This window comes from Aethalodelphis obliquidens, unplaced genomic scaffold (assembly GCF_003676395.1).
Source record: "Aethalodelphis obliquidens isolate GAN/ISIS:26980383/991018 unplaced genomic scaffold, ASM367639v1 scaffold45, whole genome shotgun sequence".
NCBI classification, from domain to species: Eukaryota; Metazoa; Chordata; class Mammalia; order Artiodactyla; family Delphinidae; genus Aethalodelphis; species Aethalodelphis obliquidens.
In genome coordinates this window covers 7,489,784-7,778,141 of record NW_020837989.1, presented here as the reverse complement: position 1 = coordinate 7,778,141, position 288,358 = coordinate 7,489,784, and the positions used below count along the sequence as shown (strand labels likewise).

The 288,358-nt window shown below is 44.8% G+C and overlaps 5 protein-coding genes and 3 pseudogenes across 29 annotated transcripts; 4 read left to right on the top strand and 4 right to left on the bottom strand.

The window, feature by feature from the left end:
- The first annotated feature begins 6,830 nt into the window (after positions 1-6,830).
- On the top strand, positions 6,831-12,868 carry LOC113606768 (52 kDa repressor of the inhibitor of the protein kinase pseudogene; annotated as a pseudogene).
- Positions 12,869-49,665: 36,797 nt separating this feature from the next.
- ZNF300 (zinc finger protein 300) lies at positions 49,666-148,446 on the bottom strand. 18 transcript variants are annotated; one of them, XM_027081528.1, is made up of 9 exons: positions 106,659-106,770; positions 103,624-103,716; positions 100,792-100,946; positions 99,287-99,412; positions 98,553-98,703; positions 97,927-98,053; positions 97,589-97,684; positions 87,512-89,040; positions 49,666-51,604 (listed from the first exon to the last, which is right to left on the bottom strand). In XM_027081528.1, exons 5-9 carry the CDS (start codon positions 98,565-98,567, stop codon positions 50,576-50,578), a joined length of 2,796 nt encoding a protein of 931 aa, XP_026937329.1. In that variant the 5' UTR covers positions 98,568-98,703; positions 99,287-99,412; positions 100,792-100,946; positions 103,624-103,716; positions 106,659-106,770; the 3' UTR covers positions 49,666-50,575. The 18 variants fall into 18 exon arrangements, with proteins under 18 accessions (XP_026937329.1, XP_026937313.1, XP_026937314.1 ...); XM_027081517.1 differs by lacking the exons at positions 49,666-51,604; positions 106,659-106,770 and adding an exon at positions 148,342-148,446 and having other exon boundaries at positions 86,964-89,040; XM_027081521.1 differs by lacking the exons at positions 49,666-51,604; positions 106,659-106,770 and adding an exon at positions 148,342-148,446 and having other exon boundaries at positions 86,964-89,040; positions 103,654-103,716.
- LOC113606846 (testis-specific Y-encoded protein 1 pseudogene) lies at positions 72,578-74,176 on the bottom strand (annotated as a pseudogene).
- LOC113606767 (zinc finger protein 569-like) lies at positions 106,993-117,682 on the top strand. The gene is made up of 5 exons (XM_027081395.1): positions 106,993-107,140; positions 109,193-109,237; positions 109,979-110,132; positions 110,397-110,492; positions 115,216-117,682. Exons 1-5 carry the CDS (start codon positions 107,132-107,134, stop codon positions 116,142-116,144), a joined length of 1,233 nt encoding a protein of 410 aa, XP_026937196.1. The 5' UTR covers positions 106,993-107,131; the 3' UTR covers positions 116,145-117,682.
- Positions 144,673-152,995, top strand: GPX3 (glutathione peroxidase 3). Of its 3 annotated transcripts, none has more exons than XM_027081529.1 (5): positions 144,673-145,062; positions 149,746-149,899; positions 150,813-150,930; positions 151,364-151,463; positions 151,883-152,995. In XM_027081529.1, exons 1-5 carry the CDS (start codon positions 144,976-144,978, stop codon positions 152,102-152,104), a joined length of 681 nt encoding a protein of 226 aa, XP_026937330.1. In that variant the 5' UTR covers positions 144,673-144,975; the 3' UTR covers positions 152,105-152,995. The 3 variants fall into 3 exon arrangements, with proteins under 3 accessions (XP_026937330.1, XP_026937331.1, XP_026937332.1); XM_027081530.1 differs by lacking the exon at positions 144,673-145,062 and adding an exon at positions 146,535-146,576; XM_027081531.1 differs by lacking the exon at positions 144,673-145,062 and adding an exon at positions 147,206-147,776.
- A 522-nt stretch (positions 152,996-153,517) lies between these two features.
- TNIP1 (TNFAIP3 interacting protein 1) lies at positions 153,518-206,349 on the bottom strand. Of its 5 annotated transcripts, none has more exons than XM_027081506.1 (18): positions 199,742-199,931; positions 184,494-184,665; positions 183,213-183,347; positions 181,505-181,590; positions 179,741-179,821; positions 176,910-177,101; positions 172,084-172,178; positions 170,341-170,461; positions 166,593-166,682; positions 164,906-164,971; positions 164,626-164,757; positions 161,906-162,034; positions 159,549-159,680; positions 158,124-158,249; positions 157,512-157,577; positions 156,933-157,124; positions 155,989-156,079; positions 153,518-154,284 (listed from the first exon to the last, which is right to left on the bottom strand). In XM_027081506.1, exons 2-18 carry the CDS (start codon positions 184,627-184,629, stop codon positions 154,250-154,252), a joined length of 1,905 nt encoding a protein of 634 aa, XP_026937307.1. In that variant the 5' UTR covers positions 184,630-184,665; positions 199,742-199,931; the 3' UTR covers positions 153,518-154,249. The 5 variants fall into 5 exon arrangements, with proteins under 5 accessions (XP_026937307.1, XP_026937308.1, XP_026937310.1 ...); XM_027081507.1 differs by having other exon boundaries at positions 155,989-156,075; XM_027081509.1 differs by lacking the exons at positions 179,741-179,821; positions 199,742-199,931 and adding an exon at positions 205,984-206,349.
- An 11,621-nt stretch (positions 206,350-217,970) lies between these two features.
- ANXA6 (annexin A6) lies at positions 217,971-270,034 on the bottom strand. 2 transcript variants are annotated; one of them, XM_027081502.1, is made up of 26 exons: positions 269,835-270,034; positions 260,434-260,477; positions 254,770-254,860; positions 253,974-254,068; positions 253,013-253,126; positions 251,953-252,043; positions 250,950-251,029; positions 249,211-249,267; positions 248,301-248,394; positions 247,777-247,872; positions 247,089-247,147; positions 245,696-245,818; positions 244,178-244,236; positions 242,696-242,774; positions 240,905-240,986; positions 239,547-239,641; positions 238,867-238,980; positions 237,420-237,510; positions 236,520-236,599; positions 235,864-235,917; positions 230,808-230,825; positions 229,927-230,020; positions 228,579-228,674; positions 225,829-225,887; positions 224,360-224,482; positions 217,971-218,386 (listed from the first exon to the last, which is right to left on the bottom strand). In XM_027081502.1, the coding sequence occupies exons 2-26, from the start codon at positions 260,449-260,451 to the stop codon at positions 218,327-218,329; spliced, it is 2,022 nt and encodes a 673-aa protein (XP_026937303.1). In that variant the 5' UTR covers positions 260,452-260,477; positions 269,835-270,034; the 3' UTR covers positions 217,971-218,326. The 2 variants fall into 2 exon arrangements, with proteins under 2 accessions (XP_026937303.1, XP_026937306.1); XM_027081505.1 differs by lacking the exon at positions 230,808-230,825.
- Positions 219,959-221,405, top strand: LOC113606841 (N-acetyllactosaminide beta-1,3-N-acetylglucosaminyltransferase 2-like; annotated as a pseudogene).
- Positions 270,035-288,358: the final 18,324 nt, after the last annotated feature.

Here is a 288,358-nt window from a genome sequence, read left to right as displayed (position 1 = left end):
AAGCTGTGGTGGTATCCATACTTACACTATTTTAAATATTTTCAAAATAGATGATTAAAGTCATGACTAGGTGAGATATGGCTTACCAGCAACAATAGGGATTTGTATCTGTGTCTATATAAAGTGTTCCAAAACACAATTTTACTTTCTGAATATCTTTTCTACACCAAATACCACAGGCTTTTCAAATAACTATGAAAAATTTGCACTGTTGTCATTCCCCTCTCAGTGTGAATGGTAGGAAATTCAGTTTTGTTTTGCTTGAGTGAATTTTTATCAAACTATAAGCAACACTAAGAGACCGCACGATCCCGTAGTCAGCCAAGGAAGCTCCAGTTAGCCTGGGTTATGATATACATCAGTGTAACTTTCTGGTTGTCCAAGGCCGAAATCAGTTGCAGTTGCAGGGTGGTCAGTGAAAGAAGATCCATTCCATTGTCTAGGATCTTAAGGGAGAAATATAAGAGATTGGAGGAAGGTGTAATTAAAACTATAAATATGGGTCCACTCTGTCACATTATAGACTAGATCCTCTCCATAGTGATAGGACTGTCTGAAGGAAAGGAGGGAATGCTGAGAAAGAACTTCAAACGGATTGTCCTTGAGGCTCAGTGAATAGGAAACCATGGTCAACTGAGTATCTACATCCCTTCCTTCCCAGTGACCTGAGTCCAAACAAAAATTCAACAGACTTTCTTGGGACCCTCACCTCCCAGTAGTGACCACCATCAGTAAACATCTCTTCACCCAATGTACATATCAGAGTTTCAAAGTGTTTCCTGTTCTCTGAAGGATGATGCTTTTTGAAACTGGAGAAAACCAGTTTCCTATAACTAAGTATAACAAAGTAGGGATCCAAAGTCACCACATTTTGAAAAGGAAGGTCATTTAATGTACTTTTACTTCCATCCATGAAAAGGTAACAGCTACACAGAAAGTTCTCTCATCATAAATGAGTAAACTGAATAAAATTTATGAGACAGCTACTTTCAGACAATGGACAACAGGTAATAGAGGACTGGGATCTTTGAGGAAGGGAAACATAAGCTGAGCCCTAAAATCACCCCAGCTTTCTATCTCCTCGCCATCCATTATTTTTATGCAAATGAAAACACCATAATCTTACACTCAGGGATCACCACAAAGGTTGACACCTTATTATATGTCTTGGTGGATCTTCTTCTACACATGTACGTATACCTGTAAGTGTTGGTTTTTAACCAAAGTGAGAACATAGTGTCTCTGCTGTTTTGTAAATTGTATCCTGGTCGATAATATCGCCTCTGTGTTTCAGTAATTTAAAAAATTTCTCTCGTGATCTTGAAATGTCTTTACACTTATGTCCCTTCCTATTCCAGGATCATACTTTAATCATACTCTTAATCTAGCATAGTCCCTTTCTTCTGTTTCTGACTTACTGAACAGATTGGGCCAATTTTCTTATACTGATACCTGGCGATTTCCAGGCACCCGCACAAAAAGTGGGAATCAATAGATACCCTGCCATTCTTACTGAATTGAGTCCAAAACTCTTTAAGGGAATAAAACAAAACCTGTCACCCAATAATGTAAAAATCACACATCCAGCATCCAATTAAATTAAGTAGACATGGGAAGGAGTAGGAAAATGTGACTGGTAACCAGGAGAGACAAACAAAGAAGAAAAAGCAATGACGGAATGAGTAGAAAAGGACTTTACACATATGTTCAAGCATTTAAAAAATAAACATAATGAGATAAATGGACAGTATAAAGAAGAATGAAATGGAACTTCTAGAAGTGAAAATCACAATATCGGAAATTATGTCACTGAATGGAACTAAAAGCAGATCTAACTCTAAGGAGGAAAAAAAATCAGTGAAATTGTAGGTGTAATAACAGACATTTGGCAAAATAAAAGATTTTAAAACAAATTTACAGAATGATCAGTCTCAGGACCTGTGGGATATATCAAGCAGTCTAACATACATGTAACTGGAGTCTCAGGAGAGGACAAAAAAGAAAAAATAATTGTTGAAAATATTTAAAACAAGTTGAAAACCATAATAAAATTCTATACAAGAGATAAAAAGAAATTCTAAAGCATCCAAAGGAAAAAGAGAAATTACATAGAGAAGTAAGATAAGAATCACTGCAAACTTACGGTCACAAACAATGAAGGTCAATAGAGAGACAGTTTTAAAGGGTTAAAATGGAAAAATTTCTACCTAAAATTCTATACCTAGCAAAAAATGTTGCAAAACACTTAGATTCACTTTCAAATTAGTTCTTTCAAGCTCAAACATTTTTAGGATCCAACTGAAAATGTGTACGACCATGCTGAAGTAAGGGAGGCACTCCAAGATCAGCAAGTGGGTCTGACCTGAGGTCCTTTCAAATTACTGCCCCTGCATTGAGTCTTGGAGCATGTAAGATTTTGTGTGAACCCTATAAGATTGGAGTCTCTGTTTCCTACAGTCCTCTGGCTCTCCCATACACAAGCCCCACTGGTTTTCAAAGCCAGATATTCTGGGGGCCTTCCTTCCCATGCAAGACCCCTGGACCAAGGAACATGATGTAGGGCTCAGACCCTTTGCTCCTTGAGGAGAACCTCAGCAATTGTGATTCTCCCCCTGTTTGTGGGTCCCCCAACTTGACAGTGTGGGTTTCGACTATACCGTATCTTTGCCCCTCCTACCTATCACTTCACTGTGATTCCTTCTTTATATCTTTAGCTGCAGAAAATCTTTCCTGATAGTCTTCAGGTCATTTTCATCGACAGTTGTTCTGTAAGTAGTTGTAATTTTGGTATGCGCATAGGGGGTGAGCTCAGGGTCTTCCTACTCCCCCATATTGGCCACCTCAGCTATTATTTCTTTAAATAAACTATGTGCTCCCTTCTCCTCTCTTTTCCTTCTGGGATACCTATTACCTTAACGTTGCTATTCCTAAAAAAGGTGGATAGCTCTTGTAGACTTTCCTCACTTTACAAAATATTCTCTTTTCTCTTCCACTTATATCATTTCTATATTTCTATCTTCAAGCTCTCTAATTCTCTCTTCCATATGGTCTGCTCTATTTCCAATGCTTTCTAATGCACTCTTTGTCTCATTTATTGAGTTCTTCAGCTCCAGGATTTCTATTTGGTTCTTTTTAGAATTTCAATCTCTTTGGTAAAGTATTTCTTATGCTCATTAACTTTATTCCTGAGCTTACTGAACTGCCTTTCTGAGTTTTCTTGTAGCTTGTTGAGTTTCTTTATGACACCTATTTTGAATCCTCTGTTCGATCATAATATTTCATGACCTTAAGTTTGGTTTCTGTAGAAGTGTCATTACCTTTTTGTGGTATAGTGTTATTATTACTGTTGTTACTGTACTGCTTGATGAGTTGTTCCTCTGCCAGTGCGTTGAAGTAGCCAACTTGCTACTTGATTTTAATGATTCAGTTGTTTAGAAATTAGAGGACTTTCTTTTCATTTCCAGTAAGTGGCGCTATAGCACACCTTTTTGGTTTCTCTTACCTGAGCTGCCTCTGATTCTATTTGGGAGTCCGCACTTTCACCCTCCACTGCCTCAGACAGAGGTGTCGCCCCATGCCAGCCTTATCACTGATTGTGCCTCTGGGGTTGTTCGGTTTGCTGGTGCCACCACTGTAAGTGAGGGAACGTAGGGTCAGAGTCATGGGTGTCTCTGCAGCTGCAGGGACAGGGTCCTAGGTCCTGCTGCTGCTGCTGCTGCCTGCTTACCTATGGCCTAGGGCACTGTTGCAATCAGGAGGCTGGAGTCATCTTACATTTAAGTCTTTAAGTCATTTTGAGTATATTTTTGTATATGGCGTGAAGCAGTGTTCTAACTTCATTGATTTACATGCAGCTGTCCAGCTTTCCAAGCACCACTTGTAAATTCTTGCCTCCTTTGTCAAAGATTAATTGACCGTAGGTGTATGGGTTTATTTCTAGGCTCTCTATTCTATTCCATTGATCTATGTGTATGTTTCTGTGCCAGTATCATACTGTTTTGATTACCATGGCTTTGTACTATTGTCTGAAGTCTGGGAGGCTTATGCCTCCAACTTTGTTCTTGTTTTTTCATTGTTGTTGTTCTTTTGTTTTATTTTCAGGATTGCTTTGGCAATTCTGGGTCTTTTATGATTTCATATAAATTTTAGGATTACTTGCTTTAGTTCTGTGGAAAATGTCATGGGTAATTTGATAGGGATTGCATTAAATTTGTAGATTGCTTTCCGTAGTATGGCCCTTTTATCAATATTAATTCTTCCAATCCAAGAGCATGGGATGTCTTTCTGTTTCCTTGAATCATCTTCAGTTTCCTTTATCAATGTTTTATAGTTCTCAGTGTATAAGTCTTTAATGTCCTTGGTTAGGTTTATTCCTAGGCATTTTATTTTATATTTTTGATGTGGTTTTAAATGGGATTGTTTTTAACTTTCTCTTTCTGATATTTCATTGTTAGTGTAAAGAAATGCCAAAAGATTTCTGTATAATAATCTTGTACCCTGCTACATTTCTGAATTCATTTATCAGTTCTAACCGTTTTTGTGTGGAGTCTTTAGGGTTTTCTATATAGAGTATCTTGTCATTTGCACATAGTGATAATTTTACCTCTTCCCTTCCCATTTGATACCTTTTATTTATTTTTCTTGTCTGATTGCTATCACTAGGACATCCAATACTATGTCGAATAGAATTGGTGAGAGTTGGCATCCTTGGCTTGTTCCAGATTTTAGCAGGAAGGCTTTCAGCTTTTCACCATTGAATGTTATGTTGGCTGTGGTTTTGTCATAAATGGTTTTTATTATTTTGAGATATGTTCCCTCTATATCCACTTTTGCAAGAGTTTTTATCATGAATGAATGCTGAATTTCATCAAATGATTTTTCTGCATCTACTGAGATGATCATGTGGTTTTTGTCTTTTCTTTTGTTGATGTGGTGTATCACATTGATTGATTTGCATATGCTGAACCATCCTTGTGACTCTGGGATGAATCCAACTTGATCACAATATATGATCCTTTTTATGTGTTGTGGGATTCAGTCTGCTACTATTTTGTTGAGGAATTTTCCACCTATAGTTATCAAAGATTATTGGCCTGTAATTTTCTTTTTTGGTAGGGTCTTTATCTGGTTTTGGTATCATGGTGATGGTGGCTTCATAGAATGACTTTGGGAGTGTTCCCTCCTCTTCAGTCTTTTGGAAGAGTCTTTTCGGTATAAGTTATTCTTTGTGTGTTTGGTAGAATTCCCCAGTGAAGTCATCCTATCCTGGACTTTTTTTTCAGAGAGTTTTTAAAATTACAGATTCTATTTCACTTCTAGTAATCAGTCTGTTCAAATTATCTGTTTCTTTTTGATTCAGTTTTGGCAGGCTGTATGTTTCTAGACACTTGTCCATTTCTTCTAGGTCATCCATTTTGGCATATAACTGTTCTTAACATTTTCTTATGATTTTTTGTATTTCTGCGGTATCAGTTGCTATTTCTCCTCTTTTATGTCTTTTTTTAATAAGTAAAAATTCTTTTTTAAAAATTTATTTATTTTTGGCTATGTTGAGTCTTCATTGTTGCGCACGGGCTTTCTCTAGTTGTGGTGAGTGGGGACTACTCTTCATTGTGGTGCTCTGGTTTCTCATTGCAGTGGCTTCTCTTGTTGCAGAGCACAGACTCTAGACATGTGGGCTTCAGTGGTTGTGGCATGCAGGCTCAGTAGTTGCGGCACACAGGCTTAGTTGCTCCGTGGCATGTGGAATCTTCCCAGACCAGGGATCGAACCTGTGTCCCCTGCATTGGCAGGCAGATTCTTAATCACTGTGCCCCAGGGAAGTCCCTATTTAGGATTATTTTTGTTTTTTGAGGAAGACCTGCATCACTACAAACTTCCCTCTTAGGACTATTTTTGCTGCATGCATAGATTTTGTATGGTTGTGTTTTGTTTTCATTGTTGTTTGTCTCGAGGTATTTGTTTTTTTATTTCCTCTTTGATTTCATCATTAACCCATTGGTTTTTTTAGTAGCATGTTTCTTAGTCTCCATGTAATTGCCTTTTTCTTTGTTTCTCCTCCTGTGGTTGATTTCTAGTTTCATGCCATTGTGGTCAGAAAAGATGCTTCAAATAATTCTTACTCTTTAAATCTGTTGAGGCTTGTTTTGCATCCTAGTATGTGAGCTATCCTAGAGAATGTTCTATCTCACTTTTGCGATCTAAAATCTGAAGATATTTACATTTAGAAGTAAAAGTATTTGTACTAAGTAAAATAATTCCATGTAGAATAAAGAAATAAAATTCAAGGAAAAAATAGCCACATGGATTATTGGGAACTCTACATAAGTCTTAAAATTTTCAAAGAAGAATGAATTCTCCTATAATAATACAAATACAAATTATTGGATGAAAGTCACTGCAGAAGACAGTGGAGGTTAGGATGTTAGATGTATTCACCTCTATCTTCCTTACTGACTCATTATTAATTAAATTCTAATTGACATTAGATCCTGGAACTTAACCTGAGCCGTTTTCCTCAGTTGTGTAGATGGGTCTGAGTACAGGAAGCAACAAGTCACCTGCCAGGCTTGTTAGGAACACTGATGATTCATCAGTGGGAGAGGACCACACTGCACAATATTGCACTTACCTGAGCCAGGGCAGCACCAGAGGAAGGCAAGGAATGCAGGCGAGCCAGAACCCAGCACAACGGGGGAATTCCCTCAGCTCCCAGAGGCCTTGTGCTGTGGTCAGCACCATCAGAACCAGCCAATGTATGGAGAGAAGTTTGCAAGACATAAGGGCCTTGAGGAAGAGAGAAAATTGTAAGAAATATGATATTTTTGATTATGTTGCCAAACCCTGTGTTTATACACATTGACAAATTAGAATTCTGTGGTCACAGAGGTGAGTATATATAAGACACAAATTTGAGCAAATTTCCACTGGAGTAAATTAACTTCTAACTGTGCCTAAATTTTAACTATTGTTTGAAAGATTCTTATATCAAACAGGTCTATTAAGAGAGCAGAAGGAACATGTAATTTTCAAAAAACATTTGTATCATTTGAGTACAACATAATTATACTACTGCAAATATTTTTTCTTGAAAATTCTCCAGTTTAAAATAGAATTACCTTCATTATCTAAAACTAATGATCAAAACCATCTCATGAAAGCCTCAGACTCCTTCTCTATATCTAAAACTATCCCATTCCCTGAGCTCAGTTTATTAATTAGTCATCATGAATTAAGGAGAAAGCTCTACAAGTCATAGAAATTAGGTTCCCTGATCTCTAGATAGTAGGATTACTTAAAATACTCCTGAAATTCTTCATGCTACCTTGGTTCTTCCTGTTCAATCTATTTTGTTCTGTAGGCTAGGAAGCTCCCTGGCATGAACAGCATTTACCAAAACTTTTCAGAGTGGCAGAGTTATATATTTTACATCTGATTCCCTAAATTAGCTAGTCCATATGCTTCCAGTCACTTATTTCTTTTTTTGAATCATTCTGCCTTCTGGTGTTTCTCTGAAAATACTTTGAAGCAGTTACTGTACTCTCTGCTGTGTTTGCTGTGTATGAACTTACTGGACTTTTATCCACTGACTCAGTAACTGAGATCATGAGGTAAACACTGTTCTCTTACTCCCTCTCCTTGAAAAACAAAACCAGTTTCCAAAGACAGTCACATTGTCTAGCCAGTTTCAGCTTCTTTTTATAAAATTCCCTAGGACTCATTGGCTTGCTTAGGAAAAACGTATTGCTTATTTCTCTGATCCTTTCCTGCAACAACTAGAATTTCATCATGTAAGATAACATAATCAGAACTTGTAGGTACAAGCCTCACTTCAGCTGTTTTAGTTTTGCTCTAAGATTGTACAGAGACAAAACATCCCCACGCCTCTCCCTCTGCAGATGGCAGAATGTCATCTGTTTTTATCATTTCTATGGCTTGCAATACTCAGAGCAGTATCTTTGGTCAAGTCTGTTTTCCACAGTCTAATTGGCACTCACTGTTAAAAACAACAGGTAATAATCACGTGCCAAATTTTAACTTATTAATGAAAAAACCAATTAGAAGACAATGGGGTTGGTGGCAAAAGCATTTGAAGAACATAGTTCTGTACTATGCAAAGGGAAAAGAATCAAAAATTGCTCAGTCAGATGAAAATCTATAAATATTCTTCAAGAGAACAAGCCTATAAACTTTAGGGTTATCTTCTCCACAATGCAGCAAAATATCAAACCCTATAATTTTCAATAAACTAACCGCTAACTTTACAGAGCTGTCTGTACCCTTGCCAACTGTTAATTGTTAGTTATATTCCAGAGTCAGATGAAAGCCTAATTGATTTCTCTGATGAAGCTTTAGCATGATATGAAGGAATCAAGCAATGAGCATTTTGCCTTTTTCCAGGTTTGGAATAAATTTTTCCTCAGCATCAGCTCAGTCCTTTCAACCCTCAGAGGATACTTCCTAGTTCCTTGGTCCACTGTCTCAAATCACCTGCCTGCTACTCATCCAGGGACTGAGGTCTACAGTCCAACAGCTCTTGAGTAACTGAATGAAATAATCACTTAAGTGAACTTGGGAGCAGATCCTTCCCTAATCAAATCTTCACACGAGTCCTCAGCACCTGAAACCTTGACTGAAGTCCTGTGAGAAACTGTGAGCCAGAGGACTCAGCAAAGCCATGCCCAAATTCCTGTCCCACGGAAACTGTGAGATAATAAATGTTTGTTATTTAAAGATACTAAACTTTCACCCAAGGCAATCTACAGATTCAACACAATCCCTATCAAAATACCAATGGCATTTTTCACAGAACTAGAGCAAATAATTTTAAAATTTTTATAGGAGCACAAAAGACCCTGCGTAACCAAAACAATCTTGAGAAAGAAGAATAGAGCTGGGGGAATCATACGTCCTGACTTCAGACTATACTACAAAGCTACAGTAATCAAAAGAATATGGTACTGGCACAAAAACAGACAGAAAGATCAATGAAACAGAATAGAAAGCCAGAAATAAACCCACACACTTATGGTCAATTAATCTATGACAAAGGAGGCAAGAATAGACAATGCGGGAAAAGACAGACCGTTCAATAAGTGGTGGTTGGAAAGTTGGACAGTTACATGTAAAAGAATGAAATTAGAACATTTTCTGCGACCATATACAAAAACAAACTCAAAATGGATTAAAGACCTAAATGTAAGACTGGAAACCATAAGACTCCAGGAAGAAGCATAGGCAGAACACACTTTGACATAAATTGTACCAATATTTTTTAAAATCTGTCTCCTATGGCAAAGGAAACAAAAGCAAAAATAAACAAATGGGATCTAATTAAACTTAAGAGTTTTTGCACAGCAAAGAAAGCCATCGACAAAATGAAAAGACAACATACCAAATGGGAGAAAATATTTGCAAATCATACATCTAATAAAAGGTTAATATCCAAAATATATAGAGAACTCATACAACTCAACAACAGAGAACAAACAATCCTATTAAAAAATGGGCAGAGGAGCTGATAGACATTTTTCCAAACAAGACTTTCAGATGGCCAACAGGCATATGAAAAGATGCCCAACATCACTTATCATCAGAGAAATGCAGATCAAAACCACAAAAAAAATCGCCTCACAACTATCAGAATGGCTATTGTTAAAAAGACCACAAATAATAAATGTTGGCGACTATGTGGAGAAAAGAAAACTGTTGTGCACTGTTGGTAGGAATGTACATTGGTGCAGCCATTGTGGAAAACAGTATGAAGGTTCCTTAAAAAACTAAAAATAGAGCTACCATATGACACAGCAATTCCATTCCATAGTATATATCTGAAGAAAACAACACTAATTTGAAAAGATACATGCACACCAGTGTTCATAGCAGCATTATTTACCATAGTCAACAACAGATGACCTGTCCCTCAACAGATGAATGGATAAAGATGTGGTACGTACACACACACACACACACACACACACACACACACACACACACAGTGGAATATTACTCAGTCATAAAAAGAATGAAATTTTGCCATTTCCCACAACATGGGCAGATCTGGTGGGTATTATGCTTAGTGAAATAAGTCAGAGAAAGACAAATACTGTATGTTACCATTTATATATGGAATCTAAGAAATACAAATGAATGAATGTAACAAAACGGACTCACAGATATAGAAAACAAAGTAATAGTTACCAATGCGGGTGGTAAGGAGGCGGCAGCGTCCCGGGCGGGTGGGAGGTGCAACAGCAGCGGCAGCGTGAGGGCTGTGAGGGCTGGGCCGGCCGGCTGGCAGACTACGATGTGGAACTTCTGCGCGGCCCCCAACTGCACACGGAAGAGCACGCAGTCGGACCTGGCCTTTTTCAGGTTCCCGTGGGATCCAGCCAGATGACAGAAGTCAGTGGAGAATTGTAGGAGAGCAGACTTAGAAGATAAAACACCTGATAAACTAAATAAACATTACTGATTGTGTGCCAAACACTTTGAGACGTCTATGATCTGTAGAACTATACATTTTGCAGAGGCATCAGAAAACTAAAGAATGATTGGGTTATTGTATTTCTCAAAATTAATTGAAGCAAATACATGTGAAGTCATTGGGAGAGTCCTTATAGGACAGTTCTTCGAGATAATGCAATGCCAACAATATTTGATCTTACCAGCCATTTGAATAATCCACACAGTAGACACAGAAAACGAATAAAAGAATTGAGTGAAGATGAAATCAGGACACTGAAACAGAAAAAAATTGATGAAACTTCTGAACAGGAACCAAAACATAAGGAAATAAACAGCAACAATGCTCAGAACCCCAGTGCAGAAGAAGGGAGTGAAGAGCAGGGTGAAGACATTTTAACTTTAACCCTTGAAGAGAAGGAAAACAAAGAATACTTAAAATCTTTATTTGAAATTTTGATTCTTATGGGAAAACAGAACATACCTCTGGATGGATATGAAACTGATGAAATCCCAGGTCTCTTTACTCCTGATAACTTTCAAGCACTGCTGGAGTGCCGGATCAATTCTGGTGGAGAGGTTCTGAGAAGGCACTTTGAGACAGCAGCAGTTAACACATTGTTCTGTTTGAAAACACAGCAGAAACAGATGCTAGAGAGCTGTGAGAGTTGCATTTGGGAAGAAACCCTAAGGGAAGTGAGAGACTCACTTCTTTTCCATCGTCACTGACGATGTGGTGGACTTAGCAGGGGAAGAGCACCTGCCTGTGTTGGTGAGGTTTGTTGATGAAGCTCACAACCTGAGAGAGGAATTTGTGGGCTTCCTGCCTTATGAAGCGGATGCAGAAATTTTGGCTGTGAAATTTCACACTACAATAACTGAGAAGTGGGGATTCAACATGGAGTACTGTCGTGGCCAGGCTTACATTATGTCCAGTGGATTTTCTTCCAAAGTGAAAGTTGTTGCTTCTAGACTTTTAGAGAAATATCCCCAAGCTATCTACACACTCTGCTCTTCCTGTGCCTTAAATATGTGGTTGGCAAAATCAGTGCCTGTTACGGGAGTATCTGTCACATTAGGAACAATTGAGGAAGCTTGTTCTTTTTCCCATCAATCACCACAACTGCTTTTAGAGCTTGACAATGTAATTTCTGTTCTATTTCAGAACAATGAAGAAAGGGGCAAAGAACTGAAGGAAATTTGCCATTCTCAATGGACAGGCAGGCGTGATGCTTTTGAAATCTTAGTGGACCTCCTATAAGCACTTGTTTTATGTATAGATGGTATAAATAGTGACACAGATGTTAGATGGAATAACTGTATAGCTGGCCGAGCATTTGTACTCTGTAGTGCAGTAACAGATTTTGATTTCATCATTACCAACATTGTTCTTAAAAATGTTCTATCTTTTACAAGAGCCTTTGGGAAAAATCTTCAGGGGCAAACTTCTGATGTCTTCTTTGCAGCCAGTAGTTTGACTGCAGTGCTGCATTCACTAAATGAAGTGATGGAAAATATCGAAGTTTATCATGAATTTTGGTTTGAGGAAGTCACAGATTTGGCAACCAAACTTGATATTCAGATGAAACTCCCAGGGAAATTTCGCAGAGCTCAGCATAGTAACCTGGAATTTCAGCTAACCTCTGAGAGTTACTATAAAGAAACTCTAAATGTTCCAACAGTGGAACACATTATTCAGGAACTGAAAGATATATTCTCAGAACAACACCTCAAAGCTCTTAAATGCTTATCTCTGGTACCCTATGTCATGGGACAGCTTAAATTCAATACATCAGAGGAGCATCATGCTGACATGTACGGAAGTGATTTACCTAATCCTGACTCTCTGCTGAGCTGCATTGTTGGAGAATCAAGTGGAAACACAGAGGGAAAGATATAGAACTTCCATCCACTATTTATAAAGCCCTTCATCTGCCAGACATCAAGTTTTTTCCTAATGTTTATGCATTGCTGAAGGTCCTATGTATTCTTCCTGTGATGAAGGTTGAGAATGAACGCTATGAAAATGGGTGAAAGTGTCTCAAAGCATACCTGAGGAACACTTTGACAGACCAAAGGTCAAGTAACTTGGCTTTGCTTAACATAAATTTTGATATAAAACACGATTTGGATTTAATGGTGGATACATATATCAAACTCTATACAAGTTAAGTCAGAGCTTCCTACAGATAATTCAGAAACCATTTAAAATACCTAAGAGACTTTTAAAATAGGCTTTCTCTTATATTTGATATTTGAAAAAATCTGTAAGAAATTTGAAAATACCTTTCAGAAAAGTTGTAAGGTGTACGTAGGCCACTTAATCACTGAATATCTTGACCTGTAGGCCTCGCGTTGAGTACATTAGTCATTGGTAATCTTCCTGTTTAAATGGCCCGTTTGAAGTCCTATGCTTTGGAGACCTAACTGTTCTTCCAGAAGATAGCATTGAAAGTACCACGTTACACTCTGTGTGATCTCTGCTAATGGCACTTTGAAATTGTATTAGTTAAGTCATTTTAGATATAACATTTGTCACTGCGGATCCAATTGTCAGGTACTGAGTTATCAGTTCTTTGAAGAAATAAATTTTGAGGAGGTATGGGAGGAAGGAATACATTTTACAAAACATTACAAGGAAGCTCATGACTGACCTTTGAATAGTAGGAGTTTTAAGTATGCTGTTAAAAATCTGTAAGGGACAGTTAAGAACATTATCAGACCGTAAGAGAAACGTGTGAGTTTGCCAAACAAGGATTTCAGTGTAGATTTTGTCTTTATCAAATGAAGTTGAAGGAACAAGTTATAGTTAAAGTTTGAATGGAAGAGCCTTCCCTTGTTGTTCCACATCTGATTGTTGCTGTTTATATTCCTTTATTGAGCCTACATCTTCATAAGCTTTTTGACAGGTATATGTTGAACACTTCTGTTTCATGGTCAAGACAGGATCAGAGGCCATGGATACTGACAACTGATTTCTCTGTTTTCTTCTGTCTTTTTCCATGACTGTATCTACTGCCTCACCTTGGTTTACAAGCAAAACCTAGAAAACCTACAAAAATAAGTGTTTTGTGGTTTATCTAGGAATAATACAGAAAATATTGCTGTTATTTTTGGTGAAGAAAATCAATTTTGTATAGTTTACTTCAACCTAAATAAAATGTGAATTTTGTTTAAAAAAATAAAAGTTACCAATGTGGGGAGGTAGGAGATTAAGAGGTACAAACTGTGTACAAAATAAATAAGCTACAAGGATATATTGTACAGCACAGGGAATACATCCAATATTTTATAATAACTTTAAATGAAATATAATCTATAAAAACTTTGAATCACTATGTTGTACACCTGAAACTAATATAATACTGTAAATCAACTATACCTCAGTTTAAAAAAAAGGAAAAAAAGATACAGATTAAAATTAGCCAGGAAAAAGATACACAGGGAAGAGTCTAGAAGAGCCATCAGATGCGAGCTTCCATCTGTCCTCTCCCAGTGGATTGATACAGACAACATTTAAGTCTTCTATCAACAATGAGAGACAACATGCACAAAGTATTGCCAACCCATGAAGTTCACTTGAGCCTTGGTGTCCAGAGTTTTTATTCAGGGTCAGTCATGTAGGCAAGGTGTGCATACATGGCTGACCTTCGTTACTTAGTCTCTAGCCTCTCAGAGGCCAAACTGATACTAAGTGTCCCAAAGCCCCATGTAAAAAAGATGCTTTTATCAGGCAGGATATTCCAAAAACTTAGAGGTTACCTCCTGGGAGCCTGGCAAGTGGTCAAACCTTTCTTTGAAATGTGCAGGTTTTAGGCAACCCAGGCCTACTGAGTTTATCTTTTACTGCAGAGAAGCACACTCTTTCTTGAAATCCAGAGACTTTTGGTGCCTGACAACAACAGGAGTGGCAGTAGCAATGACAACAGGCACCATGCACCACTACAGGTGCTAGAGACATGAGAGCAACTGAGTCTGCAGACTCAGGACAGTTAATCTCAGCCCTGGCCAGAGCAGCCTTCATAGACCCAGGAGGAAGTGGAGCCAGCATGTCCACGGCAGGCACTGTGAAATATACTCAAGAATGTTTAAAATGGCTGCAGCAAGGGCCACAAGCCTGGCCTTCTAGTATGTCAGCAGGAACTGCTGATCTCTCCCCAGAGGGCAGCATGAGTGTGGTGATTACAGAAGCCTGTTGCAGAAACAGCTTAAGATTCAGTAGTGGGACACCTCATCCCAAACTTGCAGGGTTAAGGCAACACAAGTGAATGGAACAGAAGCCAGAGAGTTTCCCAACCCAAGAATGAAACCCAAATGGAAAGAAAGGGAAAGGATAAGTTCCAATTAAAGCCATTCCAACACCATAAGGTGGGGCAGTACAGAAAAACCCTCATATTATCCATATGCTGGTTAGCCTACCAGGGAACCACTAAGAGTTAAAAAGAAAAAAAGGAGGGAAAGGCCAGGGCATCCCAGGGAAGAGAGGATGCAGCTTCTCCCCCATCATAAATACTGGACTCAACCTACCACATAGGAGTCTAAGTGGGTGGCCAGAAAGCCCTTCCTTCTGTGAAAGGGCCTATACTAAGGCCTCTGTGAAGAATAAGTGAAACAGTAACCCTCTTCTCAAGGAGCTTGCAGTGTAGTAGAGTGGATTGCAAACTTTCTTTTTTTTTTTTTTTCTTCAGCTGCTCATGAGGATCACAAATACCAAATCATGGGTCATGCAGGGTATATATTGATAAGCACAAGAAAGAAATTGAGTGAAATTGAAGTGATCTGACTGCATCCCTCTCTGGACTATGATCTCCATAGCACATGATCTCTGGACCATGATCTCCTATAGGGCACTGGGTCAATTCAATTGTGTAGTGAATTGACTGTCTCTTATGGGAAGAAAAACTTAGACTTGCTGCTACCTGTTCTGTGCCAGGTGCTACACCTGGTGCTTTACAAGCATAACTCATGCTTGTAACAATTTTATGCTTAAGGCATTGTCATCTCAGTTTGAAGAAAGTCATATGAAGAAAATGGAGGCTCAGAGGACTGAAGTGACCTGCATAAGTCACACAAGCTAATATGTAGTAGAGCTAGAATATCAAGCTGTGCCTTTCTGACTATATAACCTGTGCTCTTTGCCATATACTGGGAATTATTTCTTTTAATTACTAATGTAATAAGTGAAAATGGGTATTCTTTTTAAAGAGCAAGCATATAAAAGTTATGTAAAAGTTGCAGGACTTCCCTGGTGGTCCAGTGGTTAAAAATCCATCTTGCAACGCAGGGGGATGCCAGTTCGATCCTCAGTCAGGGAACTAAGATCCCACATGCCTTGTGGCAACTAAGCCCGCACACTGCAACTACTGAGCCCACGCACCACAACTAGAGAGCTTGCATGCCACAACTACAGAGCCCTGGTGCTCTGGAGCCCGTGCACCACAACTAGAGAGAAGCCCGCACGCCACAACTAGGGAGAAGCCCATGCACCACAATGAAGCACCTGTGCGCCACAATGAAAGATCCAGTGTGCCACAACTAAGACCCGACGCAGCCAAAAAAATAATAAATAAATACATAAATATTAAAAAATAAAAGTTGCAAATATAACAGTGTCCTGATATCTTTCAACCAGCTTCCCCTCATGTTAACATCTTACATAACCACAGTACAAGCATGAGAATCAGGAAATTAACATTAGTACAATGTTATTGACTACTGTAAAAACTGTATTTGAATTTCATAAGTTTTTCCACTGAAACTATTTTTGAAAAGGTCCAGTCCAGGATCTCACACTGCACTAGTTATTTCTCCTGAGTCTCCTCTAATCTGCAGCAGTTCCTCTGTCTTTCCTTGTCTTTCATGACCTTGACACGTTCTAAGGGTATTGATCTCCTATTTTAATGTTCCTCAATTTGGGTTTGTCTGATATTTCTTCATGATTAGTCTGAGGTTATGCATTTTAGACAAGAACACTGCAGAAGTGATTTTGTGTCCTCCTGAGGGCATCCCATCACAGGATTTAGGTTGTTGATATGTCTTATTATTGGTGACTTTGACTTTGATCACTTGGTTAAGAGGGTTTCCATCAGGTCTCTCCACTCTCAAGGTAATATATTTTCCTTTGCAGTTAATAAATATTTTGGAAGCGATGGTATGAAGCTCTACAAGTATATTTCTTCCCAAATTTTCACCTCCTAATTTTAGCATCCATCAGTGGATTTTATCTGCAGTTATTCCTGTGGTACTGACCTAATGGTGATTTTCTGTTTTCCTCATTCCTTTCACACTCATTAGTTGGAATTCTACAGCAAGGAAGAGCTATCTCTTCTCCCTCATTTATTTATTCAATTATTTATATCAGTATGGACTCATGTATAAGACTCTGGAATTTGGTTGTATCCAGATTGCCAAAGATCTCAAATACTATGTTAAGAGTTTGCACTTGATTCATTGGGCAATGGAGAGCCACTGTGGCTTTTTTTTTTAAGCAGATAATTAATATAGACAATATTAATGGCTTTTGAATCAGAATCCATCAGTGAATTAGTTGAGGATCAAAGTAAGAATCCCTTCCTTCCCTTGTTGTCCCTGTAGGTCCTTTGTTGCTTATAGCTCTGGCTCTTCTATCTAGGGCTTCAAGTAAGAGCCCCAGTACAATTGGCTTTTTAAAAAAATAAATTTCAAAGCCTACCCTATTACACAAACAGTAGTCCCATGTTCTGAGTAAGAAGATACAGCAGTTTTGGCTCATTGTTAAAGAACCTCAAATCCCACACTACTCCATAGTGGCCCCAGGTTCTGAAAATAAGAGACCCAGAAGGACTGGCTCATTGCTGACAAAGCTCAAAGTCTACCTTATTGCACAGACAGTGGTCTGGGGTTCTGCAAGAACCTCAATGCCTACTGTACTGTGCATAATACAGAGGTGGACATCATCGGGTTGCAAGCTGTGGAGGAGAGCAGCACGTAATCCATCACACAGACAGAAGAGCATGGGGAAGGGCTGGAGGTCACTGGTGCCACCATATCTAAGACAAGGAGACAGTAACCTGTTAAGCCCATCAGAAGAAGAGCCAGAACATGAAACCAAGCTGTTTTCAGTTTAGCGTCCCTTAGTTTTTTTTTTTTTTTTTTTTTTTTTTTTTTTGCGGTACGCGGGCCTCTCACTGCTGTGGCCTCTCCCGTTGCGGAGCACAGGCTCCGGACGCGCAGGCTCAGCGGCCATGGCTCACGGGCCCAGCCGCTCCGCGGCATGTGGGATCTTCCCGGACCAGGGCACGAACCCGTGTCCCCTGCATCGGCAGGCAGACTCTCAACCACTGCGCCACCAGGGAAGCCCGAGCGTCCCTTAGTTTTAAATTCATTTTTAGAATGAATTACTATCTTCTTTTTGAACTTATGTATTCCACAGCATAGAAGTGACCTCACAGTGGATTCTGTGACATCAACCAAGCTTCAGCCTGAGATGACCCTAGTCTCCAGTCAAATGGAGCCTCACCTCATACCCATGCTCCATGGAGCTGATAGAAACACTCTACCTCACATTAACCCCTGTCTATCTTTGGTTCCTCAAGGTTATGGTTGAAAGTCACCTTCTGTGGGCTGGAAAGCACCACCACCTCCTTCTCTTGCTTGTCTTCCCTTTGAAGGTCCCTGAACATAGATACTATGTCTGGCCTGTAGATCAAGCAAGAACAAGACTCATGTTTCCTCAGTATACTCATGGGAGGGAGGAGGGGAACAGCAGTATTTGTCAGGCTACCATCTTGACTTGACTTCGCAATTCCACTTCTGGGTATATGAGAAACTCTAACACATGTGTACCAGGAGACAACTGTAAAATGCAACAAAATATAAGGGCAAAACATTGGAAATAGCCCCAAATGTCCATCAACTGGGGAACTGATAAATTATGGACTACATATACTGTTGGATACTATACAACAGTGGCAGACACACAGGCATGAATGAATCTCACCTATGGTAGGGTAAAAACAGTAAGTCACAGAACACATGTGCTTTAGTTCAATGTATAAAACAGTTAATAATAATACCTAGCAATAAATTATTTAGAGTATATATTTGGCAAAATTAGAAAAAAGGAAGTATCTATAGGGTATAAAGGAGGGAGATGTTATTAGGGAAGTATACACAACAGCTTCAATAGTGTTGGCGACTGTTCTATTTCATAAACAAGGTGGTGGGTACACAGGTATTTATTTTCTAATATTTTCACATTTCTGAAATCTGGATGGTCTTAAGATATAGCTGTCATTATCATGAATACACCTTAGTCAGTTTTTTAATACATTTTACTTTGTATGTATTCACAAGGGTGATAAATGTTAAAACCAAAGTCTGAAAAAAAATTTAATACGTATAAAAAATTCAAAATGACAAAAAAATCATTGTGTCAGTTTAATTGGTATAATTTTTTCTTTTTTAGTGGTACATAAAATACAATATGTATTATACTTGATGACATCTTATATTCAGAGGGATACTAAATTTTTAACCATATTAACTGTATATTGTATATACAGTTTTGCAAGTATGGTATATTTTATCATAAAAATCTATTGTCTGTTATCATTTTTCCATTTTTCACAGGGGTAAGAAAAAACACAAATACCTATGGGAAAAGGTATTTCATGTAAACAGTAACTAAAGGAGAGTAGGGTTGGCTATACTACTATTAGACAAAATAGACTTTTAAGTCAAAAACTGTTACATGAGGGAATTCCCTGGCAGTCCAGTGGTTAGGACTCCGTGCTCCCTGCTGAGGCCACGGGTTCAATCCTTGGTTGGGGAACTAAGATCCTGTAAGCTGTGTGGCGCAGCCAAAAAAAACTGTTACAAGAGACAAAAAAGGACATTACATATTGATAAAAGGATCAATTCACCAAGAAGATATAATAACTATAAACATATATGCACCAAATCACATACCTCCAAACTGTATGTAGCAAATATTATTAGAATTAGAGAGAGAAGTAGCCCGATCTACAATAATAGTAGACTTCAATAATCCACTTTCAATAATGTATAAGACAACCAGACAGAACATCAGTATGGAAGCAGAATACTTGAACAATACTATAGACAAATGGACACAACAGACACCTATACTCCTCTCAGCAACAGAATGTACATTTTTTTTCAAGTGCACATGGAACATTCTTCAGGATAGACCCCATATGTTAGACTACAAAGCAATTGTTAATAAGTTTTAAAAGATTGGAATTATGCAATGTATCCTTCAAATCACAATGGAATGAAATTAAACATTAATATCAGAAGAAAAACTGAAAAATTCACAAATATGTAGAAACTAAACAACATACTTTTAAACAACCAATGGGTCAAAGAAGAAATTGCAAGGGAAGTTAGGAAATATATTGAGACAGATGAAAACAAAACACAATGCGCTGAAACTTATGAGAAACAGTAAAAGCATTGCTAAAAGGACAATTTATAACTGTAAATACTTACATTTAACAAGAAGAAAGATTTTAATTCAACAACCTAACTTTTCCTCTTAAAGAACTAGAAAAAGAAGAACAACCTAAACCCAAAGCTAGCAGAAAGAAGGAAGTAATATAGATTGGGTAAAGCTGCCTAAAAAGTACAATACAGGAACTCAGTATCATTTCCCTTTCAATTAGGAACTCAACAGTATGCACTCAGTCTTAAAACACTTCTCCAGGCAATGAGATATAATTATAGACAAACTAACCTGAATCAGAAATATTTGTTTCCTTTTTCTGGTTGAGCCTGGAGTTGAGGTTGGAACAGGGCACAATCTTTTTGAGTTCAGTTACCAGAACTGAAGACTCAATGGAGAGCAGGCCTTTTCCATTTGCTCTGTTATTTTCAGAGTGTGGTTTTAAACTATGTCTCTGGAGATCTATCCAGCTTGCTTCAGGTTCTGGGTACCATCCTGCATCTTTACATACCATACGGACCACTCTGGCATCACTGTTCTTGATGAGAACATGTGAGGAACTTCCTATTCTTGTGATATGAGAAGGGAACAAGCAGCTCAATTAAGAAATCAAAAAGTGGTTTGATTCTAGTTTCAGTATTTTGAATATGATGGACCAAATCAAAGGATGGTCCATCTCCTGTATAACTTAGGTAAAAACAATGAAAAATTTCCATCAAAATACATAATTATCCTAAGGAATCATATATAGCAGAAAAAGGCAAGAACAAGTAATTTTTAAGAACTGAGATAATTGAAAATATGGAAGAAAAGAAGATAATAATGAGAAGCTGAGTCTAACAATTTATAGTAATTTCAGAAGCACCCTAAAAGCTGGTTGAATGGCACAGTTCTAATCAAAAGTTATTATACCACAACAGAAGTCAAATTGTCAAAGCAGATTCAGAGAAATTAGGCACCTTACTTAACAGCAAATTTTACTAATGATGAATTAAGGATACAAGCAAAAAAGCAAGCATAACATCTATCTCTGGAAGGGTCCAAACTATCATATGCACCTCCAAAAAATAGATTTTTGTACTGGGATGTATTCTGGCTTCAGAGCTAGAGATGAGTGTTCACTGTGTGTGCTGGACATGTGCTGTAAAAGTCAGCTCTAGGGAGCTATTTAAGTTTAGAGCTTCTTAGTTTTTATATTCCATCAGTCATGCAGAGAGGGGATCTACAAGACTAATTTCTGTTCTCTAAGAGGTGCTCCATAATCAATAAATTCCAGATTTGTTTACAATAAGCAATGTAAAAATTCTGGTAAAAATATTCTCACATGAGACCTTCTTTGGCTATCCTCCTACTTGTAAGTTTACATGGAGGAGAGAGTTACAGAGCTGTTGAAGGATTCAACACAATTCAGCCCATATCACAGGAGCAAACCAACTGGGCCTTCAAGAGACATGCAGTAAGGCACCAAGGGGAGGTAAAAAGAGTGTGTGAAAAGGTATGTTTTTAGAAGTATCATCTCATTGTACCTTCTCAGAGCTAAGGTAAGGTTTGGGCAAAAGTATTTGTAGGAGAAGAACATTACCTTGTCAGAAAACCTCAATTGCTTGTCCTAGTCCAAAAAATATTTGAATAACAGGATCTTCTGTAAAAAGAGTGGATATTAGGTTGAGAAAGGGAAACCAGAATAATCCAGAATAAAGAGAAGGCTGAAGGCTCTTCAGCAATGCCTTTCTAGAAGTTCCAACGTTGGGCCTAAGAGTTAGTTAGTGAAAGAGGACAAACAAGAATATTTCTCATTCAAGGGATAGTATATCCCAATTCTGAGGCTCCTGAGAGGTTGAATATACAAGGTTATTAATTTTTAAAAATCTGTATTATCCAGAATTTTAAATGAACAATTATAACTGCTCATAGTACATAAATGTGCCACTTTGGACATTTATATTCATTTTCTTATTTGATATTTACAACAGGGTATGGAGTTGGCATTATGGTCCCCATTGTATAGTGCAAGAAATAAGATCCAGAAGGCTCATAACTGCAGAGGCTACCATGAACCCATGTTTTCTGTTCCCAAGTGCAAATGCTATTCCCTCTTAGTCTAATCGTCTAACATTTTCTAAACATTCTTGACAAGGAAAGGATAACGAAGCACTGCTTTGAGAAGGCTAGTTTTGAAAGTTTCTTCATTTTTGGAGAAATATGATTTAAGGGACAGATTTGGAGGTGTTAGTACCAAGCAGCCTATGACAGGCCTTGTGGTGCTCAGGTTGCACAGCTCACTCTGGCTGCCTCTTCACCTTCATCTTGAGCCCACATGTAACAGCCAGGACCTAGTTTTTCTTAGCCTTTGGATCCACCTCCTACATAAATGCTACTGTACATTTCTCTTCCAGCCGTAGATCTTGGGCACAGGGTTGGGAATCTGTCTGGGGTCCTAAGGAAACACACAGGGCTACAGTACAAATTCTTTCACTGGGGGATTTAGACTTAGATCACTCTAGCCCTGCCAACCATCCATCTTCTGCTCTGGCCAGCCAGATACTTCACCTTCCTCCAAAACCTTATCTTGCCATTTTTTACTTTTGTTGATATATCTTTCATTATTCACTTAGTTATTGTATTTCCCTCTATTCATCTGCCCCATTAATGTTAATTTCTCCTGTTGTAAAAAAGAGAACCATTTGCTTCCCAAGATTCCCTTTCATGTGGATTTCCTTCTCTGCAGCTCTTGTACCACTTCTTTCCGAAGTGCTGTATTTCTTATTTCTCGTCTCTTTCACAAATACAGACTCATCCTAACTTCTGTATCTCTTCCCCATTGCTAGTCAACACTTTCAAATCTTTTCCCACTTTAGTCTCCTCACCTGAAGTTCCTCTCTTCCTTCAACAGGGCACACCCTGAGGGGCTAAGTTAAGGGGTCTGCTTCAAAGATATACATTTTAAATAGAAGATACAGAAATACTGAAAGTAATGGAAAGAAAAAATATATATCATTCATATACTAATCAAAAGAAAGCTGTTATATAGCTCTTCTTACACTGGACAAAATAGAGTTCATTAAAAGGGAGAGAGATCACCAGGCAATAAAAAGGGAAAACTCACTACAATATAACATTCAGTAAATATAAGCAATGAAGAAATATAGGCATGTTTATTGTTATGTGAAATGTACACATTTCTAAAATAAGGGTATATATAAGGTAAAATATTCTCTATCATCAGACAAAAAAAAAAGTCCTTTTAACTTCAAGATAAGAAATTATACTGTCTTGAGCTCCCTTGTGCCTTCAGTTCCAAAATTCCATGGTTCTGTAATTCTGAGTTTCCATGGTTTTGTGAACCTCTGATTCCAATCCAAAGCAGTTCATTTGGAGAAAATAGGGCTATTTTCACTATTCTTACTGAGAATTCCTGAGGCAGGTATCTTGGTTACACTGGTGTGGGACATGGGAAAGCAAAGAAGGTGACTTAAAAGTAGCAAAAAGTACACCTAAAAGGTGTGGAAGTAACCAAATTTAGGAATAACAGAAAGAAGAACCAACACATTAAACCACCAGATTGATTAATGTGGACACTGCCATACTCTAATTTAAAACTGAATGAAAACAGCCCTTGGGAAGTTTTTGGAGAAGATTCGGAGGTTCACTTCCTGCTTGACTTCTGTACCACCACTGCAGTGACTTTATCTTGAATGAGGATGTCATTAATGAAGAATATCATTACATATGGATGAGATGATCTGAATTATTTTGTATGTTAACCCCTTACCAGACATATCATTTGCAGATATCTTCTCCCATTCAGTAGGTTGTATTTTTGCTATGTTGATGGTTTCCTTACCTCTGCAAAGGCGTTTAAGTTTAATTAGGTCCCATTTGTTTATTTTTACTTTTGTTTTCCTTGCCTGAGGAGATAAATCCAAAAAAAATATTGCTAAGACTTATGTCAAAGAGTGTACTGCAGTCCAATGTTCCTAGTATCATTATTTACAGTAGCCAAGATATGGAAGCAACCTAGCTGTCCATCAAAAGATGAATGGTTAAAGAAGATGTGGTATATATAATACAATGGAATATTACTCAGCCATAAAAAAGAATGAAATTATGCCATTTCCAACAACATGGATGGATGTGGAGGGTATTATGCTTAGTAAAATAAGTCAGAGAAAGACAAATATTGTATGTTTTCACATATATGTGGAATCTAAAAATTAAAACAAAGGAATGATAGGGCCTTTGAGACAATATGGTATAGTACAATGGTCCTTAACACTGTCCTCACTTAATAATCACCTTTTAAAAATAAAATTACCAGTGCCACATTCCAAAGGAATTCTCAAAATTTTGTAGAAAATTTATATTTAAAATATAATATTATGTGGCAATTCTGGAAATCAGATTCCACCCTCTCCCCAGGGTTTGTTGTTGTTGCTGCTGCCATTGTTGTTGTTGTTGTTAGTATACTGACTTAAAAAATTGAAGTGTACTTGATTTACAATATTATATTATTTTTGAGTGTACAGCATAGTGATTCATTATTTTCACAGATTGTACTCCATCATAAGTTATTACAAAATAATGGCTGTAACTCCCTTTGCTATGGAATATATCCTTGTTGCTTATCTATTTTACACATAGTAGTTTGTATCTATTAATCCCAAACCCCTAATTTGTCCTTCCCCTATTCCCTCTCCCCTTTTGTAACCACAAGTTTGTTTCCCTTATCTGCAAGTCTATTTCTGTTTGCATATACATTCATTTGTATAATTTTTAGATTCCACATAATAAGTGAACAATAAGTCTTTCTCTGACTTATTTCACTAAGCACAATATTCTCTAGGTCCATCCACATTGCTGCAAATGGCATAATTTTGTTCCTTTTACGGGTGAATAATATTCCATTGTGTGTGTGTGTGTGTGTCTTTGTGTGTGTGTGTGTGCACATTTGCACACGTGCACCACATCTTATTTATCCATTCATCTGTTGATGAATACTTAGGTTGCTTCCATGTCTTGGCTGTTGTAAATAGTGCTGCTATGAACACTGAGGGTGCAGTACACGTGTTGACATAAGTCTTAGCAACATTCGTTTGGATTTATCTCCTCAGGCAAGGAAAACAAAAGTAAAAATAAACAAATGGGACCTAATTAAACTTAAAAGCCTTTGCACAGCGAAGGGAAACTATCAACAAAATGAAAAGACAATACTGGAGTGCATGCATCTTCAAATTAGTATTTTGTTTTTTCCAGATATATGCCCAGGAATAGAACTGCTGGATCATTTGGTAGTTCTAATTTTAGTTTTTTGAGGAATCTCCATTCTGTTTTCCATAGTGGCTGCACCAATTTACATTCCCACCAACAGTGTACAAGGGCTCCCTTTTCTCTACATCCTCTCCAACATTAGTTATTTGTAGACTTTTTCATTACAGCCATTCTGACAGGTATGAGGTGATATCTCATTGTGGTTTTGATTTGCATTTCCCTCGTGATTAGTGATGTTGACTTTCTGAACAAATTTTAGACGAATGAAATCAAAAACACAATACACCAAAACTTGAGTTCAGGTAAAGCAGTACTTAGACGGAAATTTATAGCTATAAAAACCTACATAAAGACAAAGATAGGCTAATGACCCAAGCAAGATGTCTGCCTCCAACAAGAGTTCAAGTAGAAGAACACTCTCTGATATTTCTGCCACCAGCTTTTAGGACCCCAGAGAAAGCAACAGCCATCCTCTGCCTCTGCAGGACACACCCCAAGACCAGCAGTGGACAAATCTGGAAGACACCATCTTAACCAAGTGATTAAAAGTTTACGTCAACAATAATGGGACAAATCAACATCACGTGCCTCCTGGTATGAGAAGAACAAAGCACCACTTCTCAGAAGGCAGAAAGCAGAAGCAAGAAGAACTACAATCCTGCAGCCTGTGGAACAAAAACCACATTCACAGAAAGACAGACAAGAAGAAAAGGCAGAGGGCTATGTATCAGATGAAGGAACAAGATAAAACCCCAGAAAAACAACTAAATGAAGTGGTGATAGGCAACCTTCCAGAAAAAGAATTCAGAATAATGACAGTGAAGATGATCCAGGACCTTGGAAACAGAATGGAGGCAAAGATCGAGAAGATGCAAGAAAAGTTTAACAAAGACCGAGAAGAATTAAAGAACAAACAAACAGAGATGAACAATACAATAATTGAAATGAACACTGCACTAGAAGGAATCAATAGCAGAATAACTGAGGCAGAACACATAAGTGACCAGGAAGACAGAAGGGTGGAATTCACTGCTGTGGAACAGAATAAAGAAAAAAGAATGAAAACAAATGAAGACAGCCTAAGAGACCTCTGGGACAACATTAAATGCAACAACATTCCCATTACAGGGGTCCCAGAAGGAGAAGAGAGAGAGAAAGGACCTGAGAAAATATTTGAAGAGATTATAGTCAAAAACTTCCCTAACATGGGAAATGAAATAGCCACCCAAGTCCACGAAGTGCAGAGAGTCCCATACAGGATAAACCCAAGGAGAAACACGCCGAGACACATAATAAGAACATTGGCAAAAATTAAAGACAAAGAAAAATTATTGAAAGCAGCAAGGGAAAAACGACAAATAACATACAAGGGAACTCCCATAAGGTTAAGAGCTGATTTCTCAGCAGAAACTGTACAAGCCAGAAGGGAGTGGCATGATATACTTAAAGTGATGACAGGGAAGAACCTACAACCAAGATTACTCTACCCAGCAAGGATCTCATTCAGATTCGATGGAGAAATCAAAAGCTTTACAGACAAGCAAAAGCTAAGAGAATTCAGCACTACCAAACCAGCTCTACAACAAAGGCTAAAGGAACTTCTCTAAGTGGGAAACACAAGAGAAGAAAAGGACCTATAAAAACAAACCCAAAACAATTAGAAAATGGTCATAGGAACATACATAACGATAATTACCTTAAACATGAATGGATTAAATGCTCCAACCAAAAGATGCAGGCTTGCTGAATGGATACAAAAATAAGACTCATATATATGTCATCTACAAGAGACCCACTTCAGACCTAGGGACACATACAGACTGAAAGTGAGGGGATGGAAAAAGATATTCCATGCAAATGGAAAACAAAAGGAAGCTGGAGTAGCAATACTCATATCAGATAAAATAGACTTTAAAATAAAGAATGCTACAAGAGACAAGGAAGGACACTACATAATGATCAAGGGATCAATCCAAGAAGAAGATATAACAATTATAAATATATATGCACCCAACGTAAGAGCACCACAATACATAAGGCAACTGCTAACAGCTATAAAAGAGGAAATCGACAGTAACACAATAATAGTGGGGGACTTTAACACCTCACTTACACCAACGGACAGATCATCCAAAATGAAAATAAATAAGGAAACAGAAGCTTTAAATGACACATAGACCAGATAGATTTAATTGATATTTATACGACATTCCATTCAAAACCAGCAGATTACACTTTCTTCTCAAGTGTGCATGGAACATTCTCCAGGACAGATCACATCTTGGGTCACAAATCAAGTCTCAGTAAATTTAAGAAAATTGAAATCATATCAAGCATCTCTTCTGACCACAACACTATGAGATTAGAAATGAATTACAGGGAAATAAACATAAAAAACACAAATACATGGAGGCTAAACAATATGTTACTAAATAACCAAGAGATCACGGAAATAATCAAAGAGGAAATCAAAAAATCCTAGAGACAAATGACAATGAACACACGAGATCCAAAATCTATGGGATGCAGTAAAAGCAGTTCTAAGAGGAAAGTTTATAGCTATATAAGCCTACCTCAAGAAACAAGAAAAATCTCAACCTTACACCTAAATGAACTAGAGAAAGAAGAACAAACAAAACCCAAAGTTAGCAGAAGGAACGATATCATAAAGACCAGAGCAGAAATAATGAAATAGAACCAAAGAAGACAATAGCAAAGGTCAATAAAACTAAAAGCTGGTTCTTTGAGAAGATAAACAAAATTGATAAACCCTTAGCCAGACTCATCAAGAAAAAGAGGGAGAGGACTCAAATCAATAAAATTTGAAATGAAAAAGGAGAAGTTACAACAGACACCACAGAAATACAAAGTATCCTAAGAAACTACTACAAGCAACTCTATGCCAATAAAATGGACAACCTGGAAGAAATGGACAAATTGATAGAAATGCACAACGTGCCAAGACTGAACCAGGAAGAAATAGAGAATATGAACAGACCAATCACAAGCACTGAAATTGAAACTGTGATTAAATATCTTCCAACAAACAAAAGCCCAGGACCACATGGCTTCACAGGTGAATTCTATCAAAAATTTAGAGAAGAGCTAACATCTAACCTTCTCAAACTCTTCCAAAATATAGCAGAGGGAGGAACACGCCCAAACTCATTCTACGAGGCCACCATCACCCTGATACCAAAACCAGACAAAGATGTCACAAAGAAAGAAAACTAGAGGCCAATATCACTGATGAACATAGATGCAAAAATCCTCAACAAAATACTAGCAAACAGAATCCAACAGCATATTAAAAGGATCATACACCATGATCAAGTGAGGTTTATCCCAGGAATCCAAGGATTCTTCATATATGCAAGTCAATCAATGTGATACACCATATTAAGAAACTGAAGGAGAAAAACCATATGATCATCTCAATCGATGCAGAGAGAGCTTTTGACAAAATTCAACACCCATATATGATAAAAACCCTGCAGAAAGTAGGCAAAGAGGGAACTTTCCTCAACATAATAAAGGCCATATATGACAAACCCACAGCCAACATCATCCTCAATGGTGAAAAACTGAAACCATTTCCACTAAGATCAGGAACAAGACAAGGTTGCCCACTCTCACCACTATTATTCAACATAGTTTTGGAAGTTTTAGCCACATTAATCAGAGAAGAAAGAGAAATAAAAGGAATCCAAATTGGAAAAGAAGAAGTAAAGCTGTCACTGTTTGCAGATGACATGATACTATACATAGAGAATCCTAAAGATGCTACCAGAAAACTACTAGAGCTAATCAATGAATTTGGTAAAGTAGTAGGATACAAAATTAATGCACAGAAATCTCTGGCATTCCTATACACTAATGATGAAAAATCTGAAAGTGAAGTTAAGAAAACAATCCCATTTACCATTGCAACAAAGAGAATAAAATATCTAGGAATAAACCTACCTAAGGTGACAAAAGACCTGTATGCAGAAAATTATAAGACACTGATGAAAGAAATTAAAGATGACACAAATAGATGCAGAGACATACCACATTCTTGGATTAGAAGAATCAACATTGTGAAAATGACTCTACTACCCAAAGCAATCTACAGATTTAATGCAATCCCTATCAAACTATCACTGGCATTTTTCACAGAACTAGAACAAAAAATTTCACAATTTGTATGGAAACACAAAAACCCCGAATAGCCAAAGCAATCTTGAGAATGGAAAACGGAGCTGGAGGAATCAGGCTTCCTGACTTCAGACTATAATACAAAGCTACAGTAATCAAGACAGTATGGTACTGGCACAAAAACAGAAATATAGATCAATGGAACAGGATAGAAAGCCCAGAGATAAACCCACGCACATATGGTCACCTTATCTTTGATAAGGAGGCAAGAATATACAGTGGAGAAAAGACAGCCTCTTCAATAAGTGGTGTTGTGAAAACTGGACAGCTACATATAAAAGAATGAAATTAGAACACTTCCTAACATCATACACAAAAATAAACTCAAAATGGATTAAAGACCTAAATGTAAGGGCAGACACTATCAAACTCTTAGAGGAAAACATGGGCAGAACACTATAGGACATAAATCACAGCAAGATCCTTTTTGACCCACCTCCTAGAGAAATGGAAATAAAAACAAAAATAAACAAATGGGACCTAATGAAACTTAAAAGCTTTTGCAGAGCAAAAGAAACCATAAACAAGACCAAAAGACAACCCTCAGAATGGGAGAAAATATTTGCAAATGAAGCAACTGACAAAGGATTAATCTCCAAAATTTACAAGCAGGAATGTAAATTGATACAGCCACTATGGAGAACAGTATGGAGGTTCCTTAAAAGACTAAAAGTAGAACTACCATACGATGCAGCAATCCCACTACTGGACATATACCCTGAGAAAACCATAGTTCAAAAAGAGTCATGTACCAAAATGTTCATTGTAGTTCTATTTACAATAGCCAGGACATGGAAGCAACCTAAGTGTCCATCAACAGATGAATGGATAAAGAAGATGTGGCACATATATACAATGGAATAATACTCAGCCATAAAGAGAAACGAAATTGAGTTATTTGTAGTGAGGTGGATGGACCTAGAGTCTGTCATACAGAGTGAAGTAAGTCAGAAAGAGAAAAACAAATACCGTATGCTAACACTTATATATGGAATCTAAGAAAAAAGAAAAAAAAAAAAAGGTCATGAAGAACCTAAGGGCAAGACGAGAATAAAGACATAGACCTACTAGAGAATGGACTTGAGGATATGGGGAGGGGGAAGGGTAAGCTGTGACAAAGTGAGAGAGTGGCATGGACATATATACACTACCAAAGGTAACATAGAAAGTTAGTGGGAAGCAGCCGCATAGCACAGAGAGATCAGCTTGGTGCTTTGTGACCACCTAGAGGGGGGGGATAGGGAGGCTGGGAGGGAGGGACACAAAAGAGGGAAGAGATATGGGGACATATGTATAACTGATTCACTTTGTTATAAAGCAGAAACTAACACACCATTGTAAAGCAATTATACTCCAATAAAGATGTTAAAAAAAAAAAAAAGAGGGCTTCCCTAGTGGCACAGTGGTTGAGAGTCTGCCTGCCGATGTAGGGGACACGGGTTCGTTCCCCGGTCCGGGAAGATCCCACATGCTGTGGAGTGGCTAGGCCCAGGAGCCATGGCCACTGAGCTTGCATGTCCGGAGCTTGTGCTCCACAATGGGAGAGGCCACAACAGTGAGAGGCCCGCGTACGGCAAAAAAAAAAAAAAGAGAGAGAGAAAAACAAATATCGTATACTAACGCATATATGTGGAACCTAGAAAAATGGTATAGATGAACTGGTTTGCAGGCCAGAAACTGAGATAAAGAAGTAGAGAACAAACATATGGACACCAAGGGGGGAAAGCGGCAGGGGGTGGTGGTGGTGGTGTGATGAATTGGGAGATTAGGATTGACGTGTACACTGATGTGTATGAAATGGGTGACTAATAAGAACCTGCTGTATAAAAAAATTTTTTTATTATTTTTAAAAAGATAGATGTTAAATCAATAATGTAACCTTCTCCCTTAAAAAGCAGAGGAAAAAGAACAGATTAAATGTAAAACAAGAAAATCATAGGATATAATAAAGATTACAGAAGAAATAGAGAACAGAAAAACATTAAACAAAGTCAATGAAACCAAAAGTTCATTCTTAAAAAGATCAATAAAACTGAGAAACTTTTAATTAGGCTGATTAAAAAAAGGACTCAAATTACTAAAATTAGGAATGAAGGTGGGACTATTACCACTGACTGAACAGAAATAAACATGGCTTTAAGAGAATACTATGAATAACCTATGCCAACAAATTAGATAACCTAGATGAAACAGAAAAAATTCTCAGAAACACTCAAACTATTGAAACTGACTGAAGAATAAATAGAAAATTTGAATAGAATTATAACAAGTAAAAGATTGAATTACTAATTTTTAAAAATCCACATAGAATAGTCTAGGCCCAGATGCTTCACTGGTGAATTCTACCAAATGTTGAAAGCACGAACACCAATCCTTCTCAAATTCTTCTAAAAGTAAAATAGGAGGGAACATTTCCTAATCCACTGTAATTATAAGGCCAGTAGTACCCTGATACCAAAACCAGATAAAGACACCACAATGAAAGGAAATATATCAATATCTCTTATGAATATTGCAAAAACCTCAAGAAAATAGTAACACACTGAATTCTGCAACATATAAAATAGTTTTACACACTATGATCAAGTGGGATTTAACCCAGGAATGCAAGGTTATCTCAACATATGAAAATCAATGTAATACATGATATTTATAGAATAAATGATAAGAATCAAATGATCATATCAATTGATGTAGAAAAAGCATTTTAAAAATTCTTCTCCTTTTCATGATAAAAATGCTCAACACACTAGAAATAGAAGAGATCTTCCTCAACCTGCTAAAGGTCATCTAGGAAAATGCGACAGCAAGCACAATACTTAATGGTGAAAGAATGAAAGTTTTTCCCCTAAGATCTGGAACAAGATATGGATGTCTGCTCTCACCACTTCTATTCAACCCTATAGTTATGGTTCTTGTCAGGGCAAAATACTAGCAAATGAAGATACAGTACCTTTCCAACCATAAATATTTCACTATATATCTCTAAAAAATATAGAGGGGTTTTTAAAAATTCAACCACAATACCACTATCCAGAAAGTTAACAATCATTACTTAATATAATCATTTTAGTACCTATTTAGATTTCTTCCTTTGCCTCTTGATTTTTTTTCAGTAGGTTCATGCTAATCAGAGTATAAACTAAGGTTATGTCTCTCAATGTTATGGCTTACAATGTGATTTGTCTTTGTAAATGTTCCATGCACACGTAAGAGAAATGTTTGGTGAAGTGTCCTATAACTGTCAACTAGGTCAAAATAGCTGAGTGTTTTTAGTTCTACAATATTCTCAAAGAACTTCTTTTTACGTGTTCTACCAATTACTGAGAGATTGCTATTAAAATATTTTTAATTGTGGATTTGTCTATTTCTCCTTGCAGGTCTATCAGTTTTGCATCATGCATTTGGAAGCTCTGTTATTTGGTACATAAAAATTTAGTATTATTTCATTTCCTTAATAAATTGGCCCCGTTATCATTATGAAATGACCCTTTTTATCCTTGGTTATATTCCATGTTCTGAAATCTGATTTGCCTGATATAGTTACTCCTTCTTTGGATTAGTGTTCACATGGTATATTTTTTCATTCTGTTATTTTTAATCAATCTGGTCTTTATGAATTTCTTATAGACAACATATAGTTGGGCATTGTTTTTTTATCCAATTTGAAAATCTCTGGCTTTTAATTGGGTCATTTGGATCATTTATATTTAATACTATTAATGATATGTTTGTGTTTAAATCTATCAACTTACTATTCATTCTTTTTGGTCAATTTATTTTTTTTCTCTTATTCAGTCTTTTTTGGAATAATCAAGCATTTCTTTTATGATTCTGTTTTGCTCTTGTATTCTTAACCAGACATTTATAGCATACATCTTTAACTTATTTTAAACTATATTCAGGAACTATTGTACCACTTTAGGTACAGTTTACGAAGCACACAAGAATATACTTCCGTTTATCTTCTCCTTGCCTTTGTATCACTCTTATGCAGAAACATTAAGTTATACATATTACTTACACACATGCTAGAAAACCCTCACTACATTGTTATTATTTTTGCCTTAAAAGGTCAATTATCTTCTGAAGAGATTTTTAAATAAAGGGGGAAAGTCTTGTATTTATCTATATGCTTTTTTTTCTCCTATAGATCCAGATTGCATCTCCTCTATTTTCCTTGCAACTGCAGGGCTTTCTTTAAGCTCTCTTGTAGTGCATGTCTGTTGGTGATAAATTTTCTTTCAGCTTTTGTAGGTCTGAAGACATCTTAATTTCACCTTTGTTTTTAAAATGTATTTCTGATGCACCAAGAATTCTAGATGGACAGTTATTCTTTTTTCTTTTCTTTCAGTACTGTAAAGAAGTTACTCCACTGTCTTCTGACTTGCATTACTTCCACTGATGAATTTCCTGTCATTCTTATCCTTGCTCATCAGTACATAATACATCTTTATTCTCTTTCACAGTCATTCTGCCTGTATATCCAATGTTCTTTTCTCTCTGTTGAATATATCTAAGTTAGGCCTTGTTGCCAGTCATGCAAGATTAATAAAACCACCCAACACTAAGAAGACATTCAAAGAAAGCATCACTGTTATCTCCAAACTCATCCAGTTGTATGTATTACATATGCACAGCTTTTTTTCAGTCATGAAGTGGTCTTAGGAAAAAAAACACTATTTTTCATTTCATTTCTCTTTTGCAAAGAAGTAATATCTCACTGATACTTACCCTAGATCAGTATCAAGGGAAGAGTTCAACAAAGACAGGATGTAGGGAAGAGAAATAAAATGTATTGATGGCAACTTTTATGCCACCTATAAGGTAAATAATAGACGACCTTACTTAATGAAACTGTCATTTTGGTGAGCAGTCATACTATCAACACTATTTTACAAACAAAGAAAGCAGGACCCTGAGAGATGGAATGATCTATTCAGGGCGCACATTCAGTGACTTGCAGAGCTAGGATTTGAACCCAGTTGTGCTGATGGAAACTCTTAAGCCTATAGCACTAAGTGGATGCTGTTCACTCTTCCCCAAAAGTTACTGTGAGCTGCAAGGACAGGTAACGTGTCCACTAGTCACTCCTACCAGATCCCCTAATTCACAGAGAGCCTCTGTCTTGCTCACCCTCTGCCTCATTCATCTCCCTAATTCTCTTATCTTCCTATAGCATCTGCCTGGACTGTAAGAAAATCTCCTATCACCTGCATGAGTGCCGTCAAGAACCCAGACTCCCCCAAGGAGTCTGAAGAGTCAAGTTTCACCTAAATGTTCAATACAGAGACAAGGACTAACTAGGACTTTATACAAGTTTAGCAACAATCACATGTAGAGTGCCAAGCTGGACCAGCTGGAGACAGGACAGTGTTACTCATTTAACCTCTCCTGGCCTCAGTTTCCTCCTGTCTTCTGAGAAATGCAGAAGAAAATAATGTACCCTAATCTGCCATGGGCTCAAATCTGTCTCTGCTCCTTAACATTTGTGACCCTAGGCAAGTCCCTCCTCTCAGAGTCTCACGCCTTCGAACAGTGTTCTGAGCCACAGGTGAAAGGATATCAATTAAGAGTATGTTTGAAATCCTGTGCAAAGTGCTAAATGGAGGTAAGTCTGACTGCATTGATTTGGACTGTTGATCCAGACTGCCATGATATTTTACACAACACAGTTTGGTGGTAAAGAATGTGACTGGAGCTGGAGTTCCCAGCTTGGATGCTGGCTCTGCTATTTGCTATCAGTGTAACCTTAGCAAATAACATAAATTCTATGTTCCCTAGTTTCCTTATAGTTAACATGGGGACAGTAATAGTATTTAAACAATAGGATTATAATGAGGATTAAATGAGTAAATACACATGAAAGGCATAAAAGTGTGCCTAGCAAAAGTAATCAGTTCACATATATATAAAATAGGTTGAAAAGTTGTTGGTAGAAAATGGAAAAACCAGGAGAGATATAGGGGCCATGATGGGATCTGCTAGGTTAGATAGTAGGGGATGGGGATTGGGTTCATCTTCCTCACTTTCCCCTCCCCCACATTCGAGAACCCTTTGTGACTGTTCCATAGCTCTGTGATGCAGGTCTGGAACTCCAGACTGGAGTGGGTAGTCTCTGTGCTCAGCTTCCTGAGGTGGTAGTGCATTTTAGATGATGGAGAACTTTGGCTGGTTGTTTCTGCATTTTAGTGAGTCCTGGGACCTTGGTTCCATCTTTTACTTTTGTACAAAGTTGGGGTCACCTTTTTGTCTTGTTACTGCACCCAGTGGTGTGCATAATTACCAATGTTTGAATAAAAGCAGAGACATTAATCAGGTAAGGGAACTCGGCTCAGCCCACAAAAGAGACTAACTTGACTCTTATTTTTCCTTTTCCTACTCCCACTATTCTAAATCAATTATTGGAATGGAGAGATAACAGGAATGGGAATTCTCAGGAGAGATTAGCACATCATTTGACTAGGAAAACTGGTTGGGTGGACAAGGGGTATAGTCGAGACTAGAGTTTCTATCCAAAGTTCACAGACCATCTACCTAGATGTGGTAAAGAGTTCCAGGTTAAAATCCAAACGCTGTGATTCATGGGTCATGGATTGGATCATAAAGAGAGTTCAGGGCACATGAAGAGAAGAGGCCTTCAATGCTTGTTCAGCAGCTGCTTTCCCATTATAGTGTTACCTGGCCAAGCCTCTCTCTTGTGTTTGGGCTGACCCAGAGAGCAATGTTGAGCCTCTGATACAGATTCTATTCATGGAGCAGAATCCTATAGAATGGAGCAAACATGTTCCAGAAAATGTGAGTTTCTGTGCCCCTTTACAGTAGAGGACTACTATCTGAAACACCAATTGAGGACCAAAGGCAGTAAGCCCATTCTTTGAGAAAGATTCTTCTCAAAGAATTCTTTGTCATTCTTCTTTGACAAAGGAGAATCAGTAGAAAACATATCTACTTTACAAATAAATAACATGGAAACAATACAGGACTCAACTTTATCAATATAGAATGTCACTTTACTCATTAATGAATGTCTGCTGCTTGCTTAGAATAAGGAGTATAACAAATGAGTCCCACTTCTCATTTTTTTTCTTGTCTTATCTTTCAGCATCAACTCAGTGGCAGGAAGAGAAAGTGGGAACTTTAAGAGCTAAGGTTTTGCTGTTCAACCCAGGCCTCTCCCATTGATATCCTTTTTGCTCCTTTCATTGTGGAGCAAATGGTCTCAGGTCCACAACTGTTGGGATGTCACTTCCTAAAGCCAATCCTCAAAAAACATAGCCCTCTGAGGAGAGCTCATTGGAAGTAAATCAGAATTGGGGACACTTCTAATTCCTTCTCTCTCCTCCACAAGAATTTAAACTGGTGGAGCTGGGCAGTGGGTCGTGTCCATGGGGTGGGGTGGTGATGTGAGATAGTAGAAGCAATATAGGTTGTTTTGGAGGCAACATTTTGGGGCCTGACTTTGTACAAGTTGTTATCTTCCCTAATATTCAGACTCATCCTTTGAGAGAGCATCTGGCTTGCCAAGAGCACAGCAATGTTGTGATAATCAGTTGGGAACAATGTGCATGGAAGCACTTTGTAAATGACAGCATTGGACCTATATCAGCCTTATGATTTTCTCACTGACCTTTTGACCTTAAGTCTTAATTCCTGGGGCTCTTAGGGTAAATTTTGAAATAGTCTTTTCTCAGTTGAACATTCTACAAAGCCTCCTATAAGATCCCTTACTCCTTCTTTCAACCAATAGGCTATTTTCCTAACTTGAGAGCTTCCCTTAAAGGCACCAGTTTTCTCTTTGGAAATGATTAATCTCTTATTTTTCCACATATCCCTCTTCCCGGCTTGCTTCTTGGAATTCCAGGACCCCATAGCAGTCTGGGGATGGCACAAAAAGGGGACACATAGAGAATGGAAAGTGAAAGGAAGCCTTGGGTTAAGTGATATAGGAATGAGAGAACAGGAATGTGGAGACACGTGACCTTTGCCAGGCCTGCTAGGCCAGCTTGTCCCCATTCTGCTCCTGGATGCTATTTTTACCTCTGGTCTCTTACAGGCGCCTGCTCAAGCTCTCTTTTGATGTGGCTTTCTAGAGCAGTCAGGGCAAGATCCTGCTCTGAGGAGTGTAACAGAGCAACCACAGAAGCAAATATTCTGTTATGGGAGAAGCTGGGGGAAATGTTGTTTTGACTCTACCACCTTTGGGATTCACTAAGTCATCACACACTCTGGCCTCCAACTTCCCACTGGACTGAACCACCTTCTCATTTTCCTTGTTTTCACCATCAACAGTGGGTGGCCTACTTCCATCAGAGCTCCATTAAACGCTGAATGCAACAATATCCATGGACTTTCTTTCACACCATCTCTTCCCTTTTCCTTTGTACCCCTAGAGAACACTCAGATCCTGGACCCTATTTCACAACTAGGCCCCCTTTGCCTCTGTACCATATCTCCTTACCTGACCCCACACTTCTGAAGATACCTTTCCCTCTTCAGTCATCTATATTTAAAAGGCTGACTAAATAGCTGAAGCTCCAAAGTCCCTTGGAGGAAACATTCAAGCAGATCAAGGAGAAGAAAAAATCAGTTTTCTGCATGCTTACCTGTGGGTGAAGAGGGCCAGATGGCCATGAGGTCATCCCCCTAAAATTTTGCTCATAGGCTCAGGCTGGGGAGGGGAGCAAACAGGACAAGAATCTATGACCAGCTTAATAGAGAAAAGGTCCTAAGTATCCTAGGAAACCCTTAGCTGGAGAAGAGCAAGAAGGGAATGCAGACTGGAGACCCCAAGGAGAAGAGTCTGCTCAGGATAGCCAATTGCAGAGACTCCTGGGAACAAGTCATCCTACTACCTATCATAGGGTCCACCAAACAGTACTTGGAAAACAGGAATAAGTGTGTGCTCCAGTGGTTTCATCCACTGGATAGAACATAGATTCATGGCACAAAACCAAGACACTGTCAACTTCTGTGCAGAGCTCAGATCCACTAGAAGTCAGAACTGCCTCTATGGGCAAAGGGGATATTGAAACTCAGAAGAACAAGTCAGTCACTGGCTAGATCCTAAAGAAAAAATGGGATTATGTACAGAATCAAGGAAAGGAAGTCTGCCTGAGGAACTCAAGGCCCAGGCTGAGTTCAAAGATTTATTTTCCTGTGATTACAAAGATCCTTACATCCCTGTGGAAATGAAAGGGCTGAGGAACACATCTTGATACCTACAAGTAGACTCTTAAGTTGCTAAATGCTCTAAACAATAGGCAGGTCACAGTCAGAATAATAAAACTCATGAAAATTGTGAGCTTCCAGAATGAGCTACTGTGTTTGAAGTTGATCAGGGAGCCTGGACCAAGAATGCCAGGTCTAACAGACCATCCTCATACCTGCCCCAGGATCTGTCTCTGGGGGTGGGTGTTTCTTCTGGTCAATCATAAACTCCTCCTCTATTCCCTCCCTGTTGCCAGCAAAACTTCTCTCAAATGTTTCCATACAATTAGAGAAAATTAACTGGATTTCTCATTACTGAAGAGGATGTGCTCAGTTTCTCATGATCTCAAATATGTTTGTTTCTTCTAAAAGGAGAATAATGTCCTTTGTCTCTGCTGCACTTGTGAGAAGTTTAGAGTATCCGAAGATCTAGAGCTTGGAGAAAAAAAGAGGCCAGTTTTATCTCTTATTGAGAGCTGGCTTTGACTTCTTAAAGCTGATGAGGGTTAGGAAGGGCCAGTGATGGTGGCATGGCACCTACTGCCATCTCAAGTTGCTCTATTTATCTCTCTGAAGATATCCTGCTTAATACTTATTATAATACGCCCTTATAAAACCAAAAAAATATATTCAGAAGCTTTGAAAAATGATAAAACCCATAAATACCATGCCCAGGAGCTGGACTTAGCCCTCCCCCTGTTCCATCATTATTTTGAACTGTATACTGCCATGGTTGGAATGGTTGGGGTTACACAGGCATCAAAGGGCCAGAATTTTCCACTGAACCTCCAGGAATAGTAAGCAACAAACTTCTCATGTCCCCAAAATGGAACTGGAGTTTGAGAGTCCTAAGTTTAGAAAGGTAAGGAAGAATTCTCCGTGACCCCGAATATTTTGGTGTAGAAAAGCTTCCACCTGCCCTCCAGACCCCCTTACATTCCTGATGTAGGCTGGGAGAATAAGAATTGCTCTCCACTTCTCATATCTTCCTTAAAATGTACAATGGACCACTAACTCTCCTTTCCTCTCTCCATGCAAAAGGCTCTGGAGCAGCAGGAAACACAGAATGCCTGGCTGTTTTATAGTAAGTGGGAGACAGGAGGAAAGTAGAGGAGGGTTAAGGTCTTAGCAAACCTGATGATTGAAGGAGAACATAGTTTTATCAGGCTTGGGAAAGAAATCTCCTCACATCTCCAGGTAGCACTCAGGAAGTGAGCTGAATTCAAACTGAGAGACATAAAAATTGATGCATGTCCTGAATCACGATCACCCATCCTGCAGAAGATAGCCCCACTCTGAAAGTGTTTGGAAATGAAACCGTTTTCCAGAAAACAGTGTTTTTTGAATGCTAGAGAAACTAGGCCCATCTAGTGTACACAGAACTGGATGAGCTTGAAGGTGTCAGTTGTTTGAGAGTTATGCTAAGATGGATCATCAGACAGGTATGGCAAGACCAAGGAACAAATTAAGGATTGCCTGAGTCTATGGTATTCATTGGTCTCAAAAAAACCTTTAAACTCTGTGAATTCTCCCTGCTGAGTAGATATCTTATGGAAGGAAGCCCCATTCTACAATGCTTGACTTGATGATGTCATTGCAGGGCAAAGGGATCATACAGCCTTCAGTGATGGGAAGATTCATGGGGCAGTCATACAGCATCTACAGAAGAATAAGGACAAGAGTGGGGAAAGGCTGGGGAATGAGTGGGAAGGGAGGAAAAATAACCCAGCTAGTGGGAAAAAATTGGAACGTTTTCATCGTCACTAATCATGACACACCCTACCCCACCAAACAACACATGCGTGTGCACAAAGACACACACACAGACACACACACAGACACACACACACACACCCTGACCTGTTTATGAGTGTCTTAGACACCACAGAGTGTGCCTCAGAGCATGGAGTTAATGTACCACAGAAGGTTAGGATGGAATTTAGATTTTTCACAAGGAAATAAGCATTTTTCTCTCTCTAGGTTAAGTGTAGAACATCAAATTTCTAAATGCTTCATTTTATTAGGTTCTAAATTTACATCTTAATATAATCCTTAATGTGATCATCACATTAAAATTATAAATGTAAAAATTACACAACAGAGTTTCACTTGGAAAAGTAGTGTCTAGCAGCATGCACAAAGACTACGTATTGCCACATCAATAGGCACATAAATAAGACTGGTAATAGTTGTGCATAATGCCCACTTCAAAATAGTGAAACAAAAAGGTAACAGTGGGTTCTGTGGTGGCGCAGTGGTTAAGAATCCGCCTGCCAATGCAGGGGACACAGGTTTAAGCCCTGGTCCAGGAAGATCCCACATGCTGCGGAGCAACTAAGCCTGTGCGCCACAACTACTGAGCCTGCGCTCTAGAGTCCACAAGTCACAGCTACTGAGCCCACGTGCCACAACTACTGAAGCCCGCACTCCACAACAAAAGAAGCCACCACAATGAGAAGCCCCCAACACCGCAACGAAGAGTAGCCCCTTCTCCCTGCAACTAAAGAAAGCCCAACTGCAGCAATGCAGACCCAGCGCAGAAAATACCTAGGGATAAAAGACATACCAAAGGAGGCAGAAGACCTGTACTCCAAAAACTATAAGACACTGATGAAATAAATTGAAGATGACACAAACAGATGGAAAGATATACCATGTTCTTGAATTGGAAGAATCAATATTGTTAAAATGACTATACTACCCAAGGCAGTCTACAGATTCAATGCAAACCCTATCAAATTACCAATGGCATTTTTCACAGTAGAACAAAAAAATTTTTAATTTGTATGGAGACACAAAAGACCCCAAATAGCCAAAGCAATCTTGAGAAAGAAAAATGGAGCTGGAGGAATCAGGCTCCCTGACTTCAGACTCTACTACAAAGTATAGTTATTAAAATAGTATGGTACTGGCACAAAAATAGAAATATAGACCAATGGAACAGGATAGAAACCCCCAAAATAAGCCCATGCACCTACTGCCAATTAATCTATGACAAAGGAGGCAGAATAGACAATGGAGAAATGACAGTCTCTTCAATAAATGGTGCTGGGAAAACTGGACAGCTACTTGTAAAAGAATGAAATTAGAACATTCTCTAACACTGTACACAGAAATGGACTAAAAATGGATTAAAGACCTAAATTTAAGACGGGATACTATAAAACTCTTAGAGGAAAACATAGGCAGAACACTCTCTGACATAAATCAGAGGAGTATCCTTTTCAATCCATCTCCTAGAGTAATTGGAATAAAAACAAAAATAAACAAATGGGACCTAATTAAACTCAAAAGCTTTTGGACAGCAAAGGAAACCATAAACAAAACAAAGAGACAACCCACATAATGGGAGAAAATACTTGCAAATGATGGGACCAACAAGGGATTAATCTCCAAAATTTACAAAGTACTCATTCGGCTCAATATCAAAAAAAACAAACAACCCAATCAAAAAATGGGCAGAAGACCTAAATACACATTTCTCCAAAGAAGAAATACAGATGGCCAAGAAGCACATGAAACAATGCTCAATGTTGCTAATTATTAGAGAAATGCAAATCAAAACTACAATGAGATATCACCTTACACCGTTCAGAATGGCCATCATCAAAAAGTCTACAAATAATAAATGCTGGAGAAGGTGTGGAGAAAAGGGAACCCTCTTGCACTGTTGGTGGGAATGTAAATTGATACAGTCACTCTGGAGAACAGTATGAAGCTTCCTTAAAAAACTAAAAATAGAGCTACCATATGATCCAGCAATCCCACTCCTGGGCATATATCCGGAGAAAACCATGGTTCAAAAGGATACATGCACCCCAATGTTCATTGCAGCACTGTTTACAATAGCCAAGACATGGAAGTAACCTAATGTGCATCGATAGATGAATGGATAAAGAAGATGTGGTACATATATACAATGGAATATTACTCAGTCATTAAAAAGAATGAAATAATGCCATTTTCAGCAACATGGATGGACCTGGAGATTATCATACTAGGTGAAGTATGTCAGACAGAGAAAGGCAAATAACATATGATATCACTTATATGTGGAATCTAAAAAAAGATACAAATGAACTTATTTACAAAACAAAAAGAAACTCACAGGCTTAGAAAAGAAACCTATGGTTACCAAAGGGGAGAGATGGTGGGGAGGAATAAATTGGGAGTTTGGGATTAACATATATACACAACTATATTTAAAATAGATAACCAACAAGAACCTATTGTATAGCACAGGGAACTCTGCTCAATATTCTGTAATAACCTAAAGGGGAAAAGAATTTGAAAAAGGATAGATATATGTATATGTATAAAAGAATCACTTTGCTGTACACCTGAAATTAACACAACATTGTAAATCAACTATAGTCCAATATAAAATAAAAATTTTAAAACAAACATTTGTACAGGAAAAAAATAGCCTGTTTGTGTCTTTATATTTAAAGCATGCTTTTTGTAGGCAGTACATAGTTGGGCTGTGCTGTTTTAGCCAATACGACAACCTCTTCCTTTAATTGGTGTGTTTGGACTTATATGTAATGTGATAATTTACATTGTTAGATTAAGTCCATCATCTCCATTTTATTTTCTATTTATCCTATCTGTTCTTTTTCTTTTTTCTGCCTTCTGTTGGATCAACTGAATGTTTGTTTTGATTCCTTTTTAACCTGTTTTGGATTATTAGCTATAACTGTGTTGTTGTTTTAGTGGTTTATTTAGCATTTGTACTATATACCTTTAGCTTACCCCAATCTACCTACAAGCAATATACAACTTCATATATAGTATAAGAGCTTTACAATATGTTCATGGTCATGTTTTGCCATTATATGACCATGTGGCTCCTCCAAAGATTGGCTTGACCTACCTCTGGCAGGTATAATTGTGGATGATGTGACACTCTTCAGACAGCTATACCTGGGAGCTCTCCAAGGATCTCCTTAGATAAGGAATCCCAAAGCAATATGAGGCATCAGATTAGATTTCCTCTTGATCATCTCAACAAAATCTGGAGCCAGTTGTCTGTTGGTACCACCTGCAACAAAGAGAGAGCATCATCAATCAGTACACACCTCCTAAGGGACTATATTTCTAGATGCTTCAATCTTAGAAGGCCAGAGCTTAGGGAGTTCACTGAATGTGTAGTATCAATGGCTTCCCCAATGTTCTTCAGATACCAATTCTCTGAGCTCTTTTAAAAATCCTACTTGATTTCCATGTTTATCAACAAGCTATCTCATTTCCAGGACCTAGGAGAGGTCCGCTCTGAACACCAAAACTTAAGAATTAAGATTAAATCTTTAAATCAATTAAATTAGTGATTTTTAAAGGAGTTTTTTTTTAAATAATAAATCTTGGCTAAATAGAAGGAGCATTTTAAGAAGAATTTTTCTGTTGATGCAACTGTTACTGGAGCTATTAATAGTATTTTATGGACTGACAACATTGGAATAAATCATCTAGAGCTGATGATTCTTATAGAACAATTTTTTAGAAAAGATTTAACTTTTTATACACATCATGTAAGTCTGAATTTAATTTTCAATGTAAATATACACAATGGCATTTTATTGTTTTCTCAAACATTTCCTGTAACTTGCAGAGGTCATATAAAAAAACAAAAAATGGCTTCAAGATTTATATACAATTCAAACATTTGTTTATATATTATAAAATATTCAGTTACAAGGGAAAAATGATTTTAAAATTGTCTGCCTTGTTAATGGCTAGTTATCCGAAGCTTCATGTGAGAATAATGTTTTTTGTTGACTAACAATCTTTAATTCCTGTATCTAAGTTTGTGGAGATTTGCTTTGCAATGCTGTAGAAGTTTTCAAAACCAGAGATTCTAAATCCTTTAAAGAATTTTAATAAGAAGCGAGTATGGTTTATTGCAAAAAAAAAAAGATTACACACGTAAACAAGAACCACTTAAAAATAAATAAATAAATAAACAGAAGGAGCACCTTTGCGCAGGCATCACAAATCATGAACTAGTTCAAAACACAGTCTACAATGGAGAGTGAGGCAAGAGGGGCAGCATAACACAGTGGTCAAGAGCGTAGATTCTGGCATCAGAATAGTTGGGTTTGAATTATGATTTCTGATGAATGGAAACTAAGTTACTCTTTGTTTCTGTTTTGCTTTATTTTTGGTATCTTGATTTTCTTTTAGGTATAAAGGAAAGGAATTAAAGACAATTTTTGTTTGTTTTCTTTTGATGATGGAAAGTGTGTGCTGACTTTCAAAGCAGCTTTCTGGTTTTAAAATGTTGATATCAGCCTTTCTATAAAGATGCTCTCTTATTCCGTCTGGTGAAAAGATTCTGAGAGGAGGGTGTGATGACAATAGCATGCATTGGTAAAGAGATAGGCCATGATGGATGTGCTGCCTATTACCAACAAGATGATGAAGCTCCTCGTGGTGAGAAAGAAGTGCAGTCCATTAGGAGACTGGAAATGACCCCAGAAAACCATCTCAAGGATTACCTGAGATCCCCCACAGCTCCAGATTTGCAAAACTAGCTCCTGGACAGTAACAATGATTTCCTAGAGAATTTTGTAAATTTTCAGTCTCCTCACCAAGTCAGAAATACAGTATTTCTCTATCGCAGAAATGTATCAAAACCTCTGTAGTCCAGTTAGAGCACAAGCCATTAAAATGTAGAATCCTTAACATCCTCTTTTTTCTACCCACAAAATTCTCTTTCTAAGTCACATTTGCAGATGAACCCTTGACATATTTTCTCACGTTGATCATTTTTTTTTAAGTTTTTTTTAATGGCCAATTTTAAAGTCTTTTATTGAATTCGTTACAATATTGCTTCTGTTTTATGTTTTTTGGTTTTTTGGCCATGAGGCATGTGGGATCTTAAGCTTTTGCACAGCAAAGGATACCATAAACAAGACAAAAAGACAACCCTCAGAATGGGAGAAAATAGTTGCAAATGAAGCAACTGACAAAGGATTAATCTCCAAAATATACAAGCAGGTCATGCAGCTCAGTATCAAAAAAACAAACAACCCAATCCAATAATGGGTGGAAGACCTAAATAGACACTTCTCCAAAGTAGATATACAGATTACCAACAAACACATGAAAAGATGCTCAACATCACTAATCATTAGAGAAATGAACATCAAAACCATAATGAGGTATCACCTCACACTGGTCAGAATGGCCATCATCAAGAAATCTAGAAACAATAAATGTTGGAGAGGGTGTGGAGACAAGGGAACCCTCCTGCACTGTTGGTGGGAATGTAAATTGATACAGCCACTATGGAAAACAGTATGGAGGTTCCTTAAAAAACTAAAAATGGAACTACCATATGATCCCACTACTGGGCATATACCCAGAGAAAACCATAATTCAAAAAGAGACATGTACCACAATGTTCACTGCAGCACTATTTACAATAGCCAGGACATGGAAGCAACCTAAATGTACATCAACAAATGAATGGAGGAAGAAGATGTGATACATATATACAATGGAATATTACTCAGCCATAAAACGGAAAGAAACTGAGTTACTTGTAATGAGGTGGATGGACCTAGAGTCTGTCATACAGAGTGAAGTAAGTCAGAAAGAGAAAAACAAATACCATATGCTAACACACACATATGGAATCAAGAAAAACAAAACAAAACTGGTACCGATGAACCTAGTGGCAGGGCAGGAATAAAGATGCAGACGTAGAGAATGGACTTGAGGACACAGGGGAGGAAGGGGAAGCTGGGACGAAGCGAGAGAGTAGCATTGACATATATACACTACCAAATGTAAAATGGATGACTAGTGGGAAGCTGTTGCATAGTACAGGGAGATCAACTTGTTGCTTTGTGACAACCTAGAGGGGTGGGATAGGGAGGGTGGGAGGGAAGCACAAGAGGGAGGGGATATAGGGATATATGTATACATATAGCTGATCCACTTTGTTGTACAGCAGAAACTAACACAACACTGTAAAGCAATTATACTCCAATAAATAAATAAATATATATATATATATATAAAAGAAGGGGAAGTTGAGCTTTCACAGATCTTCCGACTATATCTCCTTGAATACTTATCCTGTTGGCATTTTTAGCTTATTAATGTAACTATTTTTAATTTGGTTGAATTTTTATAGCCATTGAAATGGAAAAATGTTAAAGCTAAGGAATAACATAAGAACAGACTTTGTTCATCTATTGTTTTTACTGTTTTAGTAATATTAGTGTTGAAAATTTGAAGTTTGCTAAAGCATACTATAAGCAAAATAATTTAGTAATTCTGCTAACGTGGTTGGGGAACATTATTTTCAGTGTAAGATGAAATACTAGTAAAATATTAAGGATTTTATGAAAAGTATGAATGGAACAGTACAGACTCACAATTTAAAACAGTATGTTCTGATCCCTTTCCAAGTCCACTGAAGGTGGTCTAAACTTAATGACTGGGGTAGTATAACTAGGCATTTTCTTAACACTGTATTTAGAAGAATAGATGTTATTATAATGAACTCTATCAGCTTTTAATGTCATGTTTTGTGGGGTTTTTGTCTTTGAAAAATCTTCGCATAATGAAAGTCACAATTACTTTGTTTTCTCCTAGAACTTTATAGTTTTCACGTTTACATTTATGCGCATGACCTTTTTCATGTTGATTTTTAGATATAGTATGAGTATGAGCTAGGAATCAAGAGTTTTTTGTATTGCTTTGTTTTTGCATATGGATTTCCAAATGTTCCAGCATTGTTTGTTGAAGACTACCTTCTGTCCATTAAGTTACCTTGACAACTTTGCTAAAAGTCTGTTATTCATATGTGTGGTTTGACTTCTATATTGTTTCATTGACCTGTCTATTCTTATGCCAATACTATATACTTGATTACTCTAGCTTTATAATAAGCCTTGAAATCAGGTAATATGGGTCTTCTTCTTTCTTTCCAAAGATGTCTTGTTTATTCTAGGTCTTTTGCATTTCCGTGCACATTTTTGAATCAGATTGTCGAATTCTACACAAATGTCTGCTGAGTTTTTTGTGGGTGATTGCAATAAATATATAGATCAATTTGAGGAAAACTGATATCTTAACAGTCAATATTGAATCTATCTGTAAATACAGTATATCTCCTCACTTTTTTAGATATTTTGTGAAACCCATTTATCAGGTCTAGTAGATTTTTTTGTAGTCTTTGAAATCTTCTGTGTAGAAGACCATGTTATCTGCAAATAAAGACAATTTTATTTTCCTTTCCTGACTGTATGCTCCACCACCCTCCCACTCCACTCCACCCCCCACCTTATTTTGTTTTCCCTACTGCACTGGCTAAGATCACCAGTACAATATTCACTAGGAAGAGCAGAACAGACATCTTTAACATTTCCCAATCTTGGGGCACACATTTAGTCTTTCACCATCAAATATGCTAACTTTAGAAGTTCTATAGATGTCCTTCAACAATTTGAGGAAGCTGCCCTTTATTCCTAGTTGCTGAGTTTTTATTCTAAATTGATGTGGAATTTTTGTCAAATAATTTTCCCCCATCTATAGAAATGACCATATAGTTATTCTTTTTAGGCTATTGGTATGTTGAATTATACCAAAATTTTTTTGTACATTGGACCAAACTTGCATTCTTGAATTAAACTCTATTTAGCCATGATGTACTTTTTTTTTCAAAATATTTCTAGACTTGATTTGCAAATAGTCTGTTAAGGATGGTTGTGGCTATGTTCAGGAGAAATACTGGTCACTAATTTTTTTTTTCTTGTAATGTCTGTCTGGCTTTAGCATCAGGATAATGGTAGACTCATAAAATATGTCAGGGATCCTTCCTCTTCTCTTTTCTGGAATAGATATTGTAGAATTGGCTTTTTTCTTTTTAATTTAGTTGTATTCAAATCTTTTCAATAACTTTTAAGTATCTTTAGAATCTGAATATGCCTACTGCTTCTTTTTCTTGCCTCATTGCACTGGCTAGCTCCTCTAGTAAAAAGCTGGGAAAAAAAAAAGCTGGTGAAATGTTAAACCAGGAGGTGCTAAATCTGAAATGAGATTTTTATAGAAACCCATTATCAGATCAATGAGGCTGCATAGGAGCTGTAACAGTGGAAGGATCAAATGGGAAGTCTATGAGGTGGGAACTGTGAATCTTTGTTAAACCTATATAAGGTCCATACCTATCACTATATAAAACCCCCTCTTCACTAAATTTCTCTATATTCCCAATATGATCTCTTGTCCTTCTCATGTCTCCATAAGAGCCAGTTAGGACATCTTCTATGAGGAACCCTCAGAGTAGCTCAACCCATGAGGTGTACTCTTAGGCCTTCTATCCCAGATCTGAATGGCCAGTTATATCTGATGACAGTGCTATCAACTCAGTGTTAATAATGAGACCAGAAATTTGCCCACACAGGTTCCCACATCCCTCTCCATCAGGTATGCCCTCTCCCCTGCAGAGATTCTCACCCAGTTTCATAATAGATAGTTCAGCCATGCAGGAAGGGGATAAGGTGGGCATGAAATGTGAAGGAATCAAGTAGGAGCTAAGGGAAGAACAATGTGAACATGGGCAAACCATGTTTTACCATATAGACACCCTCATCCTTGCCAGGTATGCTCTCCTGCAGAGCAGCTCCAGCAGGAGTCCTCATTTTAAGTCGTTCATGCAGGAATATGTGGGACCACAGGAAATTTTAGAGGTATTAAGTTCTCAAATCTATGGCAGGCATGAATTCTTACCCCAAGAGTTTTCCTTTGTTAGGTGTCCTCAGTTCCGGGGAGAACAGTTGCAGCTGCAGGACAGGGGTCATAAAGGAACTAAAGTGACATTAGACAGGGTCTTTATGTGCAAACACAATGGCTTATATAAATGTATGTAAAAAATAATAAAAGTATAATAAAATCTCACTTTAACATACCAGGAATCAAGACTACCATGGTCAAAGACAGTTAAATCAATCAGTCATAGGAATGGGGTACATAAGCAGAGTATCCGGACTGCAAAGCAAGTTCAGATGTATCATATTACTCTTAGCATCCTGTTATAGGACAATAGAAAGATGAAAAGAACTAACATTAACTGAAAGTGTGCTCTACACTGTACATTTATTTACCAATAAGAAAAAATATTCAGATGGGTAAAGTAGGCTTGCCTGAAGTCACACAATCTTTTGAGTAGTTGAGCCAGGATTAAAACCCAAACCATCTGGTTCAGTACCAAAGTCTTTCCACTATACCAAATTCCCAGTAAGAGAGAGTAAAGAGGAGATTTGGTCAAGAAGCATCAATTTCAAGGTCCAGGGTCCTTCCAGAGATACAGATCAACTTATATGCTTGAGATGGGAAAATGTACAATTATCACCTTTACTGAATCTGATCAACCTATCTTTCCATCTTTGTATAAGAATTTTACATGTATATTTAGGGATCATGTTAAGCAACCCCCCACCCTTTTTTTTTTTTTTTTTTGACTGCTCTGCACAGCTTGCAGGATCTTAGTTCCCTGACCAGGGATTGAACCTGGGCCACAGCAGTGAAAGCACCAAGTCCTACCACCAAGGAACTCCCAAGCCCCTCCTTATTAATACAGTTTCTAGGAATTGATTTTTTTAACTCAAGTTTTCTTCATGTCCTTTATAGGGAATTACTGTACATGGCCAAAATAATGGCAAGCTAATATTAGCAATTTCACAATGTGTTTATTGTTATGGTATAATAAGGAATATGTAATTTGACAATATTCTATATACATAATTTGTTCTACTGACCATTCAGTTCATGACTTTAAAAGCTTTACATGCCATGGTGAAATGTCCTTCATTTATGTAATTATTTCCCATCATCTTTGCTGAGTTAGGTATCACCACACTACAGACATGAATTCTCTTGTAAAATTTTCTCTATAAAGATGTTGTCCACAAATTTATCAAATTAATCACGTTTCTGTTGTTTATTAAGGCTTGAGCTAATACTGAAAGCTTGTCTGTGTTTTTAGTTTATTATGATTTTACCACTGCTGTGAATTCTCTGATGTACAGTGAGTTGTGATTTCTGGATGAAGGCTTTCCCACATACAGCACACTGGTAAGGTCTTTCCCCTGTATGAATTCTCTGATGTAAAACAAGGTCTGATTTCTGAGAAAATGCCTTTCCACATTCAGCACATATATAAGGTTTCTCTCCTGTATGAATCCGCTGATGCCCTGGGAGGTGAGACTTTTGAGAGAAGGCTTTTCCACATTCAGTACAAACATAAGGTTTTTCTCCTGTGTGAATCCTCTGATGTCCAATGAGATGTGATTTCTGACAGAAGGCTTTTCCACATTCACTGCATTTATAGGGCTTTTCTCCAGTATGCGTTCTCTGATGTATAATGAGCTGTGACTTCCGGGAGAAGGTCTTCCCACATGCAGTACATTCGTAAGGTTTCTCCCCAGTATGAATTAACTGGTGTGTAATGAGTTCTGTCTTCCTGCTGAAGGCTTCCTCACATTGAGCACATTTGTAGGGTTTCTCTCCAGTGTGAATCCTTTTATGTATGATGAGGTGGGACTTCTCACAGAAGGCTTTTCCACATTCAGTACACTCATAGGGCTTCTCTCCAGTATGAGCTCTATGATGTATAATCAGCTGTGACTTCTGGGAGAAGGCCTTACCACACTCTCTACATTCATAAGGTTTTTCTCCAGTGTGAATTCTCTGATGTATAATGAGGGGTGATTTCTGGGAGAAGGCTTTTCCACAGTCACTACATTCATATGGTTTTTCCCCAGTATGAACTCTTTGATGGATAATGAGGGATGATTTTTGAGAGAAGGCTTTTCCACATTCAGAACATTCATAAGGTTTCTCCCCAGTATGAATTCTTTGATGTACAATAAGGTGAAACTTCTCACTGAAAGCTTTCCCACATGCACCACAATTGTATGGTTTCTTCCCAGTATGAATTCGTTGATGTACAATGAGCTGTGACTTCTTAGCAAAGGCTTTTCCACATGTAATACATACACAGGTTTTCTCCTTAGTTTCAACATTCTGATACTGAATAAGGGATTGTTTCTTGCTGAAAATGTTTCCACACTCATTATCATCACAGGGAATTACTCGATTGTGAATTTTCTCAAGATCAGGATTGGACACACCATGGATGGATGATTTTCCACATGCAAAACTCTCATCAGGGTTTTTTCCTGAATTGCTCTTATTACAACTAGGTAGGTCAATACTAGATTTCAAGTCATTTTTAAATGTATCACAGTTATGAGGTCTTTGTCTTGAAGTATCTGACCCTATGCATTCTTGAAATATTTTGCCCAATGCATTATATTTGTGGTCTGACTCCACAGTCATTGTTTTGTTGTTGATGACTGTTATTTGCCTGAAAAGTCTGTTTTTCTGACATCTCTGTAGGTGGCCATCACCTTGACAGACTTTTAATATGGAGTAAAATGAACCATCCTTTGTGACTCCTTTCAGTATCTTATTATGGAAGGAAACAGACCCCAAAATACATGATTGGGTGTTGTCAAGGTTACTTTTCCTGTCTAAAGGAAAGAAAGATAAAATAAAACAGTCATAAAGAATAATTAATAGAATGCAGAGGAGTATAAAAAATGACTGATCCAATGAAGGTGATGAACTCAAAACAGGGATGAGACAGGCCATTTCATAAGACAGACAGCAAATAGTATGATGAGGGAAATGGTTAGACAAGGATGTTAAAGCGAAATATTTATGGAAAAACTATACCTAAAGGAGATAGAAAACTATCTGAGTTATTATCACTCTAATCTTGGATTACTCTTCTAGAGTCTTCCCATTTCTCCTGCTTTCTGAAGGGAAATGCTTTTCACCTTTCAAATGCGTTTATTTTATAATTTGCTATATATACTTGACTAGTATTATCCTGCCACCACTAGCCAAAGAAACAAGGTCTCTTCTGTATTCAAAATACTTTAACTCTCCTCAGTCTACTTTCTTAAATAACGACTAATACAAACAATAGAAAAACCCAAAATCCTGCTGTGGATTCAGTATCAGATTCACACCAAGAATCCAAGCTTGAATTCCACAGTTCCCCATAAATTCTTTCTCTACATTATCAAATAAAATTAGCAAAGTTCTCCCAGAAAAGCCATATTTCCCTAACTTCAAGGTTTTGTTCATATACTCTTCATGCCCACCCCCCATCAACAGTTTGTCTTCACCTTCCTCTCTCAGCATCATCAATACTCAATATATCTTTCAAAGCAGCTACAGCTGCATGCTCTGAAAAATGCTTTTTCAAATTCTGTTTCGTTTCTTTAGACTCTAATTTTCTCTGAACTTTTAAAAACAGTAGCAGTATTTGACATTTAATTCTGTAATGCAACCTGTGTTCTTAGAAGGAATTTGCCTTCTATTGCCTATTAAGCCTTTTCATAAAATGCATTAAATATATATTATATTAAACAAATATATATTTAATACATAATATATACACATACAATCAATAAGAAATAGCTATCCCCTATAAAGGTTCACAGTTATTTAATTGATTAATTATTTGTTGAATGCCTACTAAATTCTCAGCATAGGAACAAAGAATAAGAGAATTCACTAAGGAGAGAAACATAAGCCTCAGGCATCAATCAATTAAAAAAAAAAAACCTGATATTTCACTTCCCTTGTCGCCCATCTGCCTGATCTTCATATGGATAGATCCAATTTGGTATGTCTCTCTTTATGATCCATGGATCTTCTCCTTGTTCCAACTTGGAGATGACATCTGGTTTGGAAACTGGATGCCCTATTAAATGGAAATCAGAGGAAATGGGATAGACTGCACAGAAGGCAAAAGAGAAGGTGCAGTTTAAGGAGGTCTACAATGAAGTAGTACATTTGGCCCTCAGCAAAGTAATTACCTCCATTGGGGAAGGTACGAAGATCATAAAAGTCATTATATATGTCAGGAACCACCTAACCGCAGAGACTGATAAGGAAAGGCACTTGATTGGACAAGTCTGAGTTATACAGGGAAGTCATCCTTACCCATTGAGACCAGGTGGCTGTAGTTCTCCAACATCACATCCCTGTACAGGGTCTTCTGAGCAGGGTCCAGCTGCTGCCACTCCTCCTGGGTGAAATCCACAGCCACATCCTTGAATGATACTAACCCCTGTAACAGTATATTCCTGTTAATCTAAAGTGATCATTCTTATCATCTCTAATATAGTATGCAAAACTATACCTACATCTAGTTTTGTATCAGAGTATTTGGGAGAACCAATGTAAAATCCTGCCTTTGGCAAGAAGACCCAGACAGTACAGGAAAACAGAAAAGGTAAATCATAAAATGCCTACCTAATACAAACGGTAATTTAAGGGCAGCATTAAAGCAGCTGAGAGGAATTTTGGAAAACAATTCAAGTATGTAATAATAAAGAAACAATTACTTAAATTTGATGGAATAATGTACAGCTCTTTCAACATGTGGAAATACTTACATGAAAGAATAAATGAAGAAAAACAGCATAAGTTAATATGTACACACTGAATATAACTATGAAAATGTATCTCTGTGCACTAATAAATTAGAAAAGAAATAGCATTACATAAAGATATGAGTTTAATATAAAAAAAAACACACAGCTGAGAGGAAGATGTATTATTCAATGAATAGTACTGAAACAACTGGACAGTTAACAGGAAAAGAATAATGTTGAAGCCATATGTTAAAGGATGAATTGTATACCCTGAAAATTCATAAGTTGAGGTCCTAACCCCTAGTACCTCAGAATGTGACCTTATTTGGAAATAGGGTTACTGCAGATGTAATTAGTTATATGAGGTTATTAGGGTGGACCCTAACCCAATATGACTGAGGTCCACATCAAAAGAAGAAATCTGAACAGAGAGAGACACACACACAGAGGGAAGACAGTATGAAGAGACATGAGGAGAAGATAGTTATCTACAAGCCAAAGAGAGAGACTTGGAACAGATCCTTCTCTCACAGCCCTCAGAAGGAACCAGTCTTGCTGATACCTTAAGTTTTGACTTCTAGTCTGCAGAACTGTGACACAAAAAATTTCTGTTGTTTAACCCACACAGTGTGTGGTATTCTGTTAGGGCAGCCCTAGCTGCCATAATAAAATACATCAATTATAACTAATACAATGATATCTTATGTCTTGGAAAAGAGAAAAATATATATTCTGGATGGAGTAAAAATTTAAACTCTAAAAATACCCAAAATTATATAACAACAAAACAAAACCTGGCTGGGAAGATTTTTATTAATAATTTTTTTAAATTAATGTATTTATTTTTGGCTGCATTGGGTCTTTGTTGCTGCACGCAGGCTTTCTCTAGTTACTGGGAGCAGGGGCTATTCTTCCTCGCGGTGCACAGGCTTCTCATCGCGGTGGCTTCTCTTGTTGTGGAGCATGGGCTCTAGGGGTCATAGACTTCAGCAGTTGTGGCACGTGGGCTCAGCAGTTGTGGCTCGCAGGCTCTAGGGCGCAGGCTCAGTAGTTGTGGCACACGGGCTTAGGTGCTCCGCTGCATGTGGGATCTTCTTGGACCAGGGCTCGAACCCATGTCCCCTGCATTGGCAGGCATGTTCTTAACCACTGCACCACGAGGGAAGCCCTTTATTAATAATTATAGAGAAGGATTTTTAAAGTATAACATATAAAAAAGAGAAAAGCCGCATTTAGAGAATCAGAGAATGTCAGAGTTCTTGAAGATTCTAATCCAATCCCCTCATTTCATAGGAAAGAAATCTTAGCTTCTTCTAAATCTAACAGTTCTCCTATATATATGCAATAGCTAGGAATATAATGAAATACATCAATTATAACAGCAATATTGAAAAACACACTTAAGAAATATGCAGGAAACATTCACAAGAAAACTATAACAAATTATTGACATGACACTGAAATAAAGGACTTGGGTAACTGCAGAGCCAGAGGTGTTTCTGGAGGGTAAACTATTTTAATTATGCCACCATTATGTATGTTCATAATAGTTGTCACCTAATAGTGGAATCTGAGTGATTTTTATTATTTTAAACTACTTTTGAGGGTTTTGCCCTAATTATTCCATTATTATCAAATATTGCTTTCAGAATGAAAAAAAAATTAAATATCAACATTCCCCTGCTTAAAAGACTCCTTTGGGTCCATCCTTGCATATATAATTAGTCTCATCTCAATCATCTCAATGTTAAGGTTTCTCTCACCCCACATCAAGTCTCATATTCACACCATCAAGCTGCCAAGCATTCAGTTTGTTCCCATAACAACCCCTTTAGTTTTCCCACTTTACATATGAGAGAATTGAGGATTACACTGGTTAAGTCACTTCTTGCCAGAGGTTACACTGAATATATGACTGATTAACTGTCAGATTTAAAAGCGGGTGTCCTGACTCAGTAGCTGGGTTCTTGACCACTGTACTTATTCCACAATGCCTTCCTTGATACTGTAAACAAGACCTTTTATATTTTATTACCTTAATGCCGCCTTCAGACAAACTTGCCATGAGACACCCTCCGCTTTAGTTTTCTTCAAATTCTCAGCCTTTTCTACTTTTTCAAATGCTGTTTCCTATCCTCATCCTACTTCCTTCATGATCCAGAATTTAATAATCTTTTAAGACTCTTATCCTTGACTTATTTATAAAGCTGGCTGCTCCCCCTTATCGACTATAAAAGTCCCTTGCTCCCATGTCTATTATAGAGCTTTTATGTGTTAATGTTAGTTTCCACATCTGTTCACCCCATTTTTCTCTGCATTCTTCCCAAGAAAGAACCATGTGTAACTCTTGAGATATTTCACAGCCAGCCAGCACCTGTGACATATATTGACTACTCAAGAAATGTTTGCTAAAAAGGAATGAATGAAAATTATAGAGAATAAAATAAATTTCATGCTTAGTTAAGAACAGTTTTGTGCACTGTCAATAATATTCTTGTGATCTAAAGAATAGTAACATGAGGAAGATAAATGTAGAATGTAGAGGGAAACCATTCTGATAAGAAAATTAATAAACGTAATGCTGACATTCTAACTTTGCTTTATCAATGATACTAGAATGCTTTAATATACTAAATATGTAAAAATTTTGTTAATTTTGAGTAAAATAGTGCATAATCAGTGGAAAATTGTACTTTCCAATCAGCTACAAGCAATTTTTACTGCTTGAGTGACTGGAAGAATGGAAGAGATGGAGGAAATGGAAGCGGAGTAGGTGTTAAGAGGGAGAAAAGAAAGATAGATACGTGTGAAAATGATGACTTCACTTCTGGACTGTATGGAAAAAATATAAATCTTTCTTCCTGAGCTAATAAGCAAGTTAATTAGCCATGATAGTTGGATTTATTGGGCCAATAAAAAATCCATTTTCATCTTTAAAGCAGCTCTAACAGAAATATAAAGCCAACCAGGTAAGTAATTTTAAATTTTCTAGTAGCAACATTCAAAAAATTATTTTCAATAATATATATTTATCCCAGTATATTCAAAATATCATTTCAACATGTAATCAATCTTTAAAAGTTATTAATGAATTTCTGCAATTATATCTTCAAAACCCACAATGTACTTTACACTCAAAGCACACTTCAATTCAGACTAGCCAATTTCAAGTGCTCAATAACCACATGAGGCTGATGGCTCTATATTGGACAGCACAGCTCCAAAGCTACTGAGACCCAAAAAGGAAAAAAAACCTGTCTTTTCACAATAGAACTCATTTGTTAAGCTTCACTGTAAAATATACATAAGAACTCCTAATGCAAAAGCTGATTCCAAGATTTGACAATAATAATGATGATATAATAATAATAGCTCATACTTAAATTTAAAACAAACCATCCCCAGTTACTGTTCTAAGTGTGGTTTTTACTCAATTTCCACAACAACCCTATGAGGATTACAATCTCCATTTTACAGATGAAGAAACAATTCCAGTCCACAGGGTATATTATGGATCTGCTAAAATAATAAAGGAGAATTCTATATACCAGCATAGGAAGATATTCAAATTGCATACAAAAATTTTTATACTGGACAGTAAAGTTAAAAATCAAGTTGCAAAACAGAATGTTTACTATAACATTATTTTTCCCCAAAAAAGGAACAAGAAAGTAAGAGACACCCCTGGCACTGGTACTATTACACATGTACGCTCCATCACAAGGTTAGAAACAAATGGTTAATACTGATAATCTCAGGAGGAGGGGAGTTTAAGTTAAAAGGTCCCTCAGTGTTTAAATTTTTATCTTTTTATATAGTTAAAGATTTTTACACCGTATATATAGTGAATATTGGCAGGGAGAAAAAATAACAGACTGTTAAAAACAGAAACACAGAGAAGGAACTAGCCCCAAGTTAGACAGTAACCCTACAAACTCTGAAACCATAGTAAAGGGTTCAGTGACCCTTGCTCTCCAAAGCTCTGCCAGACAATTATATTTCAAGAACTACTTTTTGAAAGAAATATGTATTTTGGAAGACCATTCAAAACGTATCCATCCTATATTATCTAGACTTTATCGATAGAGAAAGCTGGCTAATAGGAAGCCTCTATAATCAATCTGGTCCTCTAAAGAAGAGATCAACAAACTTTTTCAGTAAAGTATATATTTTCAGCATTGCAGGCCATATGGTGCCATTGTACTACAAAAAAAGCCATAGACAATATGGAAACAAATGGCATGGCTGTGTTGCCAATAAAACTTTATTTACAAAAACAGTTGGAGAACTGAATTTAAGCAATAGTTTGATGACTCCAGCTCTAAAGGATAAAGTTAAGGAGTTTGGCTATGACATTATGATAACTTCCCTCTAAAAGAAATCATTCTGTGATACAGCTACAAGAAATTTATAATTACATTTACCACAGGAGTGTTGGTGAGAACACTGCACACTCCACCACCTAGAGAAAGACCCAAAAATGAAATCTTAGTCTTATATGGCAAGAAATAATTTCTTCCCATGGGAAATGTATCTGTCTACATATTACCTAGAAACTCTTTCTAGGTCTGGATCTTTATTTTGGCTGTCTTTCCCTGATCCTAATTTTAGCTATCTTCATTTTTCCATTTGATTGTATGAAGAACCAAAATAAGAAATTTAAGAAATTAAAAATTAAAGCAACTCACCTGGGACTTCATCATTTTCTGTTCTCTTCTAAAAAGGTAGATGTGTGAAAAGGCAAAATTGGTGATCAGAAGGATGTTTTCACAGATCAGATGCAGACTGCAGGTTCCACATTCACCAGTCTAGAAGCAACTACCACAGAAGTCAGGTAGATGTTAGGCCAACCTGTGGGAGAAGACTGTTCGGTCTTTATACAACGATCAGCACGTATCATGTGAAGGAAGTCCTCTTGTGACTACATACTATGATCATACAGAACTTGGACAAGGTTTTTTAATTTAATTGTATAGATGTGAACATATGTTTCCTGTTGATTTATTAACAATTTATTTTCTCCACTATGAACCAGCAATTCCACTCTAATGTTTTCATAAGGCAATACACACACACACACACACACACACACACACACAAAGATGAAGCTCCCCGGCAATAAGAATGGGGAATGAGCAAATGAAAAACTGAGGAATGTATTCCCTTATTCCCCAGAAAGGAATCAGCAGCTGAATTCTAATAATCTCCCAAGAGCTCTCATATTTTTCTTCAACTCAGCAGACTTTCCTGCCAATCAATATTCATGGACCAAAATGTTAATTTTAAGATGTTTTCCGTTTAAATTTTTATTGCTGCTTTCAACAGTATGGTTGTCTGCATATAAAAATGGTGGTATGTTGGAACCACTGATACAACGGAATATACCCTAACGTAAGAAGGTACATACCTGGGAAATCCTTCTCAGTCCCAGAAGGAGTCAGGTAGGTAAGACTTAACTGGTTCAGAGGAAGTGGGTGCTCCCATGATAGAGAGACTGCTTTATATGGGGTATTCCAGGCTTTGTCAAAATAGATCTGGAAGGAAACAACCATAAGAAATAGTCATACTTATCTCTGGGCACCCAACATGTGTTCAATAAATGTTTCTTGAATAAAATATAAAATGATTTCAATAAACTTAGAAAGAGGTAGGACGAAAATCACACTTTTCATAATAATCCTATCTTTTTTGATTTGTTTGGTCTTGTTTCAAAATGATCATTTTTATGCGGGGCACCAGACTAAGGGCATAATGGTTGAGAAGAGATTTGACCTTTAAGGTTGCGTATGACCTGTGGAAATTTTAATGTATGTAAAAAACAGTAGGGCTGATCATCAAGATTCCCTGATCCCGTTACTGCTCCCTCCAAATCTCTGAATCCTCGGACCTAGCAATCACATACCCCACAGATCTGCCCCATGCCCACCACATCACTGACTGCCACATGGATGCCCTCATCATTTAGTCCACAGTCTCCCTCACCAATCACTGATTCCTCAGAGTCCCCTAAATCCCTGACCCAGTCATCACCAGTCAGTCCCCCTACACACCATTTCTGATCCCACAGACAACTCCGTCACTGACACACCGTTATCCAATTACTAACCTCACAGCTCACCCCATCCCTGACTCCCAAATAAGCCCAACCCTAATCCTTCATACCTTCCCCACCAGTGACTTCATCAGTCTCCAATCACTGACACTCACGGACCCCTCCCATCCCATTACCAATCCAAAAGACTCACTCCTCACCACACATGTCCGCCTTCTGACCTGCAGTTCCGTTATCAGATCTAGAAACGCCCGTCACGGCTTAACCCGGGACAGCTGTCACATCCATAGCGGCGAACTCTCCCGCTTCCTGTCTGGGTGAGCAAAGCACTGGGCTCCCGGGCCTGCGCTGTTCGGTACCGGGCAGCTTTGCCCACTCCGCACCCTGGGCGGCTTTGTTCAGGAGGCAATATGGCCGCTCCCATGTGCTGTGTCTCAGTGGGAGCCGCCATCTTGAGAGGCCGGCCGGTTCCGTACAAGCAGAGGAATTCGGTTTATTCGGAGGCTGGGCTGTACCACCGCGGCAGCGAGGGTAGGGGGAAAAGATGACATAAAGGAGAATTATACAAACCAGTAACATGCAAAATTTTGCAGAGAGATTTTATAGGAGGACTGGGTAAGCAGTTTGAGTGAATGTCCTCTATTAGAAAGCTTCATTTGGTGGAAGAGGAAGAATTTGGAACAGTAAAATATTCTCATTGGAGACTTTACCTAAAAGTGTTTGTAAATGGCACAGCCCTCTACCGGGCGATTCTACTTGCTGAGAGGGGTGAAAACGTGGAATGGAGATTCCACTGTAGGAAAAAGGGGCGAGAGTGATGGAAGAGTTCACTGAGGAGCAGAGAAAGAGGACACACAGAAATAATGAACTTTACGCTAAAAACGACTGTATGGAATTCTCTAGGGGAAACTACTACAACTGCAGTAACAAGTTGCAGAGGCCGACTGAAGAAAATAAAGTGAGAGGGAAGAGGAGATGAGAATCAGAGACTAGGAGAAAACAAGAATAATGGGGGAAGGAGAAGCTTGTGGAGACAGACAGATGGGAAACTTAAGCGTGAAAAATGGAAGCACAGGAACAGAAGTGGGAAACCGGACACAACACGGGAGACTGAGACCGAGAAGGAGGAGACTAAAACAACAGAAGGAAAGAAAAGAGAGGAAGAGAGTGAGGAGGTTAGACTTCAGGGAAAAAAATAACTTGATTAAAAAAAAAAGAACCAACGAAACACATCATAACTTTTACCTTACATCAAGCTTTTTTACTTAAAAAAAAAAGGCATACTAACAAAGTGCTGGTTCCTGTACATAAATAGATACAATTTTGAATCATCATAGATTTCACAACAGCCATGATTTCTGGCTTGTGTGTAATTAAGTGAGCAGCAATTTTACATTAGCAGTTTTGTTTCCCATGTCAAATAAAAACATGTCTGGATTTAGATATGAAGACATTTTATTCAGAAAGATTACTGCAATAGGGAGAATGCACCAATCTCAGAAAGCTGCAACACCTCACAGAAATCAAACAGAATCAAACAAATCAAACAGAAAAAGGCTTTTCTTTAGTAGGGAGGTGTAAGAAGGGTTAGCAGGAACTTTAAGAGATGGAGGTGTGCAAGTGGCAAAACCAGGGTACTTTAACAGGAAATGTTTCTAGGGTCTTCGGATTCTGAGAGTAAGCTGCTGAGGGAGGATGTTGCGCATATCCTTACCCTTTAATGTATGTTTAAACTTGGGGGCAAGCCAAAATTTAGGAGTATGAGGGGAGGAAAAAGGCCTAAAATTTCGTCAAGACAAAGAAGAGGGTAAGAAATGGGCAACCAACAGCACTCCAATTTAAACTTCCACAGTTACATCAATCTTTATTGAACGTCTTGTGCGTAAGACACTGTAGTCACTCACTGTGTTATGCACTAAGGGTATAGTAATGATTAATTCAGAATCCTAAAGCAGTGATACCAGTGGAAGTTGATATGGGAAGGGATCAGATTGTGCAGAGCCATGTAGAAATTGTGAAAATGTTAGCTCTTTATCCTAAGCATGATGGGAAGCTGTCCTTATTTTAATATTTAATTTAAAAAGAAGGTAGAGAGGAGTCCTCTCCTATAATAAAAGAAATAAAAATTAAAGCCACAGTAATTTACTATTTCTCATCTATTACCTTGTTAAAAAAAAAGTATTCTTAGTTTGGAAATACACAGTGTTAGTAGAGTCATGGGAACCTGGAATTCTCATATATTACTCATGGGACAGAAAAATGGTATAGCCCCTATATAGAAGATTCAGCAATAGTTAACAAAACTATATGTATTCATTATCTATTGCTGTGTAACGAATTACCTGAAATTTAGCAGTCTGAAACTGTATACATTGTTGTAGTTAACTGTTTCATAGTTTCTGTGATTGGAGAATGTGGGAATAGCTTAGCTGGGTGGTTCAGGTCTAGTCTGTCATGAGGTTGCAGTCAAGCTGTCAGCCAGGGCTGCAATTATTTCAAGGCTGAACTGGAGGAGGATATGCTTCTAAACTCGATCAAGTAGCTGATGACAAGCCTCAGAATTTCAATTTCCAAGCTCAGTTATTCACCATGGGGGAATTTCCTTCGGCTACTCTATTATCCTCATGACATGGTAGGGGTCTTCCCTCTCAAGCCTCCCTCTTAGTATGGAAGCGGGCTTCTACCCACACCAGTGAGTCAAGGGAAAGATAGAGAGCACACACAAGATAGAAGCCATAGTCTTCTTATAACCTAAATTAAAAATGACATCTCATTACTTCTTTTGTATTCTATTTCCTGAAAGTGAATCACTAAGGGTGCCCACAATCAAAGGAATGGGAATTGAGCTCTACCTCTTAAGGGGAGGATTATCAAAGCATCTAAACCCACAACACTACATGTAAGCTTTTGCCTTTTAACTCAGAAACTCCATTCCAGGAATATATCCCAAATACACATTGGCCAAAAAAAAAAAAAAAAAAAAAAAATTACTCATTGCGCTACTATTTTTAATACCAAAAGACATCAGTCAACCCGAACATCTACTAACAGGTCTAGCTGTATAAATTACAGTATACACACAAAACAGTACTATTCAGCTGTAAGAGAGAGACAGAGAGAAGTGTCTCTATGTACTAATATGGAGGTAACTTCAGGATATAATGTTATATGAGGGGAAAAAAAGTAGAAAAAAATGAAAATAGTTTGTTATTACCATTTATTTTCTAAAAATGTGAATATGTATACAGTTAATTCTACTTATTCATGGTAGCTATGTTCAGTTAAGTTGCTGCAAACACAGAATTAGTGAATACTGAACCATTTCTCCAAAGGGGAATAAATCAACATAAAATAGATTATAATCTTAAATTACAACTTTGTATAATTAAGATTATAACCTTAAAAACAACTTATGTTGGTGGATTCTATTTTCTTTATTTTACCAAAAAAAAAAAAACCCCAAGGTTCAGAACAGTTAAGTAATTTGCCTGAGGTCCAGTAACAAAGGCCAGAGTTAGATTCAAACCCTATCCAACTGACTCCAGAGCTGGAGTTTCTTGCACTACACTGAATTGCCCCTACCATCCCCGTCATCTGTTCATCTCTGTATGAGAGCTGAAACAGGAAGGCAGAGCATCCCCTTGTTTAAACTCAGCCGGGAATGTGTGCATGTGGTAACTCAAATTTTTTGCTACTCTGTGCATGTCTGCCAATGACTGAAAAAACACTGTGAGTATCGATTTTGAGATTATAAATACATTTTAGCAAGTAGGTGAATTTGCAGATACAGAATCTGTGAATAATGAAAATCAACTGTATATGTTTACCTTAAAAATAAAAAGCAAATGATGGAAGAATAAGCCATCAAATAAAATATAATCTACAAAAGGTATTATTAGTTATCTATTGAATTGTAGCAACCTACCCCAAAACTTAGTGGCTTAAAACAACACACATCTATTGTTTCACAGTTTATGTTGGCCAGGAATCTGGACATGGATTATCTGAGTCCTCTGCTTCGGGGTCTTCTACAAATCTATAATCAAGGTATTGGCCCAGGCTGGGGTCTCTTTCATCTGAAGACTCAAATGGGGAGAGATTCATTTCCAAGCTCAACTACATGATTGTTGGCACAATTTAATGCCTCAAGGATTGTTGGACTAAGGGCATTCATGTCTTTGCTGGTTGTTGAAAGGAAGCCACCCACAGTACTTTGCCATCCAACTTACAACTTGCTTATCTATGGAGTCAAGAGAAGAGTTTGTAAGCAAGATGGAAGTCACAAACTTTTATAATCTTATTATCAATATATAAGTGACATCCCCTCTATGTTGCCATATGCCATTGGTTAGAAGCTGCTTACTTATGCAGAGGGTATTACAAAAGGCCATGAATATCAGGAGGTGGGAATAACTGGCTACCTTAGACACTTCCTACCCCAGGGAGGAAGGAAATAAGATAGAAGGGACAGAAATCATACCTAATTTTCTTTGAATATACCATGTTCTGTTGATTTGACTTTGTAACCACAAAAAATTTTACATAATTATAAAACAAAATTAAATTTTATAAACCAATTCCAAACTTCTGTTTCTGATCAAAGTGAAGTAATAGGGAACGGATGGGAACTTTCACCTGAACCAATGGAAAAACCAGAGAAGTGTATGAAGCAATGGCTTTAAAGGTATTAGACATCAGGCTGTGAAGGACAGTGACCCTTGAGAGATGGGAAACAAATTGAGCTGACCCCTCTGATTGCCCAGTTTACTGCCTTGAGAACACTTCTAGGTATGACACAGGACAAGTGAGTCCAGGCAGGGGCCAACAGACTTCCAGAGTGGAGGAGAAAGAACTAATAGTACAGAAAGACCAAGGCAGCTATATTCACAGAGCAGAAGCCAAAGAGGAGAAAGCTGCACAGAAAGAGAGCTCCAGAGACTTGCAGAGGGTCCACTTCTAGTATTTAGGAGAGTACTGGTCAGTGCATATATGTAAGGAAAATCAGAGTCTGGGAAAAGAGACACCAGAAAGGAAGGAGGAAACAGTAACTGAAGCTCACAAAAAGTCAAGATTAATGCCTGTCCCCACCAGCCAGACTGGAAAACTTTACAATTCCCTGGGAAGAATACACAGAAGGGTCTTGCCTCAATAGTGGGAAATTATTAGCTCTATATTTATATCTTGCTCTGGTGGCACCTAACAATTGTTTCCAAGTAACCTAACTGAACTACAGAAAAAAGCTTCAAAAATATGTATTGGAACACAGAAGTATCTATCATCCAACAAGGTAAAATTCACAATGTCTACCACTAAATCAAGAATTATCAGGCATGTATAGAAACTGGAAAATGATACTCATAATGAAGAGAAAAATCAGTCAAAGAAGAAAAAACAGAGCAGAATTGAAAAAGATGTTGGAAATTGTAGCGATAGATATTAACAAGTCACTATAGATCTTGCAGTCATTAAAAGGATAATGTGAGAATATTATGAACAACTTCAGCCTCATAAATTTGGCAAGGTAGAAGAAATGGACCATTTCTTCAAACACCAAAACTCAACTAAGATGAAATAGATCATCTGCATGGTCCTATAACTATGTAAAAAGTTGATTTTTAAAGACCTCACAAAAAAGGAAAAATGGTTTCACTGGAGAATTCTACCAAAATTTAAAGAATTAACACTGATTTTACACAATCTCTTCCAGAAAATAGAAGAGGAGGGAATACTCCCCAAATCATTTTATCAGGAAATTATTACCAAAACCATACCAAGACTGTACAGTGAAAGAAAACTACAGATCAATATCTCCCATGAACGTAGACATAAAAATCCTCAAAAAATATTAACAAACAAAATTCAACAATCTATAAAAAAAAATTATACACTATGAATAAGTGAAATGTATTCAAAGCTGGCTCAAAATAGAAAATTAACCAACAAGATACAAAGAAAAAGTAAATGATTATACCAATTGACACAGAACAGGCATTTGACAAAAATCCAATACTCATGAATGATAAAAAAAAAATTCTCAGCAAAATAGTAACGGAGAGGAATTTCCCTAACTTAATGAAGAGCATATACCAAACAAACAAAAATCAAAAAAATACAACCCACAGAAAATATAATACTTAATGATGAAAGATTGAATGATTCCCCTCTTAGATCAGGAACAAGACAATGATGTTTGCTCTCACCATTCTCCTTCAACATAATACTGGAAATTCTACCCACCAAAATAACACAAGAAAGAAAAATTAGAAGCATACAGATCAGAAAGGAAAGAAATAAAACTGTCCCTATATGCAAATGACATGAATGATTGTCTATGTAGGAAATCCAAAGGAATTTACCAATATTGTGCCTAAAACTAAGTGAGTTCAGCAAAGTAAGAGGATACAAGATCAACACAAAAATCAATCACATTTCTCTATACTAATAAAAACATGCAAACACAAATAAAAACAGTACCATTTTTAATCACTCCAAAGAAATTGAAACACTTAGGCTTACACTTATCAAAACATGTAGGATTTTAGGAAGAAAATCACAAAATGTCATTAAAAGAAATCAAATAGAGATATACCATGGTCCCTGATATGAAGACTATAAACAATAAAGATGTTAATGATGCCCAAATTGATCTATAGGCTTAAAGCAATTTCTCTTAAAAATGATAGCAAGTTTTGTTTTGATTTTTGTAGACTTAGACAAAATTATTTTAAAATTTATATGGTGTTCCTTAAAAAAACTAAAAATAGAGTTCCCATATGATCCAGCAATCCCATTCCTGGGCATATATCCAGAAAAGATGAAAACTCTAATTTGAAAAGATACATGCACCCCAATGTTCATAGCAGCACTATTTACAGTAGCCAACACATGGAAACAACCTAACTGTCCATCAACAGATGAATGGATAAAGAAGATGTGGCACATATATAAAATGGAATATTACTCAGCCATAATGCCATTTGCAGCAACAAGGATGGATCTAGAGATTATCATACTAAGTGAAGTAAGTCAGAAAGAGAAACACAAATATCATAAGATATGACTTATATGTGGAATCTAAAAAAAGATACAAATGAACTTATTTACAAAACAGAAATAGACTCACAGACATAGAAGACAAACTTACGGTCATCAAGGGGAAGGGTAGGGAGGAATATATTAGGAGTTTAGGATTAACAGATAGACACTACTATATATAAAACAGATAAACAACAAAGACCTATTGTATGGCACAGGGAACTAGATTCAATATCTTGTAATACCCTATAATGGAAAAGAATCTGAAAAAGAATACATATATATATATATATATATATATATATACGAATCATCTTGCTATACAACTGAAACCAACACAACACTGTATATCAACTATACTTCAATAAAAAGTTGCTTGTTGGGCTTCCCTGGTGGCGCAGTGGTTGAGAGTCCGCCTGTCGATGCAGGGGACACGGGTTCATGCCCCGGTCCGGGAGGATCCCCCATGTCGCAGAGCGGCTAGGCCCGTGAGCCATGGCCGCTGAGCCTGCGCATCTGGAGCCTGTGCTCCGCAACGGGAGAGGCCACAACAGTGAGAGGCCCGCATACCGCATAAAAAAAAAAAAAAGTTGCTTGTTTTGAAAAAAAACTTACATGGAAAGAAACAGGCCCTAGAATAGCTAAAACAATCTTGACAATGAAGAAAAAAGTGGAAGGAATTACTCCCACAACTTCTATTAAACATTGTACTGGAGTTTCTAGTCAGTGCAATAAGGCAAAAAAGAAATTAAAACCGTCTGGTTGGGAAAGGAAAGGGTAAAACCACATTCACTTGTAGATAACATGATCTTCTATGCAGAAAACCCAATGTATTTTACCAAAAAATGGTACTAGAACTAATTAGTAAGCTCAGGAAGGTTGAAGTATACCAGATCAATATACAATAATTAGTTGTACTTCCATATACAATCAATAAATAACCAGAAATTAAAATTTAAAACATCTACAGTAGAATTTTTAAGTATGAAAGGTTTGGGGGCAAATCTGACAAAAGATGTGAAACACCTGTACACTGAAAACTATAAAACAATGCTAACAGAAATGAAAGACTTAAAGGAGCTACATCACATTCATGTGTCAGCTCATTATTTTTATAATGTCTAATTCTGCAAATTGACTTATAAGTTCAGTGCAATCTATTCAAAACAGCAGCAAGCTTTAGAGGAGAAACTGACAAGGAAAGAAAGAAAACTGTCACTGTATGAGAAGGACAGTTTTATATTCACACGGAAAGGAAAAGGACCAAGAATCGCCAAAACAATTTAGCAAAAAAAAAAAAAAAATTAACTTTGAGGCTTAACACTACCTGATCTCAAGGCTTATTATACACACACTGCAATAATCAAGAGTGTGGTATTGGTGTAAAGATAGAAAAATGTATAAATGAAACAGAATAGATAGTTCAGAAATAGATCCAAGTGATACAATAACAAAGGCAATTCTGTGGGGGAAAGAATCACCTTTTCAACAAATAGTGCTGGAATAATTGGATATCCATAATTTAAATTGAAACCTTAATCCATTCTTCATACTACATACAAAAAAATTAACTCAAAATGGCTCATAGCCCTAAATATAAAATCTAAAACTCTTAGAATAAAATGCAAGAGAAATCCTTTGTGACCTAGGATGAGGCAAAGATTTCTTAGTTGATACCAAAAGCATGAATCATAAAATAATAAATGATAAATTGGACCTCTGGTATTCAAAAGACACAATTTAAGAGAATAAAAAGAGAAGCCACAGACTAGGAGAAATTGTTTCCAAGTCATGTATCTAATAAGGAACCATCAGCCAGAATATATGAAGACCTCTAACAACGAAATTATTTAAAACTGACCAAAAGATTTAAACAGACACTTCACTAAAGATATACTGATGGCAAATAAGAATAGGAAAAGATGCCCAACATCATTAGTCATCAGGGAAATACTATGGTATCATAATGAGATGCCATTAATCACTTACTAAAATGACTATAATTTTAAAAACTAATATTACCAAATACTGGCAAGGATGTAGAGAAATGAACTTTTACACACAGCTAGTGGGAATGTAAAATGGTGCAATCCCTTTGGAAAACAGGCAATTCCTCAGGTTAAGTATTCACTGACTATATGATCCAGCCATGCCACTCCTAATGTTTATCCAAGAGAATTAAGTATTAGGCATGTGCACAATACAACATACAACATCCAATACATGTGCATGCAAACATTTGTACAGGAATGTTCATAGCAGCTTTATTTGTAACAGCCAAAAACTAAAATTAACTCAAATGTCCATCATAGGCATCCATACGATAGAATACTAATCAGCGACAGAAAGGAATGAACTCTTGGTACACATAGAAAATCGGATTAAATTCAAAATAAGTATGCTGAGTGAAAGAAATCAGTAAAAACAAGAGTGCATACATTATGATTCTTCTTATATCAAATTCTAGAAAATGAAAATGGATATATAGTGGCAGAAAACAGGTCAGTCGTTGCCTGGGGATGAGGCAGAGAGCCAGTTGGGGAAGAGGAATTAATTTCCAAGCGATAAGAAAAAACTTAGGGGGATGATGGACATTTTCATTCTCTTGACTGTGGTGACAGTTTCACTGGTGTATACATAAACCAATGTTATCAAATATGTGCGATTTTTTGTCTATTAAACCTCAATAAACCTGCTTTTAAAAAACCCTACAGCATGCCTTAAAATGCCCTACATTATCTTCCTCAATTTTTTTGACATCATTATAAACCACTTCCTCTCATTCATTCCACTTCAGACATTCTTGTTCTTCTTCAACTCACTTTCACTTTAGGGCTTTTGAGAATGCTCCTCTTACTAGTATACAGATTTATCACTACTCTCACCAATTACCATAGCAAATAAGAAATATTTAGATTATCTCCCCAAAATGAAAATACCTTTTTCTTCTGGTCTTCCCTTCTCTTCTCATCTTTCTTACTCCCAACTTACCCACACCTTAAAAGCTTTCTGATGTATAAAATTTTGGGTAGGGCTTCCCTGGTGGCACAGTGGTTGAGAGTCCGACTGCCAATGCAGGGGACACAGGTTCGTGCCCCGGTCTGGGAAGATCCCACATGCCGCGGAGCGGCTGGGCCCGTGAGCCATGGCCGTTGAGCCTGCGTGTCCGGAGCCTGTGCTCCACAACGGGAGAGGCCACAACAGTGAGAGGCCCATGTACCGCAAAAAAAAAAAAAAAATTTGGGTAATTCCACTCAGGTTATTAAATGAGTAAAACTGTTCATTCACTCTATCATTTAGTTGTTCAGCAAATATTCAGTGAACATCTACTATGTGTCACGCACTCTTTTATAGCTTCAGCTATATCATTTTAATACAGCTAAATATTCCTGTTCCATTCATACTTAAATGCTACCAAAATGGATAGACAATAAACAATAAACAAGATAAATTACAATATGACAAAAGTTACCATTTAAAAAGTGAAATAAAACAAGGAAAATTAGGAATGCTTAGGGGAGTGTTGTTGTATCACACATGGAGGTCTGCTACTCTTAGAGAATTCTGATCTAACCAGTCATCTAAGAACTCACACTCATAATACAGTGTAATTCTACAGTGATAGAACACTGTATAATGATAATTAAGAGTGTACGCTCCCTAGCTCTACCAGAAGAAAAAGAATAATAAAGATTAGAGCAGAGATAAACAAAATAGACAATAAAAACCAACAGAGAAAATTAATGAAACCAAGAGTTTGTTCTTCAAAAAGATCAACAAAATTGGCAAACCTTTAACTAGACTTACTAAGAAAAAAGAGAAGAAATTCAAATAACTAAAATCAGAAATGAAAGAGGGGACATTACAACTGATTTTACAGAGCTAAAAAAGATTGTAAGAGAGTACCATGAACAACTGTACACCAACAAATTGAATAATCTAGATGAAACAAATTCCTAGAAACTCAAAACTTACCAGTACTAAATCATGAAGAAATAGAAAATCAATAGATTTAAAACCAGTAAGGAGATTGAATAAGTAATCAAAAACCTCGCAATACATAACCCTGACTACAACTGTTGGGGGCACTTTCCTCCACAGTAGAGGTCACGGAGACAAGAAGGTCATATTTCACCCCATTAAAGATGAAGAGTCTGAAACACAAAGAAAAGCAAGATCTAGACAAGCAAGACAGTCTAGAAGATCAACACAGCATAGACTGATCTTTAGGAAGCTGAAAAAACAATATGAAGAAGTCATTGTACCCAAATCAGAGAAAAAGGAAAAGAAAAAGGGGGGAAAGGAAAGCAGGATAAAGAGAAGGAAGAAGGAAAGAAGCAGAAACATCTAGAGAAGATAAATATGAACAAAAGTACTTCAGAACATATGATAAGATTTATCAGCCTTGTCTCCCAAGGCAATAGAAATAAAAGAATAAACAAATGCAACCTAATCAAACTTATAAGCTTTTGCACAGCAAAGGAAACCATAAACAAAATGGAAAGAGACAACCTACAGATGGGGAGAAAATACTTGCAAATGATGTGACTGACAAGGACTTAATTCCAAAATATATAAACAGCTCATACAACTCAATAACAAAAAACCAACCCAGTCAAAAAATGGGCAGAAGAGCTAAATAGATGTTTCTCCAAAGAAGACATACAGATGGCCAACAGACACATGAAAAGATGCTCAACATTCTAATTATTAGAGAAATGCAAATCAAAATTACAATGAGGTACCACCTCACACCAATCAGAATGGCCGTGATTAAAAAGTCTACAAGTAATAAATGCCGGAGAGGATGTGGAGAAAAGGGAACCCTCTTACACCATTGCTGATGTAAATTGGTGCAGCCACTATGGAAAACAGCATGGAGGTTCCTCAAAGAACTAAAAATAGAGTTGTCATATGATCCAAAAATCCCATTCCTGGGCATATACCTAGACAAAACTATAATTCGAAAAGATACATGCACCCCTATGTTCATAGCAGCATTATTTACAATAGCCAAGACAGGCAACCTAAATGTCCACTGACAGATGAATGGATAAAGAAGATGTGGTGTATATATATACATATATATATATACACACACACACACACACACACACACACACACACACAATGGAATACTACTCAGCCATAAAAAAGAACGAAATAATGTCATTTGCAGCAACATGGATGCAACTAGAGATTATCATACTATGTAAAGTAAGTCAGAAAGAGAAAGGCAGATACCATATGACATCACTTATATGTGGAATCTAAAATATGACACAAATGAAATTATCTATGAAACAGAAACAGACTTACAGACATAGAACACAGACTTGTGGTTGCCAAGCGGAGGTGAAGGGGTGGGGAGGGATGGGGTGAGAGTTTGGGATTAGCAGATGCAAACTACTATATATAGAATGGATAAACAACAAGGTTCTACTGTATTGCACAGGGAACTATATTCAATATCCTGTAATAAAACATAATGGAAAAGAAAAAAAAATTATCAGCCTTACAGACAAGAACTCACTTCAAGTTCAACTACTCCATCCTGTTCACTTTCTTTCTTTCTTTCTTTCTTTTTTTGTAACTTGTTAGCTTGTTTATGTCTCTCTGGGCATCATTCCCCACATGTGGGGCCCAGCTCTCTGGAACCTTCACTGGCCATCTTTTCCTCGTTTCTCCCCTGGGCACCAGAACCACATAGGTAGATACATCCATGCGTCTCCCGCATCTGTAGACGCCTCCTGCCTCTTGTGCTATTTGGCCAAACTCTGAGGATCCCCCGGCACCTTCATCTCCGGGTCTGTCCTGGTGGGGCCTTCCTCCCTAGGGTAGTAGTGCAGGGGATTGGGCCACAGTTCCTCGCCGATGATCTCAGCAATCCTGTTAGACCCTGGGCAGTTGTGGTCAGACAACCAGTTGGGGAAGTTAAGGCTGGTGGTGTCCTGCCTGCAGTTGGGGGCTCCTCATTCATAATCCCAGAACCACTGGACGGGAGTGGAACGATATGCCCTATATCCAGCAATGCTAAGGTGATACTCCTTAATGATCATGTCATTCCAGCAGCAGGTGTTGTTCCAAAAGAAAAACATCAACCTGCAGTGGTGCCTGGGATGGCCCAGTTCCTGCACCTCCAAATTGATCATGCAGCTGAGGGTGTCTTCATCTTGGTCACTGATCATGGCCAATATCTGGGAGTGGTTCATAATGGCTCTGGCCCATAAGCCAGGAATGCCCTGGATGATGGCCCTTCTGCGATCCAACTGAGGATTCCGGCTCTGACTGATCTTGCACTTGCTCTGCTGGCTTGGGCATTCAGAGTGCTCAGCTCTAACTGCAGGGCCCCCAGTGCCTCCAGCAGGGGCCGGGCAGTCGTGGGTCCCAGTTCTGGCTCTTCCTGCCCCTGCTCCTGGGGCTTCTCCTCCCGCTCCTCCGCCTGCATCTCCTCCTGCTCCTCCTCCACCACCACCTCCACCACTTGCAAGATGTCCTCCACCAGCAGCCCTAACTCTTCCCGGATCCCCGCCACCTCTCCCTCCTCCAGGGCCACACCTTGCTGCACGACCTCCACCCTGAAGATGGTGGCCTCCTTGCCTGACCCACCAGCTAGTGTCCGTGCTGTACCCACCTCCCCCACCGCACCTGGGGACCCGCAGGCCCCTGCTTCCTGAGCACCCCCTCCCACAACTAGGATGACCCAGGGTCCCTGGGCAGCGCTGCCTTCCCCAGACCCCGCCTCACTCACCATGTGGCCCTGGTCCTGAGCTGGGGCAGCTGCGAAGGAGCGGGAGGTGGAAGCACAGCACGTGGCCTGCAGGGCAAGCAGGCCCAGCGACCAGAGTCACCCTGCGCCACGGACCTCGGGGTGGGGGGTGAGGGCATCCTGTTCACTTTCTACCATGAACAGTTCACTCTACGATTCAAGTCATCTAAACAGGCCAAACAATCTTGTAGGTATAACTTCTGCGTATTCCAGAAGATTAGAAAATGAAAAAGAGGGAGAAAAGAGAGAAGAAAAAAGAGAAAACAAGCACACCCTAAATCAATCAGAGAGCAACAGTGACCAAGAGAGAAAAGAAGATCTACAGGAGTTTCATTTTGGACACAAGATAGAGACGAAAATGAAAAAGAACAACAATCAGATACAGATGGGAGATCCAATAAGAAAGAAACTTAGGTGGATTCCATTTCTAGATGTGAAACAAGTTCTATGTCATCTAGTGATTGGTATTAATTCCTTGCTGGGTTGCTCTGGATCATACAGTTACTTTAAAAAAAGAAAGACTTACAGTAGCAGGCTAGAAAAGGATAACTTACCTGACTTTAAAAAGCTTTATGAACAAATTCGAACTGAAAATGAAAAGCTGAAAGCCTAGCTACATGATACATATATGAAACTGACAGATCTTTTTTTTTTTTTTTTTTTTTTTGCGATACGCGGGCCTCTCACTGTTGTGGCCTCTGCCGTTGCGGAGCACAGGCTCCGGACGCGCAGGCTCAGAGGCCATGGCTCACGGGCCCAGCCACTCCGCGGCATGTGGGATCTTCCCAGACCGGGTCATGAACCCGTGTCCCATGCATCGGCAGGCAGACTCTCAACCACTGCGCCACCAGGGAAGCCCAAAACTGACAGATCTTAAACTGCAATTAGAAAAGGCCACCAGAGACAAGAAAGATTTGCAGATAGGTCACTATTGGAAGTTGGGAAAAAAGGGGACAGAGAGCTCTAAAAAGAATATCTCAAGTGAAAGAAGAGCTCAAAATGTTAACAGATCTAAAAGCAGACAACCAGAGGCTAAAGGATGAAAATGGGGACTTGAGCAGAGTCATAAGCAAACTTTCCAAATTAAATAAAAAGCAGCAAGTAATGGAATTGTACATATTTGCAATCCCATGGACCATAACTGAAAGTCACTGGAAACTGGGAAGGATCCTTGGAGGCTATCATTTTTGGATATGCTGCCAATTGCCTACTTATCTAGGATTTCTGTTTCATTTTGTTTTTCTTTTTTTTCCCTTGTATCGAGGTCATTGTTTCATGTTAATGCAGCTGCTGAGAAGTGGGGTTTTTCATTTAGTTATTTTAAATAACTGAGAAAACTTGTGTACAACTCCAGCATATAAAGAAAGTGTTCAAGGCCAGATATGCCTCAGATATTTAACCAGCAAGCCTTAGTTGTACGTAAATACTTTTGTGTCAACAAAAACTTTCGGCTCTCACAGAAGACAGTTATTCAGCATTTTTTGATCTGCCAGTTTTCAGTTTTTCAATATTTTAGTTTTTTTTGCTTTACATCTAAGTTTGGGTTTGTATTTTTTCTTTATAACTCTTCATGTGGCAGACATTTCTATGTTTTCATACCTTTATCATTTACAGAAAAGAACATGTGCTCTTCTGAGATTGTTGTTAGGTGCAGGCTAATGCTGTGTTGTCCCCCAGCTGGAACTGAGTTGCTTGGAGGAACATTTTTTTCTCATTGTTTGTGCAATATGCATTTATTTCTTATATGAATGCTTTAAAGTCAATTGAGATTAGATTTTTCTAAGTCCTACTTTCTGCCTTCACTGGTAGGATGTTGTTTCTGTTGTTTATTATTGTAGAATAAGAGATTAGACCCTGTAATCTTCACATTCATTTTACAGGTACTGAGTGATACTGTATATATAAGTGTGTGTTGCTTGATATTTAGAAAACCCTGTGGCACACTTGACTATTTTCTTATTTCAAAAATCTGTTAACACAAGTAGGCTATTCCATAATAGTGTTAAAAGCAAAATTTGCTAACAATGTGATATAAAGACTTTAAAAAGTACCCTATCTTTATAAAACTTTTCTACTGTAAAGTGCTTTTATTTTCAGTTTTCATTTGATAGTTTTCAACCACAATTTAAGTTGCATAGATAAATGCTTCACATTTCAAATACCTATATTTATCTGAGTGTTGTCTAAAATTGTTGTGCTAGCCAAAGTAATGCTATGAAGTCATTTCCAGATTTAACCCATGAGTTAATGTTAAATGGATTGTTATTGCCATGGGAAGAGGCACTGACTTTGATACTACCAGCATATCCAGACTATACATGTACCAGTGACCTTTAAAAAAAAAAAACCAAGTACATAATGAATATGGCTTTTATTTGGACAAATAGCTTTATATTTTAATTAAACCATGCAAAAACTATTACATCTTTCTAGCATGTAACTGTCTCCTTATCCACTGAACATTTCAGACTTTTGAATAAATTGTACATTGGAAAGCTTATGGTCACTAATTGTATTACTGATTGTAGTGTATATTACACAAAATGTGAATTTGTCCCCCCTCATTTTAGAAGGTCACTGTGTTCTACTGCCTATCTGAGATTATTTTGGGGTTGGGAAAGAGTGTTTTCCCAGAAGGATTGTAAGTCTTCTCTCTCGATGGGTTTTATGAAGACGTGAGGTTATGTTCTTACCACCAAGCTCAGGATTCTAGATATTTAAAGGTACAAGGATAGTTACGGGAATTTTATTTTGATTTGAATTGTATGAATAGAACATCTGAATATAGAGAATTTCCATGATCTTATGAGGGCATAAAATACACAGATAATTGAACAGTTTGAGGGACTGCACAACATTTACGTATGAAAACAGGAATAAAATTAAGAAAACAATTTCATTTATAGTAGCAAGAAAAAGAATAAAATACACGGGACTAAAGTTAATCAAGGAGACAAAAGACTTGTACACGGAAAACTACAAAACACTGCTGAAAGAAATTAGAGAAACACACAAACGGAAAGAAATCTCATATTCATGGACTGGAAGATTTAATACTGTTAAGATGTAAATATCCAAAGTGGTCTACAGATTCAATGTAATTTCCATCAAAACTCCAATAATGCTTTTTGCCAAAATAGAAAAATCCATCCTAAAATTTATATGTAACCTCAGGAAACACTGTATAACCAAAACAATCTTCAAAAGAAAAACAATGTTGTAAGTCTAACACATCCTGATTTCAAAACTCATTACAAAGCTACTGTAATCAAAAGAGTGTGGTATTGGCATAAGAAAAGACATATAAACCAACGTAATAGAACAGAGAGGACAGAAATTAACCCTTGCATATATGGTCAAATGATCTCAACAAAGATGCCAAGACCATTAAAAGGGGAAAGAACAGTCTTTTTCAATAAATAGCATTGGGAAAACTGGATAGCCACATGCAAAAGGATGAATTTGTACCTTATCTAACACCATATATAAAATTACCTCAAACTGGATCAAGGTCCTAAACAAGAGCCACCTGTCAAAGCTGCCTTTCAGAAATGAAGGAGAGATACTTTCCCAGACAGCAAAAACTGAGGAGGTTCATCACCGCTATACCAGCTTTACAAGAAATGCCAAAAGGAATTCTTTAAGCTGAAATGAAAGGATACTAGCTAGTAACATGAAAATATAAAACACAATTGTAAAGGTAAGTACATAGTCAAATTCAGAATATTCTAATACTATCATACAATGGTGTATTAACCACTTAACTCCAGTAGAAAGGTTAAAAAAGATAAAAGTATTAAAAATAACTGTAGGGCTTCCCTGGTGGCGCAGTGATTGAGAGTCCGCCTACCGATGAGGGGGACGCGGGTTCGTTCCCCGGTCCCGGAGGATCCCGCATTCCGCGGAGCGGCTGGGCCGTGAGCCATGGCCACTGAGCCTGCGCGTCTGGAGCCTGTGCTCTGCAACGGGAGACGCCACAACAGTGAGAGGGCCGCGTACAAAAAAAATAAAAAATAAAAAAATAACTGTAGCCAAAATAATTTGTTAATGGATATACAAATAAAAAGACATAAACTGTTACATTAAAAACATAAAATGAGGGGGAGTAAAGGGTAGTTTTGTATGCAACCAGGTTATCATCAGCTTACAATAGAATAAGATATTTTATGTGAGCCTCATGATAATCACAGCAAAAACCTATCGTAGATACACAAAAGATAAAGAGAGGGGAATCAAAGAACACCTCTAAGGAAAATCATCAATTAACAAAGGAAGACAGCAAGAGAGGAAAAAAAGAAAAATAGAAATACAAGACAGTCAGGAAACAATAAGATGGCATCAATAAATCTTTGCTGATCAACAATTACTTTAAATTGATTAAATTATCCAGTCAAAAGGCATACAGTGGCTGAATAGATTAAAAAAACAACAACAAAACAAGACCCAATAATATGCTGCCTACAAGAGACTCACTTCAGCTTTAGGAACATGTATAGGTTCAAAGTTACAGAATGGGAAAAGATATTCCAAGCAAATGGAAACCAAAAGAGATCAAGCATAGCTATACTTATATTAGACAAAATATACTATAAGTTAAAAACTGAAACAGAGACAAAAAAGTTCATTATATAATGATAAAAGGGTCAATTAATCAAGATAATACAATATTATAAATATATATACACCCAACATCGGACTACCTAAATATTAGGCAAATACTAACAGGTCTGAAGAGAGAAATAAAACTACAGTAATAGTAGAGGACTTCAATACCCCACTTTCAACAATGGATAGATCATCCAGGCAGAAAATCAACAAAGGAACTTGAACTACATTTTAAATCAAATGGACACATACACGACATTTCATTCAACAGCAAAGGAATACACATTCTTCCCAATGGCACACAGGACATCCTCCAGGATAAATCATAAGATAGATCACAAAACAAGTCATAGCATATTTATGAAGAGTGAAACCATATCAAGTGTCTTTTCTGACCACAGTGGTATGAAACAAGAAATCAATAACAGAAGCAAAACTGAAAAGCTCACAAATATGTGCCCACTCTTGACACTTCTACTGAACATAGTACTAGAAGTACTAGCCAGAGCAATTAGTCAAAAAAAAAAGAAAACAGCCATCCAAATTGAAAAGTAAAAAGTGTCTCTGTTCGCAGATGACATGACCTTATATACAGGCATACCTCAGACATATTGAGGGTAAAGTTCCAGGCCACTGCAATAAAGTGAAGAGCGCAATAAAGTGAGTCGCACAAATGTTTTGGTTTCCTAGTACATATAAAAGCTATGCTCAAAATAGAGTCATGTACCAAAATGTTAATTGCAGCTCTATTTACAATAGCCCGGAGATGGAAACAACCTAAGTGCCCATCATCGGATGAATGGATAAAGAAGATGTGGCACATATATACAATGGAATATTACTCAGCCATAAAAAGAAACGAAATTGAGCTATTTGTAATGAGGTGGATGGACCGAGAGTCTGTCATACAGAGTGAAATAAGTCAGAAAAAGAAAGACAAATACCGTATGCTAACACATATATATGGAATTTAAGGAAATAAAATGTCATGAAGAACCTAGGGGTAAGACAGGAATAAAGACTCAGACCTACTAGAGAATGGACTTGAGGATATGGGGAGGGGGAAGGGTAAGCTGTGACAAAGCGAGAGAGTGGCATGGACATATATACACCACCAAACGTAAAATAGATAGCTAGTGGGAAGCAGCCGCATAGCACAGGGAGATCAGCTTGGTGCTTTGTGACCACCTAGAGGGGTGGGATAGGGAGGGTGGGAGGGAGCGAGACACAAGAGGGAAGAGATATGGGAACATATGTATATGTATAACTGATTCACTTTATTATAAAGCAGAAACTAGCACACCATTGTAAAGCAATTATACTCCAATAAAGATGTAAAAAATATATATATACTGTAGTCTATTAAGTATGTAATAGCATTATATCTAAAAGCATGTAATACTTTAATTTATAAATAACTTATTGCTAAATAATGCTAACCACCATCTGAGCTTTCAGCGAGTCTTACTTTTTGTTGATGGAGAGTCTTGCCTCAATGTTGATGGCTGCTGACTGATCAGTGGCGGCTGCTGGAGGTCGGGGTGACTGTGGCAATTTCTTAAAATAAGACAACAGTGAAGTTTGCCACATTAATTGACTCTTCCTTCACGTATGATTTCTCTGTAGCATGCAATGTTTGATAGCATTTTACCCACAGAACTTCTTTCAAAGTTGCAGTTAATCCTCTCAAACCCTGCCGCTGCTTTATCAACTAAGTTTAAGTAATACTCTAAATCCTTTGTTGTCATTTCAACAATCTTCACAACATCTTCACCAGAAGTAGATTCCATCTCAAGAAACCATTTTTTTTGCTCATTCATAAGAAGCAACTCCTCATCCGTTACAGTTTTATCATGAGATTGTAGCACCTCAGTCACATCTTCAGGCTCCACTTCTAATTCTGCAAGAATTACCAAAATGTGACACAGAGACAAAAAGTGAGCAAATACTGTTGAAAAAATGGCACCAATAGATTTGCTCAACACAGGCTTGCCACAAACCTTTGGCTTGTAAAAAACACATCTGCAAAACATAATAAAGTGAAGCATGATAAAGCAAAGTATGCTTGTACAGAAAACTAGAGACTTTACCAAAAAACTTGTTAAAATAATAAACAAATTCAGAAAAGCTGAAGGATACAAAATCAATATGCAAAAATCAGTTATTCATCTATATACAAACAATGAACTATTGGAAAGAGAAAGTAAGAAAACAATCCCAGGGAATTCCCTGGCAGTCCAGTGGTTAGAACTTAGTGCTTTCACTGCTGAGGGCCTGGGTTCGATCCCTGGTCAGGGAACTAAGATCCTGCAAACCACACAGCATGGCCAAAAAAAGAAATCCCATTTACAACAGCATCAAAAACAATAAAATACTTAGCTATAAACTCAAACTGTAAACTGAAAACTATACGATACCAATTTAAAAAACTGAAGAGGACACAAATAAATGAAAAGATAATCTGTGTTCATAGCTTGGAAGATTTAATATTGTTAAAATGTCTATAGTAGCAAAACAATCTGTAGTTTCAATGCACCCACTATTAAAATTCCATTGGCATTTTTCACAGACATAGAAAAAACAATCCTAGAATTCATCAGGAACCACAAAGACACTGAATAGCCAAAGCAATACTGAAAAAGAAGAACAAAGCTGGAGGCAACACATTTCCTGATGTCAAATTATATTACAAATCTATAGTAATCAACAGAATGGTACTGCCATAAAAAGACACATAAACTAGCAGAACAGAATAGAAAGCACAGACATAAACCCATACACATACAGTCAGCTAATCTTCATCAAGAACACACAATGGAGACGGGATAATCTCTTCATTAAATGGTGCTGGGAAAACTGGGTATCCACATTCAGAAGAATGAAACTGGACCCCTACCTTACACTACTCACAAAAGTTATCTCAAAATGGATTAAAGACTAAATTTACCTGAAACCATATAACTCCTAGAAGAAAACAGGGGAAAAGCTCCTTGACATTGGTCTTGGCAATGATTTTTTTTGGATATGACACCGAGAGCAGAGGAAATAAAAACAAAATAAACAAGTGGAACTACATCAAACTAAAAAGCTTCTGACTACAAGTAACTCAATTTCGTTTCTTTTTATGGCTGAGTAATATTCCATTGTATATGTCATACAGAGTGAAGTAAGTCAGAAAGAGAAAAACTAATACCGTATGCTAATGCATATATATGGAACCTAAAATAAAAATGGTACTAATGAACCTAATGGCAGGGCAGGAATAAAGACGCAGGCATAGAGAATGGACTTGAGGACATGGGTGGCAGGGGAGGGGAAGCTGGGGTTAAGTGAGAGTAGCACTGACATATATACACTACCAAATGTAAAATAGATAGCTAGTGGGAAGCAACAGCATAGCACAGGGATCAGTTCGGTGCTCTGTGATGACCTAGAGGGGTAGGATAGGGAGGGTGGGAGGGAGGCTCAAGAGGGAGGGGATATGGGCATATATGTATGCATGTGGTTGATTCACTTTGTTGTACAACAGAAACTAACACAGCATTGTGAAGCAGTTATACTCCAATAAAGATGTATAAAAAATTTTAAAAATAATTATAAATCTAAATTAATTAATTAAAAGGCTTCTGAAAAGGAAATAATCAACAAAATGAAAAGACAACCTATGGAAGGGGGGCAAATACTTGCAAATCATTGATCTGGTAAGAAGTTAATATCCAAAATATATAAGGAACTCATACAACTCAATAGCAAAGAAACAATCTGATTATAAAATGGGCAGAGAAATTGAATAGGCATTTTTCCAAAGAAGACATCCAAATGGTCAACAGGTATATGAAAAGGTGCTCCACATCACTAATCATCAGAAAAGAGCAAATCAAAACCATTCTAACCTCATACCTGTTAGAATGGCTATTATCAAAAAGACAGATAACATGTTGGCAACGATGCAGAGAAAGGGGAACCCTATACACTACTGGTATGAATGTAAATCAGCACAGCTATTATGGAAAACATATGGAGGTTTCTAAAAAAGTCCTGCTTGTGGGCATATATATCAAAAGGAAGTGAAATCACTACTTGAAGAGATACCTACACCCCCATGTTCACTGCAGCATTAATCACAATAGTCATTTTTATAACTACATGACAGGACTTCCCTGGTGGCACAGTGGTGAATCTGCCTGCCAATGCAGGGGACACGGGTTCAAGCCCTGGTCCAGGAAGATCCCACATGCCGCGGAGCAACTAAGCCCATGCGCCACAACTATTGAGCCTGCGCTCTAGAGCCCACAAGCCACGAGTACTGAGCCCGTGTGCCTAGAGCCTGTGCTACACAAGAGAAGCCACCGCAACAAGAAAAGCCACTGCAACAAGGAAGCCCCTGCACCACAACAAAGAGTAGCCCCTGCTCACCGCAACTAGAGAAAGCCCGTGCACAGCCACCAAGACCCAATGCAGCCAAAAATAAATAAATAAATAAATTTATTTTTAAAAACTACATATGACTATATATATATATATACAGTCATACATAAAATTCAGCTATAAAAAATGAAGGAATTCCTGTACAGCACGGTGGCTATAGTTAACAATACTGCATCATATGTTTGCAAGTTGCTAACAGAGTAAATCTTGAAAGTTCTTAGCACAGGAAAAAAACCTGTAGCTATATGAAGTGATGGATGTTAGCTAAATTTACAGTGGCAATCATTTCACAATATATGCATATCATTATGCTGTATACCTTAAACTTATACAATGTTTGTTATATGTCAGTTATATCTCAACTAAACTGGGGAAAAAAAGGAAATCCTGCCGTTTGTGACAACATGGATGGACCCTGAGGGCATTATGGTAAGTAAAGTCAGATAGAGAAATATAAATACTCAATGACCCCACATATATAAAATATGGAAATGCTAAACTCATAGAAATTGAGAGTAGTTTGGTGGCTGCCAGGGAAGATGAGATGCTGGTCAAATGGTACACACTTCCAGTTATATAATAAATAAATTCTGGGGATATAATGTATAGTATGGTGACTACAGCTAACAATACTGTATCATATACTTGAAAGTTGCTGAGGGTAAATCTTAAATGATCTCACCACAAAAATAAAATGATAACTATGTGAGGTGATGAAGGTGTTGACTAACCATATTGTGGTAAATGTCACATTATAAATATATATTGCATGTATCAAATTATCACTTTGTACACCTTAAACTTACATAATGCTATGTCAACTATATCTCAATAACTCTAGGGAGAAAAACAAATTTAGGATTATAAGGTTTTTACTTAACATCTTTGGTATGTAATTTTTTATCATACACCTGAAATCTTTGGTTCCTAAAGACATTCATAACTACAGTAGTTCTCCCTTGACCACAGGGGATGTTTCAAGACCTGCAGTGGATGCCTGAAATTGAGCTATGTTTTTTCCTATACATACATCCTATGATAAAGTTTAATTTACAAATTAGGCACAATAAGAGACAATAAATAAAAATTAAACAATTATAACAATATACTGTAATAAAAGTTATCTGAATGTGGCCTCTCTCTCAAAATATCTTCTTGTACAAATTTAATGCCTTTTCCATCTTAACTTAAGCACTTCTCATGCACTGTGGCCATAACTTTTGAAGTCTGAGGTGTGACAGCAAAACCAGCATGAATTATTTTTCCATCTTCATAATTTCACAGATTTGTTCTTACCATAGGTCTTAGCAATCTCAGCATACAATTTTTTTCTTTCCTTACTAAGTCAAAAACTTTTACCTTTTCACTTTAAGAAAACATTTCACAGCCTCTCTTTGGCATATCTTAATTGCCAGCATCACTACTATTGTGCTTCATGGCCATTACTAAGTAAAATAAGTGTTACTTGAACACAAGCACTGTGATACCATGACAGTTGATCTGATAAACGAAATTACTACTAAGTGACTTCACAGACAGGATACACTGGACAAAGGGATGATTTATGTCCCAGGGAGTGGGACAGTAAAAGACTTCTTCACACTACTCAGTATGATGTGCAATTTACGAAGTATTTACAGAATTTTCCATTTAATATTTTTAGATGGAGGTTGACAACAGGTAACTGAAAACACAGAAAGCGAAACCACAGATAGATAAGGGGGGACTACTGTATTTATTTGATCCATTCCTTCATTTTTTTTCTTCTCTCTGTATATGTATCCAATATTATTATCAATACCAGTATTATGAGTAACAGAACACTTACTGAAAAAAACCTTCTTTGCCATTCCTTTATCCTTATGATATATCCCACCAGGAAAAACAGACAAACAGTTTAAAGTTACTTGAAATTAGTTCTCGGTATGGTTAACCACCAATGCTATACATGTTTAGTTTCATTTTGCTAAATTTTTAGGTGTCACTTCATTTTGACTTTGTTTTGTTACTATTTATACTATTTACATGGTTTCAAAGTCAATTATACAAAACCAAGTTACATTCATGAGAGGTCTAAGGGATATCACTATCCTTTCCACCATGTTCAGTCACCTTAGAACAAAACATTTTAATTAATATTTGGGTCTTTCCTTTCAGCATCTGTACTTATATATAAGAAAATATGCCCACTTGTTCCCACCACTACCTGTCTTTCTTAGAAGACAGTGTACTGTAATTCTCTGTGCCTTGTTTTATTTAAGAACATGAATGGAGAGTATAAAAAGACATATCTCATTCCTTTTTAGAGTTGCACAGTCCCCAGTGTGCAGATACACTATATTTAAACATTTTCTATCAATAATCATTCAGGCTGTTTACCATCTTTTTTCTGCTGTGAATAGTACTATGATGAATAAACATAAGTATGCACCTCTTTTTTTTTAAGATTTTTTTTGATGTGGACTATTTTTAAAGTCTTTATTGAATTTGTTACAATATTGCTTCTGTTTTATGTTTTGGGTTTTTTGGCCCTGAGACATGTGAGATCTTAGCTCCCCAACCAAGGATCGAAGCTGCACCCCTGCATTGGAAGGCGAAGTCTTAACCACGGGGCTGCCAAGGAAATCCCAAGCATGCATCTCTTAATATTTCTCCAACATATCTTTAGAAGATTCCTAAAAATGTTTAGAAATTGCATATGTAATTTTGCTAGATACATCCAAGTTTATTCCAAACTAATCACTTCTTTTAACACAGAAGAAATTTTAATATTAATATAAGCCATTTTATCAATCTTTTCTTCATGCACAGTGTTAAACATTTTTCCCTATCCTAAGGCTATGAAAAGTCTCCTATATAACTACGTGGAAACTTTGTCATTTTGCATTTCCTATTTATATTTAGATTAATTGACCCAGAACAATTTATTAAAAAGATAATTTTTCCCCTTCTGATTACAATACCACTTTTGTCATAAAGTTACTCATATATAATTTTTTCATTTTCAGGCTCTCATTTCATTCATCTATTTTTGTCACTCTTGTGTCAATACTGTATTGCCTACATTACTACAGCTTTGTGGGAAACCTTAGTCTGATCAATTCTCTAACATTTGTTCTTAATGAGTGACTTGCCTATTCTTGTCCCTTAGTATTTCCATATATATATTAGAATGAACTAGATACAGATATAGATATATCACAATTTATATGTGTTTGCAAAATAAAATAAATGAAAAGTAATTGAGGTCTCTTTAACATAGCATGAGTTATATCACCAGACACAAAGGCAGTGAAATGGACAAAGGAGAGGACAGGAAATCTGAGATCAGAAGCAGTGTGTCTTAAATGCAAATCAAATTTAAATGTGTGCACACTGGAATTAGTAGCCTATTTCAAGAGAAGAGAGGGATAAACAGGACAAATATTAGCTAAGAATGTGCTGTCTGCAGATTTAGAGAACAAATGTATGGAAACCAAGGGCGGAAAACCGTGGTGGGGTGGGGATGGTGGTGTGCTGCATTGGGCGATTGGGATTGACATGTATACACTGATGTGTATAAAATTGATGTCTAATAAGAACCTGCAGTATAAAAAAACAAAAAAAACTAATATTAAACTTTCTTTGGGTTATTTGTATGTAAATATGTTAATATAAATGTTTCAGACATTACATGAAATTTCTAAAAATCTTATATGTTCTGGTATAATGTTATAAGTCATAATTCTAGTTATTACTTTAAAATATATATCAGAAGTAACTAAAAAAAAAAAACATGTGCTGTCTGCCAGGATTTCACATACAGATGAGCAAACAGACACTGAGGGTTAAAAAGGTCTTCATAGATGTCACACAATCTATTAATAAGGGAACAAGGGTTAAAACTCATGGCCATCTGACTTTAGAACCAATGTCTTTCCACCACACCAAGCTCCTAGAAGGGCAGGGTAAAAGGGAGAAATGAGCAAGCAGTGTCAATTCCAAGGTCCTGGGTCCATCCACAGACACAAATCAACTTATATTATCAAAATTTAAAAAAAAAGACCACATTTATTGAACCTTTTCAACCCATCTTTCCATCATTGTATAAGAAGAATTTTACATATACTTTTAGGGTCTGATGGTCAAGTCCCCTCCCCTTAGTGCAGTTTCTAGGTCTTGGCACTTTTTGACTCATGCTTTCTTCATGTCCTCTTTGGGGAATTACTGCATGGCCGCAATTACGAGAGGCTAACATTAACAATATTACCACATGCCTAACTTATTATGTAGTATAATCAGGAACATGTAACTTCAAAATAGACTATATGTAATTTGTTCTGTTATGCTAATCATTCAGTTCCAAATCTTAAAAGTTTAACATGCCAAAGTGAAAATTTATATAAACAAAACTTTTTTCTCTTGTATTATCTTTGATAAAAAAATTAATTACATTAGAAATAGGATTCCATTTGTAAAATAGTACCAACAAAGATGCCTAGAAACACATTAAATCTGTGAGTTTTGTTGTACTTATTAAGGCTTGAACAGATACTGAAGGCTTTTCTATGCTTAGTCCATTCTTATGATTTCACCACTATATGAATTCTCTGATGTACAGTGAGTTGTGATTTCTGGATGAAGGCTTTTCCACATACAGCACATTGATAAGGTTTCTCCCCAGTATGAATTCTCTGATGTACAACAAGGTCTGACTTCTGGGAAAAGGCTTTTCCACATTCAACACATATAAAAGGTTTCTCTCCTGTATGAATCCGCTGATGTCCTGGGAGGTGAGACTTTTGAGAGAAAGCTTTCCCACATTCAGTACAAACATAAGGTTTTTCTCCTGTGTGAATCCTCTGATGTCCAATGAGATGTGACTGCTGACAGAAGGCTTTTCCACATTCACTGCATTTATAGGGCTTTTCTCCAGTATGCGTTCTCTGATGTATAATGAGCTGTGACTTCCGGGAGAAGGTCTTCCCACATGCAGTACATTCGTAAGGTTTCTCCCCAGTATGAATTATCTGATGTATAATGAGTTCTGACTTTCTGCTGAAGGCTTCCTCACACTGAGCACATTTGTAGGGTTTCTCCCCTGTGTGAATCCTTTTATGTATGATGAGGTGGGACTTCTCACAGAAGGCTTTTCCACATTCAGTACACTCATAGGGCTTCTCTCCAGTATGAGCTCTATGATGTATAATCAGTTGTGACTTCTGGGAGAAGGCCTTCCTACACTGATTACATTTATATGGCTTTTCACCAGTATGTATTCTCTGATGTATAATGAGGGGTGATTTCTGGGAGAAGGCTTTCCCACAGTCACTACATTCATATGGTTTTTCACCAGAATGAACTCTCTGATGGATAATGAGGGATGATTTTTGAGAGAAGGCTTTTCCACATTCAGAACATTCGTAAGGTTTCTCCCCGGTATGTGTCCTCTGATGTACGATGAGATGTGATTTCTCACTGAAGGCTTTCCCACAAGCACTACAACCATAAGGTTTCTCTCCAGTATGAATTCTTTGATGTATAATGAGCTGTGACTTCTTGAGAAAAGATTTTCCACATTCAATACATACACAGATCTTCTCCCCAGTTTCAACATTCACATATTGAATAAGAGATTGTTTATCGCTGATGATTTTTCCATACTGACTACCTGCACAGTGTTTCACTCTATTATGAATTTTTTCATGCTTAGAATAGGAAGAACTAGGTGTTCTCCCACATCCAAAATTCTCATCTGTGTTTTTTCTTGCATAACCCCTATTACAACTGAACAGGTTTACAGTAGGTTCCAAGCTCTTTTCAAATGAATCACACTTATACAGTCTTTGTCTTGAAGTATCTAGGTCTGTGCAGTTATGAAATATTTTTCCAAATGCATTATATGTATAGTTTGACTCTTCAATAACTGTTTTGTTGTTGATGATTGTGACTTGCCTGAGAAGTCTGTCTTGATTTTCCTGATCTCTCTCCAGCTGGTCGCCTTGCCAGACCTTTAAAATGGAGTACAATGAATGATCCCTTGTGACACTTTCCAGTATGTCCTTATGAAAGTAAACATCTCCAAGTGTATCCAATTGATGTGTGTCAAGTCTAGTCTCCCTGTCTGAAAGAATAAAATTGTAGAGATAAAATCAAACAGATACAAAGATTGAGTAGAGGACAGAAGAGGTGAAACAAATGGATGATCCAGGATGGTCCATGAAGACAGAGAACTGGGCGGGCAACAGCCCATTTAAAACACAACAAAACATGTAAATTTATTGGGTGAGTAACTAAAGATGGACTTTACTTCTGATAATGGTGGCATGAGGTAGTCATGGACTTCCCCTCCTCAGAAAACAAGTATAAAACTGAATAAAATAATTTTAAAAACAACCAATTCAGGGCACTGGAAAACTACCAAACGCAGGCCACAAGGTGAAAAGTGTTTACTTGTCAAAAACTTCTACTTCATTAGGTAAGATAAGAATGGGGAGTTTGTGGCATTCTTTCCTAAGGTTTTCCTGTCTTGCACCCCTAATTTATGGGGCATTGAGAGATAACACAAATCCACAGGATACAGTTTTATGCTGATAGTAGAGCAGCTAGGAATTTAACAAGGAGAATTTGTACGCAAAAGAATCATAGAAAGGTTGAGATAATGAACTTGCCATACATTCCTACCTGACTGCTAAAATATTTGTGAAAAGAGACCCTAGTGAGCCCGGCAGTGATTGAAAGGCTGGGGAAACTTGCAGATTTCCTATGCTTTTAAAGTGTTCTGAGACATGCACAATCCAGGTGGCAAAGAGTAAAAGTCATACTGGCTTTAGGTGTCTAATAAACCTGTCCAAATCATTAGTTCACATCTATAGCCAGGCTTAATCAAACAAACAAAACTAAGCAGAGATATTAGTGATGACACTCCACAGGACAGAAAGATGTCACAGTTTAAGCCCAAGCAAGTGCCTCTAAAACAAAAACTCTCAGAAGGAACAAAAGGATCCAAAGACGCTATAACGTACTGTCTACAATGTAGAGTTTTCAACCAAAAATTACTACACATATAAGGAAAAAAATGTGACCTACACTAAGGAACAAAATCAGTCAATAGAAACTGACTCCAAATGGGTGCAAATGTTGAATTTAGCAAAGACTTTAAAGAAGCTATTATAAACATATTCAAAAAACTAAGGGAAAATATTCTAAGGAACAAGTGAATAAACTGACAATTTCAAAAGAGGAAAGAAGAATATAAAAGAACCAGTTTGACTATAAGAGGCAGGAAGAAGAATTTTTGAGAGTAATGGAACTTTTCTGTATCATGATTGTGGTGGCAATTAACTTACTCTATGCCTTTTTCAAAATGTAAAGAAAGAGTAACATTTATTTTATGTAAATTAAAAAATAAAAGAACCAAATGAAAATTCTAAAGTTGAAATGAAGATTTCACCAGATGGGCTCATTAGTGGATTTGAGATAGCAGAAGGCAAAATCAGAATCAGTAAACTTGAAGAAATATCACTAGAAATTATTCAGCCCAAAGAACAAAAAGAAAAATTATTTAAAAAATAGAATCTCAAGATCTGTGGAGCAGTTAGGCATTCCAGTATACGTGTAATTGGAGTTTAGAAAGGGGTGGGGGGGAGAGCCAAAAGAAATCTGGAGAAATGTCTTTAAAATTACCAAATTCGGTGGAAAACATTAGTTTGCACATAGAAGAAGCTCAACAGACCACAGGAAGGATACCAATACAACCAGCCAAATCAGAATTAAACTGCTGAAAAATAAAGGCAAAAAGAAAAATGTTCAAAGCAGCAGGAAAAAAATGACACATCATGTATCAAAGAATAACAGTACTGTTGGCTGAATTTTCAACACACACACACACACACAAAAAAAAAAACTGAGGTCAGGAAATACTGGAATGACACACAGTCAAAATACTAAAAGAAAGCAACCTGTCAACCAAGAATTCTACATTCAGTGAAACTTTAATAATGGGAAAATGAAAACATTTCCAGATAAACAAAAAAAGTTACCAACAGAACTGATCTATAAGAAATACTAAAGAAAGTTTTTCCTGCTGAACAAATAATACCAGATGATAACTCAAATCTACAAGACAACAGAAAAATTTTTAACTATTTGGGTAAATATAAAGGATTTAAATATGTATAATTTTAAAAATATTTCCTTCTAATTTCTTCAAAAGACTTTTTAAAGCAAAAACAGTAACACTATACTGTCAAAGTTACGACAAATACAAACATAACATACATGACTAAAAGAACAAAACAGCACAAGGTGGTTCAGGAGGGCAGAAAATGGAGCTATGCTAGTGCAAGTTTCTATAATTTGTGAGAGAAAAAAAAGCAGTATCAACATAAGGTGGGTTATAAGAAAATAAATATATTGTAATCCCTATAGCAACATCACACACACACATACACACACACACACACACACACACACACACACACACAACTACCAACTAAAAAATAAACAGGGGAATGAAAATGGTCTATTAAGGACTTCCCTGGTGGCACAGTGGTTAAGAATCCACCTGCCAATGGAGGGGACACGGGTTTGAGCCCTGGTCTGGGAAGATCCCACATGCCGCGGAGCGACTAAGTCCATGCACCACAACTACTGAGCCTGTGCTCTAGAGCCCGCGAGCCACAAGTACTGAGCCTACGTGCTGCAACTACTGAAGCCCGTGCGCCTAGAGCCCATGCTCCTCGACAAGAGAAGCCACCACAGTGAGAAATCCACCCACCGCAACAAAGAGTAGCCCTCACTCGCCACAACTAGAGAAAGCCTGTGCGGAGCAACAAAGACCCAGTGCAGCCAAAAATAAATTTTAAAAAATAATAATTAACAAATAAATAAAATTCAAGTCATATTTTAAAAATATATTTTAAAAAAAAACAAGCAGACAAAGAAAATCAGTAAATATCAATGAACTTGACTTAACTGACATCTACAGATACCCCATCCAACAACAGAACACACATTCATTTCAAGAACACATTAATCAAACATCAGAATAGACTATATACTGGGCTTCAAAACAAGCTACAATAATTTTATAAGGATGGAAATCATACAGAGTATATTTTCCAACCATAATGGAACTAAATTAGAAATAAATAACAAAAAGAAATATCAGAAATCTCCCCAAATATTTGGGAATTAAATAACATATCTGTAAATAAACTATGTGTCAAAAAGTCCAAAGAGAAATTAGACAATAACTTGAATTGAATGAAAATGAAAACACAAAATATCAAAAATTGTGGGACACAGCTTCATGCTTAGAGGACAAATTATATGCAGGTAATCCTCATTTTGCAAGATTTCAACAAGCATGAAATTTAGTTACCACAGTTTAGTTAAATAACACCAGTCTGCCAACAACATAGTTCACACTTTAATGACCACAGTATGTCTAACAGCATAAAGTACAAACTTCACTGCTAGCTCTTCAGTCCATAAATCACTAAATAAATAACAGATACACATCATGATCAGCACCCAATCATTTCACTTCTTTCAAAGTCTGTTGGTGACTATTAACTTCACATCTGTTGTCCAATATATATACAGACAGCAAAGTGTGTAGTTTGTTTCTTCCTTGTATCCCATTGATAAACCCACGTGACATTATCCAAATTACCCTAATCATCCAAAAATGCGTAACTGAAAGAGGGAACTGACCAACAAAGATGTAAATGCAGCAAAGAAACAACACATAACAACACTGGATGTGATTAGAAAATAGCTGACCATGTTGGCATTGCCACTATTTATGAGACTTTAGATATGCAGCCAGAGGAACTTAGTGAAGGCAAACTTATCAACATAAATTTCTGGGTTGTGATGGAAAGGATAAAAATATTTCAAAGAAAGTGATGCCTAAATTTTCACATTACCTTTGACATATTTCACAACACTGAAAGCACAAAGGAGAAAATGTTGGAAGCTGACCCAACCTTAGAAAGTAATATGACAATTCACTAAGGCACAGAGAACATGTTAACTCCTTATCATAAGTTATACAATTATAAGAAGGCAAGCACTGTTCAAACCACTCTACATAGAGTTTTTTAAAAGAAATAAAAGACATTTTCAATGCTTCCAATGTTTTAAATTGCAGGGTAGTAAATAAGTAATAGTTTTACTACATTTTCATCTCTATAAACAGTTATAACCAACAGCAAGATAGCATTTTTTTTCAATTTTTTTTTTTTTTTTTTGATGTGGACCATTTTTTTTTTAAGTCTTTACTGAATTTGTTATAATACTGCTTCTGTTTTATGTTTTGGGTTTTTGGCCACAAGGCATGTGGGATCTTAGCTCCCCAACCAGGGATCGAACCTGTACCCCCTGCATTGGAAGGCAAAGTCTTAACCACTAGACCACCAGGGAAGTCCCCAAGATAACTTTTAATGTTTTGACGAAAAATGTTTAAAGGTCAAAATCAATTACAATTTTTCCCGTCGATTATAAAAATTACTTGGCAAAGTTCTGGCTTCCATGGTAATTTTTATGGCCCCTCACTACCATACAAAGTAAGGACTATCTATATTTAAATGTTCATACTAGAAAACAATAAAGATTTCAAATTAATGATCTAAGCTTCTACCTTAAGAAGCTAGAAAAAGAGCAAATTAAACCTAAAATAAATAGAAGACAGGAAACAATAAAGAGCAGAGTGGAAATCAATAGAAGATAGACAAACAAGAAAAATAAATGAAATCAAAACCTGATTATTTGAAAAAAAATTAATGAAATTGTTATGTTTTAGCTAGTGATGAGGAAAGAAGAAAACAAAGTATCAGTGTCAGGAATGAAAGACAGAACATCTCTAGAGATCCTATAGACATAAAAGAACAAAAAGGGAATATTATGAAAAACATTTATACCAATAAATATGACAATTTAGATGAACTGGAAAAATTCCTTGGGAAAAAAAACAACCTACCAAAACTGACTCAAGAAAAAGTAAATAATCTACATAGATCCACATCAAGGAAAGAAACTTAATAAATAAAAATCTTCCCACAAAGAAATGTCCATATCTAGACTGGTAAATTCTATCACTGTAATATACCATAACCATGAATGTATCAGTTTTTCTCAGTCTGTGAGTCCTTCTAGCAAATCAGCAGAACTGAAGGTGGTCTTGCAGACCCCCAATACAACTACTAAGCCAAATCCAGCAGCATATAAAAAGAATTATACACCATCACCAAGTGGAACTTATCCAGAAATATAAGGTTGGTTTGTTGTCCAAAAATCTATTAATTAAAATTCATTAACACATCACATAAATAGATCATTTCAACAGATGCAGAAAGAACATTTGTCAAAATGCAACACATTTTCATGATAAAAACACTCACCAAACTAGGAATAGAAAGGAACTTCCACAACCTGCAAAGGGCATGACAACCTACAGCTAACATAACTTAATGGTAAAAGACTGGATTTTTCCCATAAGATCAGGAACAAGACAAGGATGTCCACTCTCCATTCTATTCAACATTGTACTAGAGGTTCTAGCCAGGGTAGTTAACCAAGAAAAGAAATAAAAAGTATCCAATGTGTAAAGGGATATTTAAAACGATCTCTATTTACAGATGACAAATTCATTTATATGGAAAATCCTAAAGAATTAGCTAAAAACTATTAGAACCAGTAAACTTTGTGAGTTTGCAGGATCCCAGACCAATATTCAAAAATCAATTGCATTTCTATGCACTTGCAATGGACAATCCATAAATAAAGTTAATGAAACAATTTCATTTACAATAGTATCAAATAGAATAAAATACTAAGAAGTATGTTTAACAAAGATGTACACAACTTATACTCTGAAAACTATAAAACATTGCTGAAAGAAGTTAAAGAGGATCTAAATAGATGGAAAAACATTTCATGTTCCAGGAATCAGAAGACTTAATACTGTTAACATGGCAATACTCCTCAAATCGATCTACAAATCCAACCAATCCCTTTCAGAATCTGAAGACGTTTATTTGTGGAAACTGATACTCTGATTCTAAAATTCATATGGACCGAGAAGAGCCAAAACAATGCTGAAAAAGAAAAACAATGTTGGAAGAATGATACTTCCCAATTTCAAAACTTACCACAAACAACAGTAATCAAGAGAGTGTGATATTGGCTTTAGAACAGATATATAGATCAACAGAATAGTATAGACAGTCCAGAAATAAACCCTTTCATTTATGGCCAACTGATTTTTGGCAAGGGTACCAAGACCATTCAATGGGAAAAGGAGAGTCTTTTCAATAAATGGTGCTGGGACAACTGGATTACCACAGGCAAAAGAATGAAGTTGGACCCTTACCCCACACCATATGCAAAAATTAACTCAAAATATCAGATCAAAGACCTAAATGTGAGAGCTAAAAGTACAAAACTCTCAGGAAAAAAACATAGGGGTAAATCTTCATGACACTGGATTTGGCAATGGATTCTTGGATATAACACCAAAGCACAAACGACAAAAAAAAATAGATAAACTATACTTCATCAAAATTAAAAACTCTTGGGACTTCCGTGGTTGCACAGTGGTTAAGAATCTGCCTGCCAGTGCAGGGGACATGGGTTCGATCTCTGGTCCAGGAAGATCTCACATGCCGCAGGGAAACTAAGCCCATGCACCACAACTACTGAGCCCACATGCTGCAACTACTGAAGCCTGGGCACCTAGAGCCTGTGCTCCGCAAGGAGAGAAGCCACCACAATGAGAAGCCTGCGCATCACAACCAAGAGTAGCCCCCGCTCGCCACAACTACAGAAAGCCCGTGCTCAGCAATGAAGACCCAATGCAGCCAAAAATTTTTAAAAATTTTAAAAAAAGAGTTAAAAACTCTTCAATGTGTGCTTCAATGACACAATCAAGAAAGTAAAAAGAAAACATGGGAGGAAGTATGTGCAAATCATTTATCTGATAAGAGATTTATATCAAATAAGAATTCTATACAAAGAATTATATCTATATAACAAACTTTACATGGAAGTTCTATATAGGAACTTTATATAAAGAGCTCTTATAATTCAATAATAAAAGACAAATAACTCAATTCAAAAATGGATGGGGGGCAAGATAGGGATAGGGGATTAAGAGATACAAACTACTATGTATAAAATAAATAAACAAGGATATATTGTACAGCACAGGAAAATATAGCCATTATTTTGTAATAACTTTAAATGGAGTATAATCTATTAAAATGTTGAATCACTATGTTGTACACTTGAAACTAAGATAATATTGTAAGTTAACTATACTTCAAAAAAAAAGGACAAGTGATCTGAATAGACATTTCTCCAAAGAACATAAATAAATGGCCAATAAGCACATGAAAAAATGCTCAACCTAATTAGTCTTCAGGGACCGTTTTGGTTCAACATACAGTTGCTATATTACCCAGCAATTCTACTCCTAGGTACACACCAAAGGAAAAAAAAAGATATGTCTATACAAAAACTTGTACATGAATTTTAATAGTAGCATTATTCATGTAGCTGAAAGGTGGAAACAAGCCAAATATCCAACAACTGATGAATGGATTAACAAAATGTAGTATATCAATACAATGTAATATTATTCAGCCAAAAAAGGAATGAAGTACTGATACATGCTAAAATGTGGATGAACCTTGAAAACATTATGAAAGAAGTCAGTCACAAAGGACGACATATTATATGAATACATTTATATGAAATATCAAGAATGAGGCAAATCAATACAGACAGAAAGCAGATTAGTGATTGCTTAGGGCTGGGGAGATGGGAAGAAGGGGTGTGATAGCTAAAGGGTATAGGGTTTCTTTTGGAGGTGATCTTAAAACTGTCTTAAAATAGACTGTGGAGACAGTTGCACAAATCCTAAAAACCACTGCTGACTTTAAATGGGTGAACTGTATGGCATATGAATTATATCTCAAAGCTGCTTAAAAAAAATAACAGAAAATTTCAGGGTACAGCTAGTGAAACATAGCTGTAGTCACAATATGTAACCAACTTTATATTCCACTATTCCCCAATAAATATCTTTTATTTAAAGTCAAGTAAGCCTAGAAAATTTCTATCAGATAAGCCATGTTGATTTCTAACTCCAAGGATTTGTACATGTCCTTTCCTAGAGCTTGCCCTCACCTTCCTCCTTCTGCCTAAGCCACACTTCAGATATGCTTCAAAGTAGCTGGTTCATGCTTTGAAAAATGCCTTCTTAAATTATGCCACATCTCTTTAGACTATAATTTTCACTGAACCCCTGAAGCAGTAACTATATTGGACATGCAATTTTATATAGCTGTAAATCTTGATGTCTTGTCTTTCTATGTATAACCTATGTTCCTGAAAAGCATTTGCCTTCTATTGTCTTTGACTCTTTTAGAAAGGTACTAAAGATATGATTGTTGAGTGGATCAATAAGAAATTTCTCTTCTGTACATGGCTCACTACTACTGAATTAACTAGTTGTCGAATACCTACTACACGCACAGCACAGGAGCAAGAAGGAATAGGAGTTATCAATCTGGGTGGAAATGTAAGTCTTAGTTGCCAACCAATTAAAAACAAAAACAAACTGATATTTCACTTCCTTTGTCTTCCATCTGCCAGATTTTCACCTGGATAGATCCAATTTGATATGTCTCTCTTCATAATCCATGGCTCTTCTCCTTGTTCCAACTTAGATATGACACCTGGTTTGGAAACTGGATACCCTATGATAAAAAAAAATTGAGGAATTGAGTTGACTACACTGAAGAAAGAAGAAAAGATACAGTTTTAGGAGCCCTACAATGAAGTTGTCCAGCTGGCCCTCAGAACAGTAATGACCTTCCACTGGAGAGAAGAAAGAGAGCAAAAAGTCACAAGTAGGTCAAGAACCCACCCAACTCAATCAAATTCCAGTGAGAGGCACTGGATTGGCTAACTCTGAGTTATGTTGGGAAGCCATCCTTACCCACTGAGACCAGGTGGCTGTAGTTCTCCAGCATTACATCCCTGTACAGGGTCCTCTGAGCAGGGTCCAGTTGCTGCCACTCCTCCTGGGTGAAATCTATAGCCACATCCTCGAATGACACTGGACCCTGTAATAGCATGCTCCTGTTCAATCTGAATTGATCATTCTCATCATTTTTACCATAGCATACAAAACTACATTCCCAGTTCTACATTATGCCTATTGAGAAAAATGATGTAAAGATCTATCTTCCGCAAAAAGAGTCAAACACAGCAAGAGAACAGGAAAGTAAAAGAGACCTAATCACAAATGGAAATTTAATCAAGGCAGCATCCACTTCAAGTAAGTGGATTATTCAACAAATGGTACATGAAAATGCAAATCATGCATATGATATTCTCTAACTTTCCACTGTGTCTTCTCAAAATTTATATATAACAAATATATATATATGAACTATAGTTTAATAGTGGTTTCAAAATATATAATCTGCATATTACATAGTAACTCTTTTCAAGTCTTTATCTTTCGTTCCCTCTACATTTTCCCTAATCCTAATTTTTGACTTTCCACTCTTTTCTATTTCATTGTATGGAAATCAAGTACAAAGTAAGCAAGCAACTCACCTGAGACTTGGTCATCTTCTGCTTCTCTTCCAAAAGGGAAAAGGTCTGAGGAATCAGGACTAGGAGATAGAATGGAGCCTCCTGGAGCCAGAACTGACATTCACCAGTCTAGAAACACTACCACCAAAAGTCACGTGGATAACAGGCCACCCTGTAGAAGAAGGTCATTTGGTCCTACGGAAGAGTCCTTACCAAACCACCATGTGAAGGAAGCCATCTTGTGATTATAATATGATCACATAGAACTTGGACAAGGTGTATTTTTAATTGGATGAATGCTGATATGTTTTCTGTTGACTTACTAACACCTTATTGTTCCCCTTTGGACCAACAATTATATTTGTTATTCTATATGCAGAACTACCGTAAGACAATAATCATGGATATATATGTAAAGATTTAACTGAAGATGGAGCAGATCCCTAGCAATAAGAATGGGAATGACGAAGTAGAAAACTGCTTCTGTTTAGGGAATATGCATTCCCATATTCCCTAAACAGAAGCAGCCAGTAAAATCCTAAGAGCTCTTTCATGTTTTCCCCTAACTTGGCAAATTCTCTTGCCAAGTCAGTATTCATGGATTAAAATTGTCGATTTTGTTATTTTTAAGATGTTTTCTGTTTAAATTTTTATTGCTAATTTTTAATAGTGCAGTTTTTATATTAAAAAATATATAGTTATAGGTTGGAACTACTGTTAAACATGAACATACCACAGTGCAGCAAGATAGTTACCTGGTAATCTTCTCAGTCCCAGGATGGGTCATGCAGACATGGGCTGAACTCATTTAGAGGAAGTGAGTCCTCTCATGATAGGAAGACTGTTTCATATAGGGTATCCCAGGCTTTGTCAAAATAAATCTGGAAGAAAACAATCAAACAGTCATGCTCATCTCTGAACGCCCAGCTCTGCAACAAGTAAACAGCAGGCATTTAATAAATGTTTGTTGAACAGAATGTAGAAGGACTGCAATAAACTGAGGAAGAGGCAGGGCTGAAATCAAATCTTACATGAGAAAGAGAAAAAGCAGCCCTTCCTATCTGAGAACTGGCCTGGCACTCATAACTCTCCTATTTAACATGAACAATTACAAGAAACACTTACATCAGACAGGCCACTCCCTGAACAGGACAGATCTAGACAAAAACAACACCTCTCTTAAATCATACCTGAACACAGACAAAACATCAACATTCTCCAATTCACAAAATACCAAACATCCCCCTCTCCCAACTAACATGAAGGATTGCTACTTTTTTACCTATCACACCTTTAGCTTCAACCTAGTCATTCTTCTCTCTAGATAAGATTAAAATTTCCACTCACTGAATTACCCCACTTCCTGACAACATCCAATTCAGAGCTAGGCCCGTTCCCTACACCCTCCTCAAAATCACCTAACACAAGGCCAAATCCTATAACAAGTGTTTTCTAACACCCTCTTATCGAGACACCCTTAACGCTCCCCACTGTGTACGTGTTCCTAACTAGATGCAAGAGCAATAAACCCAACTTATTCAACTACAGGGTGTTCCTGGTAGTTTTTGGCTCGACGGAATTGACAGTAATAATCCTGTCCCTTTAGATTTGTTTGGTCTTACATTCAAAGGATGTTTTCTTCTGTGATGATATGAATGATGGAAAGAGATGATGGCTTGAAAAAAACATCTGAGGAGGGGCTTCACCTTGAGAGTAGCCTCTGACCTACACAGACTGTAAAGTGAGGCATTTCCCAGTAAACTGGGACTAACCTGTATCAGCTCTGGGCCCCATTAATAACCTCTAAAAATCACTGAATCACCAGGTGCAGAAATCAGAAATCTCAAAGAGCACCTCCACCCCCACTCCCATCACAGCACTGGCCATATAGGTCCACAAATCACTGGCCACACGGATACCCCATCAGCGCACAGGCCCGCGGTCCCTGACCCACAAATAACACAGCTCTCCCTATGACTGATCCACATACACACCCAACACTCATACTAGAGACTCCCCACCACTGACCCCATAGACCTTCAATTACTGACCCTCATGGACCGCCGTCCCAATAACAATTTCAGTCTTCCTCAGGTCTCAACCCATAATTCCCCCTTCTGACCCCCAGCTCGATTATCAGGTCCCAAAACGCCTGCCACAGCTTATCCCAGTACGGATGTCACATTCATTGCGGCGAACTCTCCCGCTTCCTGTCTGGGTGAGCAAAGCACGAGGCTCCCGGGCCTTCGCTGTTCCGTACCGGGCATTTTGGCCGCTCCACACCCTGAGCGGCTTTGTTCAGGAGGCAATATGGCCGCTCCCAAGCGCTGTGTCTCAGTGGGAGCCGCCATCTTGAAAGGCCGGCCAGTTCCGTACAAGCAGAGGAATTCAGTTTATTCGGAACCTGAGGCTGGGCTGTACCACCGCGGCAGCGAGGGGAGGGGGAAAAGATGACAAAAAGGAGAATTATACAAATGCGTAAGGTAGAAGCTATTGCAGACTTTACAGGATGGGGAAGAACTACAGTAGGGCAGTACTTTACTGGAAGACTGTAACTGGTGTAAGAGGAATTTGGAATGGTGCAATCCTTTCGTAGGAGAGTCTACTGAAAAGGTCTGCTAAATGGTCCAGGAGATTCCAGTGTGGGAGAGGGGCAAAAGTGATGGAAAACTTGGGCAGCAGAGAGGGGCATGAACAGTTACTTATGCTAATTATTATAGGAAATCCTCCTAGGGGAAATTACAATTATGGTAATAAATCGCAGGGGGCGATTGACGAAAAAAAGGAAAATTGATGGATAAACAACAAGGTCCTACTGTATAGCACGGGGAACTATAGTCAATATCCTTTCATAAACCATAATGGAAAAGAATAGGAAAAAGAGTATGTGTGTGTGTATATATATATATATATATATATATATATATATATATATATATGCATAACTGAATCACTTTGCTGCTTTCCTGTAAGGCACAAACTAACACAATATTACTTCAATAAAATTATTTTTTTAAAAAAAGAAAATTGAGACAGGGAAGAGGAGACTGAAACACAAAATAAAGGAGAAACTGAGGAAAAGAGAAAGGAAGCCTAAGGGACAAAAAGACCTAAGGCATAAGAACAGAGAGTGGAGACTAGAGGACAAAAGGGGGGAGAATGAGGGACTGAGAGTGAGAGACTGAGGACAGAGGCAAAGGAGAATGAAGGAGAAGGGGGGATTGACAGATAGAAAAAAGGAGAAATGAAAGGAGAAGACTGAGGTGGAATGACCCACCATAAAGTTTTGTCTGGAACTGCCCCAGGAAATCCCTCCCAGGGACTTCAGAAGTCCTGCTTTGGGAGGATGGCTGGGGAAAGTTGGAGAATAAGTACAAAACCCATAAGGTGGTCCCAAAAGTAAAGGCGTAAGCAACACTGTTATCCTCTCAAGTGGATAAGGCAAAGATTTTATGCCTTTCCTGGTCGTTACTATTGCTTTTTTCTTCCCTTGGCTGTTGATGCTGGCAGTCATGATTTGCAGTTTACAAAAATGGTTTATCCACTGTTGCATCACTCTGGAGTGATACAATTTTAAGTGTACAATTTAAGTGCACTGCAATCATAAGCTTTAATAATTAGTCTGTGGCCTTGTCTGTGGATTAACTGTTGTGCTTTGTACTGATATAGTACTAGTTTAATTTCTAACAGTGTGACTATATGACCATGTTTTCTAAGAGTTCAGATAATGAAAACGAGAACATTTTTAATACCAATGACAGCATGACCCAGACATCACCAACAAAGACTCTTATTTTAATAACAGATGTAAAGACATATCCACATCTAGATTAGGGAAGTAAATAACTAAAACAGTGCAAACTGCAAAAGATGAAAAAAGGAATTTGGGATTGGGCATGGTGGAGGAGGGGAATAAAAGCACATATGGAGAATTAAATTTAAAAGTCAAGGATGAGACAGACAAATACTTCTAAGTAAATAAAAGGGTTTTTTTGTTTGTTTTTGGTCCCTCGAAAAGACACCAATGCTGAGTTGAAAATAGTGGCCGTTGAATTCGACTGGACAGATCACTCCTAAAGGGAATCTAGGCAGCAGAAAAGAAACCTGTCAACTGGCCCAAAGTGCCCCCGACACTAGGTGTACTTCTCACCTGGTTGAGGTTGCCTACTGGGTGTTTAAAAACCAAAATATAGAGGATAAAAAGGCCTGGAGGCAAGCCCACCTACTGGTTGTTGCCCTTCAGTGTCAACCAGACGGCATGGGAATTTGAACTAACTACCCACGGAGATTCTCGACCTGGTGAGTGATCCCCAGCCTCCACCAAGTTATAGCAAGTCAAGAAAACTAGTACCCAATCAGTGCGCCATATGTAAACAAGAGGGACACTAGAAGACACAATGCCCTCAGCGTCCCCCAAGGTGGATGGAAATGGCAGAACCCGGCCACAACCCTCGAAGGCAGATGGTCCAAATAGATGAAGAATAATGGGGCCAGGGGCTCCTAAGCCAGCACTCCAATTGACCCCCGAGAAGTCCCGCCTGAGACTGGACACTGGGGAAAAGTCTGTTGAATTCTTAGTCAACACTGGTGCCACTTTCTCAGTTCTGAACACCAGATCAGGCACTCAGTCATAAGAGTTGTAAAATTATGGGAGTATCAGAGAAGGCCCAAGAACGGGCATTCATAGAGCCATTAAAATGCAAATTGGACAAACACGTCACCCATTCCTTCCTACACATTCCCAAATGTCCTATATCCCTGATAGGAAGGGATATCTTACATAAATTAGGAGTTACTATCCACCTAATGGGAGACAAACTGGAGATTGGCATTCCCCTAGACGGGGGGCACAAGATGGTAATGTTAATGGCTGAGGACAAACTTCCCTGGACAGATCTGAACAATTAGATCAAACAGCTAAAGGATGGTCTCCTTGCCTACGGGCAGTAGTAGCTACTGCAACCCCGCTAAAGGAGGTTGAGAAGTTAATGTTCAGACAGCAAATCACCCTATGAACTCCACACCAGTTTCAAGCATTTAGTAAGCTCTAAGGGAACAGGTCAATTCAAGTCCAGGCTACACTTTTGGATACCTTAGTGGTTACTATGAAAACCTGTCATACACTGGGAGTTCCCTGGTGGTCCAGTGGTTAGGAGTCAGCACTTTCACTGGGGCGCAGCGCAGCCTAGAAACAAAACAAGACAAAACAAAAAACCTGTCAAACCTGTCGTACATTAAATCCTGCCATCTTACTACCTACAGAAACAGGGCCCTTAGAACATGAGTGTATAGAAACAATAGACACAGTCTATCCCAGTCACACCGACCTAGGAATCAAGCGTCTCCCAAAAGCTGAAGAGTAGTTTTATGAGGGAGGGAAAAAGCCTGGTGGGATATGCAATAACCTCCCAGACCCAAGTCATAGAATGAAGAGGCCTACCCCCAGGGACTTCAGCCCCAAAGGTGAAACTGATGGCCCTCACCCAAGCCTTAGAGCTCAGGACAGGGAAGGCCTTAAATATTTACACAGATTCCTGGTATGCATATGCCACCCTACACAGACACAGGGCTATTTGAAGGGGAAGAGCTATGCTTACTGCAGAGAATAAACAGGTGGTACATGGCTTAAGCATACTGAAACTCTCAGAAGCAGTACAGATTCCAAAAAAGGTGGCAATGATTCATTGCTGGGGTCACCAAAAGGAGGATGCAGAGGATAATGGGAAACGACACGGTGGATGCAACTGCCAGAAAGGTGGCCCTAGAACCAGTAACTTGGCAACTACCCTTCGTACTTTGAAGGTCAGATCCATCCAATTATGCCCCAATCTACACAAAAGAAATATTAGACAAAACCCCAAAACGGGGCTTCAATAGGGATTTGGGGAGTCATGGGTGGCTAGTTAATGCCCCAAACTGTAGATTGCCAAGCCATCAGGGAGGACCATTAAGGATTTCACTATGGGAGGGAAGTCCTAGATAATTAGCTGGTTGAGATCATGGTGACCCCAAGCACGAAAAACGTAAACGTTGGGTAGTTGAGACCTGCCCCAATGGTACAATAAATAACCCCAACACCAGAGCCCCCAGAGGCCCCCAGATAAGACCCATTCAAACCAGAGGGACAGACCCTGGAGAACACTGGCAGATAGATTTCACTCTCACACTGAGAATATCGGACAATTTCAGATATAAGCATTCCCCACTAGAACTGAGCGGGCAGCTGAAGTGACTAAGGCATTACTAAAAGAAATAATCCCCAGGTTTGGGCTCCCAGGATCCCTACAAAATGATAATGATCCAGCATTTGTGTCTCAAGTGACGAAGGGAATAGTGAGTGCCCTGGGCATAAAATGGACCTTACACTCAGCCTGTCACGAAAACTGGAGTAAGATTCTTCTGACTGCTCTGCTCTACGTGTGGTTAGTCCCCGGTGGGGATAAGTTAAACTTAAATGCACCCGAACTCATGAATGGTAGATGCATTCCCCAAGCCCAAGAAGGGACACCTTAACCCCTTGGAATGAAACAACTCAAGCTCTCCACGTAGGAAAAACCATGAAAGCTCTCACAGAATATGGTAACCATGAGCGGCCTGCACACACTGACCTGGTCCTACATCCCTTCCAGCCAGGAGAGTGGGTGTACCTAAAAACATGGAAAACAGGCAGCCCAAGACATCAACTCACTCCTAAGTGGAACGGACCGCACTTAGTGATGCTAACCACCCATTCTGCCCTGAAGTTGCAGGGGATCACTCCGTGGGTACATCACACTCCAATGAAGAGGGCTCCTGAGCCCCAACCTCTGGAGAAATAACCCAAGACAACAGACACCATCCCCCACCCCCACCCCACCCCCGCTCCACACTGCTCTTGTGAACCTCTCTCCAACCTAAAACTCCTTTTTCAAAAAAAGGCAAAAGATAAGTAATTGTATATGCCAAGTAATAGGAATTTTAGGATAACTGGATTGCCCTAGATTATCTGTTGGCTGACGAGGGAGGGGGTCTGTGCAAGTCAATACAACATGTTGCTTTTACATCAGTGTAAGTGGCCTGATTAAAGAAAGTGTAGACAGGCTACTAGAAAAACCAACTTGGTTAACAGAAGCCAGCCAGCCTAATCTGGCCAAACAAATTTTGGAACAGGGTAAAACAAGCCCTCCCCAGCATCCTTGGCTTCTACGTTTCCTGGGCCCCTTAAGAACCATTGTCCTCTTGCTGATACATATTTGGGCCATGTAGTTTAAATTGTCTGGCGTCCTTTGTCTCCAGAAGATTAGAATCTATAAAACTTCAAATGGTGGTCGCTCAGGGATACGAAGTCAGGGCTGAGGCCAGTCAACAATCAAACACATCTCAAGGCGGCAGGGGAGAAGTTGTGCTCCTCCACCTGGGGTTATGACAACACTCAAACTCGGCAGGAAGCAGTTGCAGAAGACAGACCCTCGCCCCTCAGCACCCGTCAAGAATGAGGGGCAGGTCAAAAGAAAGAGGGGGGATTTGCCACAGAGCTCCCAGAGCAGAAGCGCCGTACGCTGTGCTAGACACCCCATCTTGGCCTGAAGTGAGCGGAAGCCTGCGCAGGACATTCAATTCAAGATGGCGGTGGCAGCAGCAGGTCGTGTGCAGACGCTGTACCCGGCACTTCAGTCTGAGGTGCGTGAGCAACACGCCTAACCCTCACCCAGGAGATCTCCACCCCGCCCGCCACTGACAAGAACCCTATAAAGTAGCCCCGCTAATGGTCCTTCCAGGAGAACATGTGCTCTAGAGCGCCAGTTTGCACCTCTCCATTCTTTGACCACAGAATAAAGCTTTCTTTTGCTTCTGAAGTAGACCCTTCTTGAGGCCCGACTCCAAACGGTCGGGAACACACCTTCTTAATATTGAACTCCCCTGAGGAGTAAATCTGTCTCCAAGCTTTTTCAAATTTTTCTCTTTAAATATTACCCAGACGAGTTAGCTATTGGTCATCATATTTGTGTAATCAATATAAATTTGTGTTTGTGTTCTTCGGAATTATCCCACTCAGTACTAACTTCAACCATTGTTAGCTTCAATTTGCAGGCATTTGAATAAAATCTGTAAGATGTATTTCCCATTTTGTCGTAACTTCATACTCACAGGCCCACAAAGAAAAGCCTTGGGTTCAAACTCAAATTCCAGAGTTAAGTCCTCAAATTTCTAGTGAAAGCCGATCCTGCCGGGACAGTTCTTGAAACGGGGTAGGTACGGACGCCTCCTGGCACAGTGCGCCTGTGCGTCATCCCCCAGTGGACCTTTCGCCGGGAAGGGGGTTGGGGACCGGGGCGGGAAACGCAGAGCTGGAATCAGGTGGAACGCGCCGGGGCCACACCTCACGCGCGCCTGGCCTCTCGCTGCGCGTGTGCGGCACCTCAGGGCGGGCGTTCTGGGAGATGTAGTTTGCAGTCGGAGGGAACACGCTCCAGCGAGCCCCGCGCGAGGCGGCTTCTTCTGCGCATGTGTGCGCTCCAAGTCCTCACGGTGGTGACCCCGCGCGGGGGTGAGGCCCAAGAGGTTAAGCCCTTCACCTGGCTGGCCTCGGTCGGGGCTGGAGGTGCGCCGTGCAGAGGAAGATGGCGCGGGTATGAGGCGGGTGGGGAGTAATAGAGCTCAGCCGGACTTCGGGGTAGAGGCGTGGACCGGCGTGTGTCAAAAGCTACAGTGACCCTTCCCAGCCCGAGTCCGTGAGCCCCGGGTGGGCGGGCTCCCGGGACTGCGTTCTTGCGGGTCGGGGATCGGGCGATGCAGGGGCTCTGCAGGTGTGGCGACCCGGAGCGCATCCACCAGTGGCCGGAGCGGATAAGTGTTTAATGCCCTTTAGGGTGTGGAAAGAGAACCACGCTTTACTGAAGGTCTGAATTGTTGCCGGTGGAATGCTGCCTGCTTTTCCAAAGGTGTCTAGCTTTAACCCCACAGCAACCCTGTAAGTCAGTTTTTCAAACTATGGGTTGAAACCCAGTACGGTCGTGAGTATGGGTGATGAAATCTGTTCAGTTAGTAAAGACTAGTATTTTTATTTGCCAGTGCTTTTTAAAAGTTGGGTTATAATTTACGTAGAATAATTTGCACGTAACTTACAGAGAATAAAAATGTAAAACTTGTTGTATACACCCATTTAACCACCACACCATCAAAATACAAAACATTTTAATCCCCCAGAAAGTTCTGAACCTTCCCAGTCAATCATTCCTCCCGTATGCTGAGAAACAACCAGTTTTCCACTTTCTACAGGTTAATTTTGCCTTTATAGAACATCATATAAATGGAATTCTATGGTATGTACTCTTGTATGTGAACATTTAAAAAAATAAAATACTGTAAAATATCACATATGTATCCCATGTAATAAGCATTGTTTTATGAAACTTACTATAGCTACATATGTATTTTTTTTCAATGACTATTTTTTTGAGCATCTATGAGCCAAACACTTTCCTGGTGCTGGCTATTGACTATTCAGACAAAAATCCCTGCCTTTACGAAATTTTAGTTTTAGTTAAGTAGAGACAGTCAATAAACAATAAGCATAATAAATCAGTAAATTATGTAGTATACTAGAAAGTGATGTGTTATACACAAAGAAAAAGTAGATCAGGGTAAGGGAAATGGGAGAAGGGTTAATTTTAAATTAGATAGACAGGGAGCCCTCCTTGGTATCTGACGAAAGTCTTGATGAAATAGTGGAAGTGGGTGCTGGCCAGAGGGAACGGCTAGCATGGACGTGAGTGCGCACACACACACACAAACACACACACACACACCTACATTAACATTAGGTTGTTTTGTAAAATATATTTGTTAGCTTAATTTAAAAAGGGGTGGGTGGGTAAAGTCACTGGTACAACACAGGTATTATTTCCAATTTTACTGAGGCTCAGGAAGGTGAAGTGACTTGCTCAAGGTCAAATAGACAGCAGGTAAATTCAAGCCCAGATATTTGTTTCCAACTCTCCTACTTTTTACAACATGTCTCCCAGCCTAAAACACAGCATTTGACTGAACTCTGCTCCTCCTCAGCTTAAACCACAGGGACCTGCACCTCAGTTCCCCTGGGGCAGATTCCAGACAGACTGTTGAATGAATCTCACCATGTGGACACTATATTTCCAAGTCTATAGATGTCTTTGCCTAGATCCTTGGTCCCACTGAGAACCCAATACTGGTGCATCCTACTTTCAAACTGTAGCCTATCTGTAGTCCTACAGCCCTGGTTGGAGTCCACAGAACGCATGACTAGAGGGTCAGAGAAGGGTGTACATCAACTACCACTTACATTTTGATAAATTTCTGACAACATCATTTTTGATGATTACAAATTTACTTGGGGGGGTATATATCTATTTGACTAACCAGTTCTTTAATTTGCTCCAACTTTAAGTTTGTTAAAAAGTGCTACAACAGATATCCTTGTAGCTAAATCTTAGTGCAAATCTGTGGTTTTCTCTCAATGAATTCTGGAGGACACCGGGGGAAATTCTCCCACAGTGGCTTCTTCAACCCAACTGTTGAGGCAGCTGTGTATGGGTTGTTATGGTCACCTGTGTCAGGGTTTATTACACCAGTGATTCTGGAATCTTCAAGTCATACCTGGTCTCACATGGCTCATTCTCTTAAACCTATCTCTGTCTTCATAGATCTCTGCCTTCACCCAAGGGTTACAGAAAATGACCAAGTCCCAGGTGAGTTAGTTTGTTTTGCTATACAGGACCAGTAGTACAGGATTGTAAAAATGACCACATGAGCTGAAATAGTTCAAAGCAATCTTAATAATCAATGAGATTTTCCCCATTGGTTATAATTATTCTGTGACCTTAAACTTTTTTTGTCAGAACATTGAATCCTCTCTTGGTTATACAAGTATAGGGAAATGAAAAATAATAAAAACAAATATTTAGTACACTGTAATTTGAAACATTGAGAAAGTGTTTTATTCTTCGTTAAAAAGCTTATCAAGAGCGGTTTGAACAGTGCCTTCTCATTGTATAACTTTTGACACTGAGTAAGCATTTTTTCTATGGCTTGACATATTGGCAAATTGGATCAGCTTCCAATATTTGATCCTTTGCATTTAGGAAAGTCAGTTCTGGACATGTAGTAGGTACTCAGTAAATATTTGTTTAATGACTTATTATTACATGAATGGCCTAATGGGTAATTATTTCACAAGTATAAAGTATTTCAAATATGAGTTTTGTGTCGTGCACAAAATAGAACATAAATCTAGACAAACAGGCATCAAAGCACAGTGCTGGGGAAACAGAATGAGACCAGTTTAGTGTAATATCCCCCCAAACGAAGTGGGACTAAATTTTGGGAAGCATTGTCAACTAATGAACATGGTTAGAAACAAGTTGCCATGCATTTTTTTCATTTTATGCGTCATAGATCATTTTAGTTGGAATAGAAATGTGTCGTTACAGAGACCAGTAACTTTCAAGGACGTGGCTGTGGATTTCACCCAGGAGGAGTGGCAGTATCTGGACCCTCCCCAGATGGATCTGTACTGGGATGTGATGCTGGAGAACTATATCAACCTCATCTCAGTGGGTGAGGACCGTTTCCCAGTGTTGATTGGTATGCACCTGGTTGACTGCTTTTCCCTTCTCAGTTGCTCCAAATTGCCAGCCCTCTGAGATACTTTTACTAGTGTGGCTCTGAGTCTCAGTTGATGACAACTGACAATCTTTGGGGAGACATGGCTACACGTTTGTTTAAAAAAACCTCTTTTTAAGGTACAAGTGAGCACCTTTATCAGGCAGTCCCTGATGAAGCTGAGAGTTCTAAGGACCTGAAGCCCAAGTAGCTAGGTCCAAATCCCTTATCATTTCTCATTGACAGGATATAAAACCACCAAGCCTGCTCTGATCTACAAATTGGAACAAGGAGAAGAACCATGGATGGTGGAGAGAGAAATCTCAAGTTGGAGATACCCAGGTGAGTCAGGTGAAGAGTTTTGTGGATGGAAGTGAATGAAATGAAGTTCACAGTTGGTTAATGAGGGCTGGCATCTTTGAGAAATATGCTTCAGATTCTCTTCTTAAAGGCCTCGGACCTTTGGAAATAACTTGGGACAGTTAACATAAGTTTCATATCTACCTGAACACCATTTCTGTGTACCACCTTCACATATTAATGTGGGTTTTTTTGCATGGCTGTTAGAGAGTTACAGTTTCTCCTTCAGGTGTATTCTGCCTGTGATCCCTATCAACTTCATTTAGGACCTTGAGAAGATATTTTTTTTAAATTGTGACAAAATATAGACAACATAAAATTTACCATTTTAACCATTTTAAAGTGTAGAGTTTAGTGGTATTAAGTATATTCACATTGTTGTGAGACCATTACCACCATCCATCTCTAGAACTCTTTCATCATCACAAACTGAAACCATTAAACAATAACTCTGTTCCACCTTCCCCTAGCCACTGGTACCCACTATTCTACTTTCTATAGCTACGAATTTGACTATTCTAGATACCTCATATAAGTGGAATCTTAGAATATTTGTCCTCTTGTGTCTGATTTATTTCACTTAGCATAATATCTCAAAGTTCATCTATATTGTAGCATGTGTCAGAGTGTCATTCCTTTTTATGGCTGAATAATATTCCATTGTTGTATATACCACATTTTATTTATCCATTCATCAACCAGTGAACATTTGAGTTGTTACATTTTAGTTGTTGTGAATATTCCTTCTATGAACATTGGTGTACAGATATCTGTTTGAGTCTCTGCTTTCAATTCTTTCAGGTACATACTCAGAAGGGAAATTGCTGGATCATGTGGTAATTCTCTATTTACATTTTTAAGGAATTCCCATGATATTTTCCACAGCTACTGCACAATTTTACATTACCACCACAATGCACAAGTGTTCCAATTTCTCCACATCCTCACCAACACTTGTTATTTTCTAGTTTTTTTAAATAAATAGTCATTCTATTTGGTATGAAGTGTATCTCATTATGGTTTTGATTTGCATTTCCCTAGTGATTAGTGATGTTGAGCATCTTTTCATGTGCTTATTGGCCATTTGTATATCTTCTTTGAAGAAGTGTCTATTCAAGTTCTTTGCCTATTTTATTTTATTTTAATGTATTTATTTTATTTTATTTTTGGCTGCACTGGGTCTTTGTTGCTGCACAAGTTTTCTTTAGTTGTGGTGAGCAGGGGCTACTCTTCCTTGTGGTGCATGGGCTTCTCATTGTGGTGGCTTCTCTTGTTGCGGAGCACAGGCTCTAGGCGCATGGGCTTTAGTAGTCATGGCTTGCGGGCTCTAGAGCGCAGGCTCAGTAGTTGTGGTACACGGGCTTAGTTGCTCCGTGGCATGTGGGATCTTCCCGGACCAGGGCTCGAACCCATGTCCCTGGCACTGGCAGGTGGATTCTTAACCACTGTGCCACCAGGGAAGCCCCCCTCTTTGCCTATTTATAACTGGGTTGTTTCTTTATATATTCTGGATATTAATCCTTTACAAAATATATGATTTGCAAGTATTTTCTCACATTCTGTGGGAATGTAAAATTGTGCAGTAGCTGTGGAAAATATCATGGGAATTCCTTAAAAATGTAAATAGAGAATAGAGAATTACCACATGATCCAGCAATTTCCCTTAATAGTGTCCTTTGACACACAAAAGGTTTCAATTTTGATGAAATCCAGGGGCTTCCCTGGTGGCGCAGTGGTTGAGAGTCTGCCTGCCAGTTTACCTATTTTTTCTTTTGTTGCCTATGCTTTTGGTGTTATATCCAAGAAATCATTGCCAAATCCAACTCCATGAGGCTTTTTTCTGTATTTTCATCTAAGTGTTTTATCTTTTTTTTTTTTTTTTTTTGGCCACTCTGTGGTCAAGTGGGAAATTAGTTCCCCAATCAGGGATCGAACCTGCACCCCCTGCAGTGGAAGTGCGGAGTCTTAACTACTGGACCACCAGGGAAGTCCCAAATAAGTGTTTTATCATTTTAGCTCTTTAAGTCTTTGCTCCATTTTCAGTTAATTTTTGTATATGACATAAGATAAGGATACAACTTCATTCTTTTGCATGTAGGTATCCAGTTTTCCTAGCACCATTTATTGAAAAGACTGTCCTTTCCCCATTGAATGATCTTGCTACTCTTGTAGAAAATCATTTAACCATATACATGAGGGTTTATTTCTGGGCTCTCTATTCTATTCCTTTGGTCTGTCTATCTGTCTTTATGTCATGACAACACTGTCTTGATCACTGTGGCTTTGTAGTATGTTTTAAAATCAGGAAGTGTTAGTTATCCAACTTTGTTCTTTTTTTGGAGTGTTTCACTACTCGGAGTCCCTTGAGATTCCATGTGAATTTTAAGATGGATTTTTCTATCTCTGCTAAAAAGTCACTGGAGTTGGACCTAGAGTTTTTGATCTTCATTTCTCTAGCATTCTAGCCTACCCACCATCACCCTTGCGTTGTCATAGTGTCTTTTTTTTTTTTTAACATTATATTAATTTCCCAGGGCTGCAATTTAAAAATTACCACAGGGCTTCCCTGGTGGCGCAGTGGTTGAGAGTCCGCCTGCCAATGCAGGGGACGCGGGTTCATGCCTCGGTCTGGGAAGATCCCACATGCCGCAGAGTGGCTGGGCTCATGAGCCATGGCCGCTGAGCCTGTGCATCCGGAGCCTGTGCTCTGCAACGGGAGAGGCCACAACAGTGAGAGGCCCACGTACAGCAAAAAAAAAAAAAAAAAACAAAAAAGAAAATTACCACAAACTAGGCTTAAAACAACAGAAATTAATTGTCTTACAGGTATGGAGGTCAGAAGTTCAAACTCAAGGAACTTCTGGCCTCATGGAGTTTGGGGCCCAACATGGTGGTACATGAAAGCACTCTGGTTCCCCAACCTGTGAACTTTCTGAACCCCCTCCTTTAGGGTTTTTATGGAGGCTCCATTACATAGGCACAATTGATTAAATCATTGGCCACTGGTGAGTACTTCAGCCTCCAGCCCTTCTCCCCTCTCTGGAAGTTGAGGCATGGAACTGAAAGTTCCAGTCCTCTAATCACATTGTTGGCTCCACTGGCAACCAGCCCCGATCCTAAGATGCTTCCCATAAGTCACTTATTAACATAACAAAAGACACCTTTATGACTCTCATCACTTAGGAAATTACAAGGGTTTTTGGAGCTCTGTGCCAGAAACAGGGACAAAGATGAAATATATATTTCTTATTATAAATCACAGTATCACTGGGATAAAAGATATATGTTGAAGCCTCTGGGGTTCCAGTGGTAGATATAGAATAGAAATTTACTCACTTTCTTTAAAGAGTGATGACTTACATGTTGGGAACTGGGCCAGGAAGCTCGGTAGGATTGTCAAATTCTGAGCCAAGGGGTGCCTTTATTGCTCTGGATATAGGTAGCATAAGTGTAACAGTAGTCAGGTACTGTCAGAAGTTTATAAAATATCAATAGATAAAAATGAAGATTGATAGGAATTTAGACACAGGGTGAGAAATCTACTGCTTAAGATTACATTAATAGAATCCAGACGCTTGGAAAACATGATATAAAGCAGAAAGTGGCAAGGACATAGTTGTCTGAGGATCAGTAATAATAAATATAATAATATATAACTAGTGAAACATTACATGCTAGGCAGTATTCTGAGTACTTAAAGCGATTGACTCGTTTAATCCTCACAAAATCCTGTAAGATAGGTGCTATTATTATCCTTTTTTATAGAAGGGGAAATTGAGGCCCAAAGAGATTAACTTGACTTGTGCCACACATCTAATTAGTGATGAAACTAAGATTGTAATCTGGATTCAGAGCCCACGTGCTTAATGACAATTCATTTTCCATCTGTGGTAGGTAGAGAGCAAGGTAGGGAGAACATTTAAAAGTCAGGATTGATTCACTATCTATGAACTATTATAGAATAATATGATACACTCAGTAATCAGAATTTAGCAGTGACTCTAATCCTGAAGCAAGCTTGGCTTATCCTATGGCATATTTTCCTCTTACTGGACATAGGAATTCCTGCGCCCTCACACCTATACAAGAATGAATTACCATTATACTGGCTACAAAATTGTTCCTGTTTACAAGTAGAATTGATGGTTTTATAAAATCAGTTTCATGCTGCTGGATGAATAGACAAGAGCTCAAAGACACTGGAAGCAAAGAGACAAGTGAAGATTAAACTACAGCAATCCAACAATGAGTTGATGAGACACTAGCTCAAATCTCTCTGTTCCTCATCCAGTCCTTCCTTTATTTCCTCTAATCACCATTTTACCCTAGTCACGTTTATTTCTCCTAAATGGGCTCTTCCCATTGACCCTGTAGCAGCTGTTCTTCTTTGTTCCTTTTTACTACTTCTTGGCATTATTTCCATTTTTCTCCCCAGTTTACAAAGTCTTGTTTGCATATAGTCAAATATATTTATGTTCATTGTCATATTATCTAGTTCTTTTACTACTACTACAGGCTTTTTAAAAGTTGTGGCTTTCCTGCTAAGCTCAGGGGTATAGATTCCATTTAGCCTTGGTATTTCTTTTAGATATGGATACTGGGTCTGCAAGTAAAGATTCAATCTCACAATAGGGCAAAAAGCTATGAGTCATAATACATTAGCAGAAATATTCACCAACATATAGTTTATTATGCTTCCTTCTAGAAGAAGTCTGGCAAGTTGATGACCACGTGGAGAGGCACCGAGAGAACCAAGGAACACTTTTCAGGCATGTTGCATTCATTGACCAGAAAACTGTGACGGAGGAAAAGCGTAACAATTGTAATGCACTTGAAAATAGATGTCATCTTAGCACAGCCTTTGTTTCTTCAAAACAAAGACTCCAAAGACATGACCCGTATGGTAGAAGTTTTAACTATTTAGACTTATTTAGTGGTAACAGAAGATATGCAAGAAAAAATGAATGTAGTGAATGTGGGAAAGCCTTCTTCCAGAAGTCAGACCTCATTATACATAAGAGAACTCATACAGGAGAAAAGCCCTTTGTATGTACTGAGTGTGGTAAAGGCTTCAGCAAGAAATCAAATCTCGTTATACATCTGAGAATCCATACTCTAGAGAAACCTTATGAGTGTACTGAATGTAGAAAAGCTTTCTCCCATAAGTCACACCTCATTGAACATCAGAGAATTCACACTGGGGAGAAACCCTATGAGTGTAATGAGTGTGGGAAAGCCTTTTTCCAAAAATCACACCTCAATATTCACCAGAGGACTCATACTGGAGAGAAACCCTATGTGTGTGATGAATGTGGGAGAGCCTTCAGCATGAAGTCACACCTCTTTGTACATTGGAGAATACACACAGGAGAGAAACCTTATGTGTGTACCAGGTGTGAGAGAGCTTTCAGTGAAGTGTCCTGCCTTATTAGACATAAGAAAATCCATACTGGGGAGAAACCTTATGAATGTAATGTGTGTAAAAAAGCCTTTTCTGAGAAGTCTGACCTCATTATACATCACAGAACTCACACAGAAGAAAAACCCTATGAATGCAATCAATGTGGGAAAGCCTTCAGACATAGCTCAGCCCTCTGTCGCCATAAGAGGACTCATAAAGAAAAAGTTTCTTAAAAGAGAAACTAATGTGGGAATATCTTCAACTAAAAATTACAGTGACAGAAAGCCTTCATTAGAAATCAAACCTTATTATGTATCAAGAAGTCTTAAGAAGAAGCCTATTAATTCAACAAATTTAGAAAAGTATATAGCTATGTTTCTGTAGAAATCATATTTCAGATGTGATGCCAAAGTATGTCTAGAAGATATTACAGAAAGTACACCTCCTTGTTAAAGGATACATGCTTACTGTGGACTACAAAGACTTTTGAAATATTAATAAGTGGGCTAGTCAAAACAAAATTAGAAAATCATATATGGACAGTCTGCAAAATATGAAAGCATTATATTCCAAACTGTTCTACATTACATTATGCACCACATAACGTAAATCATATAGGTATTGGAATTGCTTATGTGACGCTAACAATTACGAACATAAAATAAGCATTATATATGTAGAATGCCATTACCAATTATTTTCCACATTAAATAATACTATTTTTTCTTTTTTTAAATTTAAAATTTTTTTTTATTTTTTGGCTGTGCTGCACAGCTTGCAGGATCTTTGTTCCCCAACCAGAGATTGAACCCAGGCCATGGCAGTGAAAGTGCAGAGTCCTAACCATTGGACCACCAGGGAATTCCCTATTTTTTCTTTTAACAAAGTATGAATTGTAACAAAACATAGGGCATCCTAAATAAGAATTCTAAAGTATAAAATAAACTTTTTTCCTGTTGTTTGTTGGCATATATAAGACTCCTGCTACCTCTTGATCAGTGATAAGAGTATGTAAATGTATTGTTATTTACATAAAGTATATATGAGATAGATATCATATGAGAGTGAGCAAAAGAAAGTAGCCATGGCCTCTTACAACACTCACTACAATTTAAATAGTTGTTTTTGGTGACTAAATTACCCCCCCCCCCTTTTTTTTTTTTGCAGTATGTAGGCCTCTCACTGTCGTGGCCTCTCCTGTTGCGGAGCACAGGCTCCGGCCACGCAGGCCCAACTGCTCCGCGGCATGTGGGATCTGCCCGCCCCAGCTCCATGTTACAGGAGCTCAATTGTAGTCAGCTCCAACTGAGAAGACTTGGGCTCCCGTTCCCAGCCTAGCTGTTTCTTATACAGTAGCTCTACCCAAGACAAGGTAGGCCAAGAATACTGGGGCCCTGATCCACCCCCCTCCAGGCTTTATGTTTGTAGGGCAAATGTTCCACGCCAGGGGGTGATGGGGGACCGAAAGCTGAAAGGACAGCAGGCTATTTTCCAAACTCCCATTTATAGAGCAGAGGTTCCATACGGGGAGGAGTAAATCAAAAAGACCTCGGGCTTCCATTTCTCCTCCCAAATCCCACTTGCAGGGAGGAGTTTCCATGCCAAGAGGAGAAACCGAGAAGCTTCCTCAGCTCCAATGCAATAGTGTAGACATCTGTCCAGGCAAGAGGAAGGACTGGAAGCTCCAGAGCTCCACAGAGGGACCTGACTTTATTTAGTACACAGTGTGAAGGAATGCTTGACTTCAGACATTGTTGAAAACAGAGATCTTAGTGGCAAGCAATTAGAATTCTATTCCATAAAATAAGTAGCAACAAATGAAATAGCAGGCCACCCGAAAGTTTAACAGAGGGAACCAGAGAAATAGCTTAAAAAGTGCCCTGGAAGATCACAGTTATCCCTGTCTGGAAGGCTGTGCACACATCTAGGTTTCACACTCAGAACCAACCGGAGCAGGCACTTGAAAGGTATAGTCACTAACTGAACATAGGCCAGACTTGAAAGAATTCTCTAAGTCACACACAGATCCATTAGCAGAGAGTGGAAGCTTTACTGGCTCAAGGAACTTAGGGACACCTCTGACCAATCACTGGCTGAACATTACAATAATTTGGGCCCAGGGGTGACTTCTTGGAAGCCAGGCTTGGGGTGGGAGATGGGGGAACTGAGCAGTAACATCAGAGATTATACACGGTGGAGGAAAATAGATGTCACAAGATTAGTCCAGGCAAGGTACTTTAAAAAACTAACAAAATAAAACAGCAAATTCACAAGCCCTGAAGGGGATGTATCAGAACCCAAAGTTCCTACAATATAGTATCTCAAAAACTATGAGAGATGCAAAGAAACAGAATAGTATATCCCTTGTACAGGAAAAACAGTGGCAATAGAAACTACCTTTGAGGAGGCCCAAATGTTAAACTTTTAAGGCAAAAACTCCCAAAAAAGCTATTATAAATATGTTCAAAAGCTAAAGGAAACTATGTTCATGAAAGTAGCTCATGAATAGAGAATGTCAATAGATAAAATTATTTGAAAGAACCAAACGAATTCTGGAGTTGAGAAGTACAATACCTGAAATAAAGATTCACTGTAGGGGATCAACAGTAGATTTAAGTTGGCAGAAGAATGAGTGGATTTGAAAATAGATCATTAGAGATGATACGATCTGAGAACAGAGAGAAAAAAAGAATGAAGTAAAATGAACTGAGCAGACTTCTGGTTTCTTATCTGACAGAAAAATCTTAGAATTTGTCACCATCATCTTCACAACCAGAAAAAAAAAATCTGAACAAGTTGGAAATCAACAGTTCTTCTCACTTCCTATAGAGAATTTAGGTTACAGGACAAACTCCTTCCCTGAAAACTAGAGAAAATGGAAGATACTGAGAGGTTACTAGGAACAAGCTCACCAGAGGAGCCAGTATAGATAGGAACACTTAGATTGTAATTGATGAATGGCTGGAAACTCAGTGTGAAGTAGACTGAGAGTTAAAAACTCTGAGGGTTCAGTCTTAGGGGGACCTCCACACTTTCATGAGTCATCTCCAGGAACCCCCCCCACCAAGTTCTTCAGGTAACAATCAGAAAAAAGTTCCTTCCTGCCTCTGACAGAGGGAGCAAAAATGTAACCATTTTGAAATAAACCCAGAGGATTCTGTTCTTTTTAAGATAGGACTTGCATCCAAAGAAACTGTTTTCACTAGAGCCTAAGGGAAGAACTATTTTTAAGAAGGGGCTTGCATCAAAAGAAACTATTTTAACTTGAGGGAAGGAAAATATTCCACTCCGCCCCTCTCTAGTCTTTGACATGGAGGAAAAGAAATATCCAACACGGGCCCCCTTTAACCTTCATGTCTCACCTGGGGGGTAGGAGAAGCTAAGAACACTTGTAAAAGTCACAGCCTCAAATCACAGCCTCACTAAAAGACTGGCGCCTAATTATAGGATTATAGAATGCTATCCTCCCTCCACATCTTACCATCACATCAGTCAACCTGTATAATAACAGTGGGTTACAGCTAAAATAACTGCAAAGCTCAGATGCTATTTGAGCAGAAGTGTTTAGAGAAAACTAAAGATAACACAGGAGACAAAAATAAGGACACTGGAGGAAATTTTACCTCTCACATCTACAGCTACAGCAAACAAAAAACTCGGCCAAACTGCTAGCCAGGTAAACATAAAATTGGTGTTGGAGAATTAGTGTAGAAAAAACCTGCACATCTGGCATCAGGAGTCGTGTCAGAAAAAAGATACCAGACCCTTCAAAAGTTTAAGGAGAAATGCTCTCTCAAATAAAATTTGAGGTGCCAGTAGACCTGTCTTGCAAGAAAGGTTAAAATATCTTCCCAGAAAGAAGGAAAATGATATAGGTCAGAAACTCAAGATCTCGGGACTTCCCTGGTAGCACAGTGGTTAAGAATCCACCTGCCAATGCAGGGGACACGGGTCCGATCCCTGGTCCAGGAAGATCCCACATGCCGCAGAGCAACTAAGCCCGTGCGCCACAACTACTGAGCCTGCACCCTAGAGCCCATGAACCACAACTTCTGAAGCCCGTGTGCCTAGAGCCCTTGCTCTGCAACAAGAGAAGCCACGGCAATGAGAAACACGGGCACCGCAACAAAGAGTAGCCCCAGCTCGCCACAACTAGAGAAAGCCGGCACGCAGCAATGATGACCCAAGGCAGCCAAAAATAAATATAGAAAAGAAAAGAAAAGAAAAGAAACTCAAGAGCTCCATAAGGGAAGGAAGAGTGTTGGAGAAGGAATAAATTAAGGCAAAATACAATTTTTTATTTTCCTTAGTCTTAATTGATCTAAATAATAAGTTTGTTCAAAATAATGGCAGTATATTGGTTGATTACAGCCTATGGGTAAGTGAAAGGAATGACAGCAATGTCATAGGGATGGGAGGGAGGAATTATCTTTTAATCTGTGTCTTTATATTTAAGTGAGTTTCTTGTAGGCAACATGCATTGCTTGCTGGTGGGAATGTAAAATGATGCAGCCACTTTGGAAAACACTCTGCAAGTTCCTCAAATGACCAACCATAGAGTTACCATAGCACCCAACAACTCCACTCCTATGTATATACCCAAGAGGAAAGAAAACATATGTTCATGTAAAACCTTGTACACAAATGCTCAAAGCACTACTCTTCACAATAACTAAAAGGTATAAACCACCTAAATGTCCACCAGCTGATGAATGAATAGCAAAATGTGGTATATCTATGTAATGGAATATTATTCGGCCATAAAACAGAATGAAATACACAACACAACATAGATGACGCTTGAAAACATGCTAAGTAAATGAAGCCAGTCACAAAAGACTATGTATCACATGATTCAATTTATATGAACTGTCCAGTATAGACAATTCTGCAGAGACAAAGAGTAGACTAGTGGTTGCTTAGGGTTGGAGGAGGAGATGAGGAAATAAGGGGATTATGGCTAAAGGATATCAAATGTCTTTCTGAGGTGATGAAAATGTTCTGATGTTGACTGTGGAGATTGCTGCACATGTCTGTAAATATACCGAAACCATTGAATTTTATACTCTAAATGGGTGAATTGTGTGGTGTGTGAACTATATCTCCATAAATCTGTTTTTAAAGATTGAAGTGTTGGGCCTATAACATATAGAGGTATAATATATTTTACAGTGCAAAGGAAGGGAGAAAGAAAGAAGTTCTAGGGGAGTAAGGATGTGACAACAGGTGGTAACTTGAAACCACAGGAAGAACTGAAGTGTACCAGAAATGATAAATGTTTGGGGTTTTTTTTAAGTTTATTTGTGTGCATCCTTTCTTCTCTTGGTTTCTTCAAAAAACATAAAATTAGGGACTTCCCTGGTGGTCCAGTGGTTAAGACTCGGCACTTCCACTATGCCGGGGGCATGGGTTCGATTCCTGGTCGGAGAACTAAGATCCCACGTGCCCCGTGGTGCAGCCAAAAGGACATAAAATTATATAAAGCAACAATTATAACACTGTACTGTTGGGTTTTAACATACATAGACAAAATATATATTAAATAGTAGCACAAAAGTGGGCAGAGTGGAGCAAATTTTCTGTATATCACTGGAATTAAGTTAGTATTAATCTGAAGGAAATTATGATAGAGAGAGATTGTCTAAATCCTAGAGCAACAAATAACAAATAGTTTAAAAATCAATAGATACTCAGCCCTCAGAAATGGAGAGCCTAACTTCTCAGTCCTTACATGTATGCTATGCCTAGCGATTTCCAAAGTGAATAGTATGGAAAGAAATGGGGAAATAGTAACTTTACAGTGGAGAAACATGGACCAACACTACCTTAGACAGATGACCAATGTCAATATCAACACTGATAAGTCATGTTGATAGCATGGACCCTTGATATATGATGAAATGGTGCTTTACCTCTGTGATCTTCCTCCCTTTGCAGTCTAAGCATGAGAAAAACATCAAGAAAATCTCAACAGGGGGACATTCCACAAAATCCCTGACCAGTACTTCTCAAAACTGTTGAGGTGGGGCTTCCCTGGTGGCGCAGTGGTTGAGAGTCCGCCTGCCGATGCAGGGGACACGGGTTCGTGCCCCGGTCCGGGAAGATCCCACATGCCGCGGAGCGGCTGGTCCCGTGAGCCATGGCCGCTGAGCCTGCGCGTCTGGAGCCTGTGCTCTGCAACGGGAGAGGCCACGACAGTGAGAGGCCCACATACCGCAAAAAAAAAAAAAAAAAAACTGTTGAGGTTATGAAAACAAGGAAAGTCAGAGAAACTGCTTCAGCCAAGAGGAGCCTAAGGAGACATGATGGCTAAATATAATGTAGTATCCTAGGTGGAATCCTGGAACAGAAAAAGGACATCAGATAAAAACTAAAGAAATCTGAATAAAGTGCGGACTTTAGTTAATAATGATGTATCACCATTGGTTCACTTATTGTAACAAATATACCCTAGTAATGTAATATGTTAATAGTAGAGAAACTACTTAAAATAATGGGATCAATGGTATATAAAGTCTTGACTTTAGATCTACATGCTAGAGAATCCACAAATGGAGTCACTCTCTAGAAGTTGCAAAGACAGCCCTGTAGAGTGGAACAAAAGAGGCAGGGTAGAAGGGTGCTGGGCCCCTTCCTTTTTCCTTTAACAGAAATTACTTGAGAAGCATCCTGACACCTCCCCATACACAGGACATGATGGAAAAAGAGAGTTGGCAGGATTGGGGAGACCTAAGTGTATGAAGATTAAAGCATGATACACCTGTAGAAGATGGTATGAAGAACGGCATGAAGTCATTGGGGGGTCGATGTGTCTAGGTGAACACATGAGCAGGAAAGGTTTTCTGTGATATATTTCTGTTAGGTTAGAAGATGGAATGCACATGTGAAGGGGGAGGCAGGGGAAGCATGTGGGGGCGGGAGTGCATGAGTCTGGGATTAGAGTGATTTTAGAAATAATTTGAAGCCTGGGTCTTACCCTCTGTTCACCTGATAGAACAGAAAAATCCCTTGGGGTAGGACAAACCTTGATGAAAGACCCAGACCTCCATCTCTTTCTCCCCCGAGTGACCAGTTTTCCTTCTGGCCCTGGTCTGCTGCAGGGCAGAAATCTGCTGAGTCTTCTCCCCTCCCAGGGAGTTATACCATCATGCAGCCTTGCCTCTTGGAAAGAGTCACCATCTTGTATTCTACTATGTGTCCCATATATTCTAATATGGATAAGGCCATATTGACCACTCCATTCATACTTGCATCTCTCCCCACAAAGGCATCTGACTCTAGTGGCTAATAGACTATTTCTCTTTCTAAAAAAAAAACTTACCCAGGGTACTTTATTCAGGTCCTTTCTTCTCACTGGAATTTGCCTGCCTTATGGAACACAAAGATGGTTTTTGTGGTCTTCTCCTTATAAAGTAGGTCACATAGACCTACAGGTGGGCTGTATTCACTTTCTCTAAGAAGATGTCACTTGGCTTGGGAATACCAACCAACCATGTCTGAAATTCCAGGTACAAGAGAGCCCAGAGAACTGGGTGAGGCTGCCTATAACTGCCTTGACAACTAAACCACCGATGGATTAGAATTTTTTAAATCACAGCACCGTGGAAACAGAATCACAGAATTTTGGATCTGGTTGACAAAAATCTCACATAATCCAACACCTTAACAACAATGAAAAATCCTTATTTACTGATTGGAAGAAGTTTTTGCCCGTGGAAATTGTTTGTTTGTCTGAACTTGAATACACAGGACAGGAACAGAAATATCTTTTTGGTTGCTTGATGAAAAAAATAAAATAATCTTGAAACCCTGACAAACAGAAGCTATGCGGGAAAAGGAAAATTATTTGATCATAAGAGTCAAAAGCATTTACTCTATCAGGGTTTGAAGGTGCTGAAAGTGGAAAATTGAAGGTGAATGAGGTGGGGTGAGGAGATCAAGACAGCTACTTCCTTCGTCTCTTCCCTTGAAATTTCTTCATAATTAAGACTTTCATTCATCTACCTTTGGATTTAACATATAAGGTATGAACTTTATTTTAACATGGAGGTGTGAATACCGCTACTTCTGAAATCAAGTTATAATCCCAGTCTAGTGGCAGCTTGCCTGGTGTGTCTCATGACCTTCCATAGACAATGGATACTTAAATATGACACCAAAAGCACAAGCAACAAAGTGAAAAAGTAAATAAATCGGATATTATCAAAATTTTAAAATTTTGTGCTTCAAAGGATACCATCATGTAAGTGAATAGATACGGAAGAAAAGAATGGGAGAAAAAATTTTGCAAATTATATATATGATAAGGGACTTGTATCTAGAGTATATAAAGAACTCCCACTGAAAAGAAAAATAACCCAATTTAAAAACAGATATAGAATCTGAATAGACATTTTTCCAAAGAAGATATACAAATGACCAATAAGCACATGAAAAGATGCTGAACATCACTAGCCATCGGGGGGAAATGCAAATCAAAACCACAGTGAGGTACAATCTCATATCCACGAAGATGGCTATAGTTGAAAAGATGGACAACAGTAACTGTTGGAAAGGATGTATAGATATTAGAACCCTCATACACTACATTGCTGATAAAAAGGTAAAATAGTGCAGCTGCTTTGGAAAAGTCTGAAAGTTCCTCAAAAGATTAATTCACTTCTAGATATATATCCAAGAAAAATGGAAACATATATCCACACAAAAACTTGTACACAAAATATTTATAGCAACATTATTCATAATACCCAAGAAGTGAAAGAACTTAACTGTCCATAAACTTATGAATAGATAAATAAAATATGGCATATCCCTCCAACGGAATATTATTTGGCTATGAAAAGAAGTAAAGCACTAATGCATACCACACTATGGATGAACCTTGAAAAATTATGCTAAGTGAAACAAACGAGTCACAAGGACCGCCTGTTGCAATATTCCACTTACGTGAAATGTCTAAATTAGGCAAATCCAGAGTCCAAGTATATTGGTGGTTGCCTATGGCTGGGGGGGCTGGGGAGGTATGGAGAGTGACTGATAATGGATCCAGAGTTTCTTTTGGGGGTGATGAAAATATTCTAAAATTGATCATGGTGATGGTCACACCACAATACACTAAAATATACTAAATATGCATACTAAAACCATTGAAATGTACACTTTAAATAGGTGAATTTTATGTATGTGAATTAAATCTCAATAAAGCTGTTATATAAAAAGGAAACCAAGATCTGAGTGCTGGGTGTGCTTGTTGGTATTGTAGTGTCACAGCTTCTAGGCCCTCCCAGCTGAGAGAGCAAGATACATACGTGTTTATACTAACCCATGGATATACACATACCTATAAATATCTGTATATGTACCCATCTCTACCTTCATTAAGCTAAACATGATTTCATACTGATGTCTCCAACTCTAATCCAATATCACATAGATCTTTCTAGCCTTCCCCACTAGCTTAACTGTAACCTCTCACTCCTGGGTCGCACCATCTGCCATCCATTTATTTAATTGTTCAGTTCCAGTATGCATGTGTAGTAGTTCCAGGATTATTAACCTGAACCCCTGTGGAAAACAACTTTAGCAACCAGAGTACAGTACTTATGTGTAGTTTACTTGCCTTTGGTCTTACTTCTCCACTCATATCCCGAGTTTATTATTTTCCCATCACCCCCTACGGTGAAGTTATTTCATACAGAGATTCTTTTATCAAAGTTTAAATTCCATCATGAGATCCCCCTACTGCCTAAATTTTTTTTAAATTATTTATTCATTCATTCATTCATGGCTGTGTTGGGTCTTCATTGCCACACGCAGGCTTTCTCTAGTTGCGGTGAGCGGGGTCTAGTCTTCGTTGCAGTGCGCGGGCTTCTCCTTGCTGTGGCTTCTCTTGTCGCAGAGCATGGGCTCTAGGTGCGCGGCCTTCAGTAGTTGTGGCGCACGGGCTTCGTTGCTCCGCGGCATGTGGGATCTTCCCAGACCGGGGCTCGAACCCGTGTCCCCTTCCTTGGCAGGTGGATTCTTAACCACTGTGCCACCAGGGAAGTCCCTGCCTAAATTATTTTTAAAAATTGATTACATAAGGTTCAATTCTTATGCTGCTAAGTTCTATGGGTTTGGCAATTTCATAGTGTCATGTACATCCATTATTATAGTATCATACAGAATAGTTTCACACCCTAAAAATCATCTGTACGTCACCTATTCAACTCTCTCCTCCTCTTTCAACATCCCTGAAAACCACTGATGTTTTTACTGTCCATATAGTTTTTCCTTTTCCATTATGTCATATAAATGGGATCATATAGCATATTGCCTTTTCAGATTGGCTTCTTTCATCTAGCAATATACATTTAAGAGTCATCCATGTTTTTGTGTGGCTTGATAGCTCATTTCTTTTTGTCGCTGAATAATACTCCATTATATGGATGTGCCAGTTATTTTTTTTTAACTTTAAAAAAAAATTTATTTTTCTGTGCCGGGTCTTAGTTGTGGCACACGGGATCTTCATTGCCATGTGTGGGATCTTTAGTTGCAACATGTGGGATCTTTAGTTGCAGTATGCGGGCCCTTAGTTGCAGCATGCAGGATCTAGTTCCCTGACCAGGGATGGAACCCAGGCCCCCTTCATTGGGAGCGCGAAGTCTTAACTGCTTGACCACCAAGGAAATCCCCAGGTGTGTTTTGTTTGTTTGTTTTTTGCTTATTTTTGGGTGCGTTGGGTCTTCCTTGCTGCGCGCGGGCTTTCTCTAGTTGCAGGGGTGTGCTACTCTTTGTTGCCGTGTGTGGGCTTCTCATTGCGGTGGATTCTCTTGTTGCGGAGCACGGGCTCTAGGTGCATGGGCTTCAGTAGTTGTGGCTCACAGGCTCTAGAGCACAGGCTCAGTAGTTGTGGCGCACGGGCTTAGTTGCTCCTTGGCATGTGGGATCTTCCCGGACCAGGGATCGAACCTATGTCCCCTGCATTGGCAGGCGGATTCTCAACCACTGCGCCACCAGGGAAGTCCCCCAGTTATTTTTAATAGACTTGATTCTTTTGAGTAATTTCAGGTTCACAGCAAAATTGAGAAGAAAGTACAGTTCCGCTACACAGGCACAGCCTCCACCACTATTAATATCCTACCAGAGTGGTACATTTGTTATAATTGATGAACCTACACGAACATATCATAATCACTCAAAGTCCATAGTTTCTATTATGGTTTACTCCTGATGCTATATATTCTGTGGGTTTTTACAAATGTATAATGACATGTATCCACCATTATGGTATCATACAGAATAGTTTCACTGCCCTAAAAAATCCTCAGTACTCTGCCAATACATCCCTCCCTCCCCCTAACCCCTGGCAACCACTGATCTTTTTTAAATGTCTCCATAGTTTTACCTTTTCCAGAATGTCATATAGTTGGAATCACACAGTATATAGCCTTTTCAGATTGGCTTCCTTCACTTAGTAATATACACTTAAGTTCCCTCCATGTCTTTTCATGACTTGATAGGTCATTTCTTTTTAGTGCTGCATAATATTCCATTGTCTGGATGTGCCATTTCTCTTCAGTTCCTTTTTTTTTTAATCATATATAGGTATTGAATTTTGTTGAATACATTTTCTGCCTCTATAGATATGATCTCATGGTTTTTCTGATTTCGTCTGTTAATAGGATGAATTACATTGATTTATGAATGTTGGACCAGGCTTGCATTCGGGAATGAACTCTATAAGATTTCCCTGGGGCTTCTCTGGTGGTGCAATGGTTGAGGGTCCGCCTGCCGATGCAGGGGACGCGGGTTTGTGCCCCGGTCCGGGAGGATCCCATGTGCCGCGGAGCGGCTGGGCCCGTGAGCCATGGCCGCTGGGCCTGCGCATCCGGAGCCTGTGCTCCACAACGGGAGAGGCCACGGCAGTGAGAGGCCCGTGTACCACAAAAAAAAAAAAAAAGATTTCCCTGGCTTGCAGATATTATCTTGATTTCTCAGTGTTCTGGACAGAAGCAAAGGGCAGGAGGACACTATGTCATAAGCTCTGGAGAGTAGGCTAACTCTGCTGCTTGTACAAGTCTGTGACTTGGAACTCTGAGATCACACTTCCTGTTTAATGGAGAATGAGGTTCTGTTTGCAGTGAAGACACCAAGCACCTACACTTAAGCTTGCCTCATATATTCATGGCTCTATAAATGGCTGTTCTCCTTGAAGCCACTGAATGTAACTGTCAGTTATGACATTCACTGGCCCTCTGGTACTACTGGAATCAGCTTTTGTCATTCAAGTTTTAAAAGCTCTCTGGACAGCTGGGAAGGTAGTATTGCTCACTGGTTAAGAGCACAAGTCTGAGTCCCTGCATCCAATTCTTTTAGGTATATACCTAAAAGTGGAATTGCTGGATCATATGGTAATTCTGTGTTTAATTTTTTGAGGAACCACCATACTGTTTTCCACAGTGACTGATGACCCACAGTTTTAAGTTCAGATTTTTCTAATATAGCAGAAAGAAAAAGAAAACAATCAGAAGTAAAACTGACCTTCCCTCATGGAGCCAGATATACACACTTCAGTTAAAGACTAAAAGTAGTATCATCCCTCTCACTGGTAGGAGAGTATTACTTTTATATAATTTAAATTTTGTTTTAAATAGTGACTAACAAAAAACATAAAATGTATAATCTTCACATGCTCTGGCTATCCATTAGGTGGCCCTTGGGTGCTGAATCTTTGAAAAACCCTGGGTAAAATGCTGAACAAATGTGTATCCAACTTATTTGCAACCTCCTCCAGGAACTTCCTCAGCCGCCTGACTCCCAGGAGGTTCTTTCTGTCCCCTGAGCTCCAGAGGTCCTCCTGGTCTCCAACACTTACCACATTTGTCCTCTTCATGCTCCAGTGTTCCCCCACTCTAGACTAGAGCCCTAGAGGACACACTTGCTCACTGGTCAGTGTCTCCAGCAAGGCCTGGACGGTTCTGGGATTTTGTCTAGGCTGCATGTCTGACTGGGGCTGGGAACAGAAGGTCAGATTCCGGACTTCAGATCAGCCTGGCCAAGAACCGTGGATGCACAGCTCCCATCGGCCCACTTATGAGAGGCTCCCAGAACTCCAGCCCAAGATCCTTTATTCCCCTTGGCTTGCTGTTCCCACCCTCTCCTGCCGGGGCTCTCTGCATGCAGCAGGCCCAAGGAACAGATATGTATCTGTTATCATTTGACTGTTGATGCTGCCTCTCAATGGGATCCGCATATCTGGGGTTGACTTCAGCACTAGTTTGCTGTGTATGAGCATGCACTGCATTGGAGCATGAAATATTTTTAGAATCCATGACTCAGACTACTCCCTGATTCAGACTGGCCTGTCACAACAGGTAACTAAGGGGTTTCTTGTTTTACAGGTAGTTTCCCCCACAATTAAAATTTTCTAATAGCAATAAGGTCATTGTTAACAACTCAGACATACAACAGTAGAGAAGGTGAAAAGCAACTGAATTTCACTACCCAACATAAGCACTATTAACATTTAATGTACTGTCCTTTCACATGTGTGTAGACACTTACAAAACTGTGCAAAGTTTGTGTGTTTATAATTAGGGTTTTACTTAGAAGGACACCCTAGACATCTATTTCCTTGTACTCAAATGGCTCGATAATTTCCCCCGTATGCATGTATACGTAGCCAAACTCCTGTTTGAAGGCCTGGTTTGTTTTCAGTTTTTCAGCGATATAAACAATGCTGAGATCAACCTCTGGCTCCCAGATTATTTATATTGACTGATTTTAACATGTAATTTGAATTTTTTCCACAAGGGGGAAGCAGGCTACTGTGAGAAGACAAACTAAGATTCAAAAAACAAAAACAACTAAAAAGTTCTTACTCTTTTGCTTTCAGGAAAGAAAAAAAAAAAGGAAGAAAGAAAGTTCTTTGGCACACAGAAGCTCACCCCAACCTTGTGAGGCTGGTGGTAGTATTTTCCTCATTTTATGGATACGGAAACTGGGTGGTGTGTATGGATTCTTACCAACCAGTGAGTGCCAAGGTGGGATTCAAAGCTGTCTTCTGGTTCCATATAGCTGGCTCTCTTTCCTTCACAGCACTTCCAAATTGACAGTGGCATTCTCCTTACATTCAGTTCAGGTCTAGGCACTGTGCTGGGGACACTCTGAGGCATGCAGAAATGAATCAAAGGGACTTCCCTGGTGGTGCAGTGGTTAAGAATTTGCCTGCCAATGCAGAGGACATGGGTTCGAGCCCTGGTCTAGGAAGATTCCCACATGCCACGGAGCAACTAAGCCTGTGCACCACAACTACTGAGTCCATGTGCCACAGCTACTGAAGCCTGCGCGCCCAGAGCCTGTGCTCCGCAACAAAGAGAAGCCACCACAATGAGAAGCCCGCGCACCGCAACGAAGAGTAGCCCCCGCTCGCCACAACTAGAGAAAGCTCGTGCACAGCAACGAAGACCCAACGCAGCCAAAAATAAAGAAATTTATTTTTTAAAAATGAGGGACTTCCCTGTTGGCGCAGTGGTTAAGAATCTGCCTGCCATTGCAGGGGACACAGTTTTGAGCCCTGGTCCAGGAAGATCCCACATGCCGCAGAGCAACTCAGCCCGTGTGCCACAACAACTGAGCCCACGTGCCACAATTACTGAAGCCCACATGCCTAGAGCCTGTGCTCCACAACAAGAGAAGCCACCGCAATGAGAAGCCCACGCACCACAATGAAGAGTAGCCCCGACTCGCAGCAACCAGAGAAAAGCCCGCGTGCATCAACGAATGCGGCCAAAAATAAATTTATTTTTTAAAAAAAAGAATTAGAGGATCCCTGATCCTCAGGGGGTCATTATCAGGTGTGAGGACAGACTTAGACATAAGAAACTGAATGACTAGATGCCCACTAGAATAAAGAGAGCGCTGGAAGTCAAGAAAGTCCCTTTGATGGTGAGACCAAGCACAGCTTTATAAAAGAAGCATGACGCCAATAAGAGTTAAGGTTTATTTAGCATTTACTCAAGAGGCACTGTGCTAAATCCTTTATATGCATAATCTAACTAAAAGTTCCCCACAGATCTGGAAGGTGTTAATGTCCTTTTTATAGGGAAGAAAATGGATGATTAGAGAGGTTAAGAAACTGGCTACTTGTGTCAGAACCCTGGAACCCACATCCTTAATGTGTATTTGGCAGGTCCTAGAAGGAATGGTAGACCTTCAATAGGCAGAGCTAGGAGAGAGACTTCTAGGAGAGGAAACAGAGAAACAAAGTCTTGGAGGCAAGAAATACGGGCACATTTGGGAATGCAAGGGGATCGGTGTGCCTGGATATTCCCACTTCAGGTTACTCCAGGTGAAAGAGGAGGGATCTGGAGAGATAAAAACTAGAGGGAGAAAACTGAGCCAGATTGGAGAAACCTGTGAAGAGGAGATCCCACTGTGTTTCATAGCGGGGGAACCAACCAAAGAGAATGACATCACCTGTGCTTTGTGAAGATAAATTTGATGCGTTGCATAAGGGAACAAGGAGACTATTAGGGGATTGTTAAAATAATATCCTGGCCAAAGGTAACCAGAGAAGAAATGAGAACTGAAAGACATTACTGAGATAAAATCCACAAGATATGACATCTCATTAGACAATGGGGAGAGAGGAGAGGACCATCATTACGGTTTACACGTTGGGGCAACTGGGAGAATGTAAGCGTGTACACCAGGAGGGGGCCATGGGGAGAGAAGGTGTCTTTTCCTATATAAGATTGAGGAACCTGAGGGACTTCTGGGTAGAGATGTTCAGTGGGGAGTTAGGAGCAGGAAGCTGGTGATTTAGATGTGGTACCCGAGAATCAGTGGAAATGACTGGGAGCAGGCCAGGGAGAATCTATACTTAGGATTCAGCAGGGGATGTTTGTACCCTGATAACCTGTAATTCCACTGTCAGATTTCTGTTGTAGAGAAAAAAAATCCCAAGTGCACAAGAAAGTGTATGAAGGATGTTCACAGCAGCATTGTTTGTAGCAGTGAAAGGTGGGGTGAGGGGAGGAGTGAATAAATAAACCATGAAACAGCCACATTGTGCAGTGGTTAAAAATTAAGTAGATAAAAAAATGCTAACATGGACAGATTTCCAAAACATAGAGTGGGAGAGAAAAGCAAGTTATAGCACAATAATAATAATGTGTAGTGCTACTTACTAAAAAAGAAGAAGCTAAACAAAAAATGTTGTCACATATATTTTAAATATTGTGTGTGGGTGTGTGTGCACACAGAGAAAATTCTGGAAGGATTCTGGAAGGATTCTGGAAGCATCATACTGTTAATTATGCTGGAGGAAAAGAGTTGTGAGAAAAATGAAGAGCAAGAGGTGACCTAAATGGGAAGGAAATCCAAAAAAGAGGGGGTATATGTATACGTATAGCTGATTCACTGTGCTGTACAGCAGAAACTAACACAACATTGTAAAGCAACTATACTCCAATAAACATTAATTTTAAAAAATGAAGAGCAAGAGGGGTGAAATGGGATTTTAGCCTTAGTTTTAATTTTATAAGAAGAATGCAATCATAATGACTTATGTGAATAAAAGTCCTAAAAAATATATAGATTCAATGGGAATAAGAGAGAATGGAAGAGCTGGGGACATATTCCAAGGCTATGGGGGGTAGGGAAATAGTATTGGGAACACTGGGAGAAGTTTCTGGAAGTGCAAAGTGGAGGGGGGAACCACAACATGCACCGACTCTGCAGAGGCAACCAGCAGGATGAGCGCTGTGAGCTCAGCTAGTTTTCAACACCTTTCAATTATAGCCACAAGCTCCTGTGTCCTGGAAAGGTCACCGTGTCCCACCACTAGCCTTGGAATGAGCCAGTGTTTGTTGTTCTCTCCTGAGTTGTAAATGTCCTATGACCTTTCATCCAATTCTTGTGTTTGCACACGCCCTCCCTTTCCCAGAAATTCCAGCATTCTTGGTGTTCTCATTCCAGTCCTTCAAGCTACTGGTGAAGTCCACTTCCTCCTGTTCCAATCCCAGCCAGTTCCTGCCTCATCTCTTGTCCCCCATTCAAAAATATTCCCACTCCAGGTTACTTACAAGAACATTATGGGAGGCCTTTTATGGAATTTTTCAACAGACACCTGGCAATAGATGTTGCTAACACTGATTGAGTACAGAGAGGTGCCAGGCGTGGTACTAAACTTTATAGAAAGTATCTCATTTGATTCCTCCAGCAACCTAGTAGGTCAATACAATTATAACCCTCGTTTCACAGCCGAGACTTGGTGTGTAGTGGTAAGCATGTAGTGGGTGAGTGTTAGGACAAAATCCATAAGCGATTGAATGGGGGTCAGAGAGATGGGGGAGGTATAAGGGACTGGGTGAGGGAACAACTTCTCAGGTGCTGGACTGGGGGTCGGGGGGGTTCATTTTGCCAAGTGCCTTTAGAGCCATGATTTCATTTGGTGTCACCACATTGATCTAAAATGATGGGGATCATTAGGGAAGATAATGAGTGAATCAAACTTTAATTCCCTTAAAGTGGCAACCATTGGGTCAAGGGCTTTTCCGGCCTATTAACCCACCGTGCTGACTTGAGCAAGTCTGCAAGGGGGTGGAGTGCAGACAGAGTGGGGACTGTCTGTGGCTGCTTTTGGCACAGTTCTTTAAGGATCATCAAGTTCCTAGCAGCTGCTCCTCCCCGTCTGGAAACTCTTGGCCAGGCAGCCCCTGCTCTCCAAGCCTGCCCATTCCAGGAGATAAAGCTAAGTGGCGGAGGAGCCAGTTTCCTGGGGTTAATAAACAGGCTGTTTATAGCCAGAAGCGGTCACGGGGCAGGGACAGACAGGCTGGGAGGTCACGCTCCTTCTCAATGTTGAGGTTTCTCATAAACATTCTCCCAGTGAGCCTTCTGGGACGCAAGGACAACTCTGGGCCCGTTGTCCTTGCAGGGGGCAGAGTGCCAAGACACCCACACCTCACTGCCTCCTCCTTTCTCCCCATTCCCCTCCTCTTTCCTTTCTCCTGTCATTCCTTTCCTATCTTCTATAATGAAAAGAAGATACATTTTCACAATAGACACACCCCATAACTTTGGGCAGGTAAACCATCCCTCTGAATCCCAGTTTCCTCCCTTACAACATGGGGGTAATGACAGGGCCCTCCCTGCAGGAGGTGTGGGAAGGTCTCTAGCACTGTGTTTGGCACACACAGTGAGTATTTAAAACACATTTGTCTGGACTTGAGGACACGGGGAGGGGGAAGGGTAAGCTGGGATGAAGTGAGAGAGAGGCATGGACATATATACACTACCAAATGTAAAATAGATAGCTAGTGGGAAGCAGCCGCATAGCACAGGGAGATCAGCTCAGTGCTTTGTGACCGCCTGGAGGGGTGGGATAGGGAGGGTGGGAGGGAGACGCAAGAGGGAGGAGATATGGGAACATATGTATAGTATAGCTGATTCACTTTGTTATACAGCAGCAACTAACACACCATTGTAAAGCAATTATACCCCAATAAAGATGTTAAAAAAAAAACAGCACACATTTGTCTTTCCCTTTTTCCCTCTCCACCCCATCCCTTCTCCCTAACTCTGGTCCCTGCCCTTTTCACTTTCTAATTTCCTGCCCCAGTCCTGCCCCAACTACCCCCCCTACCCCCCCACCCCGCCCCCGGGCACTTTCAGCCCCTCTGACTGTGCTTCTGCTGCCTGGGCGGATGGGAGAGGCAGTCAGGCTTGCCCTGAGGAGGGCGGCCCACTGTAGGGCCAGCCAGCCAGCCTTGGCACTTACCACAAGGCCACACCCTAGCCTCTCTGCTTTTAGTAAATAGCCCACAGGATTTGGGGGTGGAGGGAGGATGTGGAAAGGGAGCGTCGAAGATGCTTTACTCTTTGGCTTGTTGTTGCCGTCAATATGACTATTCCAGTGGCTTAATGGTCAGAGATCATTGCATAAGTTACCGTGGGGTAACTTTTGGGCGTTACCGAAGGGGACTCTGGGCAAGTCCATTTCACTCTCTGGACTCAGCACAGCGTGCAATAAAAGTGGAGAGTATCAGGCCCTGGAGCCAGATTATCTGAGCTGGAACCTTGTCTCCACCACTTACTAGCTTGGGTTACTAACCTCTCCATGCCCCAGTTTCCTCAATTTTAAAATGGAATTTATGTGTATTTTATAGGGTTGTTATGAGGATTAAATAAATTAGTCTGTTTAGATCACTTAGAACAGAGCCTAGCCCATAGAAGGCACGCAGTTAATCTTAGCTATTCTGCGTAAATGGGGAGGTGGAACAGGGTGGGTACAACATTATGTCAAACATATTTCAATTACTAAAAAAAAAAAGCTTTAGTATGTAAAAAAAAAAAAAAAGCAAAGAACGGGTGGTGTGCACGTGGGAAGAGCAGGACATCCTCTCAGAGTGTTACAAAGTCCTGAAACCTCACATTCCTCCCCTTTGTTGACCTCTGGATGAGAACAGATCAGACTCTTGTACACAAGATTCTGCCTAAATAAAGGCAAAGTACAAGGATTAAGGGACACTCCCAAATCTATGTCTCCCCTTTCTATTTCTCATTCATTCATTCACTCATTCATTCTTTTTCTTTTCTTTTCTTTTCTTTTTTTGTTGCGGCACGCGGGCCTCTCACTGTTGCGGCCTCTCCCATTGCGGAGCACAGGCTCTGGACGCGCAGGCTCAGCGGCCATGGCTCACGGGCCCAGCCGCTCCGCGGCATGTGGGATCTTCCCGGACTGGGGCACGAACCCGCGTCCCCTGCCTCGGCAGGCGGACTCTCAACCACTGTGCCACCAGGGAAGCCCCCACTCATTCATTCTTAAATAACTGTTAATTTAAAACCCTCTGTGTGTGCCTGGTACTTTTCTAGGGCTGGAGTTGCAGCAGAGAATAAGACATAGTCTCTGACATCATGCTGCTTACATCCTAGGTACACAAAGTACTTGACTGTCCCAGAGAGACCCTAGGAAACTAGTCAAAGACTTTCAAAGCCAGATAGAGCCCTTAGAGGTCATCTGGTCCAACTTCTCATGGGGCAGAAAGGGCAGAGACGACCAGAGACACTCTAAGGACTGGTCTGAGATCACAGAGCAGTGCTGAGTTGTAGAATTGCAGATGGAGATTGGAGGGGACAATGGGATGGTCAGAGTCTGAGGGTCAGAGCCCCAGCCTCCATGCCCTCAAGGATGCTTGTTTCAGGCATCCCCTGCATGGCTAGGATACGTGGGGTCACCACTGGCATCTTTAATAATAATAACCAGGGGGACATATTGCACACCCTGCACCAAATGTGTTCACAGGCATTCTCTCAGTCCATATAAAATCTCCATTTTACAGATGAGGAAAGATGCCTTACCCAAGGTGAAATAGCTAGAAAGGGGCAGATCTGGGGCTTGCATACAAGTTTCTCTGATGCCAAAACCAGCAAGACTCTTTTATGCTTCCCAGTGCCTGGGGCTTAAACCCACAGCCCAAAACACAAGAACCTTTCATTTGTCTGACTGAGCTGGCCAAGCAGATAACACCAATGGATGAGCCTGGACTCCCAGTCATCTTTCCAACCCTGTCCACCCTGACCCACAAGCCACAGAGAGAGACCAGACCCTGTGTGGGAGAGATATGTCCTTTCTTTTGGAGGCCCTGCCTTAATGTCATCTGTCCCCACTAATTGTTTTTTCAACTTTGAAAGATTATAATATATTCTCTGGAAAACATTCAGCAGTAGGAAAGCCCTCCCTGGGCTCTCCTACTCTCTCACAGGTCCAAAACTCGTGGATGGTTCCAGAGATCCTTGTGTTCTGGAAAGTTCCCTGGTCAGTCCTTAGGGAACACGGGTGGCTACAGAGGAAGACCCTGCTCAAGCATGGTTCTTGATGCCTGGGCAATTTTGAGGGGAAGATCACTTCAAACTCAGTCACGAGGTTCCCACATTTCTTGGGCATTTGGGAGAGGAAGAGCCCTTCTCCAGGAACTTTTTGCTGCATGCTAGGCTTGACATCTTTGAACACGACAGGTATGGTCCTGCTGTCTAGAGTTGGGGGAGAAGCCAGTAGCTGGTTTTGGAAGAGGCAGAGAAGTAAGGCTTAGAGCCTGGGGTGAACCTTCAGGACCTGACTTGCCCAGACTTCATCCAGAGCCTTGACTTGGGAGGACCATGAATAGATGGAAAGTGGGAGGAGAAGCAAGGCAAGGGGTAAGCTGAGAGAGAACTTCTACCTCTCAAAAACATAAAGTCTAAAGCTGATATGAATTCGTCAACTTAACGTTGTATAAGAAGCACCAGGAGCAGGGTAGGCAGCAGTGGGAATGTCTGTCAGTGGAGTCTAAGGACCATACACTTGGAGTCGAAGGAACTAGATCATCTCCAAGGACCCTTCTGGGCTGATAGTCTAATGAGGTTGAGAGATCAAAGCCTGAGAAGTAGGAGAAGACCGGATTCTGACCCAGATGCCCTAAAATGTTTTGGAGCTCAGTGTGAGGGCCAGGTTATTTCCCATGGACCGCAGAGCCTTAAGGAAAAGGAATTTGATGTCCAGATCTCAGTTAGGCTTTCAACTCCAGGGTCAACTCCTAGCCCATTTCTCACCCTCACTTGCACTTCACTTCCTGAAGAGACAAAACATTCTGAGCTGCAACCCTCCCCTATGGAGGGTGGGGAGGGGGAGGCTTCTCCCTAAATAAAGGCAAAGTACAAGGAACACCCCCAAACCTATGTCTCCCCTTTCTTTTTTTGCATTCATTCATTCATTCATTCACTCTTAAACAACTATTAATTAAATACGCTCTGTGTGTGCTTGGTTCTTTTCTAGGGCTGAAGTTACAGGAGAGAATAAGACATAGTCTCTGACATCATGCTGTTTACATTCTAGGTGGAAGGAGAATGGGATAGACCATAAGTAGGTAGATAAATAAATGAATGAGAGTACTTAAAATTGTGGAAAGTAATAAAAGAATAGCAAAACAAAATGATGGAGCGGGGAGTTTTCTTCTGTCTATTGTCCTCAAAATAAAGTCCAAGGCTGCGAAAGCCCATCTCCATCTGCCCTTATTTACCTCTCCAGCCTTACCTCTTGTCACTTTTCACCTTGAACTCTCTGCTTTAGCCATGGAAAACCTGCGTGCCAAAGTTGGAAGGGGCCCACTTGACCCTTGATCTATTGGTTCTTTTAGCCCCAAACACGATCTCTTTTTTGCTACTTCTTTCATGTCTCTCACCCAGCTAACGCTTGCTCCTTCTCAGTCACTAGTTACTTCCACCTGGAAGCCAGCCTTGCTCCCATGAATCCAGGTGAGGTGCCTCTCTTTGTGCTGCACTTTCTCCTTCAAGAGCATCTGTCACCCTGTGTAGCCAGTTTGCTGTTGTCTCTGCACCAGACCGTGAGCTCCTGGAGGGCAGGAATCACATCCTGTTCTCCCTGAATCATAGAATCCTCAACAGTTGGCACAGTGCATAGTACGTAGTAGATGCTTAGGAAACACCTGTTGGGCTTCCCTGGTGGCACAGTGGTTGAGAGTCCGCCTGCCGATGCAGGGGACACGGGTTCGTGACCCGGTCTGGAAGGATCCCACATGCAGCGGAGCGGCTGGGCCCGTGAGCCATGGCCGCTGAGCCTGCGCGTCCGGAGCCTGTGCTCCGCAACGGGAGAGGCCACAACAGCGAGAGGCCCGCGTACCGCAAAAAAAAAAAAAAAAAAAGGAAGAAACACTTGTTGAATTAATTAACACTCAGTTTAGTAAGTTTTAAGAGCTCATTAATATGAGGAAAAGACATGGACAAGGCATGGCTTTGGAGACAAAGAATTAATTGGAAGAAAAAAATTATAATTTCTCAGTCCTTTATGGAGCTCATATTCTAGCATCTTGCAGCTCTAATACTCCACCAGAGCCTCCTAAAAGGCTTAAGAGCAGTCAGGGCAGAAATTATTGACCCCACTTAACAGCTGGGGAAGGTGAAGCCCCAGAAAGGTGAATCTACTTTAGCAGAAGTTACCCAGCCAGGTGGCAGTAGAGTGCATCTGAACAAGTTTAGGGCCCCAGAGACATCAGGCCCAACCTCTTCATCATACAGGGAACATGGATGGGGGTGGTAACAGGCAGACTCTGAACTAAGTGTCCTGGCTCATCTAAAGCTCAAAATAACTGCTTGAGGGTGACAGTGGTGGTAGCCACAAAGGAGGAGACAACATGATTTACCCACAGTCCACCCTCACCCTGTAACCCAACCCGACTAGGCAGATTCTCCAGGCCACCACTCCATTTGTCCTCAGGGACTCCTTCCTGGGGTCAGTTCATGAGACACTGCGCAGTCAGAGACTGACTAGGATGGACAAAACCTTAGAATTCTAACTTGTTTCAGAGTTGGGGACGTCAGGGCTCAGAGAGATGGGACTAGCCTATGGCACCTACGGAGATAGGATCAGGACTCCAGACTCTCAGTCCAAAACTTTCTCAAGTATACCCCTGACATGAACCTCTGAGTTGGGGAAGGGGTGACAATGATGTGGACCAGACCTGGCCATTTGTTATCTGCGGTCATGTTGGGAGAAGTGAGGGAGGAGGGGTGATGGGCTACCCACTCCATCTGCTTGTCCTACTCTAGAGTTTATTAGTTCCCACTAGTCCTCATTGGTTTTGTGCATTGTCAGTTAACCAGAGGAAGTAGAATACGGGTTGTCCACTGTTTAGTGACTGTTTATGAAGGTCATTATTGCTACTCCAGCACAGTAGTCTCCCAGCCAAACAACAACATAGAGAGGATGGAGGGCAGGAAAAATGAGGCCAGCAGAGACATAGGTAGGGCTCCCTACGACTAAGAAATGGGGAAAAGGGTACGCATTTTAGGTTCCAAGAGAAGGGAAGGGACATTTTGTCTGAAAGCTTGGAATTGTATCCAGCATAGGTGTGACACTTGCAGATGCCTGTCTTTGCTGTGGGTCCCTGGACAAATCACTCAGCCTCTTGGAACCTCAGCCTCTCAGATCAGAGGGTTGAATGAGGTCGTTTCTAGGGACTCTTCCCGTTTTTTATAATCCTCCCTCCAATGAAGCGGGCATTAGAGGAAGTGAGAGTCATTAACTCCATTTCAGGTAAATTCAATAAACCTAGTATTTGCCAGGCCAGGTCCTGCTGAAGTTTAATTGCAAGATCTGAGGAAAAGAGTTAACATGCAAGCCTGAAATTGCTATGCTTAGAAAGATCTGCTTGCACAACTGGCCCTGGGTTGATGTTCAGCGACTTTGATTTCAGGAGGATTTCCACCATTCCCAGAACTGATAAGAGTGGCTCACTAGGCCTAAACTATTTGGACAAACAATGTGGCCTGTGCTGAATTCCTGCTCTCCTTCTGGGAGTCTGGCATCTTGGTACACGCGAGGCAGAGGATGCCTACATGGCCAGCCCCCAATAAAAACTGAGCGCTGAGTCTAAGGGGCCTCCCTGGTGGACGCTTTACATGTGTTGTCACACTTTGTTGCTAGAGGAATTCAGTACAGCCTGTGTGACTCAGCTGGGAGAGGCCTCTTAGAAGCTTGTGCCTGATTTCACCCGGTCTTTGTCTCGTGTACCTTTTCCCTTGGTTGATTTGTTCTGTAACCTATTACTGTACTAAATCATAGTGTGAGCATGATTATATGTTGAGTTCTGTGAGTGCTGATGGCAAATCATTGAACCGGGAGGTGGTCTTGGGGACCTCAGAAAGGGGATAAGCCTAGATTTCACAGAGACAACTATAATCCTATAGCAACGTTTTATGAATGTACAGCTCAAACCCAGCACGATCCAATAGAAACATCATGTCAGTTGTGTATGTAATTTAAATTTTTCTATTGGTCACATTTTACAAAGTAAAAAGAAAGAGGTGAAATTAATTTCAAGAATATAGTTTCTTTAATCCAATATATAAAAATATTAACGTTTCAACACGTAATGATATAAAAATTTATCGAGATATTTTTACATTCTTTTTTTCTTACTAAGTCTTCAAAAACCAGTGTGTATTTTACATTCACAGCACATCTCAGTTTGGGCTAGCCACATTCCAAGTGCTCACATGCCACATCCAGCTATTGGCTGCCATGTTGAACAGCACTGGCTTACAGATAATGACAAGGACTCTGGAAACAGGACATCTGGGTCAGAATCCTGGTTGTGCCACCTACCAGCCGCATGACCTTAAGCGAAGTGATTTAACCTATGTGTTAGTTTCTTCATCTCTAAAATGGGGATAATAATGTTTGCTACCTCATGAAGTTACAGGGATTTTTCCAAGTCAATAAATCTAAGGCAGTACCTGGTACATACAGGATGTTGGGTGAATGCTGGCTGCTCCTCTTATTATCCAAAAGGTTGGCCTTTGAGGTCAACTTGTCCAACTCTTTATTCCATAGATGAGGAAACTGAGGCCCAGTGTTTGGAAGGCACTGGTTTGAAAAGCAAAGGCTCTAGCCACCTCTCTTCCTGTCCCCTGGCTAGCTCTAAGACAGCACCTGCCAATTATTTAGGAAACCAGCAGCTTCAGGGCCCCACCTAGGTTCTGCAATCCTGTCTTGATTGCAAAACAGTGCCACCATTTGAGTTGGCACTGAAGTGGTGGGGCTGGGCCTCCCTTCTGCCACCGCCATCTGGACCCATCAGTTGGGCTGGCTGACTCCGTCACTGAGTCCAGTGCTTACTCAGCACCCATAGGGCTGGCTTCCATTGTTTTCACTTTTTACGCCCTTCTTATTTATTAACTCATGCTCTCTATCTTCCTCAAAGATGCAGAGCATCAGCACTTTTTAAAAAACCTCCTTTTAATCATCTACAGTCCCCATCCACCCACCAAGCAGGTAGATAGGGAGCTCCCCAAATACGTCTAAAAAAGAGAGAGTGAAGGGGTACTGGGTGCCCACTTACCTGGGATGCAGTAGGGCATGTTCTCAGGCTGGGAACAAAACTGGCTTATGATTCCTCTAGAGTATCTGTCTCCACCCTTCCTTTCCTGAGACCCAGATGAAATCATCTGCTCTCCTCTGACAAACTCACACATCTCAAATCTTACTAGCAGCTGTAATCAGACCAGTTTCGTGGGCTCAAACTTGATAGCACACGCTGACCTCAAGATCTGTTTATTCCATTTGCCAAAGAGTGTTTTATTTGGCATTTGTTTATTTAATAGATAGTTACTGAGCATCTACTGTGTATTAAGCCCTCTGCAAAGCGGTGAGAATGAAGCCTTTGTGGACCTTATGATTTGTTGTAGAAAACAGAAAAAGAAGAAATGATGGTAAAGTACAACAAAGGCTTGATGTAGAAAATGTCAAATACTCTAGGAACTATAATAAAATAAAGCAAGGGGACCTGAATAAAACTCTTTCCACGGTGTTGACATGATGCTGAAACCTGAAAATGGTGGGAGAGAAGCAGTAAAAGAGAGAGAACACGGAGAGTTCCAGACAGAACTCAACAACATAGACAAGACCTGGAGGTGAGAGAGAACGGCATGTTGGAAGAACTGGAGAACAGTCCAGTACAGCTGGGTAGAGAGAATAAGAGGAGTGTGGCAAAAGATGAGGAAGTGGCTGGATTTGGAGGATACTGTCTGAAGCGCTAAGGAATTTGGACTTTAACCTGAGGGCAAGGGGAAACATCCTGGCGGAGAATAACATCTTTCAAAACATAGGGTTCCTGGGAACAAATCAACCAAATGTGCTAGAAAGGCTTATGGTGAAAAGACTGGCAAGTGTTGTTTTCAACCTTGTCTTCATGATCTTTGTACTGAGGCTCAGACCTCCTTTGAAAGTAGTCTGCAGCATGAAGGCCCAACCCAACGGCAGGCCATGCTCCCTCAAACTCCCAGCCCACTGTCCATGGGATCAGTACTCCCGAGTCTGGTGCAGCACAGGTCTTCCTTAGACCCTTGGAACTGTAGAGCCACAGAGACCACCATGGAGAGATTGTCGAAGACTCTTATCTAACAGATTGACCAACTGAGGCCCAGAGAAAGAAGGTAACTTGTCTGTGGCCCCACTGCAAGCCTCAGGCTCTGACTCCTTCTTGTCTCCCCCGGGGAAACCAAACAGCAGGTCTAGGACTAGGGTGAGGCAAGTCAGGCACTCAGGGTGCACCATTTAAAGAGGCACTCGCTTGCGGGTGCCAGCTCTGCACTTGCCTTACCCTTGTCCTGGCTCTGGTGGACACACTTCAAAGGCTGGGATTGTAACTTTCAGAAACCTTTTTGACATCTTTCATCGTGTTGACATGATGCTAGGCACATTTTTTTTTTTTTTTTTTTGCGGTACACAGGCCTCTCACTGTTGTGGCCTCTCCCGTTGAGGGGCACAGGCTCTGGACGCGCAGGCTCAGCGACCATGGCTCACGGGCCCAGCCGCTCCGCGGCATGTGGGATCTTCCCAGACCGGGGCACGAACCCGTGTCCCCTGCATCGGCAGGCGGACTCTCAACCACTGCGCCACCAGAGAAGCTCCTAGGCACATATTTTGAGGGATCCTAGATGCCTGCTGATGCTAATGAACAGTGGATTTCTGACAAACTGATATGTATACAGATGTTTGTATCTTTGGTTAAATATGACCTTCAGGAGACACCAGAACAAAGTCAAGAGGGCCTGAGAATGGAGTCTAGACCTGGATTCTGGTCCCCTCTCTGCCATCAGTTTGCTTTGGGAACTTGGGTAAATTGTTCCCCGTCTCTAGGCTTCAGCAAAATGAGGTGGTTGAATAAATAGCATTTATTGACTACATACTCTGTGTCAGCCCCTGTTCAAATGCTTCTGTGCTTTAACTCATTTAAAGAATTCCTGGCCTTCAACACTCCCTTCACTTCAACAGGCTGTGGTTTGAGGTAAGGAAGGCTTCCCAGAGAATGTGGGATTGAGACAGACCTTCCAAATTCCCACGGGGACAATACTATCTTAAATCATCGTAGAGGCATGGTATCTCAAGGCACTTCTCCATCAGAAGACAGAGAATCACCTGCCTCAGAATCACCTTTGGAACACGTCTGAAGGTGGAGCCTCAGCCTCTGCCGCTAGAGATTCTAATGCACTGATTCTGAAGAGGGACCTGGGAATCTGTATGAAAATCTTCTCAGGTGGCTGGTAGTCTGATTTGGGAAGCACTGATCCCAACGCGGTCCCCTGTCGGTGGAGAGAATCATACCTAGACAGCACAGACCTAGAGCTCCCTGAACTGATCATCAGCATCTTGAAACAGAGAAACGAAGTCATGGATTGATTAATGCTGCAAATATTAAGCACGTGTTGTGTTCTAGGCCCTGTGCCAGGGTGATTATGGTCCCTACTCTCAAGCGACTCCTGGTCTAGGTCTGTCACTTATTTTTAGAAACAAGTCATCTAGCCAGAACCAGAAGGGACTTAGAGAGCATCGGCCAATCCCATCATTACACAGTTGGGGAAACTGAGGCCCAGAGAGGGAAAGCAACATGTTCAAGGCTATACAGGGAGCAAATGTATTTTCTGCTCTCAAACCAGCTGAGGGATCCCAATGTTCTTCCCAGGAGAGGGCTGCATTCAAAATCCTAGGGCATTCACCCTTTGCTTTTTAAGCACTAAACCTACATAGAGTAAATAAATGTTCCTGGAAGTCTCACTTCAGATCTTGCTGACATTTTAGGTCCTTAATATCCCTTCAACCAGAATGGAGGCAGGAGGGAACAGGGAACACCTTGCGGGTGTCATCAACTCTTTGGTGCTTTTCAAAGCCCTTTCCCCGGCTGTGCTGAGGACACTGTACCTGCCTCTTCCAGCACTTTAGAGTCTAAAGAAGAAGAGGGTCCCGCCTCACGGGTTCACAAGGAACTGGCTCCCATCTCTCTGTCCAGACTTGCTTATGTCACTGTCGCCCAGGGCCTGGGGAGGGGAGAAGCGGAGGGTAAGTTGTGTCCGCCCCTGAAATGCCAGACGCCCTGCGATTGGCTACAAGGACTCCGGCCCGGCCGCGGATTGGTCATCGCTGAGGGCTTGAAAGGTGGATGAGAGCGGACGACACCTCAGACGGACTGTGGCCCGGGATCAGACAGCGTCTCCGGCGAGTCCGAGACGCGGCCCCCTCCCACCATGGCCCGGCTCTTCCGGGCATCCTGCCTTCTCTCCCTGCTCCTGGCCGGCTTCGTTCCGCCGAGCCGAGGACAGGAGAAGTCGATGGTGAGTGAGCCTCGGGGATGGGTGGCCGGGGGATCGAACGTGGTCCGCAGGTGTCCATCTCTCGGTGGTGAGGCACCCTTCTTCCCGGGCTCCCCACCAGTAGGGTGACACCTAGGTGCGAGAGACGCCCTAGCTCCCGTTGCCTCCCTCTTCAGCATACCCAGACCGTCGTCAGACTCTTCGCGGTTCCATCTGTTGGAGACCTGGGTGCCCCGGGTGGGCAGAATGAATGAGGGAGGAAGGGTCTTCTCTCCCGGTCTACACTTTCAAACCCACGGCTACCTGCGGGTCGCCTTGCTACCTCCAAGCCACCGTCTGTTCCCCTCCAGTGGGGCCTGAAGGGGGTGGGGGGCACAGAAAATGGCCTGGAGACTCAGGGTCTGGGTTGGCTGCAGAGGTTCCCAGGGAGAATGGCTGGCAAGGTGAAAGGGAAGGAACACGCGGCTGTGTGGTCCCCGTCTAGCCCAAGCATAAACGCAGGTAGAATTCTGGGATACTGGTAGAAGACGCAGAGGTCTGTGACAGAAGGAGCTCTGAGCTGGCAGCACAGAATGCCCAGGATGCTGACTAGATTCGCTTTTCCTTTGTGGACCTCAGTTTCTCCACCTGTAGCAGGTGGGAGGACAGGGCACAATGAGGCTGATGATTTCAGAGGGGATGCTTGGAGAAGCTGCAAAATCCACACGCTGTTCTCTGAAGTGTCTCCTGTTTGGGGGCAGCCTCACTACTCACCACCCACTGCCCATCTTGGCCTGAGCACACCTAGTAGTTGGAGAAAGCTGGGGACTGCCAGCTCTATAGGAGAGGCAGAATTCTCCTGAGCCTCAGTCTATCCCCAGCAGAGTGTGTGGCCCTTAGCTAGACTGGAGATGCTGAGGCCGGGAGCAGGGGTGACCACACATGCTTATCTCTTTGGACAGTATATGCCAAAGTGGGCGCTGTAGATCTCTCCTCTTCCCCAGGGTGGGGAGGCAGAAGCCAGGCATAGACCCAAAGAGAGAGATTTATGTCTCCAGCATCCCAGTACACACACACACACACACACACACACACACCCCACTTGTATAAGCTGAAGAAGCAGCTTTGCACTTGCTGTGTTTCTCAAATCTTCCAGATCTTAATTCTAAGATCTTATGACTCCATGATTCTGTTTCCAAAATCGTATCTACTGTTCAGGAAGCCCATTCCAAACACAAGGTTTCTTCTGTCTGTTTCTATCCCCTGTCCTGTCCTCAGCCTAAATTCCAATCAGTCTGGTCCTGCTTGGAGTCAGCCTTGAGACTGGATGGTTATGGGGACACTTCCTCTAAGCCTCTGGCTTTGTATCCAGTCCTGTTCATAATCTCCAACTCAGAAGGTATTTTCCAGGGCAGGGATGGTACTGAATTTCAATATTGGGGTGTGGAGTAGAAGTGAGGGTAGACCATGTGTAGGGCAGTATCTTGGAGTCCTATAACCTCAGTGTGGGGAGAAGCAGAGAAGGGAAGATGGGCCCTGCTTCAAGAAGGCTGGAGGTAAGAACATGGATCCCATGGATAACTCATCATAGCCATGTGTTCTCTGTAGAACTCTGGGGAGTAGATGGATTCAGAGAAAACAGGATGGGTATGGTCTAGAAAAGTCTTAGGGTGAGGTGTGATCATATCAGATACAACCAGCTAGGACTTGCTAGCTAATGACAGTCTGGGCATGCCTATTTCTCCTCCAGGTCCTGAGAGAGCTGAAAGTCATAGCCCTTGGTTCTAGGACTCAACCACTTATCCTACCCCAACTCCAGGGCCAAGCAATGGGGCAAGGGGCAGGTGGAGTATGGGATGGGCAAAGGATGAGAGCCCCAAAGGGATGTTTGCCTCCTCCCAATTCAAAGGGAGGGGCTGGGTAACAAAGGGAATCCTCCTTTCCTTGCCGTGTCCCCTCTCCAGTCCGGTTTAAGACTGCCCAGCCTCCCTGTCCTTCCTCTACAAAAGGACTTTGCAGAGACTAGAGAGAATAACAACCGCTGACGTGCGTGGGATCCTAGTAACCGCTGGTTTCTAGGTGACTAAACCAGGCAGAGAGAATCATGGAACCACCGGCTGACAGTCAGGGCTGAAGAGCCCTCAAGACAGCACTGAATCTGACCCCACCTCACAGCTGTGGAGCCAGAGCCCCAGAGAAGGGACAGGAGTCCTCACACAGAATCAGAGGCCCAGCCAGGCCCAGAACTCAGGTCTCCTGCCCCCAGTCCAGCTCTCCTCTCACACTTTCACACTGATGGGAGTGGGCAGATGGGTGAGGAGAAAGACACAGGACCAGCAACCCAAGCCAGCTAGGGTCCTGGCGGGGTCCCCCCTCCAACTCTCAAGCCATCGAAACTCTCCTGTCTTGTGCAATTGTGGGAGGATAGAGGCACCCTCACTCCCTCTCCCCCACTCCACCCACAGCTCCTCTGACATCCGGGTTAAGGTGCAGGGTTCTGGGACTCCATGGGCCCAGAAAAGGGGAGGGGGCTTCCGTAAGGACTGGACGTGTGCTCAGTGGTGAACGCAGGCCATGGCTTCCCCCACCATAGGCGCTCTCTGACCCCTCTCGGTCGGAACTCACAGCACTGGCTTCATTGGCCCAGTAGAAAGGATGGAGGCTTTGTCACACATCCCTTCTCCTGTAAACACCCTGCCCAGTGCATCATCTTCTTCACACTGGCTGGGGAACATCAAAGCCCTCTTCACAATAAGGTAGGAACGTCAGCACCCTTTACCCTATCCCTTGATGGGTGGGTGGGGCAGGGGCGGGTACAGATTTCTCTCTAAGAGGCTTGCAAGACAGTTTTGACCTGCTAGTAAATTCTCGCAGCCATTTTGGGAGGCAGGTGGTATTATCCTCTCCCGTCAGCAGACGGAGGCTCGGACTGAATGTGACTTGCCCAGGGCCACACAGCCAGCAAAGACTCAAATCTAATGAGAGGAGATTCCCACCCTGAAACTGGTTTCAGAAGCTGATCCTCCCGCTGTTTACAAGCTTCCATTATTTAGACAACCTCTTGGCTGTTTTTCTCCCCATTTCAGTTTGTTTTCAGACCGGGGTGGAGTAGAGAGGCAGGCGGGAGGCCTTTCCTTCTGGCTGCTAGACCTCTGTGGCCAGCTAGGGCGTGTTTGTTGTGCCCTGGCTGTTTGTATTTGAGGTGGAGCTGACCCCAGCTGGGGCCCACGAAGCCCAGGGGCTGAAGGAACGTCAAGCTTAGGTCTCAGGCCGGCCTCCAGCAGCCACTAGAAGTCACGGGGCATGGAATATTAGACTCACGTGTAGCAGGGAATTCGTACTGGAGCCAAGAAGAGAGCTTGCAGCTGTCAGGGAATGGCCGCGTGAAGGGAGTTCCGGCTCCCCTGGTTCAGCAGGCTACGGAGTCTTCAAGACAGAGCCTGCTTTTTTACACCCTGCTGGGGCCACGCCCTGCCAGCCCAGATGGCACTCTTCACGCAGTTGGGCAGAGGTGTAACTGGCCGCAACAGCAAGTCTTCCAGGATTGGTGGGAAGAGAGGGCGTGAATTTGCTTCTCTAACCCCAGCCACCTGGCTGTGTCTCTGGTCTATAATGCTAGTTTGAATTCCATTTGTTTATTGTCTTCTCACCTCTTCTCAGACGTCCAGGCCAGGACTACCTGCCCAGCTGCTAATTATGGTAGTGATGCCATGACACTCTTTCAAAAGTAGACCCAGATTTTTGTAGTCTGTACCAAAAATTGGCAGAGATGAGATGGGGCAGAGTGGGGTAAATGGAGCATCCCGCTTGCCGGCAGTAATCCATTCCCTCCTCTTCCCCTGAGAGTGACGCTGTCAAGCCATGGTGGTTGAGAACAGCTGATCAAGTTCAAGGTTCTCATTTTATAAATGAGGAAACTGAGGCCCACAGAAGAGAAAGGGCTAGTCCAAGACCACACGGGGAGTTAGTGGCGGAGTTGGTCATGGAATCCAGGCTCCCCAGCTTGCAGCCCATTTAATGTTCTCTCTACTAGTTCTGGAGGCTGACCGTGGAACAGCCTGGGCAGAGGAAGGTATAATGGTCATCGTCACAGCTGCTCGCCCCCAGGGAACATTGAATCTATGCCAGGCAGTGGGGCATTACCCTGACCATCCCATTTAATCCTCATGGCAGGCCTTGCCCCATTCCTGGCTACTATCCTACTTCCCTATTTTCTAACAGCCTCAGTTTTCCAGTCCCCCAGATTGGGAACCTCTGAATCACCACTGTCCATACTGCTGCCTCCTCATTTCTGTTCAGTTCGTCCTTCACGATGGTCTAGTTCAGGCTCTCACCACCACTTGCCTGCATTATTGCAATAGCCTCCCCGTCTCCACCAGCCCATCCAATAACATAACACCAGCATTGGGGGGAGTCTCCCTCAGAGCCTGCCCAGTGACTGTTTATAAATTGACACGTGATGCAGAAGTAATGACCAAAGTAAGTATTTCTCCAAGTCTCCACAGCACCCACCAGCTCATGAAGCGCTTTCAAAATTATTGTCTTGTACAAGGAATTAGGAGACCTCACTTCTGGTCTGGTTCTAATTCTTGGAGTGGTCTTGGAGTGGCAAGTCAAGACCACTTGGGCAGATCAGTTCCACCTCCTCCCTGTTATCTTGCAAATGGTGGAGTCCAAGTTCCCTTCCAGCTCTAACCGCTCCCCTGCACTGGTCTTCTCTTCCAGATGGACTGCCATGCTGGGGTGGGCAGCAGCATCTATGAGTACGGAGCCCTCGCCATTGACGGGCAGGAGTACATCCCCTTCAAGCAGTACGCTGGCAAATACCTCCTCTTTGTCAACGTGGCCAGCTACTGAGGCCTGACGAGCCAGTACCTTGGTAAGAGCCCATCCCTCTTCCCCTGCTTTATTTGGGGCTGTTTCTGCCAGTTGGGCACATTCCAATCACAGGAGCCTTCCCCGTGCAAGGGGGAAGGGGCGACGGTGATCATGAGATTCCAAACTCCATATCTTAATCCTACTGTGTTCCATGGTTCTTTGAAAATGATTATATAAGCCTGAGGTCTGATCACCTTCAAACGTGTTCTGGAAGATTCTCAGTTATCCTTCATCCCTGGGCACCTCAATTGCTCTAAAAGCAGGAGGAGGGAGGAGATTGGGTTTGTGCCTGGAGTGTCCTTTCATTGGAGTAAGAAATAATAGCTTTGTCTTGCTGAGAATTCCCCACCTGTCCTCAGCCCCATCTGCCTTAGTGCTTCTCTCGGCCCCTGGAAAGCAGGCAACTGGCCTGAGTCCCCAGAGTACGGGTGTTAGTGACAGAACCAGGTGTTGCACCCAGGTTTCATGATCCCTTGTATCCTCACTTCTTTCTCCTTAGCTGGGTCAGAGTCAAGAGCCTGAAGGAACAGGCAGGCGAAAGGCATCTGACAGCACCCACAAGAAAATGCTTTGGGGGCTGGGGTGGGGTGTGAGAAGGAGGCATGGGCAACCTGACCTAGAATGTCCTGCCTGGGAATCATTGGACCTGGGCAGTGGGTGACTGATGACTCATTGGATGAACCATATTGCTCTCTTTTTCCCCAAACCTCCAACCTATCCAGATTGGAATCCATAGCATGGGACTTGCATCCCAGCATTGCCGCACTCAGCGGATGATCTTCGGCAAGTCCCTTCCCCTGTCAGGCCTCAGTGATTTCAGCTGTACAGTGGGTGAGCGGGTGGAGTGGTACACAGGCAGGAGGGCTCCTCCTCGGGCTAGCCCAGTCTCTTCTCTCTCTCTCTCCCTGGCCCAGAACTGAATGCACTACAGGAAGAACTTGCACCATTTGGTCTGGTCATTCTGGGCTTCCCCTGCAACCAATTCGGAAAACAGGAACCAGGAATGAACTCGGAGATCCTACCCACTCTCAAGTGAGTGCTCACTCAGTGTCCTGAGAAAGCACCCCAGCCTAGCCTCCAGGCATCTCTTGCAGCGGCCCCTACTCATGATGGATATTTATCAGCCTCCAAGAACTACTCTCCCCTTCCAGGAACCCTGTTTAGTGGAACGAGTGGAAGAGGGGCCAGGAGAGGGACAGAGACAAGGACGATGGTTGTGAGCGCATGACCGGGGAGGGGGAAGGGGAGTACAGGTGGAGGGCAGGGGTTATTGAGAAGGTACCAAACTGGAAAAAGACTGTAGACCCACATTATGCCTGTGCCCATTCAATATTCACTGGCTCCCACTGCCCACCGTAGAATAACATCCAGACTCCCAACACCCCCTCCCCTGTTCTGTCCCTTCCTCTCATTTCTGAGCCCTGTGCCCATTTCCCTGGGACCTACATAAAAACATTGCTCTTAGGTATGTCCGACCAGGTGGGGGCTTCGTCCCCAATTTCCAGCTCTTTGAGAAAGGGGATGTGAACGGGGAGAAAGAACAGAAGTTCTACACATTCCTGAAGGTGAGTACACAGCCACCTCTATCAGAGCCTCTCTGCCCAGCTGATGCTGGCTCTGGACCAGGCTGCAGCCGCTCCTGTCTCCAGCCCACATAAAGACAAGGCCTGTGCAACCCTCCTCTGCTCCTGCGCTCTTGGGGAATTTCTTGGCATCTGGTTATTATTCCAACTAGAGGGCTTTGCAAACCCTAGGGTCTCATCAGCCCATTTTACAGATGGGCCCCAGAAGGGACAAGATTAGGGTCTCACAATCTGCTAGAGCCAAAACTGGTTCTGGGATTCAGTTTTCTAACTCCCAAACTGGTGCTCTTTTCTCAGTGCCAGGCTATTCTCCTTCCTCCAAGAAGCCCTGGGAAGGAGGCGGGATAAGAGGGTGGGAGGGGTCCCAAGCAGGGTTGACTCTATTCTCATCTCTGCTCCAGAACTCCTGTCCTCCTACCTCGGAGCTGCTGGGCTCCCCGGACCGCCTCTTCTGGGACCCCATGAAGGTCCATGACATCCGCTGGAACTTTGAGAAGTTCCTGGTGGGGCCAGACGGTGTTCCCATCATGCGCTGGCACCACCGCACCACGGTCAACACTGTCAAGATGGACATCCTGACCTACATGCGGCGCCGGGCCACCCTGGAGGCCAGGGGGAAGTAACTGAGGCCCACCCCACCCCACGTCCACCACGCAGGGGCTGGGGAGGACTCTGTTCAGGAAGGAATCCATTTCTCCACCCACACCATACTCCCACGCTAGACCCCTTATGATTACGCAAGGCCTCGGCTTGACACGAACGTGTGCATACAATTGTGTCTGTACTGCTGTGCACATGGGTGTCTGCATGCAGTCCTACAGCTGTGTGTGACCAGGCATGTGCACACACTTAAGTGTACGGCCACGTGGGCTGACCTGCATGAATACCCAGGAACGGGTACCATGTGTGTGGCGACAGCTGTGTGCCGTGGAGAGTGCCAGAGAGTAACTCCCCTCTTTCCAGTTCTCTGTTCCAATGACAATTCACTTCCTTCTGAGCCCAAAGAAAAAAACCAGCTCTAGATTCAACCGTTTTGCTCTAACGTGGACCTCAACCCTTGGAGCTGGTACCTCCCACTGCCTCCAAACATCACCCCTGAAGTGCCCAGAAGTTTCTGGGGCTGTCACACTGCCCGACCTCCGTCCTCTCCATCACACAGCCTCCCTCCTTCCTGAGGGCCCTGCCAAGCCCCCTACCCCGCCCCGCAGTGTTCCGAGAGTAGCCAAGGCAGATGTGAGAGCAAGGGCCACGTTCCCCGTGTCAGGGGTGGCATCTCCATGAAGGAGGGGCCCAAAGCCCTTGTGGGCGGACCTCCCTTGAGCCTGTCTGAAGGGCCAGCCCTTAGTGCATTCAGGCTGAGACCCCCAGGCAGGGATGCCACCCCCGCTCCTTTGAGGGATGTGCCCTCTCCTCTCACCCCGACCCACTGGCATTAGACTCCCCCGTCTGCCTACACCCCGACCCACTGGCATTAGACTCACCCCTGTCTGCCTAGTAAAGGCCTTTCTGCAGCAGCTGAGCCTACTGTGATGCTTCCTCAATGGGGCCACTCTCGCCGGCGGGAAGGGAGAAGAGGAAGGGGAAGAGAAAAGGAATGAAGGGAGACCTTTGGGCCCTTGCTTTTTGGTTTCCACCTAGGCCCACTCTGCTTCCTCACTCGGCATTTGGAGTTTATAAAAACAGCTCACATCTACTCTCGTCCCACAGTTCTCCACGGCAGCTAGGGCTCGGGTGAGGTGTTCATTTGACAGATGAAGAAACAGGCTCGCAGGAGGTCCAGGCCTTGCCCAATGTCTCCTGACAAGTGAGGGGCAGGACTAGAATGTAAACCCAGGTTGCTTGACCCCCAGCCCCTGGATGACCCTCACGGTGGCTCTGAGCAGGGCCCCAGGGGATATCTGCCAAGAGTAACGGTGATGCTTCTGGGGGTGTCTGGGAGGAATGGGGTACGGAGGGAGGGGGCCAGGAAAGCAGCATGCTGGTTGACTAGGAGGGGAACATTAATCAGGGCATAAAAGAATACCAGTCACAAAATGTTAATCTTCAACTTGGATTTATGTCCAAGATTCGTGCAAACAGCTGCCCAGGGATCAACAGCCACCCCAAACCGGGCCTCCAGCACCACAGGCCTCCAGCTGAGGGCCTGGCAGCTTCAGGCTGGGGCCCCTCAGCCGATGTGGCCGGCATGGGCTTCATCCCAGGCTGCAGTGGTGCTGGCAAGGCTGCTGTGGGCGGAAGTGGAGGGCCCAGGAGTAGAGCATCCCGTCTCTTCTGCTCCCAGAGGCAAACCCGTTCTTCCCGCAGCTCCTCAGAGCGGGAGGGGATGTGCATGGGGCAGGTCCTGCTACCGCAGAGCTTGAAGCAAAAACTAAACACACACATGAACTGAATGTGGTCCCCAGAGGGGCTGCTGAACCACTTCTGGGGAAGTTGTGAAAGGAAGGGGCCTTGACTGCACCCCACTTGAGATTAACATCTGCCAGCAGTTTCTGCAGAGGATGGTAGGTCAAGGCCGGATGACACCTCTCTCCACCCAGTGGCAGAGTAGTGAGTTCTTCCCAGTCACGCCAAAGGAAAGGCCCAGACGGACGCCTTCTGGATGGAGCCTCCCCAGTCTCTCAACAGTTCAGGTTGGGGCCAGGGCTCAAGCTGGCCATCCATCTCCGCCTCCCGAGTGGCTGAGGCTTGGAGAGCCCGTGGCCTCTAGTTTTCCAGTAAGCTGAAGTCAGCTGGCTCTGCAAGACGAAGGTGGAGCCAAGGGACTGGTCTCACTGAGGTCCCTCACGGTCATTTTTGGTGGGCTCTAAATAAACAAAAATTTTGAGGATTTGAAGATGAGGTGGTACAGCAGGTTTCAAAGTCCTATGGAAACCAATATAGTAAGAGTGGAAAGAGACCAGTGAGGGTTGTTGGGTATCACCAAGTGCCAGGCCCTGGGCTAAGTGCCTTAGGGATATCTGTCATTCAGTCCTTGCCCAGCCCTATGAAGCAGACACATTATTATCCCTTTATGGGGTGGGGGTGAGGGAACTGGGGCACAGAGAGGTTTTTAAAAACTTGCTCAAAGTCCCAGGTCTAGGAGGTGCTGGCACCTAAGTCAGTCTGGTTTCAGATCCCAGAAATGGAGTAGTTCTGGGGGAGGGGACAGTCCTGCCCACTTGGCCACCCTCTGCCCTCATCAAAGCAGGTTCTGAGGGGCTCCACAGAACCTCTAGGGCTCCACAGGGAAACATCAGAAAATGACCAGCCCAATACCTCCTCCTTCCAGCCACGAGATCCTCCACACCACACCCCTCTAAGTCCCCCTGTAGTCTCTGCTCCCACTCCTTCTGCAGAGGGGCACTCGACCTCCTGGCACAGCTGCGACCCTTAGAAAACTCCTCTTCCTGCTGAGATGGACTTGGCCTCTCTATTGCTCCCCTTAGTTGCAATTCTGCTCCCAGAAGCCCCACAGGCAAGGCAGTGTCTTCTGCCCCATGAGAGCCTCGCAGAAAGTGAGGGAGTGACCAAGGGCCCAGGGTGCTCCTGTGACTAGCGAACAGACCTCCAGTCCCCAACTGTTTATGGCGGACACCGTGGCCAGAGGGAGCTTTACAAAATGCAAATCTAATCTCTCATGCCGCTCTAATTTTATTTTATTTTTTATTTTTTTATTTTTTTGGCCGCACGGCAGGGCTTGTGGGATCTTAGTTCCCCGACCAGGGATCGAACCTGGGCCCCCTGCAGTGGAAGCACAGAGTCCTAACCACTGGACTGCCAGGGAATTCCCATGCCACTCTGATTTTAAAATGTCCAAGGACTGCACATCATCCGTAGGATAAAGCCCAGCCCTCCTGCCGTGGCCTGCAAGGCCCTCTCGGCCAGGACCCGCCAACCTCCCTGACCTTGCCTTGCCCATCCCCCCCTTCCCCACCTTGTTCCTGGCTCCAGCCACGCCGGCCTTCTCTCAATCCTCAGGTTGGCCACAGTTCTTCATCCCCTCCCAGCAAGGCCTTTGCATTTGTCCTTTCTCTGCAAGAACACCCTTGGCTTCTGCCTCTTTACCTCGTTAATGCCACTCATTCTGAGGGTCTCAGCTCAAACACCATGGCCCCCAGGCTGGGTCAGGTCCCTCTGCTGTCTGCTCTCATAGAAACCTGCTCTTCTTCTTTCAGGGCACTTGAGTGTAGCTGTATGCCCATTGGTGTGATTTTAACCATTCATTTCTGCCCGCCTCACTAGACAGTAAGGCCATAAGGGCTGGGACCATATCCGAGCTTCCCCAGAACCTCGTACAGCACATAGCATTTAGACCCTGAACTGTAATGAAGGAAGGAATGGTTTCAACCCCCTCATGATGCAGTCACCATCCCTTTCTTCTCAACACTATTTCTGAAAGCTGGGCCTCCTCCTCCACCTAGATCAGAAGGTAGCAACATGGTCGTCCCCAAACGGGGGTGATACTGGCAGATAAGAAGTTATCTCCCCCCATGGAAGACAAGGCCCCTTACCAGGGGATCATGCTCACCTGGTTCCGTAGGCCTGGCCATGGGTGAGCCCATCACTTGGGAGCTCTGATTGTGTATCCCTCCACAGGGCAGCCGCCAGGTGTATTCTGGCTGCAACAACAATGGTGCTTAGTAAGCAATTACCATACTTGAAAATCACAGTAGCAGATAGTGTGCCGGAACAGTACTAAGTTCATATTAATCGAGTATAACTGAATCCTTACAACTACCCAGGTTGCCACCCCCATTTTACAGGTTAGCAAACTGAGGCTCAGATGGGTTAAGCAACTTGTTGAAGGTCGTCCAGTTAGGCAAGTGGCCAAGCTTTGATTTGAGTCCAGGTCTCTATAATCCTGGAGCTAATCTCTTAAGCCCCGCAGTACACTCCAGTATTTAAAGATGCATGTGAGGGACGGTCATGGGGCAGAAGCTGGATGGAAGGCAGCTGTCACCAGGTGAGAGTGGGGGTACCTGAGGGGGCTGTGGCAGAGGCACTGCAGAGGATGGGACAGGTGACAGCAGCTCTTCGGAGACAGAATGATAAGCAAGAGAAGAAAAAAGCAGCCAAAAACATGGAAGAAAAGAGAAAAGGAAAGGAAACTGAAAAGGGAAAAGAGAAAGAAAAGCAAAGGGAGCGAATGCATGGTGAGGATCTGGTACCTGGTTCCATGCGGAGGTTATAAAGAAGGTCAAACCCAAACTCCAGTACCCCTGGCCTGGTGGGCGGGAGAAAGCCCTCCTTCTGGGCCCACTCCCTTACTTGGCCTTTTCTGTCCTACACCAGTGACCCTGAGCAGCCCTGGGCTGGAAGGTCCTGCCCCTGGGACAGCAGGCCGCACACCACAGTGCTGTTCAGAAGGGGCCGAGGATGCAGCTTCTGACTCCCTCACTTGACCTTGCCCTCTGGAAAGTGTCTGGGTGGCCTGTGTGTGTGTCCTGGAGTGAAAGAGGGGCACAGACCCACCAGGTGGAAGAGGCGCGAGTTGGGAAGCTGGGGTGGGTGCTCCATGGCCGTGGGGGGAGGCGGGTAGCGGATCTGGGACCAGTCCTCAAAGCCACGGTGCGGCACAACGGGGGGCACGGGCGGGTAGGCGTAGGGGTAGGCCCCGTAGAGATGCTCCAGGTGGGGCTCCAGGTGGTAGCGGTCTGCCGAGGTCTGCAAGAAAGGCTGACATCTGGCTCTGGCCTGTGACAGGCTGCATGGGCCGTCCCAGCGACACCCATCCCGTCTCCCGTTCTCTACTTAGAATCTCAGTTCTCTAAAGACTGGCACGTGGCCACGGAAGGCTGGCACATGCACACAAGAGTGGCACATGGGCATGGAAAACTGGTACATGGGCACCGAATATCAGCTATGGTAACAGTTAGTGTGTCCTGAGCACGTATTCTGTACCAAGTACTGTTATGAATGCTCCACCCGCATTACCTCATTAGTTAGCTGGGCACCTGAGCAAACGATGCCCCCCCCACCCCGCCCAGTGACTGCAGCACCCTGAAGGGGTAAAATGCAGTCAGTGCTGCTTCCTCCCTCAAGCCTCCTCACCTTTGCTTTCCTCTTCTGCTGTCTCAGGGCATCTTTCGCCCTTTCCTCATCTTTGAAGGCTTTTAGCTGAGAGAAGGAGGGAAGGAGAGAAGACCGTTAGCCTAGGTGTTTCCTGGCCAGGCCTGGATCCAGGGCCTAACCAACCACAGGGTTGACCAGCCAACGCGTGAGGCACCGCTCTGGGCTGTCCTGCCTGGCCCAGCCCCGGGAAAGGGCCCTATGAGACACAGCACAGCCCAGGCTGCCAGCTGCAGGTAAGTCCTGCTCACCCATCACTGGGGGTGGTCTGAACGCAGGTCAGGAGGGCTGCGTGAGCCTCACTGCTTCCGTGCTTTCGCATTAACACCTTTTAGTTCCAATGTGGGAGAGAGTGGATGGCTCAGAGCTAACTCCTAAATTTGCTCTTTTAAGGCATGAAAACTGATTGTGGAAAATCAGAGCTACAGGTCAGAGAAGGGAAGGGCCTTTCTGAGGGCCACAGAAATGTGGCAGCAGAGCTGAAAGGAGGATCAGTGAGTGTCCTGACATCCAGTTTCACCAGGGACCCTCCAATCCATGCCCCTTCCCCGTGAGGACAGCCAGCTGCCCCCTCCTTGGTCCAGCTCTTGTCACCTGGGCATGTGACAGGGTGACCTGGGCTTGCAGTTTCTCCACCTGCTTCTTCAGCTCTTCCTTCTCCTCATTCATGCGCTCCCGGTCGCTGCGCTCCCTCTGGAAGTCCTCCTCAAAAATCTTCACCTGAAGGGGTGGGAAGGGGTGGGGAGGTGGGGAGAAAGGGATGAGGCAGGAGGGGCAGTTCTGAGTGGAGGCTCAGACCTGCTCGGGCCTAGAACCCTGGGCCTCCTGATGGGAGTCAGACATCAAAACTGGTTTCACTGCATCTCAAAAATCCCCGTGGAGAGGGGAACAGGTGTACCTCTGAGGATCTGGTACCTGGTTCCATGCGGAGGTTGTAAAGAAGGTCAAACCCAAACTCCAGTACCCCTGGCCTGGTGGGCGGGAGAAAGCCCTCCTTCTGGGCCCACTCCCTTACTTGGCCTTTTCTGTCCTCTGGCCCCCCACCCCCAAGTTCAAAGAGAGTAGTTCTGGGTCTGTCTATCTTATATTCTGGGCTTCAACATAGGGCTTTATTTGAAAAAAGGATCCATGCCAAAAAAGAAAACAACAGGTCGACAGCCATCAACCAGTCCCATCCTCTCCTTCTGCTGAGGCCCACAGAGAGGTGGAGGCCACAGAAAAAGCATATGAGTGGAGGCCTGGAGCTCCAGTCTCCTGGCTCCCAGAGCAGAGGGCCTACAAACTCTCCCAAGGCTCTGGGGTGCCCTGGCAAGGAAGGGACGGGGTGGGGCCCTGTCTCTGCCTCTGCAGTTTCACATCCTTACTGCAGATCAGTGAGAAGCCGACCAGGCTCAAAATGATTTAGGAGGATCGAAAGCATGGCACCAAACACCACAGAAACACGTGAGAGAACCAAAACCTTTTCAACTTCCTCTCAATTCTCTGTGTCCCTCAAGAAGAAAGTCTGCATTTTATGCTACTGTGTCTTTAACAGGTTTCTAGTACTTAACTTCCCTTAAATAAAGGGAGAGACGACTCAAGCTCAGAGTCTTCATCAGGCAACAGTGTCTAGCTAGAGTTCAACCACACTATTTTACCTTTTACTGTATTTATTGCTTATAGTTACTTTCTATTTATGGCAAATAATAAACAGGTTTTCCCATTTATAGTAGAAATTTAAGCTCCCTTTTAAATATATTTATTGAATTTATTTTAAAATTTGTTTTCAAAATATTAGGTAAATAATAGCACAGCTGGGGCACAGAAATGTTTAAGCCATGATGGTGGTAGAGGAATGACCTAGATAGGGATACACTGGTAGTGAGGATAAGCCTATATCCAGACAGGGGTCCTGGCCAATGGCCAGAAAGTGGATGACAGATTACAGCTCCCACATGGTTCAAGGCCCAGTCTGGGCCCTCAGGAATGCTCCAGCTCCCACTGGGCACCGCCTACCTGACCTCTTCCCCCTAGCCTCACCTGCTGTTTCAGCAATTCATTCTGCGTGACCAGCTCCTGTTTCCTTAGCAGGCCTCCAGCTCCTTCCGGGTTCCCGAATGCTGCTGCTGGAGATGATGGGGAGGCCTGGATACTCAGTGCTTCCTCCAGGGCCTGGAATCAGGAACAGAGGAGACGGGCCCATCAGCAGAAAGGCCCTGGAAGTCAGGCCTCATTGGAAGGGTCAGGCCCCCTTGAAAGGCCCCTTTCCTGATAACAATAATAATAACCACCACTATTTAATAAGTGCTATCTTATTTATGAACACTATACACACATCACTTCACTGAATCCTCGCCACAGTCCTATGAAGAAAAGATTGTGACCATCATCCCCATTTTATGGATGTGAAAACTGAGGTTCAGAGACCTGAAGTGATTTGTCCAAAGTCACACAGCTAGTAAGTGGCAAAGCAGGGATTCAAAGCCAGCGTGTGCTCTTAACCAGCAGCCTAACCTGTGGTCTTTATGTAGAAGGGAGAAATCTCCTTTCCTGAGGACGAGTGGCTCAATTCTTAGCACCCAGACCTAGAAAGAATACTAAGTCCTTTGGGGAAAGAAATTTCAGTCCCCTCGACAACTGCCTGCCCTGTGATTCTTCAGCTTCCGTAACCCATTCCCACCAAGCCAACCTCTCCATCCCCAGCTCTTCTGTATTAGATTAGCCTGGATTTTAATTTTGACTTAATTAATATTTTACCTTTCCAACCCTGAAAATGGGCTGAAACATCACCAAATAGCATTTTGAAAATTTTAAAAGCACCCCTATTTTACCATGTCCGCAAGATACCTTTCCTTACGCAAACAGTGTGCTTACATTCTCTTAAAAGTTTTCCATTGACTGATTTTCTCCTTCAACCCTGTTAACGTGTTGCTTGAGAACTTTGGAACACCTCTCAAGACTGAACATCCTCATCACCACCTGGACTTTAGCTCCCTGGACAGCAGGGCCTCTGCTGGCCATGCGTCAGCACTGCTCACAGTGCCTCCCTGGACCTTGGGGAGATAAAGGAAACCTTCCCCAACTTGGACTTGGGCCCCACTTGGTCTCCAAGACTCCCCCAGAAACATGAGGAAACTGCTGAGCCAAGAGTAAATTCCGGATGCTCAAGGGGCGGCTATGGCTGCACCGCACCCTCCTCCTCCGTCTGCCCCATCTTTCAGATGAGCAGGCTGAGGTCCAGAGACAGGGAGAGCCTTGCGTTAATCATCCCTACCAGTGTCTGTCCCCAGCTATGCCACAGAAAGCTGGAGGGCAGCAACCCTGTCTGAGTCATCCCTACAACCAGCAGCGCGTACAACATTCTGCCTGGATTTAGACCCCCAATTCCCCCAGCTCAGGACAGATCACTCTTTTCCCTGAGAACAGGTCCCAGGGCCCCACACTCAGCATCATCAGCGCTTACCAAACACCAAAACCAAACAGAAAAGGTCACCCCCGGGGCCTAGTGAATGCAAACTCACAGCAGAGCCCGCTGTGAGCAGGAAAAGCAGGCAGAAGGGAAAGGCAGACAGACAGGACGGGAGGAAACGCTGAGCACAGGCTCCACAGCAGGAAAAGCTGAGCCTTAGGAGAAAGTTTCCTTTCAAAGCCCCTCCTGTCAGCTTGTTCCTTGAGCCCCTGCACTGGAAGGTGGGCAGGGGCTATAACCCGGGACCAGAAACAGCCCCCAGCCCAACCCGGCCCACTGCCTCTCACCTTGGCTCAGAGCAAAGCGTTCCCGTTTAACCTGGGCTCTCCCACCCCCACCCCGAGCCCCATATCTCCCTGGATCCCCCTTCTCGAGGGCAGGAACCTCAGGCCAGCGACCATCCATTCCCTTCAGTGAGTTTTTCCTGAGCACGTACGGGCTTGGCGCCAGGTGCCGGGGGATACGTACTCTGGTGAAGACGCACACCTCCCACAGTCAGATGGGAAGACAGGTCATCGATAAGTAATCACAAGAAAATGCCAGAAGGGGTGTGAAAGAAGCTGCCGGTACTTTAGACACACAGAATAGGGAGCTCAAAGGAGACTTGGGTTGGGAAGGCCTCAATGAGGAGGCAGTGTTAAAGCTAAACCTGAACGATGAGGGGGTGGCACTGTGTGAGCGAACAGCACGTCCAAGGGCCTGCAGGGGAGCAAGCATGGAGTCGTCCCAGCCTGGCACTCAGCGTGCGGGGAGGGGAAGGCAGAGGTGACGGAAATCACGGGGCAGCTCCGAGAGCCTCAGCGCCTTCGCCCTGACCCAGGAGTCGCCCCTCCTGAGCTGAGGGTCTGAGGCACCGACCACAGGGTGGGCACTGCGGCTGGCTCAGGGAAGCCCTGCCCGCCCAACGGACCATAGCTGATGCGCCCACCTTGTTGAGCCGCTGAATCTCCTTTTCCTGGTACTCCCGCTGCCGGGTGAGAGGGCTCAGCTGATCCTGTAGGTATTTGACCTTCTGGCGCAGCTCCTTGGCCTCTGCTGTCAGCTGCTCCTTGTCGGTCTGCAGGGAACACAGGACTGGTAAGCAGGGAGCCTCTCCAGGAGGCCTAGACTCCCTGACTGCCCGCCCTGCCCTGCGCGGCCATGCCTCCCCTCTCGCTCTCACTCTGCTGCCCCACTATGCTCACGCACAAGGCCCCAGGCGACGCACCCGGGTGAGAGCGGTAAGGTCTACATGGTCCTGTCCTCAAGGAAGGGGGGGCTCAGTTGAATGAAAGGCCCCGGGTTCTGCCACCAGCTCCTCCAACAGTGAGCTGAGCCCTTGGGCACTGTCCCAGCCCTCTCTGGTCTAAGCTCTCCTATCTGCCATAGGTAAGGGGTTCGTAACAGGAGTCACAGGTGGGCTTCAGGAGGTCTGTGAGCCCCTAAACCGAGCACACAATTTTTTTTTTTTTTTTTTTGCGGTACGCGGGCCTGTCACTGTTGTGGCCTCTCCCGTTGCGGAGCACAGGCTCCGGACGCGCAGGCTCAGCGGCCATGGCTCACGGGCCTAGCCGCTCCGCGGCATGTGGGATCTTCCCGGACTGGGGCACGAACCCGTGTCCCCTGCATCGGCAGGCGGACTCTCAACCACTGCGCCACCAGGGAAGCCCCCAAGCACACAATTTTGACTGTGCAACTTTCTAGGGAGAAAAGCCACAGTTTTCACCAGATTCGCACAGGGGTCTTCTATGACGCACAGAAAGCGGTAAGCCACCGAAAGTCTCCAAAGGAGCTTTCAGCTCTTACAGTCTCTGAGCCCAAAGGAGATAAGACCCTCACAGAAATAAATGCAGCACAAGGCAGAAAGGGTTCCTCCACGGAAAAACAAAGTACTACTGTGAGGTTAAAAGAAAGAATACTACAGCTGAAAAGAAACCACGGAAGGCTTCAAGGTGGAAGCACTACTTCCATACCTACTATGGAACAATCCAGGTTCTTCATCGCAAAGAGTCACATCTGGAATGGCCCTCAGAGAGCATCAAGTCCTAGCCCCTTTACACGACAGGAAATGACTATCCAGGGAGGGAAGGTGACTCACCCAAGGCCACGCTGTGAGCCGGGGCTAGACTAGAACCCAGGTCTCCTAATTCTGGTGTTCTCTGTCCCCTTGCAAGTCAAAGGGAGTGTTTAAAATAGAAGAGGGCAGCACAGTGCAGAGGAAAGACCAGACACACCCATATTAAACTGTCTATTTCTGTGTGTTTATTTGTGATAAGAGGCCTGGAAAGATACACCAAAATGGTAACCATGGTTACCACTGGGAAGAGCCTGGAATTGGGGTGGTGGGGGTGGTGAGGGGAGACAGTCCAGGGAAACTCTCACTGTATCTGTATCGTGTGAACATGTCAATATCCTACAAACTAGCTGGTGAGCTGCTTTCAGCCAAATATAGCCAAGGGCAGCCTTGGCTGGATCTTGTGGGAGTTGTCGCGGACTCCCCGCTTAAGAGGCTCCCGGGTCAGCACGGCCTCTATGGCCATGTGTCCCTATCCATAGTGCCACGCTTTTGTCTTGAAACATCCCGCCTTTCCCCCAGCTGACAGGGAAGAGTGTCAGATGCCAGAAACTTATCCCACCCACTAACGTGAGCCAGGGTCTGGCTGACAATCCCAAGCTGTGACTGTGCACTCACCAGAAAAGACAGGCAGTGTCCTCCCTAACACACATCTCCAAGGTACGGGGCGGTCGGCAAGGCAGGCTGACCACTCGGAGAAGGCCCCTGGGTGTTGCATACTGATGGGAAGGAACTCTGCTGGAAATGGCCATTTCTAAGTCAGGCAAAAGCAGCCCGTACACAGTTCTCATGAAGGAGAAGGCATGGTGACAGAAATAAAATCTCCAGAGAGCCTGGGGGTCAAATGGCCCTTCCTCTTTAAGCTGCTCCAGGATCCTGAAGGGCCTTGCCCGGTGTCAGTCACACACATGACAGATCAGATGCTACTTCTTCAGGGGACCTGTTCCTGGGCCCCCCCCAGAATGAATCCAGGCCCCCTTTATGCTCTCGCCCTGATCCCTGTAACTTCTCCTGTGTCGTGTTTAACACACGTCTACTCATTTGCTTCTGTAATTAGATGTCCCACGTCTCTTCCCCTGAGGGCGGGGTTGACTGTTCACTGCTGAGTCTGTGTGCCCAGCACAGTGCCCAGGGCATGATCTGTTGAACAGTGACCAGAAGAAGGACTGAAGGAAGCTCTGTCTAATGCTGGAGCCCCTCGCCCACAAAGAGCCCTCACCACTGTACACATTCAGCAGCGCCCAGCTCATCAAGTGTACTGGAGCAGGCCTGCAGAATCTCTTACATTTTGTGCTTCCCTGTGCAGTTCCCTAGATCATAAGATTTTAACTGAACCAAAGCTCTTCGGTATAAAAACAAGAAAAAAAATGAAAAGAATAACTAATCCAATCTCAATTTTCAGATGGGAAACTGAGGCACGGGGAAGGAAAGTGCTTTTGCCTCCGGCCACACAGCCCTTGAGTACTGGAGTCAGAGATGGAACCCGCGTCTCCTGAGTCCCACCCCTGACTGTTTACTCCCCTAGCTCCAGACTGCTGGGGAGGAGAGGGCTGGCCCCCCGGAGCTGAACCTGTGGGACCAACAGTCACACTTGCCTCCTCCATTTCTATCTTGGACTTGGCCAGGAGGAGCTTGCGGTCAAAGTCGCGCTGCTTCTGCTCCCGCTCGGCCTCCAGGTCAGTCACCTGCTTCTGCAGGTCCGCCAGCTTCTGGCGCAGCTCAGTGATCTGAGTTCAGAGGCAGAGAAAGGGAGTGTGTGAGGGCCGGGGTGAACGTCCAAGGTTCAAGGCTGCTGCGAGGGAAGCAGCATGCTGCCCAGAGAGCCCAGCTGTGAAGCAGGGCTCCAGCCTTGAGTTCCCATCACCCCCACAGTACCTTCTGCTCATACTGCTGCTTCATGGACCGGAAATGCTGGTCCCATTGCTTGTTCACTTCCAGCAGCTGCGGGGGAGAGATTGGGGTGGGCAGGAGATAAGCAGAGAACGACCAAAGAGAGCCAACTCCTCCAACACCAGCTTCGCAGGCGTGTGCAGCGTGCGTGGACAGCAGCTACACACACTGCCTCGATCCTGCGCTTCTCAAAAACGTTCCTCAGAGCAAATCACCTTTATCAACCGCCACATTTTACCCTTGCCGGGAAGGCAAGACTAACACCAAGACACAGAAAGAGTATATAATTTTTATTGTAGAATTATTGAACACACACCCATGTGGAGGGCAATTTGGGACTCCGTATTTAAATTTCAAATTCTTGTTCTCTTTAACCAAATAATTCCACTCTGAAAAATGTAACCAAAAGAAGCACTTGTACAAGTGTGTAAAAAATATGTGTACTGCTGATCATCTCAACAATATTTATATTGCAAAAAAATCCAGAGGTCAACCTGAGCATCAGAAACAGGTTAAGGAAATGATAGAATAAACAGAAAATGGAGCACAGCTCTTCAGAAATTCCGGTGCCTAGTACATTGCCTCCGTTCTGAGATGGTACTAATTATTTGCCATAATCTTGATATAAAAATAATTCGAGGAAGAAAAACAACCTAACATCATTAAATTAACAATGGAAAGGGCATCCCAAGTTCAAAAACATTAAAATATGATAAAAAGTACTCAGAATTAAAGAAACACAGGGTATGTTTTACATATAAATAAATACCCTCAAAGATATAGTTAATTTTAAGGAAAGAAAGGAAAAAAGCAATCTGCAATGTGGTATGTATGATATTTTTACAAACATCATACATTAGTAAGTATACAGACAAAATTGAGGAATATGCAATGAACTGTTATCAACTGTGGTCATCTCCAGGAGGTGAGACTCTCGACCTTTTTATAATGAAAAAAAAAAAAATTTACAGTAATACAAAAAGAAAACTAAAATGAATATGCATATAAACAAAAGACTAAGAGAACATGACTTTCAGATGTGCTGGAGGACCAGGGAGGGCAGAAAGGCCCAGGGACTGGGACAAGGATGGGGCTGTGTGGAGAGGAGGGGCTCAGAGAATAGAGAGGATGGGGCTCCCACCTCTGGTCCAGAAATACCGGGGGTGGGGGACGGAGGAAGACTATGCACGAGACACAAGGAAAGAGCCTCAACTTCTGGAGACTCTCAACTGATTAGAAGCAGTGCTGCAAGCAGGTATGGGATCTCTCTTTCTGTGACAGTTCCTCCCTGAACCAGCTGCGTGGTGACAGATGAACCCCAGACTCCCCATTCCTGATGCTAAAACTTGCCTCTTATCACAACCTCTCTCCAACATCCAGGGTTTACCATGGGAGCCTTCCTAAACTACCACCCGCAGCAATTTTAGGCCATACCCCAAATGCCACCTCCTCAGAGTGACTCCTGTGGGTAGGGGAACTGATCAGGAGACAAGAGCCAGGGAAAAGCAGCATCTCTCACCCATGGGCAGATGGTTCAGTAGTCACCATGGCAACGCATCACAGAGACCCGGGCCTAGCCGGAGCCAGAGGGCCAGGGAGGGTCTTTGTCCTGCTGGTCCCAGGAGTGAGGAAGGGTCTTCCCCAACCACCACCACTCCCTCCAGCCACCTACCTCCGTGCGCTGCTGCTCCAGCATCCTCACCTTCTTCTCAGCAGCACCCAAGGCTCCCACCTCTGGGACTTTACCTGCTGTCACACCAGCCTGAGGAGAAACACAGAGGGGCCTTCAGCAGAGCCTCAAGTAACAATTCTCTCCCCTACTCAGTGCCCCTCTAAGGCTGCTCACCCATGAGACCCAGCCCTCCGTCTCTTGCCTCTCTACCCTCCCACCCACCAGGACACTGATACTCGTCCCATATATGACTGAGTCCCTTCGGGAAGTCCATGGAGATCATTATTCCCCCTCCCTGACCCTCAGGGGCTCCCAGACCCTTCCCTCTCCCTCCCCCGCCCCTCCATGGCCACTTCTTTTCCTGCTCAGGCTCTATCTCTAAGGCATTGCCAACTGCCCTCTCCTCCCCTACCCATCAGCCAAAAATGCTCCAGCGTGGAAGGCAAGAGTTACACATTTTATAAAATGTTTATTTTTTAAATGTTTTTTAAAAGATACACAAATAAAGATATGTGTGCATGTGTGATTAGTACATGTATTTCCTAGCTCTGACCTCTGAGAGGGCCTAAAGCAGTGTCACTCCAATAGCAATGAGCACAGATCTTGGTTTCTAAATACCATTCTCTAACAAAAAGAAACAGGACTCCTTGGAGAAGTGGTTAATTTCAGGCCTGGGGCAGGGAAAATATAAGGTGATTATGGAGAGACTTGTGGTGCCAGAAAGTAAGGAAGTGCTCAATCATCATCATAATAAGAAGAAGGGCATATCAAATGGGCATAGGAGACAACTTGAAAGAGCTTCCTATGACCAAAGCTGGAACAATTTGAACAAGAAAACAAATTGCAATAGTGCTGGATTATAAGCCAAAGAATAAAATAAATATCCTTGAGTCCCTATTAATAGAAAAAAATAAATGAATAAATAGACGGGGGAGAAGAAAAATTCCAATTAGTAAATAGAGAAGGAACGAGGGAAGCACAAAATCACCATTAGAAGACTATATTAATAATCACTGCAGGTGAGATCCGCCAGTGGACACTAAAATCAGTATGAGGAGAAACAGGACGTCTGCAGTCTCAAAGTGTCTCCTCAAAAGTAAATATTTATTAACTACAAAGGGAAAATTAGTCCCTTTATTATGGAGAAAGCTGACAGACACCCCTTTAGCCAAATGATCAAGATTGAATGTAAACAGACACATCGATATCATGTACCCTTGACATGATGCAAGACGTCACTCCAGTGATCTTCTTGTCCAAATCCATAACATCAGTCTAATCATAAGAAAACATCAGAGGAACCCAAGCTGAGGGACATTCTACAAAATAACTGGCCAGTCTAACTCAAAAGCCTCAAGCTCATGAAAGAACCACTGGGCGCTGTCACAGACAGAGGAAACTAAGGAGACAGGACAACTGTTGATAAATGCAATGTGGGATCCTGGATTCGATCCTGGTACAGAGAAAGGACATGAGCGAAAAACTGGTGAAATCTGAACAAAGACTGTAGTTTAGTTAATAGTATTGTGCCAATGTTCATTTCCTGGTTTTGATCACTGAACCACGGTTAGGTGAGATGTTAAGGCGATGGGGAGATGGGCACTCTGGGCTGCTTTGCTACTCTTCTGTAAGTCTAAAATTATCTCAGAATAAAAAGTTAAAAAAAAATTTTTTTATACATAGGAAGTGTTGGCAATTCACTGGCGGTCCAGTGGTTAGGACTCTGCGCTTCCACTGCAGGGGGTGCGGGTTCGATCCCTGGTCAGGTAACTAGGATCCCACGTGCCGCATGATGCTAGCAATTCAGAAATTGAACACCAGCTCTATCTCCAAGGCCCTGCTTGATATAGGCCAAGACCCACACCCTTTCTGGGCCTCGGTACAAAGAGATCAAACAGGATGGGCCCCAACCTCTGACATCCTGTGGGTCCGACAGCATTTGTCCTGGAGTCGTTGCCCACATTCTCTTTGTTCCTTGCCTTCCCATTCCCGTCCACACTCCCCTGTGGCTGGTGGGGGGGGTGGGCACGGTGCTGAGTGAACTTGTGAGGCTCAAGCGCCCCTACAGGCTAAGGTCTGTAAGTACACCCTAGAGCCCGGGAGTAAGGAGAGGAGGCTGGGGGAACCCTCCAGGGACGGTCTCACCTCCTTTAGGAAAAGTGAGAGATGGGCCTGCCCTCACTGGGGAAGGAGGAAGGGGGGTGCCATGCTCCTGGGTGCACCCTTAACCTCCACAGAGAAGAGAGGCATCAAATCTGCCATTAAGAGCAATAGCCAATGTTCACTGTTTACCACGTGCCAAGTGCTAAACCTACTGTACAGGCATCACATCACTGAATCCTCCAATGACCTTCTGAGGTAGGTGTCATTATCTCCATTTCACAGAGGAGGAAACTGAGGTCAGAGAGGTTATGCAACTTGTCCAAGGTAGCAGCACTGACCAGAGGTAGAGTCAGCATTCAACCCACATGCAACTCCAGGGCACAGGCTTCACCACTGCCCAGAACGCACGCCTCCTACGGGAACTTCCTCCCCGGCAGGGCAATAAGGGCATCTGGCCTTTCGAGAAGTCAGTGACGTTAAGAGCTTTGGAAAAGTGAAGAGGCCTGCCCACACACTTCCGAGAACCCAGGGGAGATCAGGAGAGTCCACAGGTCACTTCCTCAAGAGGGCAGACAAGGCAAGCTCTGACTTGAGGGGTAAACGGAAGCAGAGAGGGGCTTCGTGGGCTGGGATTCAGAAGGCCATTCATCGGCATGTTGCCCTCTCACACCCCACATCTGCCTAATAGCAGGTGGATGCAGGAATCTAGATGATGTGATGTCACAGGACCTCTCCAAACCTCCTGCCATAGCTGTCTCACGGAGTAAGAGTCCCAGCCCTGCCTCCCTGACATGTCGAGAGGACGTCCAAATCACATAATGAGTTTGCAAATCCCAGGTAAACTCTACATTGCCACATAGTAATAAGGAATTAAGTTATTAGGATAATTATTACTATTACACAAGTGTGGGGTTTGTTAAAGACATTGAGTCCTGCTGTACAGCCATTAAACCCCATTAAAGAGGAAAAACATGTCAGTAAAAAGTTGGGACTCAGCTCTGCAGCACAGCACAGACCAGGCGAGGGGCCAGCCAGCTCCTAGCTGGGAACTGGATGTGAGCCAGCGCTGGGAGCTGTGGTGGGAAGGGGGCAGGTGGGCCAGCCCAGGGCATTAGCAGGCCTTGCTGAGTCAGCCCACACCCTGTTCTCTGTATGTCAGAGGCTCCCAGGCAGGAGCTTAACAGAGTCCCTTCAGGGGCTTTCTCAACCTAACACCCTAATACCACCAGGGGTATCTGAGACATTAAACGGATTTTTGGGAGCCACCCTGTAAGAGAGACCTTGACAAACTGGAATGTGTTTAGGGGATACGCCCAGACTGCACAAATGACACGACACCACCTTTATAAGAAATGACCCAAGGAACTGCAGCTATTCAGCCTGGAGAAGAGAAGGCATGTGGGGGCCAGGGAGCCAGAGTCACAGCCAGCAGGCTGAGCGTGCGTCCCAGGGAATGGGATGCTCCATGTGGCTGGTAGCGGAATAAGGGCTGAGGAGTGGAAGCTACAGGGAGGTGGACTCTCAGGACAAGCCAAGGAAACGCCGTCTACCAACTAGAACCTTCCAGCAGCGGGGCTGGCTCACTGCCTCTGGAGGCTGGGCACCAGCCACTGCAGTGCTGGGGAAGGAGTTTCTGACTACATACCTGCTGCTGTGCGGCTGCCCCCTTCTTGCCCGTGCCTTCCGTCTTTGGTGAGCCTGGCCATCTGGAGGCACCATCTTTGCCGCTGCTCATCAACAACTTCCTGAGCTCCAGGTTTTCCTCCCTGGTTGGAGGCAAAGAGAGAGGTCATATTGCTGGCCCTGGGTCGAGGATCCTGGGGACCTCAGACCTGCTACTCATCTGAGCTGCAGCTGAGACGTGGGGAGTATGGCGAGTCCCTGAGACCTGCCCTCAGGTGCAACCAAAAAGGGCATCCTTACGTCACTTTGCTCAGCTTCCCTAGAAGTCTCTGATGCTCACCAACAGGGTTTCCCCAACTGTGAGACGTCTGTATACATGAGATCTCCAGGCTACATCCACACTGCATTAAAGAACCCTGGATCACACTCTCTGAGAAAATTCCACCCTTTCCAATTATCCTCAGACGTCCTGTGCGGAGCATGGGGAAAGTCTCAGTTTGGTGCTGATAGGTCCTGAGTGTCTCTCTAGTGCTTGCTAGTCTCCCGTGTTAACAGAGAAAGAGCAGCCTTCAGCCTCAGAGCCTTGAGCGGGCAATTCGCCAAAACGAATTAACATCCTTCCGTTTTTGTTGTGTTCATTATTGGAGGTATCTTCTATTTATTCCAGGTCATGCTGTTTTCCAGTTACTCTAGTGCAAGTTTTCATTATAATAATCTTAAGCAAAAACATGATGCAAATTAAATTCTTAAGTAAATAATAAGGTAGGTGATACAGGACATAAGAAGAATGGTGATGTGGACTCAGGTGTGACTGAGATATGGAAACTATTTCTTTGTATTCTATTTGCCAGCTGGTTTCCATGTGATAATAGGAAAACAGAGAAGTAAACTGGCTTTCCCAAGGTCACACAGTGGGGACTTGCATCCTCACCTTCTAATCATGGCTCTTTCCTCCAGCCTGGGTTTTTGGATCCATGGATGGAGTCATTATGGCTATAAAACTCCAACTGCTTGGCCATCCAGAAGTCAATAAATACATGCTGATTCAAAACAGCACAGTGGATCAGCAGTCACACCTGACTCCCTCTGGGCCTCACAGGCCTCTCCCTGGACCTCTGTTTCCCTCTGCAGGGTGAGGGGTTTGGCCCACATGATCTCAAAGGGCCCTTCAAGCTCTGACAGTCAAGATCAGTGCCTCTCAGGTGTGATCCTGGGTCTACCTACATCGTAATCACAGAGGCCTACTGGAAAATGCAGATGCCTAGGTCTCACCCCAGACCCAATGAATCAGAATCTCAGCACGGGAGTGTCAACTTGCAATGCCTTTCCTGACCCTCAGTGATTCTGATGCACAGTTAAGTCTGAGACCCAGTAGTATAGCCCAGGTGAGGAACCCCTGACTGTTCTCAGAGAACAGAGCAGGTCAGGATGGTGACCAGCAGGGGGCAGCAAAGTCCAGAGCCCTCTCTCCAACAGCCAGCTAGCTGCTGTTAACAGGCGGAGGGGGTAAGTTCCCAAGGAAGGAGTACACTTTGTACAGACCTTCTTCTGAAGCTCTCAAGGCACTTTATACACAAACACTCCCCAAGGTATTAAAAGGACCAGAGAGGAAACACCCAAGGAGAAGGACCAAGAGATCTGACATCCAAAGCAGGGCTCTGGGCACAGGCCTCAGAGCACTCAGCCCGGAAATCAGTGCCATGCACCACCATTTTCCTCCTGCCCATCCGACTCCTCACCCTTCCTCTAAGGAGCCTGGACTTACCGGAGCCTCTCAGCAGCCTGATCCCGCTGTTCTAGGCCCTTGTCCAGCTTGGCCTTAAGGGCCTCATTCTCCTTTCGAAGCTGCTCACACAGGGTCTGCAGGGCAGAGAGGGAGATGCGGGCAAGGTAAGGGAAGGGGTGCACCCCAAATACAGGTTGATGCTAGGGGGCGGGAGGGGCACTATAGCCACGCCAGGTCCTGACACGGTATCCCTTTTGCAATGGCCTCACCCAAGCCCTCTTGGGATAGCAGGAGCCAAGCCACAAGGCTCACCCAGGCTCCTCTCTGCATCCTCTCCCTCAGGAGCCAGCCATGAGGACGCTGGACCAAGAATCAGCCACAGTGCCTTCTGTTCCTCCAAGGCAGAGAGCACCATCCCTCCTCCTCCTTCACTGCTGTTCCCACAGCCTAGAATGCTCTTCCCCACCAGCCTTCCCCTGGCTGACTTCTACTCCTGCTTCAAGTCTTAGCCTAAACGTCACCTCCTCCAAGAAGTCCTCCCTGACTCCCACATCTCAGGTGAGTTAGGTCACCTCCATTATCCTCACTCACAGTCCCCTGCTCTCAACCTTCCTGGTACCTCTGACAATTACAGCTAAAGAACCATCAGTGTCGTTACTTTCTTAATGTCCCCCCCACCCGACTAGTCCATGAATTCCCAGACGGCTGGGATCCTCTTGCCGCTCTGTTGTCCACTGCGGGATCCTCAGCCCAGGGCCCAGCTCAGCTCGACACTTTGTTGAAGGAATGCAGGACTGATTGGCTGAATGGACCTGAGTCGTAGTAGGCCTAGAGCTTAGGCAATCTGGAGAGTACTCAAGGCAGCCAGGGAGCAAGGTTGTCAGCCGGCAAGTCAGAAGACAAGGCATTGGGTCAAGACCTCACCAATTCCCAGTGTGGCTCAGGATTCCCTCACTTCTGAGACACAGTTAGTTCCCCCACCCACAAAGTGGGGCAACTGCTCCTCCCCTGCCTCCTTTATAGGGCTGCTATGAGGACAAATGAGACCGGGAGAGTGCAAGTGCCTCGTGAGCTGCCAGGCGCTTGGTAACCTTTGAGGACATGTGTTTGAAGTGCTGCAAGGTGGAGGGGGCATGGAAGATGGGAAGCCAGACTCAGGGCCTCACAGATGGAGGGAAGGGAGGTTCTCACTGGTAAGGGTGATGCACCAGGTCAGTACTAAGCGACTCAATCTCTCAACAAATCCATAGTGAGCACCTAACCCATGACCTGTAAATGGCCAGGTGCTCTTCCACTCACCACCTCAGTGGAGCCTCACAGCTTCCCCAAAGCTACGTAACTCATCTCTATTTTAAATGTAGGCTAAGGAATTCCCTAGCAGTCCAGTGGTTAGGACTCGATGCTTCCACTGCCGAGGCCCCAGGTTCAATCCTCCATCAGGGAACTAAGACCCCGCAAGTTGCACGGTGTGGCCAAAAAAAAAAAAAAATGTAGGCTAGTGCACGTGAAATAATGTGCATGAGGTTGTACAGCTCTTGGGAATCACCAAGGGGACTAAACTCCATCTGGCAGATCCTAAATGGTACCTCTTTCGCCTGTGATGAAAGAGCAGAGAAGGGAGGTGGCAGGCTGTGAGCCGGGCTGAGGGCAGAGACAGTGAGCGATATTCACCAGACCTTCTACCCGCTCCCTTCCATGTCCATTTCCCAGACTTGCTGTGACCATGTGACCAGTTCTGGCCAATGCAAGGTGAGTGGTAGTGACAAGTGCCACTTCTGAGCTGGCTCATGCACAATCCTCTGGTCTCTTTTTCCCTATCGCTGCCGAAGGGCACAAGACGGCTGGGGCCTCAGTGTGATTGTGGAGCAGAAACAAGTCCCTGCCACACAGAATATGAGGGAAAACTTTCATGTTATCCAGGGAGATTTCAGACTTGTTTGTTTCCACAGCAAAACCGAGCCCTTTCTGACTAACCCAGGAAAGACTTGAGAAGCTGGATGGAGAACAGAGCCTGGAACTGGTGAGTGGTCAGACATGGAGGAATAGAACACCATTATGACTGGCTGCAATGCCCAGCAGAGGCCCCATGCCATACCTGGCCTTGGAAATGCTGAGTGAACTGAGAAACAAATCAGTGAATGAATGAGGAGGAACCAGATTAATCTACCTCCACCCACAGGCTGGGCAAATACCCAGGATGCAACAGCCCTGAGTGGGGCCTCCAGGGAACAGAACGCCCTGCTGTGGTCTCTAAGGGAAGACCAGGACAAGGCCTCATGTGCTGTGCTTCTAGGCAAGAGGCAAACGCTCTGGGCACAAAGCAGATGGAGAGAGGTCGTCACAAAAGTCATCACCTTCCATCAAAGGGGTTAATAGAGCTCATGTGTGAGTTCATTAGTTCATTCATTCATTTGCTCATTCACCAAACATACATTCAGCACCTATGAACTGCCAGACACTGGGATGCAGTGGTGAATATGACCGACAAGGCACCTGCCCCTCTTGTGAGGCCTACATTCTAGCAGGGAACACAAGGGAAAAAACCAAACACAAAGTAAAGAAACCAACTAATAAAATTATTACAAACTATGATAAGAGTTAAGAGGGAAACAAACAAGAGCCTGATAAAAAATAACAGTGGGGGGCTTCCCTGGTGGCGCAGTGGTTGAGAGTCCACCTGCCGATGCAGGGGACACGGGTTTGTGCCCCGGTCCGGGAAGATCCCACATGCCGTGGAGCGGCTGGGCCCGTGAGCCATGGCCGCTGGGCCTGCGCGTCCGGAGCCTGTGCTCCACAACAGGAGAGGCCACAGCAGTGAGAGGCCCGCGTGCCGGAAAAAAAAAAACAACAACGGTGGGGGCACTTCCCTGGTGGTCCAGTGGTTAAGACTCTGCGCTTCCACTGCAGGGGGCACGGGTTCAATCCCTGGTCAGAGAACTAAGATCCCACACACCGCACAGCACAGCCCAACAACAACAACAACAAAATCTGAAAAAGAATATTTGCGTATGTGTGTATATGTATTTATATATAAAACTGAATCACTGTGTTGCATACCTAAAACTAACACAACATTGTAAATCAACTATACGTCAATAAAAAAATTTTTTTTAAATAACAAGGGTTGGCAGGACCCCTTTTATGAGACCCAGTATCAATCCTTATTTCAAAGCTGAAAAGTTGGCACTCCCCTGGTGGTGCAGTGGTTAAGAATCCGCCTACCAATGCAGGGGACACGGGTTTGAGCCCTGGTCCGGGAAGGTCCCACATGCCGAGGAGCAACTAAGCCCGTGCGCCACAACTACTGAGCCTGCGCTCTAGAGCCCGCGAGCCACAACTACTGAAGTCCACGTGCACACGCCTAGAGCCTGTGCTCCGCAACAAGAGAAGCCACTGCAACGAAGAGTAACCCCTGCTCTCTGCAACCAGAGAAAAGCCCGCACGCAGCAACGAAGACCCAATGCAGCCAAAAATTAATTAATTGAAAACAACAACAAAGCTGAAAAGTTGACACTCAAAGTGATCCCACCACAAGCAACGCACCAGGTTCGCCTCCCCAGTGGCTCAGCCTTGACACCTGACATCTCCGGGCCCTGCTGACACCTGAAGGCGGTCTCCCTCGGCCTGGCCCTCCAGGCTCCAATCACTCCTCCAGCCTCCCAGTGAGGCCCCTCACCCAAGGTGGGGGTGGGACTCCTCTGCTCCCCCCATCTCTCCTCACACCTGTCTCCAGTCTGGACGCCCCTCCTGCTTTTGTCAACCCAGGCCCTTCCCAAAGCTGCACACAGTGGACACCCCAGCACCTCATCCGTCAACTGGGCACTTGCATGTTTGCCGACATGAGTGAGACAACAGGGCGGTGACTGGCCCAGAGGAGGGTCTAGGAAGGAGGAAGGCTTGGAGTTACAGCTCTGTCACTAAGGTGACAGATACTCAGGTCCTGAGCAGGTTTTCTCGGAGCCTCAGTTTCACCATCTGTGATTCCTTCCCCACCCCCAAGCCCTCAAGGCTCAGATCCCCTGCCCAGTGTGGATGAGCCATCACCATAAAACCTTAACAGTGACCACTTTTTGAGCACTTACTATGTTCTAGACTGTACAAGGGGCTTCATTTAATACTCAGAGCAATTCCACGAGGGAGGCATTTCCAGCCCCGTGTTACGAATGGGGACAGGGAGGGACCGAGAGGATAAGTCACTTGCCCAAGGTAAGAGAGCAATAAGGAGTCTACTGGCCAAGGACCATATGGTTCCAAGGCCTGGCCTGGCCTAGGAAGGAAATCTGACTTCATTCCCACAGCACAGGAAGAGTTATAAAAGGAAGCCTCCTCCACTGGGGAGGCAGGTTGGGATGGGAGTTAAGAGCATGGACTTTGGAATACCACAGACCGAGGTTCAAATCCCAGCTGCACCATCTACTAACTGGGGGGCCTTAGGCAAAAAAAAAAAAAAATCACCTCTCAAGGGCTGTGGCCCCACCTGTGAAGTGTGGATAATGATGGTCCTGACTCAGGGGGCAGGGACAGTAACATACAAGGGGCCGGCCTCTGTCCCCTCCCTTTCCCCACCTGTATGTGAAGAACAAAGGCAAGGCTGCTGCCAACCTACCACACCCCAGCCTCGAGAGTAACCCCAACCATGAAATCTGCACCACCCACACCATTATTTCCCGGTTTCCTGCCTCTTCCTCGGCCCTTCTCACAACTTCCTTACCCTGCTCACTGCCTTGAACAAGCAGCCCAAGTCGGGTCCCCATCCTCACCCTCGGAAGTCCCCGTGGTACCCTGGACTCGCCAGAAGAGCTGGAGGAAGCAGAGGGGGAACCACATGGCAGACCCCAGGCCACCTTCCCTGGGCCCGGCCTCACCTGCAGGATGGAGGTGCGCTGCTCATTCTTGTGCACCTTGGAAGCCAGCCGGTTGAACTCGAGGGCCATGCGGCCCAGGTGCGTGAAGAGCTGGCTGTGGTCAGGCTCCTCGGCGCACACGCTCAGGGTGGTCTCCAGGCGCTGCAGGTGCAGCATCAGGTTGCCGTCCTCGTGGGGCAGGGGGCCCAGCTCCTGGCGGGGGGAGGGGATGCGGGCCGCTCTTCACCACAGTCTGAGTAGGTGCCGCCAGCCTTCCTCCCTCTGCTTCCCCATTCCTCATGACTCAGTTTCCCCCTCTGATCCCAGCTCAGCCGAGGGACATTCTCCAGTTACGCAGGTTCCCTGTCTGGGGCTGACTCACAGGGCAGGACCTGGGACTCCCAGGCCACTGGCTGGCTTACCAGTGCCGGAGCCACCTTCCTCCCACACGTTGGGCCTTGCTGAGTGCCTGTGGGTAAATCCCTCATCCCCAGGGCCTCAGAATCCTCATCTACTACACGTACGCATCCCTCTTCTTCTCTTCTACCCCATAGGGTTCTTATGCAAGTGAAATGACACACGAAAGCAGCAAGCCCAGGAAGGGGTGTCACTCAGTACACAGCACTGCTTCTTCAGCTTAGGAAGGCTTGGCCAGCAGACATCAAAACTGTCTGACTGTTATGTCTATACATGTGTCTTCTTGGGAGTGGTCCAAGCATTCATCAACTTTTCAGAGGACCCAAGACTCAAAACACGTTAGGAATCATAGATAGTTCAAAGAATCCCAATCTAGCAGAGATTTGAGATAGGAAGCAAACTGTGGGCAATATAGTCCAGTCTCAGAATCTATCACTCCCTGTCTCTCTCTTTATCTCTTTCCTCTGTCTAGAACACTCTTGGCAAAGACAATGCCTTAGCTATGCGAACACCATGTCTAAGGACCCACAGGGGTAGCTGACAGCTGACTGCATCAAGCCCCTGCCAGGCATCCGAGTCCCCCTCTTCCCCTGCCTGAGACCCCACCCATCAGGCCCCACGCCTCTTCGGGCTTCATTCCTATGGTGTCCCCTCTGTTCATCCTTCCCAGCACCCCCGTGTTTCAGCTGCTCTAGCAGGCCTCCCCTACCACTTATGGCAGTCGCAGGCCATCAGAGCTACAGGGAGCCTCCGGGTTCCAGTTTGGAAACGAAGCTTCGGGGAGAAGGAGGCTGCTCAAAGTTGCCCAGTGAGCCAGTGGCAGAGCCAGGACTGGAACGTGGGCCTCCTGACTCTCCATCTATGGCCACTTCCCTCATCTGAACTCTGCAGCAGGGGAAACACCCTGACAGCCACAGCGTGCCGTCCAGTGAATGCCTCCATAACACTCTTAGCACCTTATTCTATCAGAGGCTCTTCAGTTCTGTCTTCATCCCCCCACTGCCTCTTCCCACACAGGATATGAGGTGGTGAACGGTGCTCTGTTGAAGGCTGGTGAAGTGTTTCATCACCCTGACTTCTCCGACTGGCCTACAAGCTCCCAGAAAGCAGGGAGGCTGTCTTGTCTTTGCTCAGCACAGACTAGGCACATGGTGGGGCTAAGGAGGAACCTATTAACGAGGTGAAGGCTGAGGTCATAGAGTGAAATGCTTTCTGAGCAGGGGGGTCTTGCCTCCTTGGCCAGCTTCTCAGAGCCCTTGGGGATAGAACAGGACAAGGGGACAGAAGTTCCCAGGGGACAAAACACAGAACGTTTCTGATACTCAGAGCAGCCCCTCATCACTGAAGGCATGCTAGTGTAAGCTGCATGACAACTTGATGAGGACCTTGCACTGGGGACTGACAGACACAAGATGCAATCAGTGAACTAAAGAGCAACATTTTTTTTTGCCTTGTTAATTCAATATTTTTAATTTAATTACATTTTCACTAATTTTTTGGCTTTTAACTTAAAATTTTAACATTTTAATCAACTATTTGTAGCTTAAAAAGTCAAATTGTTTTACAAGGTTTATAATGGAAACCAGCAGTTTCCTGTCTCACTTCCCTCCACGTCCCAGTTACCACTTCCCAAAGCCATTCACTTCACATGCAAAGAGCAACATTTGTGCCCCAAATCCTTGGTAGAATGAGGCAGTGGTGACCAAGGTATCCGGGAAGGGTTATACCACTTATTGCCTGTATAACAATCAAAAAATCTCAAAGTGAGGAAGGAGGAAGGAGGAGGAGAGGGCAGGACTTGAAGACTTTTGAACAACGTTCCACACCTTTCTCAGTGGTTCTCCAATAAGTCTGCCATTTTAAGAGAAAACAGGACAACACAGTTGGAATAAAGGCAGCAAGTAGGGTAAAGTAGAGAATGAGGATGCCAGGTGGACACCCCAGAGCTGGAGCGGAGTGTGTGTGTGTGCGTGCGCGCATGCGTGCGTGTATGTGTAAGTGCAAGGTTTAACCTCCTACCTGCATGCCCCAAAGGGGAGCCTGGGAGCAGCCAAGAGCCTGCACAGAAGGGCCACATCTGCCTCAAGCTGCTCTGGGTTTCTCTGACCCTTTCTACCCAGGCTACGAGCCCACAGGCCCAAAGGCTGAGTCAGAGCCTGCGGAGGTGCCCAGCGCTTGGCGGAGGCCAGCGGGGCTGGCAACGTGCCCGGGCTTTCACAATGGTCGGGTGCTTGTGTGGCTCACACGGAAGTCACCAGCCACGGATTTGCATATGTGAGCGAGAAGCACCCCCTGGTGCTGGCCCCTCAAGCGTATCCCTAGTGACTCCGGGGTGCCCAGGGGATATAAGCAGGTCCTGTGCCTCTCACGCGGGGCCAGGTGACTGAAACAGAGAGGAGACGGGGGATATGCCCAGGGACCTGCCGTCCACTCACCATGGTATTTCTGGTGTGGCCACCGCTCTCTGGTGAAGAATGCCCCTCGGCAGGGACCACTTCAAATTCAGAGGAGGTGCTCTGTGCAGAAAAAGGGGGTCAGGGGCTGCCTGAGAGAAAAACGCCTTGCCCGTCCTCTGGGGCCCCATGGCTGAGAGTACAGCGGGGTCAGAGAATGGAAGGAGGAAACCCCTCCTCACGTCCAAGTCCTCTGGGCAGGAGGAGAGCCGGCCCAGGATGAGCTCACAGACCACGAAGCAGGAATGACTCCCAGCAAGTCAGCCCGCAACCCACTGTGTGACTCAAGGTCACATCCCTCTGTGGCCAGTTTCCTCATCTGTAGAACAGGGATACTGGACTAGCTGACTTTAAACCGCTAGCACTTTAGGATCGTATCTTTCTTAATGGCTTTGCACTTTTAAAATGTTTTCATGAACTCCATTTTTTCTCAAAGCAACCCATGGAGTGGTCAGAAGGTTATATCCCCATTTGTCAGATGAGGAAACTGAAGGCATATCATTAATAAATGCAAAAGTAGGACTGCATTTAAGGACTGCAAATCTAACATTCCTGCTATGGCACCAGAGCTGTCTCTTGGGCCTAGGTGTCTCTGACTGGTCACCTGGAGAACACAGACAACAGTTAGTGTGGCCACAGCCATGGTGGTCCTGTGCCAGCCTTGCCAACCCAGCCCCAGAGATCCCAGGGGAGTGGACTGATCTGGGACAAGTCCCAACAAGACATCCACAAACTTGGAGAGACTTTCAGGACACACCTAAATCCAGGGAGGCCAAGGACTCCAGTCTCCCCCACATCACCCAGCCACTCCAAGTAGAAGGTACTGGTTGTGCCACCAGAGGATGGGCCAATGGTCCCTCTGGACCAGCAACTGGCTCTGGGATTGCTGTTAAACCTGGTCGAACAGCAGAAGCCCCATGGCCACCAAGGGCCCAGCTTTGGATCTCGGCGCCACCCTAGACAGTTTCCCTTTCACCTCTCCGTTTCCCCAGCTGTCTGCATGACCTCACAAAATGTTCTTCTCTCTCTGGATCTGATCTGATCTGTGGGATGGAGACTCTAACTGATACGACTGGGACTTCCCTGGTAGTCCAGTGGTTGAGAATCTGCCTTCCAATGCAGGGGACGCGGGTTCAATCCCTGGTTGGGGAACTAAGATCCCACGTGACGCAGGGCAACTAAGGCCCCGTGCGCGCGCGCGTGCCACCTACAGAGCCCACGCATCACAGCTAGAGAGAAGCCCGTGCACCCCAATGAAAGAGCCCGCGTGCTGCAACTAAGACCAGATGCAGCCAAATATAAATAAATAAATAAATATTTTTAAAAATTTAAAAATAAAAATATATGATACGACCACCTGGGTCCCTTCCAGTCCTAGGATACCAAGCAAAACTTCTCAAGGCAAATCTGCAGAAGACAGTTTCTGAGCCCCTGTTGAGAAGGGGAGTTCGCTGTCACATCCGCCTACTTTCTGAGCACCGTGCAGTCGATACATGCTTAACATTATGCAACCTAGCAAATGGGAGGAACTCCTTGTACATATCAGGGTCTTCCTGGTAAGATTTAACTCTGACATTCATTTGAAAATGGGTAAACCGAGGCCCCAGAGAGATTGAGATCAACTTGCCAACATCACCCAGCAAGTCAGAACCCAGGTTTCCTGACCCCAAACCTCTCTCTTGCTGTTCTGCCAATGGGACCTTGAAATCCAGGCAACTTTCAGCCGTGACTCCAAATGCAACTTACACTTGCTGGAGGTTTGGGGACTGGCTCTGGCTTGTCGCTGGGGTGTGCAGGGTCAGCGGGGGTTGCTGGAACATCTGCATCCTTTCCTGGACAATTGAGAAAACATGGGTGAGCAGCAGGGAAAGGGGAAAAGCCCAGATGCTGCCGCCTTAAGGACAGCCTTGGCCAGGAAAGTTCTCAGACAGAGTTCCCTACACGAGTCTGGGAAAATGGGAGGTGGTCCCAGCAGGGCCCGGTAGCCTGGGAGAACGATTGGCTCTGGAATGACGGGGTAGAACCTGGGCAGAGAGACCATCTTCCCTGGATTTGCTGGGAAAATCCCAAGGTGGCCACTGCTCCTTGATACCCTGGACCTGCCTCAATGATGACAAGGATGACAATTTACAATTAACAAAGTGTTTTTATATTTATTATCTCAGCCAATTCTCAAGACGGCTCTGTGCCCCCATTTTAAAGGTAAGAAAACTGAGGCATGGAAAGGTCACCAACTGGCCCACGGTCACACAGTTGGCAACTGCAGACAGAACCAGGACTCAAACTTAGCTCTCCTTCCCCGAATTCTTGGCACTCTGGCCACAGGGGGCCCCTTGAGGGGAGTTGCACGGCTCCCTCTAGGGATAGGCCCGGCACCCAACCAGGACTCAGAAAGCGCTACTGAATGGACAAGTGGAAGCTGGAAACATCCACTGCCTGCAGAACAGTGGACTCTGTGAGCATCACTTTCCTCCATGTGTCCATTCACTAAATATAGCCAGCAGCCAAATGGAAGGTTGGCACACTGGCATGGGCTGAGACCGTAAGGTGGGGCTGCAGCAGGAGGCATCTAAGCCCCATGTCGGGGGGCACCTTTTCCTCCCTTGACCCAGACCTTGTCCTGGACTTGGAGACATGCCAGGGGAATGCATGGTGATCACACACAGGACTTTAACCCTAAGTCATAGTCAACGCTTTCCTTTAATAGGTAGCATATGGGGCTTCCCTGGTGGCGCAGTGGTTGAAAGTCCACCTGCCGATGCAGGGGACGCGGGTTCATGCCCCGGTCCAGGAAGATCCTGCGTGCCGCGGAGCGGCTGGGCCTGTGAGCCATGGCCGTTGAGCCTGCGCGTCCAGAGCCTGTGCTCCGCAACGGGAGAGGCCACAACAGGGAGAGGCCCGCATACCACAAAAAAAAAAAAAAAAAAAAAGGTAGCATATGGACCTGACATCTGAAAGACACTGCAGCAGGCTGATAGGCAAATCTAGTTCTTCCACAAGCCTCAGCTTCCTCACCTGTAAAATGGAAGGAGGGGGGCCAGACCAGAGAGCTTCTGACTCAGATGCCAACTCTAGTGACCCAAAGTGGCTGCCTGGAGCATGATGCCGGGCACATAGTAGCTGCTCATTAAATATTTGCTGAATAAGTTACGCTGATAAAGATCCTGAGTCCACATCCTGGGTGCAGTGGATTGTTGTGATCCATTTCTAATGTCTGCCAGGGCCTCAGGACTGCTGAGTCACCAGCTATCTTTGGACAAGGTTATTTTGAAGTCCTTTCCAAATCTGACCTTCTGGGGGATTCTATAGCCAGAACATGACTGGGAGGATGGCCTGCGGCCTAAGGATAAATGAAGGAGAGGTGGATTTCTGATTAAGAAGGGAGTCCACGGTTAAGGGATTAGAAAGTAAGGAGTACGGGCAAGGCAGAGGACCGCCTGGGCTCCTCTTGTACCTGTGAGCTCAGCCAGGTGGTCGAAGGAGGCCAAAGAGGGAGACGGCGGTGGGAGCAGCTCACTGTCCTTGACCAGCTCCTCTGCCTTCTGCCGTAGCCTGGACGCTTCCATCTGGGACTCTTCCAAAAGCTCCCCTGGGGAGACAATGGGGGAAGGAGGAATAAAAGGAATTACTCAGTTCAGTGCGCTCGTTCTCCCATCCCTAGCCTCTAAGCCTGCTTCTACCTGGGTTCTGGAGCTGCAGGCCCTGGGTTTCACTCCCTGCATCACCTTGTGGGCTGAGTGGGACACACGTCATTCTAGCCCACAACCAGAAAGAGGCCTGATGAGGAAGAGCCCTGCAACCAGGGGAAAAGGAGCAGAGGGGAATCTAGAACAAACTCCTGGTCCCTGGCACCCTCTTCCTGCCCCACTCCCACCGCACCTGGCTGGGGACTCCACAAAGCCAGGGGGGGCTACCCACAGCCTACGGCCTGCAGTCAGGGACTGCCTGAAGGGAGGAGACCCTCCATAACATCAACCACCCCTCTGGGCCTCGTTTGCCTTCTTTTGTAAGTGGAGACAGGGAAACTCCATCCCTCCTCCCCAAATCTGCCATTCCAAGGAGAGATCTGCCAAGCAAGGAGAAAGCATTTGGAAAATTGGGAGCTGTGCTCACCCCCAAAGCCTAAGCCCAGAGAAGGTGGCAGCAAGGCAAAGGAGGAGTTTGGAGGAAAGAGAGTCCCCTCTGGATGGGGAAATCAATGAAAGCCTCTCATGGAGGAAAAGACGGCATCTGAGCTGGGTACTGACAGATGGGGACCAGTCAGTCATGTGGAGGTAAGCAGGCTTGTTCTGGGCAGTGGCGACAGCTTGAGGAAAAGCCAGGAACAGAGAAACCAAGGGGCCTCCTCCCGCCTTGCTTCAAGCCAAGCTCAGCTCCCTGCTCTAACACTTGGGGACCGTACCCTGGTTGCCCTGGTGATGCCAGCTCTCCCCATTTCTGGTGCTTCTGGAAGATGGGCCATTCTGTTTCCCTGTCTGCTAATTGGGCCTGCCAGCTCCCTCTCCGCCACCCCAGGCCTCCTTCTCAGTCCCTCAAGGTATTCTGAGTCTTGTCATCATGGTTCTGGGGTGCTAGGGACTCAGGGCTGGGAATACTGCCACCGTGCTACAGAAGTACACAAAGACACAGCTGTGGGGCAGGAGGGAGAGGGATGACTTGGGCAGAAGCATATGCCAGCTGGCACTGCAGGCTGCAGGGGGGGGGGCTTGCAGGCAGAGTGCAGGGTCTGCTTTACCTAACATCTTTATCCCTTGCATTTTTTCCTTCAGTCTGGAATTCTCCTCCACTAGGCGCTCAAAAGCTGCGGACACCTCACCCAGAGGTACGCCGCCCCCAGGGTCGTAGATCCGGTATGGTCCTCTCCCTTCCATGATGGTGGCTCAGCCCCTGCCGTGGTGCCCGCCTGGCTGTAAGGACAACAGCAGTATGTCAGGGGGCTGGCCAAGCCACTGAGGCATCCTAGTCAATCAGTGCCCCAGAAGGCAGTCACCATAACCCAGAAGAGAACACAGCACTTCAGACTGCCTGGCCACAGTACAGCAGAGCAGAACAGTCACCTCCTTTGATCTGGAAACTTTGCCTCTATTAATGCAACCTAAGAATGGCATCAGTTTCTTTCAGCAGCCTCACTGTACCACCGGTTCATTTGGAACAGCAGTCAACTGTGAGGTGCAATGTGGAGTACAAGAAAGAGCACTGGCCTTGGAGTCAAAACACTTGAGCTCATGTCCTGTTGACAGGGTCCAGAAGAAGAGGACCCTGCATCACTGCATCCGCAGCACCCAGCATGGTGTTAGCTATGACAGGAATGCCCAATAAACACTTATCAAATGAATAAATAGTCTAGCTATTAACTCACTGTGGGATTGTGGGCAGTCCCTTCCCCTCTTGGAGGAGGGGAAATGAAAGTCTTACACTAAATCAGTGATCTTTAAAATGAAATGTTTGTGACCAAAGGGATAAGCAAGTCAATCCAATCTGAATTTCCATTTATATGTGCACTATCTTTTTTAAAAGAAAGAACAAGAAGAAAACCCCCTGACTAATATTTACTATATGAATTGACACTGTCAACCTCCTCCTTCCAGTTCTAATGAACAGATGGATTTTCCATCAAAGCACCATCTACTTGTGCAGCAAGTGTTCTGCATTACTCTGTTCAATTTCACCAGCTTTATTTCATTTGAAACCACTGTGCAAAGTGATTTCAGAATCCGAGTTCTGTGACTTAGCAGAGAAACTTCTTTCTTGCATTCATTCATTCCACAATTACTTATTGAGCATCTATTCTGTGCTGGGTGCTAGTCTAGGTGCTAGGTAATTATCAGCAAACAAAATAGACAAAAATCCTTCTTGGAGCTTACATTCTAGTGATGGAGGTAGACAAGCAGATACATAGTGAGAGAGATGAACATAGTATTAGGGGTGATAAAAACATCTACGGACAAAAATTAAGCAGCAAGTTTGAGGCAGGGACTTTATAGAAGGAGGTGAGGGAACTAGCCATGCTGATATCTGGGGGAATAATATTTCAGGCAGAGAGAACAGTAAGTGCAAAGGCCCTGAGGCTGAAAAACTGAATCAGCCTCCAGCCCTACAAAGAGCTTACTAACCACGAAAGAGCTCCAAAGGCCTCCACCGGGGACTTCAGAAGGACTTGGGGCCCCGAAACCTCCCTCCCAAGATCACCACCCCCAGGGCCAAAACGATTTCAGTCACGAGTCCTCAAAGGCCCTTTGAGCACCCACAAGTGCTCACTGCAAGAAAAGAGTAAAAAGGGACTAATAATAACAGCCACCATTCATTAACCTACTGGCCAGGCACTGCATTAAGCCCTTCAGATGCATTATCTCAGTCAAACTGCACAACAACCCTAAAATACATAGGAAATTATCCTCACTTTATAATGGAGGCTTGGTGAGGTTAAGTAACTCAGCCAGGATTACACAGCCCGCAAGTGAGGGCCAAGATGAAAATCCAGTTCCACCTAAGAAAGCCGAGCTAATCACCTGCTGTCCTCACCCAGCTGCCAAGACTCAGGCCAGACGGGCAAAATGCAAGTTCAAGCCTATTTGCAGGGTAACATGGGTACCTTCTGGGCTGTTTCCCCTGCCTTGCAGCACAAGAGATAAACAAGGATTTTGCCCAGAGGGTCCACATTACCATGGGATGCCATGAGCCAGAAGGAAAAACAAAATTCTGGTGAGAGGGACCTTTCCCCCAAAGACTAATGAAAAAGAGAAACACACACTTGAGAGGCACCCACGCCCTGCTGAGCCCCACAGAGGCAAAGGACAGCTGCCCACACACCCAACACAAAAGTCACCAGCCTGCTTAGGGGGGACTTATTTTTAACTTGAAAGGTCAATGTTACACAGCAGAGCAATGAAGCTTTGAAGTGGTCACTGAATTAAAAGACAGTGTGGGTAAGGCACTTGACACAATGACTAGCATATAGCAAGGAGCTTGAAATGTTGGTAGATGTTGGGGGCATCCTTCCTCTATGCTCCCCTTTCTCCTGTGTGCCTCTCCAGCAAGCCCTTACGCCCAGTATGGAATATATATGACTGAGGTAAGCCTATGTGCATCTGACTGAGAACCTCCTGGAGGCAGGGGCGTGCTCTCCTCATCTCTGTTGCCAGCACAGGCCTGGCACTTGGGAGGTGAGCCGTGATTAAGAGCTGAATGGAGTTCACAGATGCGGAGACCAACAGCTGGAGGGGCCATAGCCACCTTTGGTGACAAGTGACAGCAGGTGTCCGGGTTCCTGCTCACCACTCCACACTCACCCTACATGGAACTCACAGCTGACATTATGTGATGATCTGGGAATGTTTTTACTCCACATCTGGCTTGCCCAATAGATTAGAAGCTCCACGAGAGCAGGGGTCGAGATCACCTGGTCTACCAGGGTATCTTCAGAGTGGTCCAGAATAGAGCCCCAATAAACCTCTAATCAGAACAGAGAGAAAGGGCCAGAGGAACCCTTGACCCTACGCCTGCCTCCTGACAGGCCCTGTGCAAACATCCTGAGAGCCTAACCGTGATCCACGGACCAGAAGCACCTGGACAGCCATACATATATACTTCTAGAATCGAGGCTGGCACAGCCAAGATCTCTCAGAGATGCCCAGATGTAAGGCCAAGCGATAGAGCAGGATGCAGGATACAGGAATTGAAACCCCACCTCCACATCCTCCAAACCACGCGTGCTCTCCCTCAGCACTGGGGAGCCAACAGGGAAGCGGACTCACGGGAAGCAGCGGAGGGGCAGGCAGGGCTCTTCTCCTGACTCCAGCCTGGGCAGCTGGGGCGCAGGGGGAGAAACAGGCTACAGGCAGAGGGAGCCCAGACCAAACGGTCTACTGTGAGAAAGTCCTCTCTGGAGATGAGAGGAGCTGCCCAAGGGAGGGTCTGGACTTCTGGAGGAAAGAAACACAAAGACAGGAATGGGGAATTTCCACGTCCTGCTGACCTCATGCCCAGATGGTCAGCGGCAGTTCCAGGATGACCGCCGGGCAGATGGGAACTCTCCTCCTGGTATGTGTGGTTTTTAGGCCTTTCCTGGAGAGGGGACTCTTTCCCAGGATGACAGAGCTGGACGGGAATCTCCAAGGGCAACAAGGCCAAGCCCGTTACCAGGAGCCCCAGGGGTCTCGGAAAGCGGGGCTGCATCACTGTCCTGCCTCCCTGGCTGACAGCACATTTCCCCTCTGTCACAGACCGCAGGAGTGGGTGTGGAGAGGGGAAGGAAGCGCTGACCACCCACACGCCTTGCATGGGGCAGTACGGGAGCTCAGCGCCTAGGCATCCCGGGGCGTGAGCTAACCTGACCCTCCCTCATGGTGTGAGGGCAGCAGTCAGGCCCCAGAGCAGGAAGACCAAGGTCACACAAAACGTCAGGATGGAGCTGGAAGGTGCCTGCTCTCTCTCCAGTCTGCCAGTGCTCCCACCCTCCATTTCTGCTCCTGTGCTGCAATCCCACTGCAAAGCAGAGGCCCCACCCACATTCTTGCCACGTCTGGCCTGGACTCCATACCTACCTGAGCCTGGTTCCTTTAAATTTAAAGCTACAGATCAGGTGACCCGCCAGCAGTGGACACCAACCTGCCTTCCGAAAACAGAAACCGTCGGTGGGGAAGAGGCAGCCAGCTCAGACCTTCTTCCAAGACAAGATCTTGGCTCAGGGCAGGGGGGTGGGATCCCACAGCCGACCCTGAGAGGCCTGGGGGGGCCCGCTGGAACCAGAAAGTCCCGATTTAGGGGCAAAAAAGGGCCCAGAGAGATGGCAGGCCAGAGAGCGACGACAGAGTGAAACGACGGAGGCGATCCTGTTGAAACTGAAGGAGCCACCAGCCCAAAAAAGGAGGAAGAGCCGGCGTGACAGAACGACAGGTGAGCAGCTAAGGGGATGGGGGGGTGGGAACGTGTGCCCAAATCACAACCGCCACCCAAGAGGATGATGACGGTTGAAAAAGGCTAGATTCAGAATTAAATTTACATTCCAGCTTCTGCACTGAAATGCTTCAGCCCATCAGAAGTTGCCTTGTGATCAGCCACGTGCTGGTGCCAGAAGTAGGGGCTCCTAGGTATGAATGAATGATATGAATTTGCATAGCCAGTAACATTTGCAAACTACCTAGAGTTTCCCAAGCATTGTTTTTCTGTCACAACAGCCTTGGAAAGAAGGCATGGCTGATGTCTGTTCGACAGATGAGGAAACTGAGGACCACTTGGGAACTTAGTCTGATCTAATGCTACTGGGCACTGGCTGCATCCTGAGGTCAGTTAGATGTTGCAGCTCTGGGGGAAGTGAAGTTCTCCCTGGACCAGAGGAAAACTCCTGAGTAGATCTCTGGTACTGGGAGTTGGGAGGTCACGGTGGCCAGCAGCCTCATCCCCAGGCAAAGGCAGGGGCTGGCAGGGATGCTGGTGGGTGGGGGTGACAGCGTGGTGAAGGGAAGGGGTCTTCAGGAGGAAGGCACAGGACAGGAAATCAGAGGTCCTGATGTCTACTCTCTTGCCCGCTCTGATGGGCATGAGCAAGCTGTCCACTCTCTGTACCTCAGTTCCCTCACAGGCACAGGGAGGAGCCTGGACCAGAGGGAAACTGGGTGATGACTTAAAACTGGCCTAAGGATCCACGGAGACCCAAGCCTGGCTTGGGAGCCAGCCACAAGGCAAGGAAAGAGACGGGACCCAGCACACTGGAGATAAAACAGCCTTGGAGTCAGGAAGAAAGGGGCCCAGTAGGGTGGGATCTGGGGGTAAGCAGGTGAGGCACGCAGGGTGCAAAACAAAAGGGGCGCCCAAGTGCACGCAAGAGACCCTGAGCGGGAGCCCTCCTTACACACTGCACCTGCGGCCTCACCTGCGCCTGCCTCCCCCTGGTCCAGCTCTGCCCACCCCTGCAGGCTGTGTGATACTGGACCAGTCCCTCACCTTTTCTGAGCCTCAGCTGCCTCATCTGCACAATAGGAATAATAACAGAATCCACGGCAGGTCAGATTAAGGAAGTTAAATGAAATAATATATGTGTAATTGGAAGGGAGTTCTCACTTTCTACTTCCCAATTGTTTATTTAACAAAGAGATGTATTCATTTTGTAATAAGATTTCCTAAACAATAATAATAATAGTACCTCACTAAGTACCTGGCACTCAGTAGGTTCTTACTAAAAGGTTGAGGCAGCCCCATAACTGTGCCCAGCTGATTGGTTATGGCATCCACTTAATTTCTGTGAACTGCAAATAACTGTTAAGCAGGGACACTGGGACAACACCACAGCTGGTGAAGCTGAAGCTACAAGAAGCCCATGGACCAAGGCGATGCTCATGAAAGATTCGGAATCATCTGAGTCTCATTTTCCTCAAGTGCAAATGGGAATATCTTCCAAGTCCCCCAAGGGCTAACGGGAAGTGAGGCATCATGAAAGCACCTCGCAAACTAAAGCAAAAATCTGTCCACATCTGCACTTCGTGATGACCTCCAGTCCTCCTCACCCATTTCACAATCAGGGAAACTGGGGCTCCAGGTCCATCCATCAAAGAGCAGGCGGTGCCCTCTTGATGGCTGTCAGCAGAGAGACAGCACCTATTTAGATGGTCTGTACCCAGGGAGCCCGCCTTAGCATCCTCCCCAGTGAGGAGCCAAAGATTTAATCAGTCTTTCCAACCAACTCAGTAATAAAGAGGCTGCAGGCATGGGGTGTAATATGAGGAACAGGTGGGGCTCAGGAATCGTAGGATCTAGTCAACGTACACCAAGGCAAATATCTTCCATCACCCAGCCTCAGTTTTCTAAAAGGAGAGGTTAGCAACAATAGCAATAATACAACAAAAGAGGGAAGACTAGACAAACTTTAAGGCCCCTTCTAGTTCTAACTTTCCAGAACTTGCAGTTTATTGTCATCCCTTTCTAAAACCTTTTGACCTTAAAAAGCCTGCTCTCCCCAGCTCCAATCCCTCCCAATGCCCAAGCAGATTTCCCTGCCTCATCGATCCTCCTGCAGTGCTATCAGGGGTGCTGTCGCCTCCCCAAGAGCAGTGAGAAACCCCTGGATGATGTCTGCAGCCTTTTCCCAGGTCCTGCCCTCCTCTCTGGCCTGCACTCAGGCTCTCCAGCTCAGCCCGAGAACTGTGTCCTTCAAACATGGCACACGTCTCTGTGTCCTTCTTCCCCTCCTCCCCTCCACTGACTCACCCACAGAGGGAGCCCCACTGCCCCCACTTAGCCTCCAAGACCCAGGCTCTACACTATCAGCCTAGGGACAGTGGGGAGGACCAGGGCCATCAGCTGGCTGGAAACGCTGCAAAAGTCGACCAAAGAGCATGTAACTAAAGCTGGGAGAGGGCCTGCCAGTTGTGTGCTACCATATGCCAGGCACTAGGCTGGCATCATTACCAACATTATTACCTCATTTTCTTCTCACCACACAGAGGTAAAAATTCTTATCCCTGTTTTCCAGCAAGGAAACCAATCCTCTCGGCTAGATGGCATAATCTCTATTTTTCAGATGAGGAAGCAGACTCAGAGAGGTTAAGTCACTTGCCTAAGGACACACAGCCGGTTAGTGGCAGAACAAAGAATCTAGCCTTGATCTATCAGACTTCAACATTGGTGCCCTTTCCACTAGCCTGCACTGACTGAGGGGCACAGGGCTCTGTGTCTCAGGGGGAGGACACCAGTCCTGCCTGTTGTCCCACTATCAGGAACATGCCCCAGGTTCTAGGTCCCTACCTCTATGTGTTGCTAACTTTGCCTCAGGTACCAGTCTGCCCTTGATTGCCAGCAGTCAACAAGGCTTAGACTCTCAGGATGAAAGGAAGCTCAGGGGAAATTCGGTCCTGTGCTTATCCGGTCCCCAGGGGAGCCAGGGGACTCTGGTTGACCATCTTTAGTGACCCAGACCAACTTCCTCCTCCAGGAGCCTCCCCTGGGCAGCCAGCATTGGCTGTAGTTAGGCTACTCCCAGTTCTGCTTCCATTGACCCTTGCTCTGCTTCCTGGGGTTCCCTAGAATAAGGAACAAGATGACTCTCTTCTCCATCTCAGCCCTGAGGAGATTTGGAACCTGCAGCATTCTGTCAAAGCAGTTTAGCCCTTGTTCCCTGCATCGCCCTTTGTAGGGACTGGCTTCCAGATCCCTCCGCATCCACCCCCTCAACCCTCCACCCCCACCCTATCTGCAGCTGGCTTTGAAACTGGACACAACACTCCAGGTGTGGTTTGCCTGACCAAAGAGAGCAAGTTTCACCACCACCCTTTCAGGTATTATGTTTCTACTGATGTCGTCTTGTGGACATTTGCTTTTCCTACAGCTGGCTGCCCACACTAAAGAATGTCCTTTCTCAATGACGTCAACAATCAGGCTTGTATGCCTGATTGGCTGAGAAGAAAGTTCTCTTGTAGAAAAGTATGCTTGAGGAGGTTTCAACTATCTAAAGGGTCAGAGGTAACTGACTGGGTAATCGCCTATTTAAGTAAGCTAGGAATCTCTGTGTCACTATACACAGAGACTGGACAAAGATGTGCACTGCCACACACTCTGTAACAGCAAAAACGTCCTGAATGTTCATCAAGTGAGGACTAGTTTAATAAACTATGGTGCATTCATTCAATGTACTACTTATACAGCCATCAAAAAGAATGGGGCAGACTGCTTTGCAATGGCAGAAAGGTGCCCATAAAATATTGTTAAGGGGACTTCCCTGGTGGCGCAGTGGTTAAGAATCTGCCTGCCAATGCAGGGGACACGGGTTCGAGAGCTGGTCTGGGAAGATCCCACATGCCGCGGAGCAACTGAGCCCGTGTGCCACAACTACTGAATTCCGTGCGCCTAGAGCCCGTGCTCCGCGACAAGAGAAGCCACTGCGATGAGAAGCCCGCACACCACAATGAAGAGTAGCCCCCGCTCGCCACAACCAGAGAAAGCCCATGCGCAGCAACTAAGACCCAACGCAGCCAAAAATAAATAAATAAATATTTATTTATTAAGAAAAAAATTGTTAAGGAAAAAAGCAAAGTATAGATTTATATGTATAATAGGATACTATTTATTAAACAACACACAACTACGTGTGCATATATGTGTGTGTGTGTATGTATACATATATGTATGAAATCTTAAATGTGCATAGATAAAGGTCTGGAAAGATACACACCGAACTGCTGCTAGTAGACAGATCTAGAGAAGGACTTGGGCTAGGGGACTGTAATCAAAAGAAACTTTTTTTTTAACCTAGTTTTTTAACTCTTTACAATGGAATCTAGTCCTGTTCTATTTTTGAAATTAATTTTAAAATACAGGCTGGAGAGAAAGAGGAGAAAAGAACACAACTTTCATTTTTTACGTTATACGTTTGGTATTGCTTGAGTTTTTGGAGTTTTTTCTCTAATGAATACATGTTATTTTGTAACACTTTTAAAGGGAGAGTTTAATTTTTTGTTTGTTTTTAAGTTAAGTGGCTTGACAAGGCCAGAACAAGAGGAAAGGGCTACTGTTCTGGCACCAAATGAGGCTGGAGGGCTGCGGGCAGGGATGAGAGCCTCCTTATTATGAATCTGCTTCACGTGGACAGACAGGCTATAGGGACTGAATCATAAATAAGGAGGGAAAGCCCAGGGACAAGTTTTCTAGTCAAGGAATGTGGTAGGTGGAGACCTGGCAACTGTAAAGGAGAGTTTCAACCTGGAACCCGCCAGAAAGGATCTGGTTTCAGGAAGGTCAGGGCTGGGCTTGAGGTGACAAAGGCGGGAAGAAAAGCACCGGACTTTGGTGCTGGAAACAAGGGCGAAGCTTCCCACCCATTGCCTGTGGGCCCTCACACGGGGACTTATACCTGTATTGCTGGAGAGGAAGCCGAGTCAAAACAGGTGCAGAGCTGGGCTCAAGGTGGCACGGTTCCCAAGGGACAAAGGAGAACAGCCCCACCTGATCATCAGTCCCCAGCCTGTACTCCCCACTGCCAACAGCCCCCTAAGAAGGGCTGAGAAGGCAGCCCAAGCAACCCCAGCCCTCTTTCTTTCACCTCCTCACGGTTCCTGGAATCCACAGGTACAAATACTCTGCGCCGAGAAGCCCGGCTTCCCTCCCAGCAGCTGTGACTCTCTTAACCTAGGAGGAGCACATCCACTATCAGCCACAGGGACAAAGAGCACTAGGCCCAACCTTGGGACAAAAGGGAAGGGAGGGCTTCCCTGGTGGCGCAGTGGTTGAGAGTCCGCCTGCCGGTGCAGGGGACGCGGGTGCGTGCCCCGGTCTGGGAAGATTCCCACATGCCGCGGAGCGGCTGGGCCCGTGAGCCATGGCCGCTAAGCCTGCGCGTCCCGAGCCTGTGCTCCGCAACGGGAGAGGCCACAACAGTGAGAGGCCCGCGTACCGCAAAAAAAAAAAAAAAAAAAAAAGGGGAAGGGAGACTCGACTGTCCTCCTGTCTACCTGACCCCAAAATGCCCAAAGCTGGTTTATCCAACAAAGGCTTTCTCCAGCCCTGTAACTCCCTCCTCCAAGGGAGAAGATGACAACTTTTGAGAATTCCCCTCATACCAAATATGGTGTAAAGAGGGTTTAATGGGTTCAACTCCTGGTTCTGCTCCCTCACCAAGTGACCCTGAGCAGTCCTCACTTTCCTGGTTTCTTCCCCCTATGGAAATGCTGTGAGGACCAACTGGGAACACTCTGTAGACTATCCCAACAGGAGCCACAGTGGTTAGGAAGAGAGCTTCCGGGGGCAAGACTACCCAGATAAAAGCTGGAGAGGGCCTATTTTAATAGCAAAGGCTGGAAACAACCTAATGAAGAAGAAAAGGAATAAAGACACCGACGCCATTTCACACCAGGGAATGCTAATACTATACAGCTGTGCAAAACAAACAGGCACCCGCTAGAGACACAAACAAGGATGAACCTCACAGATATAACACTAAGCGAAACAAGCAAGTTGCAGAAGAACACAGGCAGTATGATGGCATTTAAATAACATTTTAAAACAAAACAATACTAAATATTGTTTACAGATGTATATGTTTATAATAAAACTGTAGAGAAATACAAGAGAATAAGCTCTAAATTCAGAACACTTGTTTGCTTCTGGAGGGGTGGGGAAGGAGATGATCGGGGAGAAATTTCACATGAACAGAAAATACGTTCTTTCTTAAGCTGGACGGGTGGATGCCCAAGTGTCTTCATGTTACCTCTGTGTCTGAAAGATTCCTTCGTGTTTTCTAGAAGTCAGGTCTGCCGTCCTCAGACCCCCACTCCTCTTCCCAGAGGTTGGGGCGGGGAGTGGCAGCACCTCAGAGGCAGCAGTGGGGGTGTGGCAGGAACTGGGGTCCCTCAGACCACTGAGATGAAGCTGGCCGTGAGGAAGGCACAGGACCAGGGTGTGCTGGCCAGCTGAGAGCGGTACAGGCGTCCTCCACTGCGGGTGGAGACAAAACCAAGGGCCCCTGACTCATGGGACACCCCCACGCCCGCCCTAAAAGCACCAGCTCTGGTCTCTGAGTAGATGACTCCCTGGTGACACGACACCCCAGCCCCCAGCCCCCTCCCCCCACCACACACACACACTCACACATCTGCCTGGGCCACCGGGTCTCTCCACTCCACAGGTGCTCAAGGACACAGGCAACAGCCTCGGGGGTGGGCTCCTTGGGGAGAGGAGAGTTCAGCCCCACCTGGGGACAGCCCCCAGACAAAGAGCCAGCCGCCCCTCAGCCCAGTCATCTGTTCCTATCGGAAGAGCGACTGTCCCGGGCCGGTCACGGGGAAAAACAAGGACTTCCTCCCACAAGTGGCCGCCCAGGTCTGTCTCTGCGGGCCATGGAGCCTTGCTCCCCACAGAACGAGGGGCGCTTCTCTCTGCTTCCCTGTGCCTTCCTTCTGGCCACTCTCCAGGGGGCTCCAGACACTCTCCAAAGAGGAACAGGAAGAGGAGGGGCAGGTGGGGGGTGGGCAGCAGCAAGAAGCCGGGAGGGTGGGCACAGAAAGGCCTGGCCCTGTGGGAAGAACTCCGCAACTACCGGAGCCATAGAGGGCAGCCCAGTCACTGGGCTACAGTTTTCTGGAAGTAATGCCCTAAGACGCCTGCCACTGCAATCCCTTCATTTTGCAGCTGGGACACCAAAGCCAGCAAAGGGAGGAGGACCTGCCCAAGGCTGCAGGGACGGCGGTGACACAGAGGGGAAGCAAACCCAGTCTTCTGGTGGCCAGCTGCGCGCTCTTTTCACCACACCTCCTACTGCCCTCCCTCTCTCTCGTCCTGCACCCCTCCCTCCATGTGGTCAGGTGAGCAGTGAGGGGAAAAAAGAGGGACGAGAAAGGAGGTGGGCCCACACCGGGGAGCCACCTGTAACAACACTGGAAGGGGCCGCCCCGCCTACAAGGCAGTTCACTCCTGACGCTGCACTGGGGGTGGTCAAGCGGAGGCTGGCTAATCACCTGCTGGGGTGCTGGGTGCTGTTGAGGAAATTCGGGCCAGATGTCCTCTGCGGCCCTCCCACATGTCTACTGCCACTATTCCAAACAGGGATGGAAAGACGTCTGAGACAAAACAAAGGATGACCCATCGAGAGAGGACACAGCATGGTCCAGAGGTGGCAGAGGATTAAAGGCAAGTCACCCCGAAGCCTGAAAAATCGGACCATCTGCATCGTCTCCTACTGAAATCCCTTCAACAGCCTCATGATAAGCCTCATTAATGAGATTTAATGATGATTTAATGAGATTTCTCATTAATTTAATGAGATTTAATGATGTTCGGCAGCCAGCAGCGATTGATCACTTACCCCATGCCAGCCCTGTGCTGAGCGCTTGACACGCACTGTCTCATTAATTCACACCACTCTGGAAGCAGCACTTACGTCACATAAACTTATAGAAGAGGAAGCAGACACAGCACGCACCCAGGTGTGCTGAACTCTGAATCAGGCACACTACACCACGGGTCCTCAGAGAGCAGCTGGACCGGCAGCATCAGCATCACGGCCACCAGCTGGATCAGACACCCTTGGGGGCGCAGCCCTGCAATCTGTTTAACACGCCACCCAGGGGACTCATGCACGCTTGGGCTTGCCAATGCTCTGATCACTTCCCAGTGCTGCTGACGGGGAAAAACTGACACTTCTCTGCCTGGTAGTCAAGACCATTGGGTTTTTCCTAGCCCAGCTGGTCAGCTCCCCCAGTGCAGCAGAGCCTTAGCCCAAATCCTCTTACCCTAAGTTGCAGAAGGGGCTCAGGCCCCACTCTGCACCTCATCATCTTGCCTGGGCCCGGCCTTGAAGTCGCCTCCTTCCAGAAGGCCCCTGACCATCTGGCACCCCCAAATTGCTCCACACCCCAGTCAGACTTACTGCCGGGCACGTGCTGGCACACTACGCCTTCCAGCTAGCGCTCATGGAACATTTCTGCCCAGTCCACAACGAGTTCCTGGAGGGCAGAGCCAGTACCTTATTCACCTGAGTACCACGCCACTCCACACAGCACCAGGCCGGAGGGCTGTCAGGAAATGTTTGCTGACTATCAGAAGAAAAGAAAAATGCCTTGGGAAGCAAGTTCTGGCTCTCACCCTGACTCTGCCACTACCTCTCTGGGACAAGCGCCTTCCCATCTCTAGGACTCAGTTTTCTCATCTGTGAAATGCACCATTATTCTAGTTTCTTCTATTCTACTCATCTGCTGAACAAACCCAGCAAAGCCTTACCCCAGACACTCTTTATCTAGTATCAGGAACGCACACGTGAAGACTAAAGAGGTCCCTGCTCTCACCCTTCTATTCTAGGAAAAGAGGAAGACAACAAACAAGCAAACAGTAAAAATTACTGTATGCCTGACACATACCGTGTCTACACACATACTTTCTCAATTGCAAATAAGCAAGATCATTTCAGGGCGTGATGAATGTATTAAAATATATATATAATAGTAATATGACAGAAAGTGAAAAAAGGGGTTACTTTGCATAGAAAGGTCAGGGAAGGCCCCTCTGAGGAGGTGACATTTGAGCTGAGACTTGACAGATAAGGAAGAACCAGCCATGAAAAGAGCTGGGGAAAGGTGTTCCAGGCAGAAGGAACAGTACATACAAAGGCCTCAAGGCAAGAATAAGCTTGGCCTGTCCGAGGGGAAAAAAAGCAGGCTGCTGTGGTTAAATCACAGTGAGTGCAAGAATAAAATAGTATCCAGTAGCACCCAGAGAGGGAGGCAGACAGCCGAACTCCTACAATTCTGAGGTGTTCAAATCAGGTCGGCCAACCCAACCCAGAACATCCGGGGCCCAAGTCACAGGCAGCACTGGGGGTTAGGGTATGAGTCAGACCCCACGGCTTCCTGGGGCCCCAAAGGCCCTGATGTGGGAATAGGGGCAGGCAGCAACCCTCAGCGTGAGTGCCATGCCATACCCACGGACACACACGGGTGGGAGAAAACAGGGTCACATAAGTATGTAGAACACAGGACACTCACGGCTGCAGCCTCCAGAGGGACATGATCAAGTGCTTCACTGAAGTGCCAGGCCCTGATCCCAGGACACAGCCAGGATAGTGGAAAGGAAACAGGGCCCAGGATTCAAGGCTTACTAGTCTTGGGCAAGTCTTAACCTTTTGGGGGTTCAGTTTCCTCACCTCAAAATTGAGGCTACTACTAGTGACTCTCTCCTAGGGTTGCTGAAAAGAGTAAATGAGATACTCAACATAAAGCACTGTGCCTGGCACACAGTATGTGCTGATACTGTAATGTAAGCTGTTATTATTACCATTATTGGTTTTTCACTGCCTCAGTTCTCTCTGCTGTAAAACAGTGATATTAATACATCATAGGATTGCTATGAGTCTGTGCTAATAAACATTCCAGCCTCCTAATGCAATATCCATTGTCAGGAATGAAAAAAAAATTGAGAGTCCTCTTTCCGGATCTCTCATCAGGTGCTGAATTCCCCTCTACCCTACCACATTGTTTGGAAAATGAGTAAGAGCTGATTAAATTCTATTTTGACAACACTGTGAAATAAAAATGATGCATTAGGAATCCATAGATTTCTCTGCACTGTCATTCTGCAAGGGGGTGGGGATAAACGTTGCTGATTCTTCTGCATCATCCACAAAAGTCCCCCCCTCCAACCAAAACACGAAGTCTCACTCAGCGGCACAAAATTCCCACCCACAAAATTCCCATACAATTAAAGAATATATAATACAGTCACTTTCATGTACACACAACTTCACACACTCTTGCAGACAAACGTTCTACAGCGGAAAACTCACGCATATGTAGAAACTCCACACCCCAAATCGCTCCCCAAAATTCACTACAGCTACCCTGCAAATGCACCCAAATGTTGTCTCCCACAGTGGGCAAAATATGTTCAACAGAAACAGTATATAGCACAGAGTCTGGAGTCAAACGCCAGCGTTCAAATCCTGAATTTGCAACTCTCTAACTGTATGACTCCAATCTCCAAGTGCCTCGGTTTCCTAACCGGTAAAATGCGGATAATAATAATCATACTCGTTTTGAGGATGGAAGTGGCAATTAAACGAGTTTAATACATGTAAAGAGCTTAGTTCAGCACTTGGAAAGCGCCCAATAAGAGTTATTTTCCTCTTCATTACGTGTGCACACGGCTTCCAAAACTGGTCTCCCACACTATAAACAGACCCACGCCCGCACACACACCCTCCAACCCGCGGGTCCGCACACCCAGCACACAGCCCGCCTGCAGTTCCCAGACACGCTTGCCCACTCAGTGCGCACGCGCGCCCACCACCCTCCGCGCAGGTCAGGGATTCCCCACTCGGCCGGACCCGGCCGCCCCTGGAGGTGCCCTGCGCCCGGGGACCTCGGGCGCCGGAGCCCAGGAGACAAGAAACCCAGGCCACCAGTCCGGGCCTGACCTCCCCCCTGCCACGCCCGGTGGACTACCGAGGCTGGGACCGGCCCAGCCCCAGACTCCATTCCTTTCCATCCCCGCTCCGCCCGGCCGGCTTACCTGAGGGTGGGGACCCGGGGAGACAGCACCCCGCTCTCCGCGTCCAGCCCGAGTCCAGGGACGCGGTAGAGGCCTGGGCCAGTCTCTGGCCCCACAGCACTGCACAGGACCCCGGGTCGGGGAAAGGGGACAGGGCCGGTGACTAGGAAGTGCTGGGGGCCGGGCCGCCCCACCCCCTGGGAAAGTCCCCAGTGATTGACAGGCCGCTCGCCCAATCACGCTGCGCCATCTGGGCGGGTCCGCAGCCACCGGGGTGGGACACAGAGAGGTAAACAGCCGCCGCCGGAGCAGGCCGGTTTCTGGGTAGCCTTTGCCTCGGGCTGCAACCTCCGCAGGTCCGGGCAGTCCCTCGCCGCCCTCCCTGCTGCGGAAACTCCGGGCGCCGGAATGAGGCTGGGGCCACACTGAAAGCCGGAATTTCAGAGTAGAGACGAGCCTAAGAGACCACCCACCCTTTCCTTGCGCCGAGGGGCACAGGGGCCGGAGCCCGGTGGGGGAGCAGGGGAGACTTGCCAAACGGCATGTAAGCATTTGTAGCTGAGCCAGAGCTGGAGTTCGGGGTCCTAGAGTTCGGTCCAGGGCTCCCCCGGACTTCTTACAGAGCTCACAGAAATTCTGAGGTGAAAGTACCCTTAAAGAATCTCATTGTCACAGCTGACATTTTTTGCGTACTTACTGCTCCAAACTTGGTAAGCACTTTGCATGCTTTATTTATTTAATTCGGTCAGCCACCCTAGTGAGATGGTTTCTATCACCCCCCCCCTTTTTTTAACCGTAAATAAATTAATGTACAAGGCGCGTGGAGGTTAGATGACCTCAGTAAGTGGCTGAACCAAGATTGAAACCCAAGTGAGCAAATCCGTAGCCCACTTTCTACACGGTCTACCTATATGTGGGCCAGATCATGCAAACAGGCTGTGAGATTTCCCAGACCAGGAAGAAGCAGTAACTTGGTTTACGCTTGGGAACACTTGTTTTTTTAAGCCCACCATTTTATTTAAAAGAGGGTAAATTTTAATTTCAAAAAGTGTCAAGTCCTAACCTTGGAATATAGGACAGCTCTTCAAATTGGGTTAATATAGCTTTATGAAAAACTTATTCCGAAAGATTCATTTCACCGGAACTATTGAAAACTTAGTCATTGACAGGCCCTCATCCTCAGAAAGGATTTGGGGAACTATTTCATACAGGCCCTCATTTTACAGGAGAGCTCTGTAAATTAAGTGTGACTCTGTGTGAAAACACACACACACACACACACACACACACACACACACACACACACACAACCTACGCAACTATATGCCTAATCCAAGAACTCTCCTTTCAGGCTTTCTGACATCCTGGGATGCTTTTAGTTACTTCAAAGGGGTTATCAAAGTCTCAAAACGATATTAATTCTAGTTCATTTTAATTATGAAAATAAGTACACATATTTTGAAGAGAGGGATGCGAACACCAAACAAAGCACCATTGAGTGTGACCAATCACCAGGAGATTACGATCTTGGACTGGTTCATACTGCAGCTCTCAGGCATCACCTCACCCATTTGTGCGCTGCCCCCGCCTGCCCTGTCCGGTTTTCTTCCTGCTCTTGTCTGTAATTCCCAGTTTGCTTTTCCTGGAATGCACTCTTCCTAATCCCAAACAAAGTCCTTCTCATGAACACTGAAATTTACTTTAAAAAATGAAAGAGTCTCCAACTGTTTGCATTTTTTTTTTTTTTTTTTTTTTTTTTTTTGCGGTATGCGGGCCTCTCACTGTTGTGGCCTCTCCCGCCGCGGAGCACAGGCTCCGGACGCGCAGGCTCAGCGGCCATGGCTCACGGGCCCAGCCGCTCCGCGGCATGTGGGATCTTCCCAAACTGGGGCACGAACCCACATCCCCTGCATTGGCAGGCGGACTCTCAACCACTGCGCCACCAGGGAAGCCCTGTTTGCATTTTGTTTCCAAACTATTTCAGCTGTTTTTGTAAATGTCTGACCTTAGAGAATTATGCAAATGGTTTCATTCCCCAAAGTGCCGGGTGATTCCTAGAGGTGGGCTTGTTGGACAGTGCTCTAGTATGGCACAAAAAGGTCACACAGTCATCTTTTTGCCCGATTCCCTCCTGGATAATTTTTCTTAACAACTGCAATATGTGAGAAGATGCATCTCTTCGAAGTCATGACCACATCCACCTCTTCCATCCATTTCAGTCTGAGTTCTAAACATTCCATGTTAGGGGCCATTGGACCGTTGATCACAATCCCCTATTTGGCAGATGGTAAACTGAGTCCTCAGAGTAGTAAAGAACTTACTTAAGGCCACGCACATGGAGTGATGGAACCAGGGTTGGAACCCAGGTCCTTGGCTCCCGGTCATATGTGCTCTTTCCACTGCATCATGTTGTCTTTACAGTGTCCTGATTTTTCTTACTTTCTTACAGAAACTCAACACTCATGATGAACGTAGGCCATGGACCTAACTAATGGGGTTCTAAACATTCAACCACTGCCTTCCTGGGTGGCTCTCTAAGTCTCTGTTCCTCTCTAAAAAATGGAGATAATGATTACCTACCCCTTAGGTGATCATGAGGATAAATGAGATAATGTAAGTAAAGCCCAACGCTTGGCACACAGTAGGCATTCAGGAAAAGATAGTGGTTTGTAGATGTGGATTGCACGCATTGAGTAGAACTTCACTGTTAAACCCAGGAATGCAACCTCCCCAGGCTCCATCCCACCATCCACAAACTCTCTGGGACCCTAGACTCTGGGGGCTAGGCAGGGTAGGAGATGGGCCCCCTAGCCTGGCACCCCCTTTTCCCCCCAGCCCTGGAAGGAAATTTCCAAGCTGGGAAGCTGGGCCTGACACTGAGAACTGAGTGACTTAGTCAGCTGGGAATCTCTTGCTCTTCCAGAGTGAGGACAAGCAGCAGTGCAAAGCCCCACCTGGCAGGAGAATCAAAAGGCCTGTGTGTTGTTTCGTTGTTTCGTTTTGTTTTAAGGCAGGCGGTTTCCCAATCTCTTTTCTACCACTCCCCCGCCGCCTTCCACCACCTCCACCAAGGCTGCTCCAAAGTTTCACACCTAAATCCACATTTGAGGGATATGAAACACATACCAAAAAGCCCTCAACCTGTAAGTGATTTAGCTCTAAATCAAGGGCCTAAAAAGGAGTGAAAGCTGCATATTAAAAACATTAGAAGGTAATATTTATGGCATATTTGCTGTGTGCTAGGTCTGCACTTTCACATATCTCCCAACCAGCCTCTGAGGTCAGAACCATTATCACCCCCCCTTCACAGATGAAACTGGGGCTCTGAGGCGTGAGGTGACTTCCACAGGGCCTTCAGCAGCAACAGATCACTGGAACATGAAGATCCCGGTTCTTAATCTCTTCACGCTCTTGAACATTATATTACGGAGTCATGCCAGCTAGCAAGGCACAGAACTCAAAATGCCAGTCCTTAAAGAGTCCTTAGAAAGGATCAAGCCTTTTTCTTACAGGGATGAAGCCACTGAGGGCCAGGGAGGGCCAGGGACTTGTCACAAGTCTTACAGCAAGTTTGGGATAGTACTTAAGTCTCCTGCTCCCGGAGCAATGCTATTTCCACACATCTCAGTCATGGAAAACAGAGCTTCTAAGACAAACGAACATGTGCCTCACTCTGATAGGTGAATTAGTGAGTCTGGGCCTTCGCTAGGGGTGATGAGCAGCTAATGAACTAAGAAAGGAGCAATCCTGGGTCTGGATCCCTTCCTTAGATCCAGTCCCACATCTCCATAGCCGGAGGCAATCTCAGGAATGGAAAATCCTACGATGGATTCTAGGTGCTTTTTGGTGTTGGGTGTGTGTGTATATATGAGAGGGAGATTTCAGTGATAAATGAGAAATGCATGTCAAGCACATGGTGTCGGCTGAAATTGTATTAGGTAATTGTATTTGGGGGTAAAGAGTAAATAAATGAGCAGTCTATGGTCTCTGCTTCCCACCCTAAGCCCCAGAAAGCATTTAGTTCTATCTACATCCCAAATAACTGCATGAGAGGATGGATACAACGGCGCTAAGAAATCCATAACTTTGGGGCTTCCCTGGTGGCGCAGAGGTTAAGAATCTGCCTGCTAATGCAGGGGATACGGGTTCGGGCCCTGGTCCGGGAAGATCCCACATGCCGTGGAGCAACTAAGCCCGTGTGCCACAACTACTGAAGGCTGCACGCCTAGAGCCCATGCTCTGCAACAAGAGAAGCCACCGCAATGAGAAGCCCGCACACTGCAACGAGGAGTAGCCCCACTTGCCACAACTAGAGAAAACCCACGCACAGCGATGAAGACCCAACGTAGCCAAAAATAAATAAATAAAAATTTATTTAAAAAAAAAAGAAATCCATAACTTTTCACATTCATTCAGCACTTTAAGGTGAATTAAACCGTTTCATATTAACAGTTTGCCCCACTTCCAAGAGGCATGTCATGCAAGGGTTAGGAGGTGGACTCTGGAGTCTGATAGACCCTGGCTTGGATCACAGTCCTGCCACTTATACCTCACGATGACTCTCCTCCAGTTTCCTCATCAATAACAAGAAAGTTAAAACAGTGCCCAATACACAGGGTAGAAAGAATGAAACGTCACAGAACCTGGCATCAGTGAGAGGCAACAACGATACTTATGATCAGCCCTATAGGGTGGGCAGGGATCATTCATCTACTCTTTCCAGTGAGGACCTCAGGGCCCAGAGCTGTGGAGGAACTTGTCCTAGACCTCACAAAGTGTTCTTGGAAACACCAGGCTTAGAAGGCATTTCTCCTTTTCCTCCAGGGTCTTTCCTGTTTTCCTCTTTTTTCATCCCAACTGTTTCCGCTGCGTCCCTGGGCTTGCCTCTTACTCTAGGCTTTCTAGGGCACCGCTGGAGGAGAGGAAAGGGCAAAGTGACAGTGGGGGAAATTCCCGCCTGTAGCAGACGTGGCCTAGCCAGGCCCCTCCCACAGTTCCTGGGAGCCCCAGGCCAGCTCCTCTCCCTCTGGCCTCCCTGTCTCCAGCTCAGAATGTCAAGCAGATCTGGGTTTGGATCCAAGCTTGCCCCTTGTCATCCTCCTGGAAGTGGGAAGAGGTCAGCCAGGCTCAGCCCAGCCCCTGAAGGAGGCAGACGCATGGGAACCAGAGCATTTCCTAATCCTGGGAAGCCCTGACGGTGCTGTTCAGCCTCACCCTAAGTCCTCTCCCATGCACCCTCTTCTAGGGCCCCTCCCACTTCTCCCTCCATTCTTCCTTCTCCAGCCCAGAAGCCACTGTGACAGCGACTTGGCCTCCACTCCTTGCTCCTCCTAGCCAGGGACTTCCCTGGGCTGGGCCTCTGACCAGCTTTGGAAAATCTGGACTGACTGTGATCAAAGAGGAGGCTGCACCACCACTGTCTGCCAGCCCATCACCCACTCCTAGTGCCTCGGGCTCTCTCTGTGTTAAAGGCTCAACCACAGAAAGGTCCAGCTGACGCTGGAGGAGAGCAGGTGGGAGAGCCCTCCAGACGTCCTCTCTCCTCCGTGTTACGGAGGGCCCCAGCCTTCCACCATGTTCCCAGGGGAGGCAGGGCCAGACTCCCACCTGGTCTCTTCCTGTCTAGCTTTAGACCACTGAAGTGCCCAACACATGCCCACACACTCAACCCTCAAAAACTCACAGACGCATAATCGTGTAATGACCCAGACACAGACGCCCACGGACACACTCACACACAAACACATAGACAACGCTCACACGCTTTTGCTCACACAGTCGCACACACAGGCACCTCGGGAGACGTGACACACGCTCACAAACGTAGACACACGTTCTCACACATGCACACACACACACCTGCCTTCACACTTGCAAACCTACCTAACCCCTTTTCTTGAGAGAAGGATAAGACAAAAATAGACCTTTCTTTTCCTTCCCTTTGGAAAAATTGGCAGCAAACCGGAGAGAAAAAGACTGGCTGAGAAGGCAGAGCAAGAAGAGGAGGGCAGGAAGAGGAAATAAGAAATGCAGGGAGAGACGCAAGAGGAGAACCAGGCCAGGCAAGGAGGTAGAGGCCCAGAGGCCAAGCCCTGAGCGGGTGAGGGAGCTGGGTCGGGGCAGCCACAGATCCCAGCTGGCAGGAAAGCGGAGGGGGGCCAGGTGGCTCATGGCTCAGCCAGGAGGGTCTGGTGGCCCCGGCAGTCTTGTGTGGTGAGCCCTTGCCCTGTCCTGGCTCACGGCCCCCGGGCCGGGTCACTCACCTGGGGAAGGGCAGGGGAGGACGGGGTCTGTGCAGCGGGGCTGCCACCCGAGAAGGCTCCTCAGCTCACTGCGCTTCTGCAGGAAGGAGAGCTGGGCCAGGCTGACTTTTAGGCAGGAGGGGAATTCCCCACAACAGAGACGCAGGCAGCCCCGCAGACTCGACTGAGGCCCATCCCGCCCCCTGGCAGAGCACAGGGCCCTTCTTTGTCAGTTCCCCACCTGTCACTTCCCAGACGGGCTGTCGCTTGCTGTGAATTCCAGGGCAGGGAGGGGGGTCTTGGTAAGAGCCCGCCCGGAAGCCTGATGATTCTGTGGCTGGACTGGGAACTCGCCCAGGGGCAGAGGCAACCCAGCCGGCCCACCCTGCCCCAGCATCGGTTCTCCCCGAGGACCTCGATCTCTTCCTTTGCCTAAGGTGGGGGGATTCCAGCACCCAGGGTCCTGGCCAAAATCACCAGCCGCCCAGCGCACATCCTCTTGCCCATCCCCCCTCCCCGTTCTTCTCCCATCTGTTTCCACTTAGTTTCTTCTCCACAGGGTAGGAAAAAGCCCACTCCTTCCCTCTGTGCCGGATCTCACTGAGACGTTGAGTGGGGCCTTAGAGACCTACCCACCAATGAGCAGCCCAGCTCTGCACTAACTCCTGAGGCTCACTTCCCCATCCTGAGCCTCAGTGATCTCCTGCTGTAAAATGGGGATAATGAGTCCTGCTTTGCCTGCCTCCTGTGATGGTAATTAAAATAAAATGATAGTTTACAGACATTCTTTGTAAACTACTGACTACTTTACAAACGTAAGGTCTCAGTTCATTATCTGCTGAGAAGATGCCAAGGAGGAGATGGATGGGGACCATCTGGATGAGCTGGCCTTTCTCCATCATTCCCGGTTCTGGAGTTTCATCATTCTTGCACAACATTATAGACCACCGAAGACCTAGGAATGGACAAGTCACACCCCCTTTCTGCCCACTCAGAGCTCTGGGCTGCGCTGTCCAGTACAGTAGCCATTAGCAGTACATGGCTATTTAAATATAAATTTGTTGAAATTAATAAAATTAATAATTCAGTTCCCCAGTAGCACTAGCCACGTCGCAAGTGCTAAAGAGCCATGTGTGGCTACCACCTTAGACTGCACATGTATAGAATATTTCCATCACTACAGAAAGTTCTATTGGATAGCTTTGCTCTGGGGGCTACAGGCAAATCAATAGGTAACTACAGTCAAGGGTGGCAGAGTTATATTTTGACAGGAGGAATACAAGGAGCTATAGGAGCCAGGACAAGGGAGCGTCTGGTCAGGATTTGGGATCTGGGAAGTCTTCCTAAAGGAAGGGACACTTTGGCTGAGACCCGAAAGTAGCCAAGCAAGAGCATAAGGAAGGGTGTTCTCAGCAAAGGGAATAGAATATGCAAAGAGAAGAGAGAGTACATTCAGGGAACTGAAAATTGTTCACTCTGAGTGGACCATGGAGTTTGAAGCAAGCAAAGGGGAAGTGACAGAGGTGGGTCTGGAGAAATACCCAGGGTCAGATATCAAGAGGCCACATCAGTCCTGGACAGGGCATTGGGAGGTAGGGGGACAGGGGGTGACGGAGTGGGAGAGCCCACTGACTCTGATGCTCAACTGCTTTTGTGCCCTTCAGATTGGGATTGCCCGGGGAATGCTAGAGACACCTCCTGGCCCAACAGTCTCACTTTACAGATGTGGAAGTAAAGAACAGACAGGGGAAGTGACTTTCCAAGTGAGTTAATCGAGGGACTTCCTGACTCTTAGTCCAGTGCTCTTTCCCACACCACACTCAGTCCCCCAGTTGCACAGGCTGCTTTTTAAATGTTTCAATAGCCACATCTGGCAAGCAGCTACCATACCAAACCGTGCAGAAAGTCCTACAGGACTAATGACAGCAGTCCCTGAGCTAGACCAGGCGCAAAGGGTGATACGCTTCCATGCATGTAAACTCTTTTCTCTGTGGGGAGTAAAAATATACCTTCTCACACCCACGTTGTCAGATGCTCCCATCTCTGTCCTCTGATACCAAATTGCAAGGCCTCCCTTACTCATGTCCCCAACAGCTCAGAAACTGGCATTTGGGATGATGGCAGGACTCAGCATCAGGGAGAGAGATCTTGCTCCTGGCTCCCTTTGTGAAGCCCCCTGAGTCAGCCAGAGCCTTCTGTGAAATTGAGGAATGTCCCGCAATTTCCTAGAGGAAATGGAGTTTCAGATTCCTCATTAGTATAATGTGTAATTCAGCCCTGATGTTCCGGGATTGTGATATTTCCCCCATACACAGTAGTTTCTCTCCAGAGGCCACAGTCATCATAGATCCTCTGTGAATTCACAAAACTCAGCTTAGACTGGGTCCTGCTCCTGGAGTCCTAAATGGTGGAGGGAACTTAAAGGGCTAAGGAGGCTCGAGTAGCTGGACCCACATGAGCTGCAATCTCCAGTTAGAACACTTGGTTTGCGTACCCAGTGGGAAGATTAGCTCTGGGCTTTCCCTGCTCAAATGCTGAGAACAATCAGCTTCTCCCACCTTCTCTTCCCCTTCTTCCTTCTTCCAGCCATGGATTTCCTGAAATTGCCTTCCCTGTTCAGGCCAAGGGTTAGACATCAAGGAAGAAGAGGCCCTTGGACTGGGTATCGGAAGACTTGAGTTTGAGTCCTGGCTCTGCTGTGTGGTCCTGGGCAAGTTCCTTCCCCTCTCTGGTCCTTAGCTTCGCCTTCCATAACATGAAGGAATCAGACTAGATGATCACGAAGCGACCTTCCCTTCTGACACTGTAAGGAAGTCTAAAAGTTCAAAGGAAGGAGAAATCAGAGCAGGCCAAGATGGTCAGGAAATAATCACAGTAATATCTGATACTTAAGATTAACATGTACCAGGCATGGTACTAAGTGCTCTTCAATGCGTTCTTTTATGCATTCCTCATCAGAACCCTGTGAGATTGGTACTGCGGTTTTACAAAGGAGGAAACTGAGGCTTATAGTGGTTTGAGCCAACAGCTACTAAGTGGCATAGCTGGAGTTCAAACTCAGGTAATTAATGTCTCCAGAGCTTACCTGGGGGAGATGAGAGCTTTGCTGAACTTCAAAAGATGGGTGAGATTTGGATATACAGGGGGAAGCTCTCACAGGCCCACTCCTTTGCTACTTAATTAACCGGACACCCCGCTGCCCACCCCACCCTGACGTCTCTGGTCTCGTTGCTGATGTTGTGGGAATAGCATTGAGCCCGTCTCATAATAGTCAATCAATATTTATTTAGCGAATGAATAGATTTGACTCTGTGGGCTTCCTGATTCATCAATTCTGTTGAAAGCTCCCCCAGTGCTATTTGAACCTAGACCAGGACTCTGGGCAGATTTCTGGATCCCACCATAGACCTGAGGTATCAGACTCTCGGGGATAGAGCCCTAGAGATGGCACTTTAAATAACCTTTCAGGGGTAGTCTTAGTACTTAGCAGTTTGAGAAGCCCAAGCTCCCTAAGCTGGGTCTTCCAACTCCAAAGTGAGAATTACCTGCTCAGATACAGGCAGCCAAGAACTCACTGTCATGAACTAGCGGGAAGTACCAAGTATGCTAGCACTTCTCTGGGTCACCCAAACATCAAATCTGTGACTTTTGCAAAAATGCTTTGAGTCCACAAGCATCCACTAGGTGCTAGGCCCATTGCTGTTGCTGACTCACTATGTGACCTCAGTAGAAATTTCCTCTCTGTCTCTCACCTTCCTCATTTGTGAAAAGCGGTCAATTCTCTTTGCCCATCTATAACTCAGGGAATAGCTGTGTGCGTAGAGGTGTGCCCATTAGGATGATTTCATAAAGAATATCATAGGTGAGGGGTTTGTCAACTTTAGTGTCTGTCAGAATCATCTGATCCATTTGGTCTTGGGTGGGGGCCTTAGATCAGTGTTTCTCAATCCAGGCAGCACATCAGAATCACCTGGGGAGCCTTGTAAAACTACAGATGCCGAGGCCCCACCCCAGAGTAATTACAGCATAATCTCAGGGGGGGGTGTGGCCTGGGATTGGTATTTAAAAAGCTCCCCAGGGCTTCCCTGGTGGCGCAGTGGTTAAGAATCCGCTTGCCAATGCAGGGGACACGGGTTTGAGCCCTGGTTCAGGAAGATCCCACACGCCGTGGAGCAACTATGCCCGTGCACCACAGCTACCAAGGCTGCGCTCTAGAGCCCGCGAACCACAACTACTGAGCCCACGTGCCATAACTATTAAAGCCCGTGCGCCTGGAGCCCGTGCTCTGCAGCAAGAGAAGCCACTGCAATAAGACCGTGTGCTGCAACGAAGAGTAGCGCCCACTCGCCGCAACTAGAGAAAGCCCGCGCACAGCAACGAAGACCCAATGCAGCCAAAAATAAATAAAAATAAAATAAATTAAATTTAAAAATAAATAAATAAAAAGCTCCCCAGGTGATTCAAAGTTGTGACCACTGCCCTCAAAGGTCTTTTCTAACAGTTGGTTCTGATGCAGGTGGTCGCAGGACCTCACTGTTTCCTTTTTTTGTACCAGGGAAGGTAGCTTCTCAGTACCAGGGTCAGAGTCCAGGAGGAGAACAGATCTTAGCATCTGGAGAGCTCTATCCCTCTTCTGTGGGTCACAGGACATCATACATGGTGGATGTGAAAGGAAAAATTAAAACTCACACCAAGTCACTACGAAGAGAGGAGGTACATATAATTCTGTCAACACCTGAAAAATGGAATTCAGGGATGCATTTTGCAAAATTGTTGTTTCCAAGGAAACAGAAACAGGGCAGGCGGTATGTAGCAAGAGTCAAAGCAAGAAAATCCAAGGACAAATGTTGCAAGACTGCGCTGCTGAAGGAAGTGGTTTCTTAGCATATCAGCTCTGGAACAAAGCTTTGAGATTATCCAGACCAACCCCCTGGCCAGACGGAAGGAGACCTAAGGCCCAGGGAGGGGGAGGCATGTGCCCAAGGTTGAGTTAGCTTTACAATCCAGGCTTCCAGAACACCTCCTGCCTGCTGCCCTTTGTCCCTCAAGTACGTATCACTTCTGCTTTTGTTCCAGATTCCCAGCCCACCCTCTACCCTCACACCCTCTTGGATAGCACCCAGGATCAAAGGATGGGACTAAATCTGTGAGCCTGGATCTACACCGGCCAGATGACAGGGATGAAAGCCAGCGGGAGACTGGGGGGAGCTGGAGAGGAAGGAGCAGTGTCTGATGATGCGGCCTGACCTCAGAAAGGAAGCCTGGTCACCAGGGGGAATTTCCCTGGGTGAGGTCTCATGTCTACGCAAATATTGCACTCCAATTAACCTGGACCCCAAGATGGGAGAGAGACAGGGGAGAGAGGGGACCCTGGGAGAGGTAGGGAATTGGGAAGGCAGGTAATAGGGCCTGAACTTCCCAGGTACCAGGCACTGTGCTAGGGTCTTTGTGTGCTTAATCTCATTTTGTTCCTGAAACATCCTCCTAAGTAGGAAGGTTGGGAGCCTGAGACCCAGTAAGGGGAAGGTACATTTGCCCATGAGAAAGCACAGCACTTCTGACCCTGAGGGGAGAGGTCATGATGAGGATGGGTCTGGTGTTGCAGCTGCTGACTAAGGTGACAGTAATGGGGCCCAAGTCTGAGAAGTCTGGCAGTTTCGTTTTAGGTTTCCATCTCACTCACCTGGGGAGTTTTATTCTGGAAACAGCAAAAAGGCATCAGGAATGTAGTGACCCTGACTTCCTGTGGGCAAATCCGAGCCCTCAAGTTTTCCCAGGTTCAAGGGTAGGAGGTTGGGGGTGACAGCTGGCGCTGTTAACCCTTTCACCACCAGCTTCTTCTAGAACACTCCAAGAGAAGTGGAGAACGGGCTGGAGGCTTTTGAAGGAAAATCTCTCTCTCCCTCCTGCACCTTTACATTTCACTCACCTTGAGGCTCACTTCCTCCAGGAATCCTTTCCCGGGGATTCTTCTCCATTGCAAGGCTGACCCCCCAGCTCCTCCAGGGAGCTAGTCTTGCCTCCCCAGAGCTCAAGGCAGGGTAGTTAGGCCCAAAGTCTGCCCACCAGACAGCCTGGTTGTTCCTCCTCCTATCGAAGAACAGAACAAAGAATATACACCGGAACAGGCAGGTCACAGGTTCCTAGAGCTGTGTGCTGCACAGCAAGGCTGTGTGCCAGGAAAAGCATGAGCTCACACGTGCCCTAGCGAGTGTGTGTGAAACGCCAGTTTGGGTGCTTGTGTGAGGCCCTTCCTGTGTGGCCAGCAGTGCATCTGTGGGCAGCGGTGTCTGTCTTTCTATTTGTGACCAACCGTGTTTTGGAGGCCTAATCATTTTTCTCTCTATGGTCAAGAATGTGTGTTTCTGATTCTGGGTATACAGTGTGTGTCCCTGTGGCTGTGTCTGGTGGTGATTTGGAATTGTGTGTGTGTGTGTGTGTGTGTGTGTGTGTGCGTGTGTGTGTGTGTGTGTGTGTGGTAAGTAGTACTTATGGGCTTTGAGTGGATACCCGATGTGTGGGAAAGTAGAAATGGAGATCCCTGGCCCAGCACAGGCTTGGGATCTCTGTGTCATTCCCCGCCCTCCCTGCTCTCCTATCAGGCCCTCCCATCCCCACCCATGGCTATCTCCAGGTAAAGGTCCATGGCCATCTCTGTGGGGTAGCCACTAGGGGTTTCTGGCTACAGCTGGCAGCACTGAAGGCAGGTGGTGGGGCTAGAGGAAGGGGTAGGACCATCCCACAGAATCTGTTAACTGCTAGACACCTGGGCCTGGGGGAAGGGCCAGTTCCCAGATGGCTCTGGTTGAGGGCCTCCTCAGTCCTCACCTAGCTGAGCGGAGGGCGATGGGATGGCCCGCACCAGGGGCCTTGGCCTCTTCCTGCCTTTAAATCACTTCCTGCTGCCTCTGGGCTCCCAGGTGATGACACCTGGCTTCACCTCGGCCTCCCTCTCTTGTTCCCCATGGCAGGTCAGGCAGTTTCCTTGGTTTCCTGTTCCCTCTTGTGTCTTTCTTTTCTCCATCTCTGCTTCCCCCTACCCTGGCTCGGGTCCTCATCCCTCCACGTCAGGGGAATAACTGCAAGCCTGTCCGATGGTCTCCCAGCTGCTGGGCTGGTCTCCTCCTCCACGCAGGGCCCCAGAGATGGCTTTCTAAAGGATGTCTCTAATATACTACTCCCATCCCCAGCACATTCGGGGGCTGGCTAGGGCCCAGAGGGAAAGGGCCACAGTCCAGCCCAGACTCTCCGTGATCTTCCCAAACGTTGTCTTCACGCTGGGTGCGGGGCCCAGGACCTCCACGGGCACACCCCACTGCCTCCAATTCCCACCTCTATACCTTTACTCAAGTTGTCCCTGCCTGCGACTCTCTCCCTCCTTCAATATCTTTTACCATTGAGAGCTTCTCTACCCATCTTTTGAGGTGCTTCTCACATGCCCTCTTTCCAGGGAGATTTTTCATGCCTCTCTGTGGTTAATCTGTGGCCTCTGCACTTGGTACCCCTTCCTACTGCGTGTTTGGTTGAATTTTTCTTATAATCTTTCCCGACTTAGCTCTCTGAAGGTAAGGAGAACAGTTGTAGGGACTCAGTTAATCATCAGAGGCTCTTTTTTTTTTTTTTGCGGTACGCGGGCCTCTCACTGTTGTGGCCTCTCCCGTTGCAGAGCAACAGGCTCCGGACGTGCAGGACCAGCGGCCATGGCTCACGGGCCCAGCCGCTCCGCGGCACGTGGGATCTTCCAGGTCCGGGGCACGAACCCGCGTCCCCTGCCTCGGCAGGCGGACTCTCAACCACTGCGCCACCAGGGAAGCCCATCATCAGAGGCTCTTGAAAGAGACTCCTCTCTGTCTTTCTCTGCTCTGAAATGGAATCCAGCCTATTTATTAATAATGAAGAGGTGATATTTATTGAGTCTTTGCTGTGTCCTGGACAGTGTCCCCAGAGATAGACATGCATTGCCTTAGTTCATCTTCACAACAACCCTGTGAGATAGAAACCTTGGTTGTTCCCATTTCACACATAAGGACATCAAGGCCTAGTGAGGCCAAGCAACTTACCTACTTCTCAGTGGTTGGCTGGCATTCAGATCCAGGCTGGTCTGCCTGCCTCCCTCCCTCCATAGATCTAACTAGGCTCAGTGACAGAACTAGAATTTCCCAATTGCCTAACTGCAGCTCTGAAGTGGGGAAGTCTGCCCTGGGAAACCTGAGGTCTGAGGGGAGCGGGGAGGCCCGTTAGAGGGGTGATTTACCGCTCTGGGTTCTGAAATTTGGACTGTGCAACTTGACGCTTCTCCCTCCTGTTCTCAGCTCTGCTATCAGGAGGAAGAGGGGGATGTGTCACCCGAGAGAGCAGAGCCGGAATCAGGAGACCCGGGTGCTAGCTGCAGGACTAGCCCTTGCTGACAGCGCGGCCACAGTCTGCTCTCTGGGCCTCGATTTCCAAACTTGGGAAATAAGAGGGTTGGTTTGGATGATCTCTAAGACCATTTCCAGCTCAGTCAACCCATGACGTGCTGTCTTCAGGCAATTTGCGTCACCACTTGGACCCTGAGTTTCCTCGTTAGTAGAATGAGGTGCTCACCCCTGCAAAGCAGCAGAGGATTACTGAGGAGGGGAATCACTCCGGTGGGATCACTCTGGTGATGGTGACTCGCGACTCTCAGCAAAGCCAGGCACAGCAAGTTATCAGGGTGCTGTAAATAGCCAACAGTTCCCACAATGTTCTCCGACAGCAGGAAATGTGATGGCAGCGATTCCCAAAGAGTCGCTCTCTGCTCAGCTTAAAAGGGCAACCTCCTCCCAACCAGCCACTTCCTTCAGACATTTCCTCCTGGTCCCAAAGACCAAGGTGGGCGCATACCAGTCCAGGGCTGCCGAGAAGCGTTTGCCCCGAGAGAAAAGGCACGGCTCAGGGCAGGAGGGGAGCCGACTCAGGGCTGAAGCCCTCTCGGAGGGGAAGACTGAAGAAAGTGGAAGGACGTGCAGGGTGTTGACAGAAGCACTGGACCGGGGCCAGGACTGCACGGTTCCAGTTTTCTGCCGCTGAAAGGCTACGTGACCCTAGGCCTGCTGCTTCCTCTCTGTGAAGTGACAGTTGTCTGTCTGGCTGAGAGGGAGGTGAGAATTTCTGAGGGTCCCTTCCACACTAGAGCATCACGACCATCCTCCTGTGCTCCCACTTTGAGACAGCAGCGGTCTGGGCTTCTGCTTTCTCTTTCCTTTTAGTTTTAATTTAGTCCCCACCACTTCTCTCCGTTGAACTCTGGCCACAGAAACAACCTCCAGTGTTGTTTAGTACACTTTTGGAGACGGCTGGATGGGAGGGACACTTGAACATAATCTTTTAAGGATTAGGACCACAGTGGTCTAAGTTGTTCTGTCTTTAGCATCTTGCACACGGCATGGCACGTAGGAGGCATTCAGTACGCATGAGGTGCATGAGTGGATGGATGAATGAACGAATGAGGTGCCTTGGATTCAGAACAGTGGTTACTCCCTCCTCTGCCACAGCTCCAAGAAAAAAGCGGGATTTGCTCTGCAGGTACCTGGGACTTAGCGCAACTGTTGTAGTAGCCTCCCAACTGGCCACCCTCCCTTCATAGTCTTTGCTTAAATTCAGAGGCTTACCTTCCCCGGCCAAGAACCTCCAAAGGCTCCCCCTGGGTTATGAGATAAAATCCTGACTTACAAGGTCCTCTAAGTGGATGCAAACTCCCATTTCTAATCTCATCTACCTCCCCTCAAAACGCTGAGGGTCTCCCTCCTACTGCTGACCTATCCCAGAATGCAACATACCTTAACTGAAAATTCAAGTTAACAAGTGAAAACTGCATGTTGAGGGATTAGTGTGGTGTCCGGTACACGGCCAGTGCTCCCTTTGAGCTATCCTTCTTCCTGCTTTCCAGGAATTCTAGAAATTCCTGGTTTTTCCACTTGTGTATTCCCCTCAGCCTCATGAGGTCTTCCCATGGCCTCAGATTCCATCACTCTTTCCTTTCCATCCCCAGCCTATTTTTCCCTCGGAGGTTTTATTTATTTTTTTTGGCTGCGCTGTGTGGCATGAGGGGAATCTCAGTTTCCCGACCAGGGATCAAAACCCGTGCCCCCTGCATTGGGAGCACAGAGTCTTAACCATGGGAGCAGCAAAGTCCCCCCTCGGTGCATACTTTTGTGTGTGTGTGTGGGATCTTCCCGGACCGGGGCACGAACCCGTGTCTCCTGCATCGGCAGGCGGACTCTCAACCACTGCGCCACCAGGGAAGCCCCCCCCCTCGGTGCATACTTTTAAGGCGCTTCCATATTTGTCTTCTGATGCCTCTGTGATGCGCGGCTGATGACTTTTTGAAAACAAAGCCCAAGGAAGCGTCTTGGGAGCCACCTCCCGGCTTCTACAATGGGGCCTGGCTCAGGGCAGGTAGTGCTGGCAGCTGACTCCCAGCCAGATGGCCCCAAACTTCTATGAATCATTTCATTTACCCCACAAAGGCTGTGCCATAGGTAGGACTGGGACCTGTCTTACAAACAAGGAAACTGAGGGTCACAGAGATAACATGGTCACAGCCAGTTAGTGGCAAAGGTCTGACTCCACAGCTCTGAACCACTGTGTTAATTTATCTTCGGTAACAGTTCAATTAAGTTGGGCAAAGAGTCAAACAAGCTCGCAGCTGACCCTCATGGGGGTTTGGGCTCACAGGGTGGAAGAGGGAAGGAAGTGGGAAAGACACAAGGTGAACTGCCTGACTTTCAGACTCATTACGTCAGAGATGAAGACAGGGCTCTTCGAGACTGTTAGGACCAACCCCTCACTGTACAAATGGAGTCACTGAGGCCCAGTGAGGGCAGGGGCTGGTCCAAGGTCACACAAGACCAGACTCGGGACTTCCCTGGCGGTCTAGTGGTTAAGACTGTGCTTCCACTGCCAGGGGACCCGGGTTTGATCCCTGGTCAGGGAACTAAGATCCCACATGCCATGCACAAAGCAGCCAAAAACATAAATAAATAAGAAAAAAAGAAAAGAAAAAAGACCAGACGCAGCACATTTCCCAATGTCCCCACGCCATTCCCTGCTCAGCAGCTCCAACAAACACACGCTGAACTGCAGGAGAGGGCAGGTCCGCCGGGCCAGGGAGCAGAGCCCTCCAGCCAGTAGGCACCCACATGCCATGGTCACTGGATAACTGTAAGTCCGTGGTCGCTAGATAACTTTAGATCTGAGTCCCAGAGCAGAAGCAGAGCTGGGGGAAGGGAGATGGAGAAAGTGCAGCTGACCTCCCGTTGATCACTGATCTTCACAAACTGGAAGCTCTCCACAGGCCTCCCCAGATCACGATCACATCTGGTGCCCCTGAAGAGTTCAAAAGAGGAAGTCTGGGCTCGGATGTCATGGATGAAGCGTGCACAGAGAAACATCCTGGTAGCAGAGGGAGGAGAGCGGACCTGAGACCCAGACCCGGCTGCGCCAGCCTCCCCAGGCTGACCTGAGCTCAGACCCTCATTTGGGATTCCCAGGAAGGGATGGGAAGATAGAAAGTCACTCCTGGGCAGGTTAACACCTCAGCTCTAATGGCAACAATCTGGGCTTGCAGGTTCTAGGTCAAAACCACAGATCCCTCTTGGAAATGTATTTATGTGTCTGTATGTCTCTTTTTATTTAAAGAGAGAAGAAATGGAAAGGGAATGATTTGGAGGCACATCCTAGAATGTCAATGTTAGAAAGCCAAGATCTTTTTGTTGAACTCTCTCATTTTGTAGCCAAGAGCAAGGAGACTCAGGGAGGGAAAGAGACTGGTGCAAGGTCATAGGGCAAGTGTGTGGCGGATACAAATTTGAACACAGGTATCTGCACTCCTGGTTCAGTGGTCTAGCACAAGAACCGGGACAGAGGTGGTGGTGAAACGGTGGGAGGATTGTCAGTTGGCCCGAAGATATTTCTTCCTCGCCCACCGCCCCCAGAACTGGCACCTGCCACCACACCCCACCATGCAAAGCACACACATCACTCGCTTCACATTCAGAGCCTCAGAATGTTTTTGGCTTCGACAGAGCCCAAACCAGGGCAGGGACTGTGACAACGGACGGAAGCTGGGAAGGCAGGAGGAGGAAGATGGGGAGAGGAGGTGGACAGGATCAATGGCTACGGTTCTTCAGCCACTCAGACGTGAGTAGGAGTGACCGTGCCGTGCCCTTACTGGCTAGTGGGAGTGGGAGCTTTTCCTAAACCCCAGATGAAGACATGAGCCCACCCTGGCCCCTCCCCCCACCCCTGTCCCTTCTTTAGTCTCTGAAGCTGGAGCATCAGGCTGGGTCGTGGCGGGGGGATGACCACTTCTTAGCAGAGGTGCCCGCCAACGCCGGCGGTCCTAATCCTTGCCTCCACAGAGAGCCAGCAAGGCCTTCAGGAAGTGACCGGAGGTGTCGCCCTGGCAGGGACAGAGGGAGAGCAGAGTGAGTGAAACGATCTTGATGACCTCAAGGCGCCCTCCTCCCAGCCGCTGGCAGCCTGGATGTCTCCCTAGTACGTAAATGTGACCATGTCCCTTCCGTGGCTCCCCATCAACCTCAGGAAAATGTCCAAGCTCTAGGCCTGGCTTCAAGGTCTTGTGTGGTCTGACCCTCATGAAGCTCTGTGGCTTCACCTCCCCCCTTCCTTCTGGGAGCATCTTGGTCATCTTACTACCTACATACCTACCATTGCTCCACCCAGCACGCCCTCCACACTGCCCCCAAATCCTGTCTGCCATCAGATGCCCCCTCCACTGTGAAGCGTTCCTGCCTCTATTCTTGTCTCCTCCCATGGCTGCCTTGCACCCTGCTAACCCTCCCCCCACGGCCATTAACACAAGTGTTACGGCAGTGGTCCCCAAACTTTTTGGCACCGGGGACCGGTTTCGTGGAAGACAATTTTCCCACGAACCGTGGTGGCGGGTGAGGGGAGGGGGACGGTTCAGCGGGAATGCGAGCGATGGGGAGTGACAGGTGAAGCTTCGCTTGCTCGCCCACCACTCACCTCCTGCCGTGCGGCCCGGTTCCTAAGAGCCCGCGGACCGGTACTGATCTGCGGCCCAGGATTGGGGATCCCTGTGTTACGGAATTCCTTATTTGAACAAACATTATTGAGCACTTACTGGGTAACAGGCCCTTGCAAGAATTGATGTGACCATCATTGGATTTATGTTGTATTGTCTGGCATACGACAGGGCTATGGGGGGAGGGAGCAGACTTTCTCCCTCTTTTTAGAGGGCTCCTGTCATTTTTATATTTTTTGTTTCTGTAATTTTTGATATATGATTAAAAGTAATATATTAGGACTTCCCTGGTGGCGCAGTGGTTAAGAATCCACCTGCCAATGCATGGGACACGGGTTCGAGCCCTGGTCCGGGAAGATCCCGCATGCCACGGAGCAACGAAGCCCGTGGCCACAACGACTGAGCCTGCACTCTAGAGCCTGCGAGCCACAACTACTGAACCCACGTGCCACAACTACTGAAGCCTGCATGCCTGGAGCCCGTGCTCCACAAGAGAAGCCACCGCACCACAACGAAGAGTAGCCCCCGTTTGCCACAACTAGAGAAAGCCCAAGGGCAGCAACAAAGACCCAACGCGGCCAAAAGTAAGTAAGTAAATAAATAAATAAAGTTATATATAAAAAAAGAGGAACTTTCCTCTTAAAAAAAAAATCATTGTTGTAAACAATTCAAATCAAAGGATTATACAATAAGTCTCCCTCCTACCCCAACCCCTAACTTCCTAAATCAAGAGGCAGCCACTGTTGTATTTACTTGTGTGATCTTCTAGCAATGCTTTTCCATATGCATATACAAATATGTATATACGGATAACGTCCCTTTTCTGCAGAGCATTCATACTATTCTGGGCCATAATTTCTGACTTAGAGAAGATCCCAAATCACACATAGAACCTCCTCATGCTTTTTCATGGCTGTACTGTACTCTGTCATACGGATGCACTGTAATTTACTTAACCAGTTCTGTATGATGGTAAATGTCCTTATTTATTTGATTGTGGCAGTCTCCAAAAGCAGTAGCCAAGAAAAAAATGGGGAGGGGAAGTAATAATACCCAAAGAAAAGCTCTGGAAGATATCTGACCCTCCCAAGGCACACTGGAACAGGGAACAAGAAAAGCTGAACAGGAGGTACAATCCCATTTTGAACATGTTAGCCAACCAGACAGGGGAAGCGTAAGGATTTTCCAACATAAGCCATCTGAATTATGGTGAACCTAACCTGAGGGTCACGTCAGTAGTTTCAGGTTTCGACAGTTTGCCAGACAGATTTAAAGACTTTCTGTTGTATTTGAGATGTTGAAATTATTCACTGCTTATAGATCAACCAGGTAAGTGCGCAAAGCAGCCCTTCTTATTGCTGGCGATTAAGTCCCTTACTTCACATTTCGATAGAAGGCAAGCGATTTGGGAATCTTGGGGCAAAGAAACCAATGTGGGGAACCAAACAGTGGTGCGAGTCTTCTTACTGGGCCAGACCCCTGCAGGGGACAACCATCCTGACCTTTCAGATGTGCTGAAATTTGAGAGTGAGAAGCACCAAGGCATTCTTATGTGGAACTACAGAGACACCTTCTTCAGTTTATCTCTGAAAGAAGTACTCCTTCTCAGGTGGGTGAGCACTTCCTGCCCAAATGCTGAGTTCGTGTTCAAGGGCGATGATGATGTTTTTGTGAACACCCGTCACATCCTGAATCACTTGAATAGCTTATCCAAGAACAAAGCCAAAGATTTGTTTATAGGTGATGTGACTCCCAATGCTGGACCCCGTCAGGATAAGAAACTGAAGTACTACGTCCTGGAAGTTCTTTACACTGGCGTCTACCCGCCTCATGCAGGGGGAGGGGATTCCTCTACTCTGGCCACCTGGCTCTGAGGCTATACGATGTAACTGGCCAGGTCCTTCTCTACCCCATCGATGCTGTTTATACTGGAATGTGCCTTCAGAAACGTGGCCTCATTCCAGAGAAACACAAAGGCTTCAGGACATTTGATATAGAAGAGTAAAACAGGAATAACATTCGTTCCTATGTAGGTTTGATGTTGGTACATAGTAGAAAACCTCAAGAGATGATTGATATTTGGTCTCGGTTGCAAAATGCTTATTTAAGTTGCTAAATTATGTACAAACTAAATTTTGCATAGAAAGATGTATCTCGAATAGTTCCCATGTGATGTTCTCTCACATTAGAGGTAATTTCTATGTAAAACCATCAAAATTGCCTTTATGAGTAGTATCCATATGAGGGTCTCTAAACCTTTCAGTGTAGTACTTTCTGAAGAGGGAAAGCAGAAGACACTAATGTTTATGTAGGATATGACAGGACGAATGGTTCTGACCCTTCCTGCTGGCTAGTGGTCATTGTTTTCTAACTTGTCCCCCTTGTCATCTGAAATCATGTTTCTGGAATTTGATCGTGTTATCTTTGTTTTATTTTTGTTTTGCTCTCATATGATGATAACCCTATTTCCCATTATAATGAGTGAACTCTCTGTGATTTAGGTATTCATAAACTTATAGGCTACAAAGACATTGTTATGTATGACTCAGTGCTTTCTGTGGAATGGAATAACATTTTCATGAAATTTGGATGAATTTTTAAAAATTGTCTAGAAAAATTTGACTTCTTTCAAAATTTCCTGCCGCCGCAACATTTCCTTGTGTTAATCTAATCAACCAGTTTTGCAAAATGGGAATCACTGTGTGATATTCATCCAGTTTATCTTGTTATGGTCTTATGTTCATAAGGAGGAAGCTTAACTATCTTGTATTTGGTTTGCTGGGTGGTGTTGTGATAGTTCTCTCTTTTTCAGTATTTGAAAATAATGAGTATGATTCCATAATCTTCAAACTGAAGACTGAATTGACCCTGGCAAGCATATTGTGTTTTTGATTTTTCATTGTGAACCAGGAAAGCATATGTAACTTTTGAACTTTAAGTGAAAAGACTGAAGTGGCAGACGTTTTTATCAGTGGTTTGTCAGTTTAAAACTGCAGAATTCTATTCTTGCCATATGGTTACGTGTTGCTTATACAAAATTATTATCCTGAGTAGTGACTGCTTTCCTATCTCAGTGTAGAAGTGCCTGTGTTTTTATTTATTGTTCAGATCAAATACCAAAACATTTTCTTAAATATATTTTGTGTAATATTTTATTTGTATACAGTGTTGTTGATGAATTATTTAACTAGAGCATGGTATTTTAAGTAGTAAGTAGAACATATGTTAGATAAAGTTAACTGTCATTTTTGAATTAGAAAAATTTTTTGGGGGGTGAGGGATATGAACTAGAATTCTGCCAAACTGTTGCTTATATATACTGTCTTGTAACATGCTTTCTTGAGATATTTTTGTGTTATAGATATGAAGATTCTTACCAGATGTGATACTGGGGACTGTAAGAAGATAGAAATAAAGTCACCATATTTTTAATTGTCATGTGAAAAAAAAAATTGAAAATAGAACTACCATATGACTCAGCAATTTCAATCCTGGATATTTATCCAAAGAAAACAAAAATATTAATTAGAAAAGATATATGCATTCCTATGTTCAGAGCAGCATTATTCACAATAGCTAAGATATGGAAGCAACCCAAGTGCCCATCAATTGATGAATGGATAAAGAAGATGTGGTATATACATACAATGGAATATTACTCAGCCATAAAAAAAATCTTTGCCATATGTTCACTTAGAACATATGCTAAGTGAAATAAATAAGAAAGAGAAAGAGAAATACTGTATGGTTTCACTTATACTCGGAATCTAACAAACAAAATAAATGAACAAACATAAGAAAAAAAGAAACAGAGTCATAGATACAGAGAGCAAATAGGTGGTTGCCAGAGGAGAGCTGGTAGGGGGAGGAAAGAAAAAGGTGAGGGAGATTAGAGGCACAAGCTTCCAGATGCAAAATAAGTGGGTCATGGGTATGAAATGTACAGCGTGGGGAGTATAGTCAACAACTACTATCTTTGTACGGTGACACGTTGTAACTAGACTTATCATGGTGATCATTCTGAAATGCATAGAAAAAAATCACTATGTTGTATAACAGGAACTAACCTAGTGCTGTAGGTCAATTATACTTCAAAAACAAACATACAAACAAACTCATAGAAACAGAGATCAGATTTGTGTTTACCAGAGGTGGGGGGGGGAGGGGCAACTGGATGAAGGCGGTCAAAAGGCACAAACTATAAGACAAATAAGTATTAGGAATGTAATGTACAACATGATAAATATAATTAACACTGCTGTATGTTACATATAAAAGTTAAGAGAGTAAATCCTAAGAGTTCTCATCACACACACAAAAAAATTTACTATTTCTTTAATTTTGCATCTATACAAGATGATGGATGTTCGCTAAAGTTATTGTGATAAGCACTCCATGATGTGTCTAAGTCAAATCATTATGCTGTACACCTTAAACTTATATAATGCTATATGTCAATTATATCTCAATAAAACTGGAAGAAAAAAATAACGAAGATGTGCTACCAAGTTACATTTACACCAAGTCTGTATGAGACTGCCTGTGAGCTTCCTCATGGTCTTGTCAACCAAGTATAGCATCAAACTTTCAGATTTTGGTCAGTCCCCAAAATCAAAGAAATGGGCTTCATAAATGAAAAAAGTCAGATCCAAAAAATCACATATTACATGATTCCACTTACATGAGATAATCAGAAAAGGCAAATCCATAGAGACAGAAAGTCACTTGTAGGTTGCCTAGGGCTGGGGGTGGAAATAGGTAAACAGGTACAAGGGACATCAGTGGGGTGATGAAAATGTTCTAACACTGGATTGTGGTGAAGGCTGTACAACTCATTAACTTTACTAAAAATTACTGAGGCCCTTAAACAAGTAAATTTCATAAAATTTATGATACTTAAATTACACTTCAATAAAGTTGCTTTTAAAAGGCCAAAAACAAAAGGTTTTTTTTTTTTTTTTGCGGTACGTGGGCCTCTCACTGTTGTGGCCTCTCCCATTGAGGAGCACAGGCTCCGGACGCGTCAAGCTCAGCGGCCATGGCTCATGGGCCCAGCCGCTCCGCGGCATGTGGGATCTTCCCAGACCGGGGCACAAACCCATGTTCCCTGCATCGGCAGGCGGACTCTCAACCACTGCGCCGCCAGGGAAGCCCCAAGGCTCTTGTTTTATTTGGAAATCTTTATAAGCCTTTGATCCATCCATCTGAAATCTATTTTGGTATAAAGAGTGAGGCAGGTCTCCTCTCATTTAGCAACGTCTTGGCTGTTCTAAGAGGTAACATTCTGGGAATAAAAAGGACTTCTAATCTATGTTCAAGCATCTGACACTCACCGCTCCCCCACTGACCTCTCACCCCGCCCCTCACCTCAATGGCTTGGTGGAGAGACTTGTCATATTTCTCAATGAACTCCCGCCGGATGTTGAGCAGGTCGATCTCACTCCGGGAGACCATGATCCTGGTGAGGGTCTTCTCCTCTGTGCCAGCACCCTGGTGGAGCCAGGTGACAGGGAGAAACACAGGGTAGGAGGAGAAATGGGGTTAGGTCAGGCAGGAACTCATGGGTGTCCCTCTGCCTCTCTCCCTTTTCCCTCCAAAACCAGGATGGGACATCCTGCCTCCCTCTTCCACAAACAGTCCTGACTCAAACTCCCCTGTGCCAGGACTGGCCAGACAGAGGCAAGAACAGCCTGTATGAGTTGAATAGTGTGCCCCCCAAATTCATGTCCACCTAGAACCTTACAAGGTGATCTAATATGGATATAGGGTCTTAGCACATGTAATTAGTTGAGGATATACTGCATTTTGGTGAGCCCTAGATCCAATGACTGGTGTCCTTACAGGAAGAGGACACATGGACATACACACAGATAAAGGCAGAGACTGCAGGGACTCATGCTTAAGTCAGGAAACACCAGGATTCCAGACGCCCACCCGAAGCTAGGAGAAAGGCATGGGAGAGTTTCCCCCTCAGGGCCTCCAAAAGGCACCAGTCCTACCAACACCTTCATTTTGGACTTCTGGCCTCTAGAATCGTGAAAGAATACATTCCTGTTGTCACTTAATTTGGGACAGCAGCCCTGGGAAACTAATACAGGGCCCAAGGAGCAGACACAGGACACGGAATACATGGGCAGCCAAGGCCCACCTCTGCTCCCCAAGGAGCTCTGAACACCAGCTGAGGAATCAGAGCCGGCACACGGCGGGGGCTCAAGAGACGGCTGTCATGTTTGTGGACAGCAGGCTGACAGGGCTCTCAGGCTCACTCCCACCAGACTGCCTGCCTGTCTCAGCAGCTGAAACTCCACTTGCTGGGCTGAGAGGGTGGCCAGAGTGGCTTGGGTTTTCAGGAAGCCAGGGCTAGTCCCAGAGCTGAGCACGTGCTTCCTTTCGTGATCGTTGGTCATAGGAGACACTGTGTCTGTCATCTGCTAGAATGTGAGCTCCAAGGGGCAGAGACTGTCCTTTTCAGCCCTGAGTCCCCAGAATAAGTTTCTCAACCTTGGCGCCTGGGACCAGATCGTTCTTTGTTGCAGGGATCTGTCCTGTACGTTGTAGGATGTTCAGCAGCGTGCCTGCTCTCTACCCACCAGATGCAAAAAGCAACACTCCCCAAGTTGTGACAACCAAAATGAGTCTGAACATCGTCACATGTTGCCCGGGGGGCAACGTAAACCCTGGTTGAGGACTACTCTCCTAGAACCAGGCACGAGGCAGATGCCGATACCTATCAAATGGGCGGAAACAAACACAATTCCTGATCCAGGGGATGGCGCACATCTGTGTTTGTGGGGGCAGAAGTGCTCGAAGGGAAACGAACAGACGAGTCTTCTTACCTTCATAGATTTGTAAAGTTTGTCGGCAAAGAAGAGAGGCTTATTCTTGACACTTTGAACTGGTAGGAAGAGGAAAGAGATGCAGGGAACTTGGTCAGAGGAGATGTGCCCAGACCATGGGCTGCTACTGCTGCTAGAGAAGTAGCATCTCCTCTATCCGCAACCTGGGCCCAGGATCGTTGCCAACGCCAGGGTCATATCCAGGGCCTGACACTTTCACTCCCTCTTCCTGACGCTGCCTCCTCTGTCTCATCCCTAGACCTGGCTCTCACTGGGTTGCAACTCGCTTCCTGCTAAGGTGCTTGCAGCTAACTAAGGCTAGTAGAGGACTCAAAGGGAAGAAACCACTCGTGAACCCAAGGTACAGGGCCTCAAACTCGTAAGGGCATCAGAATCAAAGAAGAACTTGTTTAAAACTCAGGTTTTGGGCTCTACCCTAGAGACACAGATTCAAGAAATATTTCAAGCAGAAGTTCTCAAAGTATAGCTCCTGGAAGGCATCCGCATCATCTGGGAGCCTGGTAGAAATGCACATGCTCATGCCCCATCCGAGATGTGCTGAATCTGCAACTCGGACGGTGGGTGGCCAACTCATCCCACTTTTCCTGGGACGTTCCTCGTTTTAGCACAGACCCAGATGGTTGGTCACTCCATTCTGGTGCAGCCTAATGTCTGAGAACTACTGATTGAAATATGCCAAAGAATGTCTGTCAGTATAATTTAGGGCACGGTGCCAATCTCTAGGGCTGAGCGTTGCCCACTCTTGCCCCATTGGCAGCCCCCATCCCTACCCCAGATACTGCCTGCCTAACAACCTCCCACACTTTCGCAAGGCCTGGGGGTCTCTAGTCCTCAGCAGCTGCTGGATTTCAAGGCTCCAGAGCTCACGGGGGGGCGGGAGGGTGTCTCAGATAGCTTAAGGAGGAGGAATCAGACGCCAGGACCAGAAAGCCAGAATGACTCGGGATATAAAAGTATCTCTATCAGGAAGGCAGGGGGTGAGAGACTGGAGCTGTGCATCCCAAGGGCACAGTCATGCAGGAGACAGGCCTGTACCCTCCCCTGCAGCAGGCTCGGGAACCGTGGGAAAGATCACATTACATACCCACCTTCCCAGGTCCTTATGTAGCTCCCTACCACCTCCCAGACAAACCCTAAGCTCCTTGGCCTGAAAATCAAAGCTCCTGCCTGCCTCTGCTCTCTCATTGCCTCTGTTGCCCATTCTCCGAACATTCTGTGAATTCCTTTGTGCCTCTGTCCTCCTGGTAAGGAGAAGTCTGCTGTCTGCCTTCTACTACTTTACCTCCCGAATCCACATCCCCAGTCCCATCACCTCCCCCAAGGAGCCTGCCCTGACTGGGAGCCTGGGGCTCAGTCACTGTGGTTAAGGAGCAGACTGGGCAGGAACTTCCATCCTCTGCAACCGTCCCCGAAAACCTTCCCCAGAACCTGAAGCCCGCCACCTGCCTCAGAGGACCCCGGGGCCTGCCGTGGGATGGAATGAGGTGGAGTGGTGTGTCGGTACGCACACTCGTGCACACGCGCATACACATGGTCTAGGTGGGAGGAGAGAGGACAGAGGGAGAAACACGAGGAAAAAGAGGTCTAGACGTGTCTCCATAGACCAATTACTCTGGTGATTAATCCTAGCGTGAGCTTTGGGCTCGGGCGGCCCCTGGTGTGAGTCCTGCCTCCACCAGTGACATGTAACCTTTCTGAACCTCAGTGCCCCACTTTGTAAAATAAGCAGATAAAAGCACCTCGTAAGGATTCAACCAAAGCTGTGTGCAACTGGCTTCACACAGTGCCTGGCAGGAAATAATAATAGAAGCTAACATTCATCCAGTGCATTCTATGTGCCAGGGGGCGATGCTTTTAAGTGTTGTATAATTAACTCATTTAAATCTGTGTACTATGATCACATCCACTTTACAGAGGAGGAAAACTGAGGCACGGGGTTTCTGTGACTTGCCAATGGATGTAACTGTACAGATAGTAAGTGGCACCGCTGGGACTCTACCTGGATTCACTATGCTATTCTGCCTCCTAGGTATCGTTCCCAGGTGGTAAAGACCCACTGAAAGTTAAATAATAACATCACAACAATAACACCTCTGCTCCATCTGTTCTAAAACACCTTTTCCTCGAATTTGAAGTCCCTGAAATCAAGATGCATCCTGTAATTGAAGGCAATTATGTGAAAACCTTCCACTGACACCTCCAGGTAAGATGAAAAAAAAATGTGCATCAATGCATTTTGTAGTCATAAATAAGATACTGCTAATCACTAATACTAATAAAAACAAGTTTGACTTTTGCTCATATCTACTCATCCGTTTATACACATGGAGAAATTGAGATCCAAAGGGGAAAGACTTCTTCAAAGGCAAGAACTCAAATTACACAATAAGAGAGTAACCAAAGAGATCCAGGTGCTGGGAGGAGGGAAAGGTAAGTGTGTGTGTGTGTGTGTACACACTCAAGTGCTGCAGGACACTGCACCCCCTACCCAGCCTGGCCATCACCCTCCCAGCCACCTCCCCAGAGAGCACTGTTTCCTCATCCTGTCCTGCAACCCAGAACAAGTTCTTGTGTTATCCTGCCAATCACACACAGGCAGAGCCCAAGGAGTGGCAGTGCTTATTTTCCAGTACTAGCAGCTTAGGAAACTATAGAGGTCACACTCATCCAGTGAATCTGGCCATGTTCCCTGTGCCCCCCAGCCCCTGCCCTTGGTCCCCACCAGTTACCAATGGCTACAAACACATCTCGGACATCCCCGGACATCCCCTTCTTGATGGTGTGCTCCACGTCATAGTTGGTCATCTTGACGAACTCCTGGAAGACTGGCCCCAAGAGAAGCCCCGGAGGTGGGAGGTGAGCTTTGACTCAGAGGAAGGGGGGAAGATCACCCCTCCCCAACCCACCCAGCAGCAGCAGGTATGGCTGCAGCCCAGACCTAAATGCATTGGTCAGGACTGCTATGGAAGCGATGTTCTGACCTCAGGGCTGCCTTGAGCTCAGAGCCAAATCTCTATCAAGTCAGACAGTGCCCCAGAGCTCTGGACAAGTTCCAGGAACCCAGGCATGGGTAGCAGAAGGAGCATGCGTCCTATTCACAGCTCTGCCACAAGCTCACCAAGTTGACCTGGGGTGAACCCCTCCCCCTTTCTGGGCCTCCCCTTCCTCCTGGATAGAGGTTTGCTTTGTTTGTCTGTTCGCTGTGCTGAGGCATGAGGGATCTCAGTTCCCTGACCAGGGATCGAACCCGTGTCCCCTGCAGTGGAAGCGTGGCGTCTTTACCACTGGACCACCAGGGAAGTTGGGATAGAGACTCATGTAAGTAATCACAATGATAACACTAAGGAAGTTACCAGGTGCTAAGTGCTTTTTGTGTATTTATTTTTTGTACCCTCACAACAGTCATGTGAGGTAGAATTAAAATCCTTAATTTATAGGTAAGGGAAGTAAGGCACAGATATTCAGTAACTTGCCCAGGGTCACACAACTGAGAAGTGGGAGATCTGAATGAAGGCATTCCAGCTCCCAAGTCCGTTCTTTTAGTCACTGTGCGAAAGCACTTTTACTGGCAAGTGCCAGGCATACGCGTGTCAAAACGTCCATGTCTTAGTGGTAAGGGCACTTCATCATCACCTAGTGTCAGGGCCGCCACATACGGGTGTGCCCTGTGCACCTGGCAGCCTGGTGTGTGTACATGGTCCTTGTGTCATTATCACCCCTCACCGCCTTGCTCCTGGCAGACGTTACCAAAGAATCACGACACAGAACCTTCGAATCCTCAACGCAGCATTCTAGGCAGCCACTACCAATCCACTGGAGTTGGCCTTGGAGGGAAAAGCCACCTGCCATCTCTTATCCCAGGCATCCCACATGCTTCCCAAAGGAGGTGAAGAGAGCCGGCCCGAGGCTGAATGATGCCGTTAGCAGCAGAGCCAGGACTAGACCTGGCTCCCGGTCCCCATTGGCCACCACACTCCCTTGCTGGGGTAAGGAGTGGGTGCGTGGGCAACTAGCTCCTATTGTCAAGACTAGGGGGTCTTCCTGCTGACTTGGGAGGGGGAGGGAGTCAGGCCTCACCTCTCCGGAGGTGCCGATAGCTACGCGTGCAGAGGATCATCATGAAACGTGTCTCCAGGGAAGATTTGTCTCCACTGGGCGTGTCTGCTATTTCCTGCAGAGCCCGGGTCCGGGAGAGAATTTGAGAGGGAAGACACGAGAAAGCCTCGTTTGTTATTCACTTTCATGTCTGCCCGGGCCGAGGGCAGTTAGAAGCTGGGCTAACTCAGCCACCCAAGGAGGCTGACGTTGGCCCCTTCCTTCTTCCTCGGACTCCACATCCCCCCTCCAGTTCCCAGAGACCCCGTGGACTCACCCAGAGGAGCTGAGCACAGAGCACTTCCACCCTGGCCTCAGGGTCACGGGACTGGGCCCAGGGGAGGGGCAAACAGGCACTGGGCATGGACACTCAGAGTTCTCCTTCCATCTTTAAACCCCTCTGAAAGCCCCTCTGGGGAAGTGTGTCTGTGCACGTGTGCAAGGAAAAATGGCCTAGCCAGTGTTTCCCCAAGTGGGGTAAACAGGCAAACATATTTTTACACATCACATATGTAGGCTTCCACAGTGATCTTCTAGACAGCTATCAGTTCTATTTACATCGATATGAAATTTCCTTTAAAATAACTCATTTTGGGTTAAAATAAAAAGAGTCCATTTAAAGAAAATTATTCACATCTGGTGGTATGTAGCACAAATCAGGCAGATGGTGGGTAGTGAAGTTTTGGGAAACACTCGCCTGGCCCATATGTCACCCACCGGGGTTCTGTGGAGGCCCTGAAGGGGAGAGAGAGAACCTGGGGGGGCACGCCCCCAAATCACTGCCTTACTCTGCCCCTCAGCTCCGCCCAGAGGCACAGCCAGACTCAGACCTTTAAAATCCACGTGAAGAACCGGGCACTCACCAAGATCTCAGCAGCCACCTGAGAGCAAGGAGGAGACAGGAGAGAGAGAGGGGCAAGGCAAGAGTCAGAGGAGGCCCGGAGAGGGGGCCCTGGGGTGCAGGTGAGGGAGCCTGGCTCCGGGTGGCAGAGGTCCCACAGTTGGGGGCAGGGAAGGGGCTGGGAGGAGGCACCTTCCCCTGACCTTTGGGCTGGAGCTCAAAATGAGGACAGGTCTGGGAATTCATGATGAAAAGTGTTTACTGGAGGGGTAAGAGGAGGGCACAGGACAGGACACTCTACCCCTCACGCCTGGCAACCTAGGGCGACTCCCCAGAGCCACCGAGAAGTTCGACGTGAGACGTGCCCTGTTTCCTACACCTGTTACCACACTCGGAGTTGAAGGGTCCTTAGGAGACCTGTCATTTACCCCCTCATGTTACAGACAGGAGACAGGAAAGCTGAGGCCTGGAGGGGATGTGCAGCCGATCAGGTGGGAAGATGCCAGTTGTTCAAGTCATCTTACAAGGGTGAATTTTCATCATCACGTTATGCTGAACACAAAATTCTGAGGTTAGGACACTACTTTGTTAGGCAAATAGCTGTGACTCGCAGGGCCTGGGAACAGAATATAGCCAGTCCTGTGTACCCCAGACTGAGTTTTGCCTTTTCTTTTTTTTTCCGAAACTCTGCCAACTACTTTATTCTATTGGGCAGACTGAAATCATCCTCTTTATAAACATCTCAATAGACTGGGCTTTAGAAGCCTTTGCATTAAATAAATTTGTAATGTCTATCAAAATTCAAAATGCACACACCGCTTGATGAAGCGACTACACGTGGCTAGGAATTTCTCTTACAAATAAACCAGCAGAAGTCTTTGGAGATATTGTTCACAGTAATAGAGAAAAACTGGAAACCATCACTAGATCACTTGTTAAACAGGCAATGGTTCATTTAGTAATGGAAATCCACGCAGCGAGTAAAAAGAATCAGACTGGTCTACAGGGCTGATAAGGAGAGAGTTTCCATTTAAATTAAGCATAAAAGTAAAGTACAGCATGCTGTTTATAAGTGTTCCTTTTATCTAGATAAGAAAAGATAAATGTATGCTCACTCTTACATATTTACTGGGAAGTTGTGCTAGAGGGGTAGTCAAGATACTGTTAACAGCGGTCACCTTCAAGGAGAAGGACGGGGCGGGGCGGGGGGGGGGGAAGAGCTTTTGCATTTTGTTTTATTTTTCCTGAAATTTTATGTTTACATTTCCTCAACATGCAAATACGTTAATTTTTTTTTTTTAAGTCAAATAGGAGTTATCAGAGCTACTAGGATTATGGGATGCTTCTGGCTTTTATTTACACTTTTCCATATTAAAAACAACCTGGTTGCACCTTGAGGACATTATGCTAAGTGAAATAAGCCAGTTACAAAAGGACAAATACTGTATGATTTCAAGTATATGAGGTCCCTAGAGTAGTCAACTTCATGGAGACAGAAAGCAGAATGGTGGTTGCCAGGGGCTGGGGGGAGGGGGAGTAGGCAGTTGCTGTTTAATGGGTACAGAGTTTCAGTTTTGCAAGATGAAGAGATCAGTGGCTGCATGGTGGAGATGGCTGCACAACAGCGTGAATGTACTTAATGCCAATGAACTGTACACTTCAGAAAGGTTAAGATGGTAAATTGTACAATGTGTTACGTGCATTTTACCACAGGTTTTTTTTAAAAGTTATGCTAAAAAGTCTAGTATTGCTATTAAAAAGAGGGAGATGTTTAAAAAATTAAACAAAATGGAATCTAAAGTGTCAAGATTCTTTACTTATTTGGATGAGAAGAACCCCCAGATATATTTGTTTTTTCAAAGCGCTTTAAGACCATCCTATTTGTAATATGAAAAATGCAGTGGGTAACTACAATAATTTTCCAGATATTCAACACAAAAGCTTTTCCTTATTAGCTGAGCCACTTCATGCCAAAATTAATCTCCAAAAGTTAGAGTTACCACATGACCCAGCAATTCTACTCGTAGACATACACCCAAGAGAAATGAAAACATACGTGCACATAAAAACTTGTACACAAATGTTTATGGTAGCATTATTCATAATAGCTAAAAAGTAGAAACAACCCAAATGCCTATTAGCTGATGAATGGAGGTTAAAAAAAAAAAGTAATATATCCATACAATGAAATATTATTTGGCAATGGAAAGGAATAAAGTACTGATATATACTATGATATGGACAAACTGTGAAAATATTACAATAAAGTGAAAGAAAGTAGCCACAAAGGGCCGTATATTGTAGGATTCCATTTATATGAAATGTCCAGAATAGGTAAATCTATATAGGCAGAAAGTAGATTAGTGATTGCCTAGGGCTGGGGGGTTGGGAGGAAATGAGAGGAACCGCAATATGTACTGGGTTTCTTTTTAGGATGATGAAATGTTCTAAAATTACTGTGGTGATGGTTGCACAAGTCTGTGAAGACACTAGCAACCACCGAATTGTATTCTTTAAATGGGTCAATAGATAGTATGCAAATTATATTTCAATAAAGCTGTTATATTAAAAAATAACCTGGAGATTGAATTATCTAAAAATGGCCACAATTCTTCATTTCACTCTGGGTCTATAATAATTAGATTACTTACATGATTTACTGCTCACACTGGAACACTGAGAGTAAAGAGCAAGCTATTTGCAATACTGTGGGGCAACAGGTAAACACTGGCCATATGTCACCTGATCGTAACAGACCCAGATTTCCAAGAGCTTGAGGTTGTTCTCGATGCCCAGAGTGAGAGCCTGGGAAGGAGGAGGTGTACAACCAGCAAGCACACACCGTCAAGCACTAATGTCATTATTTTTCTGGGGGACCTTGGCTCTGCATGTGAAATGCCTTCAATTTTTGTATACATTTTCCTCCAGCATTCCCAATTCACCTCTAGAAATCTATTCTAAGGAAAACAATCATGAATGTGATGAGAGTTGGTTGCCAGGGAGAGGGCTTTTTAAAAGAAGTTTGGTAGATTCTTAAGTATTTAGCCATTAAATGATGCTATTGATTTTTTAAAAACATGTTACCGTATTCACAGAATACTCATTTTTAACTGTTATAAATCAGGAATCCATTTTTATAAATACATAAAAAGACAACTAGAATAATATATTCTAAAATATTAACAATAGCTATTATTAGTAGTAGGTTATGGGGTTTTTTTTTTGGTTTTGCTTGTCTATTTTCTAAAGTTTCTACAAAATAATTTGTATTACTTGAGAAACAAAATATTTCTAGCTATAAGGAAATGAGTCCACATCAAGATCAGGGTCTAGCAACTGTGAATCTGGAGAAGCAGCTGAGTTGGGCGGGGTCTGGCTCTGGCTCCCTTGGTTGACTCCACCCAGGTTCTCTCTCCCGGCTTCTCTCCTGAAAAGTAGCTGCCAGCGAGGCCCACCATTGCCCCCTTCTGGCAGCAACTAGAAGCACAGCCTCCTAGGCGGACCAGGCACCAAGTAGAATTCCCCGGAGGATGAATTTCAGGGTGATGGATGGATTTGGGTTGAGCTTTCAGGAGAAAGCCAGGTTCAAAGACCCTTAATGGCACAATGGGGCTGCTCACAGCAGTACTTAATAAATACCTGCTGAATGATGGCATGAAATGTGGTCTCAGCAAGCCAGTCTAGTGGGGGGCTTCCCTAGACTGGGTTCCCAGGCTAGCCCCCCTAAACATATCTATAACACATTTGGAATACCTTATCTGAATGGAACCCTGTAGCTTCTGACAACTGTATTCCAAACAAGGGGCAGGAAAACTAGATACCAGCAGCTACCTGGTTTGGAAGCTGCAGGGAAATTACTATACTGGGTCCTGGAGGATATTAAATGGTATTAAGGGCAGGTTGTGGAGTCAGGCAAGCCCGGCTTAAAATCACACCTTGGCCACTTACAAACTGTATCCTTGGATAGGTAAGGGGCTTCATTTTTCCTCCAGTAAGAAAATGGGGTCATACCAAAGTATGAAATAGCCTCAGCATCATACTCAGTACACACTGTAATAGTTCTGTAGTTGTCGGGTTACAGGTACAGATTCTTCAGCTCAGAGGGTGCTGTAACATTTCACACCTCTGTGGGTAGAATTCAGAACAGGGCTGCTGCCCTGACTCCCAGTCTATCAGGGCTCTTTTCAACCCACCAACTGTAAAAGAAGGGGGCTGGAAACACTGGCTGTGGTATCTATGCCTGACCCCTGGACCTGGGCCGGGCCAGAGGATGCCGGAAAAAAGGCACAGGTGAGTGGGGACAGTGCAGATGGCCTCAACAGGGACTCCCCATCCATGGGGACCCAGAGGGACAATGGATTTGGGGTTGTCCAGCCTCCATGAGAAGCCATCTCCAGACCTCAAGCTCATCAGCCTTAGAAGCAGGGTAGCAGCAGAGCATCCAGGAGACCCTATAGAACCCCCTGCCCCCCTATTCACTCAACAACAGATATATATTGAGTACCAACCATGTGCCACTTTGGATACATCAGTGAGCAAAACAAAGACCCCAGCCCTCGATGAACTCCCTTTCTAGGTCTCCCAGGACATTCTCTTCGACTTGGTCACATTTTATGGATAATAAACTGAGACCTTTAGCACTCAGGCCCCCTTCCCAGCAAGCTCCCAGACCAGCGCCCTCTGGGTCAATTCCACCTGGGCCACTGATTTGCTGTGTGACTTTCAGAAGCCATTCACGCTCTCGGGGCCTCCATTTTCCAACTGTAACATGAGGGGCCTGACCTGGACCATCCATAGGTTCCTTCTAGCTCTGAGGGTCTAGGGCTCGAGCTCTACTCTTCACATAGGAAATGTCAGTAGAATCAGCACCACCCTCCCAAGCCTCTCTCTGAAAGATCTGGAAAGTGTTCTAGTCTCACTTCTAAGGGTGGAGAGGTGCAGAAGCCAAAAGTCTAAGTGTAGCCGGTCACACCAGCCATGTCCTGCCAGATGCCTTCCCCACTCCCAGATAGCCAGGGCCTGGCATGGACAGATGTCAGCTGGAGTCACTGGGCAGGGGATGGGGTGGGGTGTCTCACCTGGGCATCTTCCCGCACCCGGTCCCGATCTTCTCCTCCCTCCTCACGGTTCCCCTGTAGCAGGACCAGTAAGAAAGTTCAGCCTCCAAACATCCACCCTCTCTGTCCCTCAGTAGCCACAGGACTTTGCTCAGCCACTCACCTCTCTGAATCCTCACCCTCATGTGTAACATGGGGACAATAAACCTGCCTTCATAAGGTAGGCAGTCATGAGCATTAACACAAACATTGGGAAGGCGCTTAGCCCGATGCCTGACTCAGACACACTGAGCTTGCCATAACTGCATCAGGGCCTGGCGCCTGGGTTGCGAGAATTCAAGAGATGGTAACAGAAGCTCTTGGATGATGACACAGGCAAAGGTCACCTACATGGCTTTGTTCTGTCAGCTGGGAGCCCAAAAAGCCAGGTTGAGGGCAATCAGGGAAGGCTGCCTGGAGAAGAGGGCACTAAGCCAGCTTTGAAAAGTGAACAATGGAGAAGGCATTGCACAAGTAGTAACTGCCTCAGTGGTAAGACTCTGAGGAGGCAGCAGGGGAAGACATCCTCTCCTCATCAGGAGTGGACTCCTAACTCCCTGCCCTTCCCTGCAGCAACCCTTCCCCCACTCCCAGGGCCCCAGAGGGCCAAGCAGGCCTGGGGCCGTGAATTCACACACCGTGGCCAGAGAGATGAGGATCCTCTTGAAAAGGCCGGACGTGTCTGAGCTCAGATCATCTTCCAGGGACTTGTGATAGTCTAAGACAGAGAAAGGAGGTGTGGGCACCTGCTGGCCAAGAAGGACATGGGATGGGGAAGGGGTCCTAGAAGGGCAGACTGAAGTCAGAGCAGTGCTGGCGGGGTGGTGGAGATGAAGGAGTTTGTAGTTGGCTCTTGGGGGCATCCAGCTACCCTCCTGTTGATTTTGACAGTGATGTGCCCATCGGTCCATCATCTCCCTCTGCTCCTGTCCCTGCTGAGGGCTCAGTGCCTCTCCCCGCTCCCATACAACAGCCTCTCTGTCTTCACTCTCTTTCCTACCTTCGCTTCTGCATGGCAGTTGCTGGACACAAAAGCACAGCTCTGATCATGTCACTTCCCTGCTCAAAGACTCTACCATTTTAAAGCTGCTCAGAAGAGAAAATGCTTAAAATGTTTTTGACTGACACGCAAGGTTCTTCAGGATAATATGGGATCATTTGTTAAAAATTTATTAAAACTTTCAAGACGGTGACAGCAAAGCATGTAACCAGGCACAGGGCCTTCTGAATGTGGGGCCCTGTGTGACTGCACAGGCCAAACGCCCATGAAGCCACCCTCTCTCCCCAGTGGCCTGGGTGCTCTCTCTCCCACTCCCAGTCAAACCCTCTTCTACCTCCAGGCCTCTGTCCTGCTGGGACTCCGTCTGGGGCACCTTTTTCCCAGACACAGGGCTGGGCACACGCAACGGGCTTATCAAAGCCTCGTGGCCTGAGAGGAGGGAGATGGGGCAGGGCTGTAGGGTGAGGCCAGGAGCTGGGGGACCTGCTCTTCCGCCCACACCTCCCAGCGGCACTGGCCCCAGGCCTCCCACACTCACCCTCCTTATAGGCCTCATTGATGGCCCGGATTTCGGCGTTGGTCCGAGTGGCCAGGATTTCGATGAGAGCCTTTTCGTCTGTGCCGGCTCCCTAGAAGGTCAAGGCAAAGAGGATCTGAACCACAGCCCCGACCCCCGTACAGAGGCCCGACGGGCCCAGGTCAAAGAGACCCCTGCTCCAAGAAACCACGCAGGCGGTCAACGCTCAGACCAAGCCTTCCCTAATTTTCTTTTTACCCTCAGATGTGGCCCCCAGACCAGACCTTGGCACGATCAAGGGACCATCCTAGCTTGTAAAGATTTCCAGAACCTCCCATGAGAAGTGCTTTGGATCAAAAATTTTAAAAAGAAAAGAATATACAGGATATGGGTGTGTGTGTGTGTGTGTATAAAAATGCTTATATGCATACATATCTGAATATAAATATTTATATCTAAGTACATAAAAAGGACAGAGGACATGCATCACAGTGTAACAGTGATTGCGGTCTCCGGGTGGGTGAGGGATCACAGATGATTTTTATTTTCTTCTTTTTTGCTCTGTGTATGTTTTCCCAAGCTTTCATGGTGAACACATATTTGTCAGAAGAAAACAACAAGTTCCGTGCTTTAAGGAAAACAACAAGGTACATTTGTTTACATCCGGATTTGATGGATGATACATGGACTGAGGCAGCTGAGGAAACTATTATTCTAAGGTCTCCACCTTGGGGGAGGGAAGGGAGGCAGACAAGACTGGCTGACTGACGGATTCAAATATCTATTAAACACCCATTATGTGCCAGACACTGTGCAAGCTGCTGGGGCAACGGCTATAAAAAAAGGTAAGACGTATCTCTGTCCTGGGAGGTTACTGCCCAGTGGTCAACTGGTCTCTGGGTTCTCTGACCTGAAGGAAAGCTTCAACAGTCTCTTTATTAAAAGCTGGTGTGTGATGAGGACAGCCTTATCCTCAGAGTGTTCTGAGATCCATGGTCTAGCCCCATCCTTCTCCTAATTCCATGTTTTTAAGTCATTCATTTTTTCATCCAGGAATTTTAAAAGGACAATAATCTCAATTTGCTTTGCCCAGGGAATGTCTGCTCTCCTCTTAATCCTTGAGGAGCCGAAAACTCTAGTGGTTTCATGTGGTTGTCAAGTCAGGCACTCGAATCAGACAGACTTGATCCAAATTCCAGCTCTGCTACTTCCTAGTGCTACGACTTTAACCAAGTAACTTAAGCTCTGAGCCTCAGCTTCCTCATCTGTAAAATGGGAACAAAAGAGAAGCCTTGCCTTTGTGGGTTGATGAGACAGGGAACTGAGCTAAGACACTGAGCCCAGGATAGGTGTGGGAGGGGCTCTACCAAGGAGTTACACCCAACACACCTGGGCTTGGGAGGAGTGCCTGTGTCACCCACAGCACCCACAGAGACTGGACCCTACTCCCTTGGTGCCCACACCTTACCTCCATGGCTTTCTTCAACTGCTTGGCATCATAATGGGCCGGTGGCATCATGAGCCCCAGAATCAGCCTCGCCAGGTCTCCAGAGAGCTCAGACTTCAGGTCAGCCATCAAGTCCTGCAGAGAGCAGAACCAAGGTCACGCCAACATCAGCACTTGCCCACATGTGACTTGGAACAGGGAGGAGACATGGAAGGAGGAGACGGGGGCTCCACGTGGATGCAGGGATCGTGGGAGCCTGTGTCTGTCTTGGCTGACACTGGGTTCACTGTTTTGAGGAAGCCAAAGAGGGTGGGGGAAAAAAACCAAGCTGGAGGAAGACCTGCTTGTTCTCCTTGGAGGCAGGAGACACAGAAGGAAAGGGGGCAGTGCCATTTCCATCCTGGGGAAACTGGTCAGCCAAAACTAGATGCCACTAACACAACTCACATCCCTGATCGAAGTTCTAAGTGGAGCCAGTCACACACGTGTTCCTGACCACAAGGAACCCGGGGTGCAGTGGGAGGGAGAGGTGTGTGTGCAGGCAGCCCAAATCCAGTGCCGGAGACACTCCAAGAACACGTGGCCACAGCGGGGGGTCCCACTGCCATGAAGACCCAGGTGCAGAGCTGGCTGTGACAGGCCGAGCTCCCTCCAAGGAGGAGCGTGGACGTGGGGCCCAGGGCCCAGGCTGAGGCCCTTACCCGGCCAAAGTGAGACTTGAAGGTCTGGCGGATCTGCTGCCGCTGGGCGTTGCTGCGGTGCGTGATGATGTCAATGATGGTGTCCTCGTCAGTTCCTGAGTCCCCAAAACCACAGTTCAGAGGAAGGCCTTGGCCCAGCTCTCCCATCTCCCCCAGTGATGGGCCCCATCCACTTTTGTCAGGGTAGAGGCCAAGATAGGCAGTCTTATGCCCCCAAGTCCCTGCAGGAGCCTTGCTTCTGGCCCAAGACACTAACTTCCCCTGGATTCCTTCTGCACTTCTTTCTGTTGTGTCACTAGTTGAGGAAACAAAGACCCCTGGGGGAGCAGAGAGCACTGGGTGGAGAGCCAGGGTTTCTGAGTTCTAGTCCCAGCTCTGGCAATGGCCATCCCCTTGGACAAGTCCCCTCCCCTTCTGTTTCACGAAGAGCTGGAGGGGTTACTAAGGGATCCTTCCAACCTGACAACCTAAGTCCTTTTGGGGACCCTGCGTCCTTTCTCTGTAATGCCCTGAAAGCTGGACCCCAAGTCCCTCTAACCACAGCAGGTTGACTCTGGAAGGCATCAGGGTACCATTTCCTGCCCCTCAGATCAATGCCATCAACCTCAGACCTGGCACAGGACTCTGTCTTTATTTATTTAGTTAGTTATTTTTTAAGGACTCTATCTTTCAAGAGCATTTTTACCCCTGTCATCTTACAGTCCTAGATATGCTTGGTAGATATTATTATTCCCATGAGACAAATGAAAATGAGGCCCAGAAGGTAAAAGACTTAGCCCAAGCTCCCCTGGGAGGTGCTGTTAGACAGACGGGGGAGAAAGGGCAACGGAAGCCAAACCCAGATGCTCTGTCCCCGCTGGCCTTCCTGAGGACAGGCCACCCACCCACAGGTGGTTCTTCTCATCTAAGCCAAACGGAGGCCTGGATGTGGGCAACCAGCAGGGGGTGTTCCCACACCAGAAATGGCCTCTTGGGTTACAGGGTCCACATCCCTTATTTTATGCACGGAGATACTGAGACCCCCAGGTGGGTTACGGGACTTGCCCAAAGTCACACAGTGAGTCCGCAGCAAAGCCAGAGCAAAAACCCAGCCTTATCACCTAGTACTTTTTTCTATACCAGGGCCTGGGAGCACCTTGGTCTCTGGGAATGTTCCTTACAAACGCCCTCACTCCTCTCCTCCCTAGACCTAGGCAGCTGGAGGCTCCAGGGTGGTGGAGACTCAAAGCAAATAAAGTGCTCGTCATCCTGCAGATCCCAGTCTGAGGCCTCAGCTCTTGCCCCTGCCAGGCCCATTGCCAGACCTGACACCCCTGCTGCTCCAGAGGCCAACCTGGTCCCTTTCACATGCCCCTTACCAAGTCCCTTCATGGCTTTCCGCAGGGCTTTGGCATCTGTGTCAGGGTTAAAGTCACCAGCTGGGTGCACAGTTCCTTTCACCTGCAAGAAGCAGAAAGTGACTCAGCAGGTGCCTGGAGGCCCCCCGGGGGCCAGGCCAAGAGAGGAGCATGCGAGGGAGGGGAGGCTTTTTCCCCATGAGCCCCAAACCAAGCAGCTTGGGGGGAAAGAGGCGGGGGTGAAGGCACAGCAGACAGACCCCTGCCCTAGAGCTGAGAGAGGGAGGAGAGCGACAGACCCAGGCCTGGGAGCAGGTCAAGTGCTGTCAGGGGAAGAGAGGCCGGGCTCCTGCCCCAGGAGTCAGCTCTGGCCCAGCTGCACTGGAACCCAGTCCCTCGGAACCCTGCCCTGTTGCCAAGGTCTTTTTGCCTCTTAGAGAAACACTCTCCCTGAAAAGGCAACTGAAATGTTCTGAAATACCAGAACAGAGTTGCCCAAATTTCAGTCACTCCTGAATGACTTCATAATGTTTTCTATATTTGTGTACATCCTATGTTATTTCTTAATATTTTAACTTAATTCAGCTTCTTTTCTGTTTTATTTAAATGCATTCATTTTGAAGTGTATTTAAATATGCCTAAAGGGCAGGGATTTTGGTCCATTTCTTTCTTTGATATACCCCAAGAGCTTGCAGCAGTGCCTGACACAGGGGTAAGCTCTCAAAAAAAATTTGCTCAATGAATTAATGAATGAAAATAATTTTATATCACTATCATGAATAGAAAGTTGGTGTCATGTGCCATAAACTGATAATAACCCATGAAAATAAATGTCATAAAAACAAAACACATGTTTTCAAATACCACCTAATTTAACAAGACACCGTTGCTTGCCAGCAGCTGTGAACCTGAAGCTAGCTCTCTCAGCTCTTTGTGAAAAGGGGAAATTAGCGACTATGGCAAAGACGTGGCACCAAACTGAGACTCCTTCTTTGACATTAACAATAAGGTTGATGAAAGTGAAGTGGGGCAGCTTTCTCACTATGGGGACTCAGTGTTATTTAATGCCATGGAGGTCCCCCTCCCCAGAAGAAAAACGCAATTCATTTCTCATATGACTTAACATCATCTGCGATGACAGCTCTTGCCTTATGATTGGGGAAACGCCGTCCTATAACATCAGAGCACAAGAGCCCTTGGAGGGCATCCAGACTGCCATGTCGAACAGCCTCGTCTGAGAGATGGAGACAGAGAGAGGTGGGGACCCGCCAAAGGTAGCTAGCGAGTGAGTAATAGAGTCCTAGGTTCCAAATATTTTCGTAGGGGCCAAGGGCTACCAGTCCCTGGATGCGTTTGCCCTGAGTACTTCTGTGAAACCTTTCCTTCTTGCCCTGTGTGGACTCTGGGTCTGAGGATGGTCAGGATGACCAAGAATCCCCCAGTGCACCCAGGGGTGCCCAGCTGTTCTCAGTTTTCATGCCTCCAAAACCCAACTGTCGGACCCAGGATGGGACAGGCCCCGCTACTGAACCAACCAAGTCTCCATTTGGCAAGGTCTGTTAGTAGTTAGTGGAGCAGAACACCCCCCAGCATGTGAGAGGTGAACGCAGGAATCAGATGCCAACACCAGAGTGCCCACCCACCCATCCATCACTCCGCAGAGAACAGGAAGCTTCAAGACGTGAGACTCAATGTCTCGGGTTGGCCACCAGGGGGCAGCTGGGTGCCAACCAGAGCAGCAGGAAGGTGAGAGCAGAAGAGTGGAAACTGTGGTCAGGAGGTCAAGCAGGCGGGGTGGGGGGAGGGTCTGACCTCTACTCGGGCCACTGCACTAAGTTCCCACATCTGATAGGCCACCTGCGCTGCCTCCGGGAAGAACTTGCCAGCAGCACTGGAACGGAGGGTGTTAGGGAGAGGACAGGAGGGAAGGTCATCGTGGGCAACACTCACACACACAACACAAGCGCACACACACACACACACACACACACTCATGCACACACACTTTAAGTAAATCCATCTGGCTTTCCCTTCTCTGCAGCCTGGGCCTCACCCATTCACCATAGCCCTCCCTCCACCTCTGAGAACCTTCTCCCCCCTCTTGCCCCCCCCCCCCCCCCCCACCATGCTGGCTCTGAGCAGCAGCCTTCCTGGCGCCAGGCCCCACGCAGGAGATGATTTCTCTAGTCCCTCAACCTCCCCTTTCCTCTTTATAATTTGAGTGACTTCTATCCAAGTCTCCCCTCTCAGACACGTCCATGACCAGCTTAGGGCCACGCCATCTCTACCTCTCCTTCTGCCAAGCACCCCGGTTTATTAGTTGCCAGGTAAATATCTGCTGAACTGCATCAGCCCCTAAGGCGCTTAACAAAGGTAAACGGGAGGCTCTCGTATTCCCTACTTAACTGGATCATTAGAAGCCCCAGAGAAGGGAAATCAGAGTACCTGTAGCTCCTTTCCTAGCACCCAAATCTGGTCAAGTCATGCCCCAATTTAACGCCTCCAATGGCTGGTTCTCTGCTACCCTTAGGTGAGGTTCGTGTGCCAGCAGGAGGCCCCAGACCCTGCCCACCTCTCAGCCTCATCTCTCCCCAGCATGCTACAGAAGTGTGACCTCAGTTACATAAATGAACCAGGCTGTGCCTTCTCCTCTCTAGGCCCTCTCTCCACCCCAAACACTCTCCCTCCAGGCCCTGTCTTCACCTCTTCACCTTCCTCCTTGCATCTCAGCCTCATTATCTCCAGGAGCTTCCCCGCCCTGTCTGGCATAGTGCACCCTCTGAGGGCTCGCAGAGGCTCGTATACTTCCCCATCATGTACGTACACCCTGGTCTGTGTGCTTTTCTAGGCCGGAGGCATCAGCACTGTGCTTCCCCTCAATGCCTGCACATGGAGAGTACTTAATAGAGATGGTGAATAAACAAGGAGTCAGAGCAGGCATCTGTATTTTTTCCATTTAACAGATGATGAAACCGAGAAGCACCTGCGAAGAAAGTAGCAGGGCCTAGACCCTCATATTCTGATTCCTGGTCCACACCCCCAGGCTGATTTCCAAGTTCACAGGAGTAGACGTCTCCATGTATGGGAGACCACACTCATGTGCACATACATGGACACGCAGACTTTCACCTGTGTGGGGCTCTGACCTTCGGGGAATCCCCAAGCCCATCCAATCCATCATCCATCCATCCATCCACCCATCCATCCAGATGAGGCCAAGAGAATCCTGACCGGCCACGACTGCGGCCACGCCCGAGGCCACGCCCTCCAGCCCTCGGCCGGGAGGTCACTTACTCATCATCTCCCCCACACAGCTTCAGCAGAGTCTTCTTGTACTCGCCAGAGGTGTCGTTCTGGGGAGAAAGACAGAGAAAGGTTACCTCTCACTCAGCCCTGGGGTCCTCTCAGACAAGGAGGGGAGGTTCTCCCCCAAACAGGGGGAGGCTGTCCACGTATTCACAGCAGCCCTGACTCTCCTCCTGTCTGGAGGTGGCTGAGACCAAAAAGTGGTGTACTGGTAAGTAGTAACAACTGGCTCTCTGGGAAAAAAAGAAAAAAAAGCCCTGATTGGTAGCATTTGCCAATTTCCATGGTGTAAATACCTCCAATGGACAATTCCAAGCTACCGATATGCCTTTACTGAATGTGGAATTAAGAAGAGATGCCTTCCCCAGACAGCTGGCCTCAGCACACCCCTGCCACCAGATAAGCCCCAGCCATGCTCTCCCACATGAAACAGTCCATAAGATAGGGCTCCCTGAGCAAAAACATTGGGAGTGCCGAAACCTAACAAACAAATGTACAGTTGACAGACACGGCATAGTCTATATCCCTCCTGGAGCCTCGTAATGGACATACTAACGTGAAGGCTGTGAGAAGTGCTGAGGTAAAGAAGCTGACTTATCTTTGCTTATTCTACTTTTTCCCAAACGTTTTCCATGGGACATTTTTGCACACAATGCCTATACAATTCCTATTTAGAAATACACTTTGGGGGCCTTCCCTGGTGGCGCAGTGGTTAAGAATCCGCCTGCCAATAGGGGGGACACGGGTTCGATCCCTGGTCCGGGAAGACCCCACATACCGCGGAGCAACAGAGCCCATGTGCCACAACTACTGAGCCTGTGCTCTAGGGCCCGTGAGCCATAACTACTGAAGCCCGTGTGCCTAGAGCCCGTGCTCCGCAACAAGAGAAGCCACCGCAATGAGAAGCCCGAGCACCGCAACGAAGAGTAGGCCCCGCTCACCGCAACTAGAGAAAGCCTGCACGCAGCAACAAAGACCCAACGCAACCAAAAATCAGTAAATCAATAAATAAATTTATAAAGAAAAAAAAAAGAAACACACTTTGGGGAGCTCAGCTTGAACTCAGAAAGCTTTATCCCACTCACCTGAAACAAGGAGAACTCAACCAGCTCTGCATCTGTCTCCTGTCTCCAGTCTCCTGGGCTGGACAGCCCAGAGTCATTGCCTGGCCCAGGGCCAACAGGTCCCAAATAAACCCTCCTTTGTGTTCTTCAGTGCCTCCTGCTGCCTTCAGGAGGCTGACCTCTCACTGCCCTAGGGATGGAGCCCTCAACCTGGATTCAACTTCATGCTCTTCATGGCCCCACCCTGCCTTCCTCTAAAGAGGTGCCTCAGGTCTTACAAGCACCCTGGACACTTGCTCCTCTGCTGAGCTGCCTTAAATTTCCTGAAGGTGCCACAGGCTGAGGCTCCTGGAATCCCCATGAGATGCCCAACTTTCCAGGACAGTGCCTTTTCTCTTGGGAGAGCTCCTCAGCCCTCTCTGTACCCCCGTGAGCACCTCACCTTGATCATGCTGTACAGGGACTTTTCATATTTCGTCCGGAATATCTCCCGGATGTCGAGAATGTCCAGCTCACTGCGGGAGACCATGATGCGGATCAGGGTGTTGTCCCGAGTCCCCAGCCCCTGCAAGACAAGCGGGTTTGGGGGACGGGGAGTTGAGAGGGGGCTGGAGTGCTGACAGCCCCCAACTCAACTGAAAATACAATTTTTTGAGATAAAATGTTAAAGTTAAGAACGAAAGCAGCAAATTGCCAATCCCTCCAAAGCTCCCTGTGTGTCCCTCCTGCTTTTATCTCCTTCCTCCCCCACCTCATGTCATTCCCATCCTTGATACCCTCATAATTTTACCTAACTTTGTAACTCTAAGCAATACGTGGTTTAGGTTTGCACATTTTGGGACTCTGTAAATACACCCCTATGCATTTATTTGTCCATGATGTTCCTGATGGACACTGGGTTGTTTCTAGTTCTTTCATAATATGGACAACACTGCTATGAACGTTCTTATGAACACATCATACAGGCAAACGTCTCTGCGGGGCCCAGCTGTCCAGCTCACTCTGGCGCTGGAAGACAGAGGATGGGCTACAGGCCACTTGTCCTTGTGGGATGGCCATGCAGGGACTTTGGGCCTATGGCCTCTGGCAACAAATAATTCATTCAGCCTGGTGCACTGTGGGAATATCACCACTTTCTGTGTGTCATGTGTGTAAAGTCCTGGGAAGCACTACCCTCAGTACCCGGGTCTCAGGGATGAACATCACGAATCTTGGCAGAAAATGCCAAACTGTTTTTCACTTATTTACGTACATTGTATATAAACATTCTGTTTAATAGTATTTAAAAAAGCATGGGCTTCCGATTGGGATTGACATATACACACTACTATGTATAAAATTGATAACTAATAAGGACCTACTGTGTAGCACAGGGAACTCTACTCAATACTCTGTAATGGCCTATATGGGAAAAGAATCTAAAAAGAAAAGAGCAGATGTATGTATATGTATAACTGATTCACTTTGCTGTCCACCTGAAACTAACACAACAGTGTAAATCAACTATACGCCAATAAAAATTAAAAAAAAAAAAAAAAAAAAGCATGGGCTTCCAACCCAGCTGGTTAGCTGGATCGGCTGGACAGGCTGTCACTGCACCCTCTGATCAATCATGAGGACAGGGCAGGTATTGGGTGGACAGGTGTGTGACCAGGCAGCACTCCAGGCTCTGGAGCTCACCTGGGACCAAGTGGCATCACGCTGTCCTGTGGTCAATGCCTTGAACACTCGCTTTGGCCGGTGGACCCCAAGGATTTGTCAGACTCCCAACAGTCCTGTGGAGGCATGCAGAGCCCCCATCCCCCTACCTCACTCACATCAACCCCACCACGCACCTTCATGGCCTTGAAGAGCCTTTCAGCAAAATACTCTGGGGTGCTCCGGACGCACTTCACTGGGAAGAGGGAGGAAGAGGTAGTTATTCCGGCTGCCTCGGAGGGACGAAGGGGTGGCCCGAGCCCTTTTTTGTTTCCGTTCCTTGGGGGTCACCAAGTTCAAACCTGGGAAGAACCTGGCTCCTGAAAAGCCGCAGTCCTAGAGCACCCCAGACCCACCACTTTTATCACAAACCCAGGGGACAGAGAAATCAGAAAATGGGCCTGTTGTAATGTGGGGAGTGTACTGCAAGGACCCCCTTCCACTTTCTAGTCCTTCGGGGTTTCACAGGGAACCGGGTCAGGTGGGGAAGCATCTGGGATGGGGCTGGGAAAGGTAGTTCCTCAACAGAAAGGTACCAGCTGAACCTCTGGATCTTGCTGGCAGAGCGGGCTAGAACCTGACTACTTTAAATAGGGTTGGTGGGGGATAGCTCTGGGCAAGATGAGGGCTGGGCCGTAGCTCTCCCCCAAGAAACACATACACACAACCTACCCCAGGCTCAGACATACTGACTCTTGAAATATCTGGCTTGCAAACAGACAATCTGGTTTTCTCCTTCCCACCTCCATACCATACAATTCCCCGTTCCTGTGTCAGAATCCCTGAATCCCTCAAAGGCCCCAGGAATGCAATGTCAGGACGTACCCACAGCAAGCATCAGCTTCTCAAAGTCCCCGGACAGCTCCCCTCGGATGCTGGCTTCGATCGGCTTCCCCGTGGTCTTCAGATACTCATCAAACACTGTGTCCGACAGACAGAAAGGGGTGTCAAGAGTACCCCCATAACACTGGAAGGAATGGGGACTTCAGAAGGGGAGGCACAGTGGCCAGGACCGGAGTGCCACCATGAAGGTAGGGCTGGCACCTAGGGAGGGGTCAGGGAGGTCGTGCACATCACCGGCCACCATGCAGCCTTGCTGCGTCTGCTGTGAGGGACTGTGTACACCTCCTGCTCCAACATGAAGACAGGACTGGTACTGAGATGGAGGGGCTGAACATCCTGTTAAGCCTCTCATGAGGGCCTATACAAACCACCAACTAATAAAATCAAGACTGGTGTTTGGGTTGTGGATGGGGCAGCTATCATGCTCCCTTAGCAGAAAAGGAAACGAGAAAGGGACTCTTGGCATAACTCGAAGGGGGCAGCGGTAGGTCTTCTCTGGCGCTTACCCAACCGAAGGTGCTGCTTGCTACGATTTCCCAAAATGTAAATGAACTGGGCTTCATCTGTTCCCCATTTCAGTTCCCCTGCCTCATACAGGTCCTGAAGGGGAAGAGGTGAGACTTAACTAAAAGAGGAGACCGCAGGAGACAGAACTCACCAGCCAAGCCACTCAGAACTGCTGCCAGATCCCTGAACATGCCATTAATTGGTAGCCTCAGGACATTTGCATATTCTCCCTTTCTTTCTGGGGAAACTCCTACTCAAACTTCAGGGCCCAGATTAAATGTCCCATTTGTTCTCAAAGCACTTCCTGATGTCCCTAGGCAGAGTTCTCTTTCCTTCCCTCTCTCTTCTAGGCTTCCTGTTTCTTTATAGCTTTGATCTAGTGTATATTATAATAGTTATATGCCTTGCTTCCCACTATGACATGGGCTCCTCGAGAACAGGAATTATGTCTTACATTCTCTGTATCTACTGCTGCAGTGTTACTGGCACATAGTGGGGGCTCAAAACACCTGGAATGTATGGTATATCCACAGGGAGGGTGTTTGTGTGATTAATATATGCCTGTCTCCCCAGTACTGTCCAACTTTGTTCATTTAGGATTCCCCAATGCTTGGCAGAATGCCTGGCACATAGTAAGTGTTCAATAAATATTAATTAACTGAATGAATAAATGAACAAATGATGAAAAGCTCCAAAATACATCTCACCAACTTTACATACTGTGTACCTTTGAAAGCTAACTTAAGTCCTTTCTTCAACAAAGCACTGTATAAATGATGGCTGTGAGTCAGTTATTTCTGGCATCTGATGCAAATTACTCTGCCTCCAGCCCTTCCCTGCATGCCCAACCTCTCCCCTCTCTCAGGGCTGCCTCGCTGTGCCCGGGGACCTCCACTGGTGCTGATTTACCTGGACGTCCTGCTGCACCAGGTCCTCGCTCACTACATCATCCTCCTCCCTGGTTCCCTGGGCAGAAAGACAAGGAACACATGGTTCAGATACCAGAGCCAGGACAAAGCCTGGATGCCAGTGGTAGAGACAGGGAGGACTGGGAAAACCGTGGTGGCCCAGAGTGTCCAGGAGAAGAGACTGACAGCAGCCACTGGATCAAGACCACAGCACCTGGGAATTCCCTGGGCGGTCCAGTGGTTATGATCCGAGCTCTCACTGCTGAGGGCCTGGGTTCAATCCCCGGTTGTGGAACTAAAATCCCACACGCCACGCAGTGCAGCCAAAAAAAAAGAAAAAGAAAAAAAAAGACCACGGCATCTATTTTGCAGCAAATCATAGGGCCCCTCCCACTGGCTTCTCCCTCATCCTTGGAGCTTGGACCAAACAGAGGAGTCCTGAGAATAACCAAGGTCTTCCTAGGTGCCTCCACCCCATACTGGGCTCCTAGTTATGTGGGCAGAGGTCAAGCCTATGCTTATCTCCTGTTCCCCCTGAACTGTGCATTTCACGATCTCAAACACCCTGGTTCTCTTTGGGAGCGAGCCTAAGGAGACAGAGCCGGTACGCTTACAATCCGTGCCATGTAACCGCCTGCTAGATGTTAGATATTGAGGAGGCCACATCTTTGACTCCAAGATACAGGCTGGCACGCTCCTGTCCGGAACATGAGCTTTGAAAATGGGGGCAAAGGCCACGCTTTCCCACTCTTGAAGAGCATCTCCTGATAATTCCGCAGCTGCTTAATACCGAATGAGGATAGTTATGGTAACAAGAGGAAAAGAACTGGGAGCAGCTGCTGTAAGATGAGGGGAGGGAGGGCAATGAAAGAAACAAAGAGGTGGCTTTATATATAAACCTTCCTAAAAGTTTGGTCCTTGGAGCTGGACTTGAGATACCTCAATGCCTGTTCCCAAGGGGCTGAGCAGGGAGAGGAGAAGCAGCAGGGTGGGATGTGTACTCCAGCCACTGCAATCGTGCAGAATGCAGGCCTGCTGTTGCCAGAGCTTTCGATTATTCAAAAGAATCTAGAGATCTGGTTTTGGACCAAAATCTCCCGAGTTTTAAATGTTAGCAACTAACTCAAAGTGTTTTTTTAAAAAAAACGTATGTGGGGGGAAATGAACAAAGGAAGAAACCCAACTTGGGCAGGCAGAACTCAGCCACGGACACCAGTGTGCAGCATCTTTACGCTCTTTTTTATGTCATCCGTGGGTGGGAGGGAGTAGCAGGGCTTGGCTATGGGGGAATGCCACGCAGGCAGCTCCAGAGATGCTATGACCCCGCTGGCGCCCCTGCTGGTGAGCTCAGGTAGGTGCAGCGGCTGGGGAAGCCATGGCAGGAGCAAGGCTGGAGAGGAGGGGGAAGGGGTACGTGCGGAGAGAGGAAGGAGGACACAGGAGCACAAGAGAGACAGGGTATGTGAAAAGAAATGCAGGTCACCTGCCTGTGCAAGCCACGGGGGACAGAATAGACCCTGGACGCTCAGATTCCACACCCAGGTGAGCCAGAGAGAAACCATCTCAAGTTTGAGGATAAGATGGGCAGAGGGAGGGGGGAGGCCACAAAACACCAAGGAGGACTTTACATGTGAAGAACCACCAAGGAGGCCCGTCCCTGTTTGGGAAAACAGGGAGAAGGTGCTCACAGCCCCCTGCACCCTGGCAGAGAGCTCGGGGAGGGCCCCAAGGTGGACCAACCTGCAGCAGGACCACGAGCATCTTCTGGAAGTGACCAGAGGTGTCCCCAATGACGTCAGCCTCCAGGTCTCGCTCGTAGGCTGCGGGGAAGGAACACAAGCTCTAGTCCCATCCCCAGGACACCCCAGGAAACCAGGATAAAAGTCCCTGCTGCCCCTAAAATGATCAGATATTTGTTACAAATCCCAGTCTCCGTGACAGCCATGGCAAGACCCCGGGTGTATTTTCACAGTTCTCTGTACTGACCCATGATGTGATGAGATGGAATCTACCCACGTCTCTCTATCCCTACCTGCGCTGTCCTACCCCAGACACCGTCGTCGCTCACCTGGAGAGTGGCTACGGCCTTCTGACTGTTCTCTCTGCTTCTCCAATCCACAGCAACATGGGTGACTGTCTTAAAGCCCACATTCATCGTGGGCGCCTGTTTCCCACTGGGCTTGGAATAAACACTGTCTCTCTCTCTTGGCCTACACGGCCCTGTGTAATCCGGTCCTGCCCTAGGCTCTAGGCTCGCACTGGATACCAGGCTTATTCCGCTCAAGGGCCTTTGGTCTTGCCATTCCCTCTCCTGGGTCTTCTTCCCCACTCTGTGTACAACTGGATCCTTCTCATTTCCTCCCAAGACAGGCTTCCCTGACCACCTGTCTGAAGCACGTCCTCCCCAGTTAAAGTCGGATGCTTGTTCTCTGTTTGTTTCTTTCATAACACTTCACCACAACAAGTCACCGTCATGTTTATTTGTTTACCTGTTTATTATCTGTATCCCTCACTACCTCGTTAATCTATAAGCTCTCAGGCAGGAACTATACGGATGCCCACCGCCATATCCTGAGAACCTAGCACACTGCCCAGCACGGAGCAGGTACTTATTGGATGGATGGACAGAACAGAGGGAAGGAGAAAAAAAAGGTGAATGGGTAGAGTCTTAGGGTCCCTACTCTTGTGATCACCTTCATTATGCATCTGAAAAACCCTGAAGGGCCCCTCCCGCTCTTCTCACCATCTTTGTACGCTGCCACCAGCTGGTGGATCTGCTCGTTGGTCCGCGAAGCCAAGATCTCAATGAGGCACTTCTCATCGGTACCAATGCCCTGGGAGAGGGGAAGGGGCATGTGAGTCAAGGGTTGGGATGGGAGGCCACCAGCCCCGAGATGGGAACCTGGGGTGGTCAGAGCAAGGAAACCCGCAGCACTCAGGGTGCCCCTAACACAGCTCTTAGGCACCAGGCTGGAGCTGCTGCCCTGAGACGGAGTTCCAGCGCCACCTCTGCCTGAAGCTTGCTTTGTGACTGCTCATTAAAAAAACTCTACCTTTCTGCACCTCTCTTTTCTCATCTATAAAATGGAGATGATACTAGTTGCTCTACTGAACTCACAGGAAGAATGAGAAGGTGATAACCTCTTACATGGTTACGTTTATTAGTTAGAAACAAATTCATGTTTACTAGCTCATCTGAGGCAAAGATCATAGCACTTTATAAACTGTAAAGTGCTAAGTACACTCGAGGGCATTTGGTCTCCCGCCGCTTGGTGGGGAGCGACTTTCTACCTCCACTAGCCTGGGCTGCCCCTCAGATCCTGAACACACCTCCTCAGCCGCTCCTGCCCTTTCCTCTCCAGCCCACTCTGATCAAACCAAATCCTCTCCAGGCTCTGGGCCCAGCTCGATCCTCTCACCTTCTGTGACGCCCTCTCCAGCCACCCCGAGCCCAGGGCCTGTCCTCATGACCTCCTTTAACATGCCCTTGCCCTTTGGGTGTTGGACACAATCTGTCTCCACTTCCCTGTGTCCTGCTTCCTCGGGACTGTAAGCTGTTGGGGTGGGCGTGTGGGCCAAGGGCCCCATTTCACAGGGTGGGCCTCACACCGACACCTGTCCCACCTCTGTCCACCTGGAAGAGACCGTGGCGCCCCTCTGGGATAGGATTTGGGCAAGCTGCCTCCAAGCAGCGCACACACGCGGCGTGGGTGCAGGGCTCACTGAACACTTGCTGGAGAGGTTGGAATCTCCCATTAACCACGCCCCCAACCCTCACACATGCGCAGACCCACGCTGCATACCGAGATGGCGTCTTTAATTTCTTTGGCATCACTATAGGCAGGTGGCCTCATGAGACCCACAATCAGTCGTTCAAACTTCCCTGTCAGCTCGTACTTCAAGTCTGCAATGAGGTCCTGGTTGCGGGGCAGAGGGAGGAGGAGATAGAAGAGCAGTTATAATGATAAGGATTACATTTAATGAGCACTTACTCTGTACAGGCACTGGACTAAGTAATCTCACTTAATCCTCATTTGTGGAGGTACGTACTATCATCAGCCTTCAGAAATGGGTTTAGAGACATCAGGTAACCTCCCCAGAGGCACGCAGCTAGCAACTGGCAGGATTCAAGTCCACAGCACTGTGCCTCTTCCCCCCGTTGTCTGTGTTTATTTGTTCCCTGTGTGTCTCTCCCACGGTCCGTGAGTCCATAGGGTTAACACCCTCAGGTCTTATTCACCTGTGTAGCCCTAACCCCTAACGCAGTGCCCAGCGTGAAGCAGGTGCTCTAGATGTTCCCGTGGCTGAATGGCCCCTGCCTGAGAGAAGAAAAAAGGAGGGGACTTCCCTGGTGGCGCAGTGGTTGAGAATCCGCCTGCCAATGCAGGGGACACAAGTTTGATCCCTGGTCCAGGAAGATCCCACCTGCCACGGAGCAACTAAGCGCCACAACTACTGAGCCTGCGCTCTAGAGCCCGTGCGCCACAACTACTGAGCCCACGCGCCCGCAACTACCTAAGCCCTTGCTCCGCAACGAGAAGCCACTGCAATGAGACGCCCACGCACCGCGATGAAGAGTAGCCCGCGCACAGCAACAAAGACCCAACACAGCCAAAAAAAAAGAAAAAGAAAAAAGGAGGGCGGAAGTGCCAGCACAGAGGCTGACCTGGAGTAAAATACTCAAAAAAGGCCCTGAACACACAGGTGAATGAAATCATTCACCACCACCCCCCATCCCACCCGCCCTCTGGTTGCCATGGTTACCTTGCCATAGAGGGACTTGTAGTTCTGGCAGATCTCCTGCCTCTGCCTGTTGCTCCGGGAAGTAATCAGCTCCAGTATGGCCTCCTTGTCACTGCCTAGAAGAGGGGAGGCACCCGTCACCCTACTCCAACTTGCCTCCAGGAAGCCCACCAGGGCTGTTCCCTGCAAGTCCTCAGCATCAGCCTTCTGCTCACGTGAGGCAGTGACATTGGAGGGGGGAATCTATGGGGACCTGACAAGCCACCACTGAGAGAGATCCTAGCACATGTAGTATCCGAGCTCAGAGGGCCCGTGATCTAGCTCATCACACAGATAAGGAAACTGAGGCCCAGAAAGGAGCAACAACTCACCCAAGGTCTTCTAATGAGCCTGGCTTAGAGAAACCCAGGTGTCCTAACGCCCAGGACAGGGTTATTTCAGTGATAGGGAAAAGAAAAGAGAATAAGCAGCAAATTCAGGGTAGTGCTTACCCCCAAGAGAAAAGACAGAGTGATGCTATCAGGAGGGCGACCCACCATGGAGGTTTCAACTATAGGAGGAAGTAAGTGCTATTTCTCCAGTTGGGTGGCAGGTCTATGGGTAAAGTTTCTCCTACTCTTTAGATCTTTTTATTCGAATAGTTCATTATAAAATTATAATAATAAAGAGAGGAGACCAAAGAATGACCGAGTACATCTCACCATCCCACCCCACCGCCCACCAAGAGGGCTATCCTTTTGGTATGGGGACACCCTCAAGCCCAGCTGAATCCCGCTTCTCTTCCTGAGGGCCCCACTCCTGGGGGCCGAGCACCCACCGAAGCCCTTCATGGCGTTGTACAGAGTCTCGGCATCCTGGCTGGGGTCAAAGTTGGGGAAGTCGTGAATGGAGCCGCGGTACCTGGCGCCCTGTGGAGAGAAGAGCAGAGGGTGAGGTGCTGGCCCTGAACGGGGTTCCCAGCCCTGGCCACAGGATACAGGTCCCCGCTGTCCCTAAAATGATCAGATATTTGCTACAAATCCCAAAACTCAGCCTCCATAATGGCCACGGCAAGACCCAGGGGTGTATTTTCACAGTTCTCTGAAGAGACGCGGGACGTGGTGAGATGGAATCTGCCCACTTCTCTCTATCCCCACCTGCACTGTCCTACCCCAGACACCGTCGTCGCTCACCTGGAGCGTGGCTGAGCTCCCTGCCCCTAAAATGGAGCGCTGGCTACAGAAAGCCCGGGCAAGGGTACGGAGGACTCCCCCTGTACCTCCTGCCACCGCCTGCCCCAAGGGTGGTACCATTTCCCCACGGGAGGAGCGCTCGGCCAAGCCCCCGGCTCTGCACCACTTTCCCAGGAGCCGGGAGAGATAAAACCCAGACTGAGTGCAGGGGGTGGGAATGATTCCTGCAAAAGTAACCAGAGCTCCACATATGTCTATGTACAAAGCCCTTTCACCTCCACGAGTGTGATTTTTTTAGTGTCTTGTAGAAGTGCTTCAGATGATCTCTATCATGGAAACAAAGAAACCAAGCCCACAAAGGGAAGCCACTTGCTGGGGTCACACAGAACCCACATCTCTCTCCAGTTCCTCTTTGCTCTCTAGCTCCAGAAACCTTGCAGCTGCCAGCTTCTGAGGGTGGGGCCCTGGCCCAGGGTGGGGGGCCCAGAGCCACCCTCAGAATCAACACCCAGATGAGGTGCTGCTCTTCTGGGCCCAGTAAACTGAGCCATGAACTGGCATCTGAGGACAAGCTGGCTGGGTCCTTGGGACAAAGGCGGGGAGAGGCAGAGCCAGAGAATCTTAGACATCGAAGCTGAATGCACAATGGGCTGGTTCACAGAGAAGTCAGATGTGGGTCAGCCATGGGGCCCCGGAGAGCAGCGAGAGCTGGGATAGCCGTGGATACCAGAGCCCAGGGCACTAAGCACACAGTGCAGTGACAGGGCACTTAGCCTGTGCCAGGTCCGATGTGAGGGGCCGAAGATTCAGGGAGAAAGAAGACCCGAGCCTGACTTTCATGAGCTTCTGACCCAGTGGAGGAGAGAGACCAGAACACAAATTAGCATAGAGCTCGTAATAAATACCCCACGACAGAGGCAAAGCGACTTGGGAAAACAGTGGAGGGCAATTCCAGGTGCATGAGGGAACCAGGACAGGCTTCATGGGAGGGGCAGGGTGGCTCGCATAACTGTGCCTAGAGCAGTAAGAAGTGCACGGCAGCAAATGAGCCTCCGACCACCTCCTGTGTCTCCCGGCACCTGCACTGCAGGACCCGGCCTGGCATTTGAACGCTCTGTTGGTTTCTGTCAGCCGTTGCTGGCTCCTCCAAGGTATGCATGCGTGGGTGCAGGGTTGCTATTTAAAGTTCTGGCAGGGAGGATGACCAGAAAGGGAAACGGCCCTCTTCCCGCCACCCGTGAATCCCCTGCAACCTGATCACACCGCTGGGCAGAGAAAGAAAGAGTGACACACGCCAGATACCCAGACCAGAAAAGAGATACTCCCTTTAGAAAGCTCCACGCGTACCTGTCTTGATGTATTCCCAGCAGCTAGCTCAAGGCTTGCCACAACTAGGCACCATTTGTTTCCTAGGTGGATAGGTGTATGGGCAGACACAGGACTGTGAACATACCCTGAGCAATCAAAGAAGACTTCCTGGAGGAGAAGGCTAAGCTGAGCCCTAAAGGATGAGCAACAGCTGGCCCAAGGGGTGGGGGAGGGAAGGAAAAGGCTTCATACAGAGAAACAGCATGGCAAAGGCCTGGAGCCAAGAGCATACAAGAACAGTCAGGAAAGCAAGCCCAGATTCTTCAGGGCTGTTGCGGATGCCCAAAGTTGCCAAGATCGTGGGATTGTAAGTGGGCAGGAGGGAGGGAGGAGGAGAGGGGAAGGATGGAAGCGGAGCCCCCAGGAAGAAGGGAAGAGGTCCCAGCAGTAAGCTGACACCTTCTCTCCTGCTTCTGCTCCCCCCTCTTCCCTCCTCACCCAGTGCAGTGGTTGAGGCAGCATTTGGGGCAGAGGCTGCAGCTGAAAGATGGGGCCATGCCATGCTGGAGGACAGGAAGTCCAACTGCTGACACAAGTCCCGATCAAAACGCTCCCTTAGGGCTTCCCTGGTGGCGCAGTGGTTGAGAGTCCGCCTGCCGATGCAGGGGACACGGGTTCGTGCCCCGGTCCGGGAAGATCCCACATGCCGCAAAGCAGCTGGGCCCGTGAGCCATGGCCGCTGAGCCCGCGCGTCCGCAACGGGAGAAAACGCTCCCTTAGAGGCGGGCTTGGCCAGCTGCAAGTCGGTCTCTCTCCCATGTGGCTCTTTGCACAACAATAGTAAGTAGCCCATCAGACTAGTTATCCCAGCACCCTGCAGGATCACAGCCACGGGGAGAGGGCGGCGCAGGGGGGCCCCAGCACTGGTCACATTTAGAGACGCAGGGACAGTCCTTCAAATCACCCAGGTTTCCCATCATTGGTCATTCTCACACCAACCTGGTGAATTTACATCTCCAAGGGCCACCTGCACAGCCGTCCCCACTTCTCCACCTCACCCTGACCGCCTGCCACTCCTCTGGCACACAGGTTCCTGGCCTCAAGTACCGGCGAGGGGAGGGGAGAGAAGAGGAGAAAGGACTTTCTACCCTGAAATATTCAGCAGGCCCCAGTGCCAGCTGGTGAGCAGCCTGGACCCCAGGCTCCACCCAGGCTGCTGCTAGAGCAGGAGTCCCGAGGCCGCTCGGGAACCTAAGCCACATGAGTCAGAGAGGTGGCTGCCCAACCAGGACTCCACCTGGAGCAGGCCTGACCCAGGCCTCCCCACCAACACCTGCCACTCTCGCCCTGTCCCCTCACCTTCACGTCAAACCCAGAACATCCCTGTGAAATGAAGGCCACAGAGCCATGCCTCTGGGCCTTTCTATGACACCACACTATTTCTTTATGACTTTGGGCCTCAGGGTCCCCCCTTCTGGAAGGAGAGAGGGAGAACTGACACAGAGATCACAGTAGAAGTAACTGGGGGCGGCCTGGACCAGAGAAAAGAGGGAGTGGCTTGTTCTGTGCCTCTGTGTGTGTGTGTGTGTGTGTGTGTGTGTACACGTGTGTGCACGCATGTGTGTGTTGGGAAGGGGTGCACAGCAGAGTTGGGGTGCTAATAATTGGGAGCATTAGACACAAACTTCAGCTCAGTGGAAGGAAGACCTTTCTCACTCTTCCCTAGCACAGGCAGTACCCGACTGATCCAACTTCGATTATTCGAAAAGTGATACACTTCCAGTAGAAACTGTACTTCGAATTGTACATTTTGATCTTCTCCTGGGCTTGCGATATGCTGTAGGGTCCTCTCTCGTGATGCTGGGCAGCAGGGGCAAGCCGCAGCTCCCAGGCAGCCACGCGACCACGAGGGTGGTCATCGAATACACTGACGGCGATTCTATACCCAACCATTCTGGCTTTCACGTTAAGTACCGTATTCAATACATTACATGAGATACTCAACACTTTAGTATGAAATAGGCTGTGTTAGATGATTTAGCCCAACAGTAGGCTCCTATAAGAGTTCTGAGCACAGTTAAGGTAGGTGAGGCTAAGCTCTGACGGTCAGTGGGGTCGGTGGATTAAATGCATTTTCAACGCATGATGTTTTCAACTAACCATGGGTTTACTGGGAGGTAACCCCACTGCAGGTCAAGGAAGACCTGTATTGTCTTCAGCCACCTTCTTCTTTCCCCCGACCCTTGCACTCCAAACATCCAACTTGCTTTTACTGCCCTGCACACACTACGTTCTCTCCCCTCTGCCCCTCTGTTCCAGCATCCCCTCTACCTAAAGCACTCTCAGCTCCCTTGCTCTTCCTCAAGTACCTCTCTCCAGGCAACTTTTCCTATTTCCTCAACCTGCGTGCCCCCAGAGCTCCTTTACTGCTCCCACTAGAGCATTAGCTCTGTGCATGGGGGCTCCAATGCATCCCATAGGATAAGGGACGCCCTAAGGCTCTGCCATCCTAGGACTTTTGCTTGTAGGGTGTCTATGGCTGCTGGTCCGTGGCGACAAGAAAGCACAGGTCAGCTAGGCAGACAGCAGGGTCTGGGAGCACTGGTGCAGGAGTCCAAAGATGTGTGCCCTAGGTCCTGGCCACCCTGGTCTCCTAGGACCTGATCTGTCCACTTGGGTCATCCAGAACCCTGCAATTCGAACGCCTCTCAGGAAGTAACTCTGGGATGATTACTCATGGGAAACGGGTAGCAACAACAGCCACGCTTTGGATCTTTGTCTATAACCACTAGCACTCTCTCCTGGTCAGAGAGGCCACCTGTGCAAAGTGTGCTCCTCAGAGGCCGACAGGGAGGCCACGGCTAAGACTTTTTTGAGTACTGATCCTACATCATATAACACACTGTGCTCTTCAAACATTGTGAATAGACATCCTTAAGGCCCTTGTTCATTGGGTGGCAAGTCCTGAAGATGGGGACAAAGTTTAGCTATCACTGAGCTCAATCACCTCCTAATGGAAACTGGGGCACAGAGAAGGTAAAGAACTCACCCAAGATCACACAGCTCCTGTATTATGTCTGTGGCCAATAGCTCTACGATTGACATGAGGGACCAAAGGGGCCAAGTCAGGGGTCCCTTAGTTTTATTCTCCCTTTTCAACCCCACTGTTGCAGTGACCAAGTCTTTTTCTCTAACGTCAGCCAACAGGGCAAACCCTGGCCCAGAGCAACACCTAGCTCTGACCAAGGACGGAACCTAATCCTGGCCACACACAGGAGTACAAGCTCTGATACACCTCAAATTCCACAGCCCAGCAAAGCGCTCAGACAGCGTGAAAGACTGGTGTCTCCCAAGCCAGGGAAACTTAATCCCAAATGCATGTGACAGAGAGGACCCAAATCCACCTCCAGAGCAGAGAGGACCCTCTCTAATGCTTTTGCCTATCCAGTATCCATCTCCCTTCCTGGGGGAACCACTCTTGGGCCAGGCAGTTCAGGTGGGACCAGCTCTACCACCTGGATCCAAGTTACCCAGGCCCAGCCAATGAAAACCAAACCCAAGACTTTCCCTGGAATCGTTTGGTATAAATTATGTTGTATCCTGCACGCTGCCCAGGAAGCAGAATGGAAGCCTAGAGCTGCTGCTGATGGCTAGTATGAATAATTAAGGAAGAATGTGTCCAAGAATGAAGCCACCCAGAGGAGGTCCAGTTCACGGAGGCAGAATCCTGACAATATCACATGGGCCCCTGGATCCAGCCAGACCTGAAGCCCTGGGCTTCTCAGTCATGTGAGCCAATACACCTCCTTTCTGCTTAGGATGTTGTGTGTTGTCATCGGTCACTTGCATCTGAAAGAGCTGTGACTTATATAATAGGAGCAAGCAAAGCCTGAGAACCTCTCCAGCTCTTTTGTAACTGAAGGTACCAGGGATCTGTGCTGCAGGCACAGTGAGAAGCCCAGGCCCAGGGGAAGGACTATAGGAGGGGAAAGCCTCCTTACCTGTGCTAGCTTGGCCATGGTCTCGAGTTCTGCAGCCGACAACACTGTGGAGAAAAAAGAAATGCCATGAGATTCCTCTGCACTCTGATTCCCTCCATTCTTTCCCCTAAATTTCCTCAGCCTCATTCCTTTCAAGGGAGAGTGTGCTCCCGCAGCTGTTTTCCAGCTGCCTCCAGCCCTTCAGGTTAAATCACACCCAAAGACCCAGCTCAGGGCCAGGCGCAGTTTTTGGAGGATAATGGATGGACTAGCCAGTGTCCAGATGCTCACAGCAGGATGGGAAAGACTCTTGGAACCAGGAGAACTTGAAAGAGGGAAAGGGCACGACCACTAACCAGCACGACGCCTCCAGGCCACGCAGGGCACTTTCCCAGATGCTGTCTCACTTAATCCTCACAGCAATCCTTCCTGGAGTCAAATTCCCCTTTTTTATAGAGGAGGAAACTGAGGATGGGGGTTCAGGGAGGTTAAATAATTTGCCCAAGATCATACATCTTAAAACTGAATTCACTATATATGAAATAAACAAGGACCTACTGCATAGCACAGGGAATTATATTCAATATCTTGTGATAACATAAAATGGAAAAGAACCTGAAAAAGCTGAATCACTCTGCTGTACACCTGAAACTAACACAACATTGTAAATCAACTATACTTCAATTAAAAAAAGACCCTGGGGCTTCCCTGGTGGCGCAGTGGTTGAGAGTCTGCCTGCCGATGCAGGGGACACGGGTTCGTGCCCCGGTCCGGGAAGATCCCACATGTCGCGGAGCGGCTGGGCCCGTAAGCCATGGCCGCTGAGCCTGCGCGTCCGGAGCCTGTGCTCCGCAACGGGAGAGGCCACGCCAGTGAGAGGCCCGCGTACCGCAAAAAAAAAAAAAAAAAAAGACCCTGAATTCAACAAAGTCTAGATCCCAGGGTCCATGCCATCTGCACCATGCATGCTCTCTTTCCAAGTCACCAAGAACAGTTCCAGAATTCGGGGCTTAACAGTCTGTAGATGGGCACCCTCAAGGGGCTCTGGGTCACCTGTTGCAAATATCTGACGGGCTATGGTTTCTTTAGCATCTACTCCTATAAGGCACTGCTCTGGGCACTGAGGATATACCAGTAAATAAAAGAGACTTTCTAAAACATGTGCTTTGCTGGAGCTTCCTCTGTAATGGGGAAGGATAACCAACATATGATAAAAACTAAGGAGAAAAGATGAAGCTTGGTTGGGAGAGAGTGACAAGGGGTGTGATCTCAAGTGGAGTGGCCAGAGGCCTCATGAACCACATGGCTACCTGAAGGCAGTGAGGTCAGTGTGGCTGATACAGAGGCAGGGAGTGGAGTGGGGACACTGGTAAGACGTGGCGTCAAGGGACCAGTGCCTAAGGCCACTGTAAAGACTTGGGTTTTTCTCTGATGGGACAGATCATGGGTGAGGGTGGGCAACTGAACAAACAGGACACACGACCTCCCTGAAAGGGGTGTCAGGACACAGGGTCTGCAGTGAAGGAATAAGAAACAAAGATATCTTATCTAAAAAGAAAGGTAAAAAGGGACATTGCTGCTTTGGAAAGGGGTTAGAGAAGGGGGAGTGGGGGAGCTACTGAGCACTCTCTGCAGGAGGGCAGAGATGGAAAAGCCACAATCTTCTTGGGATGTGGGGAGAAAGAAGGACCAGTGCTGTCCATTGTAGTCAGGACTGCACGGTTTGATCTTTTTAAACCATGTCTACGTATTACTTTTTTAAAGTAAAAATAACAAACTCTATCAGACTTATATCCAGTAAGAGCTACAAGGAACTGAACCAGAACAGAGGGTAGAAACAAAGGAGATGCGTAACCTCAGTGTTTTCCAGTTCTTCACATACCATCACCACTACACCACCCCACCCCGCCAAAAAAAAAAAAAAAAAAAAAAAAAAACACTGAGGGGAAATCAGCCCCTGATCTCAGCCCATAATCCTGCTCTCTCACTCTGGGGCCACAGGAGACATGTGACACAGCAGGGAGAACATAGGTTTGGAGTCAGACAGACAGACCTGGATTCAAGTCTGTTTTGTCACTTACCAGCTATGTGACCTTGGGCACGTTGCTCATCTCTGAATTCAAGCTTATCTTAAGTACAGAACTGGGGCTTTCCCCTTTCTGCCTTGGAGAGTTGGAGGATGAGACCCAACTTATGTCAAGGCCAGGCCAGAGATGTAAATGGTGTCATTCAGTGTGCTAGGGGGACATTCTGAGGACAGGGCTTTGTCATGTTTACCCATGTGTCCCCACTGCCTGAATACAAGTCCCCCAAACTACAGTCAGCAGACAGATGTGAGATGATGGGCTTGGGAGTGAAGAGCAGAGGGCAGTGATCTGCCTGTAACCACAGCGAGCTGACAGCAGAGCTTGAGGAAACCCTGCTGTTTCCCTGACAACCAGGGGCCCTTTGGTACAAACTTGAGCTCTCCTCAGGAAATAGAAACTCCCGCGAGGGGGAGCAGGAACCCACATCTACCCTAGGGTCTGGCCAGGAGCCAGCTCTGGGTTTCCCCAGGTCTGGGGGATGGTATGGGCAAAATACATGTGACACAGCAGGGAGAACATAGGTTTGGAGGGAGCTCCAGGGCCGGCAGAGAAAAAGGGACTGCATGAGGCCCAGGAAGTCAGCTGAGGCCCGTCACCTGCACCTCCAGCCTCGAAGCATTTTCCTTTGGCCTTGTTGCTGGAAACTTCAGCTGCTGGCGGCAGCCCAGGCCCATCTGGACGGCTCAGAGGAGGAGCCTCCAAGTCTTTGGGAAAATACTCTCAGCTCTGAGAGCAGTTTATATGTGCCTCTTGTGAGTGCACGTCTTGTGTATACATGGAAAGCAAACTTCCAGAACTAGATGTTCTGATTGCAGTTCAGGGGGGCCGGGCTCCCACAGCCCCTCCTCTGAGGTTTCAGGGAAGCTCTGGAGCTAATCACAGAGGCGCCATCTACCCTGGCTTTACGAGGGGCTCTGATCCCTCCCAGGGCGACCCAGACCACACTTCTCAGGTTGCCTGAATAAATGTTTTATATCCAATGTTTCAGAACCCCAGAGGGCCCTTAACAATTACTTCCAAGCCCCTCACTTTCTAGATGAAGTAAAGGCATCTCAGGGAGGATAAGTGACTTGCCAGGCCCAGACAATGGCTGACATCCCTGCATTCCACCCCCGGGTAATAACACGCTGGGACATTAGGAAGAGGCCGAAGGAAAAGACCCAGGTTCTGGTTCCCAGCCTGCCCCTCTGTAACCTCAGACAAGCCAGGTTGTCTCTCTAGACCTCAGTTTCTTCATCTGCACAATGTGGATAATATCACTCCCTCCTTGGGAAAACCCAGAGTGGATGTGAGAGGCTTTTGTGGGTATCAACCAGGGATTTTCACAACAAAATCTCAGAATAACAGTCCTAGGAGAGTTCTCCCCCAAGGCCACAGGACTCCTCTCTATCCCCACCCCACCCCCAATAGGCAAGTTTCACCATTTTGGTTGAAATAGCTTCTCAAGACTGGCAGGTATGGCCGCTATACACCAGTGCCTCTCTCCTCTCAGGAACCCTGAATCTCTTTGGACCTGGATTTCCATGAAGGCTCATCATGGAAGATCATTCCAGAAACCCATTTTCCAGAAACCCATTCAACGATAGAGCTGATGGTGGCCTTGTGCTGCTATGCCCACCTCCTGCCTCAGTCCTTTAGGCTGCAAGCAATCAGGACTCGCTCCAGAAGGAACACTCTGGGGTAGAGAGTACCAGGGCTGGCTCAACCACCACTGCCTAACTATAGCACTGGGGAAACCGAGAGCCAGACAGAAGGTCTTGTCCAAGTCCTGCAGAAGGACTGAGTCACAGCTCTGCTCCCCACCAATTAGTAATTTTGTAAGTTACCTAAATATGAATCTCAATTTCCACATCTACAAGATGCATATGAAGTCCCAAACATTTACAAAGGAGGCAGGGTGGCATTGTAATAAAGAATGTGGGCTTTGTAGTCATGGCCTGAGTTCAAATCCTGACTGCTCATGACCTTGGGGGAGTTACATCATTTCTCTCTGACTCGGTTTCTTCATCTCAGAAATGATAATCTCATAAGGTTTTTGTGAAAATTCAATGAAGTAAGGCAGGTAAAATACTTAGCATGGTCAGGTTCAGAGTAGATGTTTAATAAGTGGTAGCTTCTGTTATCACAATCACCGTTATTAGAGCAGTGGTCTCCAAAGTGGGGTACTGGGCACAGTGATCCATTGGGGTGCAGAATGAGAATATTACAACTTTCTAAATTGATCTTGCCCTTTCATGTTCCATTGTTGATGTTCGCTATACATATATAAAGTTAAAGATGCGTATTAGGGCTGATACAAGTACACAATCAAGAGTTTGGACTTGGGACTTCCCTGGTGGTACAGGGGTTAAGACTCTGCACTCCCAATGCAGGGGGCCCGGGTTTGATCCCTGGTCAGGGAACTAGATCCCACATGCACGCCGCAACTAAGAGTTCACATGATGCAACTAAGGAGCCCGCCTGCCGCAACCAAAAAAAAAAAAAAAAGTTTGGACTCGATGGAATGAAGCAGAGGAAGGAGAAGAAAGAGGGGAGAAGAAACACCGGCATAAGAGAAAGCATTTCTGTTCTCAAGACGTAGCCTGTGGGCTTTGGTGGAACAGAGCGTACTTCTGAGAGGAGAGAGGAGATGTTGAGTATTAGGGGGTGAGATCAGGTGTGGAGGGTAAGGGCAAATTGAGAAAAATTTTATAACCTGGAAGATCATGCAAAAAACAATCACCCAGACCCCTGCGCCCCAGGAGTGCCGGAGGGACTCTGCCCACTCATCTCCAACGGCCCCCCTTCGATGCAGGCCCTCTGAGCTCCGCACTCATGGCCGCTGACACCCGTCCTGATCTGCCTGCCTTCGCCTTCCACCTCTTCACCCACTACCACACCCTCTCCCCCCAAACCAGGAATCTCTTCCACTGGCATTTTCTAACCAGCCTTCTGGCAACAAAACCAGTGCCTTTTCAATTCTGGCTTTATTAATACCACCTGGGGAGTTTTTCGAACTTACCAACACATAAGGCCACCCCCAGAGATTCAACAGGCCAGGGATGAAGCCTGGGCTTTGGTAATTTTTGAAAACTTTCCTAGGTGATTCTGCTAACTTTTCTAGGAAGCCAGGAGGGATTTCTCCCACCTCTGAACCACAGTGTGACTCTAAAACCATCTACTCGTGAGTGGCTTGGGTCAACCGTTGTGGATTTATCATTCCTCAATTAGATAGAGGCTGCTTGTCTCCAAGGTATTGTGAGAAAAAAAAAAAAATCTGTAAAAATGCACGATAATTCTTAGAGACATGCTCATTCTGTCCCATCTGATAAAGGTTCAGTGGACTTCCCTTCCCTTCCCCCACCTCTGGTGGAAAAACAAGTTTGCCTCCATTTGTACATTCCTTTCAATATAAAGGCATCTGCTGATTCTCTTCTGAGCTGGTTCTAACATCTGCCTGGTCCAGTCACTGATTATTGAGTAGAATAAAATCTTTCGCACATGATCATTTTTATATCTGAGGAATGATTTTACCTTTTCTTTAAAATTACTGTATATGCTTCCTTAATGTACCCTTACTACTAAGTGTGGTTCATAAGGATTGTTGAGTGAAAGGTACTGAGTGGTTTTCAGGCTTTCTTTAGTGACTCCCTTGAAAAATCATAGAATAAAAAGGAATCACCTTGCCTACTGGTTTTCAGACTCGTTAAACAGCCAGGAGAGGAAATAACTTGAGGGGTTAAGTAACTTGCCCAGCTCATAAAGAAAGCTAGTGATTAAGCAGAGGCTCACTTTTCAAAACCTATTTATTGAGCGCCTCCTGCATGCCCATTGGCAGGAGGTGGGGGTAGAACAGACAATGAGACAGACGAATCTCCCACCCCACGAAGCTGACAAATTTTTGTGCAGTGATCTGCCAATTTTTTTGATCCTATACACCGCCAGTAACTAAGGAAAAAAAATGATCATGATAAACAAACATATACATTTTTAAGCATGAGATTAAAAGCATATATAATAAGAAGTCTAAGTTTCTTCCGGCATCCCAGAAAATCATCTTAGTGCCTCCCAGGTTGTATGTACCCCCCTTTAGAGGCCCCTGGCCTACAAAATCTAGATCCTTCCCTTTCCCCTTTCCTGATGGCTCCTCCCCCAGTCTGCAGGGAGACACCAAAGACCAGCCCCTCCGCCCTCCAGGACCTGCCTTTAATGAAGCCAGAGTAAATGCCATTCCTGGCCCTGTGCCCGGGCACACCCCCCAGCTCACAGCACTAGGGTTTCTTAGAGAGCAGAGTCTTTCCCTCTCCTGACCCAGAATCATTGATCCTCAGGCAGGATAAGGCCCCAGGATATGGTCCAGGGGCCCCGGGTTTGGAGCTGGACTGGCCTGGGTTGGAATGCTCAGGTCACTTTTGTGAGAGATAGCAAAGCATAGTGTCTCCCAGTACGGAGGCAGGAGCCAGACTGCCTGAGATCAGAGCCTGACCTGTTATTTAGGAGCTGTGTGGCCTTGGGCACATACTTAACCTCAAATGTAAAATGGGGGATAAAAATTATGCTCACCTCAGAAGAGTTGTGGTGAGCGTGAAAAGAATTAAGACATATCTAGTGCTCAGAAGACGCCCTGGCACACAGGACACCCTAGGTAAGTGTTAATATTCTTTCCACCCTAAACTTTTGAGGGCTGAGTTTCCACATCTGCAAAACGGGCATGGTAACAGCATCTAACACAGGGTTCAGCCAAGGCCTGGTGAGTTAGAAGCGCTCAATAAATAATAAAAATGACTGTTTTACTATTTTTGCAGATGAGGAACCTGAGGCTCGGATCACCTGCTTTCTCAAGCACTACACCCTTCTGTGGCACCACACCACAGAGCACTCGATTCTCTGGGCAGGGCACTCTACAGTTCACAAGGCACTTTTTCACATCTCCCATCTTATAATCTCACGAGGGGGCTATCAACCTCATCCTCATTTTACAGGCGGGGGATCTGAGGCTCCGAGAACCCAAGGACAGGCACTCCTCCTTAGCCCGTCTGGGGGTGGGGTGAGTGGGGAGGGTTCTCAAGCCCAGGAGGAAAGGGAGTATGGCTGGATTCCAAACCAAGAAGTTTAAAAGGATGAATAAAGGCACCCTCACCCAAGACTTCCTCTCCTCTTTTGAGAGGGAGGTAGACAGACATGCTTGCTCGAAAATCAGGGTAGAGACCACATCCTGCGCTTTGTCCCCACCCAGGAAGCATCTCAGAGGGGCTGGGTGGGGTGAGGCTGGTGACACTACTGGAACTCCCTGGATAATTCTAGAATGGCCATGAAGAAAAGCCAGGCAACTCCAACCCATTTTACCAGCTGGGTGCCCTGAGCACAGCTCTTGTCCCTCTAGAGAGGCAGGCACTAAGGCTCAGAGGGTAGGCGTGTCCCCGGGGCTCCAGGTGGCTAGTGGCAGGGCAGAGGCTGGGACTGGGTGTGGCTGGAGCCTGGTGGCCCAGGGCTCCCTCTGGGTGCTGCAGTGCAGATGGTCCAGACACTGGCGGCTACCCAACACTGCAGAGCTCCCCGACCCTGTCCCAGGAACAAGCCCCAAGAGGGCAGGTCCCCGACTTCCCAGGCACAGCCCCCTCCTCTGCACATTCACATCCACAGTCTGCCCCAGCAACAGCTGTGACCCTTACCCAGAAACCACAAATATTTTCTGTATCCCAGCAGCCCGCGCCTCGGGAACAAGGAGTGGAAGGCAAAGAAAGATGTCTGAGTGAATGTCACAGCTGCATAGGGGGATAGAGGCCTCTGCCCCACCCTACTCCCACCATCCTAAATCTTAGAACAGTTGAATTCTAGAACACCAGCGCTGCAAGGGGCAGCCAGTTCAGCAGACTTCACCACAGAATGGTAACTAAAGCACAGGGAAGGAAGGGGCTTGCCCAAGGACCCCTGGCACCTGGAACTGTGACCCAGCTTTCCACTGGCCCCTAGGCCAGTGCCCTCTGCCATGGCACAGGGCCTGCCAGCCAGAGGGGCAGGGTCCATGGCAGCTGAAGCTGGGCAGTCATTCACCTCCAAAGGGAGGGCTAAGCAGGGCACGATATCCCATTTGGGTCAGTGGGGCGGGCAATTTAAGGTGTGCTTTGGGTAGAGGGGAGAAGGGGAAGTGAGAGAAAAGGGCAGACCAGGGAAACCAGAGTTCTTTTACAAACCCAGAAGCCGTATGTCCAAATTTGGAATTGTCGGGGAAGACCCATCAGAGTTTAGAGAAAAGGAGGGGGAGGGAGGAAGCAAAGGGTGGATCCTCCCAAAGGACCCCCACCCCCACCCCATCCCCTTGCACGGCCTAGCTGGCTGGGTAGGCCAGGCTTCCCAGGCCTGTAGTCAAGACTTCCAAACCTGTAATCATTCCTTGCAGCTGACAGATAAATCAATTTTCACAGCCATTGTTTCCTCTGAGAGGCTGGGTTTATCAGCTCTGGACTTGGGGAAGGAAACTGAGGCTCAGACAGGGAAAGCTACGGATTCAAGGTCACACTGCACGTTGTTGGTGGAGCTGGGATTCCGACTCAAGGTATTTCACGCCCACGCTCGCATCTGCGGAGTCATCTGAAGCCCCCAAGCTTTGGAAAGGCCGAAACTGGGCTGAGGGGGCGCAGGAAGAAGGGTGGGGCCTCTGGCCCATCACAAGGCCCCTGGAGCCCAGTTGGAGTCTCCTTTAGAGGCGAGGAGTGGCCCCAAGAGGGCGGGAGGGTCCACTGGGGCCCTGAGGTGTGGACAGCCGGTCCCCCATCAGCCTGCACACAAAGAGCCCTGCCCCAACGACCACCATTTCAGGTGCAGCGCAGGGTCCGACTCTTCTTGCCCTCAGTCTTCGGCTTCAGCTACACCCTTCCCTGCGGGTCCGTCCCCTGTCCAGCTGTCTCCAACCCCGGGCCTTCAGAGTCGCTTTAGTCCCGCAAAGCACGGCCAGCAGCTTGCGTGGCCCCGGCCCAGGTGCCCCCCCCCCCCCCCCCCCCACCCCCTGCCGAGCCGGCCCTCCCCTCGCCTCGCCTCCCCTCGCCTCCCTTCCCTTCCCCTCCTTTCTCTTCCCTTCCCTCCCGCCCGCCGTCCGCCTCCGCTTCCCCGCCTGCGGCAGTGGATTTGCTCCACTATGCTGCGCAGACGCGCCCTGCCCGCGACCCACTCGGGTTCCCGCGCCCTCGGGTTCCCGGTCCCCGCGGCCCCCACCTCCCGCGCCCCTCCCCGGAGCCGGCGGCAGGCGTGGGTCAGCGATGACTGGGCATTTATGGCTCGCCCCCCGCATCCCTGAAGCCCGCCGGAAGGGGTGGGGGTCCACTGGAGCGATCCCGTCTCCTACCTCAACCTACTCACCGCGCGGCGGAAGCCTCCTGTAGCGGACGGACAGACGAGCAGGCGGACGCGGAGCTCGCTGGGTCAGAGCCCGTTAGCAGCAGCAGCCGCAGCGCAGGGGCGGGCCGGGAGAACAGTCCTCGGCTCCCGGGCCGGACACGTGGCGCGCGGGGCCCAATCGGGCTCGTCCCGCCTCCCCCCCTCCCCGCCGACCCCACCCCCCCACCCCCCCAGCCCTCGCCAAGTTCATTCGCTCCTGGAATCTTAGAATGTCACCAGCCGGGAGGGGCCTCGCCGGGAAAAACTCCGTCTCTGCTCAGACCCCAGACCTGCGACCTGAAGAAGGGAGGAGGATTTGGCCAAGGTCACTCGGCCGTTCAGGGCTGGAAGTCAAAGGTCCCGACTCCAGTTCTGGACACTGTCCCCAAATTCCTACTGCTCACCAAAGATTTGTTGAGAAACAGAACCTTGAGGCTTGATAAAATTAAAGCCAAGCACTTAATCTGCCTGATCAGATTCTGTCCCTCCACAGCCCCTTCAGGTCTGTGACATTACTTAGCCACTTTCCAGAGGAGAGCCCAGAGAAGCCCAGTTTTTAAACGGTCACACAGCTAGTAAGTTGTGGAGCCGGATTCAAACCTGTGCCAGGTGACTCCAGAGGGGCGCTTGCTCTAGCTTGGCTCAGGAGAGTGCATAGTCCAGAAGAAAGGGAGACAGACCACCAGTTATAATCCGGGGCTGTGGGGAAAACCATAGAATAATAAAAAAGTGATAAACTCTTTGGGAATCCAGAGGAAACTGAGAATGACTGTCCCCCAGGGGATTTGTAAAGACTTCCTGGAGGAGGTGATGCTGCAGTGAAATCAGTAGTACTTCCCACCCACCCACCCCTTAGAAATTCTGCTTTGATGGAAAGATGGCAACCCTGGGCTGCTGAGTCTTCATAGGCAAGACTCTTAGATGCTCTGATTTTCAGTTAGCTCAAGCAAAAGATAGGGATGATCAATGCTCTTTCCAAAGGCTGTCTTCAACCTCTCACTAATTAGAGAACTCTAAGCCTTTTTAGCAAGGGGACCTAGTATGTTCTTTCATCTATACATCCCCCCAACTTTTATTGATTACCTGCTGCATGCTGGGCACTGAGCTGGGAGACTAAAGTGAGCAAATGGGAAATGCTGCCTAGACCTGCCCGCATGGAGCTTCCACTCTTATGGAAGACAGATGGTTAGGTCTTTGTTACAATACGGTTTAGGCAGTTGTAATCTGGAAACTATAAAGTGCTATGATGGCCACAGCAGATGGATCCCACATAACCTAGACCTTTGAATGAGAGTAGTGTTGTGACCAAAAGATGAATGCAATCTAGTAGGAGACTAAGAAGAAATTAAAATAGATAAATAAATAAATAAAGTAAGTAATTACCTTAAGATGAGATCTGCTGTTAGTATTCAACAGAAGTGTTACCGATCGCAAGTTCATGTGTCCGAAGTAGAGTGACACCAAACACACTGAAACATCAGAGTCGGAGCAGAGAAAGGTTTATTGCAGGGCCAAGCAAGGAAAATGGGTGGCTCATGCTCAAAATCCCCAAACTCCCCAATTGTTTGGGGGGGAAAATTTTTAATAGGCAAAATGTGGGGTGAGGGCTGCAAGGTGTGTGACTTTCTTCTGATTGGCTGGTGGTGAGGTAACAGGGTGGTTCCAGGAATCTTGTGCTCAGGCTGAAGTTAACATCCTCCTCCTGGGTGGGGGCCTTAGTTCCTGCAGAAGAACTCAAAGATATTGTTATGAGGGACTTCCCTGGTGGCGCAGTGGTTAAGAATCCGCCTGCCAATGCAGAGGACACGGGTTTGAGCCCTGGTCCGGGAGGATCCCACATGCCGCAGAGCAGCTAAGCCTGTGCGCCACAACTACTGAGCCTGCACTCTAGAGCCCGTGAGCCACAACTACAGAGCCCGCGAGCCACAACTACTGAGCCCGCATGCATAGAGCTGGTGCTCCACAACAAGAAAAGCCACCGCAATGAGAAGCCTGCACACTGCAACAAAGAGTAGCCCCCGCTCTCTGCAACTAGAGAAAGCCCACGTGCAGCAATGAAGACCCAGCGCAGCCAAAAATAAATAAATAAATTTATTTTTAAAAAAAGAAAAGATATTGTTATGTATATTTCTTCAGGAAGAACCAGGACCCTGACCCAAGGCTGCACTGTTTCTTCACTGCTCCTCCCTTGTTTCTGCATTCCCTCCCTTCCCTGATTAGCAACTGTTTGAACCTGCTTCTAAATAAAGCCTATTTTCTACAAACAAGAAATGGGGACACAGAAAGGATTTGTACCTGGGAGCCCCACAGGGTCCTGCTTGGCTTCAGAAGCAACACCTTCTGAGATAGGATATGAGGAGGCTGGCCCCAGCAAGGATAGAGGTGAGGTTTCCTCAAGCATCGTAATCGTATGTGCTATTTATTGAGCATTTTGTATGAGCCAGGCACTGTTGTAAGTGCTTTACTTGCAATGTCACATTGAATCCTCACAATTCATTAGTAAATATTTATTCAGCACCTACTGCATGCCAGGCACTATTTTAGGAGTTTTATTAGTAAACAAAATGAAGATCTCTGCCCTCATGGAATCTGCATTCCAGCAGAGGGAAGATAGACACACAATAAGTAAACATGACAATATGTTAGGAGGTGACAAGTGGTGTGGACAATAAGAAGAAGCAGCAGATGAAGTGTCCCAGGATGATATGGGAAGTTGCAGTATTATGTAGGGTGTTCAGCAGAGGCGTCAATGAGAGGGTGAGATTCGAACAAAGACATGCAGGAGGTGAGGAAGGTAGCAGAGCTGATGGGAGATCTGTGGGAAGAGTGTTTTAGGCAGAGGAAACAGCTGGAACAAATGCTCCAGGGCAGGAGCAAGCCTGGAATATTGAAGGAACAGCAAGGAGGCCAGTGTGGCTGGAGTGAAGTGAGCCAGAGGGAGAGTAAGGGGACAGGAAGGTAGTGAGGGGACAGGGATGGGCAGGGGGATGAGAAGACGTAGCTCTTAGGTGTAAAGGCAGGAACAGAGAGACGTCCCTGCTATAGAAGAGACAGAGGAATTTGCCCTTCATTTGCCTTTTGTTCCATTTGGTCCCTCAGTGGATTGGATGATACCTACCCCGTTGGTGAGGGCAAGCCTCTGTACTCAGTCTACTGAATCAAATGCTAATCCTCACAGATACACTCAGAAATAATGTTTTACCTAGCTCTCTGGGCAGAGCAATGTGAAAGGAAAATCAAAATGGACTTGGTATTGTTAAGAGAGCTCTCTACATATGGAGCCTGGAGGCCACTGAGGAAGGGTGACTTACGCTTGTCTCAGCCTATTTGGAATCTGATCTTTTGACTTATTGTTCTCCAGAATATCTATTGTCATCCAGAGCCTGGTACTCAAAGTACTCATCAGACCCTTACCCTAAAACAACTCATAATAGCCATCCCTTAATGGCAAATATTTACCTTCTTATGTCAGAGTCCAGCCTCGTGGCTGTTTTTTTTTTTTTTAAATACAATTTTCCCTTACTTTTTTTTTTTTTTTTTTTTGGCCGTACCACATGGCTTGCAGGATCTTAGTTCTCTGACCAGGGATTGAACCCACGCCCTTGGCAGTGAAAACGTGGAGTCCTAACCACTGGACCGCCAGGGAATTCCCAGCCTCACCGCTTTTGCCTTTATAAGCCCTGATTCTTTCTCTTCCTTGGAGCACTCTTTCAGTTCTACTGGAATCTGTGTCTCCCAAATTGCAGTTCTGAAGACCAAATAAACTCTCTTCTTATCTGCAGCCTTCTGCATGTCTTTGGTTGACCTGGTGTCAGACAAATGGGATACAGAGTGACCTGCCTTCTCCCTAACTCCAGCATCACTATGATGGGAATAAGGTACCTCTAAGAGTCCTTTGTGCTCTGTTGTTTCTTAGGTGGTCCTGGCTCATAGTGGTAAGTTTTGTACCTGAACCTCCCACCTTGGCAGAAGTTCTACTCTATTTGGGTCTCCTCTGTGCTGGCTTCTGTTTTCAGGACTTTGTTTCCCATTTTGGTCTGGTGACTAATCACTCTTAGAAAAATGGAAAATTCACTCTCTAAGGGTAAGGCTGTAGAGCAGCCCCTTTCTGGAACTCCTGTTGGATTTATGTGTAAAAACTATGTATCCTAGTCCTGCAAGTATTGATCTTACTGGACTATGATTACCTGGGATGATTTACAATTAAATTGGCCAAACTGGGTCTCACTTGAAATTTCTAAATTAGTTTATCTGCACAGTTAATTAGAAAAAGGATGCAACACAACAAGTAATGGGAAGCCTATTTCAATTGGCATTGGAAGCCTCGAAACATCATAATGAACCCACTGTTGCTTCCCTCAGAGAAACTCCTAATTATCTCAAAGGATTTCCACATTGGAAACATCCTCTGAGGCTGCTGAGAGCTCTCTCTCCGGCTTCCTCTGTTCCTCCCTGTTCCTCTGAATATCTACCACGATGCTCTCCTCCCTGCTAGCCATCTCACTCTGAACTTCCTTTTTTTTTTTTTAACACTGAGATTTATCCCGTGCAGAAGGCTAGCCATACTGACTTTTCTGTAATGACAGCCCCCCCCCTTTTTTTTTTTGCGGTACCAGGGAAGCCCTCTGACAGCCCCTTTTAAAACCAGATATAATGCTTTTAGATGGGTGGATCAACCTACAATGTCATTTAAGTCACATCTTACAAATCTTTGCACAACTATAAATGCAGCTCTAGAGACAGTTCAAATTCTACCCATTCTACCCATTCTTTTTCATGGATCCCCTTTTATCTCAAAAGGCTTGTAACCTCGCTGAGAACTCTTACCTAGGCCATCTCCAATTTCCAAGACAGGAGGGGAAAAAAAAAAAAGAAGGAAAAGAGGGCTTTTTAAACACAAACTGCCTAAAGGACACTCTTGCCCAAATAGCCTCCTTAAAACTGCTTGTCAAGGGCACATACAGATCTTAAAAATCTTCTCTACAAATAGTGAAAGACTTTAGTCATCTGAGTGAGTAGGCAATTTATTCCAACTGTTATTTATAAGCTAGTGAGGTGTTGTGTTTTTTTGTTTTTGTTTTTGTTTTTTTGCGGTACGCGGGCCTCTCACTGTTGTGGCCTCTCCGGTTGCGGAGCACAGGCTCCGGACGCGCAGGCTCAGCAGCCATGGCTCACGGGCCCAGCCGCTCCGCAGCATGTGGGATCTTTCCGGACCGGAGCACGAACCCGTGTCCCCTGCATCGGCAGGCGGACTCTCAACCACTGCGCCACCAGGGAAGCCCTAAGCTAGTGAGTTTTTTTGTTTTTTTATTGAAGTACAATTGATTTACAGTGTTGTGTTAGTTTCAGTTGCACAGCAAAGTGATTCAGTTATATATTCTTTTTCAGATTCTTTTCCTTTATAGGTTATTACAAGTTATTGAATATAGCTCCCTGTGCTGTACAGTAGGTCCTTGTTACTTATCAATTTTATTTTTAAGAATTTTTTATTATTTATTTTATTATTTATATTTGGCTGTGTTGGGTCTTCGTTGCTGCGGGTGGGCTTTCTCTAGTTGCGGAGAGCAGGGATTGCTCTTTGTTATGGTGTGCAGGCTTCTTATTGCGGGGGCTTCTCTTGTTGTGGAGCACGGGCTCTAGGAGCGTGGGCTCTAGGAGCGCGGGCTTCAGTAGTTGTGGCTCGTGGGCTTAGTTGCTCTGCAGCATGTGGGATCTTCCTGGACCAGGGCTGGAACCTGTGTCCCCTGCATTGGCAGGCGGATTCTTAACCACTGCACCACTAGGGAAGCCCTATCAATTTTATATATAGTATTCTGTATCCGTTAATCCCAAACTCCTAATTTACGCTCCCCCCTTCTCCTTTGGTAACCATAGGATTGTTCTCTATGTTTGTGAGTCTGTTCCTGTTTGGTAAATAAGTTCATTTGTATCTTTTTTTAAGATTCTACAAATAAGCGATATTATATATTTGTCTTTCTCTGTCTGATTTACTTCACTAAGTATAATAAACTCTATAAACTAGTGAGTTTTATACCTAGTAATATAATCAGTATTATACCTGATTCATGACTGAAGTTTTAAAATGAAAACTATGAGATCTTTGTGTCTATTCGTATATATATCTACGTATGCACATTATAGATAATGGTATTTTTTCTACCTTCAGATGGTGTTGCTAAAACTAATTTGTAATAGAACTCTATTTGATTGGCTTAAAACAAAAAAGCAGTATATAAATTGAGTATACTCGCCAAAATATAACAGAAACTAAGCCAAATGTTTTTCAAGTCCACATGATCTAGGATTCATCTACAGTAAATAAAGCTAATTTAACTTTGTTGTTTTGATTAATACAGATGGGTCTTTAGAGTTATCAACATTAAGTACAATACTTTTATTGTATGTAGATTAACTAAAAGTCAAATAAGTTCATGTTATCTCTGTTACAAGATTTGTCAGCAAGAATAATAACTTGGTATGGTAAAATTTTCTTAAGTAAATGTAAATGTGATAAGAGTTTAGGTGAACTCTTTAAGACTAATTGTGTTTTATGGTATGTCTACCTAAAAACAGTTTCCTTAAATCTTTTTGGGAACTTGAAACTGTAGAGTTTTGCTAAATTAAGTTGAATGATAGAAATTTATTGAATATCTAGATCAACCCCAAATTAAAAAGATACTGAGACATTAATTACTGAGCATAGGCATCATTTAATAAAGATGTTTGGAACTATTAGTAAATATCTTTGGTGCCATGCTGAGAAAATTTTCTATGAGAAAGCACATGTTGCTAGAAATTATAAAAAGTATAAGTTTGCCAATCTACAGAATACTAATGTAAATGTTCATAATTGCTTACTTCTTAGTTTTCACTAGAAATTAAGGTTTTTAAGGGTTAAGAATGTTAATTAATATATGTAATTAAAACTACTAAAATTAATAAGGAAAACATCTTTGTATGCAAGGGTTTTTTTTGTAAAGGTGTAAGGAATGGAAATGCATTTTGTTAAGGGAAAAGAAGGTGATTTTGTCTTAAAGCTGGTTATTTCTAAATGGGAAAGAAAACAAGGGACAAATGAAATGGATATAGAAGGTTATAAAAGGTTTACGAAAAAAGGAATCTTGAGGAAGAACTTTTTGTCTGATCGGGACTGGCTAAAATTGGAATAAATTTAATTAAATGAATGCATTTTAATACCAAAAGTAAGCTGGTGCAAAATTTAAATTTGGTTTTTCTGTCTATTAAAAGGACAGCTTTTTCCTATTGGTCTGCTCTTGATAATAAGAGATTATAAAAGGTAGATCTTATGCTTTGCCAAAATTACACCTTATTTTCTATGTTGTCTTTATCAGGTCTTTAATTACTTAAGTAAACCTAGTCTTCTCGATATTAAAAAAGCTAAGTTTTGCTCAGAACTATATAACCTTTTATGTTTGCCTATGAAGTCTTTGTTATTTTGTTTAAATGGATAGCTAAGCATATTTTCACGGTGACCTATGATCCTGTTTGACCAAGTGTTTTGAAAACTTTTGATATTTTTGACTAACTTTCCAAAATCGGATTCTAAATGAAGTCTTTTTGACTTAGAACTAACTCTGAGATTTGAAATATTTCAGAGGGCCCCTAAAATGTACCAAAGATTTGTTCTCTCTCCTTGTAAAAAGGGAAATGTTAAACTAATTAGGCTTATTTGATATGTTACATTATATGGCAAGCATTGTTTCCTGTTCTGTGAAGAGCAGACTCAGTGCATTGTTGGTGGTATGGACCTGATAGGAATGGGCTGAGGATAATAAGTATTAGCTACTTATTCCAGGAGCTTTGCTGCAAAGGCCAGCAAAGAAATGGGGCAGTGTCTTGCAGGGGGATAGGGATTGAGAGGAGGGTTTTGGTTCATTTGTTTTTTTAAGATTGGAGGCATCACAGCGTATTTGTGTGCTGAGGGGAATGATCAGATAGAGGGGGGCAACACGGATGATGGAGAAAGAGTGGGAACTAGTGTACAAGTGTGGGAGCTAGTTAGTATCCTTAATTCGCAGTAAAGTTAACTAAAGTTCAGAGAAATCATGGCCTTTGCCCAAAGTCAGCCCAAGGGACTAAGGGCAGGCGTGAAAGCCAGATCCCCTTAACTGCAGAGCCCAGGGCCTTATTCCCTGAGCTACAGAAAAAAGTCTAATATACCCCTGATATTTTTGAGCTGATCATCTCATTTCTGGGAATGAGTCCTAAGAAAATAGTCCTAAGAAATTAGTCCTAAGAAAATAGTTTGAAATACAGGGAAAGCTTTTTTAGGCCCAACAATGTTTTGTTTTTTTTATAAATTTATTTTATTTTTATTGTTTGGCTACGTTGGGTCTTTGTTGCTGTGCATGGGTTTTCTCTGGTTGCAGGGAGCAGGGGCTGCTCTTCGTTGCAGTGCACAGGCTTCTCATTGCAGTGGCTTCTCTTGTTGTGGAGCATGGGCTCTAGGCACGCGGGCTTCAGGAGTTGTGGCTCGCGGGCTCTAGAGTGCAGGCTCAGTAGTTGTGGCGCACGGGCTTAGTTGCTCTGCGGCATGTGGGATCTTCCCTGACCAGGGCTCAAACCTGTGTCCCCTGCATTAGCAGGCGGATTCTTAACCACTGCGCCACCGGGAAGCCCCAACAATGTATTTTTTAACTGCAAAAAGGAAACAACCTAAACATCCAGGGGCTGGAATAGCAAATAAGCACATGTCACACAGCCTCACTGGCTGGTGGAAACAAAGCCTGGAAGGAGAGACAAACAAAGGATGAATATGATAGGAAGAGAGAACAGGCTAAGATGACTTCATCTTTTTGGCACTGACCCAAGCCCCTTCCTCCATGGGGTGGCCCTTCCAAAAGTGTTTGTAAGAGAGACTGTGGTGCTGTGATGCGTACCAGAACAAGGGACTGGGATTCCAGATTGTCTCACTTCCCTTAGCTGGGTTGTGGTTTCTGCAATTTAAGAGAGGAGTTCAAGATCTCCTGGCTGCCAGCTGGGGAAGCTGGAAACAGTCACATACTGCCACCTACTGGCAGTTCCCAGTTCTGCCGGCCTCCGTCCGGAGAGGATGCCCAATGTTGGGTGTTCCCAGAGATGGGTCTCACTTTTTATTTAAAAATTCTTTTTATTTTTGGCTGTGCCATGCAGCTCGTGGGGTCTTAGTTCCCCGACCAGGGATTGAACAGTTTCAGGCCCTAGGCAGTGAAAGTGCGGAGTCCTAACCACTGGGCCGCCAGGGAATCCCCGGGTCTCACTTTAAATTCACTGGAGAGGGACTTCTCTGGTGGAGCAGTGGTTAAGAATCTGCCTGCCAATGCAGGGCACACGGGTTTGATCCTTGGTCCGGGAAGATCCTGCATGCCGCGGAGCAACTAAGCCTGTGCGCCACAACTACTAAAGTCTGTGCCCTGGAGCCCGCGAGCCACAACTACTGAGCCCGTGTGCTGCAACTACTGAAGCCCATGCACCTAGAGCCCACGCTCTGCAACAAGAGAAGCCACCGCAATGAGAAGCCCACGCACTGCAGGGAAGAGTAGCCCCCGATCGCCGCAACCAGAGAAAGCCCATGCACGGCAACGGAGACCCAACGCAGTCAAAAAAAAAAAAAAAATTCACTGTAGGAAGGGGCCCTAGTCTGTACTGTTCACATGGCCACCAGGAAAGCTCTCTTTCTTCTATCACAATTCCTCTTAAGGCCTGTTTCAGGGGAATTCCATGGCAGTCCCGTGGTTAGGGCCCTGGTTCAATCCCTGGTTGGGGAACTAAGATTCCACAAGCTGCGCAGTGCGGCCAGAAGGAAAAAAACCAAAAAGGCCTGTTGCAATGCCTGGCATTTCTCCATAGACTTGAGGGTTGCTTCTGTCTATGGGAGAGCACATAAAGAGTTTCACTTGGCACAAAGCAGATTATTTTCTGCTATGGGGTCTTAGCAACATGAGGACACTTAGTTTCGGGTAGGCATGTCACTTAGAGGATGAAGAGGTGGAGAAGCAGTGTTCAAATGGAAGACAGGCTTAAAAATTATCATTATAGATAATCAAAAGATGAAAAAATTTAAGTCATAAGCTTACAATCCAAATATGGCTACATTATCACATCATTCTTTTTTTTTTTTAATTTATTTTTGGCTGCATTGGGTCTTCATTGCTCTGCGTGGGCTTTTTCTAGTTGCAGCGAGCGGGGGGTACTCTTCGTTGTGGTGCGCGGTCTTCTCATTGCGGTGGTTTCTCTCTGTTGCAGAGCATGGGCTCTAGGTGCGCAGGCTTCAGTAGTTGTGGTACGTGGGCTCAGTAGTTGTGGCTTCTGGGCTCTAGAACATAGGCTCAGTAGTTGTGGTGCATGGGCTTAGCTGCTCTGTGGCATTTGGGATCTTCCCAGACCAGGGATCGAACCCGTGTCCCCGGCATTGGCAGGCGGATTCTTAACTACTGCACCACCAGGGAAGTCCCCATCACATCATTCTGTATTATAACAACAACAACAACAATAATAGCAACATTTATGGAGCACTTATGCACCACACACAAACTTTTCTTTGCAAAAAAATTGTAACATATTGCAAATATTATTTCATCTTTTATAAATCTTTATTTTGAACATCGTTTTTTTTTGCGGTACGCGGGCCTCTCACTGTTGTGGCCTCTCCCGCTGAGGAACACAGGCTCCGGACGCGCAGGCTCAGCGTCCATGGCTCACGGGCCCAGCCGCTCCGCGGCATGTGGGATTTTCCCGGACCGGGGCACGAACCCATGTCCCCTGCATCGGCAGGCGGACTCTCAACCACTGCACCACCAGGGAAGCCCTGAACATCTTTTCATGTGATTAAATATTATTATTCAAAACATTTAAAGTAGCTATATCAAATTCCTTTATATGGTAATACTATTTACCATATACCAGTAAAGTACAATTTACTTATCTAATTGCCTATCATTGGATGTTTAGGACAAGAGTGTACTGTGGACCTTACAGGCAGTTCATCACTCCACAGCAAAGCAGAGCTAAAAGATTCCCTTGACCCCCCCAAGGAGAGAGTTCTAGGAAACCTGGGGTCACAGTGAAAGGGGCAGGCCTGAAAGCCACTGTAATGAGAGAAAGCTATGTAGTACAGTGCTTTAGAGCACAGTCTTTAAGTTAAAAATAAAATGAGCATAGGGACTTCCCTGCTGGCGTAGTGGTTAAGAACCCGCCTGCCACTTCAGGGGACATGGGTTCGAGCCCTGGTCCGGGAAGATCCCACGTGCCGCGGAACTACTGAGCCGCGTGCCACTACTACTGAAGCCCGCGCGCCTAGAACCCATGCTCCGCAACAAGAGAAGCCACAGCAATGAGAAGCCCATGCATCACAACAAAGAGTAGCCCCTGCTCGCCGCAACTAGAGAAAGCCCGCATGCAGCAACGAAGACCCAGTGCAGCCAAAAATAAAAAATAAATAAAATTTAAAAAATGAAATAAGCATAAAAGCCTGAGGGGTCTGGTTCCACCACATTCTAGCAGAGTGACCCTGAACCATTTAGTTATTTACTTTTCTGAGATTCTGTTTTTTCAGGTTGGAATTCACTGATATAATGATATAAATCATTTAGCAGCAATTAGCACTTAGTAATGAGACAATCAATATAAGCATTGTTATTATTTATTAAATGGATACAGTCCTGGTCTATTAATAATAAGAGGTGAGAGCTAATCTGGCTGGGTCATATGACCTTGCACTGTAGTTTTTGTTTTGATAGAAGGGGATGGGAAGAAATGATCTCTTAAGATTCCCTTTGTTCTTATCTGTGATGCCTCTTAGTCTGTAACATTCTAAGACTCCATTTGCTGTTGAAGAATCTGTGTTTGTCTCAAGATTCTGTAATCCTGAGATCTTCTTTCTGGGACTCCAAGATCCCATGACTCACTCAAAATTCTACTGAAAGATTCCATTTGCATGAAATGAGAGCTCTTCTTCTAAGCCTACCTGACTAGCTTACTGTTCTTGTGGGTTTCTCCTTAAATAGCACTTCTTCAGAAATTCCTTCCCAGTTCTTCCTCCAGAGCATACCCCTCTCCATTGCCTCTCCTGGAATCCTGTGTTTTCCCATCAAAACAGGTCCCAGCTGGTATTTATCTATTTATTTGTGATTTTGGTTAATGCCTGTCTCCATGTCTCCATTGCTTGGTAAAGTAGATTCTCAATACATATTTGATGAATGAAAAATAAATGAAAGAATGAATCCTACAATTTAAAGATTTCAGGAGTATTTAGTCCCAAGGTCTACCATTCCAGAAACTCCCCACCCTCCACCCCACCTGGGCTGACACCTGGGGAGGGAGTGACCTTTCCAATTCCATGATGTTGCCTGGATCATTTGTGTCCTGCCCCCCTCTGCTCCCTGCCCTTCTGTCACTTGCCTCTTTGGGAGCCCTTGGATTAGAGAGAAGCCCTGGGCCATGTCTCCGCTATTGAAACCAGCCTGGAGCAGTTCATTCATTCATTCAGCAGATGTTTGTCTAGTGCCCACAAAGTGCCCAGCAGTGTGCTGGGGGGCCAGAACAATGGGGGAGCAAAGCAGACCTGGTCCCAGCTTTCACAGAGCTCATGCCCTAGAGGGACAGGGGTGGACATTCATGGCACGATCACACAAATTATCATAAAATTACAAACTGAGGTAAGTGCTGTGGGACGGAGAGGAACAGGGCTCTCTGAGAGTGTGTAACAGCCTGTGGTCTAGACCCAGGATCTTGGGTGGATCCCCTATGCCCATTATCTGGGACACATGGCTGCGATCCTGGTGAAATCTCTCCCCTAGGGAATGGTCAGAGAGAACTTGAGTCCAAAGTAGTGACCTGCCCAGCTCCTAGCACCTCACTTGAGAGCACTGTGCCCGTGAAGCTGGCAGCTAAACCATTACCTCTCAAATCCTGCCCCTCCTCGCAGGACTCAGCCACTGAAAACAGAATGCGAAAGCCCTGGAAGGCTGGAGCTCTAGGTGTCTGTCACCCTCTTGGAACAGACGGGGAAACTGAGGCCCAGAGGGAAGAGGCTGCTCACAGTCACACAGCGAGTGGCAAAGTGAAAACCGGACCCCAAGCCCCCCAGGCTCCCCGTGCTCTGCTGTCCCCCAGCCCTCCGCACTACCTCCCTCCTTCCAAGAATGATGGTTACGTTTGTACAAGGGGATCCTGTGTCAACCAAGAGACAGGAGGGTTTCTGCCAGCTTACAAACAGCAGTTAGAATGTTGACCAAACTCTGCAGGAGAGCAAGAGCCCCAGGCTCCGTTCGGAGCGATCTACGCTGCTGTGTTCACTTAGGTCACAAACATACATGAGTGAAAACCCATCCATGACATGCCTGTGTTGAATACCATTCTTTTCATTTCACAAACATTTTCTCGGAGTAAACGTAGTGATTTGAGTCTTGAAATGCTAGCTGTTGCTCATTGCAGCATGCTTTCCTGTAGCAAAAAAAAAGGAAACAACCTCTGAAACAGCCTAATTAACATCCCGTGGTAAGGGAATGGATGGATGGTATAGAACCAAGGCATTGGACACTATGTAGCACTTTACAAGTATAGAGGTAGGTCTACACAGGGGCCTGCAGCACATTGTTTTGTTAAAAAAGCTGAAAAGCAAGTTTAAGAAAAATATGTACAGTGTAAAACTACGTACAGAAAAAAAAAAACAGCTCATAAATCAATCCTGTATTCGTCTACGGATACACACGTGCTTATATAAATGCAGGAAAAAATCTGGAAAAACACACACCAAGGCAATAAATAACCTCTTAGGCAAGGGGAGGGGGGCCATGTGTTGGGGGGAAGGGCTGGTCAAATGAAACCTCATCGGTAATTTTTTTTTGAGAATGAATTTTATTTACATATTATTTACTTAAATAAAACTATGTTTTAGAAATACCATACTTTATTTTTTTATTTTTATTTTATATTGGAGTATAGTTGATTTACAATGTTGTGTTAGTTTCAAGTGTACAGCAAAGTGATTCAGTTATACATATACATGTATCTATTCTTTTTCAGATTCTTTTCCCATTTAGGTTATTACAAAATATTGAGCAGAGTTCCCTGTGCTGTACAGTAGTAAGTCCTTGCTGGTTATCTATTTTATATACAGTAGTGTGTATATGTCAATCCCAAACTTCTAATTTATCCCTCCCCCCACCTTTCCCCTTTGGTAAATTTGTTTTCTAAGCCTGTGAGGCTGTTTCTGTTTTGTAAATAAGTTCATTTGTATCATTTTTTTATATTCCACATATAAGTGATGTCATATATTTGTCTTTCTCTGACTTACTTCACTTAGTATGATAATCTCTAGCTCCATCCATGTTGCTGCAAATGGCATTAAGAAATAACATCCTTGGGCTTCCCTGGTGGTGCAGTGGTTGAGAGTCCGCCTGCCGATGCAGGGGACACGGGTTCGTGCCCCGGTCCGGTAAGATCCCACGTGCCGCAGAGTGGCTAGGCCCGTGAGCCATGGCCGCTGACTGCACGTCCGGAGCCTGTGCTCTGCAACGGGAGAGGCCACAACAGTGAGAGGCCTGCGCACCGCAAAAAAAAAAAAAAAAGAAAGAAAAAAAAGAAATAACATCCTTTAGAGCAAGGGTTGGCAAAGTTTTCCTGCCAAGGGCAGCAGTAAATATTTTAGGATCTGTGGGCCACATGTGCTGTCATAAGTGCAAGCACAGCCCTAGACAGTACATACAGGAAGGAGTGTGGCCGTTTTCAAATATGACTTTATTTACGGACACAGAAATTTGAATTTCACATAATTTTCATCTGTCACCAAATATTTTCTTTAACCATTTAAAATGTTAAAACCAGGGACTTCCCTGGTGGCACAGTGGCTAAGACTCCACACTCCCAGTGCAGGGGGCCCAGGTTCAATCCCTGGTCAGGGAACTAGATCCCACATACATGCTGCAACTAAGAGTTTGCATGCTGCAACTAAGGAGGCCTGGATCCGCAACTAAGACCCAGCGCAACTAAATATCTAAATAAATATTTTTGGAAAATAAAATAAAAATGTTAAAACCATTCTTAGGTCACAGGCTCTCCAGAAGCCAGCAGCAGGCAGATCTGGCCCTGGGGCACTGGCCAAACCCTGCTCTAAATCCAGTTCAAGCCTTTCCCTCCTACCACACTCATTTGTTTCGTCCTCAGATATTACTGTCCTTCAGGCCCCCTCATGACCCTCCTGTGACCTGCAGTGGTCCCTCCGGCTGCCTCCCAGCTCTACCTGTCTGCCCTCGAAGACCTTCTCTCAGGGCCGCAGGGCTAGTTTTTCCTGAGCAGGGCTCCGAATGGCTCCATTCACCTTAGCAGGGGGAACCCAGAGAAAAGAATTTTGTGTGGAGTCCACTGGAGAAGAGCCAGAACTTTGATTTGCCTTTGAAATTAGCTCCCCTCCTCTCCCATTCCCAGGGGTCCCTCGCCACTTCCCTGATCACACCTGGCTGGCACCGACCATCTCTCCCCTCAGCCCCACGGTCTCATCAGCATCTCAGCTCCAGGTGGCTCCACCATGTACCCCAGAGCCCTCTGCTTCCGGTGCCTGCTCACCTGAGTCATGTCAGGTATGGGCATCTTCTTCCATCTTGGCAGATCTTTTTCCTCCCTTGGGACTCTTGAGGACACCCCGCCCCATTGTCTCTGCCTTTCCCAGGACTGCCCTGTCGACAGCAGGGGGAGGGAAGTGAGCCCTGGATCTGAGCACTCAGCTCAGCTCCTCCCCTCACTGTCTGTGCCCCGTGGCTGGGTACTGTCGCCTCCGTGAGCTCAGCTTCCTCCTCTTATGGTGACAATGACGGACCGTGTGTGTTATCACCCAAGTCCTTTCCAGACCCAACAGGCCTCTTTGATCTGAAAGTCAGAGGCTATAATTTTAAGTCTAGCAATGTGGGATTCATCGGTGGTACAGTGTGTGCAACTCTGAAATCTGACGGTGTAAACCCTGGCTCCTGCGATCACTGGAAAGATTTAATAAAACCAAGACTCAGTTTATTCAGGAGTAGAGTGGGAATAACCGTAATCTTACAATTATAGGGTAGTTTCGACAATTAAATGATGTATATAAACATCTGGCCTGGAGCGTAGCACGAAAACAATAAGTGGTAGCAGTATTATTTTAATTTAAAGGAACCTGATTATACCAAGATTATGTAATTCTAAGAGTTTGAGTGTTTATTTCAGATCCTTTGACTCTAAGAATCTATGATTTTGCTTACAAATATCAACAGCTGTAGGGAGGGTCCAGCAGGGGCACAGCCTGAAGGACTTCTGGCCCAGTAGGTAAATACCCAGGGGAGGCTGAGGCCCCAGGGAGACTGTCCCTCTATCTCTCTGCTTCCAGCCATCCCAGGAAGAGGTTAGGGCTGTAATAATCTCTGCGAGAGAACAGCTGTGCTTGAAACAGGATTTAGAGAGCTGGTGTCATCCCAGACGTCCTCTTCCAGATCTGTCACGTCATTGGCAATAGCTATTCCCACGTGGTGCTATCAGATGCCCTTTAGGGAGCCTCAGGTGGAAGGGAAGGGACAGGCACCCTCCTGATAAGAAGTAGCAGTTTATGAAAAGGCTGATGGTTGAGATTGGAGGGTTTATTTGAAGGAGAAGGAGTTGGAGGATGGGGGATACTGGAGGTGACATGATCATTCATTTAGAACATGGGCACTGAGAAGGATGCTTGAGAGCTCATATAGTCCAGGAATTTAAAAACTATGCTCTGAGGAATTAATTCTATTGCCTTACTGCCTGCCTTGGGGTGGGGACAAGAGAGGAGGGGGAGAGCAGTGATTGAAAAGCTGATTGGGTGAGTCTCAGCCCCCCATCTTCTTCAACCAGAGCAATCCTATTATTATTATTCGACATTTCAAGACAGTGTTCTTTTATCTAGACTCTGTCTATTGGTTTGTTTTTAAACTTGAAAATCTCAGTTTAGTCCAACCTCTTCATTTTATAACTGCAAAAACTGAGATCCAGGGCCAGCAAGATGAAGAATACAAAGAGGTAGCATAAGACAGGATCTCTCTTAATTTGGTGACCTTGGGCAAACTATGTAACTTATGTGCTACTCATTTTTCTCATCTGTAAAACGGGGCGTGAGTGAAAGCTTCCTGGCAGGGCTTCGTAGGGTTAGGTCAGATAATGCATGGAAAGCACTCTGCACAGTGCCTGGGTTCCCAATTTCTGAGTTATGATCATTATCATCCAAACCTGAAGTCAAGATTGACATCTTCCTTTAATTTGCTTCAGCGACTTGGCTTGGCGAACCCGTGAGCTCCAAACCTGTAGGTATCTTGTGATGGCTCCCGCAGAACCCCATCTTCCATGGAAGCGCTCCGTCCTGGGAGGTAGGGCCTCTGCTATTGAAGTGTGTGCAGCCACCCTGTAATCAGGGTTTGCTGTGGGCCCTGGCAGAATCCAGCCAGGACAGCCCCAGCTCTGAGAGCTACAGGATTCCAGATTCCAAAGGTACCTCCAGCTGGCTGCTCAGACAACAGCTTCTCAATTAGGGCAATCAAAGAACCAGGGGGCGTTCCTGGCCCCTCTCTTATCCTGCCCACTGACTGGCTGGCTTCTGTTTCATGGAAGGCCCCTATCCATAGATGTTTGGCTATTAAAGCATTAGCGTTATATTTAGATTTTTAAAAATATACTGTGGTCTTGCAAAGATATCCACATCCTCACACCCAGAACTTTATACAGCAGAGAGGAGTTAAGGCCGTAGATGCAGTTAAGGTTGCCAATCAACGGACCTTAAAATAGGGAGAGTATGCTGGATTATTCATTCAGGTGGGCCCAATGTAGTCACAAGCATCCTTAAATGTGGAAGAAATGAAACCGTGGGTTAAATCCAGTTCACCTGCTTTCACTGATCCAGGTCATGTCCTCCAAGCAGCACGTAGCCTAAACAATGTTTGCCCGAGTTATTTTCCGGGAACTTGGAATCAGCCATGTCTAGCTCGAGCTGGGTTGGTTTGGACTGGATAGGACCACTGACCCTTCAACTGGGCATGCGCGAGTGATCTTTCGCCAGCAGAGGGCCGAAAACGCCTCAGAACGTGCAGAACGTGTAGCCTAGTTACGCCTGCGCAGAAAAGCACTTATCGCACCTTTTTCCAATCACCTTTCCCCAGGCTTCCCACGCTCTCCCTGCTCCGCACGCCTCAGACCGCGCTGCTTCTTTATCCTTTATTCGGTAAGTACTCTGAGCCCCTTTGCCTTTGGGGTTGTGGTTTCGAGACTTGAACCCCCTGTTCTCAAAGCCCGCGTCTCAGCGTTTTGGCTGGCTGTTCGATGAGATAACAAACCTGGTTCTGAAACCAAGGGACTCACATCAGAGAACCAGAGAGATGGCACCGTGAGGAAGCCTTGGTCCAACGCTGCTGGCTTTGAAGATGGAGAAAAGGGGGCCGTAAGCCAAGGAATATGGGCAGCCTCAAGAAGCCAGAAAAGGCAAGTTAAAATCTCCCAAGAGCCCCTGCTGACGCCATGATTTTAGC

Coding starts and splice junctions, on each gene's coding strand:
- ZNF300 (XM_027081528.1), bottom strand. Junction 97,685..97,926: donor CAGCCACCTGGTCTCAGTGG/GTAAGGATGGCT, acceptor TTTTTATCATAG/GGTATCCAGTTTCCAAACCA. Junction 51,605..87,511: donor ATCAGAGAATTCATATAGTG/GTGAAATCATAA, acceptor GTTGAAACTAAG/GAGAAAACCTGTGTATGTAT.
- LOC113606767 (XM_027081395.1), top strand. Junction 109,238..109,978: donor AGAAAATGACCAAGTCCCAG/GTGAGTTAGTTT, acceptor GTGTCGTTACAG/AGACCAGTAACTTTCAAGGA. Junction 110,493..115,215: donor CTCAAGTTGGAGATACCCAG/GTGAGTCAGGTG, acceptor GCTTCCTTCTAG/AAGAAGTCTGGCAAGTTGAT.
- TNIP1 (XM_027081506.1), bottom strand. CDS start 184,629: ATGGAAGGGAGAGGACCATACCGGATCTACGACCCTGGGGGCGGCGTA. Junction 181,591..183,212: donor CCACCTGGCTGAGCTCACAG/GTACAAGAGGAG, acceptor TCAATTGTCCAG/GAAAGGATGCAGATGTTCCA. Junction 179,822..181,504: donor TCCCCAAACCTCCAGCAAGT/GTAAGTTGCATT, acceptor TTTTCTGCACAG/AGCACCTCCTCTGAATTTGA.
- ANXA6 (XM_027081502.1), bottom strand. Junction 244,237..245,695: donor CCCTGTACAGCATGATCAAG/GTGAGGTGCTCA, acceptor CTTTCTCCCCAG/AACGACACCTCTGGCGAGTA. Junction 237,511..238,866: donor AGTTGAAGAAAGCCATGGAG/GTAAGGTGTGGG, acceptor TTGACCTTCTAG/GGAGCCGGCACAGACGAAAA.